Below are 288,358 nucleotides of genomic sequence, written 5' to 3'. Positions count from 1 at the left end.
ATCAAATCAAGAAACAAGTAATAATTATTTACATATTTCAATTCATAATAATTAAACGAATCATCATTTGAAGAAAGAAAAATCGAATGATTATTCGAAAGTAAATGAAAATGAATGAAGTAAGTGTTCGAAATGTCCACCATTTTGTAAAATGCACTTAACGGTTCTGGAACCCATACTTCTTATACATTTGCTTATTTCGTCTTCTTGAATTCCTTCCAATACATTCTCAATCTTCTCGCGAGAAATCACTATTGTTGGATTTGTCATTTGTTCCGTTGAAACAAATGACAGAATCGAACTTTATTTTGATATCATTACGATATAAGTTTTGCAAGGCTTAGTATTCAAATTTAAAATCATTGTATTCGCGTCTCTTGACTATTTTATTAACAGCAGTTTTTGATAAATTGCATTCACTACAGATCCGACCCAAAAAAAATTGGATAATGGTCGAAATCACCTGAAAATCAACTTTGAATGACATTGTATGATATATCGTTGAATTCAATGTTAAAAGTTATTTCGAAAAGTGTCATAAAATATACAGGTCCGTATTGAAAAAAATGAGGTTGAAGGTGGCCCAGAGAGCACGAAACGTTGGATACGAAATCTGATTAAGTCAAATTGAGAAAAATTTACTGTCGAATAAAAAATTCCTGTAACATTTTTTGATAATATTTGAAATAAAGTGGGAAAAAAAGAAAAATCAAAATGACCGAATTTACTTTTCTTATGATATCTCAATAACCGGCCCTGATAATCTCGATTTGTTTGAACTGCTTGATAATGCTTCTATGCATGCAACTTTTTCTCCATTTGACCGACCTTCTAACTCTTATGGTTTAAAAGTTACCAATACAATCCCATTGAAAAAGTGGCCACCCTGTACATAGCTTGGAAAGAACTCAGACTTAGAAGGCTGCGATTTTCGCCAAATCAAAATCCAATCCGAAATTTTGCCATTAATTTTTTTCTAACTTATTATTGAGGTCGGCAAAAAACCACTAAAGGGCAGATCTGGAGATTGAGCTGGGAAGTCAAGGAATTGGAAGCGCAATTCGTTCAATTTGTTCATGATTTTCATCGACTTAGATATGAGTAAAAACATTGTTAATACACGAAACTCGTTTTCATCCAATAAGAATAAAACAACCAATTTAGCTTATCCTTCAATAAATCGATACAGACATGACTCTATGTTCCGAATATTTTGAAGATTAGAAGTTTGAGAAAAAGGTGTATGACACTGGACATGTCATTGTGTGGCGCCAGGTAGGGATTCACGGCTTGGCTTGATTTTCAAGCTACTTGGCTTGAGTCAAGTCAAGTATTTATTCATCAGCTACTTGATTTTTGGCAGTTTTATTGTGTTGTGTCACATCAATAAAAAAATTTTGAAATGAGAAGGAACCTAGCATATTTATAAAACCGAAAATATCACCTTTTTTGAAATAGAAATAGAAATTAAATCACTATAAATCATAACAAAATAAAAAATAATAAAAAAATAAAGTTTCGTTATATTGAGAAACTTCCAGGCTTTGTTTGATTTCATAATTTTTTATCTAGGATTTAAGACACATGAGGCATCTTATAGATTTGTCGCGTATTGCTGGTTTTTGGAACTGTAAGAGCAGTTCTGGAAAATTGTCTTTCACCAGCAGCTGAAGATACTGGCGTGAATAAAAAACCCTTGGCCATTTTGGCCAAAATTGGAAAGATATTTCTGATACTATCAAAAATTACCAATAGATTTCATAAAAATGTGAGAAGACTACTAATAAAGTCCCACTGGCGAATGCTTCAGTCTATTGGCGCTCGAGGAATACCCTTTATTTATAGTCTAAGCGTGCACTAGATTGCAGGAATATATGCCGTGTGATGTGTGCATATCAAGCTCAAGTAATATCAAGTAGCTTGATATCAAGTCTCAATATCTAAAATCAAATCAAGTCAAGCTCAAGTATGAAATTTTTCACGAGCTTGATTTTCAAGTCAAGTAGTTGGTTAAAATGTCAATCTACTTGACTTGATGAATCCCTTCTTGTAAGGAAAAGGTCCTAGTACAAAAAACTTTTGTCAATGTTTCATCTACATGAAAATTTGTTCGCCCTTGAACGATCACAAAGGCTTACCAATTATAGGAAATAGTAGACTGAATTCCATTCAAAACTCACTAAATGAAACTTGATGTGAAATTGACAAGGGAGGTTACAAATGATGTTTTCCTTGAAAACAATTTTTTTCTCGTATTGATAACGATCGCTTGTACTTGACCCTTGAGACCACCATGCCATTGCTGAGCTCAAACGGACTGATTCACAAAAAGGATAATTACTGGCTTGCTCATTTCAATAAACTCACACTTCTTTCTCTCAGGGACCTATCACGAAATTCTGAGAATCTAATTCCGCTGACCTATTACTTTAAGTAGGTAATTATGTATTATTAACCGAAGCCGCCATTTTGTTGTAGCTGTGCTTTGCGTTGTCAGACGATAGTTTTTTTCCATAGAAAAGGCTAGAGTACGTATATGGTTGAACAAAATTGTAGTTTTGTAATTACTCTCTTTTTATTTCCATTCTTTTTTTCTTGTAATGATTCATATGTGCCAGATTATAATGGAAACGCGAGAAGATTTCGAAATTAATAATTTCCAACAATTAATTTGAACCGTTTTAGGTGAGTTGAATTTTTTTCACATACCGTAGAAAAACACTTATTTCTAAATAAACCTTGAAAATCAGTGATTTCGAACAATCCATTGTTCATTTTCACCTTTCAGTTGTGTCCAATATTTCTCATAAATAGGTACCTAACCTACACCTAATTTCACGTACCTAACACCCATTTCCTATCTCATATATATAAGTAGGTTTCATTCTATATATATCTGATATTTATCGGGAAAGGTATTGATTATATTGAGGATCAATATTCTTGCCTACATTATTTATTTGTAAAAGTACGATTTCATTTATGGTGGAATATTCAGTTCTTATAACCTTTTCTTTGGTTTTCGCCAAATTACCTAATATATTGAATATGTCCAAATTATAATCAAATGGTTATCAAACATTTTCTTGATTAATTATTGTTCTTCAACACTTAGTCGTTTCTTTTACATTTCTTTATACACTTATTCATTTTCACCGCCACATATCCACACGTATTATTCATGAAATGTTTCGTTTATTAATTTTTTATAGCATTTTCCACGACAATAAAATTAATCGAAATTTGAGTTAGGCTTAGATCGACCCTTTCTTCTAATTAATTTTTTGTTAATGCTCGATCAAGTTTTTATATTTCGAAATCAAATTAATGTTTTCAATGAAATCATAATATTCTCTACCGTAATAAAATCGAAGCGTTACGTACTTCACTGACAATGCAGAATTCATTCAAAGAATGAAAAACTCGATATCTCAGGGCCATTTTCCACATTCTGCTAAAATATCCAATTATTGCTTTCATTTTTCTATTGCCCTCTCTTTGTTATATTATTTGCTGGACATCTGGAATTACCCTATAGTAACAATTTTGAAACTACTCAGAGTTTTTCCAAGTATTAAATTCTGTCTACCTAATTAAGATGTGGATGTAGAATGACAATTTCAAATCCCATGCAGAATTTAATGTAACCTAAGCTCTAAAAGAATATCGAAAAAAATGACACATTTCCGTGACCAGCCTAGGAAACCGATGGAGTTGAGATTTTGGATGTTTATATGATATAACAAAATATCGAAAAAATACCCAATTTCTGTGTAACAACAAATCGGACTAGCATTCGAGTGATTATTTTACATGCACAAACTGAATTTCAACCTAGTCCGAATTCGAGGAGGATCGTATCATCAGAACTCACCCAAAAAAATTACCGACATCGCGATGACTTCTTAATAAATAACATCTTCAATAGATAGAGCATGAATAAAACAATAATCAATAGCACTTGACACGAAGTCAATGCTTTTCTAAATTTTTTTTCAGAATTAAAATTGAAAAGAATATTTTTAAAGACTCCTGCATAATATTTGCAATGTTTCTTCTCCGAAAAGGAAATAGTCATCTACTTCAGACATCACGCTGTCCAGTACTAATTATCTTTTCATTTTGCAATTTTAATTAGTAAATTATGAATTGGAGCGATAAAAATTGATATAATCGAGAACATATAAGGCTTGTCTCAATTCGACCGTATCCTCATTCTCAATACACCTTGCCGGTTGGACAATCTTGATTAATATTGAGGAAGCTGTCGATCACTATCTTCCTGACTACCTCCTTTATGAGCTTTAAAAAGCTCACGATCTTAGCGTCACATTGATTCTGATAAATAATACTGATGCTCGAATTGAATGGGGCCTGATTTTATATTTTTAATGGAAAACTTTGAGATTTATGTTGTGAGTAATAAGATTGCCAATCATCAATAATTATGTGGGGTTCACAACATTTTTGATGACTGAGCAGATGAAATTTGCATCCCTGATAACCTCCGTGGGATTGGAACAACAGAAACCTCTCTTGGGCTTGAAAAACATCAAGAAGTACTCCCTTGAGATGCAGAATTTGGAATAGTACGTACGTTGAACCACTTTAGTTCCTGAATCTGAAAGAATACCTGCGTAATACCTGGCGTTATCACATCAACTTCGCTGAATGGGAATTGGAGTACCTACTATAGCTTCCTGCTAAGATCTGGTGTTCAGAAGGCTGATAATAATTTACAGAAGAGGTTCCATCCTATTAGCAGAGTAATTCAATAAAAACCGATTTAAGTTAAGTTTTTATTTAAATATTATTTGTTTAGAATGAAAAGGATCGATCTTTGTATATTTTAATTTTATTAAATTTGTTAAAACCTGGGTAGGAGTTTTGTTGCCAAATAAGCCAAACTACTCCTAGAAATTAGTCTTTAGAGTCTCATGGGCAATTGTAACGTTACACATTTTGGACAGGATCTAAGAAACATATTGCGGGTTTTTGTAACAGTAAGAGCAGCTGTGGAAAATTGTCTTTCAACAGGAGCTGGCATTGATGAAAAATCCTTGGCCAAGTTTGGAAAGATATTTCTCTAATTCTGTGGTTATTCCGTTCATTCTTCCACATCTTGCAGAACAAAATCGTGCGAGAATATATCAGAAACGCACAGTTTTCATGGTTATATTTCATTATTCTATGTTGGAACTCCGAACTTTCCGCCACGGCTTTATCTGTCAATTCATCAATTTGCCTTGAAGAAATCAGTTCTGCCAACCAACATTTTTCAATGCAAAAATCACTAAATTATATTTATGGAAATATTTCATCAATTTCAATGAAAATGCAATGAATTAGAGAAAATAATGTATAATACTCGTACAGAAGGCTCATTCTACCACTCGTTCATTCCAAAACTCGCCACTTCGTGGCTCGTTTTTGAATTTTGAACTCGTGGAAGAATATCAATGCCTTCTGCACTAGTATTATAAATAACTATTCTCTAACTCTGTGGTTATTCCGTTCATTCTTCCACATCTTGTAGAACAAAATCGTGCGAGAATATATCAGAAACGCACAGTTTTCATGGTTATATTTTATTATTCTATGTTGGTACTCCGAACTTTCCGCCACGGCTTTATCTGTCAATTCATCAATTTGCCTTAAAGAAATCAGTTCTGCCAATCAACATTTTTCAATGCAAAAATCACTAAAATATATTTATGGAAATATTTCATTAATTTCAATGAAAATGCAATGAATTAGAGAAAATAATGTATAATACTCGTACTGAAGGCTCATTCTACCACTCGTTCATTCCAAAACTCGCCACTTCGTGGCTCGTTTTTGAATTTCGAACTCGTGGAAGAATATCAATGCCTTCTGCACTTGTATTATAAATAACTATTCTGAAACACCCAAAATCTACCAATAGATTTCATAGAAATGTGACAAAATGACTAATAAAGTCACATTGGCGAATGCTTCAGTCTATCAGCGCTCGAGGAATATCCTTATTTAGTCTGAGCGCGCACGAGATTGTAGAAATAAACTGCTCAACAATTGATAGGGATCACTTACTTGTTCTAAATTTATTTCTGAAATATTCGCTCCAAGATTATGAATTTAGTCAGATATCAGATTATTTTCAGTTGATAATATGGTTCACTTGAGAAAAGAATGAAAAAATGGAAAGTTGGAGAGAAAAAAAGACTTTATTAGGAACACTCAAAATTCTGTGTTTGAATAACATAAAAATTTTATGATGAAACCACAAGAAGGCTGAAGTTTCGGTTAAGCTAGTACCTAGTTGGTCCCCCACGAGCTCGTCTTAAGCATTCTACCCTACGAGGCATACTTTCTATCAAACGATTTATAAAATTTTGGGGCAAATTCGTCCAAATATCCCGTGAAGCGTTAGAAAGGTCCTCCAGGTTATTGATCGGTTGTTCTAAGGTTGACAATTGTCTAGACATCTCAGACCAGACATGTTCGATGCAATTCATGTCTGGAGAGCGAGCTGGCCAGTCCATCCTATCAATAGCATGAGTTTCTAGCGCTTCATTAACCAGACGACTACGGTGTGGACGGGCAATTAAAATGAAATTCTCGCCCACGACAGCCGCAAACGGAACAATTATGGGTTCAATAATCATATCGTGATATCTCTGGCTGGTCATGGTGGTGTTCTGCAGAACAACCAACTCTGTGCGTTGGTTCAAACAAATGCCTCCCCATACACATATAGAACCTCCGCCAAAAGCTGTTGTGGGTACCATAAACTGTTCTGCATACCTTCGACCTCTTTCCCTCCAAGCAAGAATACGTCCATCGGAGTTGACCAAACGAAATCTAGACTCAACCGTAAATAAACATCGGCTCCAATCTTCAAGTGTCCAATTGCGGTGCTCCTTAGCCCATTGCCGTCGACGAACCCGGTGTTCCCTATTCAAACGGGGATGTTGTACCCTCCTACGTGCTCTCAAACCACGAACATGTAGTCGTCGTCTTACAGTCTGGTTCGAAATTAGAACTCCTGTTGCAACTCTCAGTGATCTATTGAGCCGCGACGCCGGGTATGTGGGATTTCTCCTAGCATTGAGGATCAAAAGACGATCTTGGGCAGCTGTTGTACTGCGCTGCCGACCTCCCCCATGAACATAAGCTACTGAGTCGTTTTGGATGAACCTATTCCAAGCCCGACTCACGACACTTTGCGAAACATTCAACCGCCGGGACACTTCTCGCTGGGACAAACCTTCCTGTATCCACCGTATGATTTGGTCCAGTTGCACAGGAGCCAAACGTCTTCTCGGCATGACTGATAAGCTGATATTCTTCTCATTTCTTCAATTATTGTCACCTTATGTGTTTGAACGAGAGAAAAAAACAGATTTAATAACAAATACCACATTGCTTTTCACTCCACCTGTAACAGCCTACAGATAATAATCGATTTTGTGAACAAGAGCCGATGAACTGAGGAAGACTTTGATATAATCAACTCAAAACATCTTATTTTTCCTTAGAGAACATATAATGTACAGATATTCACGAGATAACTTAAAAAAAATACAAATGAAGAGTTCATAAGTGATCCCTAGCAATTGTTGATCAGTGTATATGCCGTGCGACGCGTGCATTACAAGCTCAAATAATATCAAGTAGCTCAATATGACGTCAAGCAATGAATATCTAAAATCAAGTCAAGTCATGCTCAAGTATGTAATTTTTCACGAGCTTGATTTTCAAATCGTGTAGTTGGTTAAAATGTCAAGCTACTTGGCTTGATGAAACCCTAACAGTGACTGCAAAAATTAATTCCGGTCTGTAGAAATAACTCGTGAACATTTTCGTGCAATAATTTTTACAACTTTTAGGATTAACTAAAAAAAGCATCGTTAAACTTATTTCGACTTTTGGTGATGAAGCACCAGCCAAAACCACTGCTTATCGCTGGTATAGTCGCTTAGAGCACGTTCACATGACAAGCGGTCTACGCGCGGTTGAATGAGCGGTGGATAATTGGATACCGTTCACATGGAACGCGGTTGCCAAGCGGTGACCGCTTGTTGCCGTAACGGCCCGTATTCAGTTTGAATTCTACATTTTGGTTTGAATCTGGATTCAGTATCAGATTTAGGTGAGAATTAAACGTTTTTAAGTTTTGATAGGTAATTATAGATCGAATAGTTTCTATTATTCATCAATTAAAACTGATCCTACTTAAATCATCTTCGTTTTGCCGATGACATCGTCCTAATAAGTAGCAACATGCAGGATTTGAGCGAGATGTTAAAACAACTTATTGATGCTCTGAAAAAAGTCGGTTTGAAAATTAATGTTTCGAAGACCAAACTTATCAACAACACCACAGAACACATAAACATTGACGGCACACAACTTGAAAATGTAGAAGAATATATATATTTAAGACACTCAATAAGAATCGGCAAAGAAAATCAAACAGCAGAGATAAAAAGAAGAATCAGGCTAACTTGGATGGCTTTTGGAAAGATGAAATATATATTCAGGAATAACGACATCCCAATAAACCTTAAAAGGAAAGTTTTCGATGCCTGCATATTACGCGGTTTCAAACCGCGCGTAGACCGCTCGTCATGTGAACGGGCTCTTAATCGTGGTCGCCGTCGGCTCAAGGACGAATTTCGTGAAGGTCGTCCAACATCAGTAGTTGTGCCAGAAAAAGTCGATGCTGTGCAAAAACTGTTAATGCAAGATCGTCATGTAATATACCGTGAGATAGGGGTATGTTTGCACATTAGTTCCGCCACCATTATACATGAACATTTGACCGTAAAAAGCAATTTTCTTGTTGGATCCCCATAATTTGACAATCGCTCATAAAGAGGTTCGTGTCAGTTGGTGCAAAGAAAAGCTCAAAAAATTTAATAGTGGTGCTTCAAAAGCCTTTATAAGATCGTGAACATGTGGCTACTGTTAACTGACCAACGTAGAAAAGTAAATTCTGAGTAATATAGGACCCTTTGTTTACCTGAAGCATTGTAGAAATTGGAAAAAAATCGCTCATAAGAATCCTTATTTAGAACTCAATGACTTCTAGTTCCCTCACATAAAAAATAAATTACGCTGCGAGCGTTTTTCAACAGAAGAGCCAGTTGATGCCTTCAAAATGCATGTTTTAGAGCTACCTGATCCGGAATGGAAAAGTTGCTTTTAAAATTGGTTTGAACGTATAAAAAAATGGAAAATATTTTGAGAAATATTAAAGTCCTCCAAAGGATATCTATAATGTGTTTTCTACAATTTCTATAAAAAATAGCCTTTATTTTATAGCTTACTGAATTTCAAAACTATGTGTTTCTCATACTGTGAAAAATATTATTCCTCACGGTACTTTGTCCACAACACGCTTGATAGGCCAATGAAATTTGGCTTTTGAAAAGTTGTTTCTATGGAAACGCAAGAAATGCATAGGTAATTTCTGCGAAAGCCATTTTGAATTGAATCAGGTATATTACTTTTATTGTTTAAATTTGTGCAGTTGTAGGAAATAGTATATTGTGCAACAAGCAACACATTTTGAAATTTATAAAATACAACTTTTTTCATTCTTATAGCATGACTATATTATATCATAGTCATCCTCCTAGCTCATGAATACGACTCTTAAACTCTGAAATAAAAAACCAATTTTGAAAATGCTTGTGTACAGAAGTGCTTTAATTAATGATCAGAGGTCAGTGAGACTTATTAATCATATTGAGGCGATGTTATAGGTATTGTTTTCTTTTTCCAACATAAATTAGTTTTCAATTTTATGCTTCTAGATATGAGGGTTTTCAATGGGAATGAAAATTTGAAATTGTGTAATGGGAACACTGTATTATTTTTTGACATTTCTTTTTGCTTCAATAAACTTATTCATTTATATTAATTCATTTATTTGTGTTCAACAGGTTAGGTTAGGTTGGGGTAGGTATTCTTTTCCGACATTTCGTTCGTCATTTGTGTTCAGAAATTTATGCCATTTAATCAAGAAAGATATATACTTTTGTGTATAATGATAGGATTTAAGAATTCATGGACGACATTATTCAGTTAATCGACTAGCTTTTCGTTGTATTGTGGACAAATTTGAAAGTGAATTTCCTGAACACGATCCAAGAGTACCATTAACAAATACTAAGCCATTTTGCTACCATTTTCAAATTTCTCTAAGTATTCACAAATCAGCTGTGATTTTGATATAATACAATTTAACAATTTTTAGACTTTTTTGAAGACTTTATCTTTCCATGATCGAATAGCATAATCTGATGAACACAAATGATATTAGGAACGTCAAAAAATAATAAACAGTGCTGCCATACAACCATTTCGAAGTGTAACATTTCTTTTGGAAAACCCCTTATATTCAAATTTCACGTTTCGAATTTTTAAGATAGGGGTCAATGATAAATGTATAGCATTATCGTTTTCGAGAAGGACCTATTGCGAAAATGAGCAAAATGGCTCATTAATCCATTCAAAAACTTAGTATTTCAGCTGTACATGCAAGCGTGTTGCATAAACATCTTTCTGAGAATGCTACTGATGAATGAGGTTCAATGTAACATAGATCACCACGCCCCTGAATTATACAGCAAAAAGATAAACCATCCCTCTATCCCATAGTAGTCCTATCGTATTACAGAAGATTGCTCTTTTATAGGCCCTAACAATACAAAGAGGACGGTAGACAGGATTCATAAATAAGGGGTGAAGCTATATAATATACTCCCTAATTTGGAACGTCCACGGTTGTTGCTACCGAATACTATAAATAAGGAAACATTCCAATCGAATTTCTTGACTATATTGACGATTATCGGAGTTATCGATGAATTTGCTATCATGGATTCAATTTAACTTACAATTATGTAACAATGTTGGATCTTCTTATTCTAGGAACTGTAACACTTCACTGGATAAGTTCCAGGCCTTTCCAGTGAAAAAAAAATGTTTTGTCTTTGAGACTTCATTTGTCAACATAATCACCTTCAAATATGATAAATGTATTTCAACGCTCCTCTTTGTTTTTAATACCTTTTTGTAGAAAGATTTGTCTTTGCTTTCGAAATATGCATCAATCACTTCTTCATTAGTGCCCAATTTTTTTCCCTGGAGCACCTTTCAACCATTGTCGTCGATGGAGCAGAGTCTGAATAATATTTATCAAGCTATTGCTTTGTTGCACAGTATTTTTTACGATCAAAAATAATGTTTCATCAATACACGAAACTCTTTGTGTACCATTGTTCAAATAACAACAAATGTAGCTAAACTTAACTTTCAATATCTTGATCCAGACCAGACTCTATCCTATGCAGAATGATCCAGATTCTAGTGCTATAACTTTGGCATCGGATAGAACAACTCTTTTCATGAAAAAAAAATCGTTCTCGAGATACAGGGTGTTGAAGTTTGAAATAAATCAATTTTTTCTTATAACTCTGGTATTATTACATTCATTGTTTTAATTTTTAGCTATTGAAGTCTTGATAATGTAATGTTTCGAATTAGGTGAGTGTCTCCTGCCAAACTTAACCAGTGGCGTAGGTGTAGGAGTGCGATGATCCTTTTCCTATTGAAAATTCACACCAGTGTCTTTAAATTACATTATCAAGATTTCGATACCTAAAATTAAAAAAAAATGAATGTAATAATACTAGAGTTATAAGTAAAAATCTGAACACCCTGTATCTCGAAAACGAAGCTTGCTAGGATGTATGTTTATAAGAATATTTTTCATGAAAAGAGTTCTTTTTGATGCCAAAGTTATTGCACCAAAATCTGAACCATCCTGGACCATTTTGGAACATTTGATGTAGGTACATCATTAGGTCGAGTGCAGAAAATACTAATTCGATCGAATTGAAACTTGAAAAATAATGACACAAAAAATTTTGCAGAATTTCATAAAGATCGATCTATTAGAAGAATAAAAATTTAAATAAAAAAGTTCGATATCTTATAAATTATTCCACACTTTTGGCTCAAATTTTTTTATCAATATGAAGGTTAGGTATTGTGTATCATGAAAATTCCTCGACAATCAAAAAAAGAAAATGAATGAAATGTAATTTTTTCGATTAATTTAAGGTTTTCCAATGGGAGGTTTCATTTTGATATAAAAAGGGTATATTTTGAAAGAAATCAATGTTTATTTCATTGAAAAAAGAAAGGTATGTCATTAACGATGGAAAACAATATAGCCAAATGACCGCAACGGCTACGGTTGCAGCACCATTTCCTTTTTTGAAATTTTACACCACCACTTTGCACATTTTCGGCTATGTCTTCGATAAATTCACGAATTCCATCCCTAAAAATCTTGAGTTGGTTGTGAAGCATTGGCATAGATCTCCACGTGGCTACAAAGAAAAATGTCTAGAGGTGTTAAATCACAAGATTTCGGTGACCAAAATTGCGATTGTTACGCTGCTTGTGTGGCACGTCTCGTTGCAAATAAATGTTGTCCACATCAATACCTTCCAGTTCTGGCTATTAAAAAATCATTAATCATATCTTAATTCCCAAAATCAACCATAGGAATCAACAAACCTGGGTTTTCGTCAATACTACGGTCTACAGCAGCAATATTCTCAGTTCTTCTTGAGCGACGCTCTCGGTTTCTTCACACTAACGTACCAACAGCTCAAATTTTTCCTTTATTGACGGCCGAGAAGTTGTTTCACTACGATCCAAAAGTGCTTTGGTTCTGTGAACGAAATTAACACAATTTAATTTTATTATACGTTTTTGAAGTGTTTATCGTTCCATTTTTAGTAAGGACGTAGTTTTCACTTGCCAAATACCGAAAAAAGACAGCTTCAAAAGTGAAAGCTGATAGCGGGCTATTCAAAATAAAACCTCTTATTGTAAAATCCTGTATGAAACGAAGCTTTGACATCTTACAATAAAATAGGTTAAGTTGAATTGAAATGGATAATGCTATGACAACTTAACAAACCAAACGCTCTAATTCAAAAAACAGTCGGTGCTTTCCTGGAATTTTTGAATATTTTGGGAACAATTTGGGATGATCGTTTAATATAAACTGAGTAATTTAAATTAACAAGTTATATGAATTTAAAAAATGACAAATATGCATGTACTAAACCTCATCTGTTTGATAGTTCCAGCTGTTCTGTCATTATTTCATGATATGTATGCACCGCCACCTGTCTTAAAAACAACTTGTAATCCTATCATTAATTGGACTGGATAAACACTTAATTGCGTCTCCTCCTTTTTGGGAGCAATTGATGAAAATAATTTACACGATTTGAATAAGTTGTTACCAAAATGGAGCAAAAATGTTCACAACAGAATTCCATCAAAATTCAGTTGGAAGTTGACATGACATTCATTATTTATGAAGGTTGGAGTAAACATTTACTTCGAAAATCGATATTACTCATTTATCTACAGTCCATTCAGGAATTATTGACATCCCGGGTGGCTTTGGAAAATCGAAATTAAGTTGGTACTGGCTCATTCAGTAACATTTTGAATTGCAGATTTCGGGTTGGCATTGGAAATGTCATTGACAAGAGGTTAGATTTCAGTATGTTTGTGTTATTGGTTTTGATCGAAGAAATTTTGAAACTTAAAAGTTGTATCAATTTCAAACACACATTGATTAGTTTATTTGAGTATTTTTCACAGTACTGTTTGAAAAAAGAAGAAGGCAAGTCATTACAACCTGGATTATTAGTGGAAGATATTAGTGGAAGAAAACCTGTGCAATACGATTTCACCTTCAAAGAATCATTGAATGATTTGATTGTTACCAAAACCCGAGCCAAAAGCAACCAATATATCAGCCTGGATGAAATTTGACCAAAAAGCATCTGGATTTTAATCAATCAAAGACAACATTACATAAACTTAATTGGTTACAAGTTCAAAACAGTTAATAAAAGGAAAATTCTTATTGATAAACAGAAAAATATAATAAGTTGAGTACGATTTTATGGTGAATACAGAGAATATTTGCAACAAAATGTGAAATTCATTTATCTGGAGGAAACTTAGTTATTTGAAAATGCCAGCATTATTCAACATTGGACCCTAGAAAGAAAACAAAATGTTTTTCAAGTATATTCAAGGGTAAAAGTTGAGGGAGCACTATTTTGAATGCTGGATATTTGGATTTTTACCTTGTTTTGACAGTGGTGATCATGCGGATTATATAAATCTATGAAGAGAGAATTATTTTATAATTGGATTGCTATACAAAGTCTTGGTATTGCATCTATAGTTTATTCATATTCTATATTGAAATTAAGTATTGTTATATCTGTTTTTTGTTCTTCATTGAGTAATCCAAAAATCTAATAAATTCCAATTGCTTTATAGAATTTTTACTGAGTACTTAATCGAAAAATATATTCAGAAGAGTAACTTCAAAAATTTTTTCACCTCTTACCCAGTTGAAGATAATAATAGAATGCAATAAAATTTTAAAATTCACAAATTGAAAATAATTCCATGCAGAAATACTTTTAGTGAGTGAGTTAAAGCTGTTATGGGCAAAATAATTTATGTAATTTAATAGAAACTAGTGAAAAGCATTTCAATAAAAAACAGAAAACTCGAGTACAAATAGTACCTATATTTTTCATACAAGTTTAATCAATCATTCATTTCATGAACAGTTTCAATAAATAGTGACTTTAGGGAGTAATTTACACATCGGCTGATAAATTGGTTCCAATTTTGAAAGTTACAGTACAACTGTGACGTCAAAATTTTTCATATACTAAATGGATTCTTTGAATTTTATTTCTGTCTTATTTTGATATGGCTCTTCCATTCACTAAGCTACACTATTTAAATTTATCAACCAGATTTTTCTGTTTTCTTCACCAGTTTAGACACCACATTAAAAATGATCCATAAGAGTTATTTGATAAGAATGTTGCAAGCAGGTTGGTATCCAGCACAGAATACTAAATATATAGTATCCAGTGTCCATCAGTAATACAACAATTTTTGAAGAGCCTTTGGTGAAAAGGAATATGCATATTTCAATGATCTTCAATGGGATCTTTCATGGGCTACTCTTAAATGAATAGATATCTCTTCATTGGATTTCCTTGAAATGAGATAGCATTTCACTATATTTTTACGTTATATAATCTCAATTTCAATTTATGAAATCATTACTGTATGCGTCCCTTCGTAATAATCGTAATTTCGAAAATTCAGGATCTTTCCGATACAAAAATGATGAAAATAATTTAAACTGGTTATTTCTATGATGAACCATAGCAATTTTTAGTGATATTTTTGTAACCAGAAATAAAGCCGCGACTAGACGTTCATGGCCTACTTCGATGTCAATAATTCCTGAATGGAGTGTACATACCTATCGCGCTATAGGCTGAAATAGTCGTGACATGAGTTTCCACGATTGAACTATAGTTAATTTCGAATAATTGATATAATGAAAAAATGAGAAAATCTTCGATTTATACATTTCATATAGATTCCAAATTAGACGTTAACCTTAGAAGACGTGTTAGTATGACTCATTTGCTTTTGTTTGGGCTATATTGAGTGAAATCCAAAAATCAACAATTAACGAGTTGTTCGAGTTCTTGTGATTTTCAAAAAGATTTCTTACCTTACTTCATTTTTCGTCAATTTTTTGTACGTTAACCAACACCTTTAGAATGGTCGAAGCAGGATTGAGAGTAAAGGACCCCGCACGTTTAGTATGGGAAATGGCTTTCCGTGAATTTGGCTGAATTTTTGATATGTTGTAGTTCTTGATGAACTGATCAGAAGTGTCCTTAGCCACAAAGCTAAAAAATGGACAGTTTTCGAAATATGGAGCTTTGAAAATGGATTTTTTGCAATTTTCGGGGTTTTTGCTCATCAATCGGGGAGCTCTCATTTCTGGTTTTGATGGAATTTGGATGTTCGGCGGCCAGAACCCGACTGAGAAATGATCTTCCTTGGTTATATTAGGCACCACCATCGATAATTTTTTATACACTGCTCCACATTGGCTATGAAATGAGATACAAAATCCAAGATCTTCCATACATCTTTTCATGCCACAAGATGACGCCAGAATAATTCACATGACCGAGAAACGACATATCGTGAGATTTTTTTAAGAGATACCATAATAACTGAATCCTCATATATCTGATGTCCAATAATATCAAATATGTTAGCCGAAATGTTCATAACCAGGCATCGCGAGCTGTAATGGGGGAAAATGGGAAAATCATAATCATATATCCTCAGGGATAACAATTGTGATCACTATTGATGTCATTTACATATGATATGTGATTTGTTTCTCACAAATCTCGATAATCTGACAATGGGGTGCCAAGACATTTTCCTCAGAATGTCTCGAAATTGATGATAGCATCTCACAGACAAACGAATCCGTGAAAATGTCTGCAGAGTTGATGCAATATAGTACTATACGGGTAGAATATAGAAGTCCAAGTGTTGGAAGCTAACTATGAATGGAACTTCCGATATTAACCCACGAATTCTTGAAAATAATTTTTTTTTCTATGAACTAATAATATGATCGTTGGCAAAATGAATGAGTAAAAGAAAACTTTCAAGAATAAAAAAATACAACTAGAAAATAATTCTGCACACCATGCCATTGAAGGGTTTCTCGAAAACTATATATTTGAGCTATATTCACTTTCATATTAATTGGTATCTCTCACTTCAGCTCTCACTGACCAGCCTAATTTGATGATCAGATGATCCATATCTCCTAAGGTTTAACACCACTCCTAATTTTACACTGGGCATATAATGACGGCTTTTATTTTGTTTTAGGAATAACTCAGGGTTTTGAAGTTATTGTAGGTATACCTACCTACGTATTTTACATATAAGATGTGATTTATTATTATGTCATTGCTGTTCAGTCTATCAGAAATATTCAGCGTTTTTCCTTCTATATTCTGCTTGCATATTTTATTGTTCCGGTGATACAATCTATACAAAATCCTGCAAGAAACCTGAAACTGTTATCACCATGAAATTTTCAAGATACTGTTATTTCATATCTGATGTATTATAGGGTATTTGATCTGTAGGGATTGTCTTTTACTAATTTTTTTTTATTTTGATTTTTACGTCAAAAATATAAACAAACGTTTCGGGCTGAACCCTTCCTCAATGTCTTCTTGAGTGATGTAAATTATTAACATTTAGTCTGGAAATCAAAACGTCAGCTTTTAGTGAAAGACAATCTCTACAGATCAAATATCCAATACATCAGATTATATGAATTAATGGGATAAATAAGTTTCAACAGATAGTTATTTCATATATTAATGCAAAATTCAATTTCGATCGAATCTGTGCTTCTGAAATTATAGAATCAAAGAATAGACTGGCATTGTGACGAAATGAGTTTGAAAAATTATAATTTTTCATATTATATATTTTCAAATTGAGTTGTACTATTCCTCTGAAAATTTTTCACCCTTGCCAATAACATATGACTTATGGTTGAATGATTTTCCGTAAATGATTTCGAAATTTGTTAGAGACCCAGAGTAATTTGTAGATATGAAAGCTTCATTCATGCAGAACAAATTAGCTGGCAAGAATATTAACCTACTGATTCAAAACAGCGATAGATAGTCATATTCCACATCAGTAATTATTCTTCTTCAGTTACGAAGTAGATATATGGAACATGTGTCATGGTTCACATATGAGATTGGATGCTCTGTTATTTTAATAACAAATAAAAATTCAAAAGATGATACCTTGATTTTCATTCGGAAATAATAGCATACATGTTGCCACTGATAAAGATTCAAAGTGTAAGTGATTAACATGAATTACTACTAATTACTTGGCATAACATTGCATCGAGCTTCAGTGACTTCGACTTAATTATGGGGATTATGGGAATTCATGAAAAATGCAGCTGAACTGAGTTATAATCTTGTACTTATTCATTCCGCACTTCACAACTATTTTGAATTTTACATCTTATATTTGCAGTATGATATTCTCTGCAGAATTCAAAATGAACGATAAGACGTGATAGTGGATAAGTGCCACTTAAAACTTCTGGGTGTGATTCTAGGACATGAAAAAATAATTACAGTTTGCTACATAAATTTTGTTCGCAATTGCTCCATATTTCTTTATACAGTTTGTTATAACTTACTTTTTACTTTTTTTTTTGCTTTTCATTATTCAGAAGATGAAAAAATGAAACACCCCTGAGAAATTTCAAAATAAAAATGAGTTTTGCATTCCTCGTTCAGTTTGTGAAATAAAACTTAATTGTTGAGATGTTTTATTTCTTGCATAAAAACGGTGCTCCATAGGAAAAAGACTTGGGAGATTTTTGATCACAAATAGAACGTGGAATTCAAAAATTATATTAAGTTTCAAATTTATAGATGGTGTATCGTTTTTTCTTTTCAGTATCGTATGAGTTCATTTCAATACTGAAATTAGTGCTGTAATGAACTCATTACAGCATTGTTTTCAGTTATATTTTTCATTTTGTGGTTGTCTACATCATTGACACATACACATATAGTGAAATGATTTGACACATTATTCGCAATTTCTATTAATTCTGGTGATGTTGAATCGATTTTTGAATTTTTTTTCAATTCGATTTAGACATAATTCACGAATTTAAAGCCTAATCATAAATTATTTCAATATTCGAAACGTACGATTCAAATTCAAATTACATAATCTGTAAATTTTCGTAACAGTCACACCAACTGCCAAGATACAATACAAAGGCACTAGGATGTATAATCTGAATTTTTCATTGAATTCCGACAATATTCCACAAAACTTGACTAAAATAGGGAAAATATCGTCTAATGCTCATTGCAGAAAGCTATTCCAACACTCTTGCGTTCGAAATTTGGCATTCGTGTATGAATATTTCTTTTCAAAACCATAGATCAAAACTCGTATTCACGGCAATAATGACCATAACATTCTTAATTGCATGTCTATAAATATGCAATAGAAGCAAAAGCTACCTCTAGTATAGCACCTCAAATTTCATTTGAATATTTCGACTGGTTTTAGAGCAATTGATGAATAATCAGTTTTTAGGAAGTAACTCCAACACTATTGTTGGAGTCCTGTTGTCAATACTGTCGTCTGTCTTTTTGCGACATTGATGCCCAGCTGTCATACTAGAATTGGCCGTCTTGTTCGTGCTTTTTGAGTTTTGAGCTACTTCACAATTAGATCTGTGATCTCTGCAATAGCAGTGCTTTGCTCCGTATATTGCATATTCTGTCTATCAACGTTATCTACCTTATTGTTTGCAATAATAATAAAAAATGGGTACGACGAAAATGAAAATATTTTGCAATATTTTCAATATTCTGCAATATTTTCATTGTCGTTGTACCCATTTTTTTTGTTTCTGCTCAGTATGGACTTTATACAGGTTTTATAAATTCGGATTCAGTTTCAGTGGTCATGTTCTTATTATCTATTATGTATATTATATCGCGTAAACACTCTGACATTTTTGCAACTTTCGGACTCTCCACTTCATTCGTCATATACATATTATAGGTTCAATAATAGTTTTCGTTTTGAAAAACGTACCTTTGGTGATCAGAATCAAGCAAAATATATTTTTTCGCCGATTTGACACGATATGCCTTAGGCAATGAGGTCGCTATATTAATCATAAAACAAGAATTAAGTCTTCATTGAAACAGACATTGACTAATTACTTCTGTTACTTGAATGATTATTGAATTCAATTATTCGATGCTTATCGAATTACTTTTGTTTGCCATGTTCAACGAATAGTTGTTTTTCATTAGACTATATGCTTTCAAAGTTGCACTCCCTCTGAAAGTTCATTTCGAAAAAAAAATGTGTCTCTTGATGTTATTAATAATTGTTATTGACTTTGATGACCCGAATCAAACCTCAAAAAAAAAGAAGGAAGAACTGACGTGATGTCGAGAGCATTTGAGATCCGAATTTATGTTGAAAATTTCAAGTTTCTAGTTCTTTTCGTTCGGTATCTAGTTATCGTGTTGACATTCGGATGGACATTCTCAAATTTGACCACGAAGTCGTCAACAGTGTGTTTAACCTTATATTAGATTATCTGGAGGGAAGGAGCCCTCAAAAAAGACAAAAATAATGTTTATTTATGTAGTTTCATTGGAAAAGGCCTTCCCCAACTTAAGTTTTATGGACGTTCACCCATTTTCAATTATCCAAGATGTTGTTTATGTTTTTTTTGTTTTAGCAATTCTTCAATTGTTTCGATTTTTTCTCTTATATTCAGTTAAAAAAATGGATAAGATAGAATATGAATTTTTCTCCCATTCACCCATATAAATATTTTGGTACAATTCGTAAAATGTAGAAAATAATTTAATCAAACATATTGTGCATTTAAGTTAGGTATGACAAAATGCTTCCAGACAACTTACAAGGGTAGCTAATTCGGGATCGTTCAAGCGTTCTGGTTTCCGGAAAATAAAGGATTCCTTCAATTAGGACCCCCAATTTAATAATCGGGCATCATTTTTCTGATCATTAAGAGACGAATTCAGGTAGTTTCCGTAAAAAATTTTGACGATTATAGGATTTTGGATGCAACATTTTTCTCATGCCTAACCTCGGAACAAATTCATCAAGTTGGAACTTCTTCAGATTCTCTGCGGAGTTGGTTTTTTATAACTAATTTGATATGCGATGAAACGCCAACCAACGTGTGAACTTGAGACTGCAGTATGCTGTTATCGCCAAGTTATTTGGGGTTTGTTGACATAAATTAGATTTCTTCTTTCGAAATACTCTAATCGATTCGAGCCTTCCTGAGAATTTCGAACTTTCATCTTCAGACAATTCGGAGAACTGAAGACATTTGGACACCATATAATTGTATATGTGTATATCCAAGGGTGCAATTGGCGAATGAATGAACAAGCGCTGAAAACTTTCTGATTTAATGTGAGTCGTTATTTTGTAATGAGCTTGGAACATTTTTTCTAATTGTGCTTTAAATTGTTATTTCATATAAACGCCCAAAATCTCAGGTTTGTCGGTTTTTTCTTCTTGTCACTGAAAATATTGGGAAGTTCTTTTCTATATTCTTGATTTTTTTATGGTTTTAGCACTCGTTCTCCGATCAAATCGTTTCCAAATTTGCTTAGGTAATTTAGGTGACAATCATCTGTGACAAAAATGATTTTAAATTCTTAAATATAGATTTTTTCTTAAGATGTTGAATACTTGGGAATATATGGGATTTTAAATTCTTGAATACATTTTTTTGGGAAGATGTTGTATACTTTGAGAATGCCTGGTCTTTCATTATATTTTATATTATTACTATTATTTTGAAATTTAATTGTAATTAAATTAGTTTTTTTTTTATGTGTTTGTTGTCGAATTTTCAGATTTTCTATTCGAGAATGCTTATTGTCTAAGCACTAATTTGCTAAAATGGATGATGTGTAGTGTTTGATGAAATATATTTCATGTGCCTTCTTTGAATTAAATTTTGAATGAAAGTCCAGTACCTATGAACAATTAAAATGCTATTGCAATCCGATCAAGTTATGTCTATTTAATATGTATGTGGAGCAAATTTCTGGTTGTTTGAGTGTTACTTTTAAATAAGTCAATAAGTTTCAGTAAAAACAAATTTATTCAATAAAATTCGTCAATACATTTCTGTAAAAATATCCATCTTTACTTTCAAAATAGGCTTCAACCTTGGCAATAAGTTCTTCATTAGAGCCAATTTTCTTTCCCTGGAGCACCTTTCAACAGAGTTGTTGTCGATGAAGTAGATTCTGAATAACACTTAACACGCCATTGCTTTGATTGCAGAATATTTTTTCCACCAAAAACAGCATTCAATACACGAAACTCGTTTTTATCAATTTTTAAAACAGTAACAAATCTAGTGTCACTTAGCTCTCAATATCTTGTTCCAGACGTAACTCAGCATTTTTTGAAGCTTGATAGTAAAAAAGTGGTATGGCACTGGCGCCAGGCCCGGAACTCATTAAGTGACATGTTAAGTTGACATAAAATTCATCGAACATCAAAGAAGTCCGCTCATTGATATTGCTAATTAAAATTGTTACAATGAATGAAGGTAACCTTAATAAACAAAAAAAAAACATATACTACCAATATGAACCTATTTCAATGAAGTTTAATATTTTTAATAATAAGATTTTTTCAATGATAAGCGATATTTTCAGATATCCCATCCGCATGAATGGTAAACAGAATCAGTGTTTCTTTGTTTTATATTCAATTTTTCAGAAATAGTTTTATGATATACATTGATATATCGTGAAGTTTATCTATTGCCTTTTCTTGATGGTGCCGTCGAAATATCAGTGCGAAACCAGAATCTAAGTATATATAAAACCGCTTGCACATATACGTCAAACTTTAAACGTAAAATCACAGCCCAAACGGGACCATCTAGAGCAAAAATGACAAGAATAAGACCCCCCTCAAAATCGTCTGGAGATCCCGGGAAAAATCCCAAACCTTCGATTCTCCCCGCGGTTTTCGAGTATACGGGGTGTTTCGGATCATTTTGACATTTCAAGTCCCATATTTCTGTGGTATCTGTGGACAATTTGGCTGTCAGTGTCATGTTAATAATAAATATTCCATTTCGATATATGAAAGTTCTTGAAAAAGTTTGCAGTTTCCAAAATTGTTATTCATTATTTAAATAAATGCCGACAGATAAAATGCAAAGTCTACGGCGAATCAAAAATTCCATAGATATTTGTCAAAATTTGGAAATGAACATTTATATCATCGAATGCATTTTCCTCAATTCAGGTTTGTTTGAAGGGTTTGTATTATTTGGAATTAATTGGATGAATGTTACTTTATTTCAGGAATTTTTCGTTTATTTTCCACAATCTATAAAACTACATTTCCTTTCGTGAGAATTTGAATTTATTGCGACAGAAGATGGAACTACCAAAGAGAACAGAAGCTTCATTCATCAATTCAGTCTTGGATTGGAGTAAAAGTTATGCTACTATGAAACAGTATTAAACAGATAGAAAGACTCCTTATAGATAATTCACAATTGGCTTTATTACTGGAAAAAAAAGAGCCAAGTTAGTCAGATAACAGTCAAAAGTTTCCATGAGTTTTTTGAATATCTAAAATATACACTTTTACGACAGAGGAGTGCAAAAATATAAGTGACCCCGTTTTTGAAGAATTTGAGTGCAGTGCTGTTGAATTTATAATGAATAAGTCAACTCTTTCATACTAATAATTTCAACTATATATACCCTGTTATATTATATTCCGCTCAACTGAAACATGTATTAATAAGCCTTGGAAATTAGAGACTCTCAAACTTATCACCTGATTTCTCAAAAAGGTTTCACCAAGATAAGATATTGTAGGTAATTGCTTATGAGGTAACATAGGCCATGGGTATTTGAAAGGCAAGTCTATTCATTATGTCTCTTTTTAGTTGGTTTATTATAGCTATACTGAATATTTCTAAAAATAACATTCACTTTAGATGTGAATTAATTAAATTTGGACTTATGCATCATATCATATATGACTATGAAATTGAGAAAGACATATTTTTCTAAATTCCTTTATAAGTCTTTCGAATAGTACTTTGAAGATATTGATTTCAATGACGTATGGAATATATCAGTTGAAATACTAGTCAAAATGTTACGACAGAAATAAATTTTGAAGGATCATTCAGTATATGAAGAATTTAACATGGCAGTCACTTTCGAAATTGGTATCAATTTTCCAGCAATTCAATGAAGGTATAAAATACTTTAAAAAGCAACTATTTATTGAAAATTTCCATGTCATGAATGAATGATCAAATTTGTATAAAAATGTTGATACCTACCTATTTGTTCACTAAAGTTTCCAATCTTTTAATCGTTATAGGAATAGGTGCTATATGGCCATTTCAAAAATGCTATCCTACTGATTTATTCATTGCTTTTCATTTTGGTAAGAATTAAATTATTCATTGATTCAGATCCAAAGTTAACATTTGAAAAAATCAAGTCAATGTAGTTATTGACCCATATGGGTCAATAGTATTGGCCGATACAATTTTAGTACCGATTTCAAATACTCAGTTCCTTTTGACTGAAGTAAAAATTGAACAATTACCTTTGTATCTTGAAATGAATTTTGCACTTTTCCAGTGTTCAACAATGAGATCATTATTAAATTGACTCAAGAAATTAACAGAGTATGCTATATCAGGACTAGTTAATACTGCTGAAGATATTAATAAACCTATTAATTTCTTATATGGTTCATCATTACAACTCTCTTTTGTTGAATCAAAATTCAATTTAGTTTTCACATGTTCACAATCAGACATGTTGAATTATTGCAATACATATTTGAAGAATATAATCGATAGCTTTACTACCTTTTCCATAATTTCTAGTAATATTCATCCCTAATCATTTTTTAGCTTCCCCTAATTTCTTTATCATAAAATTTTCTATCAGAAAATTCATTCAGAATTAACATTAGTTAAAACAAAAAAGTCATCCATGTACAATGCAACAATAGTAAGCCAGTTATTTTTTGATTTATGTAAATACTATGATCAATTGTTGATCTTTTGAAACTTTTATCTATCAAAATTTTATTTACTATATAGGACATAAATTGCCCTGTTTAATTCACTTCTGAGTAAAACCCAGAGCCACAAGTCTCGTTCTATAACATAGCATCAATACAATCTTCAGATACTAAAAAACTCCTTAGTTCGTCAGGAATTTCCAATAGGTCCTTCAAATTGTTCAATTATATTGTATTTCTTCACAAAATATGGAATAGAAGAATAATTTGCTGCTCAACTGAAAAATGTATTGATAAACCTTGGAAATGAGGGACTTCTTATAACCTGATTGGGTATCCGAAAGGTAGATCTATTATTCATTCTGCCTCTTTTCAGTTTGTTTATTACAGCTATACTGAATATTCCTAAAACAACATTTCACTGTAGGTCTTTTCATAGATCTTATCGAATGATTATGTAAATTCAATATTTGTCAAAACTGAAAATAAACATTGAATGCAGTTTCTTTATTTCAGGTAGTATTTCTATTGACTGATAATAACTCTCACATTTTGATTATGCATTTTTCCCAAATTTTTTAAATAAGAAAGAAATTGCCATTTCTAGAGAAATGAGAATTTCAGATTTCAAAATGTCTCATTTCTCCAAAAATGACTAATTACTACTTCAAATATATACACCCTATATAATAGTTGATCAAATATTGTGTATTTCTTTACAAATTAGTTAATAATTTGAAGCTTTAATCTCAATTTTCAGACTTGAATTGGTCCAACATCTCTAGATATTTCTAATTGATATTCCACAAATAAAAATCCTGTATAATTATCCATCCAAATCCTGTATAATAATCCATCTTCTGAAAAGAAAAACAGGTGAATGTTTACTATATAGAATTAATTTTGATAATGATTCAAAAGTGATGAAATTTTGCTTACTTACTAATTTTGGGTATTAGATCACGAATCCGGTGACATAAATTCCTCAATCCTGCTGGTTTTTTTTAAAAATTTGTAAAATTGGCTTGATGAAGGTAAGGTTATCCACATTAATAGCTAGTTTTCTTGTATTTTATCAACTGATTCTCGTTAGAAATGATTAATTAATCACATTTCAAGCTTTTCCCTAAAAAAAAATGGCTTTTTCTCGTCAAAAACTACTATTTTATTCATTGTTTACATCCGGTGGCGGCAATTATGTTCTTTACGTAACGTCTGTCAAATGCCAAATAATCTGCAACGTTGCCAGTATGCCCAGATCTTCTTGATGGGATCGGTCTTTACTTGGTAGAAATTCATATTAATAAATTGTTTGAGATTATGACGTATTATAAAACTGTATGGAAACTCATAACATGACAAGTCTACAGGGTGGCCACTTTTTTAATGGGATTGTATTGGTAACTTTTAAACCATAAGAGTTAGAAAGTCGGTCAAATGGAAAAAAAGTTGCATGCATAGAAGCATTATTATTGAGATATAAGAAAAGTAAATTATGTCATTTTGATTTTTCTTTTTTTCCCACTTTATTTCAAATATCATCAAAAAATGTCACAGGAATTTTTTATTCGACAGTAAATTATCCTCAATTTGACGTAATCAGATTTCGTTTCCAACGTTTCGTACTCTCTGGGACACCCTCAACCTCAATTTTTTCAATACGGACCTGCATATTTTATGACATTTTTCGAAATAACTTTTAACGCTGAATTCAACGATATATCATTCAAAGTAGATTTTCAGGTGATTTTGACCCTTATCCAATTTTCTTTGGGTCGGATCTGTATTACCTTTATTCAGTTTAATTGGCAACATGCAATATGCAATAAATTTCGATAAGAAAGTCAACTTACCCATCTTGAACTAAATGGAACATATTAGAATCAAAGCAAGAAACCAGTATACTGGTTTCTTGGTTCTTCTTTTATAATAATCATTTAAATATTTCAATTCATAATAATTAAACGAAAGTATCATTTAACGAAAGAAAAATCAGATGATTATTCGAAAGTAAATGAAAATTAATGAAGTAAGTGTTTGAAATGTCCACCATTTTGTAAAATAGGTACACTTTACGGTTCTGGAACCCATACTTCTTATACATTTGCTTGTTTGGTCTCCTTGAATACCTTTCGAAACATTCTCAATTTTCTCGCGAGGTATCACTATTGTTGTATTTGTCATTTGTTCCGTTGAAACAAATTACAGAATCGAACTTTATTTTGAGATCATTACGATATAATTTGTGCAAGGCTTGGTATTCAAATTTGAAATCATTGTATTCGCGTCTGTTGACTATTTTATTAACAGCAGTTTTTGAAAAATTCCATTCACTGGCCACAGTTCTCGATTTTTTTCTGGGTTCGATTGAATTTGGGTCAGAACATTGATATCGTTAATAAACTTATTTTTTCTTACATACACACCATTAAATTTGGATGAGGGTCAAAATCATCTGAAAATCAACTTTGAATGACATTGTGTGATATATCGTTGAATTCAGCGTTAAAAGTTATTTCGAAAAATGTCATAAAATATGCAGGTCCGTATTGAAAAAAATGAGGTTGAGGGTGTCCCAGAGAGTTCGAAACGCTGGATACGAAATCTGAATACGTCAAATTGAGGATAATTTACTGTCGAATAAAAAATTCATGTAACATTTTTTGATAATATTTTAAATAAAGTGGGAAAAAAAGAAAAATCAAAATGACATAATTTACTTTTTTTATGATATCTCAATAACCGGCCCTGATAATCTCGATTTGTTTGAACTGCTTTATAATGCTTCTATGCATGCAATTTTTTCTCCATTTGACCGACCTTCTAACTCTTATGGCTTAAAAGCTACCAATACAAACCCATTAAAAAAGTGGCCACCCTGTAGACTTGTCTTGTTTGGTTTCCGAAATAGTTATTTAGTAATCTTCCATTCAACTCTTTCTTAGTACCTATCCTCTCAATTAATTTTTACTTTAATCTTTAATAACAGTAATTAATGATTTTTCAATACTTTCAATCGGTTTGTCAATCAGAAATGCTTGACTGTGTAGAAATAGAGTATAAAGTTCTAATAAAGAGTCAAAAAAAATCGGTTACAGCTTTTAAGGCCTTTTTTTCAGCTAAGAAATTTTTTTTCAATGGCACCCATAGCTTCAGCAAGCGTTCAATAGCTAGAACTAGTGAAAGCCATCGAATTCTAGAATAAGAAAGAACATTGCTGTAAGTTGTTTCTGCATACTCACGAAAACCTTTCATCGTTCGACCCTTACAAAAAATATCGAAAAATATTTGAAAATTTTAAGACCAATAGAATGCACAGAAATTAAAATCATATCGGCGGAAGTGGAAGCAGTATTGTGAAGTCTATGCGCTGGACAACCGATAGTTTCATTGTCGAATTAAAAAAAAACTCGCCTTTATTTTACTTCGAAGTAAGTACCGCACTGACAGCGAAAATATTTTATATGGAAATATTAAGGTACTCTAAGGATTCAATATAAAATAAAGTGATTGCATAAGACTATTTTTTTGAACAATTTTAATAATTTTATTTTCAATCCTTCGGTTTCTGAAAAATAATGTTTGAGCAACGGAAACAGCATTTCAGATTTATGATTACTGGAATCCGTTGAGATTCCATGAAAACAAATTTTGTCTCACCTACACTATATAAGGAAATATGAATCTCATAACGGTCAAATTACTGACCGGGACAATTGAATAACTAACCGGGACACGGGGACTCAATGGTCCAAACCGGGACATGTCCCGGCGTACCGGGACGTATGGCAGCTAATCGTGAATAACTTTATGATGCAGATACAAATCGACTAACATGTCGATGGCGTTATGTTCACAAATACCTAAACTTATTGTGTGACATCTACGTTATATTTATTTCTACTACCACTTACCGTTACAGCCATCTATTGCAAAACGGCGCGCCGTTGCCGCGGCGGAAGCAAAGTTGTACGCCTTATATAAATATTCATATGAATATCTAAATATAAATATTTTTGAGAGGTTAGGCTTGATATCGGTGTAATATGGGATTTGGTCCCATAGAAAAACTCGAAGCCCAAAATGGCGAACCCCCTCAAAATTTAAGGCTAGGACCGCCCTTGATTTGTCGTCATGAAAAGTTAGGATTTGCATCAAATATTTTCATGTGAGCAAGGGCGAAACGGTATATTCTAGGAAAAAAATCATATAGAATTCCAACCTAGAACCAGCATAGTATACCGAGTGAATCGTCTGAAATCAGCTAACGATACAAGGTTTCGGAAAAAAAGCTTTTATTTTCTAGCCGGATACCCAGTGAAGGATCTACCGGCATAGTGACGGGGTCCAAGGGGCGGAGCCCCTTCGGCGAGCAGAGCGAGTAGTTATTTATAATACAAGTGCAGAAGGCATTGGTATTCTTCCACGAGTTCAAAATTCAAAAACGAGCCACGAAGTGGCGAGTTTTGGAATGAACGAGTGGTAGAATGAGGCTTCTGTACGTGTATTATACATTATTTTCTCTAATTCATTGCATTTTCATTGAAATTAATGAATATTTCCATAAATATATTTTAGTGATTTTTGCATTGAAAAATGTTGGTTGGCAGAACTGATTTCTTTAAGACAAATTGATGAATTGACAGATAAAGCCGTGGCGGAAAGTTCGGAGTACCAACATAGAATAATAAAATATAACCATGAAAACTGTGCGTTTCTGATATATTCTCACACGATTTTGTTCTACAAGATGTGGAAGAATGAACGGAATAACCACAGAATTGGAGAAAAATAACGAAGAGCCTTCAGATTAATCTTGATATTTTGATAAAGTGAAAAACATCGAGACCAACAATCATTATAAATTTTAGAAACAAGTTCGATACCAGAAATATATTTTTTTCGTATTTTGAATGCACGATAATGCCTGTTATTTTCCGCATCAATCCTTGATGAGGTTTGAAAAATCTAACAGTTCTTTAAAAGTCCGAAACATCATTAGGCAAGATATATGAAATTACCAACAGAAATTATAAAGAAATTTGGGGTCTAAGTCTGCCTTTCTGGAGTTCATCCTAAATCTTCCGTAATGACAGGCTTCACATACTCTACTATTAGTCTGGCAGCGGTTAGCTTTAGGCGAAGAACGCCGCCGATTGCATTTTATATGACTTATGTAAATGTTTTCTAAATATAATGTATGTTAAAACTGGTGAATATCTGAAGACCTCCTCAAGAGATCAGTGCGCGTTATAAGAGAGGTGGGACATAACTCGCACTTGAGATGAGTGTAATTATCGCAAGATCCATGGGTAGGATACGGTAAAGACAAAGGTAATGTTCTATTTAGAGCTATGAGATATGAGAATTACGGACGATGAAGGATTCCATGAAATCATTGTTTCATTCGGATTAGGCGTCTTATTATTATTATTTCAAGACAATTGGACACACAATTCTCTTTACGAATGAGTTTTTGCAAGTCTAAGTTGTCTCTTATAAACTTGACATTTCGTATATCAATATACTTTTACACTAGTCAAGACAGTTTCGAAAGAATGTTTGGTTTGAGGTTGGAGATCCCAATTGAGGTTCTACACTCTACAGGGTGAGTCGACCGATTCTACTTCGATTAATAACTTTAGTACGGCTCATTAATTTATGATTGAATTTTCAGTAGAGTACAATATGATGAGTATAATAAATAATTCCAACACTTCTTTCAAAATTCAAGGTTTTTATTGTGACAATTCTTTGAAAGTTATTACAACCAATCAACCAATCATTTTATGTCATATGAAACAATTTCACCCAATCATGTCAACAAATGATACCACACTGATAATTGCACTCAGTGCAATTTATCGGTCACTATGACAACACGATTGAGTTCGACAACTTCATTTCAAATAGTTTTCAAAACGTTACGTTTTGGCAATTTTCGATATAACAGAGTTTAAATAGGTTAATCAGAGAAAAATTCCCAGAAATACAAAATACAGTCACAAATATATTTGGGGAATATTTATGGATTTATGCTGCGAACGAGAATATGAATTGAATGAAATAAAGAGCTTAGAAGAACTTCAATTCTAAAAGATTGGGCGGTCAATATGAGGAAGAAAGACGGGACCGAATATAAAGAAGCAACGGTATAGACAATGTGGAACGTTTTGTGCAAACTCTTACAAAAAAGTACTATAATGACTTTAACATTATGATTGACCCGTTTGACAATATAGTATCTAAATCAGATAATGTAATAGATCATCTATAGTAGAAAACAGCAACGAATCTAATGTTTAGTTAAATTTTAATAAAGGCATACATTTTTTTGTCAGAAAATTTTCTGTCAAATATCCTTCGGGCATTGACAAATATCTCACAATTTTTAACTCCGTATCTTGGTAACAGCCTCCCAAAACTTCTCTATCCGTTTCAGCTTTTACCATAATGAGTCATTGTCAGGTGTTTTAATTTTTTGTTGGCACACGTCCGGTTTTCGAGAAATTTTTTTTTCAAACGAACAATATTGAAACTTCGCGCCAAAGCAATTAGAATTTTTTTTTAACTATGTAGTAAAACTTTATCGTCCAAGGATGCAAATATGTTCCTAAGTTCTAAAATAAAAAAATTAAAAATATTTTTGTCTATGAATTTTCCGCAGATTTTACTTCAATATAAAGATACAGAACATCAAAAATATGCCAAGTAGTATGTACTAATATATTTCTGTAGTTATTTCAAACAATGCAAATGAAAATTCCATAAGTGGTGGGGATTTTGTACTCGACTTTTCTTCTTCCAATATTTAAATACTTACAATAGGACAATGGCATAACCTTCATTACATCACATTCTTATTGCCCGATTATATGTCATCAAAAGATGAAAATTATTTCTAGGAAGGATTTCCCCCACCCTATGGGTGTGCTCTACTGCATTGCTGACAATATGTCATTACCATATGTATGTCCAATCATGGTAATGCGTTATAATTATATCAATTACTATGGGTAAAGTGGGTATAGTTTCATATAGAAATAACATCGAAATAAGCAACATCCATTGTTCGTGGCAATTTCTATACTCAGTATGTATAAACGGAATTATGAAGAACTCTGCAAATTTCGCATAAGGCCTTATTTTCAATGTGTTTATGAATAGTATTGGTAAACATAACTGAGATTCGGATGAATTTGTTATTGTTATCAATGATATGTGTAATTAAGTTCGAAATTCGTATTGATTTATTCGATATTCAAACTCAACAGTTTGCAAGTTATGAAATTAAGGTCGTCATCGATGTAATAATAGTGTAATCATTTGTATACTGATTCTCCTAGGGCTTTGTGAGACCTCTCAGAAACTTACCAGGTAGTGAGAATAAATGTTCCAAAACTAAACCCCTTGAGTTAATCCAATCAAGGAAACAAATTTCAAGATCTGAATAATCTACTTGAATGAAAACCCAAGAAAATCTACAAAATATTTGCAAAAAATATAAGAAAACTTATAAGAAAAAGAAACATTTAGAAGCACTACAAAGGACTTGAAGAAAATCACACATAAATTGACAAATACTTCGTGGGTCGTTTTTGAATGAGCTTTCTTTCTGTACGAGTATTATACATTATTTTCTCTAATTCACTGAATTTTTATTGGAATAAATGGAATATTTTCTTAATTATTGTTTAGTGATTGAATTGAAAAATGTGTGTTGGAAGAACAATTTTTCGTATCACAAATTTGACAGACAAAAGATAAATCCGTAGTAGGAGAGTTACGAGTAGCAACATTTATAATAATATGATATAACCATGAAATCTGTGCGAATCTGCGATATTATCGAACGATTTTGTTATACAAGATCTGACAGAATGAGCCTTTTAGCCGTAGAATTAGAGAAATGATATTTTTGACCTGCACTTAATTTGATCCAGAAAGGCAACATTTATCAGTTCCTTGAAGCTGATGGCCTTTTAACAACTAACCCCTTGATTTTTAAGAATTCATTAACACTTCTGAAGACTGCAAGGAAGACAGATTTCAGTAGAATTAAAATTATCGGGATCTTCAAAAGCCTGTAACGATCTAACACCTATTAAGCCCATTATTTTCATAGTTACCTGATGGTTTTCACCTGGCATAGTAGATGGGTAGTCATGGATCATGTTAGGTTAGTTTTTCAAACTATGGAATGATTTGAGTTCACAGTGTACTCAGTATTATATTACGGTTAACGTTATTACACTTTTGTCCAAGGAATTTGTTTGTATTTATGTTTGAAGCAGTTAGCCTGCTGTGTCTGATGATGTCAGCATCATCATGAAACTCAAGTCAAGCGCCACGAAATATTGAGTGGACAAAAATTTAAATTTTTCAACCTTTTCAGTTCAATTACCCAGTCTACAGTTAGCTGTAGAACCTTCAAAGTACATCTTCTACAGCGAAAACATAATAATTTGTAATTTTTAGTGTCGAAAATTCCACCAATACACAAGACATTACTTTAAACAATTGTACTAATTAAAGGTTTATATTTGATGTGTCTTAGTAATTTTGTTGATGAACATATCGAAATTTGCTTATTTTCGTTTCTTAATTTTTGTGAAATTGAATATATGTATTGTGATTGAGACGTCGGTAAGTATTTTTGGCTTCGGTAATAAATATATACGATATAAGTATCGTAAAGCTTCATTACAATATAAGATGGAAAGTTGATAAACTTTTTCTAGTGGTGAGTAATATGCTTCTTACAACTCTTGTTATGTAATACAGGTACTATCACGAAACGAATGTACTATAATAAAAAACTAAAACAAAAACAAAAATTGCATCCAAAACTATTCAGTAGTTCTTTAATTTTAATTTATTTTTGAAAATTACTGATTATATGAAATCTTAACTTTGATTTACGTACGAAAAACAATACGAGATTAGATAAGGAGTGGTGAAAAAAATGATGTGTAGTACCACTTCACTCTACCGCTCTAGTGCTGTAAAGTATCTACCTCATAATAGGCAAAATCTTTACTGCCGCCTTTGATCAAGCAACCGTTAAACAATACCTTCCGTCTTGACAACACATACTTTAAATTAAAAGAGCTGGATCATGGAAAAACTATACTCAATCAACTGATCTACTCGTTGATTGTAGTTTGAATTCATTGTGGGTCCAAAAATGATCTGAAATTGAACACAGGAATGATTTGAACAATATAATATACATAATTTATATTTTGTTAACAATATAATAGCAGCTTGAGTCCTGAGGGTGTTGAACCTGTATTTTTCTCTCTTATGGTTTATCTGCGATAACTTTTTAGAGCAAAGTTAACTTTTTATTAGTTTCGAATCTGACATTAAGGTTCTTGCAAATTTTCACGAGCAATTCACAATCGCAGATTGTGATTACTTATACTCTGAACATTTTGAGCTCATTTCAAATTCTATCATCGTATATCATCAACCAATTTCGATATGAATTTATTGTGGAAGAGTCTTAGCATTTCTCTATATAAACAGCAGCGTATTGGTGTTGATTTTATGGGCTCAATCTCTATCTATCTCTCTTATGGTTCATCCCCGGCATTATTTCAAGAAAAATCCTTTTTAGGGCTATTGCACTTGCCCAAGAACAGGACGAATAAATTTCCTCCAGGTCCATTAAAGATTCACCTAAAATTTATAGCCCGACGAACTACTCCCAAAACAATTAGAGATGTCACGGTTGGGAGTAAGTGATGTATCAGAGCAAGATTAGCATATTGAGTGGCGCAGTCGGCCAAGGCAGCTCGTTAATAGTCTGGGTGATGTCTTTATCCACAAGCTACTGAACCGGTAGCTATCGGAAACATCGAATACCTTTCGCCTCCGATGTTGTCCGTAAAGCTGGATATCTAAGTACAGGCTGTCCCCGATCTGTTCCATGCAACAATGCTATTTTACAGCATGGGACCCGGACAGGCTGAAACTGTGCTCTGTGGACCAGGGAAAGGGAGGTTTCTTATGAGCAAATCAGTTCGCCTATAGATCCCCATTGTATATGTTTGAGTTTTTCGAAAATTACTATAATACTTGCAAAGTCAATCTTCTTCACAGCAATGAATCAAGTTAAAAACTTGTTAACATTTTTTTGCGAAATTTCACATTCAGATTTTTGCCGCAATATACAGATTGTGACGTTAAAATTGCCTAATTCGGCAAAAATTGCTGAGATGAAACTCTGAAATAACTTTCTAGAGGTGGTTTGGCTTTTTTGCAACAAAACTCCTACAAAGGTTCTCCTTCTTTACAAAGGTTGACCCTTTCACCCTCTATAGAATTAAAATTAGACAATTCAACTCAAATAACTGAGGTTTCGCCTATTCCTTGAGTTTTTACTATAAATGAAATGAAATCTTTTCAGTAGATGGTTTTCAGCTTTTAAAATACCAGATCTCAACAGGAAACTACAGTGCTCTAATTCCCTTTCACCGAGTTTGATGTTATTGCGTCAGAAACTAATAGTACAGTTACATACGCAGATATATTCTCAATTTCAACAAGATTTATACGATGTATGTACTATTCCAGTTCTAGAGGTTATTCTTGCAAGTGGTATTTCAATCCTGAGGGTGGTTGTTCTTCGTTATATATAAATCCCGGGGAGGTTTCTCCTAGTAATATAACAATCCCAAGGGAGGTGCGAGAATCCCAAGAAAATATATTATATTTTTCGGCAACCGTCCGGGAAGTGCTCACTTCCCGGACGCTTTTTCTCTGAGAAAGTAGCATTTCCCGGCCTAGTCCGGAAAGTACGTACTTCCCGGACTAGTCCGGAAAAGAATCATAGAATCATAGAATCTATAGCAACCGAGATAACTGCTGACAGTTCATATGAAATTAGTTGTCAAAAATTTGCATGTTTTTTGATCGCAATCGCAATAAAATATGGAAAGCAGCAGCGATAGTGTTATTTTACATAGTTGCCGAAAAAATATTCTACGCAACACGCCCGAAAATGGTTTTTTTGGACTCACAGACTTTCAGGACTCGCTTACGCTCGTCCTGGAATTTTGTCTATTCGTCCAAAAAAACCATATTTTCCGGACTTGTTACGTAAATTACTATTAATCAAATTATGAACCACAAATTCAGCTAGTAATGACTCATATCTAACAAAATCCACGTATTTTTGCTGAAGTCTAAATAATTATTGCCAGAAAAATTTCTCAGGCCCTACCTCTAGATATGCGTTCCTTTAGCCCTTCTTCATCGGCCACCAATCACTTACGACGAATCGACCAATTATCGCGACTTGGTCTTCAACATTCCATAAAAACATAAACTAACATGATACCTTCATTACAGCCATTTATCACTTTTTTTTTTTTTTTTGAGGAAACGAAAAAGCTCACAAATATCACCGCCAGTGTCATACCATATTTTTTTTCGTTAGAGTGATGATACATTTGTTATTGTTTGAAATATGGTTGAAAAGCACTTTTTGATGAGAAAAAATACTGTACAAGTACAAGAAAAATAATTGCTCTTTATTCAGACCCCATCTCCCAGCGAAAGAAATTTGGCATTAATGAAGTGATTGCCAACCTTCGAAAGCAAAGACGTATCTTTCTTCAGAAGACAAGGATCTTCTCAGCAATCATCCTCAAATGTGTCAATGGATTTTCAATATAAGTCTCTGCAATACTACTTGATTTCCAGCCACCAAGTGTTTTATAACCCTAATATCGGCCAGCAAAGAAGTTGATAAGTACCAGAAATGATGTAAATACTAAATATAGACGGTCCGAAACGTTGGCAAAATCTTAGTTGATTATTCATTTATTCGGTCCAAATTCCTGTGATAAATTGCTCAGTTATACACATCCAGTATAGTCAAAAACACTGATTACCTCAGATTATACGATTCATCTTCCTACTCCGGCTCGGGACTTTACGGGCTCATATTATCGTTAGAAAACGCCATGGTGTCTGAAAATCTTGCACTTTTGAGTGGATATTAATATACTAAATAATGCAAGAAATTCATTAACATCGTTGTTGAATATTAGCGGTGGTTATAATAATAATGTAAATGTTAATATGGTAACTACCGTTTTTGACAGATTGAAAGAATTGAAACCTCGGGGATGTTCTTTCTCTCAGTGTTTATAGTAACTCTCTCGACTTAGAATGCTAAAAATACTTTATTCCTTTGTTGATCCTATTTCTTTCTTGTAAGAAAAATACCCTCACTTATGGAATCATTATTGACTTCATAAATACCTAAATGATATCCTGAGCAAGAGCTCAGATAAACAAATTTCAAATTGATCGGAAAACCTCCAGTAATTGAGTGGAAGTCTCTATACTCGAAGTTGAATGGTCTTCAAACAATATATCCATCTACCTATTTTAATGTAAATAGTATTATTATTACGTCTCGACTCCACACGCAACTTCGTTGAAGTTGAAGGAACAATTACCGTTCATTATCATACGGTAAAGGGTGAATGTCATGTGACTTGGAGGATTTTCGGAATCCTCTTGCAATTATGAATTCCATCCTGAGTCAATGTGAATCCATGGATGGTTATTGAAATCTCATGTTTCTATTAGAAATTTTAATATGAAATTCCCGATGAAAATAAAAAGAAAGAAACTAAACACTAAGTAGTATTTAGTTTATTTACACACGAACATTAATTATTTTTAATTTATGCTTACTCTTCTCTATACTGGGTTAGAACTATTCAGAGGGATACTACAGTGGTATCGAAAACTGTTAGAAATACAGGGTGGCTTAAATTAAAAAAAAGTTATTTAGGAATGAGTGTGTTAGTGTAAACACATCCAAAATATCTCCAATGGTTCCCGAGTTTAAATTTGCGTAGCTAGACTCGATATTTTTGTAGAATGTTAGTTGTAGGATGAAGCCAGAATTGTCAAATTACCATGACAAGTCAATACTAAATGGTTTTTAAACAAAGAACGAATTGAAAGATTTAGTCACACATGTTCATATAGAGAGTGTACCAACATAACAAAAAAGTCAATATTGACTTGTACAGAGTGGGCAAATAAGCGAGGTAAGCGGCTATATCTCAGGATCCACTCATCGTTGAGACTTAATAATGAAGTGTACAAGAAAACACACTGGAAATTGTGTAGAAATTCATACCTCTACCGCTAGGGCGCGTAATAGCTATCGTGGAGTAGAAAAATGCATTTTACTCGAAAATGTTTTATATCAACTTGAAAAAAAATATCATCACTGTCATCCTTAGAAAATTATGTGTCTTTTAAAATTATCTTTTTCGATTTTACGACATCAAATAAGGGTAGGGGAAAGGGAGAAATTTGACTTATTCAAATGTCTGTAACTTCAGTTTGTCTCAACATGTTTGAGCAAATTAGATCTTGTTTGAGAGATAACATCTTGTTGATTAAGGAACACATATACTCATCATGAATTTGTTTTAGCTGCTCTCAACAGGGGGGCGCTAAGTCAGAAGTTCATTGTTTTGTTCATTTTACTCCGAAATTTCAAATGTAATGATAGGATTTTTTCAACAGAAACAGAAGTTCCATCAAATTTGAATGACAAAACCTGAAGGGCGCAAAGCGATAGTTTCAGGCGTTCTGGAGTTATGGCCGAAAAAAGATATTCTTCAACTGATGCACTGCGAAAAACCAAATTGTGTCTTTAGGTGCTGACAGAAACAGAAATCCCATCAAATTTTTTTGAAAATATCAAAAGGTCGCAAAGCGATAGCTTCAGTCGTTCTGGAGTTATGGCCGAAAGAAGACACAATTTAGTTTTTCAGTGCATCAGTTGAAGAACATCTTTTTTCGGCCATAGCTCCAGAACGCCTGAAACTATCACTTTGCGACCCTTTGGTTTTTTCATACAAAATTGAAGGGATATCTCTGTTTCGATCAGAAATAAAAGACACAATTTGGTTTTTCGCAGTGCATTAGTTGAAGAATATTTTCTTTCGGCCATAACTTCAGAACTCCTGAAACTATCGCTTTGCGACCGGCAGGTTTTTTCAGGCAAATTTGATGGAATTTCTTATTCTGTTAAGGAAATCCTATCATTACATTTGGAATTTCGGAGTAAAATGAACAAAACAATGAACTTCTGAATTAGCGCCCCCTATCGAAAGCAGCAAAAACAAATTTATCATTAGTTTATTTTGTCGTCAATCAACAAGATATTTTCTTTCAAACGAGATCTAATTTGCTCAAAAATTTTGACCCAAACTGAAGTTACAGGCATTTCAATCAGTCAGATTTCTCCCTTTCACCTACCCTTATTTGATGTCGTAAAATCGAAAGTGACAATTCAAAAAGATAGAGAATTTTCCAAGGATTACAGTGATGATATTTTTTCTTCAACTTCATATGAACATTTTCGAGTAAAATTCATTTTTCTATTCGACGATAGCTATTACGCCCCCTAGTGGCAGAGGTATGAACTTCAAAACAATTTCCAGTGTGTTTCCTTGTATACTTTAGTGGTAAATTTTTTTACCGTAAGTCTCTAAGATGAGTGGATTCTGAGATATAGCCGCTTACCTCGCTTATTTGCCCACCCTGTACAAAACGCCATTCATAGAAAAAAGAAGTGAATCACCCTGTACTTTGAATTACTCTACTGTTATGCAGCACACATTTTCGCATCTATCCCATAATAAAGTTCAAAGATGCTGATGAGGAAAATGATGGCAATATTCCTTGTTCGTAATCTACATGTATCAGCTTTCTTCAAGACGTATCACAATTATTAGTAGGTTTGTACTATTCCGAGATAATTATATGTTCCGCCATCAATTATAATACAATTATGACGTTCTCGAACTCAGAATGGACTTTTTATAAGTTTTCCTCAAGTTATAGCTCATAATTCTAGTAAAAAAGATTCAAGAATGATGAACTCGAAAGTAACAATTTTTTCGGTTTCTCGATCATTAACTAATCATGTTGAAGATAGCGAATATAATATAATTTCGATCCATTAGATATAAGTATTTCAAATACGATATTAGTGACCGTATGTATGTGTAATACATATAATGATTCTAAATTATATTTCTGATGTGTTTTTACGTCGCTGCATATTTATGAGTCCAATTGAATTGGATCTATTAATTGGAAATTAAAGTATATACCTACACAGTTTATTTATAAACATGGAAAGAATGTTTGTGAAATGATCTTCATAATAATTCCACCAAACCTTTCGCCGAAATTTTGTATCACTTTGCTTGATGATGTTGTGTTTCATGATTATAGGTGATAATATTATCTTGACACAGTTCATTCTCCAAGAAAACTCAATAATAATAATAGTTTTTATTGGTCAACAGTCTATCATTCCCAGGTATCACAGGACAATTCTCAAATTGAATTGATGATTGAAAAAAATATGTGCACAATTTTTCACCGAAGTTCCCCAGTTGTACGGAAAATTTGATTCATTAATATTGATGAATAAAAATCAATTTAATTGCCAGTTGTATTCAATCATACTTCATCTTTCATTTTGCTACAGTATTTGAATTCAGGACTATTTGGTATGAATCTTCGGAAAATTACAAACATCAGACTATCACATAGATCATTCACACACAAATATAAATTATATGAATGATACCAAGTTTGAACCTTGAGGAACACCAGATGATGCTAGGCAACTTTCAGTCTGCTGCTTAAATAGTATGATTTTATGCAGTACCATCAATGCATTATCACTCTCTATATCAGAAAAAGCAGTAGAGTGGGATTTAAATATATGTTCCTTTGTCGAAGCAAATGAACCTATGTCCAGCTCTAGCATTTCTCAAGAAATTGACATTCCGAACCTCACAGTTAGACATATTTTGACAAAACATTGTTATGAATCCTATAACTTGAAAACTTACCCAGAAATTCTCCCAGAGGATTGTATTAGGCGATTGGAATTTTGTGAGATTATGAGAGAAAAAATTATAGAAAATAATAAATTCACACAGAATATTTTTTTCACCAATGAATTCTCACACAATTTTCTCCCTATGGTCACCACAATCCTTTAGTAGACAGATATTGGTATTGCGAAAATATTTAACTGGCGTATCATATATCTATACTATAGGTATGGCATTGGATATCTACTGTATTAAGTGCATCCTTTAGCATGAAGACCTGAAACTCCTTCAAAACTACTTATGATCCAACTCGGATAACCATACTGAATCCCGAGAATTTCATTAATGCCGATAGCATACCTTATTTCTGGAAAAAGTGATACATATTTGTTTCGACTAAATTTCATCGACATCGAAAAAGAATTGTTTGAGTTGAAGCTGTAGCAAGAATTTGAGGGCACAGATCGTCAGATATACCATGAAACCTATTCAGAATGCATTTTGCTTGTGAACATTTTGAAAATTATTGAGGATTATAATGTTCTCATACTTAAAGTGAACACAAAGCTTCAATCTCACCCATCAAATTTAATTCAGTTTCTTTTAAGCTTTTCAATTTCTTTATCATTAATTATTTTTTATATTTCATTTTTTTTTTCATTGAAATTTGGAGTTCCAGTTATGGTGCAAAAATTTGAAATGCTAATTATTTGTTGATCATTATAAATCAAATTGATTTCCAAAGAACAAAATCAACTGGTTCAATCGATCTTCAAAAATTCACAATTTTTCTCGATTCGAAAAAATCAATTATATTCCCCTATCACAAATATTTGTTTTTACCGAACTGGTGCATTAATTCGTCATGCCTTGTTGATTTTAATAAGACCGTCGAACGTTAAATCAGCTATTATAAATTGCCGCGTCATATATATTATTGTAATATGAAATACGATCTCAATCGATTACATTTTAAATATTCATGTGCTACGTGTTGGTCAGCTTGATTTATTGTGATCGGTGGTATCCGAAAGATAGTACCGATTATAATAAATTAGTCATTAATGTATTTTCTCACAATTCCAGGACTAGTCTTCGGGATCAAACTGTGAAATTATTACCCACTGTTTCTCGTTCAGTAAGGTTTGCCTGAGCGTCCATCGATAGGAACCAATTTGAATCTGCTTAATTAACGAGTATGTTATTCGGATCAATGACAAAGGGGATCGGGTAGGAGCCAAAGAAACAAAAGGAGTCGGTATGCCAAGGTTCGCATCACCGTTACTTCGTATTTACGATACCTTGTCTCATTTTGGTTTATTATTTTCAATGATTTATTAATCTTGGAAGATGAAAACTCTCTTGAAATTATCACGATTCATTTTTATTGGATGAGATTCAAAAAAAGAAGAAAAAACTTCAAGAATTTTATTCATCAATAGTTTATTAATATTCCACAAAATCTTATTTTAACCGGAATTTTATCATTAATATGATCACGAAATTCTTTACCTTTAGAGCTTAAATCCCTCTCATTTAATCATAGTTGAAAATTTAAGACATAATAAAGAGTTTTCCAATAAGAGGTTTTATTTCGAAAAGTCCGCTATTCGAGTGAAAAGTATGCCATTATTAGGCCAATTGAAAAGTCCCAGGTCTGATGCACCTTGCGGTGCTAGTATTAAATCCATATTTTTAGTTACTACTAAGATGTCTAAAAATATGGTGAATGCACTCGTCAAATTTTGAATGGAATGACATTCGACCAAATTGAAAATATTAGTTTTAGTTCGTGGCGGCGCCGCAATGTCATACTTGTCATTTCCGTTGATTTTGATTGGATACATTAATTAAAACCCGATACTGACCAATCAAAAGCGATATGTAATCGAGTATGATCGTGCAAAGTCGTGAAACAAAACACGAAACGTTTGCTGAAATGAATTCAAATATTTGTAATAGAGAGAGAGAGAGAGAGAGTTAATTTGTTGATAGCGCTACCTACAATTGACATAACGAAGCTTATCTAATATTCTCAAAATTGGCAAAACAAAAGCTAATCAGTTCATACACCTGGTTTTTAGACATCTTAGTTACTACCAACCTTCAAACGATACCTGTCAAAATTTGACAGCAGTCCGACCATTAGTTTGTGAGATTTTGCGTTGTGAGTGTAGCTATTTTTCTCATTTGAAAAAAGATGGAAAAAAAGAAATTCGTGTGCTGATAAAATATTGATTTTTGAAGGAAAAAAATACATCTTGGATCGATGGAGAGTTTTCGTGGTCTGCACCAAGAAAATCAATTATCATTGATTGGTATACTAAGTTTAAACGTGGTGGAATGAGCACCGAAGAGGGCAAACGCAGTGGACGCCCAAAAGAGGCTGTCGCCGACGAAAAAATCAAAAGAGTTCCCAAAATAATTTTGAATGACCGTAAAGTTCAGTTGATCGAGATAGCAGACATTGTGAAGATATCATCTGAACGTGTACATAATATCATTCACGAATATTTGTCCACGAGAAAGCTGTGTGCAAAATAGGTGCCGCACGAGCTCACAATCGATCCAAAGCAACAACGTGTTAATGATTCTGAGCAGTGTTTGAAGCTGTTTGAGTGCAATAAACTTGAATTTTTGCGTCGAAAGGTGACAATGGATGAAACTTGGCTCCATCATTTCACTCCGGAGTCCAATCGACAGTCAGCCGAGTGAACAGCCCACGATGAACCGAATCTAAATCGAATAAAAACCCAACAGTCAGTTGGCAAGATTATTGGAGAACAAAAAATTGTAGTGAAAGTTATAAAAGCCCAACAGGGTGTAAAAGCTGCTCCCTCTAAGAAATAGTATGGAATGGCATCAGTATTCTGGGATGCGCAAGGTATAATATTCATTGATTACCTCCAAAAGAGCCAGCGATTATTTTATAGCGTTATTGGATCGTTTACACTGTTTACAGGATGAAATCGTTAAAAAACGGCCCCATTTGAAGACAAAAAAGGTGCTGTTTCATCAAGACAATGCGCCGTGTCACAAATCAATGAAAACAATGGCAATATTGCATGAATTGGGCTTCGAATTGCTTCTGTATCCACCGTATTCACCAGATCTGGCCTCCAGCGACTTTTTCCTGTTCTCAGACCTCAAAGGAGAGCTCGCTGGAAAGAAATTTAGCGCCAATGAAGAAGTAATCTTCGAAACTGAGGCATATTTTGAAGCGAAAGATAAATCGTACTACAAAAATGGTATCGAAAAGTTGAAAGATCGCTATAATCGCTGTATCGCCTTCGAAGGCAACTATGTTGAATAATAAAATCGAATTTTCCGAAAAAATTGTGTTCAACTATGGTAGACCGGGGACTTCTCAATTGGCCTGTTACTTAGACCGAAACGATACACGCTTCAACAACGCATTGAAGTTGTTAAAATTCATTACAAAATGGTGACAAATTTTTAGTCAGAGTTAAAACTAAAGCACTTTTGGATCGTCGTGAAGCACCTTCTGGACCGGCAATAGTGGTGGAAAATTTTGAGCTGTTGAGATAAGTTTGTAAACTAAAGAATCAAAACCGTGTGTGTCGCTCAAAAAAAAACTGAGAATATTGCTAATGTAGCCTGTAGTCTTGACGCACGTTCCTAGACCTAGAAATGCATCAAAATCTACCAAGAAATGCAAAAAAATCTACGTTGATAAGAGAATGATTGTTGAAAAGACTCTCCATCCTCAACGTGTCACTGTTTGGTGCGGTTTTTGGGTTGGACGAATCTTAATTATACTGGTGCAACTGTTACGGTGAAATGATTGCTCTACCGAGCTATGATTAATGATTTTTTATGGACGGGATTGGAGGATATTGATGTGGATGATGTTTCTGTTCAACAAGACGTCGATATATATTCTTTTGAGAAAGAGCAATACGAATTATTAATTTCAAACGATAAAGCATGTGTCGATGAATCTCAGTATGAGCAGAGGAAATGTGAACGTTGCATCATACATTTCATGATACATTATAATAAGAAAGAACAGATAGAAAAATATACTCGTTTTTTTTAAATCAAAATGAAACCTCATATTGGAAAACCCTTAATTTTTGTTATGTTATTTTGGTTCCCACTTTTTTCAACTGTTCCTGTTCATTTTTGAGGGGTAGAATCCGAAATAAATTTCTGATTTTGATCTATTTTTTGAGATATGCTAGATTTAGAATTTTCTTATTTTCGACTTGTGTACCTTTATCTTACGTTAGAACTATTACTAGAACCATTTAAAAACATGGATTTGAGTATTTATTAAAGAAATTACTCACCTTAGTCACTTATCACTTGAAAATTTCCTATTATATGACTCTAGCATGAAGTATACTAGGGTAGTTTCGCTGAAGGCTCCTACAGTAGTCGGTCATGTGGATATCTCATCGTCCTTGATATCGATCTTTCATAGTTTTAATGTCCTAGTGGAAACTTTCCCCCTGTTTTGCACTAAAATTACCCAAGTTTTCTAGGTAGTTGTGGAGGTGGTGAACTTTCATGTTCATGATACAACCGAAAATTTTGAAAGTGATTTGTATGTTTCCACTAATTCTATACGTTGTTCTCTATTGATGATCCCCAAGAAAATTTGGTACAACTCTACAAATGAACACCAAGCGTTTGATTCAGTATCGTTAATTGATGTGAATTGTGCTTCTTCAACACGTTGCATCATTTAAATATATCAGCAGGATTTATTTCTTGAAAATATTTTATTATTTCGATCGTTTGACTGCCGTTTCGGAAAAAAAATCATTTCGGCCAAAATTGAAAAAATGTCACACTTTTTCTTACTCCTAATAGTGAACCAATATGCTGCTTTTTTATAATAATTGATCGTTTTAACGATAAAATTCCTGCATATATCTCACTGTTTTTTAACACGATTCGTTAGAAAAAGGCATAAGAGATCTCGATATTCTAAAAATAAAAATCGATTCATTATATACTTCAACTTTGTTTTTTTTTTTCAGTTTGAAACCAGCACCAAAGGACGGAGTAACCAAGAGCAATCCAAGCAAAAGACACCGAGAAAGGTTGAACGCCGAATTAGACAACTTGGCCAGTCTACTGCCTTTCGAACAGAACATCCTCTCAAAACTGGACCGGCTTTCTATTCTTCGTCTTTCAGTCAGTTATTTACGCACCAAAAGTTATTTCCAAGGTAACACTTTTATCTATGTTTTTATTACATTGATCAAATAATAGTCTGAACTGAAATAAGAATCTGTTCAGTTGTTATAATATTATCAGTTATAGCTCTATGGACATTTTTTGAATGCCATCGATAATATCAGAATTCGGGAGATTCGATGCTTGAAGATTGTAAAAAAATCTAGCTGATCCTATGCATATCGATTGGATCATTTCCATGCAACTTCTTTAGAATAATAACCATAATAAAATGAACTTCAAAGTTCGCAATTTCCAATTTATTTATCTATAAAGAAATTCTTAATCTGGGAGAATGTTCCCTGAAATGACATACTTCTCTACATAATTTTGCAGTATTGCTTCATTTGCTCTGTTTTTTACAAGAAAATAAATCGAATAAACACACTATACAAACTGGTTCGAAATGAACGCATTAGAAAGGAAAATAATTTAATGTAATGCAATGTATATGGTTCATCTGTCAATTTATATCCTAGGGTGGTCAAAATTGGCATAGACTGGGGATTTATCTGAAATTTAATTGCGTAAGTTGTAAATGAATGTCTTCAAGGTTGAAGACAAATATTTTCAATCCAAATGAGCCGAACGATGACAAATCATGCATTGAATCTATTTTCTTCGAATTGCTAGGCTAGCAATAAAGCCAACGTAGTAAATGTAAGACATCGTCTTCATCAATATTTTCTACATTATCTGCATTGCCTTCAATTCTAAGAAAGATACTTCCTTGTCTTCTATAGATTGTCTTTCTTCTCATTATTGTTTAGACGTTCAGAATCGAATTCTGGTTGATTTTTCTTTGTTTTGATTTTCAACTGGGATTTTTTGTACCGTTTCACTCTAACGTATTCCCATGAACATTTTCTGGTGCCACGCCAGTTCTCACTTTAGGTGAAAAAGATAATCAAGACAAATTTCTAGGTTGAATGGTCTGAATCCTAATTTAGCAAACCCTTTCTATTTTGGATAGTTGCTGCTTTGCTTTATCATGATTCATCAAAACTTTTACTCACTTGGTGGTGAGTTCCAAGAAGGTATAACTCGCATGTTCATCAAGTGAAAAGAGAGCTTCATTTTCTCGTATAGAATTGAACGGAAAGTTCTGGTCCCCAGGCTCAACAAAACGCCAAACTGCCAGGAATTGCTTTGTCAAATAGTTCGTCTTTTCTGTCCGATTGAAGCTTATATTCTTGAAGGTTTCTGAACTAAAAACTTTCGTCCATGTGAATTTTCTCCCCCATAGTCGAATCTTTTTGCTATGCTTGAGGCTTATTGAATACTTGTTTCTAGCTGCAGAAGTGGATTCTGCTGGATTTTAGGACGCATTTCCTTATTTCAGGTGCACTCAGGATGTTGATGTTAATTCATCTAACGAGATATGCACTAACAAAAATATTCAGGATGAAATATCGCACTCCATCCATGTTGTGCTTTTCCAAGACTTGATGGGCACGAAACTCAGGATCCCATAAGACCACCAAGGTCGCCGAAGTCTAATCTAATGTCAGAAGCATATTTCAATTTTTCTCTCGGTAGAGTATTTTAAACGGCATTCAGCCCATTTATTGGAATAATTGATTCATATCATTATCGCATAATCAGGTTTGGACGAAGGAAATGTAACATGGTAACACACTTGGTCACGGGTAGAGTATGGCAGGTGAGCACCTAAATCGTGCACACGCAAGACCGACATTAATATAAGCTCTATTCTTCGATGGTGTTATGTTGCTCTATCCAAATAGTTTTGATTCATTTATCACGTAATATAATTCGACCTTTAATAGTGTCGAAGAGTTTCGTTTTTATGGCCAGTGGTTAGGATCCAATTCATTTTGATGTCTTTCGATTTTCCTTGTGAATTGTTGCTGTTTTAGTTTTCATTATCGAAGCGTTCTGTAACAACTATGAATTGGGTTTTCTTTTAGTCTTAGGCAATGAGTCAATCACCACAATATATTTCATTCTTGTGAATTTTTCGGACTATGCGGTTTGTGGAAAAATGTCAATGAATTTTCATTCAACTGATTGATTTGTCCTCTTCAACAAATCAGATATATCAAAATGAAGAATAAGTGTTTGCTCAGGTACATTTACTCAGTTTCAAACATTGTTATTAATAATATTTTGAATAAAATGAATTAATACAGCAATAAGCAATGTTATCTGAAACACCAATCTATCGCTTTTAAGTGTGGCTTATAGACATATGTATTATAATTTTCTATTCTCTGTCTATGATATAATCTCACCTCGTTTCGCTTCAAAATTTTGTTGTTTTAAGAAGCTACTGGCGTTTCGGTTGATTTTTGCAAAAAGTTTTTAATTGTTTTCAACATAAACGCAGAACACAGAATGAAAGGTCATGAGAAGGTTTACTTAATCGTTAAGTCATGGGCAAAAACCAAGACGCCTAACATGTCACTCAATATGTCTTTGACAATCTTCTCGTTAGTACCAAACTTCAAAATATAATAATATAATAAGAGAGTTTATTCTGAATATTACATGAATTTGATACAAATTACTAAAAGAAATAATAATAGATAAATAAACTCTATGATACTGTAGAGTTAAGTTTAAAATATTAACTGTGCACAGCAATCAACATAACAAATACATTATTTAAGTTAGCCATTTTTGCTCGTCAAAATTCAAGAATATAGAAGTTAAAAGTCCTCACATTTGTTGTTTTTCGAAAAATGGATAAAAACAAATTTTGCGTATGGATAAAGCTCCTTGTCACAAATCAAGGAAAACCATGGTCAAATTAAACGAAGATATTTGGCTCTAAGGCTAAGGCGAATAAAATGCTTGCTAAAAAAAATCTATACTAGCATACTCATCAATACCAATACTAAGATTCACTTTATCGGGAATCATTCAAAGAAGCAATTACATATTTGCAAATTTTTTGCGTTTTAAAAATAACATAATTCATGTCCAAAATAACAATCTTCTCGCATGATCATTCACGAATCAAATTTTCCGATATAATCATTATAGACTTGCCTGTGGTTTCTATCAATTGAAGCTTTTCATATACTCAATTAGTTAACACGAAAATTATTACTGTTGTCTTATGTATTTCGCAGTTTATAATTGATTGATCAGTAGCTTCAATTATCAATGATGACGTTAATAATTATCTTCATCGATAATCAGATGGATTCATGCAGAATTAATCACAGAGCATGTATACTCCAATAATTTATAATATGTTTTTCTCTAATTCTGTGGTTATTCCGTTCATTCTTCCACATCTTGTAGAACAAAATCGTGCGAGAATATATCAGAAACGCACAGTTTTCATGGTTATATTTTATTATTCTATGTTGGCAGTCTGAACTTTCCGCTACGGCTTTATCTGTCAATTCATCAAATTGCCTTAAAGAAACCAGTTCTGCCAACCAACATTTTTCAATGCAAAAATCACTAAATTATATTTATGGAAATATTTCATTAATTTCAATGAAAATGCAATGAATTAGAGGAAATAATGTATAATACTCGTACAGAAGGCTCATTCTACCACTCGTTCATTCCAAAACTCGCCACTTCGTGGCTCGTTTTTGAATTTTGAACTCGTGGAAGAATATCAATGCCTTCTGCACTTGTATTATAAATATTATAACTAGTACGCCCATAGATCTACCTTGTAGGTAGATCAATATATCCTGTAGATCTACCTAATAGGTAGATCAATGTTGTCCATAGATCTACCTTGTAGGTAGATCAATGTTGCCCACAGATCTACCTTGTAGGTAGATCAATGTTGTCCATAGATCTACCTTGTAGGTAGATCATCATAGCCCATAGATCTACCTTTTAGGTTGATCAATATAGCCCATAGATCCATATTTTAATTCATTCATAAATACTTCCATATCTCCTGTAAAATCGATATCGCACTGTATAAAAAATATTCATCGCACGTATATCTTCGCAAATTATGCAAGAGAAAACAAATCTAAAGCTCTTATTCCAATTTCCAGATTTCATAAGGTCTCGATTTTCCAGAAATGTATAATTGGCGCTTGAAAATTGTACACCCTGTATATAATCGTCAATCCCCACCTTCAAGAATTATGCAATTGAATGATAACCTATAGAGCTAACATGACAACTATAAGAAAAGTTTTCAGTTCTCCAGAGACATTTCGGAAATTGTACACTCTGTATAAACGTTATTCATCGCACGTATATCTTCGCAAATTATGTGAGAGAAATCTAACTTGAAATTTCAATTTTCAGATTTCATAAGTTTTCAATTTTACAGAAAAGCATAATTGGCGCTCGAAAATTGTACACCCTGTATAATATGGTCAATTTATCGAAAAACCTCCAATAGGCAACTTGAAAAAAAACAATGTATAATCGTTATTCTTATATGTACTTTGAAAATCGGAAAAACATAATTATATGTGTATACTACGAAATCATTCACACAATAGACTAAACAAAAAATTGATCCATTTCAATAATCCGAAGCATTCACCGCCAAATAATATAAAAATTAATAACTGGCGAAAAATTAAGAAAAAAAAAATTATCACCTGCTGCAAGATTTGAACTCGCATCTCAAAAGAGACCTCATATTGTACGACCGCATCCCTAACGACCCGGCCACGATGCCTTTGCATAATTATGTGCATTTGTGCTCCTTATAGGAATAATGTGAAAATAACTGGTGACAGAGATTCTATAAATTGATGAATTTTCATGAATTTCGTTTGAAAAATCGTTAAATATAAGGGAAATCGAATTAAAATATCTCCACCTACCAGTTTTTCTCGCCTCAAATGCTGATATCTTTCCAAAATGATATATTTACCTTAACAATTCACATGAAACGGAATGCTTCAAGATTTGACCAATTTCCATGAAAATATCAACAAAACGCAAAAATACCATCATAAAAGGGCGGTACATACAGGTGTAGTCTATTATTTCCTCAAATTTCTCGTTAAAAACTTTTCAAATAACCAAATGACTCCTGTAGAGGCTTCTGGCAAACCAAGCTTTCCACTGACACAAAACGATTTCGCTTGAAAATATCATAAAATATACATGGAAAAAGGGATATAAATCGCATCTGATTCATCTTTTCTTGCATATTTCCTCTCGATTCGTCCAAATTTCAACATTTCCATTAAAATATCATCTGACGTTTCCCATTTTCATTCTGTATTTCGACGATTTCATGAATGAGCACAGAATTGGTTAAAACGTCAGAATATTTTGAATAGATTATTAGATTGATCCTTTATTTTATTATACAGTTATTCATATTTCAAATAGTTCTATTCATCAAGAGCCCTCTAATGGACACAGTAAAAATAATATAAAACCTAAATATTCTAGAAACGTCAATTGCCGCGGACGTTGCTAGGCCCGTTGCTACCCAAGGACATCGTAGTATTTTCCTATTGGTCGTTCACGTCGACGTGAATCTGGAAATTCGTCGGGAAATTTCCCAAACTTTATCCGTTCATTCCCAGGTAATCCCGAAAAATCGGGAAACGGGAATATCCGCGGGAGTTAATTCGACATTTTCTCTTTCTTCCCGTACTTTTAGTTTTTCTCGTATCTCTCCCAGAGCCGAGAACACTCGACCGCAAAATCGGTCCAAAATCGTTCGATTTTCGGTGGGAGGAGCGCTTACGAGTTTAATATAGTATAGACTATTAAATACCCTCAAGTCAAAATATCAATTTTGAAACAATCATCGCATTTAGTTATTTATTATTCAGTAATTTTAAATTTAAGTTATTCATTTCATGAAATTGACACTGTGCATGTTTTGATAGATGAAAGAGAAACATTGTTGATTTCACAAACGTCAGATTATTCCATCTGAAATACTCCATGAGGTCAATTAAAAAATACACTGCAAATTTTGTACCTAATTTTTCTTTCGCTTTCTCAACTCGTTGAAAAATCTAATATATTGGTATCTAGCTATAATGAATAAGGAGAAAAGACATATTTGTACTAAATATATTTCGTCAAAATTATATAGTGTTGATCTTTGCAAAAAATTTGGTTTTAGTGATACTTATCAGTGAATTGTCTTCTCTCAAATCGCTGGCGAAAACTAGAATGAGTCAAGATATATCTTTTGACTGATAAAGGTTACCTCGAAATGGTAATTTGAGGTTCAGGAAAAAACTAGACCGGAATATCAGGGGAATGAGGTGGTTGTACGATGATATGTATTAGATTTTTTTTTGACAAATAATCTGACATTTTCATCGATTCGATACACTAGATTCTATTCGCAATGAAAAATTCAACGCAGATTCTTCGTTACATATTTTTATGCATTGTAAAAAAAGTTGACGGTTACAGATAATGTCAAACACTGCAGGCGGTTATTTCATTCCTCGTAATCTCGATACCTACTTCTACTTACTTGATAGATTTTTATCATAGAATATAATATTCCAGTTTTTAGTTTCATTATTCAATGACGAAGAAAATTGTTATTCAACTATAGGATATTTTTTATTCCAAAAAATAATCCACGAACCTTTCAGGGAGATATCGAGAAAATGTCTAGAAATATTCCAAAGCCATATCATTCTACAAAAAATCCAAGATATATCACAAAATGGTAAACAAGAAACATACATTGTAAGCCCGAAGTTTGCATATTAAAACCCGAGAATCTGAATAACGATTTGTATACCTGCTCCTATGCAAAATGATGTTATTAGCATTGGTAAACACATGTTCACTAATTGCACCTTTCTGGATCAACCAAATTTGTGGAAATGATCTGATGGGTAGTCTCGCGATCTCTTAGTCGTCTCCATACCAAATTCGTCTGTCTTGTACGTATTATGCAGTACAAAACGAAAAAATAGGCAATGGTGGAAAATGAGAAAATTATCAACTCACAAGGTAATGTAAGGCCGTAATTTAGTCGTTCAAATAACACGTAGAAAGGAGAGAGGCTGAAAATAATTAGGGTTGTCTCTGTGGAGATAAATGAGCGGTGTGTAATCAAGGGCTGCCCGTTGAGAGACAGCTGCCGTACCGCCGTTCTGTGTCTGTTCCGTCAGTTTGCCGGTTAGCTGGCCAGACCCGAGCACCACGGTTCGATAGGTGTTGTCCCTCCAGTTTGCTCGCCGATTTTTTATAGCGTGCCTCCTGCCTTTGATAAGTCTGAATTCCTGATCCTAATTAGACCGTCACTCGTCGTATTTGGCAATCTAGTTAACTTTACAAAACAAAAACATTGCGAATTTAAATCTTTTTTTTCCTCTCTCACGAATATATCAACTCATAGTTAAATCAAATTCAATATTATGCCTTATAATAAATACTATGATACACTACATGTTAATCAATATTTTGACAATATTGAATGAAACCAAAGCGATTTTTTCCATTTCAGTAAATTCATCAATACATACTCATACATACAAGCATGTTATTTGGTATTTACACAAAAAATTTTGGTTTTTCAAATTATATTTGTAAGGATATTCGTAGGAAGTATCCTTGTTTCAAATTTTGAAGTCTCCTGTAAGAATCTTTCTTTCTTTCCTTATTGATCCCTTCGACATTACAAAGAATGTATGGAACAAGTCATATATAATGAAGTACAAAATAATGAGCTATTTCTAAGAGAAAATTAACACAAACATATAATACAATTTCTATGAAATATTACCGAATGCACACTAGTTCTCAGAGTAGCCAACACTAGGAAATTTAACACTAATAAAAGAAAGCTTTTTCTAAACGGTCGGAATATGTTCATGAGACTGGAGCCAGTTTCGAGCTCCATATGAAGGCGACTTTCTTATGAAACGGTCTTAACCAAGGGAAGCCTTTTCGGATGGATTATGAAACTGGCCCTTAGTAAATTTTCCCACGACCTTTCATTCTGTATTTTGTGTCTACGCTGAAGGAAGAAAATCAACAAAATATAGTGAATGCTGGTCCACTTTCCTTTCCTTAAGTAAAAAATTTAATATTGCAATAATCAATCGAAATGCTGTAATAACGTAAAAACAAAATTACATGATGTAGGGTTATGTTATAGACATAGAATAGAATATTATAATACATATATCTTTGGGTTACACTTGAAAGTGACGTCATTAACTCTAATTGATGTTTCAGATAACATAGCTGATTGGTGGCTTCCATACTTTTATTTCATTCAAAATTTCACTAAGCATAATGTTGAAATTAAAACAAAATATTTTTCCAATGCTTTAATCAGTTTTTGAACTATTATACTATTTTGATACTATTGCGTAGGCCCGTCTGTGATGTATTTAAGTAAATACTTATCTTCTTGAATTTAATATTTCTGAGGTCATATCTATCATTTGATTGAGGATCCATTGACATTTCTCGACAAATCGCATATCCCAAAAATATCGTAACTGTAAGAGCAGCTCTGAAAAATTGTCTTTCAACAGGAGCTGCAGATGCTGACGTTGAAAAAAATCCTTGGCCATTTTGGCCAAGTTTGGAAAGATATTTTTGAAATTACCAAAATCTGCCAATAGATTTCATAGAAATGTAAGAAAACCACTAATAAAGTCACACTGGCGAATGCTTCAGTCTCTCGGCGCTCGAAGAATCCCCTTATTTAGTCTAAGCGCGCACGAGATTGCAGAATTAGGCCCGGTGCACACATCCGACTTTTGCAGTTACGACACCCGTTGCGGTGTCGTACCTATTCAATGCACACTACATACGACACCGTCGTGGTTGCGGAGCCGGATCAATTCACTTCAATGAAGAGCTCAATATCCAATTCCCTCTCTGCCATTGTGCGAACTCACGACAAACGTCGTATGTGTGCGCAGGCCAATTTGGAATAGAGTACTGAGAGATCGCATGTACGACTGCGGCACAGTTGCGGCCTAGAGGGACATGCTACCAAAAAACGACCGTATGCTGGCAATTACGACGTCGCAACTGCACGGCCGGTAGTGTGCATGCTCCCATTTGATTCTTTGTACCACAGGCCGCAAGTACGACACAGCAACGGTGTCGTAACTGCAAAAATCGGATGTGTGCACCGGGCCTTATATGTGCCGTGCGACGCGTGCATATCAAGCTCAAGTAATATCAAGTAGCTTGATATCAAGTCAAGCAAAAATATCTTAAATCAAGTCAAGCTGAAGTATGTAATTCTTCACGAGCTTGATGTTCAAATCAAGTAGTTGGTTGAAGCTACTTGGCTTGATGAATCCCTAGAGGTAATTGTTAAGTAAACCATTCCATACCCTCTCATTGTTTATTTTGTATTTATGTTGAAATTCGTAGTAATATATATATATAAAAATAACATAATTTAAATATAATATAAAGGTGTGATAAAAATTGTTTCTCCTCTTCTCACTTTTTCGAAAATTGAAAACAATAAAAATAGACAATACAGCAAAACAGACATAAATAGGCTCCATTACAATCTGTGATATTAGGCAGAACATCTCTACGTATTTTATTGCTTCGAGATTGTGAACAATTTGGAGGCAAACGTCATCATGAAACAGGAGCTTTTGCGTGTTTGTTCGTCAAGACACTGACCTCGCCAATAGCTAGACTTATAGGAGACGGAAAACACATAACACATATATTATCTTCTGTCAAGAAATCCCAGAGAATTATTCTTTTGACAGCTTGCTGCAGAGAAGAGTTCTAGATTTTTTTTGTCGATGGGTTGACACAACAGTTTCATATACTTACATAAAGTTTTTTTATTGAATGAAAATGCCAAACAAAGAATATGTCTTAAATTTTGTATCTCGAATTGTGCCGAAGCTATATAATTTCAGAACCAATTCATCAAAAAGACCAGATTTATGGATGGGAAACTTTACGTATTCTGCAACATGCAAAAAAATCTCTAATCAAAAAGTCTTATCGATTAATCACCATCGTATTCTTCGAATTTAGATCCATTCCACTCTTTTTCATTTTCAGTCTACAGAAAAAATGACATACAATTCCAGGTGATTTCTGTTCATAAACAGTTTTTTTAATTAGATTATACGGTGGCATTGGTCTTTAAGATTTGAGCTTCAACAATGAATACATATTTCAAACCTCAACCTTTCCAACATTGCATTAATCTTTTTGGCTTCAAGGTCTAAATTGGCTCGAATTGGCATTGTATTAAAATTCGGTAATATAATATCGACAGCAGACAACTTTTTTTCACTTTTTGAGAGAACTGTGTGAAATATAATACGGTGACTCGAAAATCAGGTACTGTTAGATGCTTGATTGAACACCTGCTTCTGAATTACCCCGTTCTCAAGTTGCTCGTGCGCTATTTTTGATGATCATCTGAAAATTGAAACAAATAGAAACTACTCCCAACAATAGGACGATATATAACTCTTGTTAACGTTTCATTCATTATGGTCATGCAGACATATAAATATCAGAATAATCAATACCTTTTCGATAAGAAAACGTAATAGAATTCATACCAAACATTACCCATGCAATAGGTCTCATTAACATAATATTTATTTTCTCGATTAATGTGACATCAACTATAGGTACAATATTCTTGGAGAAAGAAGTCAACCAATCATTTTAATATCAACATATCAATTTAGGTATCATGCATAATGATTCAAGAGATATTGGGGAATGATAAGAATAATATGAAATTGATATTTGCCAACATTTTCAGTCTCATGCAACGATTAGTAATGTAAAAAAAAAAAAACTTTTGTAATAACAATCGCCCCTCTTGATATTGATTATTCTGTGTATTTCAAAAACTGGTCATAGCAAAGCCAATTTGATCTGACGTTATAATAGTGTACTCGTAGAGTAATGACAAAAAAATGGAAAATTCCATGGACGACTTTTTCAATTACAGGGTGAATTATGAACCCTGTATCTTGAAATAATTTTCATTGAAAACTAGTCTGAAATTATTCTTTTATGGGTGAGTAATATTTGTCGTGCAAAAAGGTTCTCCTACGAGAAATGTTATGTTACTTCATAGAAATGCCATTTTCCAACTGCGACACCCTGTATCTGGAAAACTAGTCATATGAATGGGTTTGACTCGTAGACTTTGTTGTTCACAAGGTTATATTCTACGATCCATCAACTGGTAAGACTAATGGAAAATATTAAGGAGCAAATGAACCTCTCTACAGGTACTGGTGCAATATTCTTGGATATAGAAAGAGCATTTCATAAAATGTGGCATTAAGGTCTGATATACAAAATGAAGTTGATGAAACTTCCAAAAAAACTTACGAGATTAATACAATCGTATCGCGTACAAGCGAATAGAAAATTTAGAGTGAATATCGATAGTACCAGGTCGACGATCAAATAAATTGATTCCGAAGTTCCCCAAGGATCGGTGATAGGACCGCTGCTGTTCAACTTATGCTTGGCAGAAATACCAAAAATGAATAGGTGCAAGATAGCCCAGTTTGCAGATGAAACTGCCATCTAATATCACAGTAGAATGCGGAAAACAATAACCAGGCAGGAACAGATAGACCTAGATAAACTGATGGAATACTTCAAGAAATGGAGATTCAAAGTGAATACATCGAAAACAGTTGCGGATGAACAACAGTAAAGAAAGAGAAAGGAGAGAACGTCAGAATAGAAAATCAGACGATAGAATTGAAAAAGGAAGCAAAACATCTGGGAGTTATACTAAATGAAAGAATGAATTTTAACAAACAGATAGAATAAAAGAGAAAAAAGGCAAGGCATTTGCACGGGAGACTGTAATGCCCGCTGCTCAACCCTAAAAGTAAACTTTCCTTAGAAAACAAGGTGAAGATAATTGAAATAGTGCTAATACCAAGCATTACGTATGCAGGAGTAACTTGGTAGAATACGAAAGACAATAATAAGGATAAGTTGCAAAGTACGCTAAATACAGTAATCAGAACAGCGGTTGGGGCATGATATTATTATTATTAGATATAACCAACCAACAAATCAGAGAACTGAAGAAAAAAGAAAAAAAAAAGAACTGAAAATTGAAACTATTAACGAAATAGTTAACAAATAGAGAAAGAAGACAATAGAGTTGCTGAAAGAGCATGAGAATAAAAAATTTAAAAAGATACTACAAATCAAAATAAGAATGACAGATAAGAGGAAATACCTCTTTCAAAGAAACAAATAGAAGAAAAAAAGTGACATGCAGTATGGGAGGAAAGTCTCCCGATCAGACAACAGTAGGAAATAAGAGAAATTAAAGTAGAGGCGAAGGGAACAAAATTCCAGTCCTTAAACAAAAAGAAGATCTGAGTAGAGGTCATATTCTACCATATATACGAAATGTTCATAAAAATTAATTAGGCTGTTGCCTGGTTCTTTGTTCGAGTTGAGATTTTGTGTGCATAATATAGGTGAAGAATAACATTTTCAAGCTGTCTTGGTAACGTGGAAGAACCATAAAATATTCGAGCACAATATCTAAAAAATGTGGAAAGCACTGACTTGAAGGTTTCGAGCGCCTATTGTACCCTCGGGGATCTAACATGTATATCAAGTTCTGTGGTCTCCAAGGGCTTAATTGGCGCATGAATGAAAGTCGGCGCTTTAATATTTTTTTTCTATTTGGTCGTCATTTCGCCGATACCAAACTTTTGTAAATATCTTGCCGCATCCCATATTCTACGAAGGTGGCATGGGTTCAAAGGTTCAGCGGTTGATAACAGCCATTCAGACTACTTCCTATGTTCATTATTCAATTCGTGAAATTGTTATGAAGATAATATAAGGGCTTCTTGTTGAAATTGCGCCTACTCATAAGATGACGGGACCGGTAGAAGCCCCATAAGCAGTTGTGATTTAATAAGTGCTTCGATATGGCAATTTTCGAGCGCATTCTCGTGACGTGAAGGAACATTGGCACTAAATCGGCCAGTAATGTGGATGCAGTAGCTATAAATTATATTAGAGCCGAGAAAAATCTCTACTCGCACTCGAAATTGATAGTTGAGCTGAGTCCGGAGCGCCTATACTTCTCAACTATAATGTTTGCCTTTAATTTATGTAAATATAGAAATACAATACTTGTTTTCTGCCGATTTCGTGATTTCGAATTGAGAAGATGACGTCTAAGTGGTGGCTCATTAAAGCACTAGGGGTAACTGGAGTTGTGAGTAATTTCAGCCTTGATCTGTCTGCGAAGGACCTTCGGCTTGATTCTAGGTTATCTGATGGAGGATTGAATAAGTTATAAGTTCTTACACGACTCCGTGTAGCTAAAGGCGTGTTTACAAGTCTGAGCGATTGACATACCATATCAGTGTATCACATTCGGGTAGGATCTTATTATGCACGATTTCATGTCTGAGTATTTGTCCAGTAACCCAGAAAAAGGTTTTGATGTCAGAATAGAAATATTATTACGAATTGGAAAAAATATCTGATTGAGTTATAACTATACAACCAATGACCTTCTGATAACACGACAATAATTTTGCTTAAAAGCTTCTGACTTCACGTCAGTGCTTTCGTCATGGTTTTCTCGATATGCTGCAATGGGTTTGAAAATGCTATCTGTCAATACGAAATTTTAACAAAACTTGAAATGGTCATTCTTTATAGTTTACACGCAAAATCTCAATTTTATTAGATATGTCATCACGGAAATAGTGGGTATTTCATTTCCAATTAGGGATTCATCAAGCCAAGTAGCTTGACATTTTAACCAACTACTCGACTTGAAAATCAACCTCGTGAAAAATAACATACTTGAGCTTGACTTGATTTTAGTTATTTATTGCTTGACTTGATAACAAGCTACTTGATATTAAATGAGCTTGATATGCACGTGCGAACGGCATATATTTCTGCAATCTCGTGCGCGCTCAGACTGAATAAGGGAATTCCTCGAGCGCCGAAAGAATGAAGTATTCGCTAGTGTGACTTTATTAGTAGTTTTCTCACAATTCTATGAAATCTATTGGTAGATTACGGTAGTTTCTGAAATATCTTCCCAATTTTTTATCAACTCTAGCATCTTCGGCTCCTGTTGAAAGACAATTTTCCAGAACGGCTCTTACAGTTACAAAAACCCGCAATATGTTAGGCGACAAATCTTAAAGATGCCTTATATGTCTTAGATCCTGGATGGAATATTATGAAATCAAACAAAGCCTGAAGGTTTCTCAATATAAGGAAGTTGATATTTTCAGTTTATTACACAATAAATTTAATAAATAAAAGTGTTTTTCGCAAGGTTCCTTCTCATTTCATCATTTTGTTTATTGATATGACACTACACGATAAAAGTGCTACAAATATGATTTAAGTAGGTACTTGATAAATGAATACTTGACTTGACTTGAGCTTGACTTGAAATCAAGTCAAGCTCAAGCCAAGTAGCTTCTTGAATTATTCATGATTCTTGATCAATTGTTATTTCATATGAAAGACCTTAATTCTCAATTCCATCATCTGCGTGGTCACGAGAGTAAAAGGTAATTTTTTCGATATTCTTTTTGAATTTTTCACTATTGGGGTTAGGTTAGGTTCATTCATTCAAATACAAATTTTTATATCGAACGAATTGGCAATTTTGAACTCAACAATTTGGAATGGCCATTTTGGAAGAATCTCTATTCAGATTTTGCCAATTAACTTAATTAACCGCGGCATTTCTAGGTCTTTCCGTTTGAAAGTTATCGTGTGTACGGACAAACAGAATCGAATTTTATTACTGAATCTTAGTTAGTCTAACCTTGAAGTTTTAGACTATTCCCGGCGCAAAATTTGAAAATAACATACATTGTGACGAAATTATAGAGTGATATGTTGCGAAACGACCGTTGAAAAGTTTGATCATTCCAAAAATGCATTTTTATATAATTTTCCGTTTTTTCAAGAGAATTGTTCGATGAAGGGATAAACGACAATTAGTTGAAAATACCATCTATATTTCAATGACAACTTACTTTGCAGGTTCATTGTATAATCATGTTTATTTATGCGAAATTTTCAAAAAAAAAAATTATTTTGAACCATTACTTTTTCTCTTCAGTCAGTAAGTTTTCATTATATTTTTGAACTTAATATTAGATTATATTCTATTATGTACATTCTTAATATATCGGTTGATATAATTTTTCATCACTTTTGTAAGGAAAAAATAATTTCTCGTGTTAAGAACTTTTTTTATCGCTCGACCATGGAACATATGGCGCTCTGTTACATTTTGTCACTATTTCTATTCAATTTTTATCAATAGTTTCTCTCATGATTTAAATAATGGATGATACAAAAGTATTGTACATCATCCAGTCAAATACCTACTATTCAAAACATTTCAGTGATTTGTCCCCAATAATAAATGGAAATGACACCATTTTTTCAAATCCTGAAAGACTCGACCGGATCATAGATTACCACCACGTGATCGAAATAAGCCAATTCCAATGTTTTACCAATTTCGCAATGAGCCTATTATTGCAACCAGGTAGGTATAGACTCGGTATTTGAGCTAATGATCACGAATGGTAATATAGACGAATTGGGGGAGCAGATACATTGTTTCGGCTCGTTGATTTCATTATTTCACCTGGAACTGTCCAGCTGTTCTCGTTCCCATTACATCCGTTGCTGGTTTCCTTAAGGCCCTCTCTATTTCACTGTCCATATATCTCCTGCCTTCGCCCGACATAAAGGCCGAATATTAGTTGATTCCCCTGTATTTTCGGAAGGGTATATCACTCTTGGATTGATGTCCGTTTTATGGTTCTTTCGGATGACTAACTGTTGTTTTGAAGACTCGTTCTCGAATGTATGAATCACATGGCGTTGTAGTAAATCACTTGCACACAAAAGAATACTCGATGCAAAAAATTGCAAGATACTGAGTGATATATTTTGGCGAGGTCATCTTGAAGGCATAAACGACAAAAAGAGCAAAATACTAACGTGAAGTCAGATGCTTTTGGGCGTTTATTGAAAATTGATTTTTTTTTACGGAATAATATCGGCACCAAATCATTGAAGAACATTCTGCCTTCAGATTAGTGCATTTCGGATGAAATCGACCTTTTTATTGAAATTTACAATTTCATAAATCCATATGCCGTGAACTCAACACCTCTTGATAACCCTGAAATACTCGTTTCCTGTACTTATCCTGAAAGTTTCTTTTGTATCTAATGCAGTACTTACAAACTGATTGTATTTCGCCTGAATGTATAAATTCGGCTAAAAAATACTGCTTCCACAAAAATTCATAATTTTTTAATATTAAAATTAACTAATATCAATTAAGCTGTTATCGAATGAAGTTATAAGGAAGAATATTCATATAGGTACACTGTGTCCGTAAAGTATGGAACAAATTCATTTTTAGCTAAACAGACCATTTTAAGAAATAATCCTGAAACACGTCGATTTTTTATTTTAATTTGCCGTATTCTAAAATAATAATCTGTATTAGATTATTTTTTTTTCAAAGTAAAAGAAATAATCTAATTTACAGGGTGAATTACTGTCGAGTAATGACGTCACCGTCATTTTTTTCAAATGGAACACCCCATTTTGTCTCAATTTTCCGATTACTCTAGCTGAGCTGATTCCAAAAATGTATCACATGTTGATTCCAATTGGTACAAGCTGGACAAAAATACAATAGTTTTGTGTGTGCTCATAAAGTAACGCGTAACATTATTTATTAGTTGAATTGACAATATCATCAAAAATACTAATTGTCTAGCGGTTATGGTTTGGATGTAACACTCTGTAGTTTGTTTCATTTTTACATTAATAAAAATGAGCTATTTCCAAACATGTTTGGTATTTATGGTCTAATAGCAGACATAATATGAAAGAAATTATTTCTTATCAATTTAAAAAAAACATAGTCGTCTAGTTTTTTGTGAAATGTCACTATTTGTTTATTGCCGCTAGACATTAAGTATTTTTGATGATATTGTCAATTTAACTAATGAAGAATGTTATGCGTTACTTTATGAGCACACACAAAATTATTGTATTTTTGTCCAGCCTGTACCAATTGAAATCAACATGTGATACATTTTTGGAATCAGCTCAGCTAGAGTTATCGGAAAATTGAGACAAAATGGGGGTTATCCATTGAAAAAAAATGACGGTGACGTCATAACTCGAAAGTAATTCTCCCTGTATATTAGATTATTATTTTAAAATGCGGTAAATTAAAATAAAAAATCGAGGTGTTTCAGGATTATTTCTTAATATGATCTGTTTAGCTAAAAATGAATTTGTTCCATACTTTACGGACACAGTGTATGTATCGTGGACAGAGTGTATGTATGTATTTTTTTTTAGATCGACTGGATGAAAAATCCTACGAGCATGCGTGTAGTCGTGATTTTCAATTACAGTTCTATTGTGAAATATTTTTTTGTGGAATAACGAAAACAAAACAATGATAGTCTTTTCATCAAACTTTCCTGGATATTTTTTGAGTTTTCCATGACATTATAGTCGATTCAAATTTCTTTTTCGAATCATCGAAAACTTTCATTTATATACCTAAACGCTCACATTTTGAAATATAGATTTTCCACTTCATTAAAAAAAAAATCACAAAACTTCTGTTACAACGCTGAAAATTGATGACTGGGGAATTCCTCAGCCTTTGGATAAAATTTGATTGATTTTTTTCTGATCTAATTTGAGCGCCTTTTACTTCCTAAACGAATCATTTACCGAGTATAGTTCATTTCGCAAATTTATATTGTTTTGCGATTCTCTGTCGTCTGGTTGATTTTCCGCCTTTCAAACTGGACTACCCTGTATAACTAGCTATGCCTACACACAACACAACATTAATATCCTGAACGGAAATGCTTGACGTATGGCCTGCGAATCAAGGCCTGCGATGTTATCAGGGGTTGAATTCATTTATTTAAGGCCAGACGCATAAATCGTTATATCATAACTTTTTCGTTATAGATAAATCGTTGGGAGAGTTCCTGGTCGGTAGCAAATTGAGGGCGTAGTGGGTATAAGCACAACGGGGAAAAGATTACTGGCATAATATGAGGTACTATTTCATTTATATAGACATCGAAAAAAAATTAATGTCATTAAAGGATTTTTTTGCCTCAAGCTTATGAAAATGTTGACTTTATTAACGTCAGTTCGTGATTAAGTTTGATTCCAAAGAAGTCACTTTTTCGTCTGGATACGAGCGTGCAAAATAGTTCAACAGGGAAATTATATGCATAGTTATTATTTGAACTTTCGAAATTATTAACAATCACTATCAATAGCATAATTACAATAATTTTAGGCTAGACCGCACAAATTTAATACACTTCCCGATTTATTCACTAATTCAACAGAATTGCAATAATTTGAGAAAAAAAATAGTAAGCAGGGCAAACTCTCGTCATTTGGATGTTGACATGCTTATTCAAAAAATATTTTGGGCCATTATTTTCAATAAATATGTTCCAATTTTCGATTCTAGGTCTCTGTGTAAATTTTATTCCTCAGAAACCACGGCATCATTTTCTGCCGCTTGTATCTCTTTGAGCTTTTGCCTGAATGGCCCCATGCTAACTTCGCTTATGTAAGTTGAGGTATTGCAATTGACTTGATCATTCCCAGCTTTGTTTTTCGGTTCGTTTGGCTGTCTTTTCCCTTAAGTGGGTTAAGTCTGCTCATTCCTGAGTTTGTTGTATCCACTGCGTATTTTATATGGTTTTTTTCATGTGAGTCTTTTTTCTAATGTTACACACATAAACTTGATTCATACCCCATTTTCCATTTTTTTTAACTTCTACCTTAGGTTTGTGTAGATCTCTAGTGTCCTTTTCGTTGAGAGAATAATCTGCCTCTTTTTGTTATATATTTGAATTGTCCATTTAATAAACCATTGGTATATATCTTCTAGTGCTTCTTGCAGTGTTCTATATTTGACATATATGTTAGTCAGTGTCTATTTTCGTTTCATCTTTATAATAGGGCTTGCAGTTCTTGGGTTTTTTGGGATGAGGTATGCATAGATGTTGTAGAGGCCAAGGTACTGAGCCTTGAGGCGCTCCTGCTTCTTTTCGTCTATTGGTCATATTTTCAGACGAAGAAACTCCTGTCTTTCAGGTAGCATCTTTTTGTTTTCCAGGTTTTGATAATTTCGCCTGCCATACTCATCTTGTAGACTAATCTTTTGTGTCAAACCAATACCTCCTAGACTAGTGGAGTGGTATCAGATGCTGTCCTTCTGTTTCATCGCTTAGTTTTCTTGCAATTAATCTTTCAACTATTTTGCAAGGGCTGCCAATAAACCTATTGATCTATAGTTTTGTGGGAATTCTCTTCTTTCCCTGGCTTATTGAACACAATAACTTCTACGGTGCCTCCATCTTTTTGAGAAACGTATTATCCTCTTCACTCCATTGGCTATAGGTTAGCGCTCATATTTCGTTTCAGGGCATCTTCTGTATAATAAAATTTGATGTTTTGTCCTCACCTGAAGCCTTTCTAGTTCTTTTTCCTTTTTTTTTGCGAACAACGGAAGCATCATTCAGATTCATTAATAACGAAAAATTTGACCTGAATGTATTTTTGCAGCTTCTTTTCTTCCTGTGTGAATATCTTTGACTTTTTGGTGGTAAATAGTTTTCATTCTGATCCTTCAAATTATTTTTTTTTTCGTCATTGATTTCATCATGCCCTTAGTTGAACTCTCCATTTTTAATTTGGTTGTCAATTAACCAAAATAAGCAATAATTCATTTATTTTAGCAATGTCATGACGTTAGCCATAGAAGGAAAACGTGGTTGCCAGATTGTCAAAACAATTCTTTCAAATTCTTATAGGATATAATAAATCTCATTGATTGCTTCCAATCCAGAATAGAAATAATTATTCGATCTCATAAAACCGGCGATTTTTGTACTTCGAATTTATGACTTATTTCAACTAGTTCCTCAAAAATCACCTGATATTGATATAGGCATTACCAAAATAACAAATTTGTAATAAATATCAGGCAGTTGTTACTATGCCGCATTGATCTTCCCAGCTCAAGGCAAAAATTTAAGGGTTTTATGATGTAGTTCTACATGTGTTAGGTGTTTTTTGAAATTCTGAAGTTAACCCTAATCAACGCCAAACATTATTTCCATTTTATGGAATGATAAATGTATGTATCAGCGATGACATGAAAGAGATTATCATTCTGTCTATATTTTTTCTCTCATGATATCATCAGGTTGGCATAATTTTGATGGTAGTGAACAAATCACAAGCAGTTTTTCCACTCACAGTACCTTGATATTTGTATCTACTCATCGCGGTAATTATGAGGAGACAAAGGAGCATTTCATAAATAAACACGGATGATAGTCCGAGATAATGACACAGTACCTGTTGAACTTGAAAGTATTTACCCGAAGAACTAACTGAAGTTACATATTACCGTTGTAGGAATAATGATAATTTTGTACTTTTTTGTTGATTTCGGAGTATAATAACGTCAAATATACTTTTCTTTGGTGTACATAAAACCATGATAAAGCGAATAGGAACCGTTAGTCTATATAGCGATTATGATATATTTTTTGAGCATTTCCGAGAGAATTCTCCTTACAGATTCTCTGTGTCCATTTTATAAGACACCTAGATTATTCCCATTTACAACAAACGTAGTAATAGCTCTATGATGAGGACCACATTCCAGAATGAGAAAGAAGATATTTATTTCCATTGAAGACAATTTCAAAGTCATTATGGAAACAATGATACTTTACTCATATTTTTTCATAATTGATTATTAGAATTAGAATCAGGAAGGCTAGAAAGAACCGAATCTATTTTATCCTAAAGGGTGAAGGCTTAAATGTATATCCCAATCCCAAACCTCTTTTTTATCCATTTTATTATTATAGGTAAATGAAAGGACCTTGCTGAATTAATAAGTATAAAAAAATCAAATTTTAAAATCCCTTTCATTTTTGAAGATGATAGAGCCTTAATTCTCATAAAAGAATCAGTCGTTTATATTCCAGTAACTCGTCAAACATACACAGCATACAACATGTATATTGTTGGGATGTTTGGGTAGAGTGAACGAGCCATAAAACTACAACTTATGAAAATTAAGTGAAGAATAGACTCAAATTATGAAATTTATCAAATATAATTCGTTTCTTGCTTTATTTGTAGAGGTAGATAATATTGAAAAGAAATAATTATCGTCTCACCAACGTTTTATCTATCACACGTTCCTCTTTGCCAAATCGTCTTGATCATAAGTTATGTATTATTTAAATTATTGCTATCAATGAATCCTGATATTTGCAGAGGATAAGTAACGAATAGTTATAGGTGAGACGATCTGCTCCTCTGATGTATTACAAAATAAACTCTTGTAAGATTTATAATGTTCGAATGAATTTTTTTTCGATATACTATGACAAATTTTAAAATAGTATTACTCATAGAAATATCGAACGAATTTCTTGGTTTACAACTCATTTGATTATTTCAAATGATTCTTCAAACTACATGAAAACCTCACTCCAAACTGACATTGAAAACAATTGCATGAAAACTACTGTTTGATTCAATAGGTAAAAGAAAATATAGAGGAGATCTCTAAAATTCTTCAGGCAGTACTGAAGAAAGCTCTGTATACATAGGTACTTTCTGAAGAATTGAGATTTAGTAATAGGTAGTTCCAGTGGAATTGATGGCTTTGAAAATAATATCAATGGTGCAAACCTCAAATAATAGTAGGATGATAAATATATATTTCAATTCAAAATATCAGCTGATAGAGTCAAATATTCAATTGAAAAAATCTTGATTTCCATCGAGGAGTCAATAATAGCGTACTTAGATAGATAATCGAAATCGGAAAAACCACGCAAGTTATAAAGTGAATGATTGCATCTTAATAGTTGCCTTTACACAAGTATTGCTACTGCATAGAGGAGAATCCTAAACAGAAGTATCAATGACTTTGTATGGTCGAAAGGTCATGGACTGCGTGATTGAATGCATTATCGATGAGAGCGAAATTATAACCTCCCCTACATAAGTCTTTATACAGGTGTCCCGAGATAAGCTTGAATATTTTTTGAAGGTACATTCATCTTCTAAATGAAAATGAAACATAATTTTCATTTTTTTGACGAAGAATAATTAGGGATTCATCAAGCCAAGTAGCTTGACATTTTAACCAACTACTTGACTTGAAAATCAAGCTCGCGAAAAATTACATACTTGAGCTTGACTTGACTTGATTTAAGATATTTATTGCTTGACTCGATATCAAGCTACCTGATAGTACTTGAGCTTGATATGCACGCGTCGCACGGCATATATTTCTGCATTCTCGTGCAGACTAAATAAGGGGATTCCTCGAGCGCCGAGAGACTAAAATTCGCCTATGATAGATAGATAGATAGCTTTATTCATTCCCATAAACATATACATTATGTGAAGAGGATTATGTGATTTTATTAGTAGTTTTCTCACATTTCGATGAAATCTATTGGTAGAGTTTTATAGTTTCAGAAATATCCTTTCAAACTTGGTCCTGAATGGCCAAGGATTTTTTATCAACGCCAGCATCTTAGGATCCTGTTGAAAGACAATTTTCCAGAGCTGCTCTTACATTTTCAAAATCCGCAATAGGTTGGGCGACAAAACTATATGATGCCTCATGTGTCTTAGATCCTGGATGGAAAATTATGAAATCAACTGAAGCCTGGACGTTTCTCAGTATTAAGAAACTTTTTTTATTATTTTGTTATGATTTATAGTGATTTAATTTATGTATCTATTTCAAAAAAGTTTTTTATACTATAAGTTCAATAAATAAAAGTGTTTTTTGTAAAATTCTTTCTCATTTCATCATTTTTTTTATTGATGTGACACTACACAATAAAACTGCTTAAGATCAAGTAGCTTAATATGATTCAAATACTTATTAAATAAATACTTGACTTGACTTGAGATTGAAAAACTACTACTTGACTAGAGCTTGAATGAAATCGAGTCAAGCTCAAGCCAAGTAGCTTGCATATCAAGCCAAGCCGTGAACTCTAAGAATAATGGAGTTTATTTCGGTAAATGACTGAGAATGAAACTTCAAAAAATATTCAAGCTTATCTCGGAACACATGACGTATAAACACTTATGCAGGGTTAAATATAGGTGAATATTTCCCTCCTGTCAAAAATTCTATGTAAATGGAATGTAATTATCGAAAATTACAGCGAATATTTCCCTCCTGTCAAAAATTCTATGTATACGGAGAAAAATTATCGAAAATTACAGCGATAATTGCTTTGTAGGAAGCGAAACTGCACTGCGATAATTGTTCTGTTCATAGATGCATAGTTTCTATGCATCTTACACAGTTCGAATCTATGGTAATTCCAATCTAAATCAGTTTGACAAGTAATGTAACAGTTTATTCCGGAAATATTCCCCCGAATTACACTCGTGCATCAAAATGACTGGATAATTTCGCATTCCAGCGTGTTTTCTTTGGAAAACTGCATTCGGTCATTTTCATTTTTGGAGAAAGAGCCCTCCACCTTCGAACTCATGCAGTTTTTATGACAACACGCTGTCATGCAAAATTATCGGTAATTTTGATGCACTTGTGCAATTACTTATGAAAATATGTTGCTACTTTGTGAAAATCACGTGCAGCTTCTTAATACTATAAAATAAGACCGATAATGCTTGATTTTATTCTTATTTATATGTTCGAAAGACGTAAAATATTAGATACAGTATAAAACTGGTTGCAAATAATGAAAATATCTGGCCCGATCTCCACCGCTTCAAAAACCTGCAACATATATATAAAATCGATAATACTTATAACCCATAAAACGGTAGTTAATTAATCTACAAGAACCGATCGAATCTTCCAATGCCTCCAATGCGCATTACCAATTAACGGTAAGAAACGGCACATCCGCCCAAGAAACATCCATTTATATCGCCCAAGACGGGGGCCACCTTTCATTAATCATTTTTGAGCTAACCAAGTAACCACCCTCCTGCACAAACCTTTCTGTATTAATACACCTTAATTTAATTAAACTCCCAGGCAAAATCCGATTGCGGTCAGTCGAGACAAATACACATTTATACGCACACATATCAACCCGGAGTCGAGGGTTGTTCATGGATTAATGGGTAACTAATGTAGTGATACGGATATTGAATGTAAACATGAGGTGGCCACAGAGCGTATGGACCGACGCACGGCGGGTGATTAGACGTACAAAGGACACGCGTCGATGTCTAGAAGCGCCCCCCAGGTCCTCTGTTTTGATGCCATTGTGGACTTTGTGCCATATTAATGGACTTCACGATTTGCTGCGTCTCAATAAATGACGCTAAATTATCCTGCGTTATTTCCGAATGGAGAGGATTATCGACTCTCTGGTTTGATTGTTCGAAAGGAACATCGAAAGTATCAATTGTTTCTTGTATTGTCTGATGGTTGGGGGATGATGGATTTTGTTCTGTTGCGACACTTATTAGGTTTTGATTGACTTGGGTGCTTTTAATCGGGTTCTTGATGTTCCGATTGATTCTCAGGGTTGCTTCAGCTATATATTTTCTCAAACGGTTTTTAATAACTAACCAAATCAGTTATTTTCGATTGACAATGCAATGAGAAGGTGGTAATTTCGATATAGGAAATTACCATACTCCTAAGTCCTTATAAATTCGATCTACCATATCTATATATTAGTTTTCGAAATTGTAGGATTCAGAGTCCTATGAGACGTGCATGGAAAACTAATCATAATTTTCTGCTAAAAATTTGCATGTTGTAGTGTGGGACAATGATCTTTCTCCCTAAAATATTTTCAGATCTCTACAACTACCGATTATACCAGAAACAGACTACTACTTCCTTATTTCAAATGGCACACCCAGTATATTATTGCATCATTAGAAATCTGATGACAATTTCAGCAATATGCCATACCTTAGGTAACGGTTCATGAGTTAATGGGATTCTTATAAGAATATGTTGGCGACAAGGACTCAAATTTTTTTAAATATATCTCCAGAAACAGGCTGTTTATCAGAAGATCATCAACTTGGCAAACTCAAATTCATCAAAACTCAAGATTTTCAAGTTAGAACCTATATTTTTTATTGTCTCAGTCAATTCTACGTATAGAAAGAATCAGGGCTCAAAAAATAATGCCAACTCATGCGTAAGGTATCTCTGATTCTCTTGACGGCTTTCACAACGTCAGTCGCGTGCGGGAAAGTATTACTTCCGGCTCTATTAGGAAAATAACTATTTCTTTCAAGCTTTTCTCGAAAATTATAAGGAATGAAATCTGATTCAAAAATCGAATGCTATACTTATCTCATTTCTCCTCCTAATTCAAGAACCTAACCTACCTATGAATTTAACGGACTAAACTAAAATCGAGTTCCTTTCACGTATACCAAATTTTTATATCTAGCTCTTATGGTCATCCACCAAGAAACACTCGTTTCATTTTGATATTTGATGTCTAAACTATACACCTAGAATATTAACATAAAAAATTCTGGAAAAGATGATTATTTTCAGATTCCGAAATTATCTGCAGAAATGATCGATCAAACAAAATCAACTCTTCTTGATTTATGGCACGCCACAAAGAGAATGGCGTGATAGTGTCGACACTATGTTTTTATCACCTTTATGGAACAATTTTTTTGGAAACATTGTACAAAATCACCAAGCCAACTTTAACAGATTATATCTTCTATTCTCAAATTCTATATCTCAAAAATTTCAGATAGGTTTGCATCATCCCCAATTTCTTCACATCTAAAAAACACTTCTTCCTTTAATAATGTGGCAAATCCATTCATTTTGTCAGAAATTGTACAACAATTTCTTACGGAAAAATATCTCTGATTCACATAGATGTCATGGTTATATTTCATATTTATATGGTGGTACTCGGAACTCTTCGGTCACGGGTTCATCTACTATCTGTCGAATTTGTGATACAAAAAACAGTTCTGTCAAATAATCGAAATTTTCCATTAATTTAAAAAAGAACTCAGTGAATTATGACAACAATGTATAATATACTCGTATACAGAAGTCTTATTCTAACACTTGTTCATTCAAAAAATCGCAACCTCGTGGTGGTTTTTTAAATTACATCACCTTCTGCTGTTGTATTGAAATAGTTATTTATAATACAAGTGCAGAAGGCATTGATATTCTTCCACGAGTTCAAAATTCAAAAACGAGCCACAAAGTGGCGAGTTTTGGAATCAATGAGTGGTAAAATGAGCCTTCTGTACGAGTATTATACATTATTTTCTCTAATTCATTGCATTTTCATTGAAATTAATGAAATATTTCCATAAATATAATTTAGTGATTTTTGCATTGAAAAATGTTGGTTGGCAGAACTGATTTCTTTAAGGCAAATTGATGAATTGACAGATAAAGCCGTGGCGGAAAGTTCGGAGTACCAACATATAATAATAAAATATAACCATGAAAACTGTGCGTTTCTGATATATTCTCGCACGATTTTGTTCTACAAGATGTGGAAGAATGAACGGAATAACCACAGAATTAGAGAAATAACTATTCTAATTTTCCGTGTAACAATCACTTGAAGAAAATAAGGAACTGTGATCGCGAAATTTATTTCATTAATATTAAATTTTTAGAGAAATATTTTATGCTCACAGTTCCTAAGTTTGGAAAAAATGATACTATAGAAAGTTTTAGTTCCATTATGATACCATATACCCCCAACATTTCTACATATTCTGAGTAATAACGTAGTTGGTTTATAATTATGCAGGATCGAATACAGGGGTGAAGGTGACTCAGCTTAACTTCCGGTCGCGCGCTACGATAGGATCAACCCTGTCGAAATTTCCGCAGCAACCTGGCCGACAAGCTGACAGAAAACAACGTATATCTGAGAGATATCTCTGTGATCACTCGAACCCCCGAAAATTAAGGAATCCTGGTAATGAAATGTTTCGAGTTTGACGACCGACACACGTCCAGTCTGTTTCAAGGTAATTCGGGCATGACCTATGGTCTTTAACTTTATACAGGGTGTTCCATTTTCATTTCGGAAAATGTTTAAATGAATAATTATATGAATAAATTTGAAGAAATGGTACCCTTAATGGATACACTATTCAGAAGGTCTACAGGGTGGTTCAAATGTGATGTCTAATAATGGGGTGTACGGAACTACAAAAGTTAGAGAAAAATAATAGGCTCGTTTTCTTTATTTTTTTTTAGAGAAGAAACGTACCTCTGCATCTCCATATTCCTTTTCAGTGTCAAGTTATTAATGAAAATTGAAAATTTTCATTTTCATCAAAATCGTCATAATAATAATTTCTTTTTGATACCGCTATGAAAAAAAAAACATTATTGAATTCAAATTTTTTATAGAATATAATGATTTTTCTCAAACAATTAGCTTCGCTCAAGTTTTTGGGTTATAATAGTCAAAATATTAGGTTTTCAATATGTATAACTTTATATCGTTATATTATAATTAAAAAATTTGTAAGAACCTGATTTTTGTAGCAAACCATAACATCCATGTGAAATTTATTGTTTTGTTTCACAGCATCCAGAATGTGAAAGTATTCTTTATTTTCAATACTATGGTTCTTCAAAACATCAATACATGGTTCTACATTGTGTTGTTATAAATTGAGGGTAAAAACAAAGAGGAATAATGAGGACTTGAATGTAAAAAAAATAATGATACCTACCTATGCTTCGTGTGTTAGAGTTTGACTTTATTCAAGGTTTATTCATCATAGAATCAACATTTTCCAGGACACAAAGCCAGCTGAAATTTCATTGCAGGTGAAAATCTACAGGGGATATCATATCTCTTCCATCAATGTTCCTTTTTTCCTTCAGAACATTTTTATGATGTGTAAGTGGTAGTTTCAAATATATGGACTTAAGTCTTTATTTCTTTTATAACATTTTTCATATCCTGATATTTTTTCGTTTTTGTTGTCGTTTTTGGGATAAAAAATTTCAAAGAATTGGATTGAAAATGATTCAAATTTTCCTGAACATTTACTTCTTCGAGACGATGGCTGATTCAAAAAGGTATCAAAAAGTTTTTAAATGAAACAAAGATTATTTTTCAAGTAACACTTGATGATACACAAAAAAGTTTTCTTCTTCCTTTGAACATTCAATTTGAGAGTTTGTCACAATAACAATAAAATAAAGATTAGATAGAAAAAAATATCAGGATCTTTGTGTTTTGTTCAAATCTGCAGATTTGATCGAGAAAAAAAATTTCATTGAATATAGAATGGCAATTTGATCGTGCTGATCGCATAACCAGAACCATAGAACATCAAAGAAAAATATCAAAAATATTACCTAATATTTTTTCTATGACCACAAAATCGGCTCACTTGAGACTTGAGGTGTTTAATTGAAATAATGAATGCTAAATTCGATCAAATTATCAGTGTCATGGAATATTCAAGAAGAATATTGAAAAAGAAATAGATACCCAAAATTACCATGAATACAAATCCGATATGGTTAAGATTTTGCTTTGTCGAGCTTCGTGGAAAATTTTCTGCTCAAAGCATCATCGAAATAATAAAATTCAGGAAAAATATTGAAAAAAGCAAAGCTCAGGAGCTATGTGTACTCGTCATTCATGCTTCAATCGCGTCCTTAGAGACCACATAACTGTATAAGGTATATATGTGGCCTCCTAGGCTGCAGGCGCTTCTCGAGCAGCCTTTCAAAGTTTTTTCTTTATTTTCTTTTCCTCCTTGTTTATTCCCCTACGCGTCCGAGAAATATGATCTGAAACTTACCACTTTCCGCCATCTCGACTCATTCGAAATTTATTTCATTGTTTCAATACCACCGACAAACTTGTCTTGAAAAATATAAGTTATTCAAAAACAAGCTAATAATTCTCATCGCTTCTCAATTGGCTGGCGTGTACTAAATTGAAATTGATACAATCGCAATTCACCAGTTAGGTTTGCATTATAAGTAATAAATAGCGATAGTTGATGTAATTAATAAAAACAATTTATGAAAGTACCTGTCTGGTATATAAGTACAATTAATTAAAATGAAAATTACGAATGGTGTGCCGAACAGTATGTTTCGGTGGACTGCTGCTGGAAGGATCAACTTATGTGTTAACTATTCACTCAAAACGCACCTAATCTGGAATTACTTATACGACGACATATATTTCCGTCAATTATCTCACTTTACGTCGACAAATTAATTTTAGTTATGGAATTTATGGGCCGCGAACTACATATTTGCGAATAATTCATTGGAATATTTTTTTTTTTTTTTAGATCGTTCTATCATTTTGACTCTTAACAGGTCCGGTATGGCCGTAAACACGACAACTCTCGAGCGGAAAACCTAGAAACATGAAATATTTCGGGGTACGTTAGGTCTCGGTTCAATTAGCTAATGTGTTGAATCTGCCTAGGGTTCTGTGAATATAGCCGTTTTTTTTTTATTTTCCCTGTTGATTCAAAACTGCAAATTCGATCGGGATAAAAACTTACAGTTGAATGTAGGACAATTTCAAGTATTGGGCAGAATTTCATGTTGATGGCATAACAAAAACTCAAGAGAATATCGAAAAAGATTATGACCTAATATTTCCCGTTCTAGGAAGCCGATGCATCGGTTTTTTCAATTTCAACTCCAACAGCTTCATGAAAATTTCCAAGCTGATCATTGGAAAATACCAAATATTTCTGTGATTATATGTTCTGATGAACCAATAGAATCCGTAAATTTCCCATAGTTACGCCGTATTGATAAGTGAATATACTACTCGACGACGCCGACGTGGTATAATCATTTTGGTGTTTCGCCTCCTGCCATATTGTGATCATTTCCATAGTAACATTCTGGAATGTTCGCCAAAAAATAAAAGTCAAGCTCAGTGAAATGTCATTGAATTATCAAAATGCAGTGCTTTGGTTATCGTTATTGAAATTATTCTTTATAATCGTAACAAATACCACTCGATCATAAATAATATATTTCGATTATACGAACCTCTGCACTCGACGTAATTCGCGAAACACCACTCGAGTTGTGCTATCGTAGTGTTTCGCGAATTACGTCTCGTGAATCGGTGTATAATCGAAGATTTTCTATGCTTTCGAAATTGATTCCTCGCTTATCACTTGGTGAAACATAATTTCAATATTAATAAAAGAAATAAAACACTTGACTATACGTTCCACAAATTTTAATAAAAATGAAAATGAAAATGAAAAAATTTGTATACATCAATTATATCCCATCTCTTAGTGATAAACTTTGTAAAAGAATCAGAAAAAACGATATTGATGTTATATGTACGAATAAGAAAAATTTAAGAACAATGTTTTTTAGTGGTAAGAATCGGCTGAACATTTCACAGTTGAGTGGTGTATATAAACTGTTTTGTGATGAATGTCCTGCATTTTATATAGGTCAGACCGGTCGATCTCTTGGAATTAGAATTGAAGAACATAAAAGATCGATTCTTCAAAATAAGTCAACAACGGGTTTTTCTAATCACTGCATCACTTCCAATCATTTTATAGATTTCAATAAAACAAAAATTTTACACAGAGGTGATAAAGGTAAACGTTTGGATCTCTTGGAGTTTTTGGAAATATCTTCAGCTCAAAAACAAAATCTCCCAATTGTGAACGATCAATTAGATTTTCGCCTGTCTCCGGTTTTAACATCTGTTACGTAGAATTTATATGTACTTGTGTGTATATTTCATATTTAGTTTTGATAATGAGATGAAACCCGAAACGTGCATGTCAACATCATTACATTATTTATTTTTATTAAAATTTGTGGAACGTATAGTCAAGTGTTTTATTTCTTTTATTAATATTCTATACTTTCGTTGTATTAATCACTTATTATAGAAAACAAACCTAATACGTACTAAGTTGTTGAATAAGTTTTTCTCTTTGATAAGAAAAACACATTTTTATGGTTTGGAATACAATTATTGTTCCAACGAGATTCCAATTGACGCATTCCTTTCCTGAAGTGAAAATCTGAAAGGGCTGCAAAATACAATTCTACAATTGTTATGACCTCATTATTGGATGGAAAACGCTTTTCACGCATTAATTTTTTTAGGTTTGGAAACAGATAAAATCGCTAGGGGCCATATCTGGTGAATACGGTGGATTTTCTATCTATTCGAATTTTAATTAATGGATTTTAGCATTGTCAATATGCTATTGTGACACTTGAATGTGTGACTAGATGAAAAAGAATTTTTTTTTTCTGCAAACCGGGTGTTTCTTCACGAACTTTTTCCTTCATCTTTTCTGAATGAGTACAATAATATTCAGAATTCATTGTTTTACCAGTTTTCATGTAATTCGCAAACAAAATTCCTTTCGCATACCAAAAAACTGATGCTAACACCTTCTTTGCCGATTTCTGTACACGACATCGTTTCGAAGCCGAAGAACCAGGCTCAAACCACTCTTTAGCCTCTTGTTTTGATTCAGGATCATGGTGATAGACCCAGGTCTCATCCAAGTGATGAATAGATGCACAAAATCCACTTTATCCTCTCAAAAACTTTCTAAATGTTGCTGAAAAAGTCGCATTCGAAAGTGTTTTTGTTCCATTGTTAGCGAATGCGGCATCCATTTTGCACACAGCTTTCTGAAACCCAATCCTTCCTCCAAAATATTGCTTAAACTGCCCAATGAGATCCCTAGGGTTTCTACTAAAGCTCTTCAATTTGACAATTTTCAATCAGATATCCTGTATATTTTCTATACGATTTCTGGTATTGTTGCTGTTTTTGGATGTCCTTGATGTGGATCGTCTTCAAGGCTTATATGACCACGTTTAAATTCAGCAACCCATCTTTCTACTGTATTAATTGAAGTCCTTAAACACTTTCAACATTCGTCCATATTTTTCCTCTGCTTTTCAACCTTCCAAAAACAAAAATTCAATCAATACACAATACTTCATTTTTTCCATTGAAATAAAATACTGTAACAAATTGATATGAATCTTCTCGCACTTTCATGTGAAGAGAGTACATAACAAAAAAAAATTAGACTAGCAACAGCGCCTTCTCTCATCGAACTGCAAAACTTACTGAACAACCCTTGTAAATCACATCTCATATTTCTTTCCACAGTAAAGCGGTCTTCAAGAGCACAATACGCGCATGAATACTACTGAGACCATGAATTATCCTTGGCATGCACTTTGTTTATATGAAGGTATAAGAAAAAGAAACGATCCAAACTGTCATTCATAAATTTGGAATTGCTTCCAATTTTTTGCATGAAAACTTCTAGAATACATATTAGTTACCGAAAACGACGAATTCAAATTTTCCGATATGTTATTGACAAATAAATCACAACCCGATACAAAATGTCCGTTATTCCCTATCACTCCCTATGTATAGGCATTTCAAATTTGTTATACTCGGTAAACGTGGCTAATTTGCATCTATTTTACATATTTTATTATTCCGTCTGCCTTTCAATAAGTATAACTCATTAGGTTCCAGTTCAAATAATGAATATTGATATAATGAAAGGATGATTTAGAGTCCGATGAAAGATCATAAATAAAAATAAATAATGAAGAGATTTTTTTCAATCATAAAACTATGTTGTAGTCCAATTTAGGAGGGTTAATTGTTATTTATAGGGTCCAACTATAATATCTTAGTCCGAACTCGTGGTTACATCTCAATCAGAGAATACGTTCTCAGCAATAAAATAATGACTGGTTACAATGTTTAGAATTATGGAAGACGGCTAGTTCGAGTTTCCATTGTTTGTTTGCTTTCTTCGGTCCTCAATTCAAATAAACCACCTCTTTATTGATATTTCATTAGCTGCAATTATTAGTGAAGACGTTGACGACGTTGTCGCTTTTAGTGTCCTTGATTCTTTGTCTAGTGAAGAGACCTCAAAATCCTTTCAAGCTAGAAAAAAAATCATATTCAAATTTATATAAAAAAATTGACAACTTTGTGTCTATTCCTTCACAATTATATATATATATATATATATATATATATATATATATATATATATATACATTAAACCGCCTTTGGAGAGCCATACATTGTCGTTTTACCATCATTTCGACGTCCTCTTGCAATCCGACGTCCGATATACGGACGTCGAATTGTTTTGCCCAATTCTCAATGTATTATGACTTCATGGCACGTCCTGAGTGCGTATGTCAATTTTTGCCGATGACGTCAGGTATTCTCATCGTGTACAAAATCGTATATTTCAGTTCAAACAACGAACGACCGTAGCGCTGACTACTACCTCTCGCGTATATGTTATATACATCTTCCCCGTTTCATATTGAGAGCATTTGACGACATAAAGTTTGGCAACATAGTCTCATAATAATTCTTATACAGTGCGATCAAGGGACGTCCGTTATACTTTGTTATCTAAAAAAAACTGTTTTCCATGCGTAGCGTCGCTTCTCGATGAAGTGCTTGGAGCTGCATTTATGAATACTCACGAAAATCGTCTATCCACATATCACCGTGTGATGAAGTGATGATGATGTGAGAGACAGAAAGGAGATGATAGTATATAGATTAACTAACTTCGTGAATTTCATAACGACCAACCGTTATGGGATGTTTAATTGATATCTTTGTTTTTTATGGAAATTGTTGATCTGCTATATAAATTATTTTTTTTAAATATTATTGATATTAAATGAAAAATAACAAATAATAAGGGTGTGGTAAAAAAATCTATCACAGAAATTGGAATGACCGTCGATAAAAACAAACAACTCGAATCATTGATTCTCTAGATTGAATGTATGATATTTTCGAAAGTAATATATCCTTTATTCCTGAAGGCTACCTCACACGGTCAATATTATTGAAGCAATATCCATATTCATCAATATAATTAACGTGTGAGGAGTACATAGAAATAATCATATCTGTTGATGGCGATAATTTAAAAAAAATAAAGAAGCACTGACCTGAAATCAGAAGCTTTTGCGCGTTTGTCTATATTGGGAAAAAGATAAATCCAATTTGAATACCCTGAGGGCTATTGATTTGATTCTACTCGTTCATGAATTCATCTTTCCTTTTTGAATCTTAATTCTACGCTGAAAGTTTTGAAGTCGTTCCTTCCACCCTGTATACCTCGCGGACTATTTTCATACCTACAAACTACATTTTCATAAAAATTGGTCGAGTCGTTTCGGAAAAGTTCGTAAATTATCACCGTAACACGGAATTTTTACATATAATATTTTCCTCGTTGAAATTTCAAAGTTCATCAACGTCAATGGTTAGTTCGAAAAAAACGTTGTCTCAGAATTAGTATCTCATCATTCTCAACCCACATTGGAATTGATATACATTAATGCTCCGATCGGTCATGAATTATAACACAATATATTAAATTCTATTGCTTATACATCTTCACGAAAAAAAAAATGTGATACAACTAATTCTTGGAATAACATTAGGCGAAAATATAGGGACCAATATGAATAAATTTCCAATTCAATTTCAATTTGACGACATACATCAATTCAATAATTGCAACCAAATGAGAGATTTAGGGTTTTTTAACAAAACTACAAAGAATCTATAGAGGCACTTGTATAGATCTATATATTAACTTATTTTGATTAATCAGAATTGGGGAAAACATTCTTTTGACTTATTCGTATGTTATTATTTTTTTTATGATATTCCGTTACTAGCGTAACTATACACATATCTTATCACACTATTCCTAATAGTCAAATATATACATGTACGGCTTTTTCTGATAACTTTGGATTTACATCTTCCGAACGAATTAAAAAACTCTGCATGCTGAATTTTATCGAATGGAATTTGATGTAAGCAGTATATACTGACATAAGATACTATTTTTTCATCCAGAAAAATCTTATCATTTATGAATATTTCAATATTTTAGAAAGTATGCATCCCCACATTCTTTTTTGTTCTTTCACAACCCTCTTATTAATTTGATTGGAATTTACCAGCTCTTGAATGAGTGTATCAACAGGTCCGACTACTGTATATACTCAGTACAGAGTCAGCTTTTTCGACGTCCATTTCATTAGGGTGTATTTTCATGGGTCGCTTTTTGGACGTCCATATATAACAAAATGTTATTATGAATTAATTTATGTTGATGAATTTCTCTGAGAAATATTCGAAAACGGAAACATGATTCAAAACAGAAACTGTTCTTATATTAGAACATTGAACAACAAACCCTAACTAGAACATTTGAAAGAAACAAATACGGCATTGCATCATTTGAATTCTTACGATTATTCCTATTAATTTGGATCGGACTAAACCGGAAAAATGCGAAATTTTAGCGGGAAAAGATCTGGAATTGAGGAGTTCCTATGATATCGTTTCAGTGTTGTTGTGAGAGTGTAGGTATAAGAAAGTGCAAGATGAACCGCCACCTAACCAGGGCACGAAAAATTTTATCGAGCGCATTGGGTAAGTAGCTATTTTATTAGCTATTTATTAAAACATATAATAATAACATATAATAGGAGAGTAATATTATGTAATACCAACAGAGACCAAATTCTATAGTCTATACCCAAAGTTTCTCGATTTTAATATGGAAATAGGCAATAAATATTGCTTAGCAATTTCGCGGAAGACGTTTTATCGAAATTTTGAAATATAACAATCGAGAAATTTCACCTGCTGAGATTTTATCTCGAGTGGTATTCGGAAACACTATACATGGAAAAATTATTCGCAAAGTAATATGATCACTTTCGACAAATTTTCATTTCCTAAACTATTTTGAATTTGGAGAAATGACCAAATAATGGCTAAACGAAGTTGTTAGTCTAGCCGACTTGCATTGTCTTTCATTTTCTAAATAAAAATGGAATGAGAATGTCTAATTACTGAAGAATGAAAGGATAATTTTCACATCATATTTTTCTTTTTCGGAACTTTTTTTTCATTTTGGCTTTTCACTTCTTTAGGAGAACGAGAAGCAGACCTAAAAATGAATGAAGAATTAAAAAACAATTCATGGAGAAAGTTTTGTAATGTTGACCCTAAAGAATCTTTCAAAAACTCTGACTTTGAAGTACCAAAAGAGGTAAGCTTCTTAGAAAATTGCAATTCATTATTCGAAAATGGAACTAAATCGTGAATCAGAACTCAGTTCAATGTGACAGTGTATCAATATTGTCATATCCTCTAGAAAAATTAATCGATCAATTTTGTATTGATCATTTTATATTGATCTATCGATTTTATATGTGAACTGAAAGTCTTCGATTTTCTAGATGGAATTTGTTGAAAAAATCCCAGAGAATGAAAATGAGGCAGATGATGCTGGAGTCCAAGAAAACTTGTCTTATTCTTTATCCTTTTCGGATTTAGACGTTGACTACGTTCCGTCCAGTTTTGAGGTATATGAATATTTTTTGAGATTTTGCAACTTCATACGACTGCTTTCATGTTTCAGATCTCGAATGAGGATAATTGCAATTCCCAGGTTAGTGAAGCATTCTCTGTAGTATGTTACATTTTTTTTTTCATTATGGTAATTTTTATTCTCTCATATGCACATATTAATATTTTGAGTATGATTCAACTAGCACTCCTCACTCGAAAAGTGCTAGTTGTATTATGTAAACTTCCATACTGCCATACTGGTAAAATGGGGTGAGTAGAAACAAAATATTTTTTCTGAGGGATCAATGAACGCCAAGAGGTTTTCAAGAACGAAAACAACGGACTATACGAAAACCAAACTTTCTAACAGTCGGTGGAGTGGGGAGCTTTTGAAAAAAACCTGTGTGGTATTTCGAGCTTACAAGATTACTTAGAGCTGATTTCAAAATACAACAAAGAAAAAAATATTGATCAAATTTTCGAAAAATTGTTTTGAAATGTTCATTTGCAGTTTTGTATAGAATAAAGAACGATCTTTTCCAAAAGCTCAATACCCAAAATGGACAACTCAGAGAAAAAAATAATTGTGTTTTCGCTTTTTGAGTGCTCGTTCTATTTAAATGAGTGCTATAATCGTTTTGCCTAAATGTCTGTAATTTTCGATTTTCGAACCGATAATGGTCTCATCTCAAACAACAAGGTTCGATTCACTGATGAAGAATCCGTAGTCAAATTCAATTTCGCCCGTAGGGCCGTCCGTTTACACGATTACTGTCAAAGGAAATGTCCTAGAGACTGGAAATTTTCAGTTGAGTTCGTTAACGACCAAAATAATCAGGGTGTTCCATAAAAGTGGGCATTCGAAATTTTGTTCCCTCAATATCTTAGACAATACTGAACCCATCAAATTGAAATTTTGAGGTCATTTGTACCATTTCCATTTCAAGCTTCATACGAAATTATGTGGCAATCGCTTTACCAGAACCATAGAAAATTCAATTGAAATATCGAAAAAAAATTCAATTTTTTTAACAACTAAAATCAATTGGCACATGCAAAATATCAAAGGGATTGCATGATCAGAACCATAGAATTAAATTTTTTTAAATTATCGATTTTTCAGATAATCATAAAATTGTGAATTCGATCATGCTGAAATTTCACAGTCATATATTTAACACCAATCATCAGCCTCATATAAAATTTTGTGGCAATAGTACAATGAACGATTGCTCAAAATTTTCTGCACAGGACTTCTCATAATTTTTTTTAACAACTAGAATTGAACCAAATATTGATAAATTTCAGAACATTCCTTTTTTTCTGACTCGTTCACGTGGAATGCCCCCAATTCCAGTTTTCCTTTACTTCATTAGAATCTCCCAAAATGGATTTTTCATCATTAAAACTTTCTGAGTTTCCACAAAATGAATAAAAGTTATATACAGTGTGTCCATTTAATGAAGTGCCACTTTTAATATCTCGGCCATGATGAAAAATCAGAAAAAATGCAAAAAGAACTAGGTTAGGATTTCATGGGAAACATTTTATACGGTAGATTTCAATCCATTTGTATCAACCCTGTGAGCATGCAACAGCTAAAATCTTGAAGAGGAAGGGCTTTAAATGTCACTTTATTTCAAAGGTGATCCCGTTTATGGTTAGTAATTCCGAAAAAAAAAATGGAATTTTGAGCAAATTGGATTGGTAGAATGTTCACTACACTCCCCATTTTTACCACCCTTAGAATTCTTTTTCCGGAAACATTTGAAGGTAGTTGGGTATAAAACACATCCCAGAGATGTAAATGAATTCAATGTAAGAAAAGGCACTGCAAGCCGAGGAATTCAAGTTTTTCAAAACCTAAGGTTCGAATTTTTGTCTACAAAATAATGAACAACATTTTCAAAATCTTTTATAGTAATTGCAACTTTTGCTATCGTAACTAGGTATGCTACCGTTTTTATTTTTCGGAAGTTCTGACAAGGAAGGGCCAGTGTTTCATTTTTGTAAGAAGGCATTTTAATTACGGTTGAAACAAGGTGACACGTAACCACCTTTTCATTTAAAATTTTAGGGTTTGATGTCTTCACTTTTGCAGGGCTGATACAAATTGATTGGAGAAATCCCTACGAACTAAACTTCTCTTTATGCGTTTTTTCTGTTTTTGCATGGGGATCGAGATATTGACGGTGGTTCTTTTTCAAATTGACACACCTTATCTCATTGGTACTTCTTCCAGGATTCAGATATACCAGTTGAAATACTTAATTTCGACACGACCTCTGAAGCAAAGGACTTGGAAATTGTGGAAAAAGAAAAAAATATGAAACAGAAAAAAAAATATAAAAAGAAGGCACCTGAGAGGGACAATTGCTACTTTTGTGAGACTGAGGTTCTTAATTTTAGTATACACATTGCAAGATGTCACTCAGCTGAGATAGAGGTGCAGCGATTACTTGCGAAGCCTGTGAAGAGTAAGGAAAGAAAAAATCTAATAACGAGCCTAAGAAAAAAAGGAAATTATTTGAGAAATTCCGAGGTATGTTCCAAGCCGATGAAAAAACCACCAGGTGGAGATACCAGTGAATATTTGCCTTGCCTTTACTGTCTCGGATTTTACTCTCGTAAGCAGTTGTGGCGACACAAGAAGAGGTGCACAGAAAATCCTCACTTGGAGAATAACATAAGCTCCACTTCAGCATTATACTTCAAAAATCATAAAACAGATCCTGATTTACGTGACAAAGTATTTCCTAGAATGAGGCCTGATAAAGTGTCTATAGTTGCCCAACAAGATGCACTTATTTGTGCTTTTGGGTCACGTTATTTGAGGGTTCACCGAGAGAAGCATTTCATAAATGTGACTTCAAGAAAAATGAAGGAACTCTCCCGATTATTAATCGAAGCCAAGAAACTCGATAAATCAATCAACACAATGATGGATATGCTCCAACCTAAATATTATGACACAGTTGTAACAGCTACCAAACTTTGTGCTAAGTATGATAAGTCTACAGAATGTTTTCGGTCGCCAACATTCGCCATGAACATAGCAACTTCATTAAAGCAATGTTGTGACTTGGCAATAGTATTCGCTCTAAAAAGAAAACATATTTATGCAACGGTATCTGCAGCAAACGCTGAATCGGCAATGAAAACTTTCGCACAGCTCATTGAAGCCAACTGGAGGTATGATATCTCAACCGTTGCATCGAATAATCTGCACATAAAAAGATGGAATAAAATAACCATCATACCCTTAGCCAAAGACTTGAAACTGATGAAAAATTACCTGACTACTGAAGCTGATAAAGCCAAACAAAAGTTAAGTAGTGAAAATGAAAACAAATCGGCATACAAAGTTTTAACTGAAACTGTCTATTGTAGGGTGTTATTACTTAATAGAAAGAGGCCAGGAGAATTACAGAGACTATTAATCGATTTATATAATCAATCATCCAAAAGACAAAATTATGAAGAATTTTCCGATGCTATTTCACCTACGGAAAAAATTTTAATGAATCGATTCAAGAGAATTGTTATAAGAGGAAAGAGAAATCGCGGCGTTCCTGTCCTATTCAGCACAGAAGTTCAGAAAGACATCTCAATAATGAATGAAATAAGACACAAATATGTCAGAGAGGAAAACAGATTTTTATTCGCCCTTCCTGACAGCGATTCACATATCGTGGGTTATAAGGTTCTGGCGAAATATGCAAAAGCCTGTGGGGCAGAAAGACACGATGCACTTACATCTACGAGACTAAGGAAGCACCTAGCCACCCTATCACAGATATTCAGCATGACAGATTCGGACTTGGAGCAATTATCAACATTTATGGGACACACTCCTGGAACCCATAAGAATTCTTATAGATTGCCTGATGACGTTTACCAATCATCTAAAATTGTGAAAATTTTGCTCCTCATGGAACAAGGATAGTATTTGAAACACATAACTCATTGAAAATATTATTGCAACTATTAGTAAGCCAATACTAAATTGGTCAATTATCTTATCATTGCAGTTCAGAAATCACTTACGAAACAATCTCTACGTGGAATTTTATTATTTTATCCCAAAAATAGTATTATATAATACAGTACTTCTCACATGGCAACATGATTGAAGAAGAAATGATGAAAAAGAAAGAATTGATCTATACCTACCATGCATGCATTAAGCATATTTGTAAAATAATGATGATTAATATTGTTGGTGGTGAATTAATGTATTTGCTATCAGAATGAAAATAATGAGAGCTTTTCAGAGCAATTTGAATTTCAAAAAAATTTCATGGATTTTTTGTTGTAAGTTGTGTGTACCGTTTATCTTCAATTCCCAAAAAAAAAGCACTAAAAGAGCGCGAATAAACTATTTTCATTCTGAAACCAGGTGAGGTAAACGAGTAGTAACCCAATTTCGAAACAAAATAGTCATATCTGAGATTGTTTATTGAATTCTTTTACTAAGCGAGATATGTCAGACTCAGATTCTGTCCTCTTTTCGATTTTGCTCTGAAGTTCTGTATCTAGTATAGTGTCTACAATTTTGCCAGATTTTCGAAAGATTATCATCCTTCAAATCAGTTAATTTTGTTTATGAATTTGAAATACTCAAACAGTTTCGCATTGAAAAAATTTCATTCGGATGATTAAAAACCGATTCAATGGAATTCATTCATTCATTTTGTTAAATCTAGACGCATTAGCCCAGATGAATAAACTTCAGAGCTAAATTCATACAAGAATTATATAGCATGTCATGAAATATTTTCAGGTACATCTGCTTCTTTCAAAGGGAAAACTCTTGATGAAATCGAAGTTGATTTGGAACAGAACCTAGAAGATGAACTAGAACCAGATGAAGATGCCATTCCAAGCGATGTGAATGATGATAGTAATATGGACTACGAAACACTTGAAAGGAGTAGTAGGCAGATTAACATTGAAAGAAGAGAAGAATCTGAGAACGAAAACCAGAAGGATGAGGTTCTGAAAAGAAAGAATAAGAGAAAAAACAACAAAATTCAAAGAACGCCGTGGACAGAGGAACAGAAGAAGGTTGTTAAAGAATTTTTCCAAACCAATATCCGAAATAAAGTAGATACCACCCAAAAGAATCGAGTGTGAAAAACTCATAAGCCAGAATAATGAATTATTGAAGAACAAGGACTGGCTTAAAATTAAGGTTTTCATACAGAATGTATATACCCTTAAATGTAAGGGTTAAAATTGAAAAATTGTATCAATTTCAATAGTTTTTTCTTGAATAAAGGTTCACGAATAGACGAGGTTTCATTTTTTCTTCTTCTTTTTCCTCAGTCAGGATATTGGGGATTCTAGAGCTGACCAGGCATATTATTCTTCTTTTGAATTACATTTGATATTCCTATCCGAATTTTTCTTCGAGAATAAGTATTATTCAATATAAAGCAATCGTTTTTCCACCCCAAGATTAATTTATTCACACTGCCGAAGAATAAACAATATGAGTCGAATGAAAATAAGTGTTATTTTTCCAAAAAACAGATTAGGAAAATACTCGTTCCAGAAGATTAACTATTGATAGATGGGGAATAAAAATGGGGATTATATCATATCAACATCCAATGGTTTTGCATTGTATCGAATAATATATATTATGATATATAGGTATTTATTTTTAGTACTTAGGGCAATTCTTCCTTCTGAATTATTTCACTATAGATCAATGGCGTAACTAGAGTTGACTCATGGGAGGGGTAACCCCACTTTGGAAAAGCAAAATCTTTCTTTCTTTCTTTTTTAAAAAATTTTTATATTGTTACTTAGAATTTTTTTATTTCTTCTAATCAATGGTGAGGTTATGTCCCCAATAACCACTTCTCGTTACGCCTATGCTATATATATATAGAAATCATCTATCTGAACCTCAACTTGCATAAAAATAATCGTTGAAATTCTGTTGCACTCTGAAATTCTGTGAATTACTTACCGATTCTTGGTAATGAAAATAACTATGGAGGATTTTTTTCTCATTACCAAGCAACGCTAAGTTATTCACAGAATTTGACTGTGTAATCCTATTTTCCTGAATATTATTATTCAAGTACCTAGAGGTTTTTCGGTCAACTCCTTTTTGATTTGATATAAAAAAAAATCCCTAAATGAAAAAATTAAAATTTCTTCAAGTTATTGACAAATCTGACAAAATCGAAGTTCAAGACATTTATGTTTAGGTATGTTGTTATTTTTTGAATATTTCTGTGAAGGGTTCACCTTGGTTATAATTATAGAAAAATTATGCATTAATAGGGGATCGTCGATTTCATATACCTACATGAAATTACCGCATTCCTTTGTGATTATTTCATATCAACATCTGGTATTTTATGACAAATTTTTTCAAAGTCTTGGCCCTATTAACCTAACCAGCCTTGCTTCAAAAAGTAAGTTAGGATTTGAAAGGAGTTATTCGCATGGCTTCGATGGAGAAACCGTTTGATATTTAATGATTCTGTGTACATGTTCCTGTTGGGTAAGAAAGAAAGTAAAATCGTGAGGAATATAACAGAAAAATTTTGTGCTGAAGACATTAAAAAAAAATCGTGTTCCATGTTAGAAAAATTTCTTCAAAGAAAATCTCAGAAAAAAATATTAAATTCAAATTGCCAAACAAAAACAAATCATAAACTTTGTAGCTTTTTTTTTCATTTCGATTTTGTTTTCAAAAATCCTCACCCTTACCGTATTGAGTACACAAAAATACTGAGATATGACCTGAATCTGATATTTCTTGAAAGCTTGCACATAACTGACTCCACTCAATTCAATATTTCTCAAGAATGATGTTCAACCCTTGTATCTGGCTTATACTTCGAAAACAAGTCATATGTCATTGGACAAAAAAAATTAGACAGTTGATGGTGAGACACTTATTGTATTTATTCAATAATTTCCTACTGAATATGTTCGATGAAGGTGAACATAAATTTTCTCATTGAAAAATCCAATTTATGCTATTTGTTATTTGAAACACAATTTCATATTCTGTGATCACTTTACATTTTTCAATCCTTCCTAAATCAAAATGTCATCCCTTAAAGCAAAAAAAAAACGGTGGTCATATGGAACATAAGATTAGATATATGAAACTATTGATTGAATTCTTGTTTTTCTTTACCATACTTCTGAAAATGGATGAAACTTCAATAATACAAACGAGAAGCACCATAATATTCTACCCTATATTTTAGAGAATGAGCATTTCAAATTAGTAGTATTATGTATAACTCTTACACACTAGTTCTCAACATAGATTTTAGCTGACCAATAAAAAAAATGGGTTCTCATTTGAAAAAAATTTTTGGTTGTCTGACTCTGACATTAAAATAGAAACAATCTGCATGTTCAATAGAATTTTCAATCAACGTAGGAGAAGCATTGGTATGTCTTGTGATAGAAACTAGAAAATTAGGAATTTTTATGCAAAAATCTGCAAATTGATATCTAACATTGGAATTTTGGGGGTTTTTTCAGATTTCACACAACTTTTCTGAGAACAATATATAAATAAAATTAAAACAATGTAGAATTCAATGAGTAATCTGATTATCAATGATAAAATGATCAATGAAAGTTAGTATCAATTCCAGTTAAACCGAAAGTCGAACGAATCTGAAATTATTTCCAAGTATTTATCTCTTATAACAGAGCTTAAATATGAGAGTTTATCTCGTTAATATGAACATCAAGCTCATTGACTGACAACCCGATACCTCCAGGGTGATTCGCAAAGACCGTTCGTTAGAATATTTCAGAGAAAGACTAATCTTTCTCTGAAATATTCTAACGAACGGTCTTTGCGAATCACCCTGGAGGTATCGGGTTGTCAGTCAATGAGCTTGATGTTCATATTAACCTCTTCAATATTTCAATGTTCATTTTTGTGCTCTGAAGAAGGCAAAGTGTTCATCCGAAAGCTAGGCTGGTCAATATGAACATATGAACAAGTTTGAAAGCATATTCCTAATTTCCATGATTCTCAAGTGAGAATTCAATGAAGTCTACTGATTATAAGCTGAAAATGAAAGAAATTCCTGCGATGGACCATAAAATCTATCTGTTATGATTATTCCTAATATTTTCTTAACTGACTTGAGCAAAGGAAGTGGAAATTGAGAGGGAAGAAGACTGAAATCGAGGTTACTCGATAGGTGAAGTCATCTCATTAATTCTTTCTCTCTAAGTCTAGTTGTCATTGAATTACGATTGACTTATGTTTTTCCTATTAATTCATCACAAAGAATGAGAATATTCATAATAAATAATGATCCGAAATTTGTAAATCATGAATCCTTGATGAAAATATGGAGGTTTTGAAGGTTTCGAGAATGAAAAAATGTGAAAAATTAGATGAAATATATTCCCATTTCCTCAAAAAGTAAAAAATTCGATGAACTGATAATAAAAAAGAGGTATTTTAAGTAGATACCAATATCAATAGAATTTTAGAGGGAAAGAAACTTCAATTTTGAGGAAGTTTCACACGGAAAAGCTTTTTTTATGCATTTTCATATTTTGAAAACTTGGTTCTTCATAGGCGGTTATCTCATCACTCATCAATGAAGCCAACTGACAGAAATATAATAATCATTTCATAAAATGTTTACAATACATGATTATTCATAACTGAAACCTCATTTTTTGGAATATGACAATTAGGAACTTTCCAAGTAAATATGACATTACCTGTTAATCAATAATCAATTACAATAATTATTTTCTACCATTCAGAACTGAATTCGTTATAATTCGATGTGAAAATCTCGGCACCGTCCATGTATACTGCATTTCGTTTTCATTTTTAGAGAAAAATATCCTGCATATAAAATCGTATAACGTTACCAACCCCCCCCCCCCCCAAAATTTTATTGAAGGATCAGAATAACGAAGCAAGCACCTCTCCGAATGCGTAATACAAATAAAACGTTTGGTTTGGTCGTCAAATGAACTCATTGAATACAGTTGGGTGCATATACGTATCCGAGTCAATAGAACTTGTGCAGACGCTAAAAGGCAACACTGTGGGACGTCTAAGATACACAGGATGTACGCATTATATACTTTCGGTCGTCAAATTGAAAGAGGATGAAAGGGTATGAGATAGCACTGAAATAACTGAAAAAAAAATTGGTGTATGAGAAAAACTGAGTACGGTTACTGAACCCACAGGGGCACACTTCATTATATACCTGATGAAATTTACAAAAAGCCGACTATTTCTGATGGACGTTGTAAGCCTAGATTTATACTGGACGTCTATCAGCACCAGGATTTATATATATATATATATATATATATATATATATATATATATATATGTATGATATATTTAGTTTATTTTTGTCTTGGAATATATTCAAATTGTAAAAATGACCAAATTAATAATCAACCAAAAGAAAATTCAAAACTAAAACTGTACAAATTTGGTAAACGGTTAACAAATTGAATAACTAAATTAGCACAAAGACAAACGTAATTTTCGGAATTTTTGTATTTAATAATACAATTATTCCTCATCAGTGCCTTATAGTTCAACAAAATTACTGAAATTACAAACGCAGCACTTGTATATTTACTTCACAAAAATTGCAATTGAGATTGACTCTCAATCAATAAATGATTACATCAAATTACAAAGGTTTAGTGAATGATGAAGGATATTTAATATATATCAAAAAATTGACAACTTTGTGTATATTCCTTCACAATAATATATTTGTATGATATATTTAGTTTATCTCAGGGGCGGATCCAGGCGATGTCTGAGGGGGGGGCCATAAAAAGTCACGGCTCATATCGATTAGCAAAATAGCGGAATTTTTTGTTGGTGCCTACTGGGTCAAGTATTTTTTTTAAAGAAAGATGTATTTCAGTAATTCATTTCATATTCAGTTTCCAAAATTGTTGTAGTACAAAAACAAGTTCAAACAATTTCATGAATACATGTAGATTTATTTCATGAAAAAACTGAGGTACAAGAAAATATGAGGTATGGAAAAAAATCATTATTTTTACATAAGATCAATACTTGAATTACCACAGTTAGAATTATTCAATTTAAGTCCAATATGCGCCGTTTTGTTCTATAACTTGTTGTCATTTTGAAGGTTTTTTGTATGCCTCTCTCATAGAGACCCTTCCCGCTATTGGCAAAAAAAAAATGAAGACAGTCTATTTTCACAAGCCTCTGTTGAAACGAATTTTTCACCAGCAAAATTGTTCGCCATGGACAGCAAGAGATGCACTTGGGGCTAGTTCCGGATGCATAAGTGGATGCATAAGAACCTCTGGCGAGTCACTATCGATGTGTTTGGACTTACGTTGTCTCCATGGAACACAATTTCTATCCTATTGGTCGCTTATGGGCAATTGCTTCCTTTAGAAGGTCCAAATGTTGACAGTACAGTTCCGAATCAACATTTGTGCCTTAGGGGAGCAGCTTGTAGATAATTCCCTTCCAATCACTCTAAATACACAGCAAAACCTTCCTGACCGTTTCCGATGGCTCACCGCTTTTTTACCACGATTGTTTTCGCTTGACGTTGTTGTGAGTCGTCCACTTTTCATCACCAGCCACCAACCTTTTCAAAAACGGGGTGATTTTGTTGCGATTCGCAGATGGAAATTCGGTCTAAGAAGTTTTTTGCGGTAACTCATGTGGTACCCATACATCTAGCTTCTTCTTGAGACCAGCCTTATGCAAATGGTTCCAAACGGTTTTTTGTGCAATCTTCAACTTTTGAGCAATGGAAACAGGACTCGATAATGACCATGATTTTGTCGATCTTTTCGACAATTGGTCTCAAGTGCGTGATGCATCTTTGACATAGAAATTACCAGAATGGAATCGACGAAACCAAAATTGCGCGTGATTGTATATTACAGTATCAAAACCATAACCATTATTTGAATTTTCAGCCGCTTGGCTTGCATTTTCGACTTTATCGAAGAAAAACTCAAATATAACGTATTTTTTCTTTAACGCGCGCTCAAACTAAACGATGTAAACTAATCACAAAACTGTCGAAAAAGATTATGTAGTACGAAATCTCATCTTTCTAACGCCATTTAGTGGAACCCAATCGGACCTATAAAACACGAAATGCAGATAACTAAAGCTATCTATTGGAAAAAATAATTAAAAATTAAATGATTGAATAGTCTTCGGTAATTCAGGATACACTTTTATATTTATAAGGTCCGCGAGGGGGGGGCCATGGCCCCCATGGCCCCCCCCCCCGGATACGCCCCTGGTTTATCTTGTCTTGGAATATATTCCAATTCTAAAAATGACAGAATTAATAACCAACCAAAAGAAAATTCAAAATAACAAATTCAAATTGATAATTGTTGTTCTTTAGATGTGACCAAACGGAAAAATTTAACGATATTCAATCTGGAGACCTTGTTGGCCACCGGATATTTTAATCATTTGAATCACAGATTATTATAGAAAGGCTCTTGATTGATCCTTAGGGATTCACGTTTGACTTGATTTCAAGTAGTAGTTTTTCAATCTCAAGTCAAGTATTTATTTATCAAGTACTCGAATCATATCAAGCTACTTGATTTTTAGCAGTTTTGTTGTGTAGTGTCACATCATTAAAAAAATGATGACATTTCTTCATTTTTTATTGATGTTGTACTACACAAAAAAAATGACACCCGATACATTCTACAAATGGGAAAGCACGTTCTAGATTATTCTAGATATAGGAATATACCTACCTAGGTTCCATCGAAGAATTTCGAAATAATTCCTCTTTCATATCCCTGAAGTTAGTTCCCAATCAATTATACCAAGGCAAGACATTCAGTTCTACTAGACCTTTACACAATTCACTTTCTCGTCTTACTTATACTACAGTCGAGCCCCAGACATGTACAAATTTGTTGAAATTACGTTAATAGTTCAAGATGGCGGTTGTGTACAAGGAGATTATTTTGATTGACAGAAGTCTGAGAATATATCTACAATTATCGATCAGAAAAACTCTAGCTTCACTTATAATTTATCCGGTTTGTAATCAATTATGTTCACGTCAGTTCAACTGTACATTCAAATCAAATGAGAAATTTTGTTATGTTGAAGGACTGACAACTGACAAACATGATTACATGGTTATGAATTTTCGATTCATCAAAATGAAATATAGTCCAATTGGTAGTTCTATCGAGGAATTACAGAGGAAAATAACTAGTGTTTTTGTTGCCTAGGAGGACAAGTTTTGAGTCAGAATCGATTTTGAGAATTGTACATCCATTGTTTTAGAGCGAAAGAGCATGTTTGTAGCAGATGTGCAATTTTTAAATGAAGAAATACACATAATCTTAGGGTTTCAGTGATGAATGTGGAATGTAAATAAAATCAGTTTTTTTTCTCTGGCATTTTTATCTTGCCAAAGAGGTGGCCAAAGAATAGGGAATTTGAACAAGCCCATTTGCTATAAAAAACAGAAAACTGTGCCAATGGGTGTGCCACTATACTTCCTCGTCGTTTAGAATGGACGAAATACTTATGAAACCACCTATGACCAAATCCTAACGTCCATACCAATTTTCATCGAAATCGAATCAAAAGAATACTGTAGATTATACTGGCGTCTCAGAAATCTTACGTTAGCGCATATGCAATACAATCTGGGAGATCTTACATCTTTATGGAACTATTTTCATTTCGAACTAATTCGAATGCACATACCATTTGTGTTATTTCTCGAAAGGTGATCACAATTGGCCATTCATGAAAAAAATATGGGGCTGAAACCGTTATGAATTCACGGATTGACTTGATTTTCTAGCTACTTGACTTGAGCTTGACTTGATTCAAGTCAAGCTCAAGTCAAGTAGTAGTTTTTCAATCTCAAGTCAAGTATTTATTTATCATGTACTTGAATCATATCAAGTTACTTGATTTTTAGCAGTTTAATTGTGTAGTGTCACATCAATGATGAAATGAGATTGAACCTTGCAAAAAACACTTTTATTTATTAAATTTAGTGTATAAAATAACCAATTTTTTTGAAATAGAAACATTAATTGAATCACAATAAATATTAAAAAAATAAAAAATAAAGTTTCTCAATATTGAGAAACCTTCAGGCTTTGTTTGATTTCATGATTTCTCATCCAGGATCAAAGACACTGAGGCATCTTATAGATTTGTCGCCTAACCTATTGCGGGTTTTTCTAACTGTAAGAGCAGCTCTGGAAAATTGTCTTTCAACAGGAGCTGAAGATGCTGGCCTTGATAAAGAAATCCTTAGCAATTTGGCCAAGTTTGGAAAGATATTTCTGAAACTACCAAAATCTAGCAATAGATTTTTCCCTTTTTCAATGGCATACATATCTTCCTATTTGCAATGAAATGAATATTCAATGATTTCGTTTGAAAGATACTCTTTTTTTCCAATATCAAAATAGACCCTCTTACTGAAAAACCCTATACAAATCAGCAATCGGATTATTAGGAAAGTTAGCCAATATTTTTATGTGCATTTAGTACCTGATATCTACTCAATATGATACATATTATCAGTCATATCTTGTATCTTAGCGTATCAATCACCAACTGAGGAATTGGGAGTCGTTTTATTAGAATTAGAGAATAACTTCCTAACCTGAAGAGTTTAAAATGTGAATACAATATTCTGCAAGTGCATTCTATAGTTTTAATATTTGTAATTATTCAAATATTGTAATTCGCTTTGAATCTTTGATGAACATGATATTATTATGTTTGGTTCACTAATCACACATTACGATTTCAACTATTTAGAGTACCCATATAATAAAAGAATTCCATCAAAATAAATCTTCCCCATTATAATTATGATTAGAATTATGAAAAGGGTAGAAAAGGAAGAGACTCGATCAGAATCTAGATCAGCTAATATTTCTCCATTCGAGGACTGGAAAAGGCCAAACCGGCCCTAGAAAGGAGGAGATGGCGAGGATTTGAAATATAGACCTCGAAATTCATCGGTTTCATTTTCGGCAAAACTCAAGTGGAATAACTCTGAGTAAAGCGAGACCCTCTTAGGGGAGTCCCGAACGAACAATGGCACGTGGTCTTGCTGCGAGCTCAATCTGATTTCGGGGAACGGGCGACCCATCGCGTGTCCAGAGAGCAAAGGGATATAGGAGCAGGTCACGCGATAAAGAAATGCAGTTAGTCTTTGCCTATACCTCTTACACAGATGAATACTATAGAAAATGACAATACCATCTATTCTGGGGCTTTTCCGAAACGTGAAATTCAGCGTACGTGGAATGAATCGTTTCTTGAACTTTTATCGACTGCCCTTCGCCCCATCAGGAAATGGAAGCAAGGGTTGGAGCTCTACGGTGTACTGCGTCTGTTGGAAAACTCGGGAGTTGAGGAATAAAGGTTTCGCAGATAAGTGGTCGATTGGATTTTTGGGTGTTTCTGGTTCTTAAACTACCGTTTTCGATACTAGCATACTTCTATGTTGGGACGATTTGATGATGAATGATAGTTATCGAAATATCGAATTTTAGTTTCTTTTTGTATTTCCGGAATTCACAGACTACTCCACACAGTTAGAAATTGCGGTTTTTTCTCGAAACTCTTAAATTATTCATTTTAGGTAGGTATAGGGTTGGCTTAAGTATGCCCATTTCTTTTTGTACGGAGAATTGACTGAAATAATAAAAAATATAAGTTCTAATTTGAAAATCTTGAGTTTTGATGAATTTGAGTTGTTCAAGTTCATGATCTTCTTATGAACAAACTGTACATTTTTGGCCCAAAACGTAAACAGTCTTATAATACTACGTATTTGCAGAATAGAAAATGAAAAAAAATTTTCAGAAGAAAATGTGATTGCCTGTCGCCACCATTCTTTTCATAAGAATTCCATCAACTCCGTTACCGTTACCAAAAGAGTTATCTATGAAGGTTGCCAAAACAACATTTCCTTCCCAACTTATTGATACATTCCATTTGTTTTCTATGGATTAATTTATTAATTTTATGTTTTCAAATCTGCAATTTCAAGTTGCATTATTTCGTTGATGTTTATTTATTCAGTAAATTTGTTGAGGTGGAGTTTATATTTTTAATCCATTGAAAACATTTATGGTATGTTAGTTGTTATTGACGTTTTTCATGCTCTCACTTCAATTTTCCGACAATGTGGAAATGATGTGATACACCATGACATCAGGTATAAACATAAACAACTTGGTCAAACTGATAACGAAATTTCTAATATACATATAATTCAAATTTCCAGAAACGTTAAACACTGCTCTACTGTGACTTTATGAGATAACACTCCTGCTTGTGTTGTAAATTATTTTCTCTATTTCAGTATTGTGATGAGTTCATTACAGTTCTAAAAACAGTGCTGTAATGAACTCATTACAGCATCGTTTTCAGTTATATTTTTGGTTTTGTGGTTGTATATTCTAACTTAAGATCCTATCAAATTTCGACACATGTCAATTAGCAATATGACATAATTTGGATATAGTGAAATGATTTGCAACATTATTCGCAATTTTTCTTAATTCTGGTGGTGTCAAATTGATTTCGTGAGGCATAATTCACGAATTTAATGCGTAATTGTAAATTATTTCAAAATTCGAAACCTACGATTCATATTCAAATTCCGTAATCTAACAATTTTCGTAACAGTCACACCAACTGCCAAGATACAATAAAGATGTCACTAGGATTTAAAATCGACAATATTTCACAAAACTTGACTGAAATAGAGAAAACATCGTCTTATACTCGTTGCAGAAGGCAATTCCAACACTCATGCATTCGAAAATGAGCAACGAAGGAGCGAGTATTCGGGTTAGAATAGGAGCCCATTCTTGTTTTAGAATATACTATATTAAGGGCCAGTTGCACCATTTGCCTAAACATTGATTAAAAATTTAAACGTTGATTACTCTATGATTTCTCAAGAGAAATCAGAAATTATTCGACGTTTAAATTGTAATCAAGGTTTAGGCAAATGGTGCAACTGGCCCTAAACTCGATTTAATCATGGTTGATAGGTTAGCAACCATTACGCGCTCTAGGAGGCGCGAAACTAACATAAGATCGTTGACAAACAGTTTCAATTAGGTTACATTTTCGAATAGTGATAATGGTTTGTGCCTCAACTGAGAAGAAATATTCACCCCAGTGTTCCTATGGTTAGGTAGGTACATATTATGTTAACGCTGCTTTTGGCATGACGAAACTGAATGATCCAAAAAAGGAAGAACCCATGATTAACTGCAATCCGGAGAGATAATCTCACACCTTTGAAGATCAAGTATCAAAGAGTATGCAACAGATATTTCAACAGAGACATTTCAAAAGGTTAGACGTGGAAGTCACCGTTGAAAGCTATTTTGCATTTAGTGCAGGCTTCTTGACAATGTGCATATTAATTACAGGAAGATTTACTGCTTTGTAGTGAGGTACCAATCCTGACTAGTTTTCTTTAAATTTAATGTCATTGTCATTATATACCTGTTACCAAAAAAAAACATTATAAAAATACCAACAAATAATAGATAATATATATTTTTTGGACCCATTAACACCGTTTCGGCCATTGAACAATGCTCCTCACAGGAATTCATCAATTCAACCTTTTTTTAATGGAGTATAGGCATCCAAAAAACTTCAGAAAAACAAAAAAACACTTCAAATCCATATTATGTAATTTATCCATCAAAACTGTAATAGATTCGAGGTATCAAGGAAGTTATGAAATGAATATCAGTCAAGGGCCTCTGTTCTGTCATCTGTGAGGAGTACGTCAACAGTAGACGTTGTAGTCATAATGAATAATAATTTATTTTTATCATCAAAACCTTTACCTAATTATTTTTGCCTCGTTGAAATCAAATTTGTCGAATTTGGTTGGGTTTGAAAGAAGAATTAATCAAAAAATATTCTGCGAGAATAAAGGGTCTTGTTGAAAAATAAATGCAAAAAACCAAAAAACTTGATCAGAACATTAAATAGAGCAAATTAATTCCAATCTGATAAGTCGATAGTTCCTGTTCACCAAGAATTTCTTTTTCTTGACGGATTCCATACGCCGAACCATAGGTTACGGGCCCAGACATCACTCTTGTTTTCCTGTGAATAAAAATAATCACAAATTTAATATTTTTCAAGAACTATAATAAAAAGTTCAAATCCTTCTTATACGAGGTAATTTCTTCCACAAGCCAATGTTAAGACCCTATTCTAGAATTTAATCCATTAGTTTTTCATTCTTCGAAATGTTTTCCACCCCACATTAAGTTTCTACATTTCGGAAGCTCTCTGGATAGAACTGGTAGGTAGTTTTAATGGCCAAATTTGCCTGCGAAATTGATTATAAGCAAGGACAGTGGCAGAGATAAGACCGTTTAGGTGTTTGGATCGATACCGTAAGGTCAGAAAGGGAAGTTAGTGTCAGTCAGCATTATGAAAATTCAGAGCGCTAGGGGTGCGCTAGCAATTTGTATGCAGGCATACACACAGCGTCAGCCGTCCTTTAAAACGTTGCCCTGGCAACCCAGGGCTGCGCCCCACCTATCGCCGGGAACCAACGATGGCGGATTCCTTGTCAGAGGAAAATCATCGATAATTTTTCTGGGTGAAAAAGGATCACCCGTTCGCTTTTTCGCCAATGTGGTGTGTGGGAAGTTGAAAGTTTCAAAAAATCTGGATATCACAATATTCATGAAAAAACGTTTAGTATGTTTCGGACCCGTACTTGTAGGTACATATACAGGGTGATTCACCGCGATGGCATACAAGAAAATATATGGAAAACTAATCATAATTTTGTGCTGAAAATTTGAATGTTGGGATTTGAGACAATGATCTTTGTCTCTAAAATATTTTTGCATCTCCACAACTTCCGGTTATACCGGAAACATGTGGCTCACCCAGTATATCATTGCATTATCATATAGATTTTTTATGACAATTTGAGCCACAAGCTATAGGTACCTTGGGGTAACAACTCAACAGTTCATTGGTAAATAGGATTCTTATGAAATAAATACTGGCGGCGAGGACTCAGAAAAAAAATTTTTTCGAGAAAATATTTTTTATTTTCGATTCTGCAAATACGTAGTATTATAAGATGTATGAGAGAGATCATTGTCTCAAACCCCAACATGCAATTTTTCAGAACAAAATTGTGATTAGTTTTCCATAAACGTCTAATAGGCCATCTAGCTAGACTTCGCCCTTAAAATTGCCAAATAAACACTCTATTATTTATTATTATTAAATTATTATTAGTTTTCCATAAATGCGGTGAATCACCCTGTGGTAAGATTTACGATTTAATGGACTGTATAAATTATAAATAAAATAAATATAATTCCTGCGCTGGTTAAATGGTTTTATTTGAACACTTAAAACTAACAACAGTTAGAACAGAAAACGTGAGCCTGTTAACATAGACTCACGAAGACGTGTTTAACACGAAACAGTTAACGACACTGTTAACTATACAAGAGCTAAAACAGATAGCTCTAAAAACGAAAGCCTTTTAACACTTTAAGACTTTACCAGCACGTGTTAAACACGAGACAGTTAACGACACTGTTAACTATACAAGAGCTAAAACAGATAGCTCTAAAAACGAAAGCCTTTTAACACTTTAAGACTTCACCAGCACGTGTTAAACACGAGACAGTTAACGACACTGTTAACTATACACTTACTAACTAGCTTAACTAGAGAGAAGAGAAGAGTTACAATAATCTCATGCTTCCAGAACATAGACTTTTACCATAGAATATTACGCACAGAATTAATGAATTTACAATCAAGAAAACTTATCTAAAATTATACCAATAAAATACAAATTATGTTATTTACATTATAAAACCTCATCAGAGGAAGAAATACAATATCGAATATAAATTAGAAATTAAATCGAATTACATATATATAAAGGAGACCTGACACTGGCGCCATCTATGGGATTTCTCTCAAGTCTATAATTCATAAAAGCTGCAATTTCTCCACCCTGTATATATAACCTTGATTGAATCCCTTTGGTTTATCCAAATAATTATTGTACCACCTTCAAATCAGGCATTTCAGACTTACACTCACAGGGGATATTCCGATAATCAAAAATGTTTTTGACCTCGATTTCTTTCAATTGTCGACAATAAAGATATAAAAGTTGTTTGAAGTCATATTAGCGTAATACGGATGTTATCCGATAAGATTTTAGGCGGCATATTTATTTACAACAATAACTTCAATACCGTAATGCAAAATTAAATATTTGAAAAACACAATTTATGGGTACAAATTTATTCTCAAAAACTTTAATTCACTATGTGAATATTTTTTCCATTGAAAAATTCTTGAAATACTGAATACATACAAGAAATTTCTCTCAAAACATGAGAATATTTTAAAATCATAATTGCATAATTCATAATTATTCAGAACAAATTTCTAGTTTTGTTCTCGAAATTATGATTGTTTGAAAATTTCATTAGAAATTCTGAGTAAAAGTTCTTATTACTACTACTATTACATACTACTTCTTACAACTACTTTCATCATTTCTGAGTCTGTCTTTTTCAGAGCCACACCATTTACTTTCAACAAGCTTTTCTGTATAATACAAGGATTAAATGAAAAACCATTGTATAATATTTGTAGTGATAAAACCATTGAAGTACATCACCGCTACAAATCTACTTACATTACTTATAGAGATAACACTTCAATCACTACCAGGCCTAACCACTAACAAGTGAAAATACATTTTTCCTTAAAAATTGTAGATAATTATTCGCCACCATAGTCACCTTCACAAGCTCCAGCGTGCCTTCCCCTTTCAATACCTTATCTGTAGAAAAATTCGTCTTTGCTTTTGAAATAGGCTTCATCCTCAGACCTCGACAATCAATTCTTCATTAGAGTCATTTTTTTTCCTGGAGCATTCTTTTGAAGTCTACAAAAAGCCAGTAATCCTTGAAAGCCAGATCGAAAGAATAAACTGGGTGGTCAAGCAGTAGGTAGAGTAAGTTAACTATATGCTACAATGAAATATAATCAAGATATTCTGGGAAATTGAAGTGTGCCAAAGAACATAGATGAGATAAAATCATATAAATCTATGAATTTCATGCTTCAAAGATTCAAGTTGATAACGTCGTATGATCAATGATTTTTTTAGGAAATTTAGTGTTTTTTAACTTGCCTTTTGATGCCTAATTTTAGATAAATAGGTGAAAAACCGAAAAGAAGTCGGAAAAATAATGTTTTTTCCACCTCCCCTAGTCACCAAAATGCCACGAGCTCGGAAACACAGCTATGGCATCCCAAAGGACTTCTGAATAATTTATAAAAATGTCAGTTTCCAGCTGGAACTGGCGCCTGGATAACAAATTCAATATGAGTAGGAACCTTCATTATGTCATAAAAATTTCATCGCAATTATCCTTGAAACGTTTATACTCTATACCTACTAACTTTAGCTCTTCTTCTCATATAAATCCAGACCACATTCACATGAAGCTCATTCACAAACTGCTAAGGAAAACCGCCCCAAAGTGGCGACGTAACACGTTGAAATCATGTTTGTAAACATTCAGAAGTCTTGAAATCAGCTGACTGTGTAAAAGGAGTTTATAAACAGATCATAAATATACAAAGTCCACGCAATAGCGTGCACCTAGCACTAGAATCTGCCGGAACACGCGAAATCAGTTAGTGTTGGGGTATGTGAGATGATTTGATAAATGTTTTAGCTCCAAATTTCGGAAACCATACCCTCCTAACACGCAGATCATATTACATTCATCGCCGTTAATCTGAAAGAAATGCATCTGGCCGAATCATGCAAGTTGTCCTTTGATGTCTTTCTCGAAGCTTCTCTATTGGGCTGTTGTTATTACTTTATATACCTACTTATTTCAATTTCTCTTGCTGAAGGCGTATTTTTCGTTAAGTAAAAGTTTCCCACATTAATTAGGTACCACATGATTCTTGACCTTGAAGCTTTATTTGTCTCCTCTTGATTGAGGAGATCTCAGTGAGAACTTCTTATTTCAATATTTGCTTAATTTTTTTCTTCGTTCTATTAGTTTTTTTTTTTCAAACGTACTATAACAACGTCATAATTTTACTGACAAGATCATCGACAAGTTCTACTTTTTCTCCGCCGGAGGGAAAAGTGTTGCTATGTCAACGTTGATTTACTTTTCCGACCGCTGCGCCGTGCCGGGACAAAAGTGTTGCCTAGCAATGACAACTATCAACTATTTTTTATGTCTGTCAAAATTAATTAAGTGTGACAACCGTAACTAGTCAAATTTTCTTGTGATACCTACCTAAAGGATCCATAAGTAAGCAGTCAAGGAAATAGTATTCTGTTTCCGGTATAGCCAGAAGTTGTCTCTACAACTTCTCTCTAGATCTCTATCTAAAAATATTTTAGGGAGAAAGATCATTGTCTGAAACCCCAATGTGTAAATTTTCACTCAAAATTATAATTAGTTTTTCATTAACTTCTAATAGGCCATCCCGGTGAATCACTCTGTATACTATACGATAATTAAATTAAAAAGATTTCATAGAACACACTGATGTTACAATAATTTATGGAGACCCTTCATATTATTCACAAGAATGGGAACCATTTGAACATGTTCTGAAAGTGGAATAACAGCAAATTTTCGAAACCTTGCTTCAGAATATTTGTGAATGGTACATTTTAGAAAGACTCAAGCTTATGAGTTATAGTTTTAAATTAGTTATCCATAATATACAAGTGCAGAAGGCAATGGTATTCTTCCACGAGTTCAAAATTCAAGAACAAGCCACGAAATGGCGAGTTTTTTAATGAACGAGTGGCAGAATGAGTCTTCTGTACGAGTATTATTATACATTATTTTCTCTATTTCAGAATCGTAATGAATTCATTACAGTTCTAAAAACAGCGCTGTAATGAGCTCATTACAGCATTGTTTTTTCAGTTATTTTTTTCGCGTTTTGCGGTTGTCTACCCATATTTCCAATCCTATCAAAAATCCAACACACGTCAATTGTCAATATAATATAATTTTGATATAGTGAAATGATTTGCACCATTATTTGCAATTTCTCTCAGTTCTGTTAATGTTAAATCGATTTAGACAGATATAATTCAAGAATTTAATGCGTAATTATAAATTATTTCAAAATTCGAAACGTGTTATTCAAAATCCGTAATCTGTCAATTTTCGTAACAGTCACACCAACTGCCAAGATACAATACAAATGTCACTAGGATGTTGAATCTGAATTTTTCATTGAATTTCGACATATTTCAGAAAACTTGACTGAAATAGAGAAAATATCGTCTAATACTCGTTGCAGAAGGCAATTCCAACACTCATGCGAATTTTGCATTCGTGTTGGAATAGGAGCCTATTCTGTAACTTGTTTTAGAATATACTATTCTCTAATTCACTGAATTTTCATTGAAATCAATGGAATATTTCCATAATATCGTTTAGTGTTTTAAAATGTGGGTTGGCAGAATAGTTTTCTGTGTCACAAATTTGACAGATAATGAATATGATAATCGGATTTAAATCTGTATCAAAAGAGTTCCGAGTACCACAAAATATTAACAAAATATAACCATGAAATCTGTGCGAAACTGAGATATTCTCGAACGATTTTGTTCTAGAAGAAGAATTAGAGAAATAAACTACTCCAATGATATTCCATACCGAATATTCCTCCCAATTTCCACCAATATACAGTTTGTTGATCTTGTTAGCTTTTCGACCTGATATGATTCAAAATGCACCGTCCCTAAAAAAACCAATTGTGAAAAAAATTATACCGATATACTACTAGCTACTTATTCACAGAGAGCGGATTTGAGATCAGATAGGAAGAAGAACGAGCAGAGAAGGAACTTATTCGTTCGCTCTCCTTAAGAAGGAAAAAAAAAAAGGTTAACGAAATAAATCGCAAATGGCGCTGAGCGTAATTATCTCTCAAATCTTCTCAGCCAGCATCATTTATTTTGGAACAGTAGCCGAGGTGTTGAAGGCGTAGGTAGCGTCGGATAGGAGGCAAAATTACGTTTGTTCTTGCAGCTAATGTATCTGCAAAGAAATCTCACATTTAATGAAGCAAGGAAAATTTATGGGCGTTATGCCGATATCGGTCGCAGTGCTTCATCAGCTTCTCGCGAATGGTGGTGGCAAATAAGGAATGCCAATGCAGGAAATGAAAAAATAAATCTCCGAGTAGAAAACGCAAGTTCAATCGATCTCGACCTTTGCTACCTTTATGTTGTTTAGTTTTTGAACGCTGGTTCCCCAAGCAGGGCCGGCGTTACAAGTGAAACCGCGTTTTAGGCACCTCTATTTGAGCGGCAATTCTGCCCAGTTTGCTGGCCGCCTTTTCATATTTCATTCTTGAAAACAACATGAAGTTATTCCGCTTCGCTGCGTTTGTCAACCGTCCCTGCAATAAGAATCTCCAAACCGACTTTGCTAAGGGCCAGTTTCATAATCCATACGAAAAAGCTGCCCTTGGTAAAGACCGCTTCATTAGAAATTCGCCTTCATATAGAGCTTAAAAGTGGCTCCGGTTTCATGAAAATATTCCGGCTGTCTTTTAGAGAAATCTTTCCTCTATCCTAAAGGGTTAATTTTCTTAGACTCAGCTACTCTGGGAACTAGTGATTTATTGACTGAATTTGGTAATATTTCATAGAAATTGAAATTTTGTTGAATTGAAATTTTGTCTATAGAGTGAAAATAAATGAAGGCCTTTAATTTCAAATATGATAATTTTAACAAGAAAGTTTATGTGGTAGTGACTATAGACAAATTTTTCATTGATCAATAAATTATAACGATCGTTTATATATGTATATTTTATCCAAAGTTGGATCTCCAGATTTTTATGAACTTCAAAAATAAATTGAAAATATTTTATTCGGAGGAGAAGTTACTTTTCATGGCTCACCTTCAATTACCTCACTACGTTCGGCGGGTAAACACAGGCTCGTCATAAAAAGTGACACTTCTCCTATGAATTAATATACTATCTAATAATTTCCCTTTTAATTTCAAAAATACGAATTCATTGAAGTTGAAATTTTTCTTTCATTTGTACAATAACAAATACGAACTTTTTTCACAATCTATGTTAAACGCGTCACCGGAAGCTGAGAAAATTCAAAAAGAATGTCGGAAAAAACTAAATATCTCAGTGACAACGTGTTGAGATTTTGCGTGTGGATATCAAATAACAATTTCAAGCTTCGTGCAAAAATTTCGTGTTCATCGTATTGATATAAAGGGTCTTCATATTATAGAGGTTTCATTCTGAAGAGCCAGCTATCTTGTCAACTCACTTTTGAAGCTGTCACCTTTTATTTGTTTATTTGTATAGTAACCCCCGTTAATTTCACAAATATCCTATAATTTTAAACCCATCAAAATTACATGGGTTGTCATAAATACAATGGTACCTATATGCAGGCATATACAGGGTGTCCCATAAGTGGCACGTCACAGTGACACCGGAGGTAGGTCAGCTAAAAAGGGACCTAACCAGCCTAACATGACCCCAGTAAAAGTTGCATGGTTTTCGAGTTATTACCAAATTACGTTTTTTAGTGAATTTTCACCTTTTCAGGGTCAGAATTCTGCTGGAAAGCTCTCGAAGCTTATTTTTTTGTTGTAATGGAATCTTAAATAGTTATTTAAGATGACATGAGTATGATTCTGTCAAAAAGTTATGTGGATTTCCGTAAATTAATGGATAAATCTTGATTTCAATTGCTAGCAAAACGAGAACTTCGACTTTGGACACCTGCTGTGAAAAAAAAATCCTTGAAACAAAACGAGCAAGTAACATCAAAAAATTGGGCATTTTAGACAGATTTAGAAATGGTACAATACACGAATCTTATGCCCATAAAACTAGGTATTTTCATCATTTTACCGATGCCCTACTTAACTAAGTTGAAACTAGGAACCCCGCTATCAGGTAATTTTGCCGCTTGCTATGACATTACATTTGATACCGGGCTTTGTTATTATTTGTTAAAGTCACAATAGGGAAAAAGATGGATTAGGGGAAGCGAAAAAGGAATATTATTGAAAAAAAAGGTAAATTAATTAAAAACAGACTTAACTTCCGATTATTTATTTAATTCTCAAATCTAACTAACAGTAAATGTTCAAACTGTTTCCCTCGGACTCTAATGCATAAATGACACCGTTTTATAAAATTACGATTCAATTTTCTTAAACTAATTTCCGATATGGTCCGGGCTGCGTCGAATACGCGTTCACGCAATTCTTCCTCGCTTCTTATTGGTTTTGCATACACTTTGTCCTTTAAACATCCCCAATAAAAAAAATCCAGTGGATTCAAATCCGGGGATCGCGGTGGCCACAGTATGGGTCCTAATCGCCCAATCAACCTATAAGATTAAACGAAATGATTCATTCTCATGGGGTTATTCAATTCAAAATTCATTTGTCATAATTCATTCACCTTGATATTTGATAATGTTGAAAATATCAACAATTTGAACAATACGTTGGATGGTGGATGCGCCAATTTTGAATATTGCTGCTTAATTAGACACAAAGGCTTATCATTTCTAGGTTTTCAATGCAGATAATTACAATTATGAATGTTTTTTTCTATTCGTCACAGATTACTCCAGTTGTTTCAATGGTATAATTATGTACCTACAATGTCTATCAGATGAACTATTGTACTTGACTCCTTTCTAAATTAGCTGTCCTTGCGTAACCAAGGTGGGTCGGCAATCAACTTTGAACACATAGAAACACATATGTAATACAACTTTCAATGAGAAAATTGGTGTTGGGATATCCAATGAAAAAAGAGTAAGTTGAAAATTATCGCATACCTAATCGTAATCGCAATATTTTCTCACTTAAAATCAACACAGAACAGAAATTGAATAAAATATAATGATGATTTTAAGAGAGGGGAAAACAAGATATCTCCCAAGAAGTTTCCTCGGATATAAGTTTCAACAAGTACAGAGCTATAATTGCGTGAATTACCTATATTTATATTATTCATCAGCGAACCTAGTGTGGCTTCAGAAATCTGGAAATACTTCTCTAGTGAAACCCTTTATTGTACTTACTTGAATTCAACCTAAATGAATAGATTTCAATTCAGTTAAATTATTGCTAATCATTTACAACAATTCATTGTTTTGAATTGATTTTTGCGTACTATTTGACTATAATTTGTGAGTTTTGAATCTAGAAGGAGAAGATTTTATTCAATTCTGTCCAAAGGACAACATTTACGGATCGCGGACTGTGCAAAATATGAGAAATGCCACATTCTGCCAACGAATGCCTCCTCATCATTATCATTACAATATTTCCAGCTATGATCCCACCCAAAAATGGCAAAAAGTCCTATGTTGAATCTATATTATTTCCCAAAGTATATTAACTAACTAAGAAATTCATTTCAATAAGTATAGGGGAGAAAATATTCTGAAATAACATGAGATTCAAAATGAATATGTATTCTGTGTATTGATCTCATAATTGTTTACTCTTCGATCCTTTTGTTATCGATGATCCTGGCTCATCAATGACCAAAGATAATTTTTGATAATCTCAAGGTTTCTTAAAACTCGCTTGCAGCTTGCCGATGTGCAACGCTTCTGAAAATCATTAATATAGATTTGATGCAACGGATTAAAATCGATAAAATACTCCTTATATTCGCAAATAAATGTGGAGCTTGCTGTCTAAAAACATTGAGTTCTTGGCAAAATTCGACCGAGTTCTTACTTATATATTCTTCACAGATCTTCTCCATATTTCTGGAGTTCTTGACATATTCATGATTACACCACCTTTTAGATAAGCAAAATCTAGATTCACTCTGATAGCATTATCATTTCTTTTCTGGGTTTGACCAAATATCAGCATTGTTTCCTATGACCAATTTTCATAGCAACTGATTTAGCTTCTTTTATCCAATATTTTATCGGCCATTTTCCCTGTTTTTGTGAACTTATTACTAGATCATTCATTATTAATGAATAACTAGATATATATCTATATGATACCACCAATTCCGGGAAATTGTTTAAAAGGACTTTCACACCAGGGTATTTCGCTGACCATCTTTTCTAACTGCTTCTTACAGCCGACAAAATAGCAACATACTCTTTCAATTACTCCAAACATGTTTATTCCTTCAGAGAATGATGAGGCAGAATGCACAGCAACCCCTAAATTCCATGCCTCAGTTTGCTTCCCCTAGATCCGACAAACTCAATGGTTCTTGAACAAAATAATCAAAATCTTTCAAGGTAGGTTTGTGAAAGTGAAAGTAGCGTTTAGGGATTCAGTGCCTGGATGTGTGACCCCTCTTTCATTGAATTAATCTCACCGCTTTCAATTAATGACCTTCTGGTAATTGGATACCAATTTTTGTTTACCGCTACTGTAGGAATCTATGTATTTCGAATAAAAAAATTATCGGATTGCATCTACAACACCAACCTGTCTTTTTAACTGCCGTACAATTATCAAGAGACAAGAAAAGATGGTAATCAGTTTAGGAGAATGAGGTGGGTGTGTTAAGGCTTCCCATCCAAGCACATTTTGTTGGATCACTCTTGCATTATGAAATTTGGCATTACCTACATATAAAAAAACTAATTCCTTCGATTTGATAAAGACGACCTTTCTAAAGTAAATAAAAAAATTGAATCAAAACCAAATGATAAATATAACTATGTGAAGAAAAAGAATTGACTAATGAAACATCTATAAGGAATTCTTTATACTATGCTTTTACTCACCCGTTAAAATAGATATATAGGTAGATATCTTAAGCATCTTTGATGTTAATCAGTGAATAGTAAATTCGTTTATTAGGAATGAAATATGACCGCAAACGATATTCAAACAATAGTGGTGGGAATATTTTAAAACAAATGCAGCTGATAGATATAAAAAAATTCAAACCCATTGAGCCTGTTGAAAAAAATTTCAGAAAAAAGACTTTCTGTACAATTCCGTCTGTATAACTTTCATGTAAATTCGGTACTGTGCAACCCCCCCTGTAAAAAATCTGGAACTTTTCTAGGATCTTCCGTTATCCAAATGGTCGAACATAATCGAATTTGAGAACGGATTTATCATCAATATCTTATAGTTTGAAACCATGCTCGGCTCAAAATTCGAAAGTTGCAGGTTTATTACGATCGAATTCATTCGTGTGTTTAGGTATTAGTTATGTCTCTATAAAGGCAAAAAATTAATAATTATTATTCAAAAGAAAGAGCAGAGGACATTCAAAATAACTGTTGGAATCATTCAGAGCCCAACACTTGGACTGTTGGTTTTTGGTGAAAGGATAAAAATAAAATCAAAATCGTATTTCCGTAACATCAATATTTAGTCCAATTTTGATGAATGGTTCCACAGAACTTCCAGCGAGCGACTGAAAATGAAGCCACACCCATTGACAGAGTATTTTTTCATTCATATCTACTACCCACAATGATTATTCGATTTTCAATCAAGAATGCTTTTGGATTGGTTTGGTCTTCACTGATGAAAATTCATTGTAATAGAAATCAAATGCCTGTTATTATTTTTCCTAAAAATGGAAATAGAATAAATGTAATTTCTTCTATACTCAATGTTGAAATGTTGTTATAGCAACTCTTTTGAATAGATGGAGGATCACTTAAACCGCAAGGGTAGATAAAGTAACAATTTAACAACAGCAAAGGTAGATGAAATGGTTAAACTTTTTCATTCAATTAAATTTAAATCTGATGGCAGATTGTCTTCTTCTTGTGTTTATTCTTCCGTACATTTCGTATTCGCTTCGTACACAAAACGAAAAAATTTTTAACACTGCAAAAACCAGAATGTAAAATTGGTTGACAGAGTAATTCATATCGCTAATGACGGAGCAACACAGTTGCGATTTTTGTGCCAAAAATTACAACTTTCTTCGAAATTTTACTTTTCACCTTAATTTGTAGTCTTGCTATAAAAAAAAATTGTTGTATTGCACACGACGATAAAATTGCATTAACTTCTCGAGCGTAATTATAGTCTCCACTGAGACATTCTCAAAGATAGAGTAGAAATTTATCATCTTGTACAATAAATAATTATTAATTATTGTTATTTCCTTTATTTCATCGGTTACCCAGATAGAATTGATTTTCCGACAAAAAGTGACTTTCGTTTCTGGTTCTGATAATGGAATTTTGTGAAGTATTTTAAATCGACAATTACAGTAAATTTTTTCGCTATAACCCGAGATTCGCCGATGTAGCTTTCTGAGAAACTGCCAAAAACAAAAAAGAATTGGGTTGTTTTAATTGGCTACCAACAGAATACACTGCGAAGAAACAAGTACTGGGTAGCGATGAAATCAGTGATGAATCACGAAGACAGAGCAAATGAAATGAAAAGTCCAAAGGTGAGCTAAAGCCAACCACCTGGGTTTATTTATTTGATCAATACTTGGGGCCTCCTGTAGAGTAGCGCCAGACTAGCGGTCTGACTCCATCTAATCAATATACAAAACACTCGCTATATAATTTACTGTTTTACAAGGGCCAAACTTATACCTGACCACTTCCCATGCATTTATAACTATGAACTATATTTATTACAATTTATTTGGCTTATTTCTTCAACTAATAAATATCGGTAAGTAAATACCCGGACTATAAATATTGCATAATACTTATCGTAAACCAACATGTTGAACAGTGAAATTTATTGTGATGATTGATTGTTTTCCGGATAATTCATTCATTGTTGGACTTTTCTTTATTATTCACCCATTGTTGGACATTGATCAATAAAACATTTTTGACAATGATAGAAAATCAACTGATCAAGATGAAATATGAAAAAAGTATCTCATAGTTCGCAAGGGCGTAGAAATGGGTGGGGTAGTGGAGTTAATTACCCCCCCAAGATTTCCAAATTACCAAATCGAGAATTCTCGCAAAGACGAAGAACGAAAATTTTTCCATAAGATGAACCAATAATCATTTTATTTTTCTTCAAAATCCACACGGCAGTAAAAAAATTGTCCCTTTAACGGTTTAGGAGTTTATTATCGCTTTCAAGATGAGTATTTTTATTGCAATACAGACACGTCTTTGTCCGAGGTTTATTATTCTCCTTTCTCTATCCGCTTTCTCGGCCTCTTATTTGCCATCTGTTATTTTTGCATCCGTCATCGGTATACACTTACCCGTTGTTTCCGGTTTTTTGTATCATTCTCGTCACAAAATATCAATAATGTAGTTATCAAAAAACTGAGCTGAGTACTTCGCATAGAAAAATTGTGTGGGATGTGTTGTTCCATTTCGTGTTTCATTCAAATTGCAATTTATTTGTCATGACATCAGTTTTGAATTGACTATATCTACACGGTGTTCCTAAATTGGAGGTACAAATGAAAATGATATATTTCTTGGATCATTTAGAAAAAAAGTCTATAACATGAGTCCCCAAACACTTTGTTTTTGAGATACAGGTGTTAAAGTTTCAGTTTTTTTCTCATAGAAACTTCTTTTTACAAGATAATTAATTTGAATTGACCATAGATACTCCAATTTTAGTTTTCATCATGTTATATGCTAATTCCGAATGCAAATCCACAGGGTGATATTTTTTCTGGAAGGGTGCCTGATTCTTTCCTTCAGAACTATTTTTCGGTGAATCGTCCGATATTACACTTTTTGGTTTGTTATAATTTCATCGTATCTGCTATCGATTTCGAGAAAAATATTTCAATCAACTTTCTAGTAATCCTCAGAAAAATCCAAATTATTATAAAGATCCAGCTAGTAAGCTATAATGAATGAATTATAAGTTTTGGTATTTATTGACCCACTCTGTAGCGGAGATTAATAAAGAATTGATAAACTGATAAAAGCATCGCTAAAAGTACGACACACTAGAAACACCCCGTATCTTGAAAACAAATTATGAAACGATTATATTCCTAAAATTATCCAAGGAATCTCTCATTTTCCTCCGTAACTCCAATTTAGGAACATCCAGTATAAGGTAAGAGCAACCGAATTTGTAATAAAAAAATTATTTCGAGTAATTTGGTTTAAACTTCGTTATCAAACTTTTGTTTATCACATTACAGATATGAGTGACGTTGTCGTCAAAAAAATTTTTTCGATTACCCCCCCAAGAAAAAAAAAGATCTACGCCCTAGATAGTTCGCCGAATCTTTCCCGAAATTTTTCCATCGAAAAAACGTAGATTCTTGATAACCCTTTAGCAATTAAAATCACTGCACCATGAACATTATCAAGCAACCTGCGACCCCTAAATTTCCATAAAAGAGAGATTCTACTTTATTAGCACCTGCCACATGCATTCATAAAGCCATTAGCCATTTGATTCGAAAGACAGGTTAACTATGACAGTCTGCCGAATCACCATGATAAAGCAAAATTCCATTCATATACGCTTCTGAACCCACCACCTAAGTGAATAAAACCATTACGAAGGCTTTTTATGGAATAAACATTTGCAGTTGCACCTAGATTGATTCCTGCCACAAAGTTTTTCTGGGGGAATTTACATGGAATGATTGATTGCGCACTGGGATTGATCTTAAAAGTCTGATAATTCCTTGTTCTATTCACTTCGAATAGAAATAAGCATGTGCTGTAGGTAACATATTTATGAATAAGATCATTTTCTATATAAACAAGAGTAGAAAATTCAACAATCGTAAATCACTAACAAATTCTGTACTATGGTTGATAATTTTTTTTTTGGTCGAGCAAGGGCTATTCACAACACTCACTATTATACGTAACCTTCTGTTTTTAAGGTTCCGGCTATCTATTTGTGGATTAACCTCTTGACTCTTTCTGTTTGTTACTCTTTCACCATTTCTATTATGCCGTGTGATTTCTGTGTATACTGTATACCTATGTTTTACACATGAGAGTCCCTTTTTGATATTCGAAATTGAGTTTTATTCAATTTCTGTTAATTCGTAGTTGACCTCTGCGTTGCGCCAAATGAACTACACAAAAAAAGAGATTTGCAATGCAATCAACACCCACCTTGGGTTATCTTTGATAGAAATATTTATAACACCTTTATTGAGATGATGAAAGAATATTCAAAACCCATTAGAAATTTTTGGAATGAATGGATTCGTCTGTATAAATACGGGTTCTAATTTGATTTTTTTAAATTTAATCACATATCAGTTGATGAAGGCAGCCAACACAACACTAGTGATAATATAGAGTTCCTTCACAAGATAAAAAAGGACTGGTGTTGTTAGAACCACAATTAGTAGAATACATACAAATTTTTAGCACTATATCTCCTGAACCATGTGTTTCTTTATAAAACAGTAAATTAAATTGTATACAATTCGAGACCAAAACTAGCTCTGTAGGTAAAATAGTAACCAAGATACGGCCTCTTAAAAATTGACCATTTTTTCTAAAAATCGAGCTATGCTACTAGAATTTGCAGAAAAGCCATCGCTAGCCAAACCGCCGCCCTAACAGAAGTCAACTCTGCAAAATGCAACAAATTAATATATGAACTCCGCATATATTTCTTTAGACTGATAATATAGAGATGGTGAAATGGATTTGTTTCTCCAATATTTTGCATTCCTCTAAGGCCGACAAGCCTGATGAATGTATTAGTTTTAGCGTCAATAACTCAATAATTTATAAGTATAATGCATAATGCGGCACCTTTGATGGCATGCCCCGCTCTAAAAGCCGGTATTTTGCCGACGCGGCATTTTCTACTTTTCCGAAAAATTCCGAATTCCTTGAAGAATGTATCAAACTATTTTTTTTATTTCAACGAATTTCACATATGATTTTTTATACCAAATTAACTAGTATTTGAGCATGGGCGCATTCAAATTTAAAATTATGGTTCATCCGCATCATCCGCTAATAAGGAGGAGGGGGAGTTATTGGGGACATAACCTCCCATTGGCTAAAAAACATTTAAGATTTTGTATTTTCGAAGTGAAGTAACATCAGTTAACCCTAGTCACGCCACTGCAAACGTTGGGCGTAAGCGCATTCGAATTGAAAATAATGATTCATGCGCATCATTCGATTGTTTTACTCAATCATCTTGAAGAAAAATCTGAATATTCGTGCGTAGAATAATCTGAAACCTAAATTCAATTCATATAGTTTATCATTTGTTTATTGGAATTCGATAAATCACGTGAATAACGAATGCCCTTAAAATTTTTGATGCCTTCATCATAATATTTATTTTATTATTAGTTATATTCTATCATTCAATTTCAGCTATCTTTTCCCCTCCAGTTGTTTATTGAAGGAATAACAAATTTTTCTTTCCCTTAAAATACTTTTCATTAAACAAGCGTGGAGTTCTTCACACTCATACTCTCCGAATACAAATTCACCAACCAGCACACCCCTTTCGCTCTGTACAAAAGGTAATTTTGCCGGGGCGGTAAATTCTCATTCGCTATTTTGAATTTCTACACATGTGATTATTGTTGATCAAGCTTGAAATGCCGCTCCTGAATTCTGGTGCCCTAGACGACCTCCTAGCGACGGCCCTGATTTGCGGTCGCACAGAAAAGCATGACCAATTTTTTTTTTATTACTCAATTTGATCTGTACTCTTATGGTCTTTAGCCCGAAACCTTGTCAGGATTGTCCGATATGATTTTACGATTGGAAATTGTGAAATCTGAGGCCAGAAATGTTCACATTTCAAAATTGATCACAAAGCTTTCTATATTTTCAGTATACTTGGAAGCAAATGTACTTAGTTAAATATGACTCTAATCAAACTGGAATATGCGAATAACAAGAGAATTGAACCCTTTTTTGGAGTTCTAAAAGATATTGAGACCTTTGTCTGAGAGATATAGGATCCGTCACTCCCTGATTTAGTTGTTGTTAGGCAACACAACTTACACCAATATGAAATTGGGTTTGTCGATTCATTGAGTTATTTCGAATACCAGCGTATTCCCACGAAATTATTCTTCGTTCTTCAAGTCTAGAGAGGACAATCTAATTGATTTAAAAAATTAATTGATATGAGTAGTCGTATTCCTCAATTTATTGTTCGAACTTTTGAAAGTATCACAACTATACCTAGGTATTTGATGTCCAATACCTACCTGATTTCAATCCTATATTTACGTCTTGTAGGATTTGATATAACTTGAAGTTTTAAGTAATGAATTTTGAAATTCTGATGCAAAAAATTCCAGGTACGCCTTGTACCATGATTCAATCATAAATACAAATTAAAATTTAACTTTTAATATTCACCTTTGATATAACTGAACTTGAATAGGTATGTGTTAAATTATTTATTTCTTCCGTGAATAGAAATAAGTTTGAAACTTTGATGTTATCGTTTTGGTATCACGAATTTGGAATTGTGTACCTACATTTATTATTGAAGAATTATAAAACATGTTTTACTACACAGGGAAATGAGATTTATATCGAATAGCAATTTGTTTCGATATAGAATATTATTTACAATAGTAAATAAGCAACAAAATCAATACAAATTGAAAAATAAGGTAAATACATGAAGAGGAAATTCACATTATTCTTATAAGGCTTAAGATTGTTAAACATCTCTCTCATCCTCTTTTCACAAACTATAATGTTTTGTACTTCTGAAATCTCATAGTAATGGTACCTACCAAAATGAGATAAAATAGTCACAAATGCATATGCTGTCAGGCCCATACACATTATTTGTGACTCTAGTTTCGAGACTCCTCTCGAAACTATTTAATATCAAATGGAGACTTACCATCAGTAATTATTTGAATAAATAATTAATCAAATTTTTTATTGCAGTGGTCATGCACAAAGAAAAAGACGACGGAGGTGGCTTACATCGGTCCAGAGATCTCACTGCTTTCGATCATACACCATTGGATGGGGAAATGTTTCTTCAGGTTTGTGTTGAATAATGTTTTAATAACTCACTAAAAGCAAGATTAAATTTAGAACATGTTACCTATAACAGTCGAGATAACAGTTTATTATTTAGGTAATATACCTTTTCCTGAGCCAATACCACCAAATTATTTTATTTTTGCCTTGATATTCTTGAGCTGATATTTATTCGAAAATTTATAGTAACAAATAACTAGGTGAAATATTTATTATCGATTATTCATTTGAATGTTTTGTCAATTTGACCTTCATATTATAGAAAACGTTCAGCAAGTTTTCTCAATATAATGATAACAATAACTATTAATAAATTTTCACTAATTATACCATGTTCATCTATAAAGCTTATTGTACAATTTTCAGAGAATCGATGATGAATACAATTCATTTTATTCCAATTGAGTGGTTATTCATTCACAAACAATAATTAGGTACACTATAAGGACATCAAGTATTTTGTGAGAGAAATGATTGAAATGAAATATTGAGTTAGACAAAGTATCTATTTATCTGCAAATTTATTTCCAACTGTTCCCAACAATTTATGCTGATCATATCTGAATGAGCACAATTTCTCATATTCATATATACGAAGTAAATGGTAGGTTTACATAGATTTTTTATCATTCCAGGCTCTAAATGGGTTTCTGATGATTCTAACATGTGAAGGTGAAGTTTTTTTTGCAACGCACAGTATAGAAGGATATTTAGGATTTCACCAGGTGAGCAGTTTAGAATGATTTTAGCTTAATAGTTTACGATTGTGATAGACGAATAAAACAGAACGTGTTTAGAAGACCTACATATCTGCCTGCTGACGAATATTCAAACCATAATTAGGAAAAGTATCAGTGAAATTACTTTTAATTAGATTCAAAATGAAAGATACTTCAAGGCTTTTTCATTTTTTGTATACAAACTTAACTGCAAATGAAAATTAAACAGATGCATTTTCATCGAATATAATGAATCCTTAAAAATTAAAGGTTTTCGAATTGAAATATGAGGAAAGGATTGTAATTAGCTTTTAGCAGTGTTTTCAGAAATCATAAATTACTCCACACAGTTATAAATAGCAGTTTTTCCTCATTTAAAGTTCTTCCTCGATAACTCTTAAAGTCATTTTAGGTATAGGGTATACTTGAAAACTCGAAACCCGCTTTTTTAAACGTTAAATTGAATGAAATAATAAAAAATAGGGGTTCTAATTTGAAAATCTTGTGTTTTGATGAATTTGAGTTGTCCAAGTTCATGATCTTCTGATAAACACCCTGTACATATTTGGTCCAAACCACAAACGGTTTGATCCAAGTATTCGCAGAATCGAAAATAAAAAAAGTTTTTTTGGAAAAAACTTTTTCTGCAGATATATTCAAAAAAATGTGAGTCCCCGTCGCCACTATTTTTTTCAAATAAATCCCAAAGTTATAATATCATGGAAACTGAGTCAATGAACGAGCTCCCAAATACATATTAAAAATCGAATTCTTCTATCTGAATGTTTGAATGATTCTTATATTTTACAGTCGGACATAGTCCACCAATCAGTATACGAATTAGTACATTCTGAGGATCGAGAGGAGCTCCAAAGGCAGCTTATGTGGAATTCCTTTCTTCCACCAGAATCTGGAAATATGGGTCTTCAAGATGTTTTGTTGCCAGAACATTGCAATTTATTAGAAAGAAGTTTTACGGTGCGCTTCCGCTGTTTATTAGATAATACTTCCGGTTTTTTGGTGAGTATATTTCAAGATTTTTAAATATCTTTTTCAACTAAGTATATCTACCTAAATGAATTACATGAAGATATGAGTTAATTATTAATGAGTTAGAAATTCCAAAAAATTCGAGTTAGAAATCATGTTTGGAGTAGACTGGGTACGGTTGAAACAATTTAGCTCTAATCTCCCATAGCATAAGGAAAATTGAACATATGAGATCCTCTGGAATCCCAATTACTACAAAACATAATAAAGATATCCTTTTGTGCACTCTGAGCACTTGAGCCCACAGGTTATAACCTGTGCATTGTACACGTTTTTCCCCAACCAATATGGACGAAATACTCTTCTTTTTCTTCTCAAAACGATGAATAATATGAGTCGGTTTTCTTCTCGTTTTCGGTATTTCTTTTAGTCTTTCCTCCATATTTTCTAAGCTTGATCAATATTAACTCGTAACAATTTGTATTTGTTTTCATTTCTCAAAATTTTTTTTGTGTGAGTATCTGTATAGATTGTAGACTCTCTTATTTGATGTTTCTCTGGAAGGAGTTTTAGATAACGGCCATACTTTTTTGTTTTCGGTAAATATACAAATGGTGGACTAAAAAGACCTGCAGATATTACTGTGTGCCTAAGAGCCTTAAGTCCCATAGCTGGTTATTCATCTTTACCAGATGTGCAGATGCAATAGTGCAATACTGTGATGATTTTCTTGAAGAATCTCCTATTTTTACATCCTCATGTTTTTCGCTTGAAGTCAAATCTACCTGTCGCCATAAAGTCCTTTCTCTAATTCTGTGGTTATTCCGTTCATTCTTCCACATCTTGTAGAACAAAATCGTGCGAGAATATATCAGAAACGCACAGTTTTCATGGTTATATTTTATTATTCTATGTTGGCACTCCGAACTTTCCGCTACGGCTTTATCTGTCAATTCATCAAATTGCCTTAAAGAAATCAGTTCTACCAACCAACATTTTTCAATGCAAAAATCACTAAATTATATTTATGGAAATATTTCATTAATTTCAATGAAAATGCAATGAATTAGAGAAAATAATGTATACTACTCGTACAGAAGGCTCATTCTACCACTCGTTCATTCCAAAACTCGCCACTTCGTGGCTCGTTTTTGAATTTTGAACTCGTGGAAGAATATCAATGCCTTCTGCACTAGTATTATAAATAACTATTCTGTACCTACCCTTGGCATCTTAAAAAAAAAAGATTAATAAACAACAAAAGATCAAATAATAAAATTGTTTTAATCGTATTCATGTTTTCGAAACGAATCGTCTATGAAATCTGATGAGTTGAGTTAATATGTGATTTTTTCAGCGTTTAGACATTAGAGGTAGAGTCAAAGTCCTCCATGGTCAAAATCGTAAATTAGAAGAGCCACCTTTAGCCCTCTTCGCGATTTGCACTCCATTTGGACCGCCGTCGTTATTAGAAATTCCACAAAAAGAAGTCATGTTCAAAAGTAAGCATAAGTTGGATCTCTCGCTGGTTTCGATGGATCAAAGGTAAGAGTAAGATACACGAAGACTGAGAAGGGATAGATTGATCTTATTCCAAAAACTTTCCAGGGGTAAAATGTTACTAGGATATTCAGATTCTGAACTCGCCAACATGGGTGGCTACGATTTGGTTCACTATGATGATTTGGCCTATGTGGCGAGTGCACACCAAGAACGTAAGTATACACTTCCATTTTTGGTTCCATAAATCTGGCCGTTCGAAATTTTGTGTTTCTGTTTATTTCAAAACTGCAGATTCGATCGAGATGAAACTTTGCATTTTGATGTAAAATTTCGAGATTCGTGATGACCGTGTTACTAAAACCATACAAATTCAGAAGAATATCGAAAAAAAATTACTCAAACTTTAGTGATCACAAAATATACGGAAATTTTGGGTGTTGATATGAAATAATAATTTCAAACTTTTCAAAGTAAAGGTTCTTCAGAACCCTAAAACAGATCCCACATTCAAAATTTCAATCAATATCGAGATCAAAACCATAGAAAATTCAAAAAGAGTATTGTAAAAGGAATACCGCAAATTTCTGTGATAACAAATTCGATCATTTTGAAATTTTGCAGTGTCTTTATGAAATACCTCTGCGATGTAAATTTTTTATTCTTCAAATAAACTCATTTATTCATTCAATAACAGTCTCAAGCTGCGTGCAAAATTTAGTGTTGACAGCGTCGTCAAAACAGCAGCCAATGTGCTCAAAGACAACATTGTATATATGAGATATGATTTATTAGTTACATCCTATATATTGTTCTTTGGCATCCAAGGGCGCAATAGGCGCATTTTCGAATGAGCTCTCAAAAGCTCCTGACTTCACGACGGTGCTTTCCTAATTCTTTAATAATACCTGTTCTAAATTGTATACGATTATTTCATTGAACATGTTATTTCAAGTTTTCATGATGGTTTTCTATTTTATTTCAGTTCTCAAGACAGGTGCTTCAGGAATGATCGCATATAGAATCCAAACCAAAGATAGACAATGGCAATGGCTCCAAACCAGCTCAAGACTTGTGTACAAAAATTCTAAACCTGATTTCGTGATAAGCACACATCGTCCTCTTATGTGAGTATATCTAATTTGTAATTTGGCGGAATCGCCTTTTATAATCTTGTGAAGCAGAAAATATATTCCGCCAATTGCTGAAGGGTCTATTATCTCAACTTGGAGTAAGTTACGAAAAGGAAAAAGTACTCTAGGAAATTATTGCATTTCAAATATACTGATATTTTGATAGCACTACGATAATCGATTTGGATTCGATTATATTATTCATTCCATTCTGATCTTTCGGTTGTTTAGTCCGTCGTTTTTTAAATGATCAAATAATTAAATGAGTTGCAGCTAATAGAAAATTTGTAGTTTTTCCAGAAAATGATAGAACTTGTTTTGCTCTACGAATTCGTTAAATTAATGAATTTCCCACCAACTATTAATTTTTTGAAATACATGAAATTCAGCGATTGTAAATCGATCTTCGAAATAGATATTCATAATACAATGCAGAAGATATTGATATTCTTCCACAGATTTTATCCAATGGACTTCATCGGATTTTATTCCTCACCTTATAAAAATGCAACGAAATTTCAAATATTTCAAACTAGAAAAAGTTTCATAGGGAATGGTTGACTCTAGACAGAGGGTTAGACAATTTGTCTGTGAACTGTACCTACCTAAATAATCTACATTTCCACTCTTGTCAAACATATATAAGAAATATATTTTCTCTAATTCTGTGGTTATTCCGTTCATTCTTCCACATCTTGTAGAACAAAATCGTGCGAGAATATATCAGAAACGCACAGTTTTCATGGTTATATTTTATTATTCTATGTTGGCACTCCGAACTTTCCGCTACGGCTTTATCTGTCAATTCATCAATTTGCATTAAAGAAATCAGTTCTGCCAACCAACATTTTTCAATGCAAAAATCACTAAATTACATTTATGGTAATATTTCATTAATTTCAATCAAAATGCAATGAATTAGAGAAAATAATGTATAATACTCGTACAGAAGGCTCATTCTACCACTCGTTCATTCCAAAACTCGCCACTTCGTGGCTCGTTTTTGAATTTTGAACTCGTGGAAGAATATCAATGCCTTCTGCACTTGTATTATAAATAACTATGATGTTACTGCTCCTCCTAAAGATTCAAACATTGTTCATTGATTCCTCCGTTTCATTTTTTCCTTTTTTTCATTAATTCCTTCATCTTTCATATCACTGTTTTATCATTATAACTCGCTCACTTCAGCTCCAAAGCAGGATCCAAAAGCTTGGCTGCCTTTGTTATTTGTGTTGCAGCTGGCATATTAAATCAGGCGCACAATCCTATGTAAGAAGACCCTTGAAAATGAACAATACCTAGTTTTGGCAGCTATTCTGTTGAGAGAGGAAAATTAATGAACCTTTATTTTTTCATCCATCAATTATGTTTCCTGAATATCGTAAAATATTCTTTTATTAAATATTTTGTGAAATATGTGAATATATGACGAAATATATTGTGAAATTTCTATTTATTTTTTTCAATGGAGTATCTTCATCAATCAAAGTTCTTTTTTTGTCATTCGCCATACATACTTTATATAGTTCATAACTCTTAAATATTATCACTAGCCTGACTAACCCCAGGTTGAATTTCTAGGTTAGCCACTGGTTGAAGTTGAAGGACGAAATTTATGTTTCATCAAGTTTCAAATATTTACATAGAAAAAAGTAGACATAGTCATAAATTAGGATTGAATATTTTTCGGATAAATGGAAGCTTTAAAAAAAAATACTGAAACGCAAAAAATTAATTTCACCATTCCCGTCCAGTATTGCCCTCGGAAACTAAGAACGGGCGCATGATATTTGATAGGTACAAAAACCTGTACCAAGGTTGATAATTACGAATTTTGGGTAGAACTATGATTGAAATAGTAACCTTCACAAAAATTTCAATATCATCAATCTAACCTTGAAGACCAAGATTTTTTTTGTGCCTATTGAAAAAAACTGAATAACGTTTACTTTTTTCAGGGAAGAAGAGGGCCGAGATTTACTAGGAAAACGGACGATGGACTTCAAGGTGAGCTACTTGGATGCTGGTCTTCCAAACAACTACTTCACAGAATCCGATCAAATATTGAGCAGCGCATCTAACGTGACTTCCCACAGTGTTCCCGTCGTTCCCTCAAGAGTGAACAAACGTTACAAAACGCAGCTCAGGGACTTTTTGTCCACTTGTCGGACGAAACGCAAACTTTCTCATACCTCAAACGGCCAAGTGACCCCACCATCGAACAACTCCGTTTCAACAGCGGTAGTGCCGCCAATGCCTGCTGTTGAATACATCGCATCAGATGGTTGTTCGGCTGCTTACAACATGTATGCTTCCCCATATTCCACGCCATCCTCGGATCATAGTCTGCCATACATGGGTCACACAAATTTTCAGCACACTCTTTACCCTAGTCCAGCTGCCTTAGAAAACCGGTACCTTACAGCGACCGATAACTTATTTCATCAATATAGACCGCTGAGCACTTACTATCCAGATTATCACCACACCACAGCATCAACCCCATATGTTGGAAACAGCTTCTTGGATATGTCGTCTAGAACAACATCGGTTCCTACTTACGACCATGCATCATCAGCTTCCTCTCACCACTCTTCTTACCGGACTACCGTTATGCCAGTGGATGAAAAGTTGTACCCTTGTCCTCAAGTGTTAGATTCCACGTCAAACAAATACCCTCCTTACATGGACAGTTCTAGAGGATATGTAGTAGCTGGTTCTGCAAAATGCCTGGACGTCAGTTGGCCTTATTCAGTGAGTCCATCGTCAGGGATCATTCAACCTGTACAGGTAGTTAGCACACAATTGGATTTAGCTCAAAAGCCATGTGGAAAGCTCTCTAAACATTCCTCCATTGATGGCATATCCCCAAACCACTCATCTCCCCCTCTATCGGCAGGTCTAATAACTCCCAAAATGGAAGATGTTAAAACCGATGGATCTTTGCTTCAAACAGACAACTCTCATCATATTGCAATGAACCAAAACTCTGTAACTCCTCAACATTTCTCGCCGATCCTCACCAGTGTTTCAGAGGTTCCAAGGCAAACCGTTTTGATGTGGGGTTCAAACCACATAGCACCTGGGAATAACCGATCTCCATCAACAAGCCATGGATATTCAACACCACAACCCTCAGATACTTGTGATTCTTTAGCGAATATGACGGACATTGGTAACACAGATATGTGTAAGTGGAACGGGGAATCCAATAAGACTGATACATCAATGCAAAATGTAGAACCTGAAAGTCCACAACAGCATCATTCGAACCACCACAATAACCATCACAATAATAGGGTGGTTATGGTTCTATGATGAATAGTATACATACAAATTGTAAATATGTCATTGATAATATCAAAGAGCGTGCAAATACTTCTATTCGACACATGTTACCTTTTCCAGAAAGAAATGTAAAAAACTTGTTTTTTCTGTAAAAAATATTGGCCTTTGTCGTATCAGAATCAGATTTTCTTGTCTGTATATCATGAAGGTTGTCGAAGAAGAGTAAGTTTTATTCTTAACTTTTGGTATAAGAAGATTAAAGCCTATATCACATGAATTTACCGAAACATATCTTCCTGCAAATGTATTTTGTTGTCGTTGTCTTCGAATTTAGAATTTCCAATTGTATTTAGAGATACTGAGATATTTGTAAACAAAGAATAAAATTCGTTTTTACTCAATTAGAAGGGTAACTTATAAGAGTGAAACTGAAGCATCATTCCATTTCTTGTTTCTTTTACAGTGAACCTATGCTAGTCATTGAAATGTTTATTTATATAATAATATATTGTTATACGAAATGAGTCGCAGTAGTAGATCAAACTGGTAGTTCAAATTTTCGATTTTTCATACGAATATTAATGTCTGATGTTCTTATTTTGCCGAATGTAAAAAAAATTCAGTTTTGAAATATTGTACAATAAAGATTTAATATAAATATTCTATTAGCTGAATGTACTGTGTATGAAAAATATATGAAATATTTAAATAAATGAAAAGTTATATTATATAGTCCAGGTTTTTGAATTAAATTTTTCATAGGGGGACAATGTTCCATCTAAAATATTGCTTCTTGGGAGCAGTACAATTTCAGCAAAATATGATTCCAGATGGTACTTAGTACTTAGGTGAACCATTGTCAATGGAAAAGCCTGAAAAATCAGCAATATCTTCCGATATTTGAAGTAGGTATACTTTTAATCCAAAAGATCATTAATTATTCTGTCGATATATATGTATTTTATTTCAAATATTTGAAAAAATGCATTATTACATATACGGAAATAGTTGCGGATATCATAATTAAAGGCAATCAATCGATAGTGGAAGAAATAGTTCGTGTAAGGAACCATATTTTCACGATTGTATCGAGGAAAAACATTGAATTTCCATTCAAAATTAATGTTCCTAAAAAAATTCCTTCAATAAATGTAGGATAAAATGAGTATGTAAAATATACTTTCAGCGATGATTGATTACCGTGGAAATCAAACATATGTTATTCTATGGTTAATATTTTATCTCAGCGATATTTTTTGTTTTTTAAATATATGTAGATACTAGATTAATTGACCTGATATTTGTCGTTAGTACGATGATTTAGCAAATATTTACTTTCTCACACTAATGCGCGAATTCGAAAAGGAAAAATAAAGTGAATTGGCTAGGAGACAAGACAAGTGCTCTTATCTAAATAACATCAGAGGGAGTATTAACTATCCACCATTTTGGTGATTATCACTAGGTATTAATTAAAAATTAAAATTTCTAAAAATATTTATATTCCTTCCAATATTGTTGGAGTAGAAAATTTAGAGAGTTAGAAAATTTCTATTTTTTTTTTAAGTTAATGACTATTTTTGACAAAATTAATTATATAAAGTTTAGAAGTTTTTTTAATTGAAATATATGGTATTGGATTCAACGAAAATTTCCTCTAGACAATGTATGAGATAGTTTCCTATCAGGAACACAAAATAAGTGAATTATTGATGATCATTTTACTCGATACATTTTAAAACGAACATTTATTTTTGCTACCAGCGTTTACTTTCAACCCTTTTCTCGCACGCATTTTGAGTCGCAGAGTCACTTTTCCACACGCAAATATTGAAAAGTCTATTTCATGAGCTGTGGAGACAATGATATTGTTCCTTACTTTTGCAGAAAGTTTTTTTTCCGCACTCAAAGGCAGTTTCGTGAAGGAACGTACCACTTTCCGCACTTGTAAGAAAATAACTATAACCTGTTGTCACACTGACAAAATTATGTTTATTTCAAATCTGTATTTCAATTTGATTGGTGATTGAGGAACCTATGCTATTCATTATATTACCAAAAAGGGAATCATTTAATATTTTCAAGTCAATCTGATAATTTCTTCAAAATTATTCCATAGTGAAATAGCATTGAATGGTTGGATAGGTTTCATTGAGTATCTTAGTAGATTGCGGGTTTCGTAAAATTATTAAAGTGGTGATTGATGATCATTTTTGTTTCTGCCATAGATTTATAATTCAAATCTACAAGTTGATCGGTCGGACAGTTTTGTCAAAACTCAAAACATTAATCCCTGATACTAAAATATGTATGTATTATGTAAAAGATCTGTGAAATGAATGGAAACTAATTCGAATATCAATACGAAATAACTAATTTAAAATACAAAGTCTTTCCCGAAATATTTATTAATTCGTTTCTGTTCCTTATTTATTTCTGTATTTTTGGATGCGCTGATGGAGGAATAAAGTCAAGTCCACTTCGATTTTTCGACGTAAGAGTAGGTACTGATATAAAAATTGAAACCACAACCCATTCTGGATATTCTCCTTCAGATGCTTTATAATTGTATACATTTGAAGTGCTTTGATCCTAAATTAGTAGTTGGAAATGGTGAATGGTGTTTGTATCTTACTTCCTGGAATCTTTTATGAATGGAATTATGGAATTGGCCTGAAATACATTTTCTTGTTTATTTGTTAGTTTTCAGAGATCACATGTAGATACTTTTATTTTACTCTCTTGCGCCTTGTTTCAATGAAGTCCAAATTCATAAAACTTGTTCTTTGAAGTATTTACTTCAACTTACTTCACTTATTATTTTGTGACTGAATAATTTCCATGCTCGAATTCTGATCCAATGTAAGACGATAAATTATCAGGCTAGATGATATGAGGCCAATCAAATTCGTTTAACATATTTTTGTTCTAGGGAATAACATTTTGCCTAAATTTTTGTTATTTTCCAATATTCGCCAAGATTGGACTAGAACAATAAATTAGGCCAACTAACTGATGAAGATAATTCATCCCTCTGTACACGATAACTTTCGTTGAGAGTTCAAATATCTCAGATATCAATCTTTCAGATTCCAATGAATTTTTATGTATAGAATATAGATATATAAAGTTCATCGAGAAAGGACGTCATTTTCAAGGGGTTCCGAGTTAATTGCAAGAAAACGCAGTATTCATTTTTTTTTAAATTGTGTAAATGTTCATGGAAATATTGATTTCACCCGAAATAAGTAAATTTGGAGGCAGAATTTTGCGAGGAATTTTTTCTATTATTATATAAATATTGGATCTAAAGGGAAAAATTGAATCTTCCATGCATTTATTATTTTTAAATGCTCCTTCGTTTTCTGAAAGAAATGTATTCAAAAAGACTCATTCATTCATAATATTTTTTTGAAAGTATTATACGTCAGTTTGAGAATCACCGCATTCAGAAGGTACAAAATTTTTATTGTCGTTTCGTGTTTCCAATGAGAAAATATGATCCTGTCTCTCATAAACTCAGAGAATTGGATTGGCTTCAAATGTTGTTCGAAGAAAATAAAATTTTTTTTTCCTATATAAAATAATCAAATACAAGATTTGCCGAGGCGCCAAATTGTAGGGACGCAAAGTCAGTTAATAAAACAAGTCTTTTTGAACTTTAAGAATTACGTCTCATTTTTACTATAAATTCATAAATAGATCGCCGTCTTTCAAACAATGTAAGACGTTTTTTATGAAATCGACAAAACGTTTGATAAGTTTGACAAGGAGATTTTAAGTTAAAAAAAAGCGATTACATATGAAAATAAAAAGATTCCTGAGAAGAATAACAGAAGCTCCTTTGATGAAAATTCATATAAATTATTTTTATTATTATTTTGCCGGGGCGCTGAAATATCTGGCGGCGGCCCTGGTCACCACTCCACCAATGGTGTTTCCAGTTGTCATTTTCCTGCAAAAAGAAATATTTCTGTCTCATTTCTCTTTTCATAATTTATAATTGAAATAACTGAGAAAAATGTATTCAGGATTCATTTTGATAATTACTTCCAGTAAAATCAAAAATTTTGAAACGCTTGTGAAAAAGCAAGTTGGAAGGAGTAGGATATCCAGTATGGTACGATAGTACTATCGCGATACTTACTATTACCGTGAGAAAGAGCCTCAATTTATCTTACATTCTAACTTCTAACTGCAACTGCATCTAAATTAATGAATTGGTTGAGGCGTTGGCGGACTGCGAACATCAAGCTTGTTAGTATAAGGGACGATTTCCAAAAATACCCGAAAGAACAAGTAAAATTGCATCTAAACGTATCAAAATTACTTAGTCCGAGCAGAATAATATACAAATTTACATTATAAGTTGTTAGCTAGGAGCAACGACTAAACAATCAGGAATTTGCAAATAAATGAAAAGAGATTCCTAAAATTCTCTAGAAAAAAGTAATGATGGCAAATTAACTACCTTATTTACTGTGTTATTCAGGCATCAGCACTGAGCAATTATCTTTTTGTATTATAGTGATTTGAATAATTCTTAACACTCAAATCGTAAAATTCTCTATAAACGCTGACTGATGATTAGTTTCTTTGTCCATGTTTGGAATCGTATGAATAATTTGCAATCAGAACATTTATCCATCGCAAAATCAACGTCAGCCCTACGCAATGGAATTTTACCTATGGTTATTTCCAGGGCACAAACTTCTCGAAAAAAAATTGAAAAATTCAATTTGATCTTTCGTGGACATACATGAAGGCTATTCCTAATTTGGAGGTACAAATGAAAATGGCAGATTCCATGGTTAAAAAAAACTCCTGTTGATGTTATTTACCTGGACTTCTCGGGGGCGTTTGACAGGGTGCCGTTCAGGAGACTTATTGCGAAGTTGGGAAGATTCGGGATGAGAGGTGCACTTCTAGAATGGATTCGAGCATTCCTGAGGGGAAGAGAGTTCTTTGTCAGGGTTTCTGGATCTGTTTCCACTATCAGACGTGTAGCTAGTGGGGTACCTCAGGGATCCAACTTTTTTTAGAGTTCTGACAAGATCAACATCTGGATGGGTGTCGCTGAATAGACTTGAAGTTTTCAGGGTAGGTATAACAAATTCCCTCAATAAGTTCCATCATGCCTAACCAGTAAATGAGTAAAACCACATTTTTCATTAAAAATTCAATTCTATTCGCCAACATAGTCACCTTCAAGAGTGATACATGTCACGGGCGTAGCCAGGGGGGGGGGTTTTGGGGGTTCAAACCCCCCCCGAAATGTTGTGTTGAAGATGTCAAAAACTCTTATTTGTTCTTCAAAATCTCGAAAATATTTTTTAATGGAATTTGTAAAAAGTGAATGAAATTATCACTCTCAGTTCAATTAATTTGTAATGTGAAATTTGAATTGAATTACCTCTACGTAATCCAGTAAATTGGTGCTCACATGTGCCCCTCAAAGGAAAGTTATGGGTTAGTTTGATTTTTTCGATCGTATGTAACGGGTGTTTTTTTTCGAGGTATATAACTTTAAGTTGGCATTACTGTTCAAGATGGCGACCGATTTAACAGCTGTCAAGTGATTTATTCTCAGTTCGGTTTGGCAATTCATCATGAATAGACTCACGCCTGAACAACGCTTGCAAATAGTGCAATTTCATTTCGAAAATAATGGTTCTGTGCGGAATACGTATCGCGCACTACGTCCATTAGCGATGAAGCGCACTTCTGGTTGAATGGCTACGTCAACAAACAAAACTGCCGCATTTGGAGTGAAGCTAATCTTCAAGTGTATGTCGAAACACCGTTACATCCAGAAAAACTGACTGTTTGGTGCGCTTTATGGGCTGGTGGAATCATTGGTCTGTACTTCTTCAAAAACGATGATGGCCAGAACGTAACATTCAATGGTGATCGGTATAGGGCCATGATTACTAACTTTTTCATTCCTGAATTGAACAACCATGATGTCCAGGAGCTGTGGTTCCAACAAGACGACGCAACATGTCACACAGCTCGTGCCACAATCGATTTATTGGAAGACACGTTTGGTGACCGCCTAATTTCACGTTTTGGACCAATAGGCCTCCAAGATCTTGTGATTTGACACCGCTAGACTACTTTCTGTGGGGCTATGTGATGTCATTGGTCCATGCGGATAAGCCACAAACCTTGACCATTTGGAAGACAACATTCGCCGTGTTATTGCCGATATACGGCCACAAATGTTGGAAAAGTCATCGAAAATTGGACGTCCAGATTGGACTACATCCGAGCCATATGCCAGAAATCATATTTAAAATGTAATGCCACAAGATTATCTTGCGGATAAATAAAATTCATGTCAATCGAATAATCCATCGTTGTTTTATTGCAATTTAAAGTTCTATAGCTCTAAAAAAAAACACCCTTTATTTTTTTGGGTTGTGACTCCGAATCTGAGGTTTAGCACCAAAATTCTGTAACGGAACATTAAAAAAAAATACAAAAAAATTTAATATCCTGACGTGTTCTTCCATAAAGTTTTTTGTCCGAAAAACCTGGCTCAAACGATAGTTCAAAATTGGCGTATTATATCTATCTCTGCTAAAACTCAGTTGATGGGGTAGTTTTAATTTCTTCGATTTATTATCTCTGTTTCTGGGGTACAGAATTCGAATCTGAAGTTTGCCACCAAAATTTCATGATAAAACATTGAAAAAAATGCAAAAAAGGTGATAACTATCATTTTTTACCGGTTTTTTGCATATAAACTTTCTACTCATAAATTTGAATTTGAGTACTCTGTTGTATAAATACTACGACGGTATTTTTTTCCTAAATATATTTATAGGAATCGATGTAGAGAAATAAACTAAATTTCAAAAAGTGATTTTGAAAATGCTTTTTTTCTCAAAACATACTTGAAAAATAAAACTAGTGAAAATAGACTGAATGGGTTGGCTCTTTTAAAGTTGATATATTTAAAAAGAAAAACATAAGATTTTTTTATAATATGTAAAAACCCCCCCCGAAACTGAAACCTGGCTACGCCCGTGATACATGTATTCCAATACTCCTCTAACTTTTGAATACCTTTTCTTCAGAAAGATTCGTCTTTACTTTCGAAATTAGCTTCACTCTCGACAATAACTGCTAAAACTAAATTACTTTCTTTGGAGCACCTTTTAAGTGTTGTCGATGTAGCAGAGTCTGAATCTGAACACTTAGGCTATTGGTTTACTTTAAGAGGGAACATCCACCACGTGACTGGGCAGTTCAAAATGGAATTAGAGATATTTCTTCTTACATAATCACCGATTCTATGGGGTTTTCACATAATCACCTTTAACAATGACCTACATGGAAGAAAGTAATTATTTTCAATTTGTGAATGAAAAATAAATTTTGGTAATTTTATGTTTTTCGCGAAAAAATTTATGATATGTACTTCGTACACTGATATATTTTTGAAATATTCGTTAAAAAAACCTAACAAAAATCATTACAAAAAAGGTAAAACTATAAATTTGTGAAAGTCGTCGTACAGCGCTGCCCTCTACATAGTTATTGCAAGAGCGCCACAAGGGAAACGAATGGGTACCAATGTTCGACTCATACGCCAAATACCACGGGTTGGTATCCCTCTTAACAGTATTTTATCATTACACGAAACTTATATCTCAAGTGAAATGTAACACTTAATCTCAGACAATCTCCAGGGCCGGCGTTAGGGGTGAAACAGTGAAGCGACCGTTTCAGACGCCTCTATTTGAGAGGTGGCAATTCGGCCCAGTTTGCTGACCGCCTTTTCATATTTCAACCTTGATTTTTAAGCATAAGGTTCCGCTCCGCTGTGCTTGTCAACATTCTCTGCAATAGAAATCTACAAATCGCCTTCATTAAGCCGCCTGTACATACATAGCAGGCCAAGCAATAAAGACAGAATACCGTATTACCCTCATCGAAAGAGGGATAAAATCATTATGTATTTCATAAAGATGAAAAACAACACTACCTTCGTTTTCGAATTGTTTACTCATTCATTATATGAAAAGTTCGTACGATTTTACATTCGAAACTAGTTTAGTTTCTATTAAATGCCAAATGTTTTCAGCCGAACACATGTTTGTAAAGCTAATTAGTTTTCAAAGCATGCCCTAACACCCCAATGTATCTTGTGGTGTGATAGGTAACCGTCGATCATACACAGTGTCATGTGGATGTGAAAATCAGATATAGTACCTACTTGCGCATTATTCATCGGCGTTCAATATTCTTCATTCGCTAGAATTTATTTTTTTTTTAAGCATGATTCCAAGATTATTCATCGAAAATAGAAAGTTCTGTATTATCATAGGAGCACGTGCTGTTGTTAATGATGCTTTTTGAGCAGGGCGCCGAAAGATTTTTTGTTTCAGGAGCCAAAATCACTCTTGCCGGCCCTGCCAATCACTAACGTCAATTCGGAGAAGCGTGGAGCTAAAATCTGAAACTTTGAAACCTCTGGGGATGCCGACCATAGTCGTAGGCGAAACGTCAGATTTAAAAACGACCACTGCTGAAAAGACCCGAATTTTCCTACTTTGTCGAACTGCCAGCGGTGAAATACAGAATTATTATCAAATTTACCTCAAAAATCTAAGAAATGAAACTTTCTATATAATGTGCGCAATACTAAGCAAATCACTCATAATGACCCATTGGACAGTAACACTATGACTACTGTCCTTCAATAATTCTGCATTATTCTTTTTCGTCCACCGTGGACCTTTGACTTGGTCATAATGGCTCATACCTCTATCTAGATTTACCGGTGTCCGACATATTATTGTATACATATCAGGCTCGCACACATCCCGATATTTCACATCACGGATCAGTGAACGGGATTTTCCAAACGTGTTATCCCTACTTTTTCAGAATAACGAATAAAGGTTGGTTCACAGGTTAGCGTTTAAGTTGAGTGGCGAATAATTTTAATTTAGTACGCACAATCGCACTTTCCTTTAGCACATTTCACAAGCGAGTAGTGTTTTGCAACATCTCTACAACGAAATAAAATAAATAAAGTGATGAAGCTAATCGAAGTGGCTTTTTCAGAAGAGGTGGATGAGGAAATTAATGTGATTGATAAAAAGAAGCTATAGATAAAAAAAAAATTGGAGCTACTAATTGTCTTTTGTAGGAATTAGCATTAGAAGATCCCAAAGAACACTTCGATAGTTTCAAAACGATAGAAAATTCAAGACAAACATCGAAAAAAATACTTACTCAATATTTCCAAGGCCACAGAACCGACGAGTTTGGTTTTGGTTGTTTATACAGGGTAATTCAAAATTTAGTATCAAGATTTTGTTGCAATTAAAAAAAAATGGTTCAATGCATTCTTCTACCTAGAAGATTTCTCGGCCTCTACAGCGGGTCCTGCTACTAGGTTGAATAACTGCCTAAGAATAATATATCTTTCGAAACTATACAGGGTGATTTGAAACTTTTCAGGGGTCAAGCTCTTTTTCGCTCCATAAACTCTTGTGTAGTGCGCCGCTGGCGGATTCTAACATATGAAATGAATTCTATAGTTTGTTGATACATTTTTTTCTCTTGTTATTTCCGTGTATCTGCGATTGTTATCGAAAAAAAATGAAATAATTATTTGTAAATTTTTAACTGAAGGTAGGAACCTATATCCACAATGAAAACAAAAAGTCTACGTATTCAGATTGTGAACAAAATTGTGAATATCAACTAGAAAAACGAAACCTAACGGATCTATATATCAAATTTGATATCAATATCTCGAAAACTGGAAGAGCTATGAAGAAAAATTTTAAAAAATCTTGAAACTTTAACGCTTGGTAGCGTTTACAAACACATATTTATGGGAAAAATGTCTTATATTCGCCTGAAAAATACACCCCAGAAATCTTGATCTAAAATTTGAAATACCCTGTATAAAATATCTATTTCATGCTCGACGCAAAAATTCAAGCTGATCGCATCATCAGAATCATAGAAAATTCATAAAGAATACTGCGGAAAAGGAAGGTTGAAGAGGTTGAAAATTTGCTTGTATATATAGAATAAATGTGGACATCATAACCAGATCCATAGAAAGAAGAATATAAAAAACAAATTCTTTCAGTGGCCACAAAACCGACTGATGTTGGTTGTTTTCTATTAAATAATTATTTAAATCTCTGTGCAAGATTTCAAACTGATCCAATAATCAGAACCATAGAAAATTCAAGAAAAATATTGAAAATAAGACTAAATACTAAATATTTCCGTGATTACATATTTCATCGGATTGATATTAAGCGCGTAATAAATGGAATTTTGTTTGTATAGCGTAACCGGAACCCATAGAAAATTCAAGAAGAATAGCAAAAAACAATAATCTAATATTTCAGTGATAACAGATCTGATCGAGTTGGAATTTTGCGTGCATATACTGAATATCGATCCTCATTAATGACGGAAGTTCATAGATAAAGTGAGCAGAATTTCAGCTATGTAAATATTTAACGGGAAAAAGTGTTTTCTGATCTGATAACCCTCTGAACCACAGATTATCTCTCGAAGAACGGAATGATTTATTTAAATGTTATAAAATTCTCAATTTCCCAAATTTCTGGGGTAGGTTCAAATAAATTTCAGAATACAAGATTTAAGAAGTATACAGAATTTTCAAATTCACTGCAAAGACACACAAAAATTATTTCTTTAAATTTTTAAATTCCAATAAAGGGATTGATTTAATACAAAAATGAATACAGAATGTCCTTCCATAATTTTATACTGATATACAGGGTGTTCTGCACATTCTTTTCCTATGAACATAGGTCCTAGCAGTTTCATTTCAGAAGTGACAAGAATTTGAAAAAAATATCTAGAAGTCAACTCCAAGGATATTTTCAAACGTTAAAAATTGATTCAACCTTCCTCAACAATAAAATTTTATTGTTTTGTTGTTGCATCTTGCATTCTATGAAGTAATTGTTGATGAGATGTGATTTCAACAGGATAGCCAAAATTTTTCATATGTCCCCATAAATAAAAAGCTAACGAATTGAGATCAGGTGAATTAGATGGCCATGGAATCAGTTCCTGTTGACTTTTACATTTATTCCAGAAATTTTCATTAAATCATCTGATACTTGTCTCCCCCTCTGTGGTGGTGCATCATCATATCTACTAATACTACATATTTCCAACAATTTTGAGCTCTAGATCATCAATGAAGTCAAAAAAGTGTGCTTCGAAAAATTTCCAAAGAAGTCTGCATGTAACAATCATTTTTACATTCACTTATACTGACATCAAATCATTGTTGAAAACTTTGATGAAAAATCGTTGTTGTGATCATCTTGGTCTAATGGTTTATGAATTTTGCAGTGGTGATTCTTGTTCATTATGATTGTTGTTGATACCAGCTTTAGAGGAACAAGCCTCGCTACATTATAATATGTAACCGAAATAAATCTATTATTTTGTGTATATTATTGAAGCAACAATCTACAAATTCTAGTTGTCGTAATAGGTATTGTCGTGAAAAGTTGCGCTTATGACCAATTTTTCCATTAAGATTATCGCAGCAAATGTATGATTAAAATGAAGACATGTTTATAGGATTTTTTTCTCATTTTGATGAATATTATCACCTCGTGAAGTTTTTTCCCACAATTAGAAAACACCCTGTATGTTCAAAAGAGAAAAACCGAAACTAACAGCCTTGCATTTATTATTTTTTTATGCTTTTTTGTTTCTTCAAGAACATTGTTGAGGGAAAGTGATTAATTTGAGTTAATTGAGTAATTGTTATATAAAAATGCTTAATATTTACCCAAAGCCGCATAATTTTCAAATTTGATATTCCATTTTCAATATTGATCAAAAGAGTTTCAGTTATTAAATGCGAATTCCTTATCGAATTTCTCAAAAAATCAATTCTCTGGACTAGTGGAACAATATTGCAGGTAATAGAGGCAGGAAGCATTTTTGTCCCTGTAGTACGCAATTCGTAGATCTTCAGAAAGTCACATTATTTGAATTTCTCGAAGCTTGTCCATTTATTAGACTCAACAAATTGACATTTGGTCTCCAGCTTGTGTTCATCTCGAAACCAGTTTGGTCGTTTGTTTCAGCAACTGATTCGCAGAAAGCCAATACGACCTTAACTTCTCATCTAAGTCTGCTAGTCATTCAAAGCACCTATTCTAAGCGACAAAGATAAAAGTAAGTATATATCAAAACAAGCCTGCAACAATAGTTACAAGAGTATCATGCTTCATTAAAAAAAAAACACAATAATTTAATTCAATGGGATTCAAACACAGAACTAATTATACCCAATAAATTATTCAAAAATTATTAATTCCAAAATTAAAAATTACAGAGTGTAACCGAAGTGCGAGAGTGCGGTAGAAAAATAACGACAGTTTGCTATATAATTTTGTTCGTAAATGTACATGTTTTTCATAGAACTACTCTGAAAGTTAGTTAATAGAGGTAGGTAATTCAACATTCTCTAAATGTAAAATATAAATGATCAAAACATTCAGAATTCAATTAAATAATTTCTGTCCATTTATCTGCAATTCAAAAGATTAAATTTTTAGAGAGGAGAATAGAAAATTTAAACCTCATTAACAGTATATAAATATAAAAAAAATATTCAAATATTATCCATTATTGTACTCGAAATGAATATTAAATAATTACTCACAAACTTAATACTTGTTTATTCTTTTCTAATGTAACGTTTTTTCATCAGCACAAGGAATGAAATCTGATTTTCTTTTTATGTGCCAATATGCGTCTTGTAATCTGATATAGCCAAATTGAAACTATTGAACAGAGATGAATACTGCCATCTGATCAATATCAAGATCTGGGTCAGACAACACCAATGCACTGACACAACTTGTAATCTGCTAATTCATAAATTTATTTTCCCTCTTGAATCGGCCTAAGAAATATCTAAAAAAAAATAAGACTTTGAATTCCGCCTTCGTCCATGACCTAGATTCGTGAATAGCATAATAAACAAGTGACAGTTATTCTTATTTTAACAATCGGTGTATGTTCCAAAATTATTATTCATCACATATAATCCCACAAGACAAGAGTGTCGAGAACATGAAAGTAAACCTCCGAATATTCAGTTTATCAAGTGTTGAGAACCACTGCTTTAGGGATTCCGTCAAAATCAGGCGATCTGGCTTGGCCATGGCCTTTTTTATAGCGACAAGGCAGTTCAAAGGTTGATGCACACGATCCTACTTATGTGGATGGCGATATAACTTTATAAACTGAGAGTTTCGTTTGGTTGATTTTCGATTCAATTTTATTCATTGCAAAATGTGCAATAATTCATTATTTCCACCTTATTCACAGAATTCACTCTTATAAAAAAATTTCCTTAACATTCTACTGTTCTTTCAAATCAATGTTAGTATTTTTGGAATTTTGAACCAGAGATGGTCTTGAACGATAATATTTGTCTCATTGATGACGAATTCGTGGTATTCTTTTCGATATTCTATTCGAATTTCTCATGGTTCTAACGAGACATTCAACACGAAATTTGAAATGAATTAATTATTGTACAGGGTGAGCTTTTGACTTGTACATATATTTCAACCGAAGATTACTAAGGTCAAAAGAAATACTTTCTTCCTTTACCATTTTTTTCGATTCGGCTCGGTTGGAAAGATACAGGCTGTTGAAAATCCATAAAAAAAAATGTAATTTTTAGTTCTATCTCTCAAATGAAATGGAATCGAAGGAAATGATTTTCGGAACATAGTTTTAATTGATCACCCTGTATATATACGAATATTCTCGATCAGATTGATTGCCACTGAAATATTGATATGCGATGTGATATTCTTGACTTTTGACGGGATCAAATTGAAATGTTGCATTAAATTATTATTTTACATCTAAATGCATAATTTCATCTTCATCAAATTCAATTATCAGAAAAACAAAATTTCGAACGGAACACCTAGTCCCTAAGTTTTTCGGTTCGAGACTTATTATGTTTACGGTTAAACATACAGGCCAGTAAGCCTCACCTTATCATTTGAGACTATTTCCGGCTCAAAACTAAAGAAATATGTGACAAAATGATATACCTAAATCTCTCCTGTTTTTCAGTTTCTCCTATGTCTATGACTATCAACGCTCTATATCAATGTTGTTACTATTTCTCTCCGTTCAAAGGCTGTTACTAATGAGAGAATCAAAAGACAACTTTAGATTTTCATTAAAGTTTCATTTTGATATGCATCTTACTCAATTATTCTTGTGAATACTGTAAATAGAGAAACATGGCTTTGAGTTAAAAAAATTCTACTCACTGGAAAATACTACTTACTTTACAATATGATATTATGGAAAATTTTAGTATTCACTCCGTTATACCTAAGGTTTCAATAACCACACACTTGTGCACAGATATTTGTGCTCTAGGCATTTCATTAATTATTTTGTGAAGATATTAAAACGCTGTTTGAACGGCATTAAACACAAATAAAAACTTCTTGGGTAAGAATGTTTTTATTTAAACTTTATCCATCCGAAATTATTGACTGTTATTTAAAAAGAAGTCGCCTTCACAAAAATATAAAATCTCCATGAAATTTCGTTACTATCATGAAAAATAAAAATTATCAAGACTTGTATCCGGATTTGTTGTACGACAAAACCTGCGCACAATGTACCCCCTTAGCGCTCGCAGGTATCACTGGAACTGTCTGACTAACGAAATGAGAAGATAAGTTAGGCGGAATAGACAACTAGGAATTATAAAATAAACCGTAAGTCCGTAAGGAAGGTAGTGGTAGGTAGTCTGCTCGCAGTGGACTGGCTGGAAGTAGTAGTAACACAGTAGTGGCCCGACGAGCAGTCGCGGCGTCTGCGACGCGATCGTGAAAATAAACCGATAGTTCTCGCAAAACTCGATCCTAACCTAACCAAGGAACGGAAATAAAGAAGAGCTGTTGGAAAGTGTCGATTCCGAGAAGATCCTTTTTCAACATTCCCACTGCAGAAATTATCGTACGCAATAAACAAGATAAGATAACATATATCAAAGTGTATGATAGCTTCGTACGGCCGGGATACAATTCTTTATTGGTAAAACGAAGCGTAACAACGAAGCAATATCATTTTACCAATTAGATTCAGTTGAGGTAGATACGAGTATAGCAGGAAATGCAAGCTTGTTTGTTGTCGAGTAGATTTATATTGGATAATGATTCCGTAATGTGTGAGAGTGATCTTCCGAACCCTTTTTTTCGGGTACCTACAGATAGTGGTGAAGTTAAATAACGCGGCCATGGCTAAAGTGAAGAATATAGTGCGGTTGCTTTGGGGCGTCTTCCTAGGAAACACCTTCTGTTTTTTCGTTCTTCTGAAATACGCTTCCAACGTCCAAGACGACTGTACTGCTCCTCAACGTGAGATTCTACAACCCAGAAGACTGACTTGGTCAACAAACCGCGACATGAATCTGATCATGGTGGGGGTGATGACAGCCCCTAAATACTTCGATACTCGTGCTAAGGCTGTGTACAACACCTGGGGTCGAGAAGTGCCAGGAGACATAATGTTCTACAGCTCTGAAGGATCCCATAGCTTAGATATACCTCTGGTAGCCCTCAAAGACGTGGACGACAGCTACCCACCCCAGAAAAAATCCCTGATGATGCTCAAACACATGCATGACAATTACGTCAACAAATACGAGTGGTTCATGAGAGCTGATGATGATGTTTACGTTCGACCAGATCGTTTGGAAGAGCTGTTAAGGTCTGTTGACAGTAGGAAAACTTGGTTTATCGGTCAAACAGGCCGTGGAAACAGTGAAGAGTTTGGGCTGTTGTCGTTGGACAGTGACGAGAACTTCTGCATGGGCGGCCCTGGAGTGATATTCAGCAGGGAGACCTTGAAGAGGGTGGCACCTTTCGTAGATGACTGTTTGGAGCATCTCTACACGACGCACGAAGATGTGGAGCTAGGAAGATGTGTCCGAAGATTTGCAGGAGTTTCTTGTACATGGTCTTACCAGGCGAGTGACTGCGATTGTAAGGCAAGATAGGTTCATTATAAAATTGTTCGGATGCAATATATTCGAGAGAGATAAGGTTCAGAAATATTCTGGATTAGATAATGTTAATCCTGATCAAATAAACCAAATGTATCGACTTCCAACTTGATTACTCAAGTGTCTCAAGTGCAAGGGAATTTGTACCCATACTTGACAAATATTCTTTTATCGACATTATTCGAAGTACCGTACATTATTTGAAGTTTTCCGATAGCGATGGTACAATTCAAAAATTAAAATAACATAAATAATTACGTGAGACAATTTTTCTTTATTAGAGAGGTTACATTTTGATTTCATATAAGTACGTAACATATCATTCAAATGGCCACCACGATTTCTGCATTCTGTCAAGCCAAATATTCATGAAATAACGTAAGTTTGGCTGTATTTCAGTACTTACGTTTAATGGTTTAATTGCTTAGTTGTTGGATTATCTTCATGATCTTGTAAGAAATCACAATGTTAAATCACGACCTGATGAGAGCATAATTTACTGAATTTGTGCAGATTAATTCATCACTAAATTTTGTTTTCAATACATCGATTGTTAAGGTGGCCTTGTGGCAGATGTCACAGTTTGTTGAAACCACATTTTCCCAAGATCATTCTCGACAACAGCCTTCTGCCTTGAAATTTACTCTTCGGCTATTTTTCCCAAATATTGACCAACATTGCACCAGTATGAAACGATTTCAAGCGAATAACCCGGTTATCATCAAGTATCAAGTAGGTACCTACAAAAACCAACTGCATTCAAACGCATTTGGTCATTATTGGTTATATCACATGACGTCATGAACTAGCCCTTCTAGTTCTACGTCGCCAATTTAGGCCACATGTGTCACTGTGTTAAACTTTTGGTCATCAATCACATTTTAAAAGTAATGTTGAATTTGATCAAAATAAGAATTCATATATTCAAAACTCAAAAATATACATGCCTAGACCTCTGTTGATGGCAACCTAAAAGTCTGTTGATAGCAAGCTTTAAGGTTCTCACAAACCAACGCGGAAATGCGAATAGTTTGGATCCTACTTATTTATTATCGATTGATAGTTTGATAATCGGTACTACCAACTATCAATCGATAATGAATTAGTAGGATCTAAACTATTCGCTAAATATTCGCATTTGCCGCGTTGGTTTGTGAGAACCTCAAAGCTTGCCATCAACAGAGGCTGTAGACTTCTAGGTTCAATAGAGGTCTAGGCATTTTATTATATTCGCATTTTCCTCGTTGGTTTGTGAGGTTGTGTTGGTTTGTTGGTTTGTGGTTAAAGCATTCAGATTTGGTTTGTGGATGCCTTCATTTTATTGAAACGGAGGTTTAATACAGAAGATGATGTTAAAATAAAAATTGATTTTCTTTCGATTGTAGCATAACCCACACTGTATTCAAGTGGAAGTTGGTTATTCGTGGTTATTCCTATAAAGAGTCGTAACCAAGGAAAAGACCAGAGATAACCGCGGTTAGTAAGTGGTTTTCTGCTTATCAATTGCACACCAAACAAGGACTTTATCTTAATGTAATGGTGTTTCAACAGTTTTCTTTGGATTTTCATAACACTTTTTCGAGAAAATTGTTCATCATTTTCATGTTGTTCAGCAAATTCAGAAGAAATTAATTTCTTGAACCAGTTGAATTTTGAAACGTAAACCCGAATATTTCCTTAAAATTATCCATGTTGTTGTTTAAAAAAAATTAAATTGTTGAGAACGCCATGGAGACGATAAAATGAATTTTCTCTTACACCTGCTGCTACCATAGGCGTAACTTGAGTAGACTCATGAGTGGTTACTCCTCGAGTTCCCCTAAAAAAGCAAAATCTTTCATTTGTTTTTATTTTTTTCAAATTGTTTCCTAAAATTTCTTTTATATCTTTTAATCAATAGGGTTATGTCCCCCCGTTACGCTTATGGCTACTACCAAATCAATATTCTCTTATTTACGTACATTTTTTGTGGTAGCAGGTACTTTTGTTTATCGTGTAAAGAATATTAACTTTCTAATTTGCCACAATAAGACGAATATTGAGTGAATTAATTAAATAATGTCGTCCATTAATCAACCTTAAATAACTCTCGGTATTCACAAATGAGCACTGCTTTTGATAAAACAATCAAATAATTTATGAGCGTTGTTGAGGCGATTATCTTTCCATTAATTAAATGGCATAACCTATTGACATAACAAATCATACATAGTGTTGGCATTATAAACATTTTAAATTGTATAATTCCTAGAGGAAAGCTTGTACTACTATTTCGAAAAACTACTCAGAATTGGGAAGGAACCAAATAATATAACTTACTTATCCAAATTTCTTACATAGCCTTCAATTAGGTCTCTCCTAAATATTGCACATACGTCAACAAGGCGAATAATCTGATCATCAAAATATTTTCGAAAGGCCTATTCAGGAATCGACTACAATTAATACTCTCCGTAAATTTCCTTTTGTCTTCACTCAACTAAAATTCCCGATATTTTTTTCGACACAAGAGCAGAATATTTTTCTTGTTAAGTCTCACTCCCAATGGTTTCAGTCTTATTTGCATATATGTATTGTAATTTGAGTTTAGGCAATGTTAGTGCATCTCAATTAACCGAACAAAATGTAGGGCCTCTTATATTATATTAGCTCTTAGTCGTATTTCGTACATGTTAACAAAATCGCTGTGTCAAAATTTGGAGTTCATGAAAAACCATTTTTTTTCATTTTGTAAGCCACTTTTTATTCTATAAAATAGGAGGAAGTATTAACCTATTGTGTGAAATTCTTTTCATCATTTTTTATTCAAGTTACATTATGAGCTTCTACATCTGCAAAAAATTAAGATATATCAAATAAATTATAATTAAGTTATAAAAAATATTTAACAATGACCTTGCTCAAACTTCTCGGCTCACCTCAGATACAAACGCAAAGCGTAAAATAACAGAAACCGGAATATTTTTGTTTGGATCGTTTTCCTGTGATGTTAGTTACTAGCTGAATATATATTAGTTAACTCGCTACATAGTGATTCATTGAGAACGGTATAGATGAAAAATGGAGAAATTACATCTATTTGGTTCATTTGTACGTTATTTTCGGTGCCATTATCAATTAAGATGATGAACACTGTAAGCAATTAGTCTTTAGAAAATAAAGAGATGTGTACCTTGTTGGCTTGTTACGCTTTCAATATTCGTCATTATGGAATCTGAATCATGCAATCATGAATTAGATTTTTTTCGATAATCAGATGCAGATATTGATACATATTGAGAAAAATAGTCATTTTGTACATCTAAAGGCACTCAGACAATGGGTGTGACAGTGCCTTCTCTCCTAAAAAAGCTCTCTGCAACACGTTATATTCGGTCTTGCTTCACCATTGAAATGTGGAAATTCCTATGACAGAATTCATCGATATCAGACTATTAAACGCGAAATATTGAAATCTTGGGAATTTCACGAATGCTAGTGCGTAATGCATACGCATACCTTATAGGGTAAAACCCTGAAATATACCCCACTATTTAAAATTGTCTCATAATTTTGAAAATTTTGACTTCATATTGATAATTTATATGGCTGTAACCTCGGCTGTAACTAAAGTCCCATCCCATTTAAAATGAAATACTTTGTGCATGCCATATCCGAAAAGGCTCATGGACCTATGGACCATCTGAAGCTTAAACCAGGATATCTACACCAATATCTATTGAAATCAGATATGATTTCAGTTGAGACTGTGACAAAGGTTTGCGAACATAAACCAGCAGATAGTCTTAAAAACAAAGTTATTATGTTGAAATAGGAGACCAAAAATTTTTTCAGCCGGAACTAATATGTTTCCATTTCAAACAGAAAGAAACAAAATATGATATGAATTGTTTTTATTTAGCGAATTTTCAATTGAATGAAGTTATACATTATATTCATTTAATTGAAAATTCGATAAAATAACTAATTTGGCGTAAGAAGCTCTACCACATTCGTTCGGCAATAATATTTCATTCAGACAAAGAGAATTGGATTTGGCTAATCGATGGTTCTTATGCAATAATTATTAGAGACCATTTTTGGCTCAGAATGGTGATATGATATGTAATCTTCGATTTTAAACCACAATTTAAATCACTTCTAATTGATGATTATCCGAGTGATTATCTTACACCGAGTCTGACATCATGGAATGAATATATAATCAATTTAGATGTGTTAGGCCTTCACTTTATGTGCTTGTCTTCAATTTTTTCTTTGAAATCTCAACCGGTTTCACCCCATTTTGAAACTCGAACTGATGATAAATATATACTTACATAATAAATATAGGTTGTTGAACCATCTTTAACCATTAACTATATGAATCATCGTAAAACAGCCTGGATAAATAATTACACTGGTAATTATTGAAATGATCACCGAATAGTATGAAATAGAAACGTGTATACTTCTGCTCAACTTGAAAATAACAATTTTTTTGTCAATAGTTTCATTCATTTAAAAAATGATCAACTGAATCGAAGTTGGAGTCGGATCGGTCTTCAGTGAGTCGAACCTTATCGTTCAAGACCATTTCGTCTCAATATTCTTGAGAAATACAGACATAATATAACGAAATTATAGAACGATCGGATCGGAGAACGAGAGCTCAGAAATGAGGGGAGCGTTCGTTCAATCATGCGTCAATTTCACCCTTGTTGAACATACCTATATACCTACAATTATAAGGTCAATGACTTCAGTTTCTCATTTTTGAGCGCTTGTTCTCATAACTCTATTGTTTCTTCACAATATCTGTATTTTTTCGAATTTTTAGGCGGGAATGAATTTAAACTTCATTAAAAATATTATCAAAAATACTTATTGTCTAGCGGCAATTGGTTTGAATGTAACACCCTGTGGTTTGTTACATTTTTAGATTAATACAAATGAGCTGTTTTCAAACATGTTTGGTACTTGTGGTCTAGCAGACAGAATATGAAAGGAATTATTTCTTATTTTTATACATTTTTATTAATCTCAAAATGTAACAAACCACAGGGTGTTACATTCAAACTAATTGCGGCTAGACAATGAGTATCTTTGATAATATTGTTAATTTAACTAATAAAGAATGTTACGCGTTACTTTATAAGCACACACAAAACTATTGTATTTTGTCCACCCTGTACCAATTGGAATCAACATGTGATACATTTTTGGAATCAGCTCAGCTAGAGTAATCGGAAAATCGAGACAAAATAGGGGTGCTCCATTTAAAAAAAAATACGGTGACGTCATTACTCGAAAGTAATTTACCTCGTATATTAGACTATTATTTTGAAATACGGTAAACTGAAATAAAAAATCGACGTGTTTCAGGATTATTTCTTAAAAAGGTATGTTTAGCTAAAAATGAATTTGTTCCATACTTTACGGACACAGTGCAGTGGCGTACCCAAGAGGGGGATAAGGGGGATATATCCTCCCCCCCCAGAAGGAATATCCATTTTATGTAACAACCTCATATATCACAATCTTATTATGAGTAAGCAAAATTCTTCGGAAAACTTCTTCAAAAGAAGGAAAAATTGAAATTTTTTTTTCTTTATCCCCCCCAAGGCTTATGTCTGAGTACGCCACTGACACAGTGTATATATTCTTTTGAGATAGAGCAATACATAAATTATCAGCATCAAACAACAAAGCATGTGTAGATGTAATTTCACTAAATTCGACCAAGTCGTTGCTCTGTTACTTTCTGATGATTCCAAATAATTATATACATATTTAATATAATAAGTATCTACTCTCAGATATTTCAAAATTGAATTAATCGAGCTCGATTATTTTCATCCTTGAATTATTATTGCAGGACCTATCTTACTATAAGATTTTCTCTCAGCAGCTTGATAACACAATTAATATAAATACTTTATGTTTTAGATGCAAGTTATTTTCTACCATAACCAGAGTGGAAACTCTGCATTCACCGGCGATCTGAAATTGAAAGAAATTCACCAGGCAATCACCTTACACCCAGTCAAACATTCAGAAAACTTATACAGGCTCCACAAATACTTTAAGGTATGCATTTCGCTTTCATCTTCCAATGAAGTTACAGATTTTTTTGTGGGTGGTTCCAAATAACACTAGTTAAATAAATAAGCACGAAACTATAAATAAAACTTTACGACCATTCGAATGACGCAAAATTTATGATGGATATATTGAAATGCCCAGGAAGTGAAGTCATTGTTTGATTTGGTTGCACAAAATAAACATAATGAAAATTAACAACCCAATAATTGATTCATTCAGTGGAGAAGGACAGTCACTGTCTCATAACAAATTATTTTTCTCCATTTATTAATCTATGAAGAGTGTTGGGAAGTGCAGTTACGAAATATATCATTAATTTTAATGATACATTTCGTGGTGTACTATGGTTAATTCTTTATTCTTTCGTAATATTAATGTGCGAATGGAGAGTTCTTCAATAGGAGGTACCATTCGTGTGTGTAATGGTAGGTACACCAAAAAAAAAAGTTCGTTTCATTGAAGAATGACAATCATCAACTTGATTTCATTGATACACTGTAGGTACTTTTTGAGTAATATAATGATATCGCATTCCTTGACGTTACCCCTATTCATTGATATTATGAATCCCTGTTTATCAATATTACAATTCTAAAATTGATGTAGAGTCTTGGTTCTTTTTATGAATTGTTCATCGGATGAAAGAAATTTTTTGAATAAATTATTGCTACAAAGTAAAACCGATCGAAAAATGAAACGGACATTGTAATAATAAACATTTAATTGGTTTAATTGGTGCAATAGAAAAAACCATTAATATGATGAACGACTATACATTGTATCAATGTTCTGTTCATCGGATAAAAAATTATGACTAAATTCATCAGTACCTAGAATTAATTCTCTCATTGAATTTATGGACATTTTTGGTCCAGTGCAGGTACTCAAAAATTATAGATAGAGTATGTACTTCAAATGATGAGCTTAATATATATATATAAACAAAATTATAACATTCGAGAGTTCGAATGGTAAGATGCTTAGATCTGTGTATCGTGTAGAAAGTGTGAAATCATTACTGCTATGATTGTAAAGGAGAGTTCAAATTCGATGTATAATGATGGAATTTCCAGAATGAAAAAATCTGTCAATATATCCTTTCATTCCAAAATTGGCCTACTTTAATTTTCCCAAATATAAAAATAAATATTTAGATGCGGTTTAAAATTTCTTTCATTTTTCGAAAGAAAACTGCCATTAATTTTTTTCTCACTGCTGTAGTTCCGGAGATCCCATCATAAAACAACGAATTTTGAGAAAAAATTTCTATCCTCGAATTCAGACCATCCTACATACTTACATTTGGACTTCTCTATGAGAGAAAAAATCGTGCTTATTTCCGTAAGAACGTTATTTTTTATTCATTGATGTCGCTTTCGGTATTCGGATAAGAACTGACTTTCAAGAAAATAACAATAACTGAAGATGACGAAGCTTTCAAAAGGACTCTTAGAGCCCTGTCATTGTGAATAGAATATTTTACTCTCAATGAGCCTAAGAGAAGCAAGATAAATAACATCGAGCATTCAAGAGTTCGTTGATGATGATTGATATGAGTGATGCCCCTTAATATTAGAGTACTTTGTACTTTGAGTTTTATTAGGCTAGGTACAGGGTGAGTCACTTATCTTGACAACCCCAATTTTTTCAAACATAGCCGAAATTTTTTAATTCTGTAAACGGCGTTAGAACTGGTGAGGGTCTACTTGAGATGCACGTAAAAATCGGCGAAAAAACTCAAGAAGCCAGGCTTCGATGGCTTAATAAGAAAGTTTTGTTCTTGGAAAAAATTGATAGTGCTCGACCTGGCATCTTATTTTTTTTCGACGATTTTAACGCGCATCTCAAGTCAACAAGGACTTGTACAAAAAGCTGTATACAGAATAAAAAAATATTCGGCCGTTTTCGAAAAAAAGGGTTTTTTTTTTCAATTTTTATTTTTGATGACAAATCATTCAAAATATTTTCATATATTTATTTTTATTTATTCATATTTTATCTATAAATTTAAGACGACCAGCTCGAATAGTTACCACAACGGTTTGAAACAATCTTCAATTGGACCATAAAAATGTCTATGTATTTTTCAGTATTCCAGGACTCGCAGCTTCGTAGTGCTTGACTCGTTAAAACCTATTTAAAAACACTGAATCCAATCCGTTATTTTCTCTAGAATTCTTCGACGATCAATATCGACATGACTTGAATGAGTAGGTATCTGCTTAAGTTCTTACGGTAATAACCCAGGAATGATCACAGTTAGATGTCAAATAGAGCTCAAATAATGTCACTGAATGAGAAATACTGTCAAAAGATGTGGCACTATGCTTCCTCGTTTTTTTCTCCTAAAAAATCATCCCTCCGCTGTTAGTTTTTTCGTTCTTGTATAAGACTATAAGCTCCCAGGAAGACCTTAACATCTCATGCGCAACACGCACAGTATATTCAAATGAGCTGAAATTCTTATGTAAGATGAAAATTAATATGGATATTAAGTAATAAGTGGCTCCATTTTTTCAGCCCTCTCAAATTTACTTAGCTCATGCGCACAAGTGAAATATTGAGGATCTGAATTTTTTATGTTCTACTAATCGGATTTTGATGAATTTTATATGAATATAGGGTTGGGACGTGAAAGGTTCCAAAGGCATAAATACAACTTTTTCTAAAAAATATCTTGTGTATCTATTTAGTATTCAATTAACTGTTGCGTTTGTATATTAACGAAAATTTGAAACTACAAGATGGCGAGATTTCGATTATAATAATAATAATAACATATATTCATCATCAAAGTTTACAGATACATGAATTAAACAAAAAGTACACACTCAAATTAAACTATCGATTTATATGAGGGACTAATGACATGAATATACAAAAAATAGAGAAAACCAAGTGAAATGGTTTTCTGTGAGTAAAATTATTACCATATTTCCCAAATTCGAGAAATAAAAACAGAAAACTACATATCACTACGGTGTCCGATTTATGAGAGCGATTTTGAAAATTGCTTGTTATCTATAATTTTCATATTATTGAATGAACATTATCGCACAGATAACAGAAGTATACATTCTCCAACACTTTTTCACAGCACTTTTTTACTGCTTTCTAATGGTGATACCGAAATTTTTTAGCGCTTTCTATTTTGGAGCTATTGAAAAAATTATTTTTTCCAAATGTAAACGAAATTTTAGTAGATGATGATAATTTTTTAATTCATCTTTGTTAGGCGATTTCAGAATCATTATAAATCATTTACAATATATGTACTTCGATATTCTATATGTACTTCAATATGCTATACAAGTTCATTCCAATTTCTAAGGCTGCTTAGTTTTGTTTGACCAAGGAATATTTTTTGAATTTTCGATATAATGTAATGATCTGGGATGCATATACACAACGGAATATTTTTTTAAAATTCTTCAAAAACAATTCATTTAAACATATTATCGGCTATCGTCCACTATCTACAGTTTGCAAAAATCATAACTCTGAAATACTGAAATTGCAAACATTACAAAAATTCAGTTGGAGCCAATAGAATTTGGTGAAAAATCAAGTTAATAGAGATAGGACAATTTTCAAATAGACTCTCTGTTATATTGTGTGTGTGTGTTTTATTTTTCGCTATATCTTATAATTAAAGATATGTAATACTGAATAATCAATATGATCACTCTGTACCTGTTATAAATTTTGCTTTTGTGTTCGAAACACCAATTTTTTTAAATTAAATTTTCCTTCTTGGTCATTTCAATTTTTTGATCAATTCAAAGCATAAGTACCTTGTAAGTCTTCTAATAACCGTCTTTTTTTCAAGGGCCTGAAAATACAGAAAAATCGTCACGATTCTTTAAATCTTCAACGGGACCTGCTGTATTCTATGACAGCTTTGGGTTACAATGATCGTCCAACCGATGGAATTCCTGACATATTGTCCCCTTATGACGAACAAAAGAGATCTCTATGGAATGAAACAGCTCTCGGTAAGAATTTCTAACTTGAGGACGTAGTGGATTGAAACATATTGTGTCCATATGTGCATCTCAAATGCAGATGAAGGGTATTGACTTCATTTTTACGTTATGAAACAGTGAAAGTATCATAGCAAGGGATTCAAATAAGTGTCTGAAGATATTTGCTCATCCCAGATAGATAGTATTGTGAAAGAACATTGTAGATTCATCCACACTTCACAAAAATTGTAAATAAATAAAAACTAGATGAAATAAAATCAGAAAGAAAAATATTTAAGATGAAATCATCGATTCAGATCGAATATTTTAAAATCTTTAAGATGTTTGCAGTTTTTGAATCTTGTGTTGAAAAGTTGATAAAAAAACCTGAAGAATCGTATACCTATTTTTCACTAGTTCTAGCATTAGCAATATCTATGGTGGAAAAAATACATTCTTATTTTTATACTATGATCTTCGTTACATTTTAATATAATAATCCACGAGTATTGTTAAGACAACGGAATCAAGTTGCAAAAAACTGATAAAAAAATCGATTTGGCTTTGGGTAACAAAATATCAGAGCGAAGCTAGGATTGTTCGTTAACCTGTTACCTCGATTAATTTATGAATTTCCTCTGCAACAGGAACAAATGTTCCTAATTAGCTCACTAATGAAGTCCAGCAACATTATTAAATGGTTGAACACGATGCCCTCGGTTCATTATTTTCAATGATGAATAATCTAGAAGAGAAAAATTGAATACCAGAGATAACATTTGGAACATTCTAAATTACAAAATTGAAAAAAAAACACTTCTTCGATTCGTTTGAAGAACACACCGAAAATTTCGAAAGATGATTTAGTATATTTCCTCTCCTATCACAAAATATCTCAACCAGAGTTGCTTTTCAGAAATCAAAATGAATAATCAGAAATCATTGAATTCAGTATCATCGTAGCAATGAAATTTTTCGAAAAAATTTAAAAAATTCTCGTTTGACTTTTTTTATTTCATTAATTATGATTTCATTTTATTAAAAAAATAAGGATAATTTTCGTTTTGAGATTGTATTTGCTTCGATATAAAATCAGCAGTTAAATAATAATTCGAATTATAGTTATGTTCCGTACCTACCTATATTGACATATTCGTTAAAAAAAAACTCGCAAATCTTCAAGAATTGATCATTTAGAATGGTATATGTATACAAATTATGAAAAAATTCATTACCTTCTACCTCTAAGTACATTCATATCAAGATTTTGTTGTACGTTTTGCGAGTTTTAATACCATGAAATTTGGTATATCATTCGTTTCAATGGCCTTCATTGGTAATTCATAATTCAATTCTCAAACTAACTTGAAGTTATTTTTTTTTATCGAATAGTTAACTGTGAAAAATCGTCAGGAATTACAATTTCTCATCCATCAGGCGCCATTTACTGAAAATAATAAACAAAATAATAACATCCTACGACTAAATATCAATAATTACACTTATCAATTACAGGGAATTTGAGAATTAGTTGATGAACCACTGTTTTTTCAGCGTTCAATAGCTTTTCAAGGTACAATTGAAATTATTGATTAATGTTTTCTTAAAGAATACCAAAACAGGCTTCTTAAAGTTGGTAACGAAGGTCAGTCAGGTGATTTGGAAGTTTAGAAAAATATGACATTATATCACCAAGCTTCAAGTGGTGGCAAAAGTCTGAGATGAGCTCAGAGTAATGAACATAGATAGAAGAAGCATATGTCATTTTCAGTACGCAAATTTTGTCCCTTGCATGAACTAGCAAATTTGACATAAAGCGCGCGAAAATGAAAACATATCAGTGATACGACATTTCACTCAATTCGCGAATTTCTCCACAAAGAACGCACTTTTTATGTCCCATAGTGAATCAACATTTCATATCAACTCAAAATATATTGGAATAAATACCTAAATATACCAGATATTCAGAAAACAAACTTCAAGCGCGCCAAACGACGTGAAACAACCAATGATATTAGGAGAGCAAAAGTTGCCAAATCTTGGATTTCAGCAGGTAGATATAGAAAATAATAAATATTGTGCTTATTATAAATTCGACAATTAGGAAAAATATCGGATTGCTATTATTCAAATTTGCATATTCAATAGAAATCGCTCAAAAAAATATATTTTATTCAATATAATATACATTCATAATGATAAAGTCAAATTTTGGATTTGAAAATATATCACAATCCGACAACGTAATCTAACCATACTTCCTCTATCTATGTTCATTACTCTATAGAGATGAGCCAAAGCTAGGACAATATATTATTAATTTTGTTTTAAAGTTTTTTTTTGTTAGCGGGCTTATCCATATTTCTGAATCATTCGTGGAAAATGTCCCACCCTTCAAATTTTTACAGTCGACCAAAGAACTGTATTTGTTATCAGTTGTGATATATATGGTGTAACTGTTATCGGTTATTTCATCTAGATGAGAGGTTCAGATCGTATGATCCTCTTGAAAGTTCGAGCATGAATACTCAAGTGGATCTCATTTCAAATGACTTTGGGGTAAGAAAATGCCCCCCAAACGTCGCCACTGGAATAAGCTGTCAATTCAACTCAAATGTATACTGAAATTATGGGAATTTCTAATTCAAGTTTATAGAGCTTCTACTAGCTAGGAAATGAATAAAATGAATTTGTGTAAAATGTGTAGAAGTCAAATATTTCCTTCTAAAATTTTTTTGATTGGCTTCAAAAGAAGAGTGTCTTCAAACATGATAATTCAATATATTATGCATTCCGAAATAAAATACCATCGAACGCATTCTGTGCCCCCGATATAATAGAAATTTATATAGATATAATCACGTCCAACAATGAAGGCACTAATTGATTTTCGATTGGTGTCCTCAATTCGATTTTCAATTGCTTTTATTAAAGAGTGGACGCTTCCTATGATAAACAAGACCTCCAAGTACAATTAACTCATTTGGATATCCTTTAAGCAAATAACGTTCAATTTTCCTAATAATAATTGCCGATGTTGATCGATTGAGATTACTTATTACCAAAGATGTATCCAAAACAACTGAAACTAGCTGTTATAAAACCACTTTACAAATCCGGTGATCCAGAAAAACGAGAAAACTATCGTCCAATAAGCTTACTGAATAGTTTCTCAAAAATTTTCGAATTAGCTATGTCATCGCGGATCACTGAATATTTATTAAATTGTAATCTTATGAGTCCGTCGCAACATGGATATTTGAGAGGCAGATCGGTTCAGACTGCGGTCGCACAGTTCATAAACAATATTCTGAAGTACCTAGAACAAGACAAAATAGCTGCTGGAATTTTTATAGATCTATCTAAAGCTTTCGACTGCGTTAATAGAGAACTCTTAATACATAAGTTAGAGAAATATGGAATTGTGAGAAATGCTCTGAGCTGGTTTGTCTCTTTTCTATCAGATAGATGGCAATGCGTAAAAGTTAGTAAAAACAATACTACTGTGTCTTCAGATTGGTTGAAAAATGAGGTTGGAGTTCCACAAGGAGGTGTTTTAGCATCACTCCTATTTTTGATAATGATCAATGACTTGTTTTTTTCGGCAGATGAGATTGAAGATTCTGACATAACCAACTATGCAGATGATACCAATCTACTAGTAGCAGGTATGAACTCCAATCAGTTAGAGCAGAAATGTGCCATAATTTACGACTGGGCAGAACAGTGGTTTTTGAAAAATAATTTTGTAATGAATACCACTAAAACCAATATTGTAATATTTCGTGCAAGTAACATAAAACCTAAACCGTACACAATAAATTTTAACAACTTCACCGTAAACACAACAGAAAGCACCAAATTCCTCGGAATTGTCATAGATGAGTTTTTAAAATGGACTCCACATATAAACAACTTGGTGAAAAAACTTAATATATTCTGTTATGCACAAAGAATATTAAACAAATATGTGGATGAAAAAATTAAAAAAATTCTATATTTTGCTAACTTTGAATCCTTGATTAGATACGGAATAATTTTTTGGGGAATTAGTGCCTCAGTACAGTCGGTATTTATTATTCAAAAGAGAGTAGTAAGAATACTTTTGAACTTGAGATACAGGGAATCGTGTAGGGGAAAATTTAAGTCCTTGGGAATATTAACTGTATATGGTCTTTACTTGCATGAATGTTTGTTGTATCTTCATAGAAATAAAGCTGAATTCCTTCAGAATAATACAAATTTCACCTACAATACAAGAACAGCCAATATCAATGTTCCCATGCACAGGTTGACTATATCCGAAAAGTGCCCTTCTTATATGTGCATACGAATTTTCAATAATTTGCCCCAAAATATTAAATATATACAGAATTATAGACAATTCAAATCAAAAACTAAGAAGTTCTTGATAGATCTTGAGGTGTATGGTTTGAATGATTATTTTGAACGGAAATTGTAAAATATTTAGTTATAGGTTGAGTTTATTTGAGTAGAGTTAAGTTATGTATTATTGACACTATTTCATTTCTTCTTTATGTATTATCAGGGAATATTTGAAATAAAGTTATCTATAAAAAAAAAAAAATAAAAAAATTTTTGTAGCAATTCATGCTAATAATATATGTTCTCCCAAATGAAAATGAATAATTTAAAATGATAATGTATTTAATTTTTAATGAGAAGTTGGTTCCAACAGGTATTTTCATAATTCCCAGTAATAAAAAATCTAAATGTCTTCTTGTTGTAGAAGGCTATTAACATTTAAATTTTAATTATTCACTAATTATTCTCTTAGAGCTCATTGAACAACAGATATGTACGAATTGAAGTTCAGCGTGTATAATATATGAAATAACAAACCATTAAAGATTCGAGTAGAAAATAGAAAAAAAGACCTTATATTTCAGTGAAAACAGATTCGTCCTAGTGGAAATTGTGAATATGGATGTATAATAACAATTTCAAGCTCAATGCAAAATTTGATGTTGATCGCGTCACCAGAAACATATGGAAAGTTCAAGCAGAAAAGTTATCCGAAATATCTGACTTGGTTGAAATTTAATTTCTTCTTGTTCTTCTTCCTCTTTTCTTAAGACGTAGTCTTGTTTCTTCTACTATTCCGCCTCTTGGGAAGCTTTCGTGCCATCTTTTGGGAGGTCGGCCGGGAGGTCTCTTTGAATTCGGTCTTCCATCCTTTGCCCATCGATCTTCCATCGTTCTGTCGACGTGGTCTCTCCAATATCGTCGCCTAGCGCTCGTGAATCTTACTAAATTTGATTTGAATATGTAACATATTCACTCAAATGTTCATTCCAAATATCAGGTGGATCATATCAACAAAAACTGATAAATTAACCAACAATGTGAGATCATGGTTAGTCGCATATCAAATATACCTTTTTAAGTGAATAGTTTTTTAGTCTCCAGGGGGCAGTAGGCGCATAAATTAATAAATTTGTTTAAGCTTCTGATGTAAAGTAATTTCTTTCCTCGATTTTTATTCAATCAAAAATGTCACAAAGCATACATAATTTGTCAAAATGGAAACAAATCAAAAGTAAAAGCAAAAGGTAGCTTCTATTGGAAATTCTTCAAACTTAGCGACAATTTTTAATATTTTTCTCTCATCTTCAGAAATTCCTGCTAGTATTAAAAAACGCCAACCTGAGACCTTGGACAACATTGGTGAATGGGAATTTTTAGCAAATAGTCTGTATTCGACCTCCGACCTGAATCCAAGACGTAGATATGGAACATCTTTGAAAGAGGGCCTTAATGATGCCATTTTGGAGGTAAGATACATTGTAGATTTTATATCATCTTTCGGTAATCATTTACTTTATCCCATACTGGTCTGAAAGAGATGAAATTTTCCAGACTTACCAATCATGTGGTGTAGATCACAAATCCAGCATCAACAAACTCTGATTGCCTTTTATAAAAAAAATCCAAGAAAAAATCAACATAAATTCACTAAGTTCACTTTACAACTATCAAAAATCACTCTAACATAACCTAAAGAAACAAATAATAGGGTAGGTTAGCTTAGATAAGGTGAGGCTGATAAACTTTCTTCAAAAAAAAATTTCCAAAAAAAATAAACAAATATTCACCAAGGTCTCTTCAAAACCATCAAAACTCATTTCTAACCTAACCTAACGTAACGGATAATAAGTTGGGTTAGGTTAAAAATCATCTTTGATGGTTTTGAAGAGACCTTGGTGAATATTTGTTTAATTTTCTTGTCATTTTTTTTTTAGGCGATCAGTGCTTGTTGACTTCGAATTCATAATCTGCACCACAAAATTAGTAATTCTGGAAAATTTCATTTCTTTCAAAGCAGTATGGGCTAAAGTAAATACTTTCCAATTTTTCAATCAGTATTTCGTGTTTCGAAAGTATACGGCAAATTTAAAATCTTTTTTCAAACTCCTAAATATATATTTTTTTTATATCACGCATCTAAAAATACCGATAATTTTTCAATCAACAATTTTAAAACGAATATCAATACTATCAATCAGATAGATATATCAGTGACACTTCAAGACGTCTAGATAGATTCTGATTAATATTTGGATTCATATTCACCTGTTATCTCGGTTCATCGGCTCAAGGTGAATCATTTCCTCATTGTACGTTAGCGTTTATCTTTACATTCATAAATCTTTGACTCGCATATCCTACTGACACTAGACAGAGTAAATGATTGAATTGCATTTATCATTTAACAGCTAAAGCGACTAATATCTATAATAGTCAACAAAACCAATATTATATTATTAGCAGACACTTACTATTTCATACAAGTTTTTTTTAAGTGCTGCTAATAATGTACTCTTACCAAATGTGGAATTGTTTGTTTAACTTGAACTTTACACATCCACCTAACCAATCATCGTTCAGTTGAATAAAAAAAAAAACTTTCTATATGAATTCAGAAGTAGTTTTTTCTGAATTGAAGAATTTTTTTTTCTTCCTTCAATCACAGTTTCTACAATTTTATTTCACATTTCTAATATCCATTAACTTCAAACACAGCACAATACAGCTAAAGGAATTGCTGCCTACGCTGTGGCTTTTTGCCATATCTACACAAAAAATGCCAGTCTACCTGTAGTGGATTCAGTTAATGAAGTGATTTATTACACCAAATCGGTTGATAAATTAAATGCGATAAATATATGAGTTGAACTGTACAAGAAAAACCCACGCGAAGTTTTATTGAACCAATTTATCTGGCAAAATGTATCTATGACCGTCTCAGCGTTGAAGAAAGTAAATCTTGATCCGCTTAGTTTTTATTGGCACAGAGGTGATTTTTTTAATTTTTGATATACCGAGTGAATCTTTTGAGTTGAATCAGTCAAAAATCTGGAAAAGGAAACATCTTACAAAAAAAAATTTCGAATGAATGGTTGATGGTTCTAAGGCAGTTCATTTACTTCACCATAATAAAAGGCAGTGTCTACTTTTGTATTTCGAATAGGAATCCCTATTTCCACCCAACTAATTTGCTCGTCTGTGGGCCACTTTAGAATTTTAATTTTTTTGATTATATTATGCTGTTATTACTTTTTGACTAATGATGATGATAGAGTTATCTAGCGAAAAAATCGTAACCCATTGACAGAGAATTTTACTTTGTTATGCTCTTTGTATTATGACACAATTCAAAAAATGTATGCATGAACTTCATTAAAATTAATTTAAACTTTTGGCGTCTGAACCAAAGAATTTTTCGGCGCCCCTGCTGAAAAAGCGTTTTGCTAATCGTTTCATTCTAAAGCCATTTCCACTGGGTTTCTTTCTTTATTCTTACATTTTTACATACAATGAATCCATAACAATAATATTTCACGTGCCTACTATTGCTGAAAAGTCAATCGAATAAAACAAAATTTATGTGTCTATTTACCTTATGTTTGTATCGCTGTAGGTATTTTAATTTATTAATGAATTTTTTGACGCCGATAAAGAATGTGTAAATACTAAATCTGATTTTCACACCCGCATGACACTATGTACTATCGAAGATTGATTACCTACCACACCACAAGATACAAAGGTCGGTAGGCAGTATTGCTTCGAAAAGTAATTGGGATTACAAACATGTGTTCCGCTGTGAATATTTGGCATTTAACAGTAATTAGTTTCGAATGCAAAACCGTAAGAATTTTCCATATGTTAAATGTGTAAACATCCATTTCAAATAATTCGGAAGCGAAGGTAGTATTGGTTTTCGTCTTTATGAAATACATAATGATTTTATCCCTCTTTCAATGAGGCTAACAGGGAATTCAGGTCATTTTGCTTGGGCTGCCATATGTATTTATGACAACAATTTTATGTTGCTTTTAAAAAACAAAGATGAAATATGAAAAGGCGGCCAGCAAACTGAGCCGAATTGCCGCCCCTCAAATAGAGGCGTCTGCAACGGTCGCTTCATTGGGCCTTACTCCGGCCCTGCTTGTACCTAAATTATTAAACGTCATATGATTGATTTGCTAAAATGATACCTGCTCACGTAAATCATTATAGAAAGAATATTGAAAAGCATTGTTTCGAATTTTCACATTTGATTGATTTGTGTAAATTTATTCACTGTTTCAGGTCATGGAACTGATAAATCACTACTCTAAACAACGTGGAAGACTGATAGAATTCAAAGAGATGATGTATGCTTATTGGAAAATGAATCCAGTCAATGGAGTCGAATATATTTTAGATCTCCTTTTAGTTTATAGAAAATACAGAGGCCATAAAATGACGATACAAGTACGTCGTCACGCTTATATTCAGCAAACATTTGCAGGTAAGTGAAACGTTCGTTTATTTTTGAAAGATTTTTTTATTCTATCTTTAATTAATGACATAGGTATAATATAGCCTGAATTGAATAATTGGTGGAAAGTATTGTTGTTTGTCGGTTTCTCACCTCAATTCAAGTATAATAAGTATTCAGTGATTTAAATCAATTACGGGATTCCTTATGTATTAGGTGTACAACTTCGCTTCCACCGTTCTGAAATAGACGGTTTTAGCGATAAGTATTAGTCGAAATGAATAGATCGTAGATATCATACAATTAGCTTAGGTATTTGTAAACATAACGCCATCGAAATATTATTCGATTTTTGTCTTCATCATCGAGTTATTCTCGATTAAACATGTCAGCTTACGAGCCAAATTTTCGTCATTTGCGAGAGTTTTTAATTTTCTTCCTAAATATGAATGAATCTGCGGCTGAGGCTCATCGAATGCTCTCAAATACCTTTGGTGAGGCCGCTATTAGTGAAAAAACGTGACGAGAGTGGTTTCAACGCTTCAAGAACGGTGATTTTATTGCATTACTTGATCAAGACTCGTGTCAAACCAATACCTCCAGTCACAAGTGAATTGGTCAAACACAATAAGAATTGACAGGATCATTGGGAGTGACGCATCAAGCCATATCAAAACGCTTGAAAGTCATGGGAATGATTCAGAAACAAGGAGATTGGTTGCAGTACGAGTTGAAGCCGAGAGATGTTGAACGGCGTTTGTCTGCTTGTGAACAGCTGTTTGCAATGCAAAAATAAAAATGATTTCTGAATCGCATTGTGACTGGAGACGAAAAATGGATTAATGTCGATAATCTCAAGCGCAGAAAATCATGAGATATCCCGGCCATGCTTCCACGTCAATGCCCAATCTGAATATCCACGGATCCTCAGTATTTGGTGGGACCAGCTCGGCATAGTATATTATAAGTTGTTAAAACCGACAGAAACAACAGGATATCGTTATCGAACGCAATTAATGCGTTTGAGCCGAACGTTGAAAGACAAGCGACCTCAATACAACGAGAGATATGATAAATTCACTCGGACTATCACTTGTTTCGGTCAATGGCACACAGCCTATCTGACATCACTTCCGGTCTCATAAAAAGTAAAACATTGGATCGTTTCGTGGGTCGCTTTAAAAGATGACCAGTTTTTTCAACACTGGATTGGTACACTGCCCAAAAGATGGGAGAAAGTAATGGCCAGCGATGGAAAATTTTTTGAATCGTAAAAAAAAAAGCCTCGAATTGCGGAAAATATGGCTGAAGCCAAGTTGTACGCCTATGTAATCCGATGTTAACCTCCGCATTCGCATCATAATAGAGATCAGTATCCAAGAACAACAATAAATTTTATTCAATAAAGTGGATCTATCCTTGAAATGATGATTTTCCGAATGCTCTTTCAAAACTTTTGTCAAACTCATAAGAACTCTGCAATTCCATGCAATGAAATAAACAAATCATAAATATCAATTCAAGAAGCACCACTAGCACCAATGATTTGTCAAGTTCCACCCAAATATAATAATTCATTTTGTTAGTGTGTAAGATCCATTTTTTTCACCTTTCACAATTTTAAATGTTACTGAAAACACGAAATTAACAACCTGAAAAAAATGTCGATAAGACTGAAAATAGAAAAGACTAGAGAGTGACATGTCGACTGAGATCTTCGGTTTCATTTATTATTCTGATTAAATAATATGAGATGCTCCTAGTTTTCTCATCAAAAATTCATATCATATTTAAAATGCAAAATAGAAAAAAAAAATTGAGAGAGCCCTAGGATCTGATAATGATCCATTTTCCACTACTGCATTCAACAGATTGAGAACTGCTGAACAGAGGATCCTAATACTGCTAATGAATCTCATCTCTGTTTGTAGCCCCATTCAATTTCTTATTTCCGTCCCCACTATTGTTTTAGGCCGAGCCATAGCAGCCTCTTGAAAACTCTCCGAATTCAAGTACCACTCTGTATTGTGTCTCCGACGTTTTTAAGATTGAAGGTTGTAATGCAGTAATATAGGAGTTAAGTGGTTTCATAGGGTTGACATAGGAATGTGTAATTATGCTGTACACTTCTTCATTACTACCAACTGAGACGACGTTCATGTTCATTAACAAGTAGCCGAGAAAATCTAAGTTTTTTATTCTCAGATCAATAATTCAAAAATTCCAACAAGGAATTGGCTTGGCGTTAGAAGCCAAGGGTGGTTCATTATAACTTGTATAATGCCTTTGGAAACCACAAAACTATGTGAATCCATATGTACTATGAGATGTGACTTATAATGCAATTGTTGCCGGTTAGTTTGTAGGTAGATACCTACAAACTAACCGGCAACAATTGTTTATCCTCTTGAAATTCAGTATGAACATTCGAGAAATCATTTTTATATGCAAACTAAATTTTCTACTCAATTTCAACTTATAATTGTACCTAGGCACTTCAGTGATTTAACTTAATTTCATTTGGCTCCCCGAAGAGAGTACTATATATATTCTTTTGAGAAAAATTGTTAACTTCAAACAATGAAGCATATGTCGACAAAACTCAGTATTAGCAGAGGATATGTGAACGAGCCATCATTCATTTCAACCTGTGATAAAAGAGCACAAATAAAAACCTCAGCAAAACTCTGTCCCACGTATAGGTGTAGTGTTTACAAAATGAACTGACATATTCATATGATAATTAGGTATCGGAAAACAATTTTAAGTAAATTGAAAGAAAATTTCACCCGAAATTGATGAAATTTTTCACGATATTACTTTTTTTATACATAACATGAATATGAAAACAAAATCAGAAAATATCAAAAGGTTCTTACATTACGGCCATCCAAATTTAACCTTCTAATATATTATAATTGAAAAAAATTCTGGTTGAGCTATGAGGGCCAAAATTTTAAAATTGGAGTGTCGAAACATTCCAGATGGTAATATAAATTGATCACAAAAAAATTTAAATTAATATCTGTTGGGAGTCAAACCCTCGACCTTGAGGTATTACCTTTCTTTTTTTTTAAATTATGAAAGGAATCTCTCATTTTCCTTTGTACCTACTCCCAATTTAAAAACTTCCTGTATAATGTCTTATATATTACAATAGTTTTGTGGTCTCCAATAAAATTATAAATAAACGAACAATCGATTTTCAATATTAGACGTTAGTCGATATGGAAGTTTCTGGATTTCTATTTCCAATTATAAACTATCAGCATCGTCCATAAAATATTCCGCTTCCTCTAAAAATTTATTTGATGGATGAAACGAAATGTCTCAGAAATCATTCTTCTTTTAAAATTGTATTTGTTTTAGAGTTTATATTGGAGATACCGAAAATAAACAAAAAAATATACTTCAGTTCATTGCATAGCTATATAAATCTCAAAATAAATAAACCTTCTATTTCAAAGGCGAGATCATAAAGATGTCGATAAAGATCAATAAATACAAAAACAATGTCAGTTTATATACCGGCCTTGATAGACCTCATTTGTTTTGTTTTCTGTAGTGCAAGGCTGCAATATAGACATCAGTTCTCTCTCCAAGAATAGTCCCAGAATCCTTCCAAACTTATTTCTCCTTTATATTACTGACTACATACTTGCTATATAGTCTGAATTATAATAAATATTTATATGAATGGAATTTCATACCTAAATGTGACATTATTTCAATGCTAATTCCTCCTTTCTATGATTCAGAGGTCCTGAACAGGGTGGTATAATGTTTCAACACTTTCGAATCAGCCTGTAGGGTCAAAAATAATTTAAGCTCATGCCCAGCTGAGTTCTATCGATTCCGTCAAAATTTGAATCATTTTCCTAGCCCAAAATTCCCAAGAGTTATCGACCGATCGAGCTCTATTGACTCACCCTGTATATACATATATGCAAAATTTCAACTGTCCCGCCAAATACTGAGCATGACCTTGGAAAGCATAGCCCGGATAACCCCATGATTTTCTGCGCTTAGGATTATCGTTATGACCCCATTTTTCGTCTCCAGTCACAATGCGATGCAGAAATCCCTGCCGTCTTTTCCTTGCAAGCAGCTATTCACAAGCAAACAAACGCCGTTCAAGATACCTCGGTTTCAACTCGTATGGCACCCAATTTCCTTGTTTCTGAATCATTCCCATTACTTTCAGGCGTTTTGAAAGGGCTTGTTGCGCCACTCCCAATGATCCTGTCCATTCTTATTGCGTTTGACACGAGTCTTGATCAAGTAATGCCTCCAATTTTGCATCTTCGAAAACCTTCTTTCTTCCACCGCCATACTGGTCTTCGACGTCAAAATCACCGTTCTTGAAACGTTGAAACCATTCTCAGCTGGTTCTCTCACTAATAGCGGCGCCTCACCATATATATTTGAGAGCATTTGATGAGCCTCCGCCGCAGATTTCTTCAAATTAAAGCAGAAAATTGAATCCTCCCGCTAATGACGAGAATTTGCTCGTTAGCTGAAGTATTTAATCGAGAATAACTTGACTTAATAATGATGTAGACACAAATCGACTAACATTTCGATGGCGTTATGTTTACATATACCTTATTTTATGACATCTATATGATCTATTTATTTCGACTACCACTTACCGCTACAGCCATCTATTGCAAAACGGCAGAAGCAAAGTTGTACGTCATGCAAAATTTCAAAAAATTAGAAGAATACGAAGTTGGACAAGCTCGAAAAAGTACCTTATTAGTGTGTACTTTGCTCATCTTTTATACTTATGAGGTTACATAAATTTAACACCGATTTATATTCTTGTTGTATAAATAAAGATCTATTATGTTAAATTTATCAAATCAAACATAAAATTTAGGAGGAGTTATGGTATATGTTTCTGAATCACACATACTTATTAGAGATCTAAAATTATTAAATTGTAACTAAATTCTGTTCGAACTTTGCGCTCATAAAAATTCATACTCTTTGTTTCAGGTGTTTACATAAGAGATGCTGATGCTGATTCTCCCCCAATCTTCAGTGCATCATCCAACGAAGTATCGTTGCCGGTACATAAGCAGATTCAACACGCTCTACTAAACCTCCACAGGAACCTACAGCCTTTCTTCAAATTCGGTAAAAATAACGAAGAAGAAATAATCAATTTCGTCCTTCCTCTATCAGGCCGATACGAAGTGTTCGAGAGATTTATGAGAATATACGAAAAAACGTGTTTATCGCGGCAAGAGCCCATCAAACTGAACATTATCCTTTACGAAAATCCAGATAGCCCAGAAGACGTAGAAAAAACAAGAAACCTCATTCAAGAAATGGAAAATAAATATTATGACAGCGGGATTTCCATCACATTCATAAACGAGAAATTTTCGAGGGGTAGGGCTCTTCAATACGGCGTAAACAACTTGCAGGAGCAGGATTTAATGTTATTCATAGACGTTGATATAGTTTTCAACGAGGACGCTTTAGCGAGGATAAGAAGGAACACGATTGCCAACAAAACGGTTTATTTCCCCATAGTGTTCAGTCTTTACAATCCCAACATCCTGAATAATCTGCATGGTGATAACTGGTGGAGCTCCGAAAATATCATCCACGAAAACAACGGGTTCTGGAGACAGTTTGGATTCGGCATAGTCAGTTTGTATAAAACCGATTATTTGAAACTGGGCGGATTGAATCTTCTTATAAACGGTTGGGGATTTGAAGATGTCACATTCTACGATAAGGCAATCAAATCAAGTTTGCAGATAGTTCGTGCAGCAGATCCTAACTTAATCCACGTTTACCACTCAATCCACTGTGATTCTGACTTGGATAATACTCAGAAACAGATGTGCATAGGAAGTGAAGCGAGTACTTTAGGTTCATTACAAACTTTGCAGAAAATTTATAGTGACAACAGAAATTTATTCGAAACACCAGTGAGTTAAGGTAGCTAATCTGTGATGATCTCTATCGTTAAACAGAGGCAAAGCATCACGTGAAATTAATTGAAATTAGTTCCAGTTTAGGATCGAGAATGTGTGTAATAAACTTAATGAAATTCGATTCAATAATAATCAATATTTGAATCAGGACAAATTTGCCTATCTTAATATAATGTACAAAGTTCCTTTTCATCTTGATGTATTGTTTTTCAGAAACACTATTAGAATATGTAATTTAAAGTAATCAATGGCTCAATTACAATAATGAGAAGATTTGAATCAACCAAAATTTTGGATCGATAATAACATATTTTCAATCTTCGAACATCATTCTGCCTTCTTGACTAAAACTGTCTTGACGATATTACTTCTGATGGTTCATTTTCAAATTATGATTCTCAAGTGGAAAGTCTATCATAAATAGTTGTGACATTACTTTTTTGGTATGCCTATTCCAAAATTATTCAGGTTATTCATGTTACATTCGAAAATAATATAATGCGAATGTTTTCTCCATATCATACCATTTCTGAAAAAGTATAAAAATTATCTGTGTTATATTTCAGCTCTCTGTATAACCTACATAATAGATTTCTCTGAACGTCATTTTCCTACAATCTGAATGGTACTCTGAAAATATTGATTGAATAAATTAAAATTTGCTTTTGCAAGTTCTATTTGTGACGCTTCAGAATATGTGCATATGATAAATTATGAAATATGATTAGGATAAGCATGGAAAGAAATTGCTTTATAAGTTTTTCAAATTTGTATGGACGTTCAAAATTAAAAAAACAGAAACCCTTCAACCTCTGCAATATACATATCTATAAAGCCAGTCTATATTTCATTAATCAGTTTTAATTGAGATTTATTTTCGATGTGTGTACTTCTGAAAATATGAAAACGTAAGCTCATTTGTTCGTTTTCATAATTCCCCAGAAGAGGTTCAAATTGAATTCTTTTTTATCTGTGGCAAATTATACATGTACTTCTGATTACCTAATTAATGTAACAGAATAATGCATTTCAATTTTTATTGCATTTTAATGAGAAGACGTTGTTTCGAGAATGATTCAATTTGAGGTTATTATGTGCAAAAAGACATAGGTTGCTGTAAAAGTCATGGTGATAAAATAAATGTTAGTGAAATATCTGTGATGTTATCTCCTTTATTTATGTGAATAATTAATTTTGTGAATTAAAGTGTTCAAATCTTATTATTTTTTATCGATTTTAACCATCCCTTATCATTTATAAAAATAATACAGGAATTTTGGTGCCCGTAATTTGATTTTTCAAGTGCTTAATTTTTGGGTGCAGAATGCAGAATAGCCCTCAGCTCAGCTTTTGTCTATCTGATTTAGCATTTTTATTTTCAACCTGTGTATATTTCAGTTCAAAGCTATTTCTATTGCCAATTTAATAAAACGCATCCATTTAAGTACTCATTACAAAATTAACATACATTAGTCACTTATCACTTGAAAATTTCCTTTTATAGGTATGATTTTCAAGCAAGGTGTTCAGTAGGGTAGTTTCGCTGGAGACTCCAAAGCGTAATTTAAGTGAAGCACGTTTTTTTCTTTCAATGTGGATGCAAGAACATATTGCAGCAGTAGCACACTCCTTTGAGAGGTAGAGGTCTCTTAGGAGATATTTTAGTTCTTCTGGTTGAACCACTGCTGATTTCTGGAATCAGATTCCCTGCCATCAATAGGTTGTATTATTTGAACTTCATCAGACGATGTTTCTGTAAACTCTTCTAGGACCTCAGGAAGACTTCTCAAAGATGGAACAGATGTTTTTTTTCCGAATGCAATACGTGCTTTCTTGCAAAATCTAGATCAGGGTATATGTCCATTCATATCTATTGCTTCTGATCATCCTTTAATAATTCTCCAAAAAATAACGATTGTCATGATGATAATAAGGTTCTCTCCAAACCATTTATACACTAAACTTGAAGGATTTCCTCTTTCCAACTGTCGGAAATGTGCAACACATGTTTTATGAAAGTGGAACCCAAGATTTATCCTGATCTCTCAAATGCATGCCAAAATAGTCATGATAATTTCTTATCACAAACTCAGAAATAGTTTTTCTGCTTCTTTTGAAAGTGTAATTGCTACATACATAACAACAACATCGAGATGTCTGATTGTGCACGTCATTGTTTCAGTTCAATTTTAATTAACAAATAACACAAAATGTAAGCGCAACATCACATGCGAAAACTCAATAATAAACTTAATTGACCAGGAGACGATTCACCTGACTTTTAAGTGGGGGTGAAGCAGGTATGGTAGGGGAGGATCATATATTTGGCTAATGAAATTCTTACTTTGAGCAGGAAATTTCTGTTTCGTATGCTAAAAATATATTTATTCCATTATTTGTGACCAGTATCAGAAATATCATCAATTAACCTGTATCTCAAAAAATTTGGTGACAATTTTTTAAATCAGCATATCAAAAACATTTAAAATCAGTTGGATTTCCAGCACCAAATTTGTTTTTTCTTTTTTTGGGCTGTGTAATGAAATAAAAAAATTGCATTACCATCTAAGTAATATTTTGTCCAAAATACTCCTTGAGCTCAAATGCTCAAATGAAACCGCACCCAATTGAAGAAAATATGAGATGTGAACATTCACATCTGAACATGTGAGTTTCATGAACATTCGCATGATTATTCTGCAATAAACAATAAAAAATTAATTCTAACCTAGTCCAACTTGTTGATACTGAAATACTGGTCTCTTTTCGATATATAGCTTGAATTTTCTATAGTTCTGGGGACGCTACCACCATCAAAGTTTGCATAAAAATTGAAATTATTATTGTTCCCTAACCCAAAATTGTACACAAATGGTAATCAATCACCGAAAATTTTGTTATTGAATTATTTTGTTTTGTTTTTTGTAATTTTTAGAGATTCTTCTAATCGTAGATTTAGACATATAAATGAAAATATTCTAGAAAAAATTGTTAAGAATCTCTCAGCATATGTGTGTCGAACACAGATTTGTGGAAAAATCACACATAATCACTTCAAGAATATTATTTAAAATTTTATTAATCATCAAGATATTGCTTCATTTCGTACAATATATCTCATTGTTTGGCATCGTTTTCATTTCATCCAAAACTACTTTCCATTTCGAAAATGAAAAAACATCGAAATGTATGAATGAGATGAAAGAAAGACAAATTTTTCGCAAATAGATAGTCCTAGATACGACCCTGACAATTTTAATCTACCGAAATTCTACAGTTCCGGTTGGGAAATGAAATGTGTGAGAGCAAAAAAGGGGGGCGTAAATGATCAGGAGACCTGTTCTACGGAAGGTAGAACTGTAAAAAAACTTCATCATACAGAACTCACGCTATGAATATAAACTTTTAATAATTTCTATTCACAAACCTCCACCGTCCGGAGCGAGATAGAACAAGTAGAAGGAAAAGTTGGTTTTACGACTGGATTAAATTGACTGAAAACATAATCCAGAGAATGAATAACTCCTAACTCATTTCGCATAAAAAGAATGACTTCACATTTTATTGTTTGTGTTTCATTAATTATAAACACGATTCGCTCTCTAGCTAGTGAAATTCTCTCGAAACTTGGTCTTAATACAGACAGAAAACAAAATTACAATTTTCCTAAAATAATTCCACAATATCTATTACTTTTGAAAAGAAAACTGATTATTTTTGCACTAAGATAACGCCCCATCTAAGACTGTCCATTTTGAAATAATTCCTGGTAAGCCCATAAATCTCATGGCACAACCACCATATTCACCTGATATATCTGCACTCGATTTTTTTGTCTCAAATTACCTTCGCTTCAAGGAACCTGTTTTGACTCGACAGAAAACAAAATGAATTTGATGGGGGTCGATTCTAGAATAAGCATTTGAAAAACTACACCCTTGGGTGTGGAAGTGTCCTTGTTCTTCGCTCCTAAAATCAGCCCTCAACATTATATAGTTTTTTTTTTATACTATTATATACCAACAAGTTTTAATTTACGTCCGCAAAACAAGCACTTTACAGGATGTTCTTGAATTGAAGGTACAAACGAAAATGACAGATTTCTCGGATTATTCAAAAAACAAATCGTACCTATAAACATGGATTCGCAAACGCTTTTTTTCGAGATACCTACAAGATGTTAAATTTTGATTTTTTTTTCTCATAGCACCTCACCTTCAGAAGATATTCAACTCAAATTTTGCATAGATATTCCAATTTAAATTTTCCATCATGTGCTATGCTATGCTTGATGTCACTAGTGGCATCAAAGTCTGATATACAAAATGAAGTTGATGAAATTTCCAATCAAACTTACGAGATTAATACAATCGTACCCGACAAATAGAAAATTTAGAGTGAATATCGATAGTACCAAATCGACGATCAGAGAAACTGAAGCCGGAGTTCCCCAAGGATCGGTGATAGGATCGGTTCAACTTATACCTATATGACAGACATACCAAAAATGAATAGATGCAAGATAGCCCAGTTTGCAGATGACACCACTATCATAGTAAAATGAGGAAAGCAATTACCAGGCAATTACAGATGGACCTAGATAAACTGATGGCATACTTCAAGAAATGGAGATTCAAAGTGAATACATCGAAAACAGTTGCAATCTACTTCGGAGAAACAACAGTAAAGAAAGAGAAAGCAAGAAATGTCAAAATAGAAAATCAGACGATAGAATGGAAAAAGGAAGCAAAACATCTAGGAGTAAAACTAGATAAAAGAATGAACTTTAACAAACAGATAGAATAAAACAGAAAAAAGGCAATTGCACGGGAGACTGTACCCGCTGCTCACCTGCTCAACCCTTAAAGAAAACTTTCCTTGGAAAACAAGCTGACGATAATAAAAATAGTGCTAATACCAATCATTACGTATGCAGGAGTAACCTGGTACAATGCGAAAGACAATAATAAGGATCAGTTGCAAAGTACGCTAAATACTCTAAAGAACAGCGGTTGGCGCCCGATGGTATATAACCAACCAACAAATCAGAGAAGAATTGAAAATTGAAACTATAAAGGAAATAGTTAATATACAAAGAAAGAAGACAAAAGAAACGCTGAAAGAGCATGAAAATAAGGAATTAAGAAAGATATTACAAATTGAAATAAGAATGACAGATGAGAGGAAATAACTCTTTCTAAGAATCAAACAGAAGAAAAAAGTGACATGCAGTAGGAAGGTAAGTCTCCCAAGTAGACAACAGTAGTAAACAGAAGAAATTAATTAATTCAATTAATTAGGGAATAAAATTTCGGTCCTTATACAAAAAGAATATCTGACAATCTGAAAAGAACGCAATATACGCATGAATGAACGATCACTTAAAAGCTCCTGGCGCCATGTCAATTCAAATTTTTAAATAATATTTTTGTTATCTTCAATAAATTTCTTTTAGGCAAGTACTAAACAGCCAATGATAATTGCTTTAACTAATAATTATGAGCATTCTACCCATGAAATCTATAAAAATTTAGCCTTCCAAGTTAGCTGTTAGCTTAATCTGCACCAATAGCGAATTTTCATTGATAAAAATATTGGCGTATGATCATGATTTCTACATTCTTAGTAAACAAAATGCTTGAAACAATACAAAAAGTCCTATCATTTTAAGGACATAAAAATATCTAGAAAAATGGAATTGGCGTACTAATTAATAATGAAATAGACAATGAACAACAATTGAAAAATTGAAGACATATGAATCGTGCGCAATCTTACCCCTGTATATGAAACAAGAAGAATGTTTGAAATTTGTCATAAATATCAAACGTTTTAAACCGCAATGCCGTAAGATAACCCAACTACTCCAACTACTATCTAAGTTGGCGTGTTTTCCGGAAAAACAAAAAGGAATCATCCTCAATGTAAGACGCCAAGCTACTGTATGGAATAATTTCAACGATAAATCAATACTCAAGTCACCTTTGACGAAATGAAAGAATCCATCCACTGTACACTATTGTTGGGAGGGAGCGTCCCGACGGCTATGTGGGAAGGGTGTGCACCCTCACAGACGGCGTCGTGTATACATCCCCTAAGCAGTCCTACTCCTACAGGCGCGTTGAGAGGTTGGTGACCGAATCCTGACGATTACCATGTTACTTCGTGAATTTTATTGACAAAAAGTGATGACACGCTAAATTTCCATCGAAATCATTTCCGGAAAATCTAATGAATAAGGATGTGCTGAAATTTTGTCTAACAACATAACCTCAATAGGTAGGTTTTTAATTCTGAAGCATGATAATGATAGAAGATTTCATTTTCAGCATGAATGGTTTTCCCTGTATGCAACCAAAAGATTCATTTTATATATTGAGTGTATTGTCAATACTTGTTTTTTCAAATTCTTTAGTTCAAGGTAAAATAAGTATGTATTTTCTCATCGTAAACAACTAGTCATTAGCAATGCACAATCATCAATACATCAATATTTACTTACTGAACTATCGGAAAAGTGGTTATTCAGGGAATGCATGTGTTTTCTATAAATGTAAATATTATTCGTGAGTGGAACAACACAACCTATACTATTATTTCTACAAGAAAAAAGTCATAATTTTTTTTAATAAACAGTAATTCGACAGAAGCTGGTGAATACTTATAATCATTTTCTGGATTGATCATAAGTTCTTTATACAGTACTTTTTCACTCTGAATGTTTACTGCACCCTGCATCTACATATGAAGAAATATGGACATTGGAAAAATACACTTTTTCATGCATATAATTAATTTCTATCAAAGAAAATACCAACTGAATAATCAATCAAGTGGTTGATTTCTAAGTTAGAACTGAGGAACTCTTTAGCGATAAATCATGCATGTGCCAATTGCGCCCTTAGAGACCGCAGAACTGTATATAGGTATACATAGTCTGCAAGGATTCAATTGAGCACAAATGAAGGAGCACTCAAAAGCTCCAGTATTACGTGCTTTTTTCACTTTTTTTCTATATTCTGACACTGCTACTAGCAGGAAGCTTGAGATGATTATTTTATATACCTAAACACACAAAATTTCTAGTCGATAGAACCTGTTATCACAGAATATTAAGTGTTTCTTATGCAATATATACTACTTGAATTTTCTATGGTATGTTTTCTATAATTTTGATGATGTGATCAGATCGAAATTTTGCATGGAGCTTGGAATTGATATTCTTCAATACTTTCAACTTAGTCAGATTTGTTGTCATAGAAATCTGAGGTTTTTGTTTCTTTATATCCTTTTTCTATGATTTTGATGAAAAATTAAAGATAACACTGACGTGAAGTTGGGAGATTTTAAACGGTCGTTCATTAATCATGTGCCAATTGCGCCCATGAACATAACATATATACCTATATACAGGTATGTGGTCTGCAAGGGTGTATTTGGCACTTGAATGAACGAGCACCGAAAGCCCTTACCTTCACATATGTGCTGTTTTTTTTTAATTGCTTTTTTTTGTGGTTATGTTGCCGATTTCAAGACGGAATTTTGAACGGGTCTTTGAATTGCATTTCTATATCTTCACACAAAACTTCAACGCGATTGTATGTTGGCACTGAAATTCAAGTTTTTTTTTCAAATACCTACTTACATTTTTGCTTGAAATATGGTTCTCAAAACTTTTTACTCCAGGATAACGGTAGATATCTCTATTCTACTACAAGTTTTCGTGAATTCATCAGCTGACATCCTAATTTGCTACATATTCACATTCTGAAAATATCCTCAGAAGTTCATCTTTATCCAAGGAATTCAATTGTGTCATGTGTCTTCTTTAATCTAATTGTGGGATTTGGGTGACTCACTTCGTTCCATATTAAATCAGACAAAGGTCTTATGAATTCAGTAGATTTGTTCTGGGATCTTCTTCCTTGCATTTTCAAATTTGCATACAGTTTGAATTAAAGATATATGTAGGTATTAGATTTGAATTTATTTCAATACAAAATTGAAATTTTAATTTCAAACAAATTTGAAAGCAGAATATCAAGTATTTGAATATTCCACCCACCATTCCTAATAAACATTTACAGAAAGTGTGACAACAGTTGATAATTATAGACTGAAAATTCATAAAATTGAAATCGTGGGATGATGCCGAAAACAAAGTTGTAAAATTTTGATTAGAAATTCGGAATGTTCATTATCATTTTCAATGTGGAATGAGGGGTACACTGTGTAAGATTTACAGCGCTACTAAAAATATAGAACTTATAACCAGTCCATAATGCGTCATAAAGTTTGGAAGAAGAATTTTAGGTATATTGTGCAACAAGAGGGGAAAGTCCAACTTTTTTCACGAGTGTGGAAGCACTCGCCTTTCAGGCTCGTGCCACAAACACACGAGTGAGAAAAATGACTTTCTCCACATGTTGCACTCTTTACATTTCCTGCATAAATTCAAATAATACAAGTTATGTACCTGATTCAATTCAGAATGGCATTCGTAGACAGTACCTATGCAATTCTTGCATTTCTATAGAAACGAATTTTTAAAATTTTCAAATTTCATTGGTCTATCAAGTGAGATATAGGCAAAGTGCCGTGAGAAAAAATATTTCTCACTGTATGAGCAATACATAGTTTTGAAATTCAGTAAGCTATGAAGAATACGCTACTTTTCATAGCAGTTGTAGGAAAACAGAATTTTCTCACCACCACTGATTCTATACAATCCTTTACTCTGGCTTTTCTACAAGCTTTCCTCTATTTACTGAGTATGTACTAGTAGAGGATATTTCAGTTGTGATGGTAAATAAGCTCTTTTCAGGGATTGTTTCACTGACTGAGGGATATCGATACTTTTTATCGTATTAGTTGCCAGTCAGAGCTCAATTATTTGGGCTTCTCCAATATCCTGTCCTTCAAACACGAATACAATGTTTCTGTCTGTCGAATTGAAAATAACAGTCGATATCGATAATAATATTATTCCGATACCTGACATAATGAACCCAAAATAATCACATTATTTTCACGATTATATCCCAATCTCCTCAAAAAGTGAAGAACGTTTTGTGATAGGATGTCTTTTTGACTGATGGAATTACTTGATATCCGTTTAATATTTCCAATGAAAATTTTCGAAATCGCTCTAGTAGAAAATGAACACAAAATCACATAATTGAAAACATGTAGGTTTTAGACGATAATACTAAAAACAATAGTTTTATAGCAAAGGTTTAATAGTTTCGGAATTATGAATTTTTGATTTTTTTTCTGATTTCGGAACAAGCTACTTTGCCGGCGCCATTTTTAGGGGCTACAACTAAGCATAGGGGGGGGGCTCGAAAAAAAGTTTATATGAAAGACCCACCCTATTTTTTGACAGGGAACCACTAAAAAAAATTCAATGAAAATGAAAATTTTATGGACGTTGAATATCAGAAAAAAATTTATTTTTGAAATTTGATTATGTTCTTGTGCTAAGAGAATCCATACCATACACCAATCAATATTTGTATAAAATATCGTGGAAATAGTTCCCAAGAAGGGAACTATAGGAGGATAGACGCATTTTTTATTTGATTTACGAATTCTATACGAAATGAAAACTGTGAAAATTTTGAGGTGGACTTTTTTTTTCATTTTTTCTCATACTTTTATGTGAGTGGGAATGCAATCAAAACAAATCGAATATTGAAACATGAAACATATTTTTTATACTTTGGAAATATGTACTAGTAGGAGAGGAGTAGTAGTAGTTACTGTGAAAACAACATTTTTCTTGGAAGAACTCCAATTCCCCCTTTATAAAATTTTTCTATGATGCTTCTAATTTATGTAATATTTCCAGATAACCCAATTAATCTGCGACGAATTAGTTTAGTGCCATTCTTTGAACGAAGCTTTTTTCAACACTCAATTAGTGAACGAGAGGAAATAACAAGGGGCTAAAGTAGTAGAGTAGGGAAGCTGGGAGAAGCTTTAATCTGATTTGTAGCAGTAAATTCATTGTTTATGAGGCATTTTCTTGACACAAGAAACATGAATTATGTCACCAACTCAGGTTCTGGTGTTCTTTTGTAGAATTTTTCAAGGAACTACCTATTGCATGATGGTTTAGTAACAAGTAATAAAAATTTTAACAACTGCTATTGTTGTGACTCTTTGCTAGCTCGAGAGATGGAACCGCAAGCTGCGCGATTCTTGTCAGAACGTCACCACTTAAAGGTCAAATTATTACTGCTGACTTTGATCAGCTTCAGGGTTGTTTGATATATTGCGGAAAAATGTTTTTCTGAAATATTCAAATACTGTAAGTAAAACAAAAGAAATTCATAAAGAATATCAATATTCTAAAATTATTATTCATCATATATGATGAAATGATTAAGCAAACGGTTCGGAGAACGAGTAGGTGATAAATAAATAAATAAGTTTATTGAAGCAAAAAGAGTTTGAATCGAACTATTTAAATGCCCATTCTAGACATAATTCTCAAAAAACGAGAAAAGGTGATAATTCATAATTCGTTGTCAGGTCAATTTTCAAGTTTCTAGTTCCTTCAGTTCGAAAGTTATCGTGTTATACAGCCGTCTGGATGGGCGAACAGAATCGAATTTGAGGACGGATTCGTCAAACATTATCGTTTGAGATCATTCCTATCTTTGGAAATCATAAACATTATAATGTTTATGATTTCCAAATGTTGAGATAGGAATGATCTCAAACGATAATGTTTGACGAATCCGTCCTCAAATTCGATTCTGTTCGTCCATCCAGACGGCTGTATAACACGATAACTTTCGAACTGAAGGAGCTAGAAACTTGAAAATTTCAGGTTAGGTTCGAATCTCGAATGCCACGTATCGTTCATAAATTAAATCCGACAGCAGTTTCTGTAAGTTAGGCCGTCCGAAAATATGTGTTCCTACTCTACTAATATATCAAAGCTGCATATTCTATCGAAATGAAACTTTTTATATGAAAGTACAATTTCGATCTGAAATAAATGTTGAGTCTGTAACCAGAACCATAGAAAATTCAAGAAGAATATTGAAAAAATTACCAATATTTACGTGACCATAAAACCGACCCAGTTGAGTTTTGAGAAGAATATTAAAAAAAAAAATACTATATGCTAAATATTTAATATTTCCTTGAATACAGATCCAATTGAGTTGAGATTTTGCCTGCATTTATAGAATTACCATTTCTTGCTTTGTGCGAAATTTCTTTTAGATAGCGCTATCAAAACCATAGAAAATTGAGCAGAATATTGAAAAATTACCCCTGACTTTCGGTCCGTACTTTCCTCATTCTAAATCAGTATAAACTTCCAAAATTCCCTGTTACAAATATTTGTATCACGTTCCTATGGCAGTCATCAATTTGCTGGATCAATGAATGGTCCATTGTAATTTTCTAAATTTTGCATCAAATATCGCATGAAATTCTTTTTGCAGCATGTATTTAAAGTGAAGTGTTGCTCTACTCACACCCCTAAAATGCCCTAGTAACCCTTAACTGGATGAGGCTATTGTATTATTAAACTGCATCCCCTAATATCAACCTATTGTTATTTGGATCATTTAATGATATGAAAAAGGACTACGTTGTGTAGTAACTGAGAAGTTCGGATGAAATATCATATAACTGCAAAGTTATTGAATAAGGAAGCAGTATTCATTCCAAAAAAGCTCTAGCATGTTTTAGTTAGAGATAGATCAATAACGTGCATAGTCAGATCTCTAACACTTGTCCAGAAAAATATCTGGACAAACTGAATCTAATTGAAAAGGGTATAATAACATAAGGTTCCAAATTCCTCTCCAAATTTCCAAAGTGTTGGAACAAATCAAATTTTGATTCAAGGCGAAACATAAAAACGACAAAGGATTCCCTAATCTTGAGCTCATTCAAAAACATAAATTAAAATTTAGAAAAAATTAATGAGTTGAATTGAATAAATATCACGAAATCCCTAATCTCGATACCATGGAATAGAGTATAGAACGAAGAATTTCAGTACTTCTAGTTAAGGGTGTTCAATACCTTGTTCATACCACTGCTATTTCAGTGCATTCCAATTCCAAAGTACAGGTCGGATTCATTTCATTTTTTGAGTGAACAATGACATGATATAGTGAACTTGAAGATCCCGTCTCGATTTCCAAAAAAAAATCGATAGTATTCCGCAAATCGAACTTTGAAATTGAACACTTTCTTTAAATGACTATTCAGCTTCAGAGAGACTTCTCATTTCAAGTAACTCATCCACAAATGTTCAGTGATATTATGTGTTTTGAATTGGTGCAAAAATTTTTTTAAAATTGCTTGATTTGCTCTAATTGTAGATGTTTTTCATATGGAATTATGCTTTTTGGAACGCCTCCCAAAGGTTTACGCCTTTTTGCAACATGAACGCCAATAGAATCTTGGACTGTATTTTATGGCTCGAGATGAATGACACTTTTATGATTTACGAGGGTAGGGTTTCTCTGATTGGCTAAAATTGTGTACATTACTAGTTTATGACAATATTGCACTGAAGAATAGGGAAAGGTAGAAAACTTGTTATGAAATCATTGTTAGAATTAGAAACGATACTGTTCCTAAAATATATATGCTAGCTGATTTTATTCGTAATGATGTCTGGAGAAGTACATTTTGAGCGCTTAGTATCATAAAGAAAATTTCAAAAGTCATAAAGAAATTAAGATGAAATAAAGGTATCTGGATTTTTGCCGAAATATGGAAAATTATTAATATTTCAGAAATCTGACAAAAAATTCTCAAAAAAAAAAAATTTCTTTTGAAAAACTCCCTATTCCCGAAACTCTATCTACAATATTTACCATTTAAATTTAACCCTGAAAATAGGCAATTCTTGATTAAGAAAATTTATTTTATGAGAAAATAATATTTTTTTTTGTGACTTGATTAATAAACCTTATTTTGATAATTTATAAGTTGCTTCATTTCATAAATTAAAATCACTCCAGTAATCCGGACGCCTTCATAATTCGGGCAGGTACCGGAACGAAATCTGCCCGGACTACTGAAGTTATACTGTACATGGCTGAGCGTAGCGTGGCTGGGAATTCAGCTAAGGTAGTCAATCACTACTTTGTCGCCTAGTAAAACAAATTATTGTGTGAATTTTATTTGGCAATAACCCTTTTCATCCGATTTCGATGAAACAAAGCTTGAATATTGAACTTAGATGAACCCAAAGTGACACCCGATAGACAGAACAAAATACAACTTTTCATTCCTATTCTGTTATTCTTTTCTTATTGCCCTCACTAATTTTTTTTCACGACTTATAATACGTGTCAAATGTCAAATAATCATTTGAATAATCATTCTGAATTTCAGGAGAATATCAAAAATTCTCATCTAGATAAAGAGACCGACAACAATAACCTAATAAATCGCATATCTTATATTCCTATACACAGTGTTGTGTCCTCCAAAGGCGCATAAAATGAGAACTCAAAAGCTTTTCGAATTTTACATTCTAGAAATCTCAATATGCAAATTTTTCTGATTTTCTCTGTGAAATCATACAACCAGAGATGATCATATATTTTTTCTCAATTCGAATAAATTGCTATTTCTATTATCCATACTCAAAATAAGTCCATGACAGTGGTTCATTGTCATTTCTAACTTCACAATATTTTCAGCGATTTTCTTATTTAGTATTATATACCTAAACAGTGGCGTACCCAGACATAAGCCTTGGAGGGGGGATAAAGGAAAAAAAATCAAATTTTCCTTCTTTTGAAGAAGTTTTCCAAAGAATTTTGCTAATTCATAATAAGATTGTGATATATAAGGTTGTTACTTATAATGGATATTCCTCCTGGGGGTATATATCCCCCTTATCCCCCCCTAGGATACGCCACTGTATCTAAACTGAACTGAATTTCTAAAGTTTACAGAAACACAAATTTACTCTTTGCTGGGCTTCATCGAAAGTTCAGATTTTATTAGGGGCAATAAATACCAAACAGGCGGTTCTTCAAATTGAATGGGTGTGCCAGGTACAAATCTACCAAAAATTTTCGGGTAGCTCCATCTAGCGGAATTGCAGTTTCAGCGCAAAGTAGTCTACAGCCTTAATACAGTAGCACCGAGTCAGTGGCATACCCAGACATAAGCCTTGGGGGGGAATAAAAAAAAATTTCAATTTTTACTTTTTTTGAAGAAGTTTTCCAAAAAATTTTGCTTACTCATAATAAGATTGTGATATATAAGGTTGTTACATATAATGAATATTCCTTCTGGGGGGGGAATATATCCACCTTATCCCCCCCCTTGGGTACGCCACTGCACCGAGTACCGACACATACTCTTCTGGCGAAAGTGAACATTTTTACTAACGGGTGTTTTTTTTCGAGGTTTATAACTTTAAGTTGCCATTACTGTTCAAGATGGCGACCGATTTAACAGCTGTCAAGTGATTTATTCTCAGTTTGGTTTGGCAATTCATCATGAATAGACTCACGCCTGAACAAAGCTTACAAATAGTGCAATTTTATTTCGAAAATAATGGTTCTGTGCGGAATACGTATCGCGCACTACGTCCATTTTATTTTGTTTAGCGATGAAGCGCACTTCTGGTTGAATGGCTACGTCAACAAACAAAACTGCCGCATTTGAAGTGAAGCTAATCCTCAAGTGTATGTCAAAACACCGTTACATCCAGAAAAACTGACTCTTTGGTGCGCTTTATGGGCTGGTGGAATCATTGGTCCGTACTTCTTCAAAAACGATGATGGCCAGAACGTTACAGTCAATGGTGATCGGTATAGAGCCATGATTACTAACTTTTTCATTCCTGAATTGAACAACCATGATGTCCAGGAGCTGTGGTTCCAACAAGACGACGCAACATGTCACACAGCTCGATTTATTGAAAGACACGTTTGGTGACCGCCTAATTTCACGTTTTGGACCTGTGAATTGGCCTCCAAGATCTTGTGATTTAACACCGCTAGACTACTTTCTGTGGGGCTATGTAAAGTCATTGGTCTACGCGGATAAGCCACAAACCCTTGATTTGGAAGACAACATTCGTCGTGTTATTGCCGATATACGGCCACAAATGTTGGAAAAAGTCATCGAAAATTGGACTACATCCGAGCCAGCCGTGGCAGTCATATGCCAGAAATCATATTTAAAATGTAATGCCACAAGATTATCTTGCGGATAAATAAAATTCATGTCAATTGAATAATCCATCGTTGTTTTATTGCCATTTAAAGTTCTATAGCTCTAAAAAAACACCCTTTATAAATGATGTTGATTAATACTGAACAGATCTTGTATTAAATCTAATGAAAAATGGTTAACAATTCCATCGTGAGTAGAATTTAAAAACGGCTGCATAATTTTTTTTAGCTAAGAGATGATATTCCATACATTAATAAAATCTCCCCGAGCACATTGCAAACAAGATTAGGTACTGAAATCAATGCTTATGCTGCCTACGTTGTATTGTAAAATACCTCCATTGGAGGGAGCGTAGTTCGAAATAACATATTAGGCAATTTCCTGTATGTAGATACCTATATCGTGAATTCCTCTAAAATTCCAATACGGTAAAATTCATTCATAGCCACCATACAGAATTTCTGATGAATCTGTACCAAATCCAAAACAATAAAACTGTGGATCTGCTCTACTGACTATCATACATATTACGAGAGATAATTTCCGGCAATATAAGTATACTCTGAATATATTCGCAGGAATCGCGGGTTATGGAGTACCTGAAACTGTTGAATAACCAAAATGTTGTTAAATAGATAGACTGGGTTACACGATTTTTGCAATAGCAGGTGCATATTTTTATTATTAAATTATATATTTTTAATCCTAAATATTCATCCAATTCCTTCTCTGCAGAAAACATAATGAGAATGTTTCTTATGTATTAAAATATATTCACAATACATAAATGATAATTAATCAATATACAACTCTTCATGAAATTTTCCAAATACTGGTTCGAAAACTTAAGAAATTTTCCACTACTAACTAATCTTTCATTTATTTTTATGTATTATTAGGTATATGTATTTATAGATATTTTGAACTGATGTCCCATTTTTTTTTCAGGTTGAAGCCACTACATCAAAATTATATAAAGTGGAAAGCTGTCAGAGAATGAAAAATAGCATCAAAATCAAAGATGAATGATAATGGGTCCATTTGTTCGATTTATGATAGCATCTTTCTATCTTCTCATTCAATCAAACCTAATTGAAATAAGATGCACAAGTAAGTATCCCTTTTTGAATTTTATTTGTAATATTTAATTAATTCTGGTTCTCTGTAAATATAACACCTACTCTCATTCATTAAAGGCAGAAAGACACTTGTGTATTGCCAAGCCATGCAATGAAATTCAACGCGGTACAGTTCGATGATAATGACACCTATTTTCCATAGATTTTGTTAATACGGGATCATATTTATCCAACGCTACTGTATCGAGTTACCCCAGAGTCCAGATTATACCTAGTATGGTTACATTATAACACAACAGCATTACCTCGTATAGTATTATCCTCTTTTTTTGTATATTTTTGAAAAAATCATGAAAAAAAATCTGGTCATAATCTCAATGACCTCAATGAGACAACTAATTTCTCTTGTTCCTATTGTTTTTTAAAACAACGTATCTTTCTTTAAATTTTTCTTCTTCCTCTTTTACGGGCAGATTGGCAGTTAAGGTTCCCTTATGTATTTGTTTCTTGCGATATATATCGCCAGCTGTCTCGCCATCTTTTTTGGCGGGTGCCCTAGGGGATCTTCTTCCGATCTTGCAATCTTAGTCATCCTGTCTGGACTCATTCTATCAATAATGCCTGGAAGTTACCTGGGAATATATCTGTATTCGAAGTTATAATTTGAACACCACATAGATGTCGTTTTTTCCAATGTTTCCAGGGGTTTCAGAAAGCTTGGTTTCATCATCATTGGAATAAATTCGATTTGAATTTGAATTCTGTGAATTTCGCGTGCATTCAGAAGTTAGGAAACCCTGAAAGTCCTTCATGTTTCAATGGTTCGCAGAATAGTCGAATATGCAACCCCGATTTGGAATTCCGTTTATTACAAATACATTAATCGGGTCGAAATAATACATAAGTAATTCACTAGATCCTAATACTACATTTTGGAGTAGGCACGTTGAGCCTCCTTACGGTGCAAGGTTGAAACTTTATAGAATTACTACTCTAGAGCAAAGAAGGCTTAAATTCGATCGAACTTCCACAAGGAAGTTCGCAGTGTCGTACCCATTCTGGGGATAGAATATCTTAGTCATTTGTTAAATTGAGGACTGAATCAATACATAACTTTCTCTGCCAATGGTTGTGGCAATATGCTTTCTCCTCCTTCGCCCCTGAAATAACCCCTCTGCAGTATATTATTTTCGGTCTAGTAACACTATTATAATAATAATAATAATATATAGTTTATTGAAAAAGTACAATTTGTATAAAAAATCAATAACATTTAAAATATTGTTTCAATAAACCGCAAAAAACTCACTAAGGCAGATTGCCTGTGCGTGAGTTGTCATAATAATAATAGTTGTCATATCTATAATAATGTATATAATATTAGGTGTACAACTTTGCTTCCGCCGTTTTGCAATATATTCCTGTAGAGGAAAGTGGTAGTCGAAATAAAAGATCTTAGACGTCATACAATAAGCTTAGGTATTTCTGTCGATGTGTGCCTGCAACGTGAAATACTCGTCATTTGAGGTAAGTTTTAATTTTCTGCTTCAATATGAAGAAATCTGCGGCTGATGCCCATCGAATGCTCTCAAATACCTATGGTGAGGCCGCTATTAGTAAAAGAACGTGCCGAGAGTGGTTTCAACGCTTCAAGAATGGTGATTTTGACGTCGAAAACCAGCATGGCAGTGGAAGAGAGAAAATTTTCGAAGATGCAGAATTTGAGGCATTACTCGATCAATACTCGTGTCAAACGCAACAAAATTAGGCAGGAAGGGGCCGTACGAGTTGAAGCCGAGATATGTTGAACGGCGTTTGTTTGTTTGTGAACAGCTGGTTGCAAGGCAAAGTCGAAAGAGATTTCTGCATCGCATTGTGACTGGAGACGAAAAGTGGGTTCATTACGATAATCGCAAGCGCAGAAAATCATGGGGATATCCCGTCCATGCTTCCACGTCGACGGCCAAACCGAATATTGAGTTCTTAAAACCGACTGAAACAATCACAGAAGAATGTATCGAACGCAATTAATGCGTTTGAGCCGAGCATTTAAAGACAAACCGCCGCAATACAACGAGAGACATGATAAAGTGATTTTACAGCATGACAATGCTAGACCCTATATTGGGAAAGTGGTCAAGACATACTTGGAAACGTTGAAATGGGATGTCTTACCACACCCGCCTTATTCTTCAGACGTTGCTTCCTCGGATGATCACTTGTTTCGATGAAAGGATCACGGCCTGGCTGTCCAGCATTTCCGGTTTTATGGAGAAGTAAAATTTGGATTGATTCGCGGGATTCATACGCTTCCTGGTCAGTGATGGACAATACTTTGAATCATAAATGTATAACCAGTTTGTTTCAATAAAGCCTCGAATTTTGGAAGAAAACGGCAGAAGCAAAATTGTACGCCTATGTAATATCTATCCCATATAGATACCTCAAAAAACAGTGGCCAAAATAATAATATCTAACAAACAATTTTCAAAATAATCCAAAATGTTTGTATGACAAAATAATTCAATTATTGAATAACCATTCATTGTCAATAATGTGATTCAAAACTTTTGGGATTAAATTGAAATCTTGAATATTTTGAACCTGACTTCAGGAATTCTGCCATGTGTTGTCATTCTAGGAAGGCATGATGCCTACAACCCGAAGTGTATGATATTCATTTTAAAATTTCATCAAATGTATGGTCATTCTAAGGGCAAATAATAACAAAAATTGTGCGATATTTTTAAATGCGCTTTTTCGATATTTCATTCGTGAAAATAAAATTGCACTCTTAATCTTCATTACAGAAAATTCCTTGTCGGACATAAAAGTTTCTGTACCATCGACCCATACCACGCTCAGCGGAGATGTTCATGTTGAAATCAAGTCTGCATCAACAGCCGCCCTATCCGTCCAACTCTTCAGACAAGAGGGCAAGTCGGTGCGATCATTAGCCAACTTTTCAGTATTTCCCGAACTTTCAACAAAGAACCACACAGAACTAAACATCCCTTGCGGGTATTTTTCCACGGGTGGAAAATACTATGTTTTGGTTCGTGAGAGGAATTTCAACGAGCTCTACGGAGATCTCGCAGACAACGAGATCAGAGAAACCTCTATTATTACCGAGACGATAGATGTTCAATGGTCGATGCCCAAATTGAAAGTAGTGCCTGATCATATACAGACTTATCCTAAGAGTCCTGTGATTGTAACGTTAGAGTTTCCTGAAATGGCTTGTCCGCCAGCTTCCGAAAATTTGGGGACTGCAATGCCGGAGTTTTGGTTCGAACTATACTATTGTGGCCATTCTTCGACGTCTTGTGATAGCTCAAGTAGACGTAATCAAAGTTATCAGGTGAGTGTGGAAGATTTTTGATGAAAACATAATGAAAAATCATTTCAATTCTGGAGGATCATAGCAGAAACCTGTGAAAGACGCTTGCATGGTTTTTATTTGGGCAATTTCGAAACTCAAGACATTTTGTTTTTTCCAGTTCGTAACTATGGGACATAGTCGCTGTCATAGTGTGATTTCTTCACAGAAAACCAAAATATACAGTTATTCGACATAAAACGATAACATATACTAACTGCCAAGAAACTGCAACACACAGTGGGAGCTGTTTAAATTTTAATTTTTTTTTGGTAAAACATAGATAGTATAACAAGGAGTGAATTATTGAAAATAATTTAAATTTGGAGAAAAAAAACGAAGGGTTTACAATTTTTTAAATGAATTTGTTAATAATGTGTTTGTCCACCGTAATTATCTATACTCTCCCTAACACGTCTAGGCATCATCGATGCAATAAAATGGTCTATTTCTTCTTGAGGGATACTACCTGTACTTCATGTCTCAGAGCTGCCAAAGTCCGTGAAGGCTTGGGTAAATTTCCAATAAGACTTCTACCCATGATGTCCCAAACATGCTCTATGGGCGAAAGATCGGAGGATCTGGGCAGCCATGGCAAAAAATTCACATGGTTCGCCCTGAAAAATTGTAAACTAACAACATGAAGTCGGACATTATTTTGCTGAAATATTGGATTCTCGAGCCGGTTGAGGTAAGGGAGAACATATGGCCTCACTATTTCTTGGAGGTATCGCATCATGTAACCAATAAAGACTAAAAGTGGCAGACTTGCATGTGCAATAGCACCCCATACCATAACGCCTAAGTCCGGTGTACATGACGCTCAACATCAAACTGAGGTTCACGTTTTTCTCCCCGACATCGTCTAACCCTTCTTCGGCCATCATGTGCACTCAAGGAAAATCGAGATTCATCAGAAACGACGATCTGATGCCATTCCACATTCAAATGTTGGCGTTCTCTGCACCACTGTAATCGTTGTCGTAGTCGCCGATGCTCAACCGTCAGAGGTAACACAAGATGGGATCTATAATGCTGCAGTCCAAAACACCTTATCTGGCGGTAAACCGTTCGGACAGTTACAGGTGGTCTTGTGCTCCTAACCACTCTCAGCCAAAGAACAAGTTGTCGCAAATCGATCTCTGATGGCCTTAAGTCTTAGACGTCGATCTTGAACTTCATACGTGCCCTTCGACATCCGGTGCCTACTCTTTATCGATTTTGGGCATTGTTTAACCACGCTTGACATCATCTCATAACAGTAGTTGGATTTATGTTCGTACGGTTAGCGATTTCTGGAAATGACAACCCCGCCTCCCGTAGACCAATAATTCTACCTCTTTCAAATGCACTTAGCTGGCGGTAAATTCTGCGTACACGTGTTCTAGGCATTTTGATAACAACTAAACATCGACTTTGAATCTCATCGAACAGCTGGTTTGTTGTAAAATTGAAAAAACTTTCAAAAAACGACTACAATATTCAAGTAACCAAAATTGTTCACATGAAAAAAACTTCACCCTTCGTTTTTTCTCCAAATTCAATAATTCACTCCTTTCTATGCTATCCATGTTTTACCAAAATAAATTAAAATTTATTCAGTTCCCTCTGGGTGTTACAGTTTCTTTGTCAGTAAGTATATATTCGAAGCAATATAATGTGCACACTACTGTGGAGCATTATTTTAGGAACCCGATGAAATATTTTTCTGAAGATCAAATGAAAGAAAGGTTTTCAATTCAAAATCTTGAATTGTATTCATTACAGTTTACTCAACACTATTATCAATGAAAATATTGAAATCCGCAAAGCCATCTGAATATTATATAACACTGTTCAAATCTTACCCTTGTAGGCTGAAAACAGTGGAATTCCACAGATGCCATTAGAGTCACGCAAACGACTTATCCTACAGTTGCGATCTTAATAATATCCCTTACTTATTGATCAATACACACGAAACACAACACAACGACCTTTAACATTTCAGGAGGGTTCAGAAGAAACCACCACATAATTCTCTTCGTATTTTATGTGCTTTTGACTGAAAACCTGGCGGTTTTTTATCATTTTATGAACACAATGTCTAGCAAAGTTCCCTATTCGAATTTTAGACAAAAAACATAAATCTTTAATTCTAGGTGCAAATTGAGGAATACGCGTAATTTTGTATTCTGCCTGATGATCTTTTCTGATATTTTCAGATTTCCGCCTTGTTTTTTTGTTATCTAAGTTTTCAATGCATTTTTTTTAAGTGTATACGTGTATCATTCAAAGTAGAGGAGAAAGTGAAAAACATCTGAGAATTATGTGTTTCAGGAAGAAGTAATACAGACTAGTGGTGGGATTCATAGAACTTTTATCGTAGTGATTTGCTCGATTAAATCATTTATGTGTTGAATTTCAGTTCATTTTTGACAATTCCATGGATTTCAAACTACAAAGCAACGAGTTGATCGGTTAATTCAAAGTTTCATGAAACCTGTCGTTATTAGCTATTTTCAACATAGATAGAAGGAGTATAGGTGCACACAATTTTTACATGTCCCCAACATGGTTACATTTAGTTGTCGGATTCTGATATATTTTCAATAACTATATCGTTATGAATGTATACTATATTGAATGAAATATATTTATTTGAGTGATTCCCGATTAAATTTATGCAAATTTGAATATTTGAAATCCGATATTATTCCTAATTGCCGAATATTTATTATTTTCTGTATATGTCTGCTGAAATCCAAGGTTTGGCAACTTTTGCTCTCCTAGTGTCATCGGTTGTGTCACGTCGTTTGGCGCGCTTGAAGATTCTTTTCTGAATTTCTGATATATTTAGGTATTTATTTCAATATATTTTGAGTTAATATGAAACGTTGATTCACTATGGGACATAAAAAGTGCGTTTTTTATAGAGAAACTTGCGAATTGAGTGAAATAACGTATCACTGATATGTTTTCATTTCCGCGCTCTTCATGTCAAATTTGATAGTTCATGTTGAGGACAAAATTTGCGTACTGAAAATGACATATGCTCCCTTTATATATGTTTATTACTCTGAGACCATTTTATATATTGTCAAAAACTTTCACAACCAAATATAATAAGAACATGTCATAAAAGTAATAAAAATGCATTCATCAATAATTTTATTTTTGAAATTTACAGATTTTACATACTGAACAAGTGAGAACTTTTCCTGGAGAGCAAAATATAACTTTGCACTGTGAATACTTTGGACTTGCTGGATATTACGCTATATTCATCAGAACGACAACACAAGACACTTGGACGTCACACAAATCTGTTTATTTGAAGGTAACAATTTGTTTTACTGAGTTTTTACGTCAATATGATTAATTCACGTACAAATAAAAGGATCAAATTTGTTTTTTACGACTTTTTACCAAAAAATTTACTATTATTAAAAATGGTTACACCCAGTTGCAGGAACGTTCATTGGAATTTAATGTTGGATTAAAATTTAAATCCTCCATTAAACGGTGCAGGTAGCTAATAGGCTCCTCCTACTGTATGATTCAAATTTTAATGAGGGCCTTAAATTTTAATGAACATTTCTGCCACAGGGTGTGAGAATTTTTTAGACGTTTAATATTCACATGCTACCCTGTATATACAGGGTTATTCAAGAAATCAGGGGCGTGTTTTTCGGGTCAAAATAGGACTTTTTTCTATTAACATGTGTTAGCAAACGCTTCGTTCCGAGATTTTTTAGTTTTTTCTTCATAGCTCCTTCAGTTTTTGAGATATTAGAATCAAATTTGAAAAATGGTTTCGTCAACGTTCTTATCTTTAGGACCGGCGTCTGGGAATAAGCAAAATTGCCTATTACCCTCATTGGAAGAGAGATAAAATCGTTATGTATTTCACAAATAGGAAAAACAACAATAGCTTCGCTTTCGAATTATTCAAATTCAAATTACAAGATACTAAAAAATATATGAACAAAATAGGGAATTCATTTGATCTATTAGAATCCACCAGCGGCGCTCTACAAAAAAGTTTATGAGGCGATAAAGGGCTCGACTCCTGAAAAAATATCTCCCTAAAGCCCAGGGTCGTCGCTAGGGGGTAGGCAGGGTAGGCGGTCGCCTAGGGCGGCAAAATTCAAGGGCGGCATTTCAAGTTTGATCAACAAAAATCACATGTGTAGAAATTCAGAGTACCAAATGAGATTTAATTCAGTCAGCAACAACATCTAAAAACATCAAAGGTGTCGCATTATACATTATACTCATAAATATCCAGATGTGGCGTGATCCCCTCATAGTGCTGTTTACGAGTGATTGACGCTAAAGAAAAAACACATGCACTCATCAGGCTTGTCGGCATTCGCTTTACGTTGCCATATTTCATTGCCACTTGGGGTTCTGGATTTTTTTTTTCAATTCCCTAATCAGAATGTTGATTCCTCCGAATGGAATGCGAAATATATTAAACAAAATTTCAAGCTTTTTCTAAAATCGAAACCTGAAATTGCAGAGCCCACTGTAGAGGGGCGGCAAATAATGGAAGGCGGAATTATCTACTTTTTCTGAGAAATCTGGATTACTGGAAGAACGAATTGAATATTTTTTTTTTGGTTTAAACGAACTTCACTAATGATTTTTTTATCAAATTCACTAATCTTGAACATCTTTGCATCGTGAAGATCTTTAACATCTATAAGAATTTAAAATAATTGTTCATTCGCATCATCCGGTTGTTTATTTTTATCATATCAAAAAAAAACGAAATGTTTGAGTTCGATCGTTATATGTTGTCAAACTCGACAGAAGTATCTGAAACCTGAATTCATTTTATATATTTTATCATTTATTCATTAGAATTCAGTTGAGCACGTTCATTATTTATCACATTCCACTTCCCTAAATCATCTATTGAATTAAAATTTGAATCCATAAAAAATAATTACTAATTACAAATACTATTTTTCTTTTGTAAAATATTCTTTATAAAAAAGTGTGGAGTTTTCCACACTTCCACATTGAACCTTTGAAAACAAATTCACCAAAGCAACTTCCAACCCAAACCTGAAAGGGTTTCGATTTATATTTTTGCCGGGGCGGTAGAAACGCTTGAGCAGGTGCTGGACCCCGATTATCCAATATTAATTTTAAGCATTCTGCAGAATTAGCTTCTATTAGGGCGACAAAATGGGTCTCTGCCTAGAGCGGCAGTTTGGCTAGCGACGGCCCTGCTAAAGCCTATTGTAATCACTCGGCATTGCGGATGATGTAAACCCAAAAACGTTACCTTTATTTCAAATTTGGCCTTAATATCTCAAAAACTCAAAGAGCTTTTAAAAAAAATTAAAAATCTTGAAAATTTAGTTCGGTAACGAAGTGTTTGCGGACACATGTTTATGGAAAAAGAAGTCTTAAAAAGACTTCACTTTAGTGCTTTTCTCTTAATGTTACGACTAGAATAAGTTTCACACTTTTGGATGTAAATTCTTCCAAATGTGTGATCATTTTAATATAGTTAAAGTTAAAGTTTCACATTTTGATTATTTTTTATAGGCTGACTGGAGCGAAGAGTTTGTTTTCAACGTACACGCTCAAAGCATATTTCCCTGTGACAGACACGATGGGGGAATCACCGTTCTGTTCCAGTATCCAGCATGTATCCTTCTGACTGGTGATCGGGTACGTCTCTTCGCTAAAAATCGTGCAGACGTAGCAGCTCTGGTACCACCAACAAGTTTGGAGTATGTTGCCGAGCAAAAAGTACAAAAAGGAAGCAACAAGCTGAAATTCGACTGTGATCTCTTCAGTGAACATTTCATTGAGTACTGTTTCGTATATGTGAGTCAGGCAATAACAGGAGCTGTTGCTGATGTGAGGATGGATTGTGTTCCTACTCTTCCAGTAAGAGGTGAGTTTTATTTATCAAGTAATGCCCTTGAACTTCCTTATTTCCAAAATCTTACTAACACAAAACGGAATATGTGGTGGTTTAATGCGTTGAATGATATTTCTAGGCCGAATCAGTTTGTGTCGATAAGGGATACAATTCTAACACTTTTCAACACGTCTGGAGTGCCCCAGGGTCAACACAAGCAGTTTTACTTTTCGCTGGCGATCTATGGGAAAATTAATGTTTACAAAGCAAAGTGATCTTGAGCGATTATTCGAATACCCTTAGGCGAACTGCCTCTGCTCTAATTTGAAGAAATGCCACATGATGACCTTCACCAAAAAATGTCAATATTCTCCATTTCCCATATTCTATTCATAAGCAGATTCTTCAACGCGTAACCGACATAAAGAATTAATTGGATGTTATTATCTACCAGCAAAAAACTCTAGATTATTAATTCAACAAAAGAAAATTTTGAGATATTTTATTTTCATACAAAGATATATAGAATTACTTCCAACTGCCAGATATGTTAAACCATGAGAGGTATCATACACCTCTCATGTTTCCAGACTTGAGACTTAGGCGCCAGGATGTCTTTCACCTCCCTTTCAAGAAAACTAACCCATCTTAAACTGTACTAGGACGAAAAGAACTGAAACCATTTGATCTCTCTGATGGTACAACTGCGTGATTTACCTTTGTATTGTCAAAGAGTTAAGAACTGGTTTTTATTTTTCGTAATTATATTCAAAAGGGTTTTCAATTTTCAAAAGCATTGCCATTGACAAAATAAGTTATAATCTTCGAAAAGCTAGAAAATTTTCGATATAAAGAGACATTTACAGAAATATATACCATAAGTAGCGGTGCAACCTTCTCTAGAAAATAATCAGTTGTACAACTTTGCTTCCGCCGTGTTGCAATAGATGGCTGTAGCGGTAAGCGGTAGTCGACATAAATAGATCGTAGATGTCTTGCAATAAGCTTAGATATTTGTAAACATAACGCCATCGAAATATTAGTCGATTTGTATCTGCATCATAAAGTTATTCTCGATTAAACATGTCAGCTTACGAGCCAATTTCTCGTCATTTGCTGGAGGCTTTAATTTTCTGCTTTAATATGAATAAATCTGCGGCTGAAGCTCATCGAATGCTCTCAATAACCTATGCTCAGATCGCTATTAGTGACAGAGCCTGCTGAGAGTGGTTTCAACGCTTCAAGAATGGTGATTTTGACGTCGAAGACCAGCATGACGGTGGAAGAGAGAAGGTTTTCGAAGATGCAGAATTGGAGGCATCACTTGATCAAGACTCGTGTCAAACACAACAAGAATTGGCAGGATCATTGGAAGTGACGCAACAAGCCATTTCAGAACGCCTGAAAGTGATGGGCATGATTCAGAAACAAGGAAATTGGGTACCGTACGAGTTGAAGCCGAGAGATGTTGAACGGAGTTTGTTTGCTTGTGAACAGCTGCTTGCAAGGCAGAGACAGAAGGGATATCTGCATTGCATTGTAACTGGAGACGGAAAATGGGTTCATTACAATAATCACAAGCGCCTTGCTTCCACGGCAACGGTCAAACCGAATATTCACGGTTCCAAGGTCATGCACAGTATTTGGTGGGACCAGCTCGGTGTAATTTCTTATGAGTTGTTAAAACCGACTGAAACAATAACAGGCGATCGTTATCGAATGCAATTAATGCGTTTGAACCGAGCATTGGAAGACAAAGGGCCACAATATAACGAGAGACATAATAAGTGATTTTAGAGCATGACAATGCTCGACCCTATGTTTCTAATGTGGTCAAGACATAATTGGAAACGTTGAAATGGGATGTCCTACCCCACCCGACGTATTCTTCAGAGGTTTATTTCTCGAACTATCACTTGTTTCGATCAATGACACATGGCCTGGCTAACCAGCAGTTTCGGTCTCACGAAGAAGTAAAAAATGGATCGATTCGTGGCTTCAAAATATGACCAGTTTTTTCAACGCGGGAGTCGTACACTGCCCGAAAGATGGGAGAAAGTAGTGGCCAGCGATGGAAAATTCTTTGAATCATAAATGTATAACCAATTTTTCACAATAAAGCCTCAAATTTCGAAAAAAAAAACGGCAGAAGCAAAGTTGTACGCCTATGTAGAAGAAGTCAGAAATATTGTCATGGATAATCAAATCGTTTTACATTATTGCGTTAAGCATGACTAAGCAAACTAACAACCTAAAATATTTCAAAAGTGAAGATCACGATAATCACAGAAAATTACCTGATCATTTAGTAAATATGAAATTTTGAACTCAAACAATATTTTAATGTTTTAGAATCGAAAAATGGAGGGTGGGGACCGTGGAGTCCATGGACACCATGTTCCAGCACTTGTCTTGGTGGTACACGCAGTCGATTTCGATTATGCGATTCACCCTTACCGAAATTTGGAGGAAAATTTTGCAAGGTGAAGGATACTTTATTATCTTTTATTTTTATGTGTTTTCATGATATAGATAAGTAGATCATCTTGCTGAACAGAGATAGAAGAGTTCATTAGGGATAAACATCACCTTACTTACTATGACTGAATAATTGTCACTAATAAAGAAAAACATGATATTCCAATTAGCAAATTTTCCCTTCATAGGGTGAAGCAGTTGAGACAAAAAAATGTGGTACAGACATCGACAACATCTGGGATTGTTTTGATGGAAGTTTCGATCAATTCGACCATAGGATAGCAGAAATCCCCAATATCAAAGATGAAGTTGGTCTTTATTGTCGTTGTGGATGCGTCGTTCATCTTGGACGTGCGAATCCCAAACGCATACTAGCTACTTCTTCTCAGAGCTGCCCAGGCAGAATATTTTGGCAGATACAGGTAAAAATTCTAATATTTTTGTTGAAATTGAGAAATCAGAGCGCCTATAATTATCAATTTAGTATAAAGAAGTTCAATTTAAGCATTGAGTTCATTTGTGTTTTGGTAAATAATGGAGATGGTGATCTGATTTCAATATATGGAAAGAGTTGATGCCTCACTGATTGAAGTAAGGAAAATCTTTGAATTTATTGAAATATACTTTTCATATCATTGATTTTATGTTCATTTATTGAAAAAACTCACCAAGCAACTCGACCCTAAAAATTCTATGAAAAATCTATAAGAATTATATTGCTGTTCAAATTTTCCAGATTCAACATTGCAGGACTTAAACCCGCAAACTTCAATTCTTTCACTATTCCTTGAATTCAATTCCAATAGATAATCTTTCTCGAGCCAAATGTCGTAGATGCGCCCTCTCTCTTGTAATTGCGATGTTTTGTCCCGAGATCGCTGGTGAATTCTTCAATTGGTCTATCCAGCGATCTTTGTACAAGATACCCTCTCACTCTATCGTGGAGACGTGACTCTGCTGCAACGCGGAGGCTCTCATAATTATATAATAATTTACATATATTTATGGAAAAAAGGTTGAATCATATGAATTATTGCATACATCAAAACATTCAAACAACTGAGAGTGAACAAATTAATTCTAAAATTTTATTTATCCATTCTTCTTCAAGGCTGATATGCACCATATCATCCAGTTCAAAATCGAGTGGTTCGAAAGCTCGTGTGGTATCCAGTGGCTCAAAATCCGTGATGGTATGACTTTGTCTTCGCTCCTACTTGCAGATTTTTCTGATCTCACAGAGACGAGATCCAAAATAATCAATTCCACAGGCTCAACCATGCTCTTAGAGTTTTATTCCGATGAACTGATAATGAACCGTCAAACCTGTGGTGGTGGATTTCTTGCATATGCCAGGCAACTAGGTAAGAAAAATTATTTGATTGTTCCACAAGTTTGAACCTGTGACTCCACCCGTATGAAAGATTATCTTGAAATTATATGTTTTTTCACTTCCTTCCGATTTCAATAAGACAAAACCTAAATCACTGAAAAAAATTGATTGAAAAAAATCTTCACCCTGGAAAAATCTATGGAGGTCAAAATGTATATGTTTGTCCACGCTGATTTTAATCCAACACCAATAGAATTCGTGCAGCAGTTTCCGAGATTAGCCTGTACAGACAGACAAATTTTAAAAAAATTATTCTATTAGCTTTTTCATGGCTATAACTATAGTTATAAAGTCACTTAAGGATCTTATTAAGTTCTTTATTAAACTTGGCCTAACTTTCGGTCATTTACATGGCCATCCTAATACATACATTATTCATTTGATATTGTTACAAAGTCGATAATTCTTTTCTTATAACTACAGTTTGGAGAGGCGCTCTCAGAAAATTTGTATTATGCGCCCTCTCTTAGGGATTGCGGTTTTTCATTAGATCTGTAGGTCAAGATGAAGTCCTCCAAAATGTATTTTTTTCCAAAAATTTAATTTTTTCGGAAAATGGAATTTTCCAAAAATGGATTTTTTTCCATAAATGAATTTTTTCAAAAATGGAATTTTTCTCCAAAAATGGAAATTTTTCTCCAAAAATGGAATTTTCCTCCAAAAATGGAATTTTTCCCAAACATGGAATTTTTTTCCCAAAATGGGATTCGCCAGTGCCAAGACTCTTTCTGCTCCCAGGGACTGAACCGGCTCTGTTACCGCCAATTTAATGAATTTATGGAATGTATGGACACTGTTTGTTTTCTACTGCATTTTATTTATTATATCTATAGTTAACTCATCTCTTTAATAGTAGAGAAAATATCTTAATCAAAACTCGTTACATATTTCACCATTATTCTAATTTATTTTCGTATATTGTCTAACAAATTAAAAGCTGAATTTTAAACAGTTTTTTTTTTCTATTTCAGAATATGAGAGTGTATCTCCTTTCATTATACATCAGAGTGGCAATATGTCGCCATTTGTTATTTTGAAATTAACTGCAGTACATTCCACCGCAATTTTTTTTCTGAGTGGGGTGTTGATTGCGATAGCCCTCTTAGGAGCACAATACACATTCCGATATAGGAAATATCATATTGCATACACAGATGACAATGATTCAGCTGTCGATATATCAGGTAAGTTCAATATAATATTTTTGAGTTTTTCCGTAAAACGCCGGGACAGGTCAATTTTCCTTCGGAGAGGGACTTATTGTGATTGAAATTTGCTGCTTCAGGGGAGAATGGCAACCTCTTCTCGAATCTTAAATGACAATGGGAGCCGAGTGGTACATACTTTAGATTCTTTAGAAGGTTTTGCAACTCTATGAATATTCTGAAAATTTTCTATTTGGCGTTCGCTTTGGAAACAACTCGCTGGAAGTGACAAGTGAAGAGCATTTGGTCGAGTTTCTGAATAAACATTTCATAATTCAATCGAAAATTCCTTATGATATCTTTAAGAGCTCCGGATATTCTATTTCTCTTGGTGTTTGTGCATTAACTTTCTTCTACTTCAAGGTATTTTGTCAAAATTTGTTCAATTATTTTACCATTGATGGACAGTTTGAACCGTGGTGATTCTTCGGATATCATAAGTGATTGTATTTTTGCAGTTGATAATATATTTATATATTTTTGTGAGCCTAGTTGGAGGCGGTAAATGAATCTCTGGAGGTTGTCCTCGTTTTTGGCCACAATTACGATGTCATCCGTATATTCATTCAATTGATCCTACAATTGCCTAGTTCATAGCCTATGCCTATCAGCCTTACCTCGGCTATAATCTGGACAAGTTGAACAAAGTTGGACTGAGAAAGTCAACTTGCCTTATTCCTGTAGAATTGTCTATCTTTGATTTTAGTTTTTGATTGATTGTTATTTCTTATCCTAGTTCCTGAGCCCGTATATAGCTCTTCAATTATTTCTATGACGTCTTCGGATATATCGTGTTGTTTCAGTGTGTTTAGTAGGTATATCTGTTATACGGATTCGATCAAAACCTTTAGTCAGATCGAAAAGTAATTTATTTTAACTAATACCTATATTTGTGAAAATGCCTTCCCTGAAGTTGTGGTCACATAGTCTTTACTGGAAAAGTAACCAAAACATTCCCAGAACGTCTAACCTTAGCGTAATCAATCTTTATACAATAATGTTTATTCAAAATGAACATAAAAAATTACCGAGGTTTAATTAGCTATTATTATCGAATTTCTTGTTGGAATAAAAATCATATCAGAATAGAGTCCCTGTATCTGAATAGTTTTCTCTTCACTTAATTTTTTCTCCACAGCATCCTGTGCTACCTTGATCAGTAGAAGATCCTCAAATTCAACATTATTTTCTGAAGTGTTGTCTTTACATCCATTGGGACAAAAAGTCAAAACAGAATCTCATAATCTAGAGCGAGTAAGTGTCATCCATGAGAGTCGAAAAAATTCTGAAGGGTAAGTTTCTCAATCTTAAGGCACTATACCTACACAAAAATCTCTATTGAATTTTTCGATACAATAGAAATTAATAAACGAACTATAAAGGCTTATAAGAGTTGATGATACTAGAAAATAAGCATTTTCAAATAATTAATTACTATCTAGTGGATCATCATATCAAAAATTGATGAATTGTCTTATTCTTTCAGATCGAGTAAGAAGGAAGACTCTGAAAAAGAAACAGAAATCAATGTAAAGGATGCTACAGAAAAAGATACCGCTAATGTCAAGGATAGTAAACAGACTGAAATTGAAGAGAAAGATGATTCAACGGAAAGTAACAAAACGACGGCAGATACGAGTCCAAATCAAGGCTCCGATGAAGTCAATGTTTTAACTCCAGCTAAGGTAATATATGAATAGCTAAATTTACATCTTCCAAAAAATTTTTATTTCAACTTTTTGAAGATCCCTAATACCTATTTAAGAAAACCTAAAAACACCTAACTTATTTGTCGCGGAGTTTGAACCCAGGATCAAATATCCATCTTTGATAATCCCAATCCATCATGGAATTCTCAAATGTTTCAAAGTTAACAGGAAATATCTTTTTTCATTTAACTTGAGGATATTCAGTCCTCTCCAACAAAAAAAAAGACTAATATACGGTGCTCCGTATCTTTTGTTGGGGAAAAGATAGAAATCTAAATTTTTATAGAATTAACTTTTGTTGGGGGACTACGTAATGAAAATATTTTCGGTTACACCAGGGTTTTCGGTTTCTCCTGGATAGGTCCAACTTTGTTTCTTCAATATGACAGATTTTATTACTTTCCGAATAATTGAATTGCTGATTACTGATCTAAGATTTCGGAAAGATTTTTTTTTCAAAACCTTGAATGTCTAATGTCACCAATATTACAAAAATCCCCGCTTAACCGCTTCGAACCGTTTCAAATTTTTCTAAATTTCCGAAAACACCCTGTATCTCTAAAACGAGACTGATTTCCGAATTTACACATATATCCTCTATATTCACCTCAGCGTTGTCCCAGACACTCTGTACTTTTATTTATAAATTTCAAGTTATAATAAAGTTTGAAGAAAATGTTACGTGTAGAAAATTTTTAAAATTTCCTCAAATATTCCTTGCAGGGTGAATATTCTTCATCGAGAAAGTTGATCAACACCGCCACTATAAGAAACACAAATCCAAAAGAAGCGAAAGAGAAAAAAAATAGGGAAAGACTACTAGCAGGGCCCAGTGGTTCTGATTGCTCTATTTCTGGTAATGGAATCGATCTAGAGGTTGACTATTATGACTATAATGTAAGAAATGCTGGTGCTGCTCCTGGATCGTATTTGGGAATGGATCCTGCATTTCTCGTTTATATTCCTCCACTTTATGGTAGTGGTGAGTTATCGGTAGAAGAAGAAGAGGACCAAAAATTAGCAGAAGATCAAACATCAAATGAAGATGATGATGCGGAAGACGAGAATATTTCTATTGATACTCAAAAAACTCTAAAAAGCTACAATAAATGTATAGATAAAAACAAATTATTGGAGAAAAAATCTCCATACAAACTAATGTCTAGTGACGAAGCAATATCACCATCTATATTGGAGAAACCTGTAGTTTACGAATCGAAAGTTGCCCGTTTGCATCTACAAGATTTAACTGGTGAAAACGTAAAAATATCAAAAACAAAGATAGAAGAAATACAGATGATTGACAGTAATATATTGGATGAAATAAAATTTGCAGATGATGAAGACGATGAGAAGCACTAATATCAAAATATTAGTCAATAAGATTATATATTCGTAAGTTATTGTAACTAGAACTACGCTTTTGCAATGAAATATTGATATTAAACTTTTGTTACATTTTCTGACTTTCACTTCATTCGTTACCTGACCACTAAATTCGGTATAGGTACCTACAACAACTAATCAACATATACTCCGTAATTTTTGGTAATATTCATAAAATCAGTGCCACCATGAATTACACATTAGAGGAACAAAACGATATGATTTATTGTCTTGGAGAAGCTGAAAGAAATCCTTTTCTCGCATTAATGAATGTTTCCAAATATTTTGATGATTTCTTTGATTTGGCTTATTGATATTATTAGTAGATATTAAAGTAGAGTTGAGTAATATTATCCCTTTGAAACTGTATGCGTGAAAAGTATTCTGTCAGGCTCCTTACAAGGCATGCATGAAAATCATTCAAAAACCTATTCATTTCATTCAGGCAAAAAATATCTCGACAAAAAAAGAAGACTGCTCACTAGGGTATCCGAGAGGCAAAAAAAATCACGACATGCCAATTGAATAAATGGACTCATTGACATTTTTAAAGGTTTTTTTTTTAATTACTGTGTCCGTAAATTTGCAAAATACTTGAAAATTTTTCAGGAATTCAATAAAAAAAATCATAGAATTATTTCTAGTTTAATCCATTATATGCATGGAATTTGTCAAAAGAAGAGCCCTATTGGCCAGTTGCACCATTTGCCTAAACATTGATTAAAAATTTAAACATTGATTATTTTCTGATTTCTTAGGAAATAATCAATGTTTAGTCAAATGGTGCAACTGGCCCTAAGAATGCCAAAAACACAGATGAATGATGACAATTGGGGTATGTCGAAATCAGAATTACATGGATATTTCAATAATAATAAGCCTTTATTTATCATGAGTATGATATAAAAACTGAGCATTCTTATTTGAAAAAACGTGGTGGTATCGTGTTTCATCAATTTTGGAGCAGTCTATAGAGTAAGAAATAATTTATGAGCTGAGTACTGTCGATTCCGTCAAAAAAATTTTTTTTATGGAAATTCTTATAGTTTACATTTAAAGAAGCACAAGTTTGTATAACTTCAAAACAAATAGCAATAAAAAATTAAATTATTACACCAATGGATTCTACTGAAAAAAGTGCCTGTAGGGTGTTTATGTTTCATGCTAATAACACCAATAATAAAGAAGTTATGAGAACTTTTCATTTCACGACATTTTCCGATTTTCTCTCAAAGCATGAAAACAGTTGAATTCATGAGGTTGAGGTTTTCACCAAAATAATATTCAAATATTGATCCTGAAAATGTGCCATTCATTTTTTTCTCAAAGATACGTCAGGGCCGACGAGAGTATTTTTGGCGCCCGAAGCAAAGAATTTTTCGGCGCCCGCCGCCCCTCCTGAAAAAACACCAAAAATTGACAGTAGGTAACGCAAGAAATAGTAAAACAATACAGAATAACCCTCTAACTTTATCACCCACTGATGGGGATGTAACGGATGTGCATTTTGCCGATTTACCGGAACCAATATCGCAGTTTTCAATTGAGATTGGTTGTCTTTTAAGTTGAAAAATATTCATTAATCTACGGTTGCGGTTAGAACGTTATTCTTTATTGTTTCACTACTAAGAAAAATATTGATTTCCTTCAAAGGTGCGGTAACCTAGGAAACATATACCCCAAGAATACGTTCTTTGAAACTATGTGAAGGATAGCACGTAGACATACAACATACAACGCCGAGATATGCTCAGATAGTGAAAGATGAGATCAGAGAGCCGTACCTATTTACTATTGCACTAAGGGCCGGTAGAATAGATGTCAAATAATACCTGATCTCGGTTTATTTTTGATAATAAACATTTGGGATTGGTCAAATATGAAAATTAACACCAAAAATACATAAATTATTATTATTATTAAATTTATTTATTTTGAAAAATTAAACGATTTCCACAAGAAAAGTTGAATTTTAAATGAAAATTTAACAAAAAAATTGAATAAAAACGAGAAAGTAGTTGAACCACTCTCCTAAATTATTTTCATACAAGCGAGGCGAATGGAAGGTGACAAACACGGCCTGAATTCCCTCATAAGAAGACGGTTTACAGACAGGAATGGAGCATTTTCCTCCAAGCCTTCAACGAGAAGATTTATACTTCCCTGACTTTCAGACGGTCTCCGATTTATCCCATATCTGTTCCGTCAGCGATTGTACCTGATACCGACTAGCGCACAGGAAGAAGGAAGAACCCTTGCTGCTAGTATCATTTTCATCGATTAAAAAGCATAGAACGTCACTAAATCTGCGGTTATCAAGACAAAAGCAAAAAAGTACGTACTCGCAAAGTTAGGTTGATGACCGGAAAGCTACGAAAAGCGCTGTTGCGCCTCACTAGCAACGTCACTGGCTGCTGGCATGTTGATCGGACACAAGCGACCAACAAGTGCAGCGCAGAACATATTTCACAGCCCGCTACATGTTACGGCTTCGCAGCAACAGCATCGATGGCATGCTAAGCCTTGCTTGTCCGCCCTCAGAACTATCTCTCTCCTCGTATATACCTTCGTTCCTCCTCCTCTGACGCGTCGTCGGTATTGACAGGGGAGGATGTAGTGGCTCTTTGCTAGCCCGAGAAATGGCGTAGAAGGTTGCGCAATTCTGGGAAGGAAGGCACTGTTGGAACAAAAACCATAGCAAAGTGTACACGCTCCGCTATATAGATGGCAAGGTTTACTGAGTTGCCATTTTGATGATTATATCAGAGCTCCTGGGATGAATAATATATAATATTTCCGAACGAATACATGGTCATCATGGAAAATGTCAAATTCAATTACAAAAAAAATAAAGTTCAAAAAATCTTTAATTCTACAAAATAATAAAATTTTGAAAAATGTTTCAATTCATTTCTCTGGAAGAAAGTTTTTAAGCTTTTTCTTAAAAACAATAATATTTTCGGATTCATTCAAGTTATTGAAAATTTTCTCTCCAAGGAATAATGGCGATTGCCGCCCTCGATACTTTAAGTTGGGCAGTACCAAATTTTGATGATTTCGAGTGTAATATCAGTGATAATTACTATTTTTCGAAAATGAGTCTGTATTTAAGAATACAACCGTTGCTTATTGTAAGATGACGATTGATGGCAAGGTTAGTAAATTAAAATATTCAAAATGAGGTTTACAGGATGTTCTATGTGAGACACCTGCAATACATCTGAGTAATCTCTTTCGGAGAATGAATATTTCATCAGCCGCTAAAGAAACACCCCAAAATACATTTCCATACCTAAGTTTTGAAGACACTTGTGAGTGATAATGAATAAGTAGAAGTTGTTCTATTGTTGAGACACTCTTCAAATTTCTGAGTAGGTAGCATACAGAATTCAATTTTATTAGAGCCTTCCAGTTGATGTTTTCATCGACCGTTATCCCCAGAAATCTATGAAGTTCACCTTCTCTATCTCTACACCGTTGACTTCAATATCGATATTTATATTTTTATTACAGTTTTTGAATACCAGGTATTCCGTTTTGTTCAGATTGATATGTGAGCAGTTTCTACTAATCCAGTCATATAGGGTGTTTTTTTTCGAGGTATATAACTTTAAGTTGGCTACGTCAACAAACAAAACTGTCGCATTTGGAGTGAATCTAATCCTCAAGTGTATGTCGAAACACCATTACATCCAGAAAAACTGACTGTTTGGTGCGCTTTATGGGCTGGTGGAATCACCGGTCCGTACTTCTTCAGAAACGATGATGGCCAGAACGTTACAGTCAATGGTGATCGGTATAGATCCATGATTACTAACTTTTTCATTCCTGAATTGAACAACCATGACGGAGCAACATGTCACACAGCTCGTGCCACAATCGATTTATTGAAAGACACGTTTGGTGACCGCCTAATTTCACGTTTTGGACCTGTGAATTGGCCTCCAAGATCTTGTGATTTAAAACCGCTAGACTACTTTCTGTGAGGCTATGTAAAGTCATTGGTCTATGCGGATAAGCCACAAACCCTTGATCATTTGGAAGACAACATTCGCCGTGTTATATATTGCCGATATACGGCCACAAATGTTGGAAAAAGTCATCGAAAATTGGACGTCCAGATTGGACTACATCCGAGCCAGCGGTCATATGCCAGAAATCATATTTAAAATGTAATGCCACAAGATTATCTTGCGGATAAATAAAATTCATGTCAATTGAATAATCCATCGTTGTTTTATTGCAATTTAAAGTTCTATAGCTCTAAAAAAAAACACCCTTTACATATATTCATTATGAACACATGAAACGCCGTAATCTCACCATTAATATTCTCTGAGAACGCCTTTCCAAAAAAATTTGTATCCCTTCAAGAATCGTCGTCTTACCTACCATTTTCCAAGGAAAAAATTTCAAAAAACATCAGAGTTGGTATAGTAGCCAATAATGAATACGAGCATACCATCACTGCCGTCCAAATTTAATGAATTTCTCGCTTTTGTTTAGCTTGAGTAAGACAGACCTTTCATAGTGTTCATTGCAGAGTCTTTTGATAAATAGATAAATACAATATATGGCTTCACCCTGCTCTTCCAGATAGTGATATCTACTCCAACTCTACTAGACCTCTGTAAACCTCTGAGAAACTTGAAGATAGTACGAGTTGAGAAAAGCGGTTTTGATCAATTTGTGTAGGCTTTTTTACAGTCTCCCATTGTCACACCAAACAGCACTATCAATTCTTTATACATTAGCGAACTATTAAACGATCCCCAATAACGTAATCAGTGGTCAGTGATTCTAGAGGGGTAACGGACTCGATAAGGGATTGAAACGTGTTATAACTAAGGTGATAAAAGATGCAAAGCATTCGAAAAACATTTTACATCAATATCATTAAAAACGTTCATCAAATACCTATATTATTACGGTGGGATACTTACACTTACCTACATCTAATTTTGACAAAATAATAACATTGGTAAGCACCAAATTCACCTATACCCACCTAAATGAAAATAAGCTAAACACGATTATTTTGTTATGGCATGTAGGTACCTATATTATCTTACTTCATACTACCAAACACATTACTGTATTCATTTCAATTATATTACAGTTTTCCAATAGATACATTAAAATAATGAGCATGATTAATCATCCATAATACCGTTAAAACATTAGTTATCCTTTCATTCCTTAATGAAGAAGCTACACGCCTTGTTATTCATAACAATAAAAGCGATAGATTGAAGAATAACAAAATAAAAGAATGTGGTCCAGAAAAAAAGGCCTAGAAATTCTGAATGGAATTCTGAAACCATTATCCTACCCACTCCTTTTACATGGATTAATACCCTATAATATCGCAAGCAGCGAAATAAAATACTCCAAATTAAAGCTTTTATATGGATCACTCGTTCTATGTTCTACATCAATAGCAACTATATTTTTTCACAACTCAGCTTTCGACCGATTCGAAACAACTTCCAGCATAATAAAATTCATAATTAAATCCAATATTCCATGTCTCGTCATAACATCATTTGGGAGTTATTTGTCCACTTTCACAGCGAAAAAAAAATTAAACGATATACTCTACGAAATAGAACAATCAGATATTGAATTATGGAATATGAGCCGATCGATGAGCTACCAAAGAAATCTCGACCGAAGCAAAAAATGGTCTATTGGACTTTTAGGTTTTTACTTGACCTATATGATTGCAACCATTGCCCTCAACTTAGCAGAAAGCTTTTATTTTCAGAACGACCAAAAGATTTTCGCTATAATAGCTGATTTTCCCGTTCTCAATGAAATTCTTGTCTTCATATGTTTCCTTGTTGCGTTAACTATTATGGAAGAACGTTTTACCGCAATTAACAATATGATAAGAATGAAAATTGATGAATCTCTGAAGCAAAAAAAATATCCTCCGATTTGTGAAGTATTCAGCGAGCACTTACAACGATTTGTATCTATGCATATTCACAATTCGAAGCTGACAGAAAAAATTAATAATTTGTTTTCGTTGTGCCTTCTTCTGAATATAACATCAACTTTTTTAAAGTTGATTGGAAGTATTCACTTGATTTTATGTAAATTTGTCATTCACAGTTCGAATGAGAATATGGAAGAAACAATAGAATTATGTTTATACACAATTTTTAATTCTCTACTCTTGTTCTTGCTCGCTCAAGAATCCAAAGAACTGAATTATAAGGTGAGAGTTGCATAATAGTTATTTTAGTTATAATACAAGTGCAGAAAACATTGGATTTCCTTCCAAGAGTTCAAGATTCAAAAACGAGCCACAAAGTGTCGAGTTTTTGGATGAACGAGTGTAAGAATGAGGTTTCTGTACGAGTATTATACATTTTTTCCTTTAATTCACTGAACTTTCATTGAAATTGGTAGAATATTCCAATAAATATCGTTTAGTAATTTTTGCATTCATAAATTTTGGTTGGCAGAACACTTACCTATATCACACATTTGGCAGATAAATAAATAATAGATCAATTCGTGACATAGAAGAGTTCCGAGTACCTACCAACATATAAAAATGAAATATAACCATGAAAACAGTGTGAAACTGAGATATTCCTGCACGATTTTATTCTACAAACTATGGCAGAATGAACGGATTTGTCTCAGAAATGTTTTTTTTTTCAAACATTGGATTGATTCGGTGTTTACTTGCTGGAAATTCATTTGAATCAAAATGAAATGACTCAATGACAGCTGAATGAAATAAAACAAAGTAAATTCCACAAATATTTTGCACAATAGTTTCGTCATATCAGTCAAAATATAACCTGAAAAAATCACAGTTTTGGCAAAAAAATAATTTTCTCGCCAAATTAAAATATTTGTGGAAATTACTTCGTTTTATTTTAATTATAATAAAATTGCCATCAATCCATTAAATAAATGACCGTTATTCAAAATGTAAAATTTAAAGAAGCAACTGTGTAGCCAAACTACCCTTATTTAGGTATATCTTCAAAAAATGGAAATAGAATATCTAACTGTTATTCAATTTAGATTGAAATGACATTTAGTTGAATTATTAGAAACAATTTTTTGGTCTTTCAGTATTCACCGCAGATCGATTAACTCAATACTATATTGATCAAATAGCTAATAAGAATCATTTTACAAAAATAATATTTTTAGGCTACCGAAACAAGAAGATTATTGCTTGGGATCGACATCCATCCTGATAAAGAGGAAGCCTATGAGTCTGTAAGTTTCAATTAAGATATTTTTGAGTGAAAAGTAGGTAATGAATAGATGCAATATCACCTATATCTTTGTCCAATATACATTTTAAATAAAAATGACATGTAGCTAAATATTATTCGAAAATAATTTAATATTTTTCAGGCTATAACGGCGGCCCTTCGTTTGATGCAGAGCGATTTGAATATAAATGCATGTAATTTATTTAATATTGATAATACATTGATATTTTCCGTGAGTATATACCTATCTTTTGATTATTTGAGAAAACTAGTAAAAACTGTGTTATTTCAGTGTATATCTGCTGGATCTACGTACTTATTCGTAATGATGCAATATGAATTGGAATATTCGAAAAATAACAAAGATTCTTAGGATGGAATACAAGAAATAAATCTTAAAGATAATAAAATGAGAGAAATTGTTAAATTGAAATTTCAAAAAATTTCATATATGGAATAAGACAAAATGCTTCATTTGTTGTCTCTCAATTTACCTAAATTAATCATGGTTCAAAAACAATTATCGCCCACATAATGTCTTATAAGAAAAGGACTCTTTGTCAGCCCCAATATAAGAGCAATTTATTCTGTGAATAACTATTTTTTTTTTAATAAAATATTCTAGTTTTTCAATATTGGTGAAAACCGCATTTTAAATAAATACTCTCACTATGTAATTTCAAGTGCACTGTCAATTTTGAAACAATAAATATTACCAGTACCAGATGTATTATAATGAAAAAATAATTTCAAGATATTTAAAAATCCTGTTGTACTCACATGAAAAAGGTCAAAATGAAACGGGCAACTCTTGCAACAACTTGGATTCAAAGATGATGCATCCCTTTATTTTCACGTCTTTCCTAAGCTGCTTACATTAAATTCCGCCTTCTTTCCATATAAATATTTCAATTTGATTAAATAGCATTTTTTATCTAGAGATCAAAAAGAGAAGTATCGCCATCTTAAACAAAATCTTATAATTGAAAACACTAGTATTTCTAGGGATATGGTTCTTATATATTCTTGGGTATTTTGGTTAATAAGTAGGTTTGGAAAATTCACTCGGAACCATGGGATTTAGCGTACAAATCTCCAAGTCCCTCTGGCTCCAATGGAACAGTGGAAGAATCGAAACATGAGTGCGATGCCATATCAAATTAAAATCTGGTCTTCGCGAATGGCCGCTGGCAAGCGTAGTGGAAGATCTGTTAGTCGGGTCTGAAGTCTATGGCATTGTCCTAATAGAACGCGAATGCGCGATGCGAGCGATGCGACAATCGCGTGTTCGCGCGACGTCAAAAACTGGGTGTCCTAATAGAACGCGAAAAACGATTACGCGAATCTTGCTCGCGCGATTTGACGACGGGAGCGAGCGTGACCGGGCAGTGGCACGGTCGATACCAACAACCATGGACGTCAGACAAGCAAAATGTTTGCTGTCGGGAAATATTTGGATGACGTTTTGTGCGGATTTGGATGAAAATGAAAAAAAACAACGTGGGACGCAAAGTGCTTTGTTAAAAATGAGACCAAATCGTGGTGAATTTCACAATCAATATTTTGACTTACGAGAAGATGAGTCTGCATTTTATGATTAGTATATGTCTATGTCACCAGAAGCATTTGACTACCTATGCAATATGATCAGAGACGATTGCAATCACTCGGTACCACTCCGACGTTTTCGCACGAATTTCAATTAGGACACCTATTCAAATTCAATATGTTTGATCGCGCGTTCGTACGAACTAAGTTCGCGCGAATAGGGTTTCAAACATTTGAGTCGCGCGACCGTGTCGTGCGATTGTCAGTTAGGACACCTATTAACGCTGTGTCCTGCGTGAGCAAACTATTGCGAGCGACGCGACCAAACCGAATTTATTAAACCTTGGAATATAATAGCGCTGTCCTACGTGAAGTCGTATCGGTCGTAAAACTGTTTGACGCGAATTTCGCGCGATGTCCGCGATCAAATTATTTGATATTTCTGCGCGAAATTCGCGCGACTGATCTTCCGCAATACACATTCCCAACCCCAACCATATCCCTATGTCCTACGTGAGCGACTAATGTTACGACGCGAGCGACGCCAGTTTTATGTACTAAGCGAGCGATGTGAGCAGCGCGACTTTTTTTGTCCTACGTTGAAATCTACAAACGCGACACGACGCGACATAAATATGGTTGGGTTGGGATTGTGCATTGCGGAAGATAAGTCCGTTGTCATACGCTTGTAGAGAAACAGTTATAATGAGGTGGTCAAGAAAACGTAAATTATTCATATGTTAAAATGTGGCTTTAAAAATGCTAATTGTAAGACGCAGAAAAATGGGAGGAAAGAGAAATCCAACAAATAAATGTTTTTTGGAATGAATGAATTTTGGAGAGTTTCACCACTTATATAAACAATTAAGGACTTCTCCAAATTTATTCCACAGTTATTGTAGATTGCTTCCTACAACATTTGACTATATAGTGAACATTTGACTATATAGAAACAACCAAAAAAAAACTAAGAAATACATTAACCTTTACTGAATTGAAATATTTTTTTCAATCTACATATAAATAAGGTTTATTTATTATTACTCAATGATATATTAACCTCAACTATATTTATTTCCTTCAAATGGATATTTCTTCAGCATTATTAATATAAGTTATGCGTAAATAAATGAAGTGTAATAATAAATGATGATTATTATTTTATACACCCTGTATAATTTTGAATCAATTATTATATATTTTCTCACAAATTATACAAAAGAAGAATAACCTTAAGCTGATAATCCGCTCTCATCGCTCGCAATAATTCGCTCACGTAGGACACAGCGTTACAGTTTTACGACCGATACGACTGCACGTAGGACAGCGCTATTATATTCCAAGGTTTGATAAATTCGCTTTGGTCGCGTCGCTCGCAATAGTTCGCTCACACAGGACACAGCGTTTCGGTTTCGTCCTGCGTGCGCGATGGAATCTACGCCTGCCAGCAGTCGTTCGCGTTATTTGATATGGCATCGCACTCATGTTTCGATTCATCCACTGTTCCATTGGAGCCAGAGCAACTTGGAGATTTGTACGCTAAATCCCATGGTTCCGAGTGAATTTTCCAAACCTGTATATCTGATTCCTGAAAGAGCGGTAACTCTTTCCTGAAATTTCGGTGGGTTATCTGTAAGATGCCTATGCATCTTATAGCGTATTCAAGTGGCTGCACCAGTGCAAATTAATTCGAATTTTTGTCGAACTAATGATATAATTAGCTCTAATACGCTATTAAGCTAGTCGTCCATTATGCGGGTCAGGCCGGGCGGAGGAATCCGCCTGCCTACATTTGTCTGCAACTGACCGTGTAGTGGACGCAGTTGCATACAAATGTAGGCAGGCGGATTTCTCCGCCCCGGCCCGACCCGCCTAATGGAATCCTAGCTTTAGGTTTCTGTCAACATAGCAACCGCATTTTTGTTCAGTAACTACTCCCACTGGTCTTGTCATTTTAATTTTCAGATTATTGTTTATGAAAATTTTCCATGACATGAAACATTCAAAACTTTATTATTTTAATTATGAAACGAATCCCTCAGAGCAATTGAGAACTTTTAGTTGTTTACAAATTACATGTGATTGAACATGAATAACCTCCAAACTTCTGTTATAAATAATGTGTTAAGTCATTTTGAAGGTTGTTGATTAATCCAAGTAGTCCAATTCTTTTATGAGATTAGAGTATTACATATTTATAACAATATAGTAAGAAAGAATAAACTTTTTATTCAAGCAAACCTTTTTATTAGTTGAAATATTTGACAACACGTATTCAGCTTTTATGTGAATTTCATGAAAAATGGAAAGCTGTGCCACTAAAAATTCATCCTTACTATCCGACTTGCCATCTCTATTGTGTTTTCAGAAAAATGACAACAATACCTCTCTAACATTAACATGACTTTAGTTGTTTTTGATTACATATACATGCACAAATTACTTCTTGGTTTTGGAGCAATTTAAGTATATGAAGCTACCAATACACAAAAGACTGATGAATTTCTTATCTACACTCAGAACAAAATTTGCACATCCTGTGTAATGCATCCCTAAAAATTAAATCATGATACTGTTGATGATGGGATATTTGATAATTAAATTTAATAGGAAATTCAATTTGAAACGGAATAATCATACAAATAAAACAATTACTGATTTCAATCTCTACTAAAACTTGACCTCATCATGTCTGAATTGTCTGAGCTACTGGAACTTGCCGGTTGATTTGTGGAACCATGTGCTCCTTCATAACTTGGACCTAGAAATTCATATAATAAAATCTATCCCAATAATTAATTTGTTAATATCATTGAAAGTAATATGAAGTTAAATTCTTGAAGAAAAATATAAAAGATAAACATAATAATTTACCATTTTCAATTGTATTTGGTAGATTAGTATCACTACTCTGTTGTTCATTGTTTCCTAAATTTTGTCTACAAATGGGACAGGTACCATGCAGCTCTAGCCAGGGTCTTATACAACCATCGTGATAAACATGTGAGCATGGCAATTGTCGAACATCCTCATTGAGAATGAAATCCTCCCAACAAACTGAACACTGCAATTTTTTGTTAACTTGATCTTCCTCTATTTGAATGACTGGTAAGGAATCGATCACTTCTTTTCCTAAAGGAGGAGGACCTAGAAAAAATCATATAACTCAAATGAAACCACTAGATACTATTCAAGTCTTATTTAAGCACAAACTTAAAACAACATACCTGCAGAATCCATTTGATTCAATAGATGTGTAATAATGGAATCCAGACCCTCTCTGCCCCATGCGTAATCTCCAGGATTGCCCAAAAAGAACTGCATGTTACCTCCCAAATTAATTATAACATCTTGGATAAAATTCTCAATATTTGGTCTAAATGGATGTGGATGACCGTGATGTTGAGAGGTGCCTCTTGATCTGCAAATAAATCGAAAATATGAATAGATCAATACTTAAGTCTTCTCAACTAAGTGTAAATCAATAATTTCAGTTTCTTAGATTACAAGTTGTAGGAGAGGTGATAATATCTGAAAAATGAAAAGCAGAAACTGAAATATAATGGATGAAATTCTGAAAGTCAGAAGTGAATGCTTCCAGCACTAAGCATAACATAGTCCTATAATTGAACATTATTGGCTGTTTCCAGTCTTTTAGCAGTGACATCTCTAACTCAAAAACAATCTTTTACTCCACCTACTTTTCACAATTCAATACAGAGAAAAATCATTTGCTACATTCATCACCAAAAATAAATCAATCAATGGCTATACAAAACATACCTTCCTCCAACTCCCCCAACTAACGGTTGAGATCTACCTGCCCGAGTTTCTATGAAAGGTACCATCCCCGGCATAAGTATATCTCTGATATGAACCTAAAATTCGAGCAATTTCATAAATGTCATCTGAATATATCAAATATTCAATGCTTACACCAAACTCATCACCATCTGATCCATCTCCATCTAGTTCAGTTTGTTCAGATACTTCTTCAATAAAACCATTAGAACAAAATGGGCAAGTGAAAGACTGAAATAAATATGTAAAAACAACAAATCTAAAGATGTTACAAAAAGATGTAAGAGTCAATAATCAAACTTACTGAAGAAGCAGATTGGAAACGTTTATTGCACAAATGGCAATAAAATCTCAAAGCATCAACTGCAGCTTCAGCCATATTCAATCAGAAAGCGTTTGTTTTCAGTATTTAGCGTAATATTTGTTAATTTGTCAATAAAAAAATAACCCATGTATGAACTGTTCTGTCGTTTTCTTCATTTTTACTTTGACCTCCAAAAATATGTGTTGTATTTAGTCAGTTCAAAATGTTCATATGTCAATGCATTGACTACTTGCCTTCATACTTCAATTTCTATGACCTCCTTAAAAAACAGCAGCGTTCTATGTTGCTAGACAGGACCGGCGGCGGCAGTATGAGTAGATAATCTAATCAAAATAATTCGATGAAAAATTCCACCGACACCTTAAGTTAAGTTAAATAATGAAATTTTCATATTTCAAAATTGCTGAAATCAATGTCAAGTACAAGCAACAGTTAAAAAGTCGCCTTCTTCGTCTAAAACTTTTTAAAGACTGGATGGGCACATGAATTCTTATAAGAAACTCCTTCAAATCTCGTAACTTATTGGAAGAGCACCAATAAGTTGAATAGTTAAGAAATGGCTCTATACCACGGACGTTTGAAATTTAGATAATCAGGTACGATTTATAGGCACCCATTATTCATTCATAATTTGTATACCTATTCACAATATTTTGTATAATTATCTTAAATGCTTCCCTATTAGAGAGTTATTGCAACGCACAAATAAGCGATCTTTTATTACAGGATCTCTTATTTTGACATGTACTCATGCGCATTGAGTCAGATATTAAGGATTGTTTAAATCTAAATACAGGCCTCCCTTACTTTATTTAAATACAGGCGACCAACTTTTATTTAAGGATCTTTTATTTTGACAGATATCTGTTTATGCCGAATATTTACCGTCGTTATTCAGCAAGAACTAACCTATAAATATTTGTAGCTGTTTAGGTAAACAAAGTAATGAAGTGAACTTTTTGAGAAATTTGCATTTTATTTCTTGATTTTGGGCATCTGTGGAAATTTCATTCGAGAAAAAAAATGTGCTCTCAATAACGAATTTTTCAAGAACTTATACGATTCTCAACGAAACATATTTGAACCTACATACTAAAAGAATTAAAAATAATACTGATAAATCCTGAATTTTATTAGAAATAAGAATTTTCCTATATGTGTAATGTAGTATTGTTAAAGCATAGTATAAGGAATTCCTTCTACTATGGTTAAAGAATGCTACTGCATACTGAATATTATTTTTTTTATATTGAATATAAATAATTCATTCTGTAACATGGACACACCAATGGGATTGTTTTGAAAGAAAAATAATAAACTTGTTACCTAAGTACTTTTTTATATATTGAATCAACATAGCATAAAAAAAGCAAATCATAATGCAAAACCAAATTAATTATCAGTAATGTTATTATAAAATTATACGTTACGTACACTTTTTTCAAAATTATTGTAGGAAAAAGTACAAAAATACATAACATAATTCTGTTAAACAAAATAATCTTCCAATACTGGTGGTTTCACATAAAAAGAAATACTTGATTGACTTCCATTCAAACTTGATGATACTTCGTCAACAAATTTCTCTAATAGTTCCATCGATAAAACCCCAGTAGTTTGGTACAGCTCCTCCCATATTACGAATTGGTAGACTAAAAACGAATTAAGGTAATATAATATATAATAATTTAAGTTTAATTCAGCTAATACCTGTACATATAGCTGATAACTATTTCTATAAAGCCACTTATGTGCATTCAAATTATCTTAGAAGTGTCCATGATTTTCCACAATGAAGATTGCAGTTATAAAAATAAACTTCGATAATGATTGCGATACTTGTAGTAAAAATTTTCCAAGTCAACTAGTCGATTTGTTTGAATTGGTTTTGATATATTTTCTACACCAACTGTATCTATTATGAAAAATCAATTCCTCAATAATGGTCCCAGCTAAAATTGCTAACGCTATTTGTTCTTTCATTTTCGATTTTGAACTTTTACCAAATGAATTATTTTATTTATCTACTCCTATTGAATTATAAACTCATTATTCAACTGCTTTTGAGCAATTAATAGTATATATTAACAAACAGCGTGATTTATAATAACTCACTACTATAACCATAGAACAAGTATGTATAGAATGGAAACTCTCATGATAAAATTAACACTGCTTTCAGCGACCTCTTGCGGTTGTTTGTGAAATTATAAAATGAGCGCGCGAAAATTTGAAATGCTTTGTATTGAAAATATTTCAATTCAATTCAAGATTTTGAATGTGAAAATAAACAACGTACGAAAATAAGGTAATAAGCATTTCTTTTTGAATGAGCTATATTACCATTATATTCCTGTACGAGTTCTTTCACATCCAATATATTTGACAAGAATAGAGGCTTAAGTTCAGAGAAAACACAAATTCATATAAAAAAATCATCTATTTAAAATTTTACATTTTTTTAAATATTTCTAGTATGCCAAATTTTTAATGTGTCCTTCACAATTGCATATTCAGGCTATCAAACAGCTTATCCATAAAAATCATCAGCTCTGCAGTGCCCACAGCCTCTAGTGTCAATTAATTGTTGTCCTCGATATCTGTAGGAAGCAAAACATTCATAAGTACTTATATTTTCATCAAATTTATTGCAATAAATAGTTCTTAATTGACTCAATCAGAATTGAAAACTTTAATATACCATTTGTTTAAAATGTTGGAACTCACAACTACTTCCAAAAGTGTGCCCGATTAAAAGCTGTTGGAGAAACATAATTCATCAGTCTACTGAAATTTGCTGATGAATTAAGTTTCTCTACATTTTTTAGCCGCTCTTTGTATGATGAAACTTTTTTTGGATAATTCTCAGTTTTCTACTCTGATCAATCAGACATTTTGATAGATAACGTTCATTTTCAGTTAACCTTTTTCTATATATTATTGAAGTTTTCTGAGGGTGCTTAAAATTCTTCAAAGTCTCTGTTGATACTTCCCTCTCAACATCACTTTGGAGATGTATTCCTTCAGTGTCATGAACTTCTCCATCTTCCCCTTGATTTGAAGATCCTGTGAAATATAAATAGAAAAGTAAATAATAATTTTCTTGCCAATCATATATATTTATATATACATATGCAAAACTACTATTGAGGGTAAGTTTTTAAACAAAGATAATATTTATGGACAGCCGAAACATTCGTCTACGGTTAGCACTTCTCCTTGAGGACTATACTTAATCGCTTATCGTTTAACTTTTACACAGAAGAAAATATAACAAAATTTAACTCACCAGGAAGAAATAATTCACGGATAGCAGTTGTCAAATTCCTTTAAGGCTATCTAATTTCACTTCTTACAAATTTGTTGAGGAGTTTTAGAGTTGAGCAATGGATAACTAACTTTTTCGAGCCAAAGTTTGAAAATTGTTGGCTGCTTCTCTTCATTCGAAAACGATGACGTTTACTATACATATCTCCACAGTTAGGAACACAATATTTGTTGGATTTCAAAGTTGACTGCGACATAATAAATCTCTTACCAAAAATAAGGTTCGACGGATCAACTGAAAATTTTTGAGGTTAAGTAAATAATTCTCGAGGTAAACAGAAAATCAGCGATGCGAGCGGTCTCTGGAAGGTGTTGGTGGAACTAAATTACTGTTTCAGAGTTTAGTACCTCAGTTTCTCCTCTATATATACTTACTCTATGACTATAACTCACTATTATAAATCGGAAAATATGGATCTGTGCTTCTATACTTCTCTGCTTCTTTTCGATTGGCCGAAAGGGAACATTCCATTATTGTTATTGAGGGGAGGAATGTCCGAGGGAATGTCACTTTTGACGTTTTCAAATTAAGTTGATATCTAATTATTGTGAATGTTTTGCTGAAAACGATTAATTCAGATAGTGAAGATGAAATATTATAAAGGTATACATTTCCAAAAGACAAACAGCTAATGTTACCATACAGAATTAATTGCCCGAAAAAATATAAAGAAGTTTCAAAAATTTTCAAGATTGGTGTAGCAGTAAGATCATTAAGTAATCGTTTACAGGGAATATTTTTTGGTATATTTTAATACATTTTTATAGGCAATTAGTACGGTTTTTCAATAAATTTCTATGTCTGTACTCTGTACTGGATTCGAGCTAGCCGAAGCTAGTTCGATTGTGATTGGTAGCACTAAGTTTCCATCTCTCTTGTACGGGATCGAGCACATTATGTTTATTTCCCGTTCCTTCTCTCTTTATTCTAAGTCTGTAGTTTTTCTTAGTATTTATTGATATAGTCGTAGATAAAGTATAGTATTCAACTTGCGGTAATGGTCATAACTCACTTGATGAATTACAGCACTCGCCTGCGGCTCGTGCTGCAAACATCATCTGCGTGAGTTATGACCTACATTACCGCTCGTTGAATAATATACTATTATCAGAATACAAAATAAAGGTGACAAAATATAAATATGTCAAATTTAAAGATCTGTCACTTTACTGACTTTCGTTAAAAGCACCTTGCAATAGTTCACTTTTAACGTCCACGATAGAGGATCCTTTATTACAGGATCCTTTAATAAAAGATCGCTTATTTGTGCGTTGCAATAACTCTCTATTGAAACTATTTTTAGCCTGTCTTGAAATATTCATAGTTGTGTATTTCAATGTACACTTCGTTCCACGTACCCCTTTGTTGGTATTGGAGTTTAATGCTAAACCTAATAGTTATTCATCACTAATTAAGGATTTGACTTAGAATGGCTTCTTAATTTTTTTAATAATTTGAATTGATTTCGATCATTTTGATATTAGTATAAAGGATTTGATATATTCCACTATAGATCCCAATTTTTCAATCCAGTGAAGAAATTCAGCTATGATTCTTATTAGAAACTGGTGGCTCATATTGGAATAGAAACCAAATCCGTTAAAATAAAGGATCCTTTATATACATTTTGTTGACTGTATTTAAATAAAGTGAGCAGGAAGTCCTGTATTTCGAATTTAAAATATCCTTAAAATTGGACTAAACGCGCATGAGCATATGTCAAAATCATATCTACTGAGAGAACTTCAAAACAAAACTGACATTGCGTAACTCTCTATTAATTAGTAATTAATAATATTCTGTGGTTTTGACCTTCTGTGATGCGTCATCTCACTGAGAATGTTGAGTTAAATTGTCAAATCAGTGGAATTTTGTTTATTTGTAACTGCTTCTACACCAATGTTTCATCAATTTTTTATTATTTGAATTGAGAAAATTTTGTTATGGATATTAAACTTTTCTCTTATTGGTTCATTTTGTGTTATAATATATGTTTCGTTTTTGGTGGTGAGTATTTTTTTTATATTTGAAGGAAAATAGAGAATATAACTGAATGCATATCCCAGCGTAACTCATTTACCTCCACTTTTCTTCGAAAATGTAATTGGTATTGATAAAACAGATACTCCTATAATTTATAAATGTAATTGGATGCTGCACACCGTAACACATAATAAATACATAGTTTTTTATTCATAATCCAGTAACTAATGGTTAATAAGTATGTTGAATCTATCTAGAAATTCAATTTCGGTAAATCTTTTAGAATAAATGTTGAAAACTGTTCCCCCAAGGTGTTCATTTATTGAATATAATCCAAAATTTCAATTGAGTGAATCATCAGTTAAGTTCCTTTTAATACATCATTAACTATCTCTTATATTATTTCAAGTATATGTTTATTTTCAGATTATTTCTCTGAAGATGAATGTAATATTGCATTATTGGACAGAGCTGTGGTCGGAGCTACCTCTTATATGCCAGAAAGAGGTCCTGAAAATATAAACATCTATGGTAAGTAAGCTTTCATTTTAGTAGAAACCAAGAATGATTATATTGCACTCAGTAGTTATTTGTGTGACTAAGCTTCAATAGATGGATTTATTCTGCTTAACATATTAGAATTATTTTTGTGTTAGTTTTCCTTATTGCATTTGCTTCTGATAGAAGATTATGTATTTTGATCATCCTGAATGAAAATATTAAAGGAAAATTTGAGCATTCTATATGAATGATATTGAAAAAATATATTAGTTGCAGTATACAAGAGAAACTAATAATTCTAGCAGTAATGATAAAATCCATTATATATTTTCAAATCAGTTTATTATTTTTATTATCATTCAAAAATATAAATCAATATATTTTAATGGCTGTATTGGGGAGCCCAAAAACGGTCACCTAGAGATATTGACAAAACATTGGTTGGAAGGGTTCATATTTTATTCCCGAATTATAGAAAATCTATATTCTTCATTTTAAAATTCTTATAATATATTTCATATTATATACTTTCAATAATATAAGTAGACTATTTGTTTGGTTGAATAAAGCATTACAATAATTTTCCTACTTTCTTAAATTTGCAATTCAAAAGAGAGTGCTATAACAGACATAAGCCTTGGGGGGGGATAAAGAAAAAAAAATTTTTCCTTTTTTTGAAGAAGTTTTCCAAAGAATTTTGCTTACTCATAATGATATTGTGATATATAAGGTTGTTACATATAATGGATATTCCTTCTGGGGGGGGGGGATATATCCCCCCCTTGGGTACGCCACTGCTATAACTGATAGCAAGAAGGTTCATTCAGACTTTACCCCAAAATCTTCACAAAGTTTTGTCTGAATGCTAAGTTTACATTTTGAACCTGGTTCTTTTATTGATAGACCCTTTATTGGATACAAACAGAAAACATGTACATATATTAGGGTTACATAATAATAATAAAAAAAAAATTTTTCTATTCAAAATGAGGCTATTGAAACTCTGAATTAAAAGGTTCAAATGCTTGGACTGCCAAGGATAATGACTTCGATCAACAATTGTTCATTGACTTGGGGCAAATAATGAATGTAACAGGATTAATGACCAGAGGTAGACCATTTGCCAACGAGTATGTTATGGAATATAGTATTAGCTATGGAACCAATGGTTTGGATTATGCTGATTATAAAGAACCAGGTGGCAATACTATGGTGAGATGACATTAACCATTTTTATTTCAAATACACAATATTTGAAGTTAACTGACAAAAATGTTGTATCCCCTAAATTTCCAAACGAGTCTTTGTCTTAAATCATGTTCTTTATCCTTGGAAAATCGTTTTTTTTTAATGATTTTGATTAACTAATTTGTTCAAAAAAATTGAATAGGCTTACCAATAGTATTACCACAAATGACTGAGTTTTTGTGATAGGTCGATTTAAGTATTTCAGTTTCTTGTTTCTTTCAAGCAACTCAGTTATCATATAAATGAAAGACTTATGAGATAAATTCAATCAATTGATTAATTGAGGAATCATAACCATAAAATCGAAATATAATCAAAATGATTGAACCAAATTTTTTCACAGTAATGAAATCAAAATTTATCCGATGAAGGGAGAAGAATATAATATAATAATTGGACGGAATACCTTATAGTGACTATTTCACGTCACTATAAGGTATTCCGTCAAATTATTATATTCTATTCTATATTCGTGACTATTTCACGTCACTATAAGGTATTCCGTCAAATTATTATATTATATTATATTCTTCTCCCTTCATCGGATAAATTTTGATTTCATTACTGTGAAAAAATTTGGTTCAATCATTTTGATTTTGTTTTGATTTTATGGTTATGATTCCTTAAATTTTCTTCATATTAAGAAAAAATAATCAAAAATGGAAATAATATCAGCTAGCCATTTTTCATTTAATAAATAGATCATTAGTTCTTCTTATTAAAGAATTGTCACTATCATTTTCATTCTGCGTGAGTATATTATTTACAAGGTGAATTATAGAACTTCCAACTATTAGCAAAGTTCAAGATTTTTTTTTCATCCTAAGAAGTCAAAATTTATTATTTTGTTATTAAACTACAATTACTTCAGATTGAATCTTTTTCAGTAAATTTATTACTTCTTTCTTTGTATATTCCTGTGTGCATGCCTGATGTGAACCTTCTGATTAGTTTGTAGTTCTTTGATTTTGCATGTGGCTAATCACAAATTATAGTGTGAGTGCCTTTCTAGAAAAATATGTATTGCATGACATTTCTTCTCACCAACCTTGATTAAAATTTATTGAATTCACATTGTTATGGCTAAGGTGTCAACGCACTCTATACACTTTTAACCCAAAAACTGAGAGATTTCTTGAAAAACGTTCAGTCCAAGAATTGGGAAATTTGAATAACATAAATTATTATCTACAAAATGTGAAAATCAAAAATCAACTTGTCAAACTAATTTTCCTTCCAACCCTGCAGAAGTTTCACTAAATTTCATTCCTATAGTATCAACAGATTTTCACAGATTCTACTGGATATTTCTTCCTGAAGGAAATTCCATACAAGAATTCGAAACTATCATATAATTTGGAAATTAGTTTTATAAATTTTAGAAGTTAAAATCAGTAAATAAGATTTCAGAAAACTAGGAAATAATGGTTGTTAACGTTTGTAATAAATAATAAATATATCGCGGCATAGCAGACAATTTTTAATTCCATAAAAAGTATCTCCCCGAGCGGGACTCGAACCCACAACCTCCGAATCGCTAGTTCAGTGCTTTACCAACTGAGCTACCGAGGAAACCGTGAACGTTCATCGTATATCGAGGAAAGGGTTCTCCCAGAATCAAAGGTTAATAGTATCCCTTACAAATTACGGTGTTTTTTTGTAAGAGTTTGGAAAGTTTTTTAAATACTACTTTGTCAAAAAAAGTACCAGAATTTTTTTAATAAAAGGCCAAATATGTACAAAATTTTTACTTTTACGTTTTGGAATGTCTAGAATCCAAAAATCGTCTGTCCGGCGTTCACTATTTTTTACCGCAAAGTTCTAATACTTTGTTACATAGTTATTGAATTTATTTATTTACCCATCTTATCATCATAACCACGCATTTATCTAACAAAGGGTTAGCGTGAGGACCTATGACGCGAAGGAACCGGGTTCAAGTCCATTGTGAGCCAGTTGATTTTACAGGGTGTTTCAGTCCTGAGTAGAGATATAATGATGCAGTTTTCACAACACCATGCTAATTTTTGATTTAACCAAAGATACAAAAAAAAGTTCCTGTGCTAATAAGTGATTTTCGAATTTTGATGTCATATACTTCGGCTAGTGCGGAATATATTTAAATAATTGAAATTGAATGTTATAGATATCACTTACATTATGATCTACATTAGAGGGGAAGTAATTTCATTCATTTCCTCCAATTAATATAGTCATAGTATATAAAAATTGATATAAAAAAACAATAAACATTTTTTAGTTTTAAAATTCTGCTGTATATACAAGGTGAGTCTTGAAAGTGTACTTTAAATTTAACCATCATCCGTCCTATCATGAAATAAAATACTTTTTTCATTTCTATTATTCTAGATTCGGCTGTTAAAATTTGAAAAAAACGTTCTTCCTTTGTAACTTTAACATAATCATTTATAATGAAATTAATTTTAGTGTGAAGTTTTTTTTTCTCTTCAATTATAATTATTTTCTACTTCGAATAGTTTCCAAGGTCATAGAGATGAATATGAAGGAGGGCTCTTTGAAAAACTTTCTCAGAAGGCAGCAAAAATAAACTTGAAGACAATAAACTGGCCAAATAAAAACAAATAAAATAAAGTTCTTGAATATTGCCAGGATCTTTTACGCTGAATTGAACAGGAAACGCAGGTGCAAACCACCAAATGCAAATATACGAAAAGTACAAAGATCTGACGGAGATAACACTAGCCGAAATAGGTGAAGCTCTTCAGGAAATGAAAAATAACAAAATCGAAGCTATAAAGCATGGAGATGTGTGAAATACAACCAGCTATCCTTTTTGATATTTGTCTAGTACGAAAATGCTGTTGAGTTGTTCATAACGCTTTTGGAATATATTTTTAAGACAATTGATTTTGGAGAAATCTATTAGTTATTAGAAACGTCATTTTTATTTTCGATTAGTTTCTTTCGCAGTTCCTCAATGAAAATTAATGTATTCAATATTCTTTGCTATTTTACCTAAAGGCGAATGATAATTTAGAGAATGGCGCACTGGACACAACCGTTTCGTCAAGTGTACCTCCTCTAAGTTCATAATATGCAAAATGTGATCTCAAACTAATTCAACCTCAATATTTGTGGGTCCGACAACACTCATCCAAATGAATAATATTATTCATAGAACTCCACAATGATTGATTCTTTATTATCTCGGTGGTGTAAACATCTTAAGAACAGAAGTGCATCCACTCATTCTGATACCATTGAATGCTTATAACTTTTCCCAAGCTGAATCAGGAAAAATGGTAAATGAAAAAAGTGTTTTATTTGATGCCAGGAATATAGAGCTGAATTCATTGTACAACTTTATTGCTCACCCTGTACATATAAGTAATAGTAATATATAATTCAAACTCTTCATTATGAAATACAATATAAGTTGCTCTTTATTTGAATTTTTTTATGAAATAAGAATGTTATGAAGGACCTTCAACTTCTTTTTTATTTCATCTTGAAGAGTTATTTCATGCCTTCTCTTGATGATTCATTATTTCTAGCTAATTTCTTCACTTTTTAAGTATGTCGATATCTTAGTTGCTTATTGATTGATCTTAATTCTACTAAAAAATGGCAAGCGGTTTGGCTCTTTGTTTTAAGTTAATTAAAAAAACTACTGAGATTGAAAATATACTTAGAATTACGAGAAATCAATGAATATTTGAATCATCAAAACAATTTCTTCTTGTACTGCACCACTAACATTGCTTTAACATTAACCTTAAAATAGGTAGATCTGCTTGGTCGCCTACCGAAAACACCATGTATAATTTTCTCACCTGGGACCTGGGAGGTCGGTTTGAAATAACTTCCATTGAAACAAAGGGCCTTGCTGGAAGTGGTGAATTTGTAACGGAATATATGGTTCAATATTCGGACGATGGTGAAGGATGGAGGATATTTACAGATGCCCAAGGGAATGCTGAGGTGCTTTAATTTTCAAATCTCATCCAGAATAACTCATTCCATAATAAATTAAAATGTAATTGGTCATGAAAACTTTTATTTTGCACTTTTTTGTACATATTTATTCATAATTTTCAATTTCTGAACGTTGCCACTAACTTTTTATTGCTTTTACAACCCTAAATCTTTTTATTCTATTAACAATTATTTTCTGCATACTGCATACTTCCATTTTTTTCAGATAGATTTTTTTTTAATAATTCTTGATAAGAAAATCCAAAGTTAATGTTTTAGACATCCCTCCTTCATTTTGTCTGTAAAAATGTTCATTTGCAAAAACTACAGCATTTTGTGGATGATTTTATAGGTGTTCAGAGGTAACACTGATGATGATTCTATCAACCAAAACAGTTTCGAAATACCCATAATAGCCCAATGGGTAAGAATAAATCCAATTAGGTGGAGAAATAGAATTTCTATGAGAGTAGAACTGTTTGGTTGTGAATATGGTAAGAAAATTTTAGGAATTTTCATTTGGCATAAATGAATGAAAAATCATGATTACATTTAAAAAAATTTTAGATGCGGATGATATGTATTTCAATGGAACTGCTTTATTGATGCTCAATCTGCTTAGGGATCCGATTTCAGCTTCAAGAGAAAATATAAGATTCAGGTTCAAAACTTCAGCAGCGAATGGTATAATTTTGTACAGTAGAGGAACTCAGGGAGATTATATTGCCTTACAAATGAGAGATAATCAATTGCTTTTGAATATTGATTTAGGTAATAATGATAAATAATTTTAAATATATTAAACTGATATATATCCGCTTCATACAACTTACATAAAAGAACATAAGAGTGACCTTTAGTCATTCATATTGAGTATGTTCTGTATATCACTATGGTTAGTGAGTTGGTGGTTTGTATATTATATAAAATTCCTCATATATCAGTGAATATTTCCTCAAACTTCGGTGAGTTATCTGTTACCGGAGTAACCGTAATTTTATTCTGGTTAGGTTTAGTAACCACGCCCACTCGTCTTGGCAATTGTCATTTTAATTTTCAGATTATTGTTTATGAACATTTTCCATGACATCTAACACTCAAATACTTTATTATTTTAATTATGAAACAAATACCCTTCAGAGCCATTAAGAACTTAACTATTTGTTTACAAATTTAAAGAGATTGAACATTACTTGTGCTCGATCCCGAATACAAGAGAAATGAGAGTTTAGTGTCGCCAATCACAATCTATCTAGCTTCAGCTAGCTCGAATCCATAGGCGTGTAGAATCCAGATATGATTTTTGAATATTTCACCATGAATCCTTTTTTCATAACTTCACAATAGCTTAATCATTAAACTGAGAAATACATTGACCTTTTTGATGCACGAAAGAATTTTCATAAATATATCACATAGTAAACTATTTTTGAGCATCAATTTCGAAGTAAATCGAATTATGTATGCTACTGCTATAGCTTTCGTCAGATAAGGAGTGACAAATATTGGAATCAAAACAAATGCATCAGTTACAAGGTGATTTCCATTCCTCTTATTAAAGTTTCTAAGAGTTGACCAATGACAAGTATTGTATATATGAAGCAGGTTCCCTGAAATGAAATGAAAACCACTAGTACCCGCTTTGAAATTTTCGGTGATATACGGACCATACCCATAATGAAAGGTTTTCTATGAAAAATTTTTTCAATGATAGTCAAATTGAATGAATGCATTATTTCTTAATTTTAGGGTCTGGTCAAGTTACAAGTCTGAGTATTGGAAGTTTGCTAGATGATAATATTTGGCATGATGTAGTAGTTTCTAGAAATCGGAGAGACATATTGCTTTCAGTTGATCGTGTGTTTGTTCAAGATAAAATAAAAGGAGAATTCAATAGACTGAATTTGAATAGAGAGGTTAGATTGTCTAACATAATACAGTATTATAATACATACTTTTAATCTAATATTTGTAGTTTTATATTGGTGGAGTTCCAAATATTCAAGAAGGTTTAGTCGTAGTACAAAATTTCACTGGGTGCCTAGAAAATCTTTACCTCAATTCAACGAATTTATTCAAAGATGTGAAACAAGCGTTTCAATATGGTGAAGCTTTCCGATATGAGAAAGTCAATACTTTGTATTCTTGTCCAGTAAGTAAAGGAATTCAATAATGTTGATCATAATGATTAATCATGGTTAAATTCGTGTTTCAGGAACCTCCAATAGTTCCAGTTACTTTTCTGACGCAACGCTCTTTTGCAAAACTAACAGGTTACGAAGGAATGAAATCTCTGAACGTTTCTTTTGCCTTCAGAACTTACGAAAGAACTGGTTTGATGTTGTATCACAGTTTTTCTTCTACTGGTTATGTTGCTGTAAGTATAATAGTTTCTTTATATTGTTATTCAAATATAAGCTATATTCCAAACAAAATCAGAGTAGGAAGAATGTGTGGTATAGCAACCGATTTTTGTACAAAACTCCACAAAAATGGTCCTCATATTTCTGAGTATTTTTATGTATAAATTAAATTCTTGTAATATTTGGAATTGTTTCTTTGGAAACGATGTGTACAGCTCTAATCGAGTAAAGTATGAAGTTAGATCAAAATATGTACAGTCCATTCAGGAATTATTGACATCCCGGGTGGCTGTGGAAAATCGAAATTAAGTTGGTACTGGCTCATTCAGTAACATTTTGAATTGCAGATTTCGGGTTGGCACTGGAAATGTCTTTGATAGGAGGTTAGATTTCAGTTTGTTTGTGTTATTGTTTTTGACCCAAGAAATTTTGAAACAAAAAAGTTGTATCAATTTCAAATACATTAGTTTATTTGAGTATTTCTCACAGTACTGTTTGAAAAAAGAAGAAGGCAAGTCATTAATGAAAGGAAAATTCTTATTGATAAACAGAAAAATATAATAAGTTTAGTACTATTTTATGGTGAATACAGAGAATATTTGCAACAAAATGTGAAATTCATTTATCTGGAGGAATGAGGATTATATGAATCTAAGAAGGGACAATTATTTTATAATTGGGTTGCTAAATTGATACCTTCTCTGCATAACCATAGTTATATTATATCAAACTATATGAAAAAGATCTGTAAACAAAGTCTTGGCATTGCATCTATAATTTATTTATTTAATAAATTCTAATTGCTTTATAGAATTTTTACTGAGTATTTCATCGAAAATATATTCAGAAGAGTAAATTTAAGAATTCCTTCACCTCTTAACCACTCACAGATAATAACAAAATGCAATAAAATTTTAAAATTCATGAATTATATATAATTTCATGCAAAAATGCTTTTAGTGAATGAGTCAAAACTGTTATGGGCAAAATACCTTATGTAATTTAATAGTAAATAGTATAACAGCATTTCAATAAAAATAGAAGTGTATAAATAGTATCTATATTTTTCATACAAGTTTAATCAATCATTCATGTCATGAACAGTTTCAATAAATAGTGACTTTGGAAAGTAATTGACACATCGGCTGATAAATTGGTTCCAATTTTGAAAGTTACAGTACAACTGTGATGTCAAAATTCTTCATATACTAAATGGATTCTTTGAATTTTATTTCTGTCTTATGATATGGCTCTCCCATTCACTAAGCTACACTATTTAAATTTATCAACCAGTTTTTTCCACCAGTTTAGACACCACAGTTAAAATGGTCCATAAGAGTTATATGATAAGAATTTTGCAAGCAGGTTGGTATCCAGTGTCCATCAAGAATGCAACAATTTTTGAAGAGCATTTGGTGAAAAGGAACATGCATATTTTGATGATCTTCAATAGGATCTTTCATGGTTGACTTTTAAATGAATAGATATCTCTTCATCGGATTTCCTTGAAATGAGATAGCATTTCACTATATTTTTACGTTATATAATCTGAATTCCAATTTATGAAATCATGACTGTATGCGTCCCTTCGTAATAATCGTAATTTTGAAAATTCAGGATCTTTCGGATACAAAAATGATGAAAATAATTCAAACTGGTTATTTCTATGATGAACCACAGCAATTTTTAGTGATATTTTTGTAACCAGAAATAATGCCGCGACTAGACGTTCACGGCCTGCTTCGATGTCAATAATTCCTGAATGGACTGTAGATATTATTTCCAATTTATAATTTATCTATCGATAGAAAGCACTATTTTAATTTTTTTTTTAGATATTCCTTGAAGATGGCAAACTGAAAGTTGAATTAATAACACGAGAAAGTCCTAGAGTTATTTTTGATAATTATGAAGAAACATATAATGATGGCAAATGGCATACCCTTGTTTTAACAATAACCACAAATTCTTTGGTGTTGAATTTGGATAATCGACCCATGAGAACAACTCGTTTGTTGTCAATCCAAACAGGATCCCTGTATTTCATTGGTGGAGGAATTACAGCAACGATTGGAGCATCAGGTAGACATATGGCTGGATTTGTTGGGTGCGTACATTTGAAATATTTATCTCGAAAATTGCACGCTTGTTCTCTTTGTAAATTCATTTAATCATATTGAAATTAAGAAATCAATTTCAAAATAGTTCATGCTATCAAGCTATCTGTCATATCTTATATAAAGTTCATTGATTATGTGATAATTATAATGAAATTTTATTTGTTTGGAGATATCTAACCTAAAACAAATAAGCACTAATAGAATATATTATGGATATTTAGAAAGGAACAAATTTGAACAAGCGCGCAAAGGCTCACTTCACAGGTCTTATTTTTCAAAATTTTGGTTTTTCATTTATGATCCACAATACATGATCTATTTCTCTTATTTTCAGATGTATGAGAACCATAGGAATTGATGGTAGCTATAAACTACCAACAGACTGGAAGAATGACGAGTTTTGCTGCGAGGGTGAAATAGCCTTTGACGCCTGTCGCATGATCGATCGTTGTAGTCCCAATCCATGTCAGCATGGTGGAATTTGTAAACAGAGTGAATTTGAGTTCTTCTGTGACTGTCAAGGTACAGGATACGGTGGTGCTGTTTGCCATACTTCGATCAACGCCTTATCTTGCGAGGCCCACAAGAAAATGCAAGCGGTTAATCAGAGAGCTGATATTAAAATCGACGTTGATGGAAGTGGACCTTTGGCACCATTCCCTGTTACTTGCGAATTCTATCCAAATGGTCGCGTTGCTACAGTTCTACGTCATAAGTGAGTAGTATCAAAACATATATTGCTTCTGAATCTCCTGAAGCTACAGATAGTATTATGATGACTTTCAGGACGAACAAAATGTTTGGTTTCCAATTTCCCCTTTCAAAATGCATTCTGAAGAACTTTGATTCTTACTTGTCTGTGTGTTCGCAAACCCTTGTAATGGTCCCATACCAATTTCAGCTATTCCACTTGAGCATGTGCAAGGGTGAAAACCTGGTATTTCAATATTTCGAATTCCGCCTTCCCAATTTTGATGAAATTTGTTATGTACAGATCGAATTGAAAGTTATTAATTGATTCACCTCCCTCTATGCTGATGTAATTTGTAATTACATTTTTCAGTTACCATGCTCACCTGACGAAGTCATGTTATCATGACGAAACAATTGTTGTGAAAATAAATATATAAAGCGGAAATAAGTTATTTTACTTTTTAATCATCAATTACATTTTCGTCATTTTATACAAGTGTGTTTTGCGTTTTTATAATTTTATTGAAAAATGTACATATGTATAAGATGTGAAAAATTTCTTGCTCCCGTATGCCATTGATGGCTTTAACCAATTTTAACCAGAAGATGAGACACCAAGTAAAAAATATTATCTGTGCGATTTACTGTCTTTGAAGATCGGTCCAAATGCACAAAGCAAACTGCAAGTATGATAATTAAATAATAATAGGGTGTACCAATATCAAACAACCATAAACTATGATTTCCTTTAACAGAACCAACTCCAGACCGATCAAATCGAGCGCTATCCACAAACATTTCAACTCGCCTAATTAAAGAGTTCAGTGGACAGATTAGCATTTGTATCCTATATTTTGTGAGTTATAATATTAATTTTATAACATTTTCATAGTAATCATGAAACGACGCCTGTGGATGGTTTTCAAGAACCTGGAAGTTTTGTTCAAGATATACACTATGAGGCTAATGACGATCAAATAAATGCTTTAGTTAACCGTTCCACAAGTTGTCGTCAACACATTCAATATGCTTGCAAAGGTGCCAGGCTCTTCAATTCGCCTTCAGATGAGATGAACTTCAACCCATATTCATGGTGGGTCTCTAGACATAACCAAAATATGGACTACTGGGGAGGATCCTTGCCAAATTCCAGAAAATGCGAATGTGGAATTTTAGGCAGTTGTGTTGATAAAACTAAATGGTGCAACTGTGATGCAGGTCTTGATACTTGGCAGGTAGATGCAGGTAAAGTGGTGTTTCAAAGTATTAATAAATTTTTACTGTCTGATATATGTAAAAATAAATGCAACAAAACAATCATTCCAATTTATTATTAAATTATATAGAATCTGCAAACTGTAAAATATGTTATAAGCAAAATCGTTTATTAATGCAAATGAAATCCTCCAAGATATCTTCAAACATTTTTTGCTACTTCCCCAAAAAAAAATTTCGGGTCGAAGTTTTATGTATCATTTTCTTGAAAAGTTATTCTAATTATTCACCGAATTTCAAAGTAAAAATGAATGATTGCATCTTTCTAATTCTTATAATGTTTTTTTAGGCGACATTGTTGATAAAGAGAATCTTCCAGTCAAACAACTAAGGTTTGGAGACACAGGAAACGCCTTGGATGAAAAAGAAGGTCGATATACACTAGGTCCCCTGATTTGTGAAGGCGATGATCTTTTCAACAATGTTGTAACATTTAGGGTAGATGAAGCAACAATAAATCTTCCTACCTTCGACATGGGACACGGTGGAGATATATATTTCGAATTTAGAACCTCTTCAGAGAATGCTGTTCTCTTTCATTCAAGGGGACCGCATGATTATATTAAACTAAGTATTGTCAGTGGAAATCGTCTCCAGTTCCAATACCAAGCAGGTATAATACTATTGTTGATTTATCATTTTTTTCACCATATTTGCTAAATAGTAATTTACGTAACAAGTCTGGAAAATAGGGTTTTTTTTTTTGGACGAATAGACAAAATTCCAGGACGAGCGTAAGCGAGTCCTGGAAGTCTGTGAGTCCAAAAAAACCATTTTTGGGCGTGTTGCGTACAATATTTTTTCGGCAACCATGTAAAATAACACTATCGCTGCTGCTTTCCATATTTTATTGCGATTGTGATCAAAAAACATGCAAATTTTTGACAACTAATTTCTTATGAACTGTCAGCCGTTATCTCGGTTGCTATGGATTCTATGATTCTTTTCCGGCCTAGTCCAGGAAGTACGTACTTTCCGGACTAGGCCGGGAAATGCTACTTTCTAAGAGAAAAAGGGTCCGGGAAGTGAGCACTTCCCGGACGGTTGCCGAAAAAATATATTTATGAATTATTTTTGAGAAAATCTGTTCTTTCCTCAAGTTTAAAAATCTGTAACTAGAAGGGTTTCAAGCAAAGAAGTGTAAGATTGATTTTCCTTAGTTTTTGCTGAAAATTCAACCAAGATGTCCTCATAATTAATTTAAAAATAACTAAGCAATAAATATGAACAAAAGTTCATTTGTGGGAGAAAAAAATCAATGCATCATTATTTGATGGAAGAGACTTGTTGAATTTTTGCTGAAATATTTGAATAATAATTGCAGGTTCTGGTCCAGTTGCTGTTGTTAGAGAAACATCTTACAAACTCTCCAACAATGAATGGCATTCAGTATTAGTAGAAAGGAACAGAAAGGAGTCTATGTTGGTTGTAGATGGAGCACTTAAAGCTGAGGTTAGAGAGCCTCCTGGTCCATTCAGAGCTTTACACCTCACAACCGAACTAGTCATTGGAGCTAATGTGGAATATAGAGATGGTTTTACTGGTTGTATAAGGGCTTTACTCATAAACGGAGAACTTATTGATTTGAAAAGTTATGCACGCAGAGGATCTTTTGGAATTTCAGAAGGTTGCGTCGGAAGATGCGAAAGTAGCCCCTGTTTGAATAACGGAACCTGTTTCGAGCATTACGATAGCTACACTTGCGATTGCAGATGGACAGCTTTCAAGGGACCTATTTGTGCTGACGAAATTGGGGTCAATATGAAACCTAGCTCGATGATCAAATATGATTTTATGGGCTCTTGGAGGTCAACAATTGCAGAACACATTCGAGTTGGGTTCACCACAACCAATCCTAGAGGATTCTTGTTAGGATTTTATTCGAATATCTCGAAGGAGTACATGACAATTATGGTTTCTAATTCTGGTCACTTGAGAGTTGTATTCGACTTCGGTTTCGAGAGACAGGAGATCATCTACCCAGATAAACATTTTGGTCTTGGACAGTATCACGATTTAAGGTTGTCTCGTAAAAACTCAGGTTCTACACTGGTTATGCAAGTGGATAATTACAAGCCTAGGGAATTCAATTTCAGCATAAAAGCTTCAGCTGATGCCCAATTCAATAATATACAGTACATGTACATCGGTAGAAATGAGTCGATTAGTGAAGGTTTTGTGGGTTGTATATCTAGGGTAGAATTTGATGATATATATCCACTGAAACTGCTGTTCCAACAAGAAGGTCCTGGAAATGTAAAGTCTTTAGGAGGTAGGTTCAAATTCATTAAAATCACGAATCAGAAAAAAACTGTTACTATTACTGAAAAAAAGGCATTGAAATATCAAAGAAACCAAAAACTTCACAAACTTATTGGGTTACCTGAAGAAACAAATTGTTTACTCATAATTTTCTGTTATTTTCATTATCTAAGATTATGTATCTTCTAATGAATACGAAAACAGAAAATTTTAGAGGCCTTTATTTAGTGCAACATTACCTTAATATTTTTTCATATTAATCAACTAATACAAAATTTTTGAACTATTTTTTTAAGTTACTTTTGATAATTCAATTTTTATGCAGATTTTAATTATTCTTTGAAGTTTTAGACATTTCAGATTTTGCTTCATTTCCTAAAAGTATTCTAAGATTTAAATACCTTTCAGTAGTGATGTTTGAAACTAGGGATTTTCTTTTTTTTCAGGTGCCTTAACAGAAGATTACTGTGGTGTTGAACCAATAACCCATCCTCCTGACGTAATTCCAACAAGGCCACCACCTCAACTGGATGAAGATAAGCTAAGAAAAGCATACAATCAAACAGATTCCGCAATTCTAGGAGGTAATAATTGAAATAATGACAGAAAAAAATCTGAATTATCTAACTGTTTTACTTATTTTCCTTATTCAAATGTTAATGTAGTAGCTTAGAATAAATGGTGTACAACTCGTTGGACATATTTTCGTCCAAAATGCGTGGCTAGAACTGTCAAAACGGGGGTTATCATAAATTCTTCTGATTTCGCTGCTTTATGTTGGAATCAGGGAATTTATTGAATTCATTGATAGAAATATTAGAATTATTCCAATGTCTCTGAAATTTACAATGACCTTGACATTGACAATGATATTCAAATAATTTTTGAGTGATTGTCTTCAAACACAGATTTAATTTTTGTTACAATGTCTGTACTTTTTGAATTTTGAGCGGGGTATGATCTTTAAAACTTGAAATGTCCAAGGTAGCTTTGAATCTCGAATGCCACTGTGAGTTTGTAAATAGGCAAAGTCCGATTAGGTGTTCTGTGAATATGGCCGTTTCAAATGTTGTTTTTCTGATCATTTCGAAACCTATTGATTTTAAGGGATTTCCAATACTTCAAATAATATCCATTTCTATGGCTCTCACATCAAATTCCGCTATTGTTTCTATAGAAATAGGTCCACCTTCAAAAGAAGAAGCAAGCACCAGGAATCCAAAGTTCGAGTCTCCAAAATGACCCTAAACAAAATCTAGTCACCAGAATCGGAGATAATAATTTAAGAATATTGAAAAAAAATTAGCCAATACTTCCGTGACCACAAAACCGACGTATTGAGATGTTTGAAAGTTTAGTCTATTCACTCACAGGTATGAGAATGATTCCACAACTAGCTTTTGGTACCAAAAATTTGTTACTGTTTGAAGCGTTTACAAATCTGGGTATAGTATTTGCTAGCTTAGTGGTTGTTGTCGATGTGTCATTCAGTTTGGGTGTGAAAATTTTACGTTTTCATTTCATTCTTTCAAAATTAATTTTATTTTACTTTCGAAATGCCATGCAAATTCTACAGTTTTTATGAATCAAAGACAACATTAACAGCGTAAGAACATCTTGACTACCAATTGTCTTGTTGATTTCGTGGAAGAGTTTGGAAAAAATCCATTCTTTCAACGAAACTGAGATATGTTCTACAACGTATTTTCACTGCCAAGATGATTATAAAAAGTAACAATAAGATTTAAGCGCATAGCCCTCAAGGAGAAGTGTTATACGTAGGCACATGTTTTGGGGACGAGCAACAATTAAGCTAATCGTTCGTTTATTACATCCAGATTCAGTAGAATACACATCTGGACCGTTTGGCAAAGGAAGTCTTATCAATCAGGTGACAATTTTTTTGGTCGGACGTTTTCGACGGATCAAAGCGATTTTCCACATAGTTTACCTTTGTCTATAGATTTATTTGTCTATGATGTATGTGATGTAAAAAATCAGCAGAACATTTCGTAGTAGTTAGTATTGCAAAATGTCAATACAATACAATTTCGATGCTTATTATACTTCTGTTATTTGTGTGGTTGGATTTAACATGAATTGCACAGAACAGCATACGTTCGCTCTCGCTAAAATTGTCGAACGCACTAACAATAAAATGTTGATAACGTCGTCAAAACCATAGAAAATTCAAGCAAAATATCGAAAAAAAAAATAATATAACAGTGATAACAGATCCGACCGAGTGAAAATTTTGCGGGTAGATGTAAAATAGCAATTTCAAGCTCCATACAAAATTTCATATTGATCGCGTCACCAGAATCATAAATATAACAGATCCAACTAGATTTTAGACAACTTTATTAGATAAAGTTAGTAGGATGCGGGCATTTGAACAATTTCTCTTACAACATCGTTTTGAAGGGTCAAAGTTCGAAATGATTAGGTCTAGATTATCTGAATAATGAACTTTGTGTTTTCATTTTGTAATGATTTCACGTCCTTACGTCCTTATTAAAACTCGACCATTTTGATCACTGTTGTGTTCTAGAATACGATGCAACGGCGATTTTAAAATTTTCAATATCAATTTGTCTTTTATCTAAAATATTGTCAGTTAATTATTCCCTTTTCAACCTCGGAAGGTGTTCGAAATTATTCAAACTAGATCTTTTTTGTTGTCTGATCTTGGTGATTTTATGATTCTCCAACTTTCTGTGGTGCGCTTCCCCCCCTTAGAGCTGTTGATTTTTTAGCACTTCCATTCCCTCTATTCGTTTTTTTTTTGTGCTGATCATTTTCCTGAATTTTGGTTGTTGTCTTCTATGACTTATCCAGTTGGTATCTGTTTTTAAGGTCAATTAGTGTTGGTATTTTTCCTTTTTCCTCGTTATTTCGGATTCTATCTCTTTGACCCACCAGTGAGCCAAGTAATCCCACCAAAAAAAGTCAAGTGGAGTTAAATCAAGTGACCTTGCCGGTCAGGGTATGAGACCATTCAGGAAAAACTCTAAAGCTATTTCTTCCAAATCGTCATTTTAAAGTTCCGTACAGTTGGTATAATAACATCTACAAATAGTTTTTCCCATGTAATTTGCCATAAATCGGAAATTAACTGGCCTAACGCTAGTAACTCCGATCAATTACAGAAGATCTTAAAATATTAGTTCCCAAAAGCCAGTCCATAAGTTTAATTTTTCATGATATTGCTAATTTAGATTATTATAACTCGATATTGTCAATTTATTTCTGTATTTTTTTTTTTGCGCTGTAGCTTGGTTTTCCTTATTGCGAGTGTAACTATTTTCTGTAATTGGGTTTTTACCTGTTGAAAATAAAGGACTTATTATTATTATTATAAAAGAACATAAGTCGTCATATTTATACAGAAAATTTCAATTAAAGTAACTTATTGTTTGTTGGTTCCTCAATATTATTTTGATTAAATTTATTTTCCAGTGAAATTAATGTTTTTATTTTCAAATTTGTTCACATGTTTTTGATGTATTGTATTTTCATTTGTCAAATATGGAAAAATGATTCTAGCAACACAATTCTCACAGAATGAAATAATTCTATAATTCTTGACACTCCTTGGACGAAAATTTTAAGGAGCACCATGTATTGAATCTATGCATTTTGGTTAGTAAATAACTTTGATCGTATCAGGGTGATTTAAAAAAAAAACAATATTGTTTTGATAGGCAATATCATGTTGTAATGCATTATTTGTGGAAATTTTTATATTAAGAAACCTTTATTTCCAGGAGTTTTGGCGGTTCTGTTCTTGGCACTGGTAATTTTATTGATTGTAATTGGAAGATTCATACATAGGCATAAGGGAGAATATTTGACTCAAGAAGACGCAGGCGCAGAAAGCGCATTAGACCCTGACACAGCTGTAGTTTGTGGAACTACTGGTCACCACGTTCAAAAAAGGAAAGAATGGTTCATTTAGTACTGCCGCCATCTTCAGAGCTGTTAGTTGAAGTACCTCTCATCGAATTGGTAGTTAGATATTTTAGCATTATCATGCTTGAATACTTAAGTTCTATTTGATTTCTTGAAAAGTGTTTTCAAGTAGATTTCAAATTATACTCAAATTAAAACCGTCCATTTTTGTTTATTTTATTTTTATACATGTATTTATTTCCAAATTATTTTTATTATGAAACAAAACCGTACTAATAAAATAATTTTTAATATTAATATTTTATTCTATTCCATGTGATTTTTGATTATCAGTATTCAAGTATTTCTTGTATAGTTCTTGCTCACCTATGTTTTGGAGCACTTAATATTGAACCAGACTGAACTATGTTTATACTTCGAGGCACATTCGTGCGATAGAGCTGAATTTTGAAAATAAGTACCAAATCACATTATACATATTTTCCAAGAAATATATATGATAACAAAACTTTGTTTTCATTGCCCTCACTATTATTTTTTTTAAGGAATTGATCTTAAACAGTTTTCTGTTTTAATTATTATGTTATATGCGCAATGAAATAATATTCAAAAGTGTTCACTAATGTACAATTATTTTTAGAAGACTATAAATCCTTTATTACACAAGGTGTTTTTTGACGTTTGAAATTCATCATGTCCGATTTCAATTATTCAAGGAAATAAATGGCTTCAAAAGTTTCATTCATCTCTATTGATATAATTTATTAATAACAAAAAAGTATGCTTAGAACAAGAGTAAATACACTTGTCAGTAGATATTCTTGCATGTGTTTCCATTGCAACAATAAGTAAATATGATCCATGCTGTGAGCTCACATTTTAATATGTAACTCAACAACTTGTTAACTTTTTGCCACAATTTTAGTGAGACAGAAGACAACAATTAGAAAACCTACAGATAAGTGTATTTACGCTTGTTTCTATGCTTCCTTTTTTGTTATTAATAAATCATATGAATAGGCATGAATGGAACTTTTGAAGTAATTTATTTATTTAAATAATTGGAATTGGACTTGTTTCTATAATACTTTTTTTGTTAAAATTACATGACCTTTCATATGGCAATGTTTGGCGGTGAGCTAATAAATCATGCCAAAAATGTAATGTGCAACAGGAAAGACGTTTCACTACATCATAGTGAAACATCTTTATGTAATAGTGCCAGACATCAACGAGATATTCAGCCCAGAAAGAGACATGAAAAAGGCTGAGTATAATTAATAAAGTAAAAATTAATTTCTTGCTCATTTTCGATGAATGAAATCATTTAAGTTCTTTATTGAAGTATGAATAGCAATCTCTCAAACTGCATCCTTCATTCAGTGAAATAAATCAATTAGTTTTACAAAGAGAGGTGATGATGAATAAAGATTCATTAGAACTCAACAGAAACCTAGTTGGTATTTCATTATGCACGTCAAACAGTCTACATCTCGTAAGGAAGAATAACCAAAATAATAAATCATATTTATTCAATCCTTCGACAACTGTTTCACAAACTTAAAACTACTAAAGAAAAACTGATTTTCACTGAACATGTCACAAATTACCGACCTTTGATTTCTCCAAATTAAAGGAAAAGGATAGTGAAATAGGATTTTCTTAAAAATGAACTTCAACATGAGATATCTTTCAAATACCTTTTTTTTTTCAAATATTTTAGAGGTTAAAAACTTAATTCAATTTAGTGAATATACTTTAGAAAATGTCTTCCTTAAGTTTACTTGTTTTGTAAAGCACTAAGATATGCAAGGCGATACAAATTGAAACACTTCCACAGTATTACAAAAAATTTCCATTAATATAGAGGTCAAGCAATTTTGTTCTCCTGAGACTCAAAATTGGATGCCGTTCAGTCTTTAATCCTTCTAAACTACAGGCTTCACACTTCTCTTTAACTAGATTGTCAAAAAGCTTACTTCAGTATAGATGCTGAAGTATAATCATTATTTCAATAAAATAACTTTTCTTTTGTAACTTCACCCACGAAATTTATTCATTTATTGATGAGAAAAAATACAATTCTTGCCTATCAATTGCTGAGTTATAAAAAAATCAATTTATTGGTAACTTGTTTTTTTTGGAACAATAAATTAATGTAATGATGCATAAACTCAACTCAATTTAAATGCGTAATGTTCAAAAAATTAACATCACAATTAAGCCGATTGCTCTTGACCATTGGTCTCGGGGGTCTTCATGACGTCAGGTAAATCAGGTGGAGCAGAATATGGAGTTAATTCCAAGGCTTCAAAGGGTCCATTATCATCCCTATAAAGCAAAAAATAAATTGATAAAATATTGAGCTAAACAGAGGTTAAAATCTAAGAAGAGAACTCAGGAAAGAATTTTGAAATGCTTGATAGAGGAAATTGAGATAGATACCTAGGAAAAAGAAAATTGGATAGCTGTATATACCCCTTACATTTTCCTACTTAAAAATCTTTAAAGATACATTTTATCTGCAACTTTTTTTATCTTGGTTCATTATCACATAAAGAAAAATTTTTTCAATGAAATTGAAGAAATATAGGTAATTGAATGAAGGCCAGCTGCTGACTCAATAAAAGGACTTAAAAAACAGCAGTACTGCCTTCGAGTAGTATGTGCATGACGTCGAAAGGCGTCATCAGCATTGAACTTGTTAAGATAGACAAGGTTTATATATTTCTATAATTCATTCTACTGAAACAATTCTAATTAATTAGGATCAATATGAAGGTGCCTACTTATGTATTATCGAACTGTAGATTTGTTGAGGAAAATAGGCCTATCTAATTGAAGGTCTTGTTTTTATATTTGTTTATTAAACCCCACTTTTAAAAGATAGATCAGAACTGAACAGTGAGTAGTGAATTTCAAAATTGTCTTCAGGTCTCCGATTGTCAGATCTTGGTCTTTAGGTTCAGTCGTTTGATTCAATTGTATACAGTGCTGCCAAGTCAGTATATCAGGATGTAATATCAAGGTGTTAGAAAGAATTGCATAAAGAAGGTCGAATTCCCTTCCACAAACAGTGAAAGTCCAATTGGAAACAAGAGAATTCTTTCCTGTTCCCCTACCCCTGCTGCAAATCTTTGTATCTGGTTTCAGCATCATAATCTTAGTTCCATTTCCACCTAGCCTTCATGAGAGGAGCTTTTTGCAGAATAAGAATTGTCATTATAAAAGAATCATGTATTCGCTGGAACAAAAAGTTGATATCACTCAATGGCATTTGAAAGCTGACAGAGTGGATGAACTGATTGCCTTTGTGGAAGCAAATGAGCTTATGTCCAGCACTTAATTTTCTTAAGAAATTGACATTCCAGACTGCAGAGTTAAACTTTTTTTGAAGAAACATGGCTATGATCCTTCAAATTGAAAACTAACCACGAAATTTTCCTAGAAAATGTTATCAGGCGAATCGAATTTTATGAAAGAAAAATTCTGGAAATAACAAATACACAAAAATATTTATTTTACCGATGAATCCTCATTTTCTCTCCAAAGTCACCCTACATATGTGTGCTTTCACACTGAGTATTTTATCACAGCACCTAGACTATGATGAAGTAGTGAGGTCCTCTCTATGCTTGCCCTCTAGATCTAAATCTAGTAGGTCTTATTTGGATCTGTTGTTTTTCTTCAAGCTGTTGAATGGCATGATTTATTGTCCTGAATTGTTTTACAGACTTAATTTTTATGTTCCATCCTTTACCATTATCAGGAGCCTGATGGTTTTCTGGAGATGGAGACTCTCCATACAAACTACCGTAAACACTTCTTTCCGCACCGCATTACTATGCTTTTTAATTATGTCTCCTGTTTGAACTTGTTTGGAACCTCTCTTAACTGTTTTAGACGTGAAATGCTACTTTCTATAAGCTAGAATATTGTTGCCATTATTGTAGATTTCATTGTTTTGTTTGTGATTTACTGATATCTGTTTTCGATTGTTACAAGTATTGTTCATTTTTTATTTTCAACTTTATTGTACTGGTTAATGTGCTGAGAAATGCTCATATTCATAAATTAATACTTCAGTAGCTAGATATTGGACTTGAGAAAATAAATATTTGACACAATATCTTTAAAAAATTATAGATATAGACTGGTTTTTTGTTGTAGGACCTTTTGTAATTGATTGTAACTCAATAAGGGAAAATTTTTTTGCAAATCCCGCAAGATTCCATTGTAACTGCCTGTTTCAGCAGGATGGATGCCCTATTCAGGAATTTTTGAACAGAACTTTTCTTGGACAGCTCATGCACTAAATGCACTATACCCTGGCCAGCAAAGTCGCCAGATTTAACTCCATTCTTTTTTTGGTGAGGCTACTTAGCTCAAAAAATTCAGAAGTATCCACATGAAAATTTAGAAGAGCTAAGAATAAAAAAATATTCAATATCGCAAGCTAGGTAACACCAAAGGTGTTGTTGAATTTATGGAGTTTTATGATCGTTTTTTGAATAATTAATAATGAAATTTTTCGAATCTCTGTTGTATCCTACCCATGAACACAACATTTATCAACCTGGTCGCATTGAGATCATTACATCACCGTGAAAACATCGCAAAATAAAAATGAGCATTCACCATTCTCATTTTCTAAAAAATACCAACTCAATATTCAGATAATCTAGATCGAATCATTTCGAATACGCCTACCTAATCCTACACCTCTTTTCCCTCTAAGCGATACTTAAAAGGTAATTGTTCAAAGGACCGCATCATACTATCTTTATTCAACTAATGAAATTTTGTTTGTTCTTCACTTTGGATATCTATACTATGGAGATGTATCTTCACTAGTACTGTATGTGGAGCTCATTTGAGAATTCCATTAACAAATAAAATCAACAGATTGCTGGTACATAAGTAGACACCTTTACAGCAACTATCTAATATTGTTTTTATATAGAAAAAAAGACTGTCATCACCTTACTGCTAAACCAATTGTAGCTGGATTTTGAGCTTTGGCTGTATTCGATGTGAGACCATAATCCTGAAGCTGCTTTTCATCTTCCATAACATTATTTTCTCTATTGAAAAGTTTTTGATTTCTGACTGGTACTTTTAGGATACCTTAAAGGAAAATTCAAAGAATTAAATTAAAAACATTTTCTTCATTGAGGAATACCTATGCAATGAATTCATAATCAAACCTCATTAAATATTTTCACTTCAATTAATTACATTAATCTAAAATGGCTGATGAAGAAGAATCTAATATGAAATTTAAATGTAATCCTTCCTGATCAAAATTCAAAGTACCATTGTAAAATCAGATGTTTTTCTCAATGTATTAATGTAATAAATTTCTGTATGTATTAATATATTTGATGTAATGATCATAAAATGGATAATTAAAAATTTTGGCCTTCAAAATTTGTAGATCTTATTTTTAATCTGAGACAATCGTAATATTATATATTATATCCGATTAAATCTCATTCCTCCAATCGTTTTCACTGAAAGCCCTCTATGCGGACGGATGATTTTCTTTAATTCTATTTATAAATTCTACTGATTTTATAAAGCTGATTCAAATTTTGGAAGGGATATCAAATTTTTTTATTCTACAAACAATTTCAGGTCATTTATATTTACTACTCTTTACAAACCCATGAATCCTTAAAAAACTAAAAATAAGCATTTCTGAATATGTTTATTCAGTTCCGAAGGTATAACGGACTGCCAAAATGTCTGTAATTTTCGAATTTTGAGCCAAGAGTTTACTAAAACAATTCAATTCACTAATTAGGAGGAAAAAAAAATGATTTGGTATGCTAGAGCATGATACATATGAGAAAGAGAGAGAGAGAGAGAGAGAGAGAGAGAGAAAGGAAAATGTCTCACTTTCACATTTACTTGAGTATGACATAAGCTATACCTTGTATTCGTATATCATACTAGAGGGTTTTTAATATTGGGAGTAAGATGAACATATAAAAATTACTGAAAATAAATTTGAAAGGGTTGAAGAGAAATCATACAACTTGATAAGAAGAACCACATCTAAGAAATTATCATAAACAGGCTAGACCAGAAACTCCAAAACATTAAACAAAATGTTTTGAAAGGCAAAGTTGAATAAAAGACACAGGAAGGAAATTTATAGATACAATTAATGAATGAATTCACATTAAAATATACGAAAAATATGAGATTTGCTAAGAAACCAAGAAAAATGGCGAAATGTCTTCACCATTGTATGAACAACCTGATGAGTTCTTTTTATTTCTCCACTATATAAAAGTTAGGTGACAAATAGTAATATTGAAATTTTCTCCATTTCTGAATGCGCATCCATATGATCTAAATAAATAATAAACTTTTGTGAATAATTTGAATATGGGGTATCAACCTACCAAAATCTTATTATACATTTGTAGGAATTTGAAAGATTTTAAGTATGGATGATCTGGATCCATTCTCTAGTGTTCAAGAAGCTATATTCTGAGACTCTTGTTCCTGGTGAGCTGAAAATCTATGAAAGCTGAGAAAAACGCCTAGCAGATGGAATTGAAAAAGTATTACTCAAAACTAGATATGTATTACCTTCAACTATATTGTCTCTTACAATTAAAACAGAAATTAAAATAGATAAAATTTGTTGATTCTTTCAATCAGTGAATTTGAAGGAATTTGATTTTAAGTAAAAAAACGAAAGCCTAACAGATTCATAATTTTTCTCTTCTCTTTTTTCTATTCAGATAGATATTAATTTCCCATCAATAATTGATAAATAATACCAATTTAGTCATCACTATTCAACTTTTGTCTTTACCTTCGATCATTTTTTTTAATTCCAATACTGTTGTTGTATCTTTTGCATCAGTAAATATTGTTAGTTTTTTTCTTCGTATCATAAGAAAAACATCCTGTAAATTAAGGGAAGCGATTTAAATGATGTTAAAAAGATGCATGAAATTATATTTACCATTTTAAATAATTATAAAATATATCACTGGAATACTTATGAACTAATTAAAAATTTGATCAGAATACTCTTTAAACAATTTTTTTCATGATTGTTTATCATATATTTATCCCAATTTGTTGATTTTAGGATGCCAATCACAGTCCACAGAATATTGAATCATGAATTAGAAACCATAAAAAAAAATATCTTAGAGTATTTTTTAGATGCATCACAATTCACAATATTTTTGAATAAGTTCAAAAAACTATAATATATAATAATTATAATGAAGGCATCAGTCACATAGTTTCTGTAATGCAAATATTTTATTTGAGAAATTCAATTATGAATGTTGTCTATATCGAATATGACATTATAAATTATGAAGTATGAAAGAAGAAGAAACTTCGATATTCTTTGACATTATTGGCATTTCCGTCTTAGGTTCTTTCTTTCACAACGTGGTTTGCAGTGAACTTGTTCAGAAATTTTGTTGGTAGATTTCATCTAAAAGCGAAATATAAAGTAAGTTTTTGTATCTCGTATCAATTTTCTCGAATACGGAGGCAATATTTTCTGAAATATAATATTTGTGTTTTTTAATCTTGTTTTCAACTAATACAATGATAATTTCTTACTTTCAGGGATTTCACGATGCAATTGTGTTTCCGTGGTCAATCGACTCATTATATTGAGTGCGAGGGAACAGAAACTGTTGCCCAAATCAAGGTAAGCATTTTTCTTTTTGTAGGTTAGAATACCATTAAAATTTAGATTAATTTAAAATCACATATAATTGTAATATATTCTGATCGATCTATTTCTTTCCAGGAAAAAATTTGTAATTTAGAAAACATTAAATCTTCTGAGATTTTGTTGTATGCTGCTGGAAAACCTGTAGCTGACGATGACACTCTTGACTTATTTGTTAATACAGATATAGAAATATCTGTAGGTCTTTTGGGAGGAAAAGTCCACGGTTCTTTGGCTCGTGCTGGTAAGTTATTATTTAATGTGTTATTTATTTATTTTTTTTTTGTTATTCACACTCATTCTTCAAGTCTTATTATCTATATTGTATCTCAATATGATATCAATGAACAAATCGCCTCTTGAATGGCATTTTTTTTCATTTGAAATTGCATTAACCTACAATTCAATTGATGAATTTGAAATACATGAGTTGGGAACTGATATATTAATTCTAAATTATTCCATAGGTAAGGTAAAAGGCCAAACACCCAAAGTAGAAAAGCAAGAGAAGAAAAAGAAGAGGACCGGAAGAGCTAAAAGGAGAATTCAATATAACAGACGTTTTGTTAATGTTGTTGCGACATTCGGACGTAGGAGAGGACCCAATTCAAATGCTGCATAATAAAATTTAAATAAAGAAAATTCATATGTGTTTTCTATTCATTTTTATTTCATCCTGTTGAAAAACATGTAAATAAACCAATGATCACTATTACCCAATTTCTGTTGATCTCAGATTTATATTTAGCAACACAATAATATCAAATTTCAATTTGTTGATTTTGTTGCAAAATATATCATGAAAACAATCAACAGTTTTCAAAATTCCTTAACAGTCTGATTCTCTCAGTTTATTTAAGCCACAAAAGGTTTTTTTTTACAAAAACTAGAGAAATTCAATTTCATTTGAGAATTGATAAAAAACAAGCTAAATCCTGCAAAAAATATTCTGATAATTTCAGGCAGTAAAGCTATGCTATTGATATTTCACATACAATAAAGCTATTTCATATGTAAACATATCGGCGTCCCAATTTCCAGACCTATAGATCAAGGCCTAAAGGAATTGTGAAAATTGGAATTATACCGTTTTTCATCTAGAAATCCAATAATCATTATAAATAGGTTTCTAATTTGAAAAACAGAAGTTCTGGCCTTATTTGAATTCCAGTTACTCTATATATCCATATTCTTCTACTTGGAAATTTGAAGGCAGTTCTACTTTAGGATATTGAAAATTAATTAAATACTGACTACGCAAATTTTCTTCTATTGATATTTGAAATAATGTCAGAGTCGTTATAAAGTGAATAATTAATCAAAAAATAATACAAAAATTTTAGGATGATTATTTTTATTCACTGTTTATTGGAAGTATTTGGACTGAAAAATGCTAGAATCATGGATATTAGGTCTATGCATTGAACTAATAATACAAATTTTATGGGTCTATGGCGTTAACCTATGATATCCTGATATTCTGTGTTGATCAAAACAAATAACTAATTTTACAAGACTTCATCGGAGCTTCCTTTTATTATGTATTAATGGCAATCAATTTAATGAATCGATAGTTTATCATTTTGAATTAATGCATATATGCAGAACCCTTACTTCAGCCAAGCTTCAAATCTGATTACACTCTAAATTTAGTTGAAACAAACAATCCTTAATTTCATTTACCAATAAATGGAAGTCATTGATGACCCCAGCAAATACAAGATAACAGAAGCACCATCTGATGTATATTATATACCCAATTTCATTTCGGTTGAGGAAGAAAATGAGATATTGAAGAATGTATATAGTGCACCAAAACCCAAATGGACATATTTATCAAACAGACGTTTGCAAGATTATGGTGGAGTTCCACATAAAAGAGGAATGATTCCAGAAAAAATACCTCATTGGTTGAATAAATATATGGATCGAATAAGGAATTTGGGAGTTTTTGAGGGGACTTTACCTAATCAAGTACTAGTTAATGAGTATATGCCTGGACAAGGGATTATGCCGCACTTGGATGGTCCCTTATTTCATCCAATTGTTACAACGATTAGTTGTGGTTCCCACACTATTTTGAACTTCCTCAATAATGATGTGATAAGAAATAAAGTCTGTGAGTTATTATTAGAGAGATGTAGTCTTGTAATCATCAAAAATGATATGTATACCAAATATTTACATTCCATAGATGAGAAAGAGTCTGATACTATAAGTAATAAATGCATCAATTTAGAACAATGTTCTAGAAAATTTAAAATTGGAGAAAATTTGAAAAGACAAACTAGGGTCTCTGTCACCATAAGAAATGTTCCCAAAGTACTAAAAGTTAAACTAACTGTTTAGAATTTTAATGAATAATTTCATATGACCAAACAAAAATACAATTTTCAAGAGAATTCTATGAATTCACAAATCATTTCTATTCAAATATACTTATATGAAATATATGTTTTGGTCTTTTATTGTTCGATAATTTTCAATGAAATCCCCAAACTAAAAAACAATTGATTCTACTTGGAAAACACCACCACTGTTATGGATTGCTTTCAAATAATTCCTGACCATATTTTTTAAAGAGATGTGCATATAAAATATCTCCATGTGATAGTAAGATGACTAGATTACATTTTGTTTGAAAGGTGGTATTCACGTTCATGCCATAGTCCAAGAACTGACGCTGAATTTTCGGAACAAAACAGAAAAACAGTACTTTATGAGTAAGAGAATCTTAAATTGTGCCTTGCAGAATTATTACGTAGCATATGGAATTTGCAAAAAAATGTGTATACAGAGTGGTGCGAAGTTTTATGGTGTATAAAGGCTACCTAGACACTAGGGGTAGGAGAGGAGAAGCAGTGTGAACTTGGCTGGCAAAACGACTACCGTTTGTTTGACGTAAACACTGGAAGGCGTATTCGACTGGCTGCACCAGTGTAAATTAATTCGAGCTAATTATGTCATTTAGCTCTACAAAAATTCGGATTGTTGGAGCCAGTCGAATACGCTATAAGATCTATAAAACATGGTGTATGCACATGGCGGCTTTTAGTTTACATTTCTCTATGGTCATTACCATAGAGAAATGTAAACTAAAAGCCGCCATCTTTAGGCTCAGCCAATCAAAAACGAGACCACGCTTGTCGCCACTGTTACCTAAAGTAAGTATCATATCAGCTTAGAATATAGATATTATCCCGACTTTTGCCTATACGCGTAGGATTTCTCCTCGCCGTCGGCTTCTCACTCCCCGCTAAGAGGAACATTCACTCAATCTCAGATTTTAAAATTATTATTATTAATTATTAATATTCTAAGCATATCAGTAAGTACAATGACTCAATAAACCACAGTGGCGACAAGCGTGGTCTCGTTTTTAATTGGCTGAGCCTAAAAATGGCGGCTTTTTGTTTACATTCTCCATTTACCTGATTTTTGGCATTTGATCAAAATGTAAGGCATTTTATTTAGTCACTGTAGTATTCTTCAGTAAAATAAATTCGTTCTATATACAATCAAATCAATAAAATCAATTTTGATTTTGACGTGTGTCAGTTCAGTCAATACGCTCTATTAGTGTGACGTCACACACAGCCATTTTTGGTTCTCATGTCAGTGTTCGGAATCCAAACAAATAGTCATTCAAATTAGTACGGTGTCGTTGAATGAATTAGTTTATTTTCAAAAATAAGAGTATTTGAGGAACAATTTCAGTATTAATTGATAGACAGAAGGAACGAGGTTAATACCAGTAAGTTTGAATCCTGTATCATTCCCCAGATTTTGTAAAAGCCGTGTTTATTAGTTGAACTTCAAGTTCGAACTTACTGGCATTAATCTCGTGCCTTCTGTTTATCAATTAATAGTGAAATCGTTCCTTAAATAACCTTATTTAACAAAATAAGCCAATTTCTTCAACGACAACGTACTAATTTGAATGCCATTTTTTTTTTGTTTGGATTCCGAATACTGACAGGATAACTAAAATGGCGGTGTGTGACGTCATCAGTATTCATAGATAAGTAGATAATTGTATTCTTAAGTTCCACTGTTCTATGTCCCCATCATAGAACAAGTATACTCTATGGTCCCCATCCGCCACTTTTAGGCTCAATTTGAACGAATTGTCGCCACTATGTTTGATTAAGTCACTATACTACGTTTAATTAAGTCACTATACTAAGTTTAATTAAGTCACTATACTTTTAGACATCTCAAGCTCCACCTACGGAAGTACCGGTCTACTTATCTATGCTTTCAGTTCGAGTTATCACGATTGCTGGAGTGTGGTCTCAATAGTATTTTCAGACATTTTAATTCCAATCGATACTTTTAAAATACTTTAATAATAATTATGTCTCTTACTGGTACATGTTTTCTTTGATTTTTTTAAACATGTTGACTTTCAAGAATTTATTGCGTATAGGTCAACGTGAGAAAAAAAGTTTTTTCAGATTATATTCAAATTATTACGGTATATGTAAAAGATTTCTTTCATACATTTCATTGGATTTGCAGAGATCAACGTGTTTGTTTCAATTTTTCAGATATCCGAGCTGCTTATCAAAGTAGAGAAAACGTTATAACAGATGAAAAATTATCGAAGATTAAGGAACCAATTCAATTGCTTGATGAATGGTTTGAACTAGCTAAGAATCATCCAAATATCTTAGAACCTCATGCTGTTTGTTTGGCAACTGCAACTAAGTAATGAAATTCATTGTTTCAAAACTATGAATAAATTCTATATAATAATTGTAGGAATGGATTACCGTCAGCTAGATTTGTTTTGTGTAAAAGTCACAGCAAAGATGGATTCACTGTTTTTACACACTATACAAGCAGAAAAGGACAAGATTTAGTAAGTTTGAATTGAATATAAAGTGTCAAAGATAAATATTAACTATTTTAAGGAAGAGAATCCAAACTGTGCCCTAACTTACTATTGGGAGCCTTTTAATCGTTCAGTAAGTTAAGATCTTTGTCCATGCAAGAAATGTATATCTAATCTTTCAGATTAGAATTGAAGGTATAGCAGAGAAACTCCCACTTTCAGTGGCAGATGATTATTTTAAAAAGAGGCCATATGATAGCAAAATTGGGGCTTTATGTAGCGATCAAAGTAAGCCTATAAGAAGCAGAAATACTTTAATGGAAAAAGAAATTGAATTGAAAGAAAAGTATCCTGATACTACTAAAGTGCCTAGACCACCTCAATGGTAAATTTCTGATATGTTGAGAATCGTCTATATTAATTATTTCCTCTGAGATTATTTCTCTCTACCTTCACTTGAAAAACGTTATTCAATATAAATGGATTTCTATAAAGTAAAGACAAGTAATAGATGATTGAAAATTTTCTCAAATGGTCAATTTTGAAAAAAAAAATGGTTTTCAAAAAATGCTACTGAAAAATAATATGATGTACTAATTTTTAATGTATACTCAATTTCCACTCCTAAAATTGCAAATCTAAATATTTGCTGTAAGGAACTTTTTATTTATTTTATCTTTAAATGCAACTTATTATAGACTTTGCAGCTGCCTAGAATATGCAGAGAAATTAAAATGTTTATTATTATCATTGGTGAATAACTTCACTATTTCTGTAGGGGCGGATATTTAATAAAACCCCATACTATGGAATTTTGGCAGGGTCAAACGGATCGAATTCATGATAGGATTCGTTTTCGTAAATTGAAAGATGGAGAGGCCATTGATGAAACTATTTCTCACATGGTTGAAGATGGATGGTACTGGGAGAGACTTGCACCATGATAAAAGTGATCTTACAAATGTTTTGTACAAATAAAGTTTTTTGGGTATGGTTATATTGTTTTCATATAAATCAAGGGTATGGTCTGTATATCGCCGAGAATTTCAGAGCGGTTTTCAATATTTCAGGTAACCTGATAACATGAAATATGCTGGGAGGTTAAGTTTCTGCAAAATATTTATCTTGTTCATCAAAACGTGGACCCTAAAAAATATCTAAATAAAATAGTTAGGGTAGAGCTAAAACCTTTGGTTTCTCCCAAGTTATCATCTGGGATATGTAACTCAAATTTACTAGGGTTCCGTGAGGATTTTTAAGGATATGAACAAGACAAAAGTAATGAAACTGCAAGTAAAATTATCCAATTATGGTCTAAAATTTTCGGTTTACATTTTGGAATGTATAGAATTGAATAAAAAAGATGATTCTGAAAGAAAAAAATCCATAAAACCTTGGAAAGTCAGCAACACATGAAATTTGAAACAGTTATAACAATGAAAGTGAATATATTTTTTACTGCAATATCCTAGTTTGAAAGTTTCGATATTATGAATTTTTTGGATTTTAGATTATTCCAAGTTCGTATCCCAGCACTAGATATTACAATTTTTTATTTTCAAAAGCCTAGTGTATAATTGCAGTATATTTTGATTCAAATATACTCGTTCTGTACAACAACTGAATCAATGAATCAAGTTAAATTTGAATTCTTAATATTTATATTATTTACATAATTTATTTTAGTACAAAAAGGTTTAAAAACAGAAAATTATGTTTATCTTCTATATCTATATCGTTTGAAATGAAACCATAATTGAAAAATGTTATTATGGAATTGACACCTAAAGCCTCTCTTGTAGGAATATTCCCATTCTCTATTTACTATTTTAAAGGCTATATCTTCATATGGTGGACCAGCATGAAACCTCAAAATAGTAAATTCTTTGTCTGGACAAGTAGTCAAGAAATATTCAGGAGTTGCACTTTTATCAATCAAATCTGGATAAAAAATGTTGAATTTATAACCTTGCACGATTTTTGGAGGTGGATTGTCCATATCATAATGAGTTTGATTGTATTTATTCCATTCAAATCCAGTATGAACTCTATTGAAATACCTTGGTTTTCTAGGTCTATATTTATCAGACCAAAGATATACTTGATTATCAAGTGATGCTTCAACTGAAAACTGAACTTCATCTTCACCCATTCCTTTCCTTGCTTCCATTTGAAGTAGTTTTTCCTCCTTTGTTATGGTATCATCAACTTTATTATTACTGTCTGCAACTTGTTTTCTGGCAAACTCTAATCTTTTCAAATGATCTTCTTCTGCATAAACTATTGTTCCTAGTTCAATGTCATCTATAGTCAATAGTTTAGGACTATATCCCCCAGCTTCATAAGCTTTAAAGCATTCATCTAAGGGAGATGTGAAATTTTCTACATCATCCTCTACATCACTAGATTTATCACTTTCTACATCCATCTTACTGGTGCTTTGTTCTGGTTCATTTCTAACAGTTATTGCTGGATTGGTAGCACTAGAAGTAACTGCTTGTTCAGCTTTTAGAACTTGTAGTTTTCTATGAAGACTTTCTTTATGTCTATCTTGAAGTCTGGCTCTTGCCATATGTGCTTTGAGTTGAGATAATAATGATTCCCAGTAACCAATATCAAGTCCATCAGTCTTTTGACTTATTTTTGATTCAATCTGTTTTTGCAGAGCTGCCAGTTGGCTTGAGGTTTTCCCTTTGAATACACTAGTAACATCTGATGCAACCGACTGATGTATTCCTTCTCTTCTGTTAACAGCCATATCCATCTCATTTTGATGTTCTATCTTTCTCAGCTTTTGAAGTTCATCTTCTACGATAATTGTTATGTCATTCCAATAGTCAATGTTTTTTCCTTTCTCTAATTCCTTATAAACTTTGATATCTTCCACAAGGTCCTCTAAGTCTTGAGTAAGTAAACCATTTAGATAGGTATAAGGTTCATGCATTTCAACTGCATCTACTTCCTCTTCAGCACTTATGTATTTTGCTAATAAATCAATTGGTTTTGCTCTTCCATCTTGGATTCTTATGTGTGACCTGAGTCTAGCTTGTTCTAAATGAAATGTATCTTCTTGTCTTTCCCATTCTTCAAATTGAGTAGCCTCTTTATTTCTCTGAGCAATTAATGCTTCTTCCTCTTTTCTTTGCCTTTCCAAATCCCTTTCCATTCTACGCTTTTTAACCTTCTCAAGTTCTCTTCTATTCTCTCCTTGTTTAAATTTATTACGCATCTCCAGCTCCTCTTTAGTAATTCCCACCAATCCTTCTTTGTTAAGTTTTTTCTTCCAAACAAATGTAGATAGCAAATCACCATCTCCAAAAGGATTATCAGCATTAGTGTAATGTAGGTATTCATTATCCCAACCCATCTTCTCTTTTATCTTTTTTTCTTTCTCCTGTTTACATTTCAAACGTCTTAGTCTTTTCTCTTCCGGCGTCTCTTTTGCTTTGAGAAGTTCCTTCTGTTTTTTACGAATTTCTAAAGCTTTTTTTCTTTCTTTTTCTAATTTCAGTAACAGGGTTATCTCTGCATCTTCACTTGTACTACTTTCAGAACTTGAACTGCTACTATCTGATGATTCATCTCGATATTTGTGTTTATGATTATGTTTCTTTTTAGATTTAGATTTTCCAGACATTTTACAAGTAATTATAAGTTTCACTAATAACAAAATAATCTAACAATAACAATCTCACATCTAATTCATAGAGTGTCAAATAATTGTCATATTATTCTATTTTTTCTATCATCTGTGTCGCCATCTGATGTTAAGGTGGGTGCTTTTTTATTTTGTTCCAAATGGGCAAAAATCATAAATAATTGATTGATATTGAATCCATCTGACAATTTTTATTTTCCACCAGGGAATGGAATTTATAACATTTCTTTATAGCCTTTTCAAATTTTACATTTAACTTGAATAACTGTTATTCAAGTTATTCAAAATGTAATATCTGAAGAAGCTACTGTGTAGCGAAACAATTGTTATTTATATAATTAAAAAGTAGAAATAGAATAAATGCCACATAATTATGTGCCCAGCACTCAAGACTGCTTCTTTTTAAATGATAGTGTTTATGGTAAAATTTAGGAATTTATTTTGATTCATCTTTTTATTATTTGAATGAGAATTTGAACATATAAAATAGCAATTTGAAGTGATAAACAGATTTTTTCCGTTATTAACCATTTTTTGTTAATAATATATATGGAATCAGCTGATTTCATTTCCAAAGGTTATACTTGTACAGATGGCGCAGCCTACACTATAGTTGGTTAATTACTGATTATATCCAAAATGAATTAATCAATGAAAAATAAGAAATTTAATCTATCAATAGATATTAAATATATTATTCAATACAAATTTCTTCGATATAATCGTTTGTTGTAGAAGAAAGAGAAAATTTGACATTAACCTCTTTTTTCAAAAGTTTCTCCATCTATAGTAAAATCTGTGGATGTAATAATCTGTCATTTCTGTGATTTGTCCAGGAATCCATCTTTCTTGGAGTAATTTCGGTGCGAGTCGACTTGGATTTTGTTAAAGCACCAAGATGGTAAGTTATAGGAATAATTCAAAAATATTAATTTAATCCAGTCACTTTTTATTAAATCAACTAAGTTTAATGAAATTTGCTAATTTAAAACAAGAAATTGCATTGATATTTCTAGATTTAATTCAATTTTAGGTTAAGTGTGAATTATGTTCTCTTCTCATTCCAATATAATTGATGAACACATTTCTGAGATTGGTTACATATGTTTAATGCACTTCTTTTTTTTTAGGGTTTCGTGAAAGTGGTGAAAAATAAACAATATTTCAAGCGTTATCAAGTCAAATTCAAGAGGCGTCGTGAGGGAAAAACTGACTACTATGCCCGTAAACGTTTAATTGTACAGGATAAGAACAAATATAACACCCCCAAGTATCGTCTTATTGTCAGAATTTCAAATCGCGATATTACCTGCCAAATTGCCTACTCCCGTATTGAAGGAGATAAGATTGTTTGTGCTGCATACTCTCATGAGTTACCTAAATATGGTGTTAAAGTTGGACTTACCAACTATGCTGCAGCGTACTGTACTGGTTTGTTATTGGCACGCCGTTTGTTGAAACAATTGGGTTTGGATACCCTTTATGAAGGAAACTTGAATGTCGATGGAGATGAATACAACGTGGAGGGTGTAGAAGATGGTCCAGGAGCCTTCAGGTGATTTAACTCTTTCTTTTATTCATTTCTTCCCAATTCCATATTGTGATTTGGAATGATGATTAAAAAGACACATGCGCGTCATATGAAATAGTATTTCTTAACTTTCTGATGCATTTAGAAGTATGTTTTATACTTTTGAATGTAGAAGTCTGAAAATGGAAATCTATAAATTTTGATTTCAAAGTGTCTCTGACCAAATACACATTTTTTTTAATGTCCTTTTTCTCCTTTTTGTTGTGATTCAGAATGATGAATTAAATGACACATGCGCGTCATATGAATTAGTACCTCCTAACTTTCTGATGTTAATTAAAGTATGTTTTATACTTTTGTATATTGAAGTTTGTCCATGGAGATCTATAAATTGTGATTTCAAAGTGTCTCTGACTGAATCTTCCTAGTTTTCTTGTTTGTCTACCCAAAAATGTGGTTTGCATATCTTATTAATACTCTTACAATTTTCAGTGCAATATCAATAATAATGGAAATCTAAATTTTCACTTCAGTGAATAAGCTAATCTAATAATTCTTCATCAAAGGTATGGTCCGTAATCACCGAGAATTTCTGAGAAGTTACTAGTGGTTTTCAATGTTTTAGGTAACCTGCTTCGTATTTACGTACTTGACACCTGTCATTGGTCAACCAAATTTTTTTAATAGAATTTTGGAGGTTATAATTTGTTAACAACTAAATGTTCTTAATGATTTTGCAAGGTATTTGTTTCATAATTAAAATAATAAAGTTTTTGAGTGTTGGATCTCATTTTAAATGTATATAAACAATAATCTGAAAATTAAAATGACAACTGTCTAAACGAGTGGGCGTGGTTACCGAACCTAACCAGAATAAAAGTATGGTTGCTCTTGTGGCAGATAACTCACAGAAGTTTGAGGAAATCGTTACCGGTGACATATACAGACCACCAACTATAGTAACTAAGTTGATATACGGACTATACCCCTAGTTGCTTTTTATTTTTCCTTTTTATGCACCAAAACCAATAATTTAGTGATATACATTTTATCTGTTAATAATTATTATATTCGAGTCCTGCACTTTTTATTGTTAACAATATTAATATCAGTATAAATTGTTGGAAGTAAACCTATTTGAATGATGAATACCAGACACATGCGCGTCATATGAGATAGTATTTTCCTTACTTTCTAATGTTCTAAGAGTATGTTTTATACTCTTTTAACAAAGGACTGAATAGGAAAGCTATAATTTGTGATTTTAAAGTGTCTCTGACTATATCATCATTTGTTGAATTGCAAACTTGCATGGAAAGTTGATTTTCAATTTGGATTTTTCTTTTTGAGGTGTTATCTTGATGTTGGTCTTAACCGTACCACAACTGGAGCAAGAGTATTTGCTGCCATGAAGGGAGCTGTTGATGGTGGATTGAACATTCCTCATTCCACTAAAAGATTCCCCGGTTACGACAGCGAGTCAAAAACCTTCAATGCTGAGGTTCACAGAAACCACATTATGGGAAAACATGTAGCTGATTATATGGCATCTTTAGAAGAGGAAGACCCAGATGCGTTCAAGAGACAATTCAGCAAATACATCAATTTGGGTATTTCGGCTGATCAGGTGAGTCATTCATTTTTAAGTACTTGTATTCTGAACAGATCACTTGATCATCTTGCCACAATGTCTGTAATCTTCAAATTTGAGCCGAGAATGGCCTCTAACAAATATGTTTGGCTCAATTATTATGAATTCTCTTCGAATATTCTGTTTGATTTAAAATTCGTAAATTAAAATACCTAAAAAATTTTCAAGGTAGGTTCATATCACAGTCTATAATGAGGTTCCTTTAATATGGGAGCTGTTGAAAATTGGTATTTTGATCTAAAATAACTGTTTCAAACTTGATCCGGAACAATAAAGTTCAAGAAGAATATTGATAAAAATTCACATTATTTCCGTGACCACAAAACAATTTCAATCTTCTTGAAAGTTGGAATTAATTAACCAATTCTTATGGGACGACACATTTGAAAATAGAATTTGTATGTTGAAAAAAAATGATTTGAAGTCCTGGATTCACGTCAGTGCTTTTCTCATTTTTGGGTAATGCATGAATGTAGAATGAATACCTTACAAGGTTATTCAATTAATTGTTTCTTTAATTTTTTCCTTACGAACTGTAAAGTTGTTTAGAATAAAGGCTATTATTAAATCAATGTTGTGACACATTATATATTTATCAAATGCACTTTAAATATAAATGTTTTACGTCCAGCTTAAAATTACTTCATATCACATTTGGCATGGGGTGTCGCTGCTGGACCACATTATAATTCCATTGTATGTTTTGTATCCAGATTTTGACAATTTCCTGTCTGTAAACATTTGATGGAAACATTTTTAAATTTCTCTATATTTCATTGTACTGTCTATGTTATCAAACTTGTCTATTTTCAAAAAAATTCATCAATATTTTTTTGCAGGTTGAGAATATCTACCAAAATGCTCACGCTGCTATCAGAGCTGATCCATCCGCTGATAAGAAAGAAAAGGCAAAACCAGAAGTGCAAAAGAGATGGAACAGGAAGAAGCTCACATTGGCCGAAAAGCGGAACACTGTTGCACAGAAGAAGGCCTCCCATTTGGCGAAATTCAAAGAAATGGAAGAATAATTTTTTTTTTATTCCATAATAAAAATAAAACGCTACTTTGATCTTTTATTACCTAGTTCCCATCTTTTATATTGTGGATAGTAGTATAAGCAAGGAATGTTACATAGCTTCAGTTCCGGTTCTGATAAGTCCGAACTTCAGATTGAAATCACATTTTCTATTTCGGTTCCGAAACTTGAATCTTTGCCCTGGTCGGCAAATTAAGGGGTTTGACAAATTCCAGTTTGGTGGACTAGTACTATTTCAAAATTAATTCAAATATTTTTAAAATTCCCTATTGGCCATTTGCTTCCTATAAATCACAACTGAAAACTCTGATATCGTTGCAAAAAATTTCAAGTGCTTGAAATTTATTTGAATGGATGAAAACTATTACCTTCTTTGGGCCGAGCATAAAGCAGGAAATTATTCTACAGCCACCCAAATGACCTCGGGATGAAAAAACATGATTCACATTAAATGGAAGTATCACTACAAAGTTGAAATTCATTCATGTTTTTGTATTGTTGATGCAACTACCAATTCTTAGAGATAGGAACAATATTCCTTCATCAGTACTAGTTTAACTAATTCATCAGCATCAAGGGTGTGCTGTTGTTCATTTAATAAATCTTTAAAAACAGTAATTAAACAAAGTTTCGAAGTGAAATTGTTTTTTACGGAAAAAATTAAATTCAGCTTAGTTTGAAATAATTTGGATGGGTAGCAAAAGAATTCCAGTAGATGGCCAAAATGTTTCAGTTTTGAATCGTGCTTCTCCCCTAAAATATTTAGAACAAAATTCAAGAAAAGAATAACTTGAATTGATATTGTTCCAAAAAATATTTTGATAGCATTTTTTTTAAATCCGTAATTAATTGAATGCCTCAATTGGGAAAACAATAAATTGTTACAAGTGAATAGAGGATGTAATTGAATAACATAATGATACAATAAATAGAAATGTACTTTAATCAAAAGTAAGATGATTCAAAACAACATTGAGATATTTATCATAAAAAAATATTTACAGAAAATTTATCTATTCATCATCATCATCATCTTGTTCTATTTCTTTAGGAGAAGATCCATTTTCTTCATTCTTCTCAGTTTTATAGAAAGCTTTAAGGTGCTCTACCCTATCAACATAATATTTATATACAAAATTTGCCATTTGTGTCATATCTTCCACTATCATAGGATTTTTTGGTACCTCCTTACAAGACCTTGTTGTGGGAAATACTTCATTCAGAACTAAATGCAGTTTATTCGGCCTACTGGTGAGTTGCTTGAAGGCTGGTGTTAATTCAAAACAATTCTGGAATAGCGATACTCGAGCAAATACATATAAGCCTAATCGAGCTCTTGACATCGCTACCACCAGTCTTCTTGCATCTCTTAGATGACCAACAGCTTTTGTTCTGACGAGAGACAATAAAATATAATCATTCTGTTGTCCTTGATATTTATCTACAGTAGTGATCTTATGTGGATTTCCAATTAATGGATTGTTTTTGCATCTTGTATTAACCACATCTCTTATTAGATGTTTCTGACCATTATATGTCGTTAAAATGGTAATTTTTGATGCTGGGTAACCAAGCAGTCTCATATACATAAAAACTGCGACACAATATTCAGCTTCTGCTAAGTTCTGATAAAAATAAGGATTTGGTTCACTTTCACCTACATTATTGAAATCTTGAACATCAATAAGTTGAAAATCATATGCAAATCCTGCATTAGCCACTTGATATTCTGGGGATACACCAATATGCGGCAAGTCACCCAAAGATTTGTATCTCCATCTGTATAAGTCACATATACTGCTTCTAGCTCTTCCTTGTCCATCCAATTCAATGGTTGGTACACCTAATCTCACCAATCTTGTAAATAAACTCTGCTCCATATTTGAATATTTTTGGAAAGCCATATTTTTTATAACAGGAGGTAACTGATGGTGGTCTCCAATCATAATCCATCTCTTCAGTCTGTTGAAACCATCTTGAGGATTTTGTAATAATAATGGTATAAAAGTCTCAATTTCTAAAATTTGGGCACTTTCTTCCATCAAAATATTATCATATTTAAAACCCATTTCAACAAGCTCTTTTCTTTTTAGAGCTGCATGTGTGCAAGTCATAGCAATTATTTTTGCTTCTTTAACTAACAAATATTTTGAACGATCCAATCCAGACCTAAGCAATTCAAATGCTCTGAACTCTTCTAGTTCCTCAAATATATGCTTGATATATCTGAAACAACTTTCTGCTATTTCCAAATCTTCTTCAACAGATTTACCTTTAAATAACGGCTCAGGGGCACTTTGAAAGAATTTAGTAAATGGAAAGTCATCTTTGATTTTTTCCAATGTAATTTTAGGTGAATTGATAATACTCTGATAATGTTCCCACCTCGAAAGAACCTGATACAAATAAAAATATCCCGCAGTTTCACAAGTATAGGCTACATCTCCCTGACACTCTAATGATTCCTGAAGTTTTTGAACCTCCATCAGTAAATCCAAACGCTTAGCTAGTACATAATTCACACGACCATACCTACTGAAATCTTTTTCAGTCTCTAATGCTTCCTCTCCATGTCCTAAACGTAATAAGTGCCTTTCATCAATATCCAAAGCAACAATTTTATCAAATAATTGATTGAGAGCTTGATTTGAATGTGTAACAATCAAAGTTCTCTGATTTGGGAAATTATGATATATGTTCGAAATAATCTGCACAGCTACATCTGTCTTTCCAGTTCCTGGAGGACCAACAACAAGTGTTAAACCTGGTTGACAGCCTGCTTTTATAGCTTCTACTTGAGTTGGTGTAAAAGGAATGGTGTTTTTCTTTGGTTCATTGAAAAGATAAGGCCCTCGCTTTGGAATGATATGAGGTTCAATCACCATCTCTTTGTCAGGGTTTACTTTTTTGTCCTCTCCAAGGTCCTTGAAACATACTTTGAAAAGATATGGCAAGTTCTGAATATCATGGTCAATGGTTTCATTAGATTCGACAGGCCCTGGGGCTTTATTTTTATCTAGAATGATTTGATAGTCTGGAAAGGAGCCAGTCAAGTGGTTTATATCAATGAAAGTATCATTGAAATCAATGGTGGAAATTTGATTTGGCATTTTTGTATAGTGTGCTGCACTAGGATCTCCATATCCTAATATTATATCATGTAACCAGTCAGGCACAACACATTCTGTATTCATTAATTCTCTGATTGTTTCCAACACAGCCTTGAAGTTATTCTCCTTTGGTTTTCTTCTTAGTAGTATGTTGAAGCTTTCATATACATCTGGATTTCCTTGATTCATTTTATTCATATCATCTCTATATTGATTACAGTCTAACCATACACGATAAGTTCTTTTATCACCTGGTAAAACTGGTCTAGGTTCAGGTCCATCTTCAATTACTCTTCCATTACTATCTAGCATTCCCTCAATTTCACAACCTCTTACATATTCCAGTCCCACTTGAGGAATAAAAGGTAATTTATTATCATATTTGGTTCCAATTGGATTTTTGGGTTTTACTGTTAATAAAAAACAAACATCATGTTTCCGCAAATTCTCCCATTCAGTTTTGATTTCTGGTCTTAATGCTAGATTAACTGTGACATCAGCTCGGACTCGACTTGGTCTCTTTTCACCAATATTTGGCTTTGCAACTTCAACCACAGCAAAGTGTAAAATTGGTTGTGCCATTCTTGCCCAGCCTCCCCAATAAACACTATCATCTTCCGCTTTCCAAGGGCATAAGCGGCTCACACTATCTTCTATATCTTGCCTTATCTCATATGTTGATTCTAGACGGAATAAATTGAAATTTCGCAATAAGTAATCATGCAATGTTAGAAATTGTAGATTGAGCTTTGGTAAAGCCAAGCAGTCTTCACCTGAGAAATATGCAGTTGGTACAATGTTCTCATTCCAAATGATAGATTCAGTTGGGTACAATGGCATCTCATTCAATGCTTCCAACTGAGAAATTCTTTTTTCATGACGAGAAATTAATAACTCCCTTAAAAATTCCACATCAAATCTACACCATGTTATTTCATTTTGTTTTTCTGGAGGTGGAACTAATCTCAAGTACGATGCTATAAGATGAAGGCTGTTTTTATTTAAGGTTCCAAAATATTTTGATAAACTCTTTCTAGTGTCTACACTTGCAACATTAGCAAGTGCAAAATCTATAAGTTCTGGAAACTTGCTAAATGCTACTTTTTGTAGTGAGGTAATTTGATCATAATGAATTTGTGTCATATCGTGGTCTGTTAGGGGGTCACCTGTTTCATCATTGATTTCAAATTTCGAATAGAATTTTAGAGTATCAAGAAGCTGAGAAAATAGTCTTCCTTCTGGTTTTTTTATAAGAGTAGAAAGTTGGCATCTAACTACCAAATGACAGTCATCTAATACAGTATTGAAAAATCTTCTTGTAGGTAAAAGGGATTCTAAATCGATCATTAGTTCTAGAAACCTTTCACAATAATGAACTTTATCCTTTATATTAATCTCTGCATCACTAATAGAGTCTAAAACATCCATGAATTTCAACATTAACTTATGTAGAAAAGTTCTTTCCCAATTAAGATTTTCCAAATCTTCAGTTTTATCTTTTTTCTGTATAGCTCTCCAGTATTTTTTCCACCTCGGAAATCTTTTGAATTCTAATTCCCTTCTTTGTTCCTGAAGTGAAACCCACATAGACAAGGACACTAACCTTTTAACCTGATCTCTACAGATAGATTCTTCCATGCTATTAAAACAATGATTTAAAAATACCAACAAAGCAGTTTTCTCTTTTATATTCAATGTTAGGTCATCTTCAAAACAACCATTCATAACTTGACGAAACAATTCAGGAAAATACAAACTGTGTTTTCGAAAAGCTTGCCACACTTGTACACGCTCTCTAAACTTTTCATTAACCATTATCACAATTGAAAGCATATGACCATAAGAAGCACCTGGCTTGTAATTTGGCCACAAATAATTTTCCAAATATTGACTAAATTCTAAAATGATAATTTTTCTGGTAGAATAATTACTTCCTCTGATATCCTCTATATATATATTGTCAATAACTTCAGGATCAAATGGAAGTTTTTCTTGTGAATGGGGGGCCCAATATTTGGTTGCCAAATGCATAATTCTATCAGCATTAATTTGCTCTACTGTCGGAGCAACAACTTTTTTAATATTCTCTTCCATATTTTCTTCTTTTCAAGTTGTATTCTCAATTCAATTTCCACTTGAAAATAGTTGTATTTTTTGAATTTTCACAGATTAATACAGATTTTTCACCTCAGACCATAGACTAGTTCTCTAGGTTAGTCTATGCCACAGACTACTACCAGAGTAGATTCTGGAACGAGTATATTGTTCTTACTACAAATTTGAAAGTGAAAATAGATATCGAATACAAATTATGTAAATTCAACCAGAAATTATTAGAATAAATAGATTTCCTTCAGTATAATACTCATTTATGATAATATATCTTTTTGTATTTGGAAATAATCTATGCCCAAAAGGGAATGAAACTAAAAAGTTTTGGGACCTCTGGATCATTCCATATATCCGATTATACTACAAATTGGATAATCGATTATTCTATTCGTTTATCTTGTTCTTGAAGTGCCATCTTCTTATAGATGGTTTGCTACAATTTCGAAAAATCGTTAGTTTTCTCAAATTTTTGAGCATTTCTCCTACCAGTCGCTCTTTTGCCCACCATTATCCGTTTATAAGACTCGAATCGTTACTATCCGGATTATCATTGTGCTTGTGCAAGATGAGCATAAGACGAGACCGATGTACCACAACAAATTTCTGAATTCTGTGTAATTTTGATTATTTTGAAGTAAAAGGTGACATTACTGAACTGTTCAACTGACAGTTAGTATGCTATTGCTGATTTTTAGTAGAAATGAATACCTATAAAAAGGGTATAATTAAATTGTGCTTTGAATATAACAAATAACTAACTTTAAATTATTTTAGATAAATTAGTAGGTAGGGCTCATTCGTCCCTTTGTGTCTCTTCAGGTGAGTTTTCAAATTTGCCTGTAAATTTACCATCACCTGTTATATCTACAATAACATTGACACCGGGTAAAGTAAGAAATATAGATCAAGATATGGAGGCATTGAGAGCATCTAGACAAGATAATCCATTCATTCAGGTAATTCATTCAAATTTAATATGGAGAATTTTTAATTATATGTTCTTTGTAGCAAGTTATTGCCAGTCGAGAGAGTTTACTCATTGATAATTTGGAAGAAGAATCTGACCATGCTAATTTGATGGCGAAGGTAATTTGATTTCATTACCTTAAGTAAAACTTTTTCCTGATTGTAGAGTACTAATACTAGTCTTAAGAAATTGAGGCACGGTTGGAATTTATCTCTTAGATGCAAATTCTTTGGAATAATTATTATATGACATATTCTATTTCAACTTTTTAATTATATAAATAACTATTGTTTTACTACATAGTAGCTTCTTCAGATTTTACATTTTTAATAAAATCTGAAGAAGCGTTTGTGTAGCGAAGCAATTGTTATTTGTATACATAATTTAAATGTCGAAATACAATAATTGTCTATTATCTCTTAGAATTAAAAGCAAATCTCCATCTAATAAATTAGATTATTATAGGTCATTACTTGAGGGCAAAATAAACTTTATTCATTTAACTTTGTCTACTATCTATATTTTGATTGAAATACATTTTGCATAGTATTTTTCTTGAACTGTTTCATATTTGAATTAATAATAGTAAAAAACAGAGTGCAGGTTCTACAATTCAACAGTGTTATTAATTGAAAAAGTATTTTTAATTTTTAAATCACCTACTGGTTATGCTAACTAATCTTTAAAAAATTTGTATTGAATATTTGGATAACTTCTTGCAGGCAGTTTTGAGTAACTTCAAATTCTTTTCTTGCGTTGATTTCTGATTCATGAATGTGGTTTCTATGGGCAAACAGAAAAGGTTTCTTATTAATAGTACTTATCATATTGTTCTACATCTGTATTGAAAAAGCCTTATTTAGGCATTCAAAACATTAAACTATGAAATTATTTTTGATATAAATTTCAATATTTCACTTGAAAAGTCATATGTCTTTAATGTGATGACTCCAAAATAATCTAATTTAATCGTTATATGAATAATGACAACTGCCTCGACCACTTCTTTTCCAACATTCATTATGGTATATAAATAATCGATTATTCCATCAGCATGAAAATAGTTTATTGTGTGAACATTTTCTCTTTACTCATGCATTATCATAAAATTTCATTGACAGTGGACAAGGTTTAAAATTCAATAGTTATAAACATGCATAAATGTTCTAACCAGGAAAGGAATTAATTTCAGTTTGATGTTAAAATGTAAAGTTTGATGCGAACGTCATCTGCCTTTAAATCAAAGAAAGATGATCACCAAAACAGTAGCCATACTTTCCAAGAGTAGGCACATAAGTATTTATAGAAATTCATCTAGTTCAGCAATAGCAATTTAAATTTCTCAAAAAAGGATATCAAGATGAAATTTTTGAATCTGGAGTGAAATTCTCTTTCGTTTACTTCATATGTATAAAGAAGATTTTTCTTCATATATATATATATATATATATATATATAATGATTGTAGTTTTAATCAACTCGAATTGAAATTGCAAATTAATGGAATGATCCATAACAAAAAGAATCTCTTCAGCTTGAGAAACTGATCCATAAACTTGAAGTTTAACATCCTGTGATAACACTCATTTTGATAAAAAAGCCAATAAGTGAAATGATGAAATTTAGAATAGATCATTATATTTAATGAAATACACACAATGTCAAAAGTTTGGTCCAGGAGACTAGAGCGACTCAATGTTGCCCAGGAAGTTGTGCCTTTTCAAGGCGGATTAATAATGTGCTCGGGGGTATAATGTTCGGTCGCCATACCCCTCTTATTATCGTTGAACGAACAATGACTGGTGCCATGCACGTAGAAAACATCATTGAACCAATCATAATTTCATTTATCACAATGAAAATGCCCAACCTGTTCAAACACACACAAAGGGTTCAAAACATTCTTCAAGAGAACAATATCCAGAGAATTAACTGGCCAGCAAACTCACCAGACATGAATTTAATTGAGCACATATGGGATTACTTAGAGAGAGCAATATCCAATTACCAAAATCCACCTTCAACTTTTCAGGAATTGAGTATAGCCCTTCAGGAAGAGTGGAACGAAAATTTCATTAATGACTTGATTTGTGGGATGCCTAGGCATATTGGGCAGTTGATTGAAAGAGGAGGTGGTAACACGGACTATTGAATTTTGATTCAGTTTTGGGATAATTATAATTAATCAAAAATAAATAATAGATAAATTTAGATTTCTCCTCATTTTTCCTATTCTTTCTCATCCTGCTTAAAGCAAAGATTAACAAACAAAGATTTTCTATCAAATATATTGCAGTTGAAATAAAGGAAATTATCCATATCATTTCCAGAACATTTATTGCCTATTTCTTGAGAAACCTAGGGAGGGCCAAGACTTTTGATGATGTGTGTATATTTGTTCATGATGAAAGTGATGAAACAAATATTTTGGATTAGGTGGAATTAACAACCTCTCTATTAAATCGGAATCTTTATTATTTGAAGTAAAGTGAACATTTTAGGAGGTTCATTAACTCAACATCAGAGTTAATTATGATAGCATCAATATACCTACAGGGTGATTTAACTACGGTACGAAACTTCAGACAGTAATTCGTTAGGCCTCTTTAAGAAAAGAGGTCCTTAGAACATATTTCCGGAGTTCCTTTGTTTCTGATATACAGGGGCCGTTAAAATTTAAAAAAAAGGAGGTATATTTCAAGATGAAGCAACTGCAAAAACAAAATTTTTTGTTGAATAAAAAAAATTAGAAACTACAAAAAAATATTAACCTACGATAATTTATAAATACCCAGAGTTTTTTTTTAACTTCTCGGAAACGAACCAACTCCGGGCATATGTTCGTACGACCTTTTATTCTTAAAACGACCTTACGAATCACTCAGAAGTTTCGTACCGTGGTTAGGAATCACCCTGTATATTACCTAAGAAAAATAAAATAGAGATAGCTTTTGAATAATCTTTTCTTAAGTAGAAATCGTGAACAAAATATTTAGATGATATCCAAGTGTCGTCTCAATTGTTTCAATTCTTTCATAATTGGTTTGGTAATTTTTCGAAATCGAATACAAAATTAGAAAATTCGAAGCATGAGAATATTTTTACACCAAATTTTGATGTTGTGGCAAAACTTGGAAGAAATCCACAGTCTGGCAACGATGCTGGAAAACGTTTTATGACGTCATTTCATACCAAAAGTAGGTATATTTATTTTAGCAATGGCATCGCCATGACGTCACGGATAGGATAGCGAATCGGAGATGTCAACTGTATTCTCCTTTCTAAAGGGAGTTAGTTTTTTGCGATAACAATTTGAATTAATCACAATTAATTTCAGTGGCGTTTTTTTTCGGAGGGCCAAAGTAAAGAGAAATTATAGTTCTGCTAATTTTGTAATCATTTTAGCCTTAGTATGTCAAATTTTAGGGAGGCCAGCAGAATTTTAGCCCCTCCCCCTAGCGTCGCCACTGATTAATCTTACAGTGTACAAAGGAAAGTTCGGAATGGAATTTCCAAATTTGTTATGTAAGCAGTAAAAGGATTGCTTTAGCAGTTTGGCAACGAGTTCAACGAAATTTTCCTTCGAACGCTGACGTTTTGCCATTGCTAAAATAAATGAACTATGTATGATAATTTGTGGGATCTCTGCCCAAAATTCTCCCAATTCTCTGCCCAAAAACTGTTAGCATTCAAACAACAAAGATTTACATTTAATATATTGGGCCTTTAAACAATGTTTACTATTATAGAGGCAGAGCATCTATGTATTTTATTATAGTGAGTTTACTAGATAATGCTTTTGAAATTTTTTTTTGATATTTATACTTATATCAAAGGAAAGAAAATTTTGCAGAAAAATTTTCTGAATGATATTCAATGAGACTATTATTTCATGAGATTGAATAAAAAAACCTTTCTTATCATGTATTAACAATAAGAAAAGTAACCTTTGACACGATGGTTTTTGCATGTTTGAGAATAGGTTATAGTTTTGCCGTATATCTTATCACTCAAATGAAATAATATATCCAGAGTTCATTTGATTGATTCTTTTACCCATTCAGTTCTTTTAGTTACTTTTATACTATCATCAATTTGTTCGCAATTTTGAATTATACTTTTGAGTTCTATCATCTTTATGTATTAACTATTTATTGTCTTGTGATATTACAGCTAATTTATCACTTTTGTGAAATTACTTCATTTTGATGTTTCTTTTTTTTATTTTCTGTAATGTTTCAATATGTTTTGTTTATTTGAATTGTGAAATAAATTTTTTTATATTTTTATTTCGATTTTTTTTTCTACCATCCTTTCTTATTTGTCAACTTCAAAATAATAAAAAACGTCGGTATATATAATGAGGTTCAGTTTTGGTTTTTTAACGTTATGAATTTCTACGTGTACAAAAAAACTGTGAAAAGTGGAATGATTTTGTGTTGATAACTGAGTCCAAATCCTTCCTTATCGGGGTTTAATTTATCTGGTTGAAATAAAGGGGCATTCCTGTTTTTCAAGGAATTGTCCATAGATGTTGATGTGGACCCTCTAACTCTTCCTGAGATGCATGAGCATATGATTCGAAGTCCTCCTCCAAACATTTGGCCAACTTCACCAAACTTCAGAGTTTTTCAATTTCCTGGTGAAGAACAGACGCTTCGTATTGAAGTTGATGTAAGTTGATAAAAGGAACGGTTTGTGCTTGAGGTAGCAAATGTATATTTTTTATTGTTATGTTCATTTGACAGAGTGCGAAATTACAAAATATATTTTACACAAGTAAAAAATATTTTTCAGGTGAAAGAAAAATTCAAACACGAACTGAAGACGAAACATTATAATATCGAGGATTCGCCACCATTACGTTCTAATATAAAGTCACAGAATTATCATGCTGATAGATTTTCTTTGTTGACTTCTAACACCTTAAGGCCATCTACTGAAGATAGTATCAGATTAATGAATGAAGACTGAGAAGTTGAATGATATTCTTCTGAGATTCCAAACATTCCTTGAGGTGATAATGTGATATGTTTAACTAGTCAAAATGTTGAATTACCTATTGAATACTAAATTAATTTTATTATATGAAGAATATTAAATTTTAAAATATATGATATATCATCATGATTTATGAAGTAAAATGTGTTGAAAAATATTTAATTAAATTGAGTTTGAAGCAAACATTGTTTCATTGTTAAGGCCCATTCAGTTTCTTCTCTATAGAATAACTTAAAACACTAAATTCTCCAAAAATAATAACGGGTGTTTTTTTTTGAGATATATAACTTTGAGTTGGCATTACTGTTCAAGATGGCGACCGATTTAACAGCTGTTAAGTGATTTATTCTCAGTTTGGTTTGGCAATTCATCATGTATAGACTCACGCCTGAACAACGCTAGCAAATAATAATAATAATAATAATAATAATAATAAAGGTCTTTATTCAATTATTTCATGAAAAACAATAACAAAACTCTTACAACTATAGAGACAATTGAAAGGGCGAGATCCAGCACACTGCATCGAGCGTACTGTTCAATCTAACCCCCTGATTCATTGACAAAAAAAAAATAGTGCAATTTTATTTCGAAAATACGTCAACAAACAAAACTGCCGCGTTTGGAGTGAAGCTAATCCTCAAGTGTATGTCGAAATACTTTTACATCCAGAAAAACTGACTATTTGGTGCGCTTTATGGGTTGGTGGAATCATTGGTCCGTACTTCTTCAAAAACGACGATGGCCAGAACGTTACAGTCAATGGTGATCGGTATAGAGCCATGATTACTAACTTTTTCATTCCTGAATTGAACAACCATGATGTCCAGGAGCTGTGGTTCCAACAAGACCGCGCAACATGTCCAAGATCTTGCGATTTAATACCGCTAGACTACTTTCTGTGGGGCTATGTAAAGTCATTGGTCTATGCGGATAAACCACAAACCCTTGACCATTTGGAAGACAACATTCGCCGTGTTATTGCCGATATACGGCCACAAATGTTGGAAAAAGTCATCGAAAATTGGACGTCCAGATTGGACTACATCCGAGCCAGCCGTGGCGGTCATATGCCAGAAATCATATTTAAAATGTAATGCCACAAGATTATCTTGCGGATAAGTAAAATTCATGTCAATCGAATAATCCATCGTTGTTTTATTGCAATTTAAAGTTCTATAGCTCTAAAAAAACACCCTTTACTACTTATTAGCTGAAATTAAATGAAACCATTTATGGAAAAACGATAAAATTCAATAAGTCTAATCATTCTAGTTGAAAAAAATCAACAAATCCATAGCTGAATAAATGAAATTGAATAATACAATTAAATGAAGATTAAAATCTTACATTATCAATCTAATTCGTCATCGTTATTAATACCAAATTATCCAAATTCAACCATACACAAGGTTATAGATGTTTGAATGAATATGATATTATTTTTTTCCATTGTTAGCTTAAATTCCTGGTTTATTTATTCATTTGTGTATTAAAGGGCTTTAGAGTTCAATGCATGATTTTGTGAATTCTATGGAAAAATAAAGGTTATTATTATTATTTATTACTATAGATGTAATAATTAATACCTCTTTGATTTTATTAATAAAAATATCAGTTTCAAAGATTAACGTCAATTGTTCATCTCATAATTTATTTGAAGTTGAATAAATAATTAAATATAATTTAAGTTTCGTTTCTAAATGTGCTGAATGTAATTAAGTGAGAAATTGATTGATTTTGAGTTTCAAAAGTGGTAAAAATCAGTGCATACATAAGGAGAAAAATCTTATTTTTCATCGAGAAAACTTTTCTGTTACCAGTGTAGATTTTCTCGAAAACGCTGAAGTAAACAACAAAATTAGAAGATAAAGAATTATTGAATGATCACAAAGAGTAAGCAACACCTGGCACGGGCGTAGCCAGGGGAGTGGGCTTTAGGCTTTAGACTTAGAGGGCCTTAAAACCAGGGCCGTCGCCAGACATTTTGGCGCCCCGGTAAAATTAAATTTCACCGCCCTAATTGCCTAATTGTACCGGGTTTTTCACCATAATTTGACCTCCCCTTTAACTTTGTTACTAAAAGAGGTACAAAAAAAATGTTTTCTACCAAAGTTTCACGAAATCGACTAGTGTTTTTCAAAATGATTTCACAAAACGAAATATATACAGAGTGGGCCACATATTGATTACAACTTCATTTTTTCAAATGGAACACCCTGTATATTTTTCTATATTTGACTAGCTCTTTTTCCCCTGATTTCGAATATATAACATATGTTTGGCCTATCTCTCTTATTCTGAGTACCACAGAGTTTCAAAGTTTAAGAACCACCTGGCATGCTCAGTAGTCAGTAATCAGTTTTTAAGTGGTAGGCTGCGATAACTCAAAATGCCCTTATTTGGGTTATCTTGTTGGCATTCCTTATACTATGTTATTAGGTAGGTTTTTTTACTTCATAAAAATCTAAATATCTCAAAAACGATAAGGTTGAAGCATATATGAAACTTCGAACAAAATTGGGTTCATTTATTCCATACAATCTGAAATTTCAATACAACATAGGGTGTTTCGTAAGAAAATCATGGTCATTCACAGTATTTTGGTGCACCCTGTCTATTTCGAAACAATTAAGATTAAGAGGTGGAAATTGTGAAATGGAATTGTTTCTCGTATACTTCACATTCCTCTGAGGAATAAATATTGATTGGAGTGTTGAAAAAAAAAATTGAGCCTGAATCATCATCAGAAGCCACCCCAAAGAAGCAATAAACAAGCATGATGAGTGCATGCGTTTTTCAGTGTCAATGAATCTTCAACATTACCAGAAGGGAATAAAGCGACATCTGGAAATTTATGAGTATAATTTTTTCTTTCCCGTTTTTTCTGGCCCGATTAAGTCTCATTCGGTACTTGAATTTCATAATAAGTTAGCTTTGTTGGCCAAACCTGAAATGACGTCTTTGGCGACCGCATAACCCCTAGCGACGGCCCTGTTGTTAACAGGGGCGTCGACAGGAATTACGGTCCCGGAACAAGTGCGTAGATCTTTTTTTTCTTGGGGGGGTAATCAAAAAAAACTTTTTTGATGACAACGTTTACTCAAATCTGTATTATGAGAAAGAAAGGTTTGATGAAGAAGTTTGAACCAAAAATACTCGAAATAATAGAATTTTTTTGATTCGATTGTTCATACCATTCGATTGTTCCTAAATTGGAGGTACGAAGAAAAATGAAAAATTCCTATACATGGGCCCTCAAATGCTTTGTTTTCGAGATACTGGGTGTTCTTGTAATCCTACTTTTTTGTGATGCATATAACAGTTTATCGAATCTTTATTGATCATCTCTACAGATTGGATAAATAAGTACCAAAACTTATAATTAATTATTTATTCATCACAGCTCACTGGATCTTGAAATGATTAGAATTTTCCTGAGGATTACTGAAAAATTGTTTGACAAGAAACCATTAAGTGTAGTACTAAATCTATATACTGTACCAGAGTTTCTTTTTACATTTTTCTAAACTACCAGTTGTTCATAAAAATAAAGGTCTGGTGGAAAGAAGCGGGCACTCTTCCAGAAAAAATATCACCCTGTAGATTTGCATTCAAAATTAGCATACCACATTATACAATTTTTAAATTGGAATATCTATGTCAAATTCAAGTTAAAAGTATCTTGTGAAGGGAACGTACTATGAAAAAAAAAACTTGAAGTTTAACATTTGTATCTCGAAAACAAATCTTTTCCAGACCCACGTTATGGAGTACTTCATTTCTTAAAATGATCCGAGGAATCTGTACATTTTCGTTTGTACCTCCAATTCAGAAACACCCTGTATAGTCAATTCAAAATTGAGGTCTTTACAAATGAATTGCAATTTGAATGATACACATTAAATTTTAAAACAGCACAGACAATTTTTCGATGTGAATAACTCAGTGCAGCTCTTTGATAAATGCACTATGCACTATTAATATTTTGTGAGGAAAATGATACAAAAAACCGAAAACAACGGGTAAGTGTATACCAATGACGAATGCTAAAATCACATATGGCAAAACAAGGGGGACGCCGACGATACGGGTAGATGAAGGAAAATAATAAATCTCGAACAAGTGCTCGTAGGGCAATAAAAGTAAATCATCTTGCTAGCGATAATAAACTCATAAACCGTAAAAAGGGTCTGATTTTCTGTTGGCTTGTCGATTCTTAAAGAAAAGTAAAGTGTATATTGGTTCGTTTTATGGAAAAATATTCATTCTTCGTCTTTGAGAGAATTCTGAAATTTTATATTTTGAAAAACTTCTGGAGGAGGGGGGGAGGGTTAATTATCGTAAGTAATTGCACAAGTGCATCAAAATTACCGATAATTTTGCATGACAGCGTGTTATCAGAAAAACTGCATTTTTGGAGAAAGAGCCCTCCACCTTCGGTGTCGGGCTCTTTCTCCAAAAATGAAAATGACCGAATGCAGTTTTTCAAAGAAAACACGCTGGAATGCGAAATTATCCGATCATTTGGATGCACGAGTGTAATTCGGGGGAATATTTCCCGAATAAACTGTTACATCACTTGTCAAACTGATGTAGAATGAAATTGCCATAGATTCGATCTGTGTAAGATACATAGAAACTATGCATCTATGAACAGAACAATTATCGCAGTGCAGTTTCGCTTCCTACAATGCAATTATCGCTGTTATTTTCGATAATTGTTCTCCATATACATAGAATTTTTGACAGGAGGGAAATATTACCCAGTATTTCTATTATGTCCCAGGAGGATATAAATATGCGGGCCCCGCGCTTCCGCCATTTTGAGCCGGACTCTTATAAAATGGTGAATTACCAATTTATCGAATAGTCCGTGCAAACAGGCGCCTTGATTATGTCTTTGGTTTTTCGATATTGTAGTTATTAAGTTTTATCACTTGTTATATAGTTTTTTTCATACTTGTTGTGATATTTTGTGACAAGAGAGTTCAATAAAAAGCTATAGTGTAAAATTTCTTGGTAGTTTGTTTTGTTAGTTTATGAAAATGGAAATATTCCCGGGCGTTTGGGACGGAAATATTGCGCCTCTACCAAGAAGAAATGGGATTTCAATGTGTTTGTTATCGTACTGCATTGACTAATCAGATACTTATGTGATAATATTTTTGGCTAAAATACCTATTTAATGAGAATATGATTCACTACTACATACTTCTGAATATATTACAAAAGATTTTTCCCAATATTGAATATGATTAGAATTAGAACTGAAGGATAGCAATATTTACTTCGAATTGGTATGAAGTAGGTTCTAAACCTCCAATAAATCAAAATTTTTTATTTGTATTTCTAAAAAGCAAATTATGCTGCTATACTGAAATTAACGTACTTTGCTCCACTTCAAATCGAATTCCTAGTTTTTTTTTATTGTTCCTACTTCTATAAGTCTTGTTTACTGTTATGTCGTATAGATAGCGCTGTTTAATTCACAATTATTTGAAGTCTAATTTTATATGTAGTTTCGTATTCACAAATGTAAGAAAAAATTTTATGAGGAGTCTCATATTTTATTGAAAAACCAGAAATTGTAGGAGATGAACAAATTTTCCACATATCGAGTAGATGAAATTATTTCATATTCCAAACGGCCATCTTTAATAGATAGTATCGCCACCTACAAGGACGAAGTTATAATTATTTCTCTGGCGGGTCAATCAATGATGCATTTAGTTACGCGTTCCTCGGTCTGTGAAATAATGGTAGAGATGGAGCTGATATTTTGTTAAAAGTGAAATATAGAAGGTTAGTTTATTTCATTTGAAAACAAACGAACATAAATATGTATTTTGCATTCTCTATATGTATCGTGATGTGTTGATGGAAAAAAAGAAATCTAGTGTGTCTTATGTATAAACAATTTACCATATTTACTGGTCGTATATAACATGAATGATTTCGAAAATATTTTTCAGAATAGTGTATCGGATAACGGTTACAACGAAAAACAAACTATGGAAGAAAATAAACAAGTGCGAGTGGATAACTGGGGAGTGTTTTTCCTCCAACGGCTGCAACTATTTTTTAACAAAACAGACTATTGTGACTTAACCTTACAATTTCAAGGGAATGTTCAGTTGAAAGTACACAGACTTGTTTTGAATGCATGTACTGAATATTTTGAACTATTAGAACAATCTGATAGACTCATTGACGATAATATTATATTGATGCCGGAAACTTTGCAACCTGATGTTGTGGTTCCAATCATTAATTTCATGTACACAGGAATGTTGGAATATCCTTTATCAATATACAATAGGCTATGTCAAGCAGCCGATCTCATGCATATATCAGTTCTAACCAAACTATTGGATGCTCAAAAACAAACTGCGTTATTGAACAAGCCGGAGAAAATAACAAAAGCAGTTCAGGTGAAAGAAATCAAACCTGTACCTAAATCACATTCTCAAATGAAGAAAGTAATATCAAAACCTGTTACTACTGATCCTCCGCCTATTTTTCCTCCACGAAAGTTAACAGGTTGGAAAAGGAAATCTCTAACTGCATGTTCAAGTAATTCCAGTTTCTCATCGCGTTCTGATTCATTCAATAGAAGTACTGATCCTTTAGCTTTAGATGAAGCTAAACCCACAAGATTTGAATGGCCAGAAGATGATTTGGATTTGCCTAATTTGGACACAATGGATATATCAGGTTTTGGCGATATTTCTTATAATAGCAAGCCATTACTGAGGGAGGATGAAGTTAAGACTGTCCTTAGTAAAAGTGAGTATTTTGAAAAACTACTCAGAAGACATTGCACTTTATTTTTCCTTGAAAATCCTCTAAAAATAATGTAAATTAAGTGGTATATTGGGTAACATGAAATATACCTAGCTGAAATCCTTTCAGAGTATGTATAATTGGATTTGGAACTTTTCTATCTTCAACTCCAGAGGATGTATGTAATGTAATTCATTATTTGCATATAGTCCTTTCCTAATGATATCCCAAGTCCTTCATGAATGAAATACATCCCTGTTTCAGAGCCTACATATTCTAAAGTTACTCTGGTATGTTTATAAATAAAAAATATCTTTATTTACTCTGTTCAGTTAATAATTCTGGATTCATTTTTTTTTAATCCAGGTGATGCCCTTAAGAAACAAACTTCAAATGATGGTATTAATGAAATCAAAATTGAAGATAAATTGAATAATGAAACCAATAGTAATGGTAGTGAGAAAAGGAAAGCTGAATCTTTATTAGATAAATCTCCCAAAAGGATAAAAATAGTTGAAAATGAAAGAGACACTACTATTAGTGTAATAGCTAATGAGGGTTCATCAAATTTTGATCCTACCAAAATAGTTTCTGAAATTTTGAAGAAATATCCCCATTTGGTCAAAAAAAAGAAAAACATAAAACTGAAGATAGTCTCAAAATCTCACACTGAAAAAGAGACACCTAAAGATTGTAGTCCTTCTGAACAAAATGTGGAAAAGCCTCCAGTGAAGACAGTTTTGCGAAAAACTAGTGTATTTAAGCCAGAAGTTATTAAATCCGATTCAAAGGAACGTATATGGGCTTGCAAGGAATGTATTACAGCACATGGAGAACCTTTGGAGTTTATGCTTTACTATCTTTATAGAAAACATATGACTGATGTACATAATGTGAAGTTTGATACAAGGATTTGTAAATATTGTGGTATCGCATTTTCCAAAAATGAACAGCATTCTTATCATCAATTCACTAAACATGGAATAAAGCCTTCTGGTAAGTTTAATTCCCCTATACTGATGTTTTTATTTGTTTTGAATATGTATATTCTTTCGGAAATTTCAATTTTATCCTTTCATGTTTTTAGAAGTAACATTCTTTACTAGTTGTTTTTCTGTTGATAACTTGGTCCATCAATGATTAAAACAATGCATATTTTATATTATGGTTTATTATTTCATCTTTCAGAGCAAAATATCTTGATACAATGAAAAACCTTTGAAATTATCAATGTTAAAAAATTTCAATGAATAGCCAAAACTTTATTCAAATCCTGGGTTATTAATAATTCTGTACTCTGAATGAGTATTTCAAATATTCATATCTCTGGAATTATTATAATCATCGTAGAATATTTTATATTGAATTTTATGATTATGTTATCAATTTTCTTGGAAAAAATTTTTTTTTTTTAATGTGCTTCCATGATTTTTTGCTTTAATAATTCATGGATTGTGTTCTGGAGCCAGGAAGATCAATGTATAGGATGTATAGGAAACTATTGTTGTACCAAATTGCATGCTAATAGCTCTAGAATATTCAAGCAAAGCTCTAGGCGGCAAACAGACAGGTTTTTTATACCTTATATGATATTCCCTGCCTATAAAGTTGTGAATTTATGTGGAAGGAAATTATAAACCATATTGTAAAATTGACAAGATATAATAATAATATAATTTTAAATTTTTTGTGTGAACAATTAAATTTGGGGTTTTCTTCTAATTGACATTTTTAATATACAGGAAATCAAGTTTTCCCCAGCTGTTCTCAATGTCCCTTTGTGGCTATGTCTAAAGAAGCCCTTCAGGTTCATAAGAATAAACATAAGAAGACAGAAATGCAATGCTCCTGTTGTAAATTGGCATTCATATCACCAGAAGCTATAGCAGGTCACTTACAAATAACTGGACATATGGGAAAAACTAGAAAAAATGTTTATGATTGTCAATATTGCACAAAGTCCTCACAGTCTGCAATAAGTTTGTTGTCTCATTTAAAATCAAATCATGAAGCAGAGGCCAAAAGAGATGGTATTGTCAGTTTAGATGAGGTAGACTTGGAGGAAGGTGATGATCTGATGGATACTCCTGTTGAAGAACCATCATTACATGAGGAATATGTTGTTTCTGAAACACAACAAAATAAGGTTTGTCAGCTATTAAATTTAAAATAATAATAATGATTTAATTTTCACAGTTAAATCTTTTGTAAAATATTCCCTCAAACTAAATAAAAAATTATGTGTGAAAAAAAGCGGAGTTCAGTAATGCACTCAGTGCACATCCTGCTCAACTCAACCCCAACTGAATAGAAGTCATACATAAAGATGAATACATTATTATACATAACAACATAATAGATACATAATTTGAGGAACTCGATCATTGATTTTGGTTTTAGTAGAGTATTTACGGTTGTTTCTAAGCATACTACATCCATATATATATAATCAAAATCCCTTTCTTATTGTATTTGTATTGTAATTGGAAATACACTAGAACCTCTCTAATCCGCCCTCGACAGGTCCTAGGCTTCAGTTAGTCCGAACTTACTTAGTTACACGATCAAGTACTTATTTGTTGATGACTAACCTCTCGTAGCGCCGTTGTTTACTGTTTATTAATTATTGAATTCCTTACAAACATCATCCTTTTAGTTCAGTTTCGTTCCAGATAGAGCTGTGTCACGGCAATTTCTATAATTTTCGTGTTCATATTAGTTCTTATATTTTTTATACAATTTATATATGAGCCGTTTATTTTGAAAGTGACCTAACTCCGTTTTCAATTTTCTGCCAGTTACCTTGTTTACATGTACAACTTCATGTTATTTATCAGTGACGCACTTCAGATTGCTTATATTCAGAGAAAATACGATACATTTTTTACTCATAAGTTTTCCGAATTAATTGAATAACTGAGCCGTGTAGTTTGAAACGCAAAACTTTCACTATTATATGTGCATAAGACTTTATAATAAATCACCTAATTGCTGTAGAATGTTAACCTTTCCAAAGTTCAAAAATGTCATAAAGAAAATGTTAATTCAAAATTATGATATGCGCTTTTAGTTCCACAATGATATGTCAATATTTAGTGGAGAAAAGCACATAGTAATTTTAGATATACGCCACAGTTTCGTTTGGCGCTTCAAGTAATAAGTCCTTTGTACGCACCTGGTGGCAGTTAACGTGTTAAATAATATTTCTTTGATTTACAGGTGAAGATTATCAGTAATGTGACTGTACCAGTTAGCAAGAATAATACAACTGAAACTCTAGCATTGAACCAGTCAAAAAATCATGTTTCTGTGCCAACTTCTATAGCTACTAGTTTGGGATTACTTGATATAGTGGTTTTGGATGAAAATCAACAGTTTATTCTTCATAATCAAGCTCAGCAAACAGGAAATAATCAAACTGAATATATCCTTCCACCAATTGACACTAGAAATGTAACAGGTGAATATTTATTTTTTGATTGCTCCCATGTCTACCAATGATAGAGGACATATTACTATCAGAAGAAAATTTTGTTTTTACAGATACTAGTAATTGATATTTTATCATTGAAACAATCACGAAATATTACTTCAATCTACCAAAGGTTGAGAAAGTATTGTGATTCCTTGATTCCTTTTGGAATAAAACTAAATTTAATCTCTGATTTACTTCTTAGAATATTGTAATTTGTGACGTGTTTTCTTCTCATGTATTGTTCATATATTGATTATGAGAATAAAGATTATTATTATTATTATGAATTTTTGCACGCAAAATGCATTTCCTACAATCAACAACTTTGTTTTGTGTTTGTCAGTGTCTGTCAATCTGTTGGTTACAATTCTTGTAACAGCTGCAACTTCTATAATTCTTTTCTTATCCAATTTTAATGTAATTTGGATTTGGAATTCAGTTGCGGTTGTAGATGGTTTCATTGTTTCATACACATTCTATGAGTTAATTTGGTCACAATGATTCCTACCTTAATATAATCAATGTGATTGCCATTTTAGCTCATATTTTATTGGATATAGTGATAGTGCTTAAGTCGAAAGATCTAAGGTGGAATACATGAGTCCAAAATTATTGGAATTTTGTGAATTGTTTTTTTTAAGATTTGAGATATTCTATGAGAAAGAAGGAAATGTTGAACAACAATGTATAATTTGAAGTATTTTGGCGCTCTTGTTTCACTGAAACAGTTATCGCGAATGATCTGAAATGATTGGGTTTTACTGATGAAGAATTCGATGTCAAAACCGATTCTTTCCGTCCTTCTGCCAGTCCACGATAATTAATTCTTGAACGGAATGTGCTGGTTACTTCTTAATTTCAAAGTAGGTTCAGGATCCAAATATATCGGTTACGTTTGTTAATGGGCAAAGTCAGTTGATGATTCCAAAATTATACAAACAACTATGAAATATTGTTTTAAATAATTTAAAAAAAATACCCAGCCGATTGAACTGAAATTTAGAAATTAAATGGGAAACAATCAAGGTTCTCTGAACCAGAGAAATTCTTTTGTGGTATTCAATTCGACAGTTTGTTTATGGCGCGTTCCAGTCAAGGGCGTGAGGCTCTAGTGCGCCGAGTCCCAGAGTGTCACGCACCTGACTGGAAAGCACCTATAAAGTATATAATCCATAACGAAGCAAAAATATTTATTCTAAATTTGGTTGGAAAAATATATGCACCTGAAAGCTTCTGATTTAACGTTTTTTCTTCTTTTTTTTTATGATATTCAATCTATCCCATGATGTTTCTGAGTTAACTTTTTAATTTTCAGCTGAGGGATTACCAAGTAATGATGAATTAGTTATGGTACTAACTGATCAGGACTACAAAGAAGGACATAGTGGAATCAGTACAGATAATTCAAATATTGTTGTACTGTATAGTCACCCTGCTGATGGTCAGCAAGGACAATTTATAACTTCCCAGGTAAAAATTTTATATTCTTTTAGTTTTAGATAAAGAAATGAACTTGCTCTCCAGTTCTGAATTTTAGTCATTTTATTTTTTCATTTACTTATGTTGGATGTTTGCATGAATATTTCCCAGGGTATAGTTATTAGGTTAATTTTGTTTTTGATTTTCTTAAATCAGCTATTGGGCGCGTTCAGCAGAAAGATCGGTAGCATAAGTAACTCCGCTACTGATAGGTATAGTTAATATCGATTTTTCTTTCCAAGTTCAATTACAGTATTATTACAATTTTTTTCTTCAACATATGGGAAATTTATTCAGAGCAACATTCCAGTTAATAAACGTATATGTTTCAGTTTCCATTATTGATATATTTGAAATTTGTCCCGATACCAGTCCACCTTATCATATGGTAAAGTTTTACAGTCTATTACCTGGATATCTCAAAGTAAATTACAATCCTAGGGATAAAAAGATAAAAACCAGTTGAAAAATTCAATTTCGCCTACAATTGCGCGCCTCACTACGTTCGGCGGGTAAACGCAGGCTCGCCATGAAAACTGACATTTCTCCTCTTCTCCTTATAAAATAATATAGTATTTTTATTAGTGTTCATTACATCACTACAAAAATTCTGTTGAAAGGATGTGGTTATCTCAACTTTATTATAACGTTATGTCCATTGTGAGTGAATTAAAAAACTGATATTTGTTTTATTACTTCCAATAAGAAGTCCTTATTTTTATATTGCAGGGAAATATTATGGTTAATTCAGAGACAGGATTGCTTGAAATAAGGAATGGAGCCGCTATTGCAACAACATCTGCCAATCAAATTGTTATGAGTGAACCAACAGAAAATCCTATTGAAACAATTGAAATGATACAAAGGGAAATTGATGGAGGGCAAGAATTGAAACAAGAACCATTTTATGAAGATCAAAAACCTAAGATAACAGAGGTTGTTCAAGAACCTGAGGGATATGTTGAGAACCCAAAAGTTGAAGAGCAGAATCAACAATCAAGTGCATTAGAAGAAAACATAGTGAATCCAGATGATGGGCAACCTGAGGAAAAAAAGGAATCCCAAAGTGAAGAACCTGTTGGTAAGTTCTTGAATATTTTTGCTCTTATTCAGGGTGACTCGTAAAGTTGTACAATAAATGAATAAAAAAATATGTTTTTTCCCTTGCAGTTTATACTATCTTTCACAATTGAATGAATTTTATTTTGAAGTTTTCTATTACTAAAAGATATATTCTTGAAATATACATATTTTTTTATACTTTTAATAGTTTCCATGTTAAATCCTCGACGATCTATAAAACTATACAAAATTAGCATGAAGAAAACAATTACAGATAATCCAAGGTCACTATTGGAATACTGAATAATTTTAGAAAACGAGATTATTTTTCATTGATTCCGGCATAACATACCATTTTAAGATATGCGAGGTTTAATTTAGTGAAAAATTTTACAAATTACTCCTTAATTATGGATATATCTCCCCGAGCAAGTAAATGCCTTATCAATGTTTCATTTATTTATATTTTTTGTGGTTAATTGAATTTTAACGTTTTCATTTGAATTGATTTTTATTTTTATCTTATATTTTTATAGTGGAACAACAAGCTTCTACGCCAAATCTTTCAATATCGAATGAAACAGTAGAGGAGCAAACTTCCAGTATGAGTGCTATAGATGAAGTTGAACCTGAAAAAAGTACTGAAGAAATTGTAGATTCTACCGAAAGATCCACTGACAATTCAGAGCAACGTGAAGTAGAATCTCAGGTTAGGATTAATTTAATTTTTTAGATACCTATTTTTGTCTGAAAATTAATTTTTAATACTTGCTGTTCAATTATAGACACCAGTACCAATGGAAGTAGAGGACACCAGTTTGGTAGAAGAATGTACATCCAAACCCAGCGAAGAAATGTACACTTCTGAAAATAAAGATATAGAGAAGGATCATTCTGACACTGAAGAAACACAAGATAAACAACCTTCTGATAGTGAGAAAGATCTAATGATGGAAATAGATGAATCAATAGATAAAGATGATGAAGATATCACTGAAGGTTCGCTTGAAAAAGAAAATAACGGTGAGTTTTCTATAGTAAAATGAAAAATATCTCTATTTTTTCAATTCTAATCGATTACATTGAAGCATTGAATTTTTTTAAATAATTTATAATTATATATATATTTTTGGATTCTTTCAATAATTTAAGCTGCAAGATGTATTTCTACCTTATAACATTTTGGATTGTTGATTAGATTTCATTGAGACATGAACCTAAAAATCTATAATGCAATGAACATTACACAAAAGGATTAATTTCTTCAAATCGATTTTTCGGCACTGATATCTTAAGCAATATCTGATATTAAGAATAAAACAATAAATTTGATAACAACATTTATTTACAAGTTACCTGAAAAAACAAAGTCGATATTTCTTTCCTTACAATATAAGAAATAAAATCTTGTTTTTATGGAAAACCGTCTAAAATAGAACATTGACATTATTATATCACGTTTTGAGTGTAGTTCTATAGTTGTTGGAAAACCAATTCTGGGCGCATAAATTCACGATGCCCCAAGTGTTTATACAGAGAGGGCCATTGAAAACGAAACACCGGCTCTGTAAGTCGGCAGAACCGAGTTATATAAAAACGCTCGGACACGTCAACAACATTTTCGAGGGGGACATCGTTCGCGATGAAATTCACCCGAAATACATTCCATCCCTTGGAGCTGTGACCGCCACCCTTAAATTTTTAAATGACACCATATGGCAAGTGATACCTCATTTGAAAGGTAGTTTCCTTCTTAATTTCAAACAACAAAAATAAATTAATTCTATCGATTCGTTTTCGAGATATAGGAACCTGAAGTTGGGAAATAACTTTTTATTCACTCAATCAATAAAAATAAGATCTAGCATTGCAACTGTTTAAAGATAATTATCATTGTCAAGGAATGAAACGATCTGTTTACCATTTCCTTTTCAACATCTGCTTTTCTGATGAGTCTACATTCTTTTTGAATTCGACTGTGAATCGTCATAATTGTCGTTATTGGTCAGATGCTAATACACATGTTTTCCACTAAGTCCATACTCAAACTCCCCAAAAACTCAATGTTTGGGCCGGTATTTTTGGGGACCGTTTGATTGGACTAGTGTTTCTCGACGGTAACCTGACTGGAGAAACTTATTTGGAATTATTGAATCAATTTGTTTATCCACAATTAGTAGAAATCATTCAAATGACGATCGTTACCATAAAGACCACTTGAAATTTCAACAAGACGGGGCACCTCCACATTATGCACAGCCTGTTAGGGCGTTTTTAGATAGAATGTTTCCTGGAAGTTGGATTGGAAGAAGAGGCGCTATAGAGTGGCCAGCCAGATCTCCAGATTTAACCCCACTCGACTTTTTCCTGTGGGGTCACTTGAAAAACAAAATCTATGAAACCGAACCAGAATCTCTGGAATATTTGCGACGTAGAATCATTGAAGAATGCCGTCGAATAACGCCGGAAATGCTACGAAATGTGAGGTCTCATTTTGAACAGAACTTGTACTATTGTATGGAAATGGGTGGTAGACAGTTTGAACATTTAATTCATTGACAATGATAATTATCTTTAAACAGTTGCAATGTTAGATCTTATTTTTATTGATTGAGTGAATAAAAAGTTATTTCCCAACTTCAAGTCCTATATCTCGAAAACGAATCGATAGAATTAATTTATTTTTGTTGTTTGATATTAAGAAGAAAACTACCTTTCAAATGAGGTATTACTTGCCATATGGTGACATTTAAAAATTTAGGGGTGGCGGTCACAGCTCCGAGGGATGGAATGTATTTCGGGTGAATTTCATCGCGAACGATGTCCCCCTCGAAAATGTTGTTGACGTGTCCGAGCGTTTTTATATAACTCGGTTCTGGCGACCTACAGAGCCGCTGTTTCGTTTTCAATGGCCCACTCAGTATGTAATTGGACGGATTTTGTTTGAAATTACTGTTGTAATATAATTCAATAAGTTGAATAGTGAAAAGCAGTTCAAAATAATTTAAATTAAATACTTTTTTATCTCATAGTATAGCAAAATTATTTTATAGATAATGCAGAGGTAGAGTTTGATAGTTCAAAGGAAAGTCAACCTGTGAAAGAAAAACCACTTTCCCCATCATCTGAAAAAAATGAACAGAAACCTTACTCGCCTACGGACAACCCAGTTGATATGGAATGTGAGAAAGAACCAGAACCCAATGAAAAACAGGAAGCGGAATCTAGTAATGAAAACAGCATTGAAATTACTCATTGTGAAAAAGAACCTGAAAACCAAGAGAGCACAGTATCGCCACATTCATCGCAGATTGTGGATGAAGAAGATACACAAGATAAACATAGTGAAGGTACAAAAGAATCGACAACAATGTCAATTTTAGATGACTGGGAAGATACTGATTCCCAACAATCTGATAATAAAACAAAAGCTGTCAAGAAAGAGGTTGCTCAGGAAACTGTTCATAAGTTGATGGATGATTGGGATGAAGAAGAGGTAGAAAAGTGAGAAATGCAATGTATCTGAATTTTTATTTTATGTGGTTGATTCACAGTTAATATTGTATTGATCTATTTCACATGTTGACTCCTGACAAAGTGTCACACTTTTGCAATGAATATTTTTATAACTTACAAGTTTCTTTTGAAACAACTATTAAGTAAATCATCGTAGATGTTTTTAGAGATTTTTTTGGAAATTTTTTTTCCTTCTATCAAATATGTTATTGGTGATTTACTGTATTGTATATATAATTTCATATATAATGATTAAATTTATTGATTTCTTTAAGGAAAGTTTTAAATAATGATTTTTTTTTGTTTACATAATTTCAATGTATGTTTTCACTTTAATATATGCTTTAGTTTATATGTTTTTTTATATTGGGGATTTTTAGAGCAGACAGTGAATATATTTTCCAAAAAAAAAATTGTAAATAAAACAACTCCAGAGAGATAACCTGACTGCTATATTCTTTAAACGAAAGCTAGGGACGCTCAAAGTCATTTAATAGCTTGTATAAATCACTAGATTCGTGTTGGATCTCTTGAAACTTAAAAAGAGCAAGATAAAATGTAACTGATAATGATTCCACAAAAAGCTCCTGACCCAATTATGCAAATGAACTCGGTTACCCATTAAGTAAACCTTACCCCTTTTTAAACTGTCTTTTTGTGTCTATTTTCCTGTCTATTTCTGACAGAATTGAATGTAAGAGTTTGGTCGCATTTCGTGCCTAGAAACCTTGATGTGTGCACTGATTTGATTTTTTATTGTACTTTTTGAGATAGTCCACCTGTTGCTTTGGCTAGAAGTTACCAGAGTTCTGTAAGGTGGTGTTCTTCGGAATAGTTTGAATTCCCGCTATCTGTCTGTCGTCATTTAAAAAATGAAATAATGATTTGGGAAACTGCAAACTGCACAAAAAATTACATTTCAGTTGATATCGAATTTATAATGAAATTATTGGAATATGATGACAGACTGCTATTGGTCTATTCAGAGTAGGGAAAACTGGGGAGGGTTGATACATTTTTTACAAAATCGTTAATAAAGAATTTGTGTTTAACATTTACCAATCCATTTATGTCAGAGTGAAGTTTAAGGACTTTTCTTGAACGTATAGCAATATTTAATAGCTAAAAATGAAAATTTCAACCTTGATTATGAGTTCTTGAAATTGTCGGTGCAAAGTGTCTCAAACCTCCCTAATCATGGGAGGCTTGATTCTCTAAAAGGGAGGATTGATACAATAAAAAATAAAAGGTTCAAAGCAATGTTAAATTCTCCGTTTGACCATTTACCTGATTTTTGGGATCTAGTAAAAATGTATGGCCCATTTTATTAAATCACTGTAGTATTCTTCAGTTGAATAAATTTATTCTATATACAATCAAATAACATCAGGCACAATGATTTTAATTTTGACAGTCAGTAAGTCAGTTCAGTTCAGTCAATTGTATTCTTGAGTTTTATGGTGAAGCCATATAGTTGGCCATTGGTAGGCTCAATTTGAACGAATTGTCGCCACTGTGTTGTATTAATAGCGTATTCGACTGGCTGCACCAGTTCGAATTAATTCGAGCTACTTATGTCATTTAGCACTACAAAATTTCGAATTAATTCACACTGGTGCAGCCAGTCGAATACGCTATAAGTCACTGTACTTCATACGACGAGCCGCCATTGGAGAGGAAAGGCATCCTAAAGTCATTTCATAAAAATTTCGTAGAATTTCGTCGATTTTATATTGATAATCTCAAACTCAACAATATTTTGAATTCCCGTGAAAGGGGATGAGGTCCTCGAATGATTCCTCTTCAAAATACCGAGTATTGAATTTTGAAAAAAAGTTTTTCATTATAATATCTTGGAAACCGTGAAATATATCAAAATGGACATTGAAACATTGTTATGACTTTTTGAACATCAAAAATTACTGCTGAAATCCTTCAAAAAAAAAAAGGTCAGGTTCGGAGAATACAGGGGAAGCGCGTGTTTTTTTTTAACCACCAAGGAGGATAATTGGTCAATACAATGAAATCTTCAGAATAGATTTTGTCTCTTCCTTTAATTTGATATTCCGAGGCGTTTTCAAAATAAACATAACCTTTTTAATACAAACCTAATTTCTCAAAAGTGGCTTAAATTATGAAACTAAGGTTTTATGCGGTGTTTTATTTTTTTTTAAATCGGTATGATTCAGTCTATTCACTCTACACTCTTCAATTAGTGGAATGGTGGTAATTTTCCAACAAGAATAGAATTGAAAAAAGATTTGAAGATTTTAATTGACATTTATTTTATAATTTATTTTGATTTTTCAAAGAGTTTTTAAACAACATTTCCTATGTAATATTAAAGTAAAAAACTTGGAATAGTATATTCTAAAACAAGTTGCGGAATAGGCTCCTATTCCAACACGAATGCGAAATTCGAACGCATGAGTGTTGGAAACGCATTCTGCAACGAGTATTAGACGATAGTTTTGTGAAATATTGTCGAAATTAAATGAAAAATCCAGATTATATATCCTTGTGACTTTCGCATTGTATCTTGGCAGTTGGTGTGATTGTTACGAAAATTGACAGATTACGGAATTTGAATATGAATCGTACGTTTCGAATTTTGGAATAATTTACAATTACGCATTTAATTCGTGAATGATGTCTGACGTAATCGATTCAACACTACCAGAATTAAGAGAAATTGCGAATAATGTTGCAAATCATTTCACTATATCCAAATTATACTATATTGAAAATTATTGACGTTTGTTGAAATTTGATAGGATTGGAAGTCAGTATACACAACTACAAAACGAAAAATATAACTGAAAACGATGCTGTAATGAGTTCATTACAGCACTGTTTTTAGAACTGTAATGAACTCATTACGATAATGAATCATTTGTGGTTAAAACAATACCCTGTATTTTGAAGAGGAAGGATTTGCGAACTACATTCATGCAACTTTTCTCTTAAAATAACCTTAGTAATAGCCCTTTTGAAATTTTCTTTCTCTATTCTGAAACATCCTGCATGAATGACCTTTTCAATTATCTTTACTTAAACGATGATTTAAAGGTTCCAAATTTCTATAATGATTACAGAAAGAGTAATCCACGAACAAGACAATATATGAACATGCAATTCAAAATTCTGAGTGTGCCCTTAGGCTAAAGCAACCCTTAGTTATTGTATTGTTCACTCATAGTTCGAAACTTGGACGATAATTAACATGGTGACTAATGTCACACAATAAGAGGTACCCACTGATCAATCATGGTGACTGAAGTTTGGTCAGGTGACCACACCCATTCTAATTACCAGCGCGGTCGAGGGGACATAGCACCACGTAGCGGTCGCGGCTGCTATTAACTAGTTTAATGCATGGCTTATCGGTTTACTTTGCATGTCGATTCACGTCGACAAATTATTGGTTTTAGGAATGTATTGCGCTGTCATTTTCCGCAATTACGGGGAAACGGTTCGAAGTTTTTATTGAAAAATGTTGGGTTGGTTACTGTTACAATAGTTGATGGTACTCATGCAAACAGATATTTCTCATACTAGGGAAAACGAGTTTGCTTTTATAATAATTGATCTGTTCACAATACAGAAAGTTGGGAACAGTGGGGCTTTATAAAAAACGACTCAAAATTGTAATTTTTATTCATTGCAATAATAATAATGTGATTTATTGTAGCATAAACATTAATCGCAGAGGCTTCAGAGTCTATACGCGATAACCAGCGATGTACGCTATGTATCCAGTTAAAAAGTAAATATCAGAGAAAAATTTTTCTGTTTTGAGCCTTCCTAAACTGATCAATAATAGCATCCAGCTGGAATGCTATATCTTCTATAATAGGTAAGATAACCAACGCAGAAATCTTTTCCGATTCTTTGTATTTCAAATGTTATCCATTGAAACATGAAGGCTTTAACATCTGAGTTTCTGAATTACCGAAATGTCTGCATGAAAAACAGAAATCTTTTTTTTGAAAATGTAAATAAACCACTCAGCGACGATGCCGAGTTTCAGCATTGAATTGAATTTTCTGTTGAACTATAGTTGCTAGCTGGCAAATCAATCTGCTCTTCATGATGATCAATTTCTTTGCTAGTTTCTGCTTCCAATTTTAAATGGCTACACTTTGATCTCTCCGTTTTCGACAGTCTTGCGGTGTCTGTATTCAGTGCGTCCGAAATACTTTCCAAATTTAGCATTGTCTCGTCAAATTTGGGAGCCAAAACAATGGATTCAGAAGATTTATTACAACCAGATGCAGTCTGCTTGAGAAATATTACCATACTTGAAATCTTATTTGGTCTTTCGGCGTTTTTTCTGCTTTTTGCTGCGCAGATTCCCATTTTCTTCCGATATCTCTAGCTATTTCTCTTGAGGCCTAGGCCTAACATCCTAGATCTATACTG

General features: G+C 33.0%; 14 protein-coding genes, 2 long non-coding RNA genes and 1 other non-coding gene across 25 annotated transcripts in view; 11 read left to right on the top strand and 6 right to left on the bottom strand.

Annotated features, from left to right (window-relative positions):
- The window catches only part of LOC123675058 (aryl hydrocarbon receptor), a 149,563-nt gene extending 23,962 nt beyond the window's left edge, over positions 1-125,601 (top strand). The window contains exons 2-10 of one of the 2 annotated variants that reach the window (XM_045610298.1): positions 45,530-45,720; positions 117,142-117,242; positions 117,876-117,965; positions 118,770-118,979; positions 120,307-120,494; positions 120,558-120,664; positions 121,435-121,576; positions 123,544-124,375; positions 124,485-124,617. In XM_045610298.1, coding sequence (XP_045466254.1) covers positions 45,530-45,720; positions 117,142-117,242; positions 117,876-117,965; positions 118,770-118,979; positions 120,307-120,494; positions 120,558-120,664; positions 121,435-121,576; positions 123,544-124,375; positions 124,485-124,490 — 1,867 coding nt within the window. In that variant the 3' untranslated portion in view covers positions 124,491-124,617. Of the gene's footprint in view, positions 1-45,529; positions 45,721-117,141; positions 117,243-117,875; positions 117,966-118,769; positions 118,980-120,306; positions 120,495-120,557; positions 120,665-121,434; positions 121,577-123,543 lie in introns of both variants that reach the window. The other variant, XM_045610297.1, reaches the window with a different exon arrangement.
- Positions 85,223-87,478, top strand: LOC123675059. Its single transcript, XM_045610299.1, has 2 exons — positions 85,223-86,127; positions 86,970-87,478. The coding sequence occupies exons 1-2, from the start codon at positions 85,233-85,235 to the stop codon at positions 87,320-87,322; spliced, it is 1,248 nt and encodes a 415-aa protein (XP_045466255.1). The 5' UTR covers positions 85,223-85,232; the 3' UTR covers positions 87,323-87,478.
- A 14,068-nt stretch (positions 125,602-139,669) lies between the features above and the next one.
- LOC123674866 (chondroitin sulfate synthase 1) lies at positions 139,670-166,977 on the top strand. Of its 2 annotated transcripts, none has more exons than XM_045609988.1 (6): positions 139,670-140,927; positions 146,892-147,032; positions 150,877-151,042; positions 156,653-156,810; positions 159,632-159,833; positions 164,805-166,977. In XM_045609988.1, the coding sequence occupies exons 1-6, from the start codon at positions 140,196-140,198 to the stop codon at positions 165,758-165,760; spliced, it is 2,355 nt and encodes a 784-aa protein (XP_045465944.1). In that variant the 5' UTR covers positions 139,670-140,195; the 3' UTR covers positions 165,761-166,977. The 2 variants fall into 2 exon arrangements, with proteins under 2 accessions (XP_045465944.1, XP_045465943.1); XM_045609987.1 differs by having other exon boundaries at positions 139,670-140,948.
- A 4,744-nt stretch (positions 166,978-171,721) lies between these two features.
- On the top strand, positions 171,722-199,470 carry LOC123676399. Of its 2 annotated transcripts, none has more exons than XM_045612277.1 (12): positions 171,722-172,036; positions 181,886-182,047; positions 184,827-185,377; positions 188,565-188,714; positions 190,940-191,294; positions 193,614-193,744; positions 193,928-194,161; positions 194,851-195,103; positions 196,104-196,316; positions 197,476-197,629; positions 197,824-198,022; positions 198,770-199,470. In XM_045612277.1, exons 2-12 carry the CDS (start codon positions 181,963-181,965, stop codon positions 199,406-199,408), a joined length of 2,964 nt encoding a protein of 987 aa, XP_045468233.1. In that variant the 5' UTR covers positions 171,722-172,036; positions 181,886-181,962; the 3' UTR covers positions 199,409-199,470. The 2 variants fall into 2 exon arrangements, with proteins under 2 accessions (XP_045468233.1, XP_045468234.1); XM_045612278.1 differs by lacking the exon at positions 171,722-172,036 and adding an exon at positions 181,482-181,605.
- A 6,929-nt stretch (positions 199,471-206,399) lies between these two features.
- On the top strand, positions 206,400-207,369 carry LOC123676521. The gene is made up of 3 exons (XR_006746960.1): positions 206,400-206,680; positions 206,822-206,911; positions 206,972-207,369. It is a non-coding gene; the product is annotated as an uncharacterized LOC123676521 (long non-coding RNA).
- A 3,082-nt stretch (positions 207,370-210,451) lies between these two features.
- Positions 210,452-212,589, bottom strand: LOC123676260 (E3 ubiquitin-protein ligase Iruka). The gene is made up of 6 exons (XM_045612049.1): positions 212,333-212,589; positions 212,164-212,259; positions 212,011-212,105; positions 211,455-211,648; positions 211,102-211,374; positions 210,452-210,988 (listed from the first exon to the last, which is right to left on the bottom strand). The coding sequence occupies exons 1-6, from the start codon at positions 212,405-212,407 to the stop codon at positions 210,888-210,890; spliced, it is 834 nt and encodes a 277-aa protein (XP_045468005.1). The 5' UTR covers positions 212,408-212,589; the 3' UTR covers positions 210,452-210,887.
- A 2,185-nt stretch (positions 212,590-214,774) lies between these two features.
- LOC123676485 lies at positions 214,775-216,059 on the bottom strand. Its single transcript, XR_006746948.1, has 3 exons — positions 215,643-216,059; positions 215,278-215,419; positions 214,775-214,953 (listed from the first exon to the last, which is right to left on the bottom strand). It is a non-coding gene; the product is annotated as an uncharacterized LOC123676485 (long non-coding RNA).
- A 1,445-nt stretch (positions 216,060-217,504) lies between these two features.
- On the top strand, positions 217,505-236,503 carry LOC123677086 (neurexin-4). 3 transcript variants are annotated; one of them, XM_045613546.1, is made up of 15 exons: positions 217,505-217,688; positions 218,091-218,195; positions 223,180-223,376; positions 223,723-223,864; positions 223,938-224,141; positions 225,120-225,286; positions 225,346-225,522; positions 225,586-225,747; positions 227,569-227,840; positions 228,188-228,568; positions 229,439-229,791; positions 230,111-230,434; positions 231,146-232,093; positions 232,530-232,667; positions 235,851-236,503. In XM_045613546.1, the coding sequence occupies exons 1-15, from the start codon at positions 217,625-217,627 to the stop codon at positions 236,039-236,041; spliced, it is 3,825 nt and encodes a 1,274-aa protein (XP_045469502.1). In that variant the 5' UTR covers positions 217,505-217,624; the 3' UTR covers positions 236,042-236,503. The 3 variants fall into 3 exon arrangements, with proteins under 3 accessions (XP_045469502.1, XP_045469501.1, XP_045469504.1); XM_045613545.1 differs by lacking the exon at positions 223,180-223,376 and adding an exon at positions 219,181-219,377 and having other exon boundaries at positions 217,506-217,688; XM_045613548.1 differs by lacking the exons at positions 217,505-217,688; positions 218,091-218,195 and adding an exon at positions 219,244-219,377.
- On the bottom strand, positions 220,913-220,985 carry Trnaa-agc. Its single transcript has one exon. It is a non-coding gene; the product is annotated as a tRNA-Ala (tRNA).
- Positions 236,504-237,508: 1,005 nt separating the features above from the next.
- On the bottom strand, positions 237,509-243,134 carry LOC123677087 (elongin-B-like). The gene is made up of 4 exons (XM_045613549.1): positions 242,981-243,134; positions 242,828-242,921; positions 240,978-241,122; positions 237,509-238,326 (listed from the first exon to the last, which is right to left on the bottom strand). Exons 1-4 carry the CDS (start codon positions 242,981-242,983, stop codon positions 238,215-238,217), a joined length of 354 nt encoding a protein of 117 aa, XP_045469505.1. The 5' UTR covers positions 242,984-243,134; the 3' UTR covers positions 237,509-238,214.
- Positions 243,135-243,361: 227 nt separating this feature from the next.
- LOC123676383 lies at positions 243,362-244,367 on the top strand. The gene is made up of 4 exons (XM_045612259.1): positions 243,362-243,487; positions 243,607-243,691; positions 243,794-243,959; positions 244,183-244,367. Exons 2-4 carry the CDS (start codon positions 243,617-243,619, stop codon positions 244,335-244,337), a joined length of 396 nt encoding a protein of 131 aa, XP_045468215.1. The 5' UTR covers positions 243,362-243,487; positions 243,607-243,616; the 3' UTR covers positions 244,338-244,367.
- An 827-nt stretch (positions 244,368-245,194) lies between these two features.
- Positions 245,195-246,168, top strand: LOC123674777 (alpha-ketoglutarate-dependent dioxygenase alkB homolog 6). The gene has a single exon (XM_045609854.1). It carries the CDS (start codon positions 245,405-245,407, stop codon positions 246,062-246,064), a length of 660 nt encoding a protein of 219 aa, XP_045465810.1. The 5' UTR covers positions 245,195-245,404; the 3' UTR covers positions 246,065-246,168.
- A 1,640-nt stretch (positions 246,169-247,808) lies between these two features.
- Positions 247,809-249,547, top strand: LOC123674556 (pyridoxine/pyridoxamine 5'-phosphate oxidase-like). 3 transcript variants are annotated; one of them, XM_045609460.1, is made up of 7 exons: positions 247,810-248,017; positions 248,052-248,085; positions 248,266-248,425; positions 248,480-248,579; positions 248,632-248,685; positions 248,735-248,937; positions 249,331-249,547. In XM_045609460.1, exons 2-7 carry the CDS (start codon positions 248,073-248,075, stop codon positions 249,494-249,496), a joined length of 696 nt encoding a protein of 231 aa, XP_045465416.1. In that variant the 5' UTR covers positions 247,810-248,017; positions 248,052-248,072; the 3' UTR covers positions 249,497-249,547. The 3 variants fall into 3 exon arrangements, with proteins under 3 accessions (XP_045465414.1, XP_045465416.1, XP_045465415.1); XM_045609458.1 differs by having other exon boundaries at positions 247,809-248,192; XM_045609459.1 differs by having other exon boundaries at positions 247,811-248,085.
- A 648-nt stretch (positions 249,548-250,195) lies between these two features.
- Positions 250,196-252,276, bottom strand: LOC123674554 (cactin). Its single transcript, XM_045609455.1, has one exon. It carries the CDS (start codon positions 252,187-252,189, stop codon positions 250,270-250,272), a length of 1,920 nt encoding a protein of 639 aa, XP_045465411.1. The 5' UTR covers positions 252,190-252,276; the 3' UTR covers positions 250,196-250,269.
- A 676-nt stretch (positions 252,277-252,952) lies between these two features.
- Positions 252,953-256,455, top strand: LOC123674555 (60S ribosomal protein L5). The gene is made up of 4 exons (XM_045609457.1): positions 252,953-253,111; positions 253,341-253,765; positions 255,092-255,368; positions 256,232-256,455. The coding sequence occupies exons 1-4, from the start codon at positions 253,109-253,111 to the stop codon at positions 256,418-256,420; spliced, it is 894 nt and encodes a 297-aa protein (XP_045465413.1). The 5' UTR covers positions 252,953-253,108; the 3' UTR covers positions 256,421-256,455.
- An 893-nt stretch (positions 256,456-257,348) lies between these two features.
- Positions 257,349-261,751, bottom strand: LOC123674935 (RNA helicase aquarius). The gene has a single exon (XM_045610111.1). The coding sequence runs from the start codon at positions 261,630-261,632 to the stop codon at positions 257,442-257,444; it is 4,191 nt and encodes a 1,396-aa protein (XP_045466067.1). The 5' UTR covers positions 261,633-261,751; the 3' UTR covers positions 257,349-257,441.
- A 493-nt stretch (positions 261,752-262,244) lies between these two features.
- On the top strand, positions 262,245-284,288 carry LOC123674565 (centrosome-associated zinc finger protein CP190). 2 transcript variants are annotated; one of them, XM_045609475.1, is made up of 12 exons: positions 262,245-262,369; positions 262,425-262,606; positions 262,659-262,736; positions 273,594-274,407; positions 274,771-275,400; positions 276,147-276,550; positions 277,624-277,864; positions 279,195-279,349; positions 280,088-280,439; positions 280,957-281,129; positions 281,206-281,443; positions 283,474-284,288. In XM_045609475.1, the coding sequence occupies exons 1-12, from the start codon at positions 262,351-262,353 to the stop codon at positions 283,926-283,928; spliced, it is 3,741 nt and encodes a 1,246-aa protein (XP_045465431.1). In that variant the 5' UTR covers positions 262,245-262,350; the 3' UTR covers positions 283,929-284,288. The 2 variants fall into 2 exon arrangements, with proteins under 2 accessions (XP_045465431.1, XP_045465432.1); XM_045609476.1 differs by lacking the exons at positions 262,245-262,369; positions 262,425-262,606; positions 262,659-262,736 and adding an exon at positions 273,277-273,423.
- The last annotated feature ends 4,070 nt before the right edge of the window (positions 284,289-288,358 follow it).

This window comes from Harmonia axyridis, chromosome 3 (genome assembly GCF_914767665.1).
Source record: "Harmonia axyridis chromosome 3, icHarAxyr1.1, whole genome shotgun sequence".
Taxonomy (NCBI): domain Eukaryota; kingdom Metazoa; phylum Arthropoda; class Insecta; order Coleoptera; family Coccinellidae; genus Harmonia; species Harmonia axyridis.
The sequence above is the reverse complement of the archived record's forward strand: the minus strand, read 5'-3'. Positions and strand labels throughout refer to the sequence as shown.

Excerpts from the sequence above, each read along its gene's own strand:
- LOC123675059 (XM_045610299.1), top strand. The coding sequence starts at position 85,233 with ATGAACATAGCAACTTCATTAAAGCAATGTTGTGACTTGGCAATAGTA. Across the intron at positions 86,128-86,969 it reads TTTGCTCCTCATGGAACAAG|GTACATCTGCTTCTTTCAAA; the intron begins GATAGTATTTGA and ends AAATATTTTCAG.
- LOC123674866 (XM_045609987.1), top strand. The coding sequence starts at position 140,196 with ATGGCTAAAGTGAAGAATATAGTGCGGTTGCTTTGGGGCGTCTTCCTA. Across the intron at positions 147,033-150,876 it reads GGCTCCACAAATACTTTAAG|GGCCTGAAAATACAGAAAAA; the intron begins GTATGCATTTCG and ends CTTTTTTTCAAG. Across the intron at positions 159,834-164,804 it reads TATTCAGCAAACATTTGCAG|GTGTTTACATAAGAGATGCT; the intron begins GTAAGTGAAACG and ends TCTTTGTTTCAG.
- LOC123676399 (XM_045612277.1), top strand. The coding sequence starts at position 181,963 with ATGATAATGGGTCCATTTGTTCGATTTATGATAGCATCTTTCTATCTT. Across the intron at positions 188,715-190,939 it reads ACAAATCTGTTTATTTGAAG|GCTGACTGGAGCGAAGAGTT; the intron begins GTAACAATTTGT and ends TATTTTTTATAG. Across the intron at positions 198,023-198,769 it reads ATGTTTTAACTCCAGCTAAG|GGTGAATATTCTTCATCGAG; the intron begins GTAATATATGAA and ends TATTCCTTGCAG.
- LOC123676260 (XM_045612049.1), bottom strand. The coding sequence starts at position 212,407 with ATGGCTGAAGCTGCAGTTGATGCTTTGAGATTTTATTGCCATTTGTGC. Across the intron at positions 212,106-212,163 it reads CAGATGGTGATGAGTTTGGT|GTTCATATCAGAGATATACT; the intron begins GTAAGCATTGAA and ends CTCGAATTTTAG. Across the intron at positions 210,989-211,101 it reads ACCAAATACAATTGAAAATG|GTCCAAGTTATGAAGGAGCA; the intron begins GTAAATTATTAT and ends ATGAATTTCTAG.
- LOC123677086 (XM_045613546.1), top strand. The coding sequence starts at position 217,625 with ATGGATATTAAACTTTTCTCTTATTGGTTCATTTTGTGTTATAATATA. Across the intron at positions 225,523-225,585 it reads ATACTTTGTATTCTTGTCCA|GAACCTCCAATAGTTCCAGT; the intron begins GTAAGTAAAGGA and ends TTCGTGTTTCAG. Across the intron at positions 229,792-230,110 it reads TACTTGGCAGGTAGATGCAG|GCGACATTGTTGATAAAGAG; the intron begins GTAAAGTGGTGT and ends ATGTTTTTTTAG.
- LOC123677087 (XM_045613549.1), bottom strand. Across the intron at positions 241,123-242,827 it reads ATTAAAAAAAATGATCGAAG|GTATCCTAAAAGTACCAGTC; the intron begins GTAAAGACAAAA and ends TTTTCCTTTAAG. Across the intron at positions 238,327-240,977 it reads ACAATTGGTTTAGCAGTAAG|GGATGATAATGGACCCTTTG; the intron begins GTGATGACAGTC and ends TTTGCTTTATAG.
- LOC123676383 (XM_045612259.1), top strand. The coding sequence starts at position 243,617 with ATGCAATTGTGTTTCCGTGGTCAATCGACTCATTATATTGAGTGCGAG. Across the intron at positions 243,692-243,793 it reads AAACTGTTGCCCAAATCAAG|GAAAAAATTTGTAATTTAGA; the intron begins GTAAGCATTTTT and ends ATTTCTTTCCAG. Across the intron at positions 243,960-244,182 it reads CGGTTCTTTGGCTCGTGCTG|GTAAGGTAAAAGGCCAAACA; the intron begins GTAAGTTATTAT and ends ATTATTCCATAG.
- LOC123674777 (XM_045609854.1), top strand. The coding sequence starts at position 245,405 with ATGGAAGTCATTGATGACCCCAGCAAATACAAGATAACAGAAGCACCA.
- LOC123674556 (XM_045609458.1), top strand. The coding sequence starts at position 248,090 with ATGTTTTCTTTGATTTTTTTAAACATGTTGACTTTCAAGAATTTATTG. Across the intron at positions 248,580-248,631 it reads GCAGAAAAGGACAAGATTTA|GAAGAGAATCCAAACTGTGC; the intron begins GTAAGTTTGAAT and ends AACTATTTTAAG. Across the intron at positions 248,686-248,734 it reads GGGAGCCTTTTAATCGTTCA|ATTAGAATTGAAGGTATAGC; the intron begins GTAAGTTAAGAT and ends CTAATCTTTCAG.
- LOC123674554 (XM_045609455.1), bottom strand. The coding sequence starts at position 252,189 with ATGTCTGGAAAATCTAAATCTAAAAAGAAACATAATCATAAACACAAA.
- LOC123674555 (XM_045609457.1), top strand. Across the intron at positions 253,766-255,091 it reads GATGGTCCAGGAGCCTTCAG|GTGTTATCTTGATGTTGGTC; the intron begins GTGATTTAACTC and ends TTTCTTTTTGAG. Across the intron at positions 255,369-256,231 it reads TGGGTATTTCGGCTGATCAG|GTTGAGAATATCTACCAAAA; the intron begins GTGAGTCATTCA and ends ATTTTTTTGCAG.
- LOC123674935 (XM_045610111.1), bottom strand. The coding sequence starts at position 261,632 with ATGGAAGAGAATATTAAAAAAGTTGTTGCTCCGACAGTAGAGCAAATT.
- LOC123674565 (XM_045609475.1), top strand. Across the intron at positions 262,737-273,593 it reads ATGCTAATTTGATGGCGAAG|AATAGTGTATCGGATAACGG; the intron begins GTAATTTGATTT and ends AATATTTTTCAG. Across the intron at positions 277,865-279,194 it reads TGACACTAGAAATGTAACAG|CTGAGGGATTACCAAGTAAT; the intron begins GTGAATATTTAT and ends TTTAATTTTCAG.